The sequence below is a fragment of the Antennarius striatus genome, chromosome 16 (genome assembly GCF_040054535.1).
Source record: "Antennarius striatus isolate MH-2024 chromosome 16, ASM4005453v1, whole genome shotgun sequence".
NCBI lineage: Eukaryota > Metazoa > Chordata > Actinopteri > Lophiiformes > Antennariidae > Antennarius > Antennarius striatus.
Genome location: NC_090791.1, coordinates 6,992,264 through 7,206,895, shown reverse-complemented (window position 1 = coordinate 7,206,895; position 214,632 = coordinate 6,992,264). Strand labels below are relative to the sequence as shown.

Genomic DNA, 214,632 nt, shown 5'->3' with positions numbered 1-214,632 from the left:
ATTAACCAACAATGAAATGGTAAAAAATGAATTTGTACCACTATCGTTTTGCTCAATAATATGGTTAGACCATGTTTATGACCATGTTTATGTATAAACAAACACACACACACACGTACACACATAATAATAATAATAATAATAATAATAATAATAATAATTATTATTATTATTATTATTAGTAGTAGTAGTAGTAGTATTAGTAGTAGTAGTAGTAGTAGTAGTAGTAGTAGTAGTAGTAGTAGTAGTAGTAGTAGTAGTAGTTGTAGTAGTTGTAGTAGTTGTAGTAGTTGTAGTAGTGGTTTTGTCGCAAGCGGAACCCAAAACAATTATTCTGCAAGAGCGTCCGGAATATTTCCCAACGCACAAAGCTACCGGAAGTTAGAAATTCCTTTCATGTGCGTTGATGTTGATAACAAGGTGTGTGTAGAGAAATTAAAAAGAAGCTCTACGAGTTTTCAAAAACATGTCCGACAACGAAGATAAGTGAGTGCTGTGACTTTTTTAATATGTGTTCTTTGTGTAATTTTATATCCTTAACATAATGTGGGCTAGCGCTAGCGTACTAGCTGGCATTAAATAACATGTAGCCTGTTAGCCGGTCTAATTGCTAATTTAAAGATCATTACGATTTTGTTCTCGTTGTAATAACTGTTGTGTCAAATTTGTAGCTACGACGACGGTGATTTTGACGATGCGGAGGAGGACGAGGGATTAGATGACTTGGAAAATGTGGAAGATGTAAGGTTATATTTATGTGTTATATGACTGACTTGTTGAATTTACTCATTTAACAAAACTTTAAATAGATAATGTCAGTGCAATAATTCATTTTGGCTGCTTTTGATGGGTCTTAAGCTGTTTGCTTTCCTTGTGACAGGAGGACCAAGAGAACGTGCAGATCCTTCCTGCTGGAGAGGGACAACAGGCGAACCAGAAGAGGATAACAACGCCGTACATGACTAAATATGAGAGGGCCCGAGTGCTGGGGACTCGAGCGCTCCAGATAGCGTGCGTTTCCAACTTTTTGAGTGCATAACTATTATCTAGATTGCATCAAAAGGAAACAGTTGACTACACGTTTCAGAAGGGCAGATGAAAGTAAAAGTCTTCTATGTAAGAGTAGAATACAAAATAAAAACTGGTGTTGCAACACTTTTCTATTAACGATGGTTCTTACAAGATAGATACACTAGTCATTACTGTAATCCCAAGCCAGTGTGTATTAAAGGAGGTTTAGAATCTGCCACTTAACTTAGTAAATGTAGTTTGACTGTAATTGTCTGCTAACTTGTTCCTACAGTATGTGTGCCCCTGTCATGGTGGAGCTGGAAGGAGAAACAGACCCCTTACAGATAGCAATGAAAGAGCTTAAGTAAGTGATACAGTTTGAATGAACAGTAATTAATCTGTAAAAAGAAATCTTGACCACATCTCTTTTTTCATGTGTTATAGAGAACATCTTTTGTTTGTTCTTCCTGATGTCTCACAATGAATTTTGTTGTCCTCTTCAACAGGAGCAGAAAGATCCCCATCATCATCCGCCGGTACCTTCCTGATGGGAGTTACGAAGACTGGGGCTGTGACGAGCTCATCATAACTGACTAAACCACTCATTCTCACCATTAACATGACAGTACATGCTGGTTCACTCCCACCTCGTCAGTTAGCTGTGTGAAGCCTGAAACACATGAATTACAACAGTGTTGCTTGTTCCATTCACAGCTTCGGTGTCTTAAGTACAATACTAAGCAAGCTAACTTCATAATTAGAATTCCTTTTTATTTAACAGCTGCATTATAACTTTGATCCACAAGGGGGAAATATAGTTTAAGTCAAACTTGATCTCTGTTGATGTGAAAAAAAATCACAAATTGTGATTATTATATTTGTTGTTTTTGATAAGAGTTGATCAGTATCAGTGTGTAGAACTTTCATAAATAAAGTGTTTTATATAAATCTCCAGAGTCTGTAACACTCGGTGATTGTATCATGGGTTCATAAATATGACATACCTGAGCATGAAGAACATACATGAATGCCATGATTTATGATAATATTGATTATTTCATTTGTCATCCATTTGTGTGTTTGCTTTTCCATTTAGTCCACGCAGCTGTCTTTTGTGTGCGAAGATTGAAGATTATTAGATGACCACACAAAATAATTTCACACAACTTAAGTCTTCAGTTCACACACAGACAGCTATAATTCACTGATTCTGAGGCAGTTACACGAGTGACTTGTCATACTGAGTGGCAGTTTTCTGTACGGTCTACTTTACAGTCACCATTTTTAAAGATGAGATTTGTTGGAAAACTGGTATGGTACACTAGTTATAAATATTGGAATAGTATTTCAGCAGCAAGACGACAGATTCCAAAATCAATCCACATAACTTCAAATTGTTGTATCTGTTATTTACTCACTAAACTTTGGTAATCAGTGCAGAAACCTGAACTGTTCTTAATGTTCAGGAGATATCTTAAGAGGAATAAGCAAATTCACCCCATCAGCTGTTGATGTAACTGTCACGATGCTGCCTTTCCTCTGCCGTGCACCTTTCCCCCGTTTCCTCCACAAAAACATACAAACATGCAGGCAGCAGCCAAACAGTCTCTGTATTGTTTGGTTGGAATGGGCTGTTTTGCAGAAGCAGTAAAAGAGGGTCAGTATGCTGGAAGACAGAGTGACTGTTGGTAAGAAAGACAAGATGGATAACTGATGTGGAAGAAGATACATGATGAAAGTCTAGCCTATGTGTTCATCATGTATGACTACCATTTATCTAACATTTAACAATGATATCTGGAAGAAAAAATCTACCAGGGGTAATAAAATAGATTTATTTTGTACTTTATAAACTCAGACAAATGTATGATTCATGCTGTCATCTATCTCAGGCATTTAAGCATTAACAGGGAGAAAAATTGAATGTTACCACAGTCATGATATTTTCATCTGTTTTTAGTCTTTTGACTTGAGATGGGAGCGCCTAAGGATGATGCTGCGCTTACTTCATGAGTCAGACTGGGCATGTGACACTCAGCAGGAGCAACCTGGGGGGATCACCATCAGGTCGTCATCAATGCAGCTGAGGGGTGCCGTTCATATCTTTTCATTCCCTCTGTTGCTTCTTACTCTACACCTCCTAATGTGTCATTAGGTTTTACCTGACATGGTTTGAAAAGACTCCATTCAGTTTCAGAGTTTCGCCCCTCATCTGAGGTGAATCGGAATCCATTCCGCTTAATGGAATGAGATCAGCTGAGCGTCTTCAAATGCCCAAGTTAGTATTTACGAGGCTAGTGCAGCAGCCCTTCCATCTAACACAGCTCTGCATTGTGCAGTGGCGGCCAGTACTGATGGCTTCACTGACTGTCTGGAGAGGTCACGCATCAGCTGCACATGGCGCTGTTATCTGTTCCTGGGTCTTCAGCTCCTGCACGGCTGACATCTGCTTCAACAGATTGGTGGCGAGAATTCACGGTGACAGAAAAATGAATCGAACCAGGTTTTTGTTAGCTGTCTTCTTTATTGAAACACACTAACCCCACTACTGCTTAAACCTGAGAAGTCTTTTTATAACATCAGATCAGGATATTGTAGGGGGAGTTTTAGGGTCTATGTGCAGAGAGACAGCGCGGGAGAGGGAGAAAGAGAGAGTGTGTGTCCCTTTGTATCCTGGTGAAGCTACAGGCCAGGCAGTTATGGCTAAGGCTCCCTCATTCCCCCGTTTCCCTCCTCCCGGAGCTCCCCTTCAATGGACCTCTTTGTCTTTCCAAAGTATCACACAGCCGATTAAAGAGAGGGAATTAGGACTCAGACTTAGCCCTTAGCAAAGAGAGAAGCACACACCCATACATGTGCACTGCAACAGAAATAGAAATATGAATATAGCCATGTGTCACCCATCGCACCCTCATATGGGGCAAAAATTCAGTTGTAGTCATCGGCTGCAAAATACAGTGGATGGACGTGGATCTGGTGATGCCTGTTCTACTACTGTTACACATCACACCCACAGTTTCAAACACTGCCTGCATGCATCCCTCCTATTCAGTTTACTTAACTAGTTGCAGGTTGTTGCAGCCGGATAAAGTGAATTATCCATTCATTTAGCTGCACAGACTATCTGTAGAGTATGTACAGTCATGAAGTCATGAAGACACGCTTCTGCTTCTCGGTTTGTATCGACTCCCTAACAAGAGGGATATTTTTATGTCATTTTGACATAAAAAGAAGATGATACTTTGATGTTTTTTTCTTGAAAAAACAGTGTTAATTTATTTTTCCTTTTGTTAATCCAGTAAATACTAAGTGTTTGTTATTTATTTCATCATAAACATGTTTCAAGAGGAAGACTTGTCTGAAAAACAGCTTTATTTCATCTGAGAGTAAATGATCGTTAGTCATCATCACATGTTCAGGCTTTCACTTCTTCTGTTACTTAGGAATAGTTTCACTGGTTTCTTCTGGTAAGAGTTATACAAGAGGAGAAAATAGGAATTCTTAAAACGACAAAGGTTTGATGAATGATTAAAATAAACATTTAACAGCACATACAAACATAAAGCAAATATAAATACAAAAATTCATAGCAACAATACAAATATTTCACGCATGGCAACAAAGGTGTAAAATATTCTAATGGTTAAATAAAAATGGGCTTAAAGCTTCAATGCACTGGGAACCAAAACAGAAAACTTTGCATGCATATGATTTGGATCTGTGCTCAGTAGTAATAAGGAAAACAAAGTATGTATATACGTATATGAAAACAAAGACAATTAGATGATTTTTTTCCATGGTGAAGATTAAAATATTTGAAAAAACAGTCACATTTAGTAGATTACAGACAAATGCTGTGAGAAACACACATGAAAAAATGGATTAATAGTGAAAAATGTGAACATATGAGTATCAGTAATGGAGGAAAAGGCATATTTTATAGTTAATATACTGCTGAAGCTAAATATCTCCAGGAAGCGATTGCTCGGGTTGTGGCAACTGTTTATCGGCATTGGCATTGCTCACACTGAAACTGTCCTGGAGTTAGTTTGTTTTTTTTCAACAAGTTGCATAACTGGAATCAAAAAACTCTGTCATTTCATAATGAATACTGCTCTATATGCACATTTTGAATGACAGGCCAAGGAAATGAAAAAGCATTGGTGCAGACTATCAGTAGAACTAGTAATGGCAAAAAGCTTTAAATACAGATAATTGTTAGAACAATAAAAAGTCTTTAACGTGTATTTTGCAACATCGTGACCATGGTCTAATAAATCAGTTATTCTAGTATAAATATATATTTTATCATGAATGGTTTTCATGAATATGTCCAGTATTAATGATAAACTTCACACTCATCAGTGCCATTGTAGAGAAAAGCTGAGGTTGCTTTTAAAACCAACATTTTTTTTAATGTAATTGACAATAAATCACATTGGAAAACGCTATAAGAAAATGGATTCATGATAAAATAGAAGGTAGTTTTGAACATCACGTTGGGAGAAACATCAGTAAAATCTGTTTCTTCTTTATAAGATTTGGTCTCGCAACTTTGGTTATTTCAAAAATATCTCAAATCCGTAAGCATCAATATACATAAATTTGTAATTTCAAGTACATCATATGAACTATCCTGATAATAAGTTTCTCGTCATGAAAATTGCTTTTTTTTCACAAATATATATGTTCTACAAAACCTCATCTTGGTTTTGTGGCATTTTTCTTCTGCGCACAAAAGGCATATCACTGGATACAGCATAATAATTTGAATTAATAAGGCACCAATGTACCCTAAGAATCAACCAAACTTCATCAGTATTTGTGTTTGTTTCCTGAAGCAATACAGAAATAAAATCTGTTTGATTGAAGGTCAGGGTTGCCTGAGAAAAGAATGGGCCTCAACCAAACCATTTGGCACTCCATTCTTCCGGTACAGAGCTTTTAGTTGTCAAACAAATTTGGCTCCCTCTCAGTCCCATCCTTTACAGTTCAGATCGGGGTCTTTCTAATTCTCTGTTTGTACTGCGGTCCTGTTTCTCCTGACACCCTGTGTCTTTCTGACAGCGGGACGTGGACTACACTGTGCTTCCACTGATCAACATGCAGTCACCGACCTGACCCTTCACTAAGAATCATTGTCACTGGAGGATTTGCTTCTGTAAATCTAACTCAGAACTATGTGGTGATGGTGGTGATGGTTGGTGGTGGGTAGATGTTTTTCTACTGCCCCACCAAAAAATATTACATTCTCTCACTACTCCACTTTGTGCCCCCAATAATCACCCGGGCGCCTGAAGCAACACTCTCCAAGCTCATCCTTGAGCTGCGACAGCATATCTGCCTCTGGGTGAGAGCAGAATTGGGTTTCTCCCCCACTGCCTCCCCAGCCTCCTCCCCTGGTGCCTGTCCACTCCCCCCGACCCAAGCCGCCTTCCCCATTCCTGCCACCTACTCTGCTTCTCTTGCTGCTACATCGTGGGTCTGACATGGGGGCTGGGCCTGCACCACCACCCTCTGGTCTGGTTATCTGTCATGGCCGCGACAATGTTGTGTAGACGGGCTGTTCCCAGTGAGTGGGGCTGTGTGACTGTGGCATGTTGCCTGAGTCGGTGATGGCAGTGTACAGGGGCCTCTGGGTGGGCCCCATGTAAGAAAAGGCTGAATACAACCCCGAGGCCTGGCTGGAGTGAGCATAGTACGACCCTGAAGCCTGGTGGTCAGCGTATTCTGCAAACTGAGCCCTGGAGGCCAGCGAGGGAAAGGCGGAGCTGTAGTGGGGGAGGCTGAGCGGAGTGTAGGTGACGTGGGACCCAGCTGAGGCCGCCTCAGAGAAGTGGCTCCCAGCACCTCCGGCCTCGCTCTTGATCTGGGCTTTGGAAGGGTCAGAGGTCAGGGGGGAGCCGTGATGTTGCTGTGGCTGCTGTTGCTGCTTGGAGAGCCAGGCTGCTGAGTGTCCGCTGGCTGCTGCCAGAGCTGAGGAGATGCCGTAGGTGTACGGAGATGCAGGAGATGCAGCTGCTACTCCCCCAGCACCCTGCCCGACCCCTGGATGCCCATTGGGGGGGAGGTACTGATCAAACTCATTGACATCAAAGGGTTCCATGTTGACCATCACTTCGTGGCTCATCTCGCCGATGTCCACATTACCAAAATCAATGTGAGGTTTCCCAGAGCCGCCCTCAGTACCCATGGTGCCGCGGGAGACCCCGTTCCCAGCACCCTCCCGTTTTCCATCCCCTGCCTTACCAGACTGAGATTCGGTCTTTGGAGTTGTGGGAGGTGTGGGAGGACTGTGACTTTGACCTGGGGAGACACAAAACAACCTCTTGTTATAGACATCTTTGCACTGGTGTGACTGGGACTCAGTGGTTGAGTGGGAGGGGAACCAGCGGCCCACCTGCAGCATGTGGGTGGTGCCTGTCTGACAGAGGAGATCCGGCTGCCCCACTGTGGACCACTTCCAGGTGGAGGCCCTTGTAGTGAGTCTGGCTGACCTCGCCCTCCGAATGACAGTCTGCTTCACTTCCTGACCCAGAACCAGGCTTTCCATTCTTGCGACGCCGTGGTTGATATTTGTAGTCAGGATAATCCTTCTTGTGCTGCTTCCTCAGCCTTTCTGCCTCCTCAATAAAAGGTCGCTTGTCACTCTCATTAAGAAGCCTTGAATTAAAAAAGGTGTTAGTAGATCATTTGCAGATTTTATTTTTGGCATGCAGGGTGAAAAGAGTTGCAATAGTAGCATAAATATGCAAAAATCCACATTTAAGTACTAATTTATGGAGGAATTCAACTTCCAGTACTATGCTTTACCCATTTTGAAAGCGTTTTATTAAGTAATGTTTCATTCACTCTGATGCAGCTGCATCTCATGCCTCTGAGCAGCTTCTGACTCCTGGACTGTAATGAAATAATAAAGGCTAAAGATGTGTCCTGCCTGCCTGGAATGGCATGAGAACCCCCCGACCTTCCCCAGCCTGAGTGTTCACTGCGCTTCTGGGCCAATAAACCAATCAAGCCTCAGTTCAAGGTCAAGTCTTCATCTAATTTATCCTTAGTCCCTGAGGGGTTAATTAATTTAACCTTTCTGACCTCCTTGTCAGCAAGCAGTGAGTATTCTGGGTGAGTGGATGGAAACTGGATGAATGGTCTGAGAGAACTTTAAAAGTAAAGAACAGCTGGTTTTCTGTGGCTGGGTTACAGCAACGTAGTAGAAGTAGAGGATTTTTAGAGGGAGAGCTGGAAAAGGTCACTTTCCTCTGGCATTCCCAGGAATATTTCAGACCCCAGAGGCAATTCTAATTTATATTTGAATATGAAATTAAAATTAAATGCTAAAAGCATTACAAATCAATGAGGAGAATCTTGCGATACTTTTAGAAAAATCCGTGCTGAAACTATAATCTGAAGGGCTATGAAAATGCCCACTCTGTGCCCGAAGGGCTGCTGAGCCAGCAGTTAAATTAAATGTTTAATTACCAGATTGAAGCATGAGACACACTCTCAACATAAAAACACGTCTTCACTGTTGAGCTGTGTCCAAAAGCGGGCTGTGACTAAATGTGACAGGATACTTTGGGTTCTTGTCTCCTAGAAATCATATTCATTCACAGAACAACTCATTTACAGCAAATACTTTGTCCAGAAATCATAATATCACAGATCAGGGAGTGTTAAATTACAAACAAAGGTCTCAAGTATTTTCTGTTCACAATAGTCCACTGTTTGCTCTAACGCTTTAATCTGTGACATCCTTTTCCACCCAAGTTTCTCAATATGATCATCTGTGTGAGTGTTTTTGATCTTGTCCTTAAAAAAAGGCCAGTGAGTGATGATTTAAAAAAACAACAACAAACAAATATGGACTGCTGATTAGGATTTATTTGCATGTCGTATCCGAGAAAGCTATTTTATTATTATATTATTATTATTATTATTATTATTATCATTATTATTATCATTATCATTATCATTATCATTATCATTATTATAAAGAATCTTCTTCAGTTACATTTGCAATGACTTTTTTTAATCCTCTAAAACCCACAAATAAACTGTCTTTCATCAGCAAACACGTTTCGGCAAAAGATTTTCTCAAAAACTGACGAATTACGTAGACTGACATTATTTGCATCATGTTAAAACCAGATCTAAGTGAGCAGACTGTTCCCTCTTTTTGGGAATTTACTTCTGACGTTGCTATAGAAACGAGCGACACCTCTGCGGTCCTGCTGCTGCGCTCTGGCTGTGGATGATGAAAACATTTGTCACACAGGACAGGAAGTTGCCTCCTCACCTCCAGAGCTTCCCCAGGGTCTTGCTGAGCTCCGCGTTGTGCAGGTGTGGGTGTTGGTCGGCCAGTTTCCTGCGCGCCGCCTGCGCCCACACCATGAAGGCATTCATGGGCCTCTTGACGTGAGGCTTGTTCTTGTTTCCGGAGTTGACGCGCACCGGCATTGGCACCAGGGTCCAGTCGTAGCAGTTTAACACTTGGCTCACCGCCTCGCGGATTTCTGCGGGGAAACGGTCGTCCTCGTCGTCGGATTTGATGGACGAGCAGCCGGCAGATGTGTCGTCCAGACCCGCCAGCTGTGGCTGCTGGACGTGGAGAGGCGAGTCCACTCCGCCGGGCGCCCCGGAGGAATGGCCCGGTGACAGGGAACGACTGTCATCCGACATCCCCGAACTGAGCTCAACGTCCGATAAACTGTGCTCCTCTCTGGACATCTTCCTACACCCGCGCCTTCAGGTGCGCACAGTGCGTGAGGCCTGTTTCTATATGCGTATTTACCTGTTGAGTCCTTGTTCTTGTTTTAACCCTACAGCGACGCACAGAGAGTCGGCTACTTGTGTTCCTCTGGCCTCCTATAAGTTATAATATAAACTGCCAGTCTGTCTCTACTCTTAGCCTCCGTTGCAAAACTCTATGAGGGTTCCACATTAAAGTTCTTTCCATCCGCGTTGTTGGTATCATAGGCGGCTCAGTGCGCACCTTGGCCCCCAGCTTACCAAATGATGCACAGCTATCTGCACTAAACTCACCCAGTCTCACTCCCTCCTGCCTTTCCCTTCAATCTCTCCTCCGTTTAGCCCACGATTGAAATCCAACAGAGGACCTGAAATAGCAGAGTGATGAAGAGTGTCAATCAGCGAGACAGAAATAGTGCAAGTAAGAGGCCGAGTTTTATTAGCTAACAAAAAATAAATAGAATAAATCACTCACACCTGTAGGCCGGTATTTATATGTTAGTCTTATGTGTGTTTTATGATTCAGAAGAAATTGCCCCACCCATCGCCTAAAGTTAAACGTTTATTGGTCCTTTCAGCAATATTATCATGTTTCCATCTTTCTCCATTTTTACTTTCAACAAATGTGTCTGGGACTGATTTATAGATGGCAGGACGGATAATTTTGATGTTTAATGTTAATATTCCTATTGGAATTTAATCATCTTTGTCATGAACGTTTAGAACCTGAACTTTCAAACTGCAATTCCTACTTTTTCGTGCGTAAAGTTCATCCATAGCAGGGTCCAGGACCTCTGCCCTGCTCCTGCCTCTACGCAGGCACAACCTCGCCCTCCCAAACAAGCTACTGTTTAAGGTTTTGCAGTTTTTCAAAGCTCCCCAGAGGGAAAGTGTTGGAATGATATGAGGCCACAGCAGCACAAACCTTGGATTTATACACTACACTTCCTGGATAAACATGGCATGGCGCTGGAAATATAAACCCTGTTCGCGTGCGTGCCAGTACGCGTGTGTGAATTGGACATAGGCTATTTGTTGAATAAGACCAGACGTATCTGTGAGTAAAACGTGGCCTTGTTTTATCCATAAAATCGACACCATGTCTCGAACTTCACGTCTCAACTCGGCGAACTCCCCGTGAACCAGCGGGAGCACGCTGGATTGTTTTCTGCTCTCTACTGCTGGAACATTAATGATCTCGCTCCTGTCCTGTTTATGAACGGATTTGTCAGTTTAACAGTCATGGATTAAGTAGAAGAGAATCTATTTACCACTTTAGTTACCCCTGTTCATTTTGAAGAAATGATACATCACTTTGTTAAAGGACAGTTTCTGGTTACTAATTTTGCGCGTCTTCCTCTGTTGACTTAAAAGCGTGATTAAAATGCATACAAACTATTTGTTTTCCAGAAAAAAAAAATAGTTTCATTGACGAAATATCTCATTCGACAACACGTGAAATAGATAAAACCCAAAAATCATTGGCCTGAATGGTCAGAATTCAAGTAGCTGTATTAATTATGAAATATTGTGTTATCAAGCGACGTGCGTGGAGCCACAAATCAGAAACAGACGAATCAAGATCCAAACACAGAGCGGTGTATCCTCAGCATATACACCTCAACCTGCAGCAACAAACACATTTAATAAAAGCTAAAATATACACACTGTAGTTTTCATACTGCTGTCAAAAGGTGCTTCTTTGGTTAATAACTTGATGAGTGCATACTGCGCGTTGAGCTACATGAGCTCATTATCACCGCTTGACCGGTCAGTTACTGCCCTTAATTCCTCGTTTGGAAAAGTTTTTCAAATAGTTTTATGATAGTTTATATCTACCGTGTCTTTCAGTAACTAGACACTTTATTTCAAACTATATTTAAGACCAACCGACATAATGGAGGCCCAGGCAGCCCAAATTCAGTGTAATAGAATAAATAAAATGATTCAGAACCTCATCTTTTCTATCAACACAAAGAAACGTGCATTTATTTATTTCAGAGTCTTGGAGGTCAGAGTTTCTTTAAATAAAGTGAGCATTTTTTTTAGTGTGACTAGGTTATCAGAACGGTGAAAGCTGGAACAGTGTTTCAAGCAGGTGCTGTCATCAACAGATTCATCACCATAGTTTTAACTCTGTTTATGGCCATCCCCATTGCTTAAAAAAGTTAGTGGGCCTTGCATATCACATTGTTTTGTTGATTAAAGCTTCATAACATGATTTATTTACAGATAAATAAATTCGATTCTAATAAAAATACATATCATGCAACGTTAGTCGATTTCAATCTTAGCAATAAGATTACATCTGTAAATCTGATCTGTGTTTCTTTTCTGTGATTCCAACGAAAACATCAGCAGCTGACAGGAAATAGTTAGAAATTCTAAGCGCCTTACTTCAGCAGAGAGAAAAGGAGGTCGCCGGTTTAGTGCGAGAATCCGTGAGTTCCCGGGTTTCCAAAGTGACGCTCGCTCCCCAGCCCCCTCACTGGCGCTGCCTGAGAATGAATGCCTGCTCTGTGTGTCCGTACCGGGGCTTAAAGAGCTCCTTGTATGAGACCGAGACAGAAAAAACAAAAAGATACCGAGGGGACACGTCTTAAAGGAGCAGCAAATCTGCATACGTGTATGCTGGAGACTTCTGATTGGCTGTCTCTCTCTCACTCTCTCTTTCACTTTCTCTCTCTCTCTCTGAATATTTCTACTGAACCCATAACGCTCTGGTATTCAGGAAATGTCATGATGTTTAAAAAAATTAGGAGTAAAACGTTTTTTTCCTCCATTAACTGTAAGTTAAATACAGTCAACTTCCATAATTACATTACATTTAGTTTTCAACATACTTTGCATGCACTTTTTAAAAAAAATTTTTTTTAATACCAATGCCCTGCTTGGACGATGCAAAAATGTGGTTGAATGATGTTCCTATTCAATCATCTTGTGCAGCATGACGTCAGGTGTATTAAGAAATAGCAAATCTGTTAAAGTTAATATTTTGCGCAAAATTAACGGTCAACAAAACGAAGCCACAGTGCGCCACAGGAGTTTGGCGCAGTTCAAACAGGCTACAGAGGAATTTTGACGCGGTTCAATTTCATATTCAAGAATATTGTCTGTCAATGGCAGATCCGTTGATACAGAGGTCTGTTCCTTTTATCGAAAATTCTGCCTCAATTACAAACCAGATTCTGTTTTAATTAAATATTTAAGAAGGAAGTTGACTTAATTATGCAAGAATTACGCAGATTATTTTCTGCTCAAAATACAAATCATTTGAATAAATGACGCGTTTATACAGTGCTGATTGTATTGTCTAGTGTAGTGACATATATCCACCTATCCACCCACACTGAAGCTGTACATAACACCGCGCCTCTTCGTGTCCACGTGTGAGTTTTATAATTGCATCCTCGCCTTGAGCCACGAAGCGCGCGTTTAAATCCATACATTCTTGTTTTGTGTTTTTTTTTTTCTAACCATACACATACAGCATTGGTAGAAAGGGGAGAGACGAGAAGGGACGCGGGCCGCATGGACACAAACGCAAGCGCTGTTCTTGGCAACAAAGCCCCCTTGTATCCCCTCCGTGCGCCATGGCGCACCAATTCAAAAAATCACCACTTTTTTTTTCATTATTCATTAATGTTATGATAAGAGAATCCTGTTCATGAGAGCATCTCTCTGTCTGATTCTCTGCCTCTAATTCCTCCTCTCTCCTCTTTTCTTTGCGCCCTTTGTTTTATCTCAGGTGAATTGAAATCATGTGATTGAAACGGGCACCCCCTTCCCCCTTAAATGAAAAAAAAAAGGGGAGAACAAAAAGCACTTCTGTGCATATGAAAAAGGACAAGAAAAGAAGGAAAAGCCTGTGTCTTCCCTTCTTCTGCCACTCTTTGTCTGCGTCTCAACAAACTCTGACATGTAGAGAAAAATCCTCCAGGAGCGCCGTGACGCAGCCCGCGGAGCTGTGGCGGGACGGTCCGGCTCCTGGAGCTTTAAAACCGTGGACCCTCCGACAGACACTCCGGGGATTTCTGGAGGATGTGCGGTCCGGCCTCGGTTTGACGTGAGTGTTTGTTTTGGCGTGTGTGTGTTTATGCGCAAATAATGGAAGCAGATTGACAGACCGAGCAGTTCCATTAGTTGAGCTGAACTTTACGCAAGACCATGAAATGTCATTTAAAGAAACAAATGTTTCTGTATTAGAAATATGCTGGTTTATTAACGAATTCATAAGATGAATTTCATGTTGAGATACGGCGCAGTATTTTTTCCAAGTAAAAATATTATTTGTTAGAATGACCAGCGACAAGCCTTCAGAAGTTAGCTTTCTGGACGTGATTTTTTTAAAAATACATTTCTGAAATATCAGAACAAAACGATAAGACAATCAGAAATTATTCAGACGAGAGAAATTAATTAATTTAAATTAAGAGAAACAGACAAGAGTTCAAAACAATTAATTGTTCTAGTTGTAGTATTCACAGCAGCCTATACAAAAAAAAATTGCTACCATATAAATGTTAATAGTTTTTTTTTTCCCCGAAAGAAAAGATGTTGACGAAATTCTCTAGGTTTGTCTCATTTTTAGTTTTGCTTTTTTTTTTTTTTTGCTTCCACCCATTTTCTTTATTAAGCCCTAAAGTATGGACATAAAAAAGGCATTTAGCATGAAAATCCCATTGTAGCAGCTTTAAAGTTGTCTTAAAATAAGAAATAATTTAACAGTACTACTTTGGATATTTTAAAGCGAAATAAAATAATTTTAACAACTTCAAAAAATTAAATAAACCAATCTACACCAATATTAACAACCCTGGCCTTGGTGAAATGAAAACGAGTTACAGTTGTTAGATTTTTAAGAAATATTAAGAAAGAATAAAAATTTATTCGCAGTAAACAGAAGATGAAAATTCTTCATTCTTTGCATGAAAAAAAAAACCAACTTTCTGGTTACTTTTGCTGCGAGTCTTTCTTTCTGATGTAAATTGATTAAATGGAAATGATTACAGTAAATATTTTCTTACTGTCAATAAAGAATACAAAAATAGAATATTTATAACAACAGTGGACCTCCTGTTGAAGTTCAGCAAGCCAGGCTGTTTGGATCAGCGGTGTCAGAGCGCCCAGTGCAGTCTTTGCCCATTATAGGCCGTGGGGGGGAGGGGGGGTCCACCCCCAGTGGGGTCAGGCCGGAATCACTCCACAATATGGCCACAAAACTCCAACTAACTGTACGTAATCATACAGAATATATCAAATTCTCATGTTCAAGGATTGATTTCTTTTCCAACTAAACTCATTCAACAATACAAAATTTTCAGAACAAACAGACAAAATCAAATAAACGTGGAGTTTTAATTTATAAATAAACAAAAACACATTGAATTTTAAAAAACCCCTCAATCATTACCAGTGAAGTTCAGTTACTGATCTGTCCAGTATATGAAACAAACTTGTCTAATGCTGTGACAGTTGGCTGCTGGACATCCCAACACTCTCCTCCCTCCTCCAGGCGATTCATTCTAGTTTTCTTCCAGTCCCTCTTTGTTTCTCCCGTCTTTTGTGCACCTGTGCAGGACAGGGCAGGTGTGTTAGTCCTCCTCTGTTGAAGTGGATCAGCCAACCATGCAAAAAGATCCGGTGGCCTACTAATATTTGAAGTTATTAACCTATTATCAGCGTAATCAACTCTGTCTTATTTTGTAATAAAAGCAGCATTCAGGCCCAATATACCAACAATATTAAGATATTGATGGAGTCCCATTTATTTTTAGCACCCTACAGAGAGGTCAGAGGTCACATTCAGTCATTGAATGATGGAACTTGATCTCACAACCAGGTTCTTTTTTTCCCCGAAGCATCAAATTTACACCTCTGTCATGTAAATAGATTATTGTATAAGCCAGCTGCTGAGAATCTACAATTCATAGTTTTCAGTTATAAATGTTAGTCACGTCTATAATTAAAATGTCAGGGAATCTTCAAATACTTAATAAAAATAATTCAACGCTCCCTGTCATCATCCCGACCTTTTCCTGTCTATCTTTCTCCATAATTTCATGCAGTTGTGTTACATTAATTCAGTGCCCCACGTCAAGGACTGTGAATCCTGACTTGTTTTCCTACCACTATAGTTCCTATCCTTTTGTGTGTGTCTTGTCTTCCTCAGAGTTGCTGATTGTGGAGGAGGGGTAGGCATGATAGAAACAGTGTGTGATGGGTTAAGAACTTGGACAGACTTTCGTTGCAGCTGGGATGTGTGGTGGGATGTTGTGTGAGTATGAGGGAACTGTGTGTGTGTGTGTGTGTGTGTGTGTGTGTGTGTGTGTGTGTGTGTGTGTGTGTGTGTGTGTGTGTGTGTGGGAGTGGGACTCAGGCACCTTTGCATCTCAAGACCAGTTACTTGGAGGTGGCTGGTGCAACTGGTGTTAAGAGATGATTATTGGGTCAGTGGTCCAAATTAAGATATGGTCCCAGTCCAAGTTAGGTTTAGGTCAATGTTAGGATTAGGTTCAGGTCAGGAATGGATCTAGGTTAGGATTTGGTTCAAATTTTATATCTATTTAGGGTTTGGTGCAGGTTAAGTTTTGCCCCAGTTCAGGAATAGGGTCCATATTTGTGTGTGTGTGTGTGTGTGTGTGTGTGTGTGTGTGTGTGTGTGTGTGTGTTTGTGTGTGTGTGTGTGTGTGTGTGTGTTGCTACCTTAATGAATAGCCCATTGTATGTTCTGTTCCATATCTCCACTGGCCAGCCAAAGGAAAGAATCTAGTTACTTCAATTGTGTGAAAGGGAACATCTAAAGGAAATTGATATATGTGGGTTGAGGTGGGGGTGTGTGGAGAAGGGCATTGGTTTTGGAAGGGGTAGGGGGTATTAGAGTAAGGGTCCCAGGTGAATCGGAGGGAGAGTACAGTTACCTCTAGCTGATCTGTGAAGCCATTCTGTCATGCTTCATATTTTCTGTTGTGACTCAGCCTCATATGTTTGTTTGTGAGCAGGAAAAGTTTTCAGAGGATTTTAATGAAATTTTATGGATCGGAATGGAATAGCTTATTTGGATTATTTAGAAGATGTATTGATCCAAGATTTTTTTTTAATCCTACAAAGGGAACATGACCCACCTCTGATTGTCTCGGTATGATGATTACATTTCTCACATCATTGAAGAGCTTGCAGTTTCAGTCAGAAATTCATTTCATAAAGTCTCATCTGTATCATCAGTATTTTGCTATTTTTTTGTTCCTATGTTTACTTCCTAAATTTTGCACGTAATATATGATGCACATTACAGTATAAGAATTCATTTTGAATTTAACGCAAACTTTTCTATGATCTTTTTCATCATTCGAACCTGTCCTCGCACAAATTCCGATCTTTCTGAATTTTTTGCTCATTGAACATTCCATAGATCATTCAGAGTCTATACATCACCTCTTTTCAGAGTGGTTCATGCCTCTGTCATCAAGTTAAACTGATTTTACACCTGCTGCAGGACGGGACAGGATGCCATATCAGTCATCATCATGTCGGTCCAATGAGAGGCAGGACAGGGCATCGCCATAGTGCAGTGTGTCGGTTCTCTTGGTGGAGGTATGCAGTTTCTGTGTGCACCCAGCTTAACTATGTGCTCACTTTAGTTCAGTCCAAAGGTAAAAACTGACCGACAGAGCGTTTTTTTTTGCCATTGTTTGTTGTATGTGTGAAACAAATGAGTCGTTTGCATGAATGCAGACTCATGATAAATCCTGTGGTGTTATAATCTGTGCTTGAAACACTTGGATGCTGTTTGGTCATGCTTAACCAACTTCATTCAGATTTGTACCATATATTTATTAAAACAAAATTCTGCTGTTGTCTCATATTTCCCACTACCTAACATTAATTCAGTGCAACTGTCAGTCATTACTTTACTGTAACAGAACAGAGCCTTGTTATTATTAGATTAACATTAATGAGTGGATGAATCTTGCTCAGTTTTATAGAAACAAATTAGATTGTGTTTCTAAAATTAATCCCAAATTTTACCAAAAACAAAAAAAACAAAAAACGTTTACTATCATCTGTCATGCAATGAAAAATTGCTATAGTTGGCACGGAGTGACTAGGCCATTGAAATCCTTCAGCAACACCTCTGACCTCTGGAGCCATCAATTCAGGTTTTAGTTTATGACTTTTTTAAATGCTTTGGGCAGACAGGAACACACTGACTGGCATCACACTCCTTAGCATCAACCAAGACTGCCATTTGAATCTGTGGGTCTGCTGAGCTCCACTGCAGCTGTGGAGGCAATAAAGGCAAAAGAAAAAAGGGATGATTCAGGAAGAAAGGGAGAAAGAGAATCCTCAATGCTGCCTTGTGTCCCTTGAAACAGTCTCCTGCCTCCCCCAGAGCTAAATAAGTCACATTATTCTTTTATGGCCACCTCTCTTCAACTGCCATGCAGTTTGAATGCGTGCATGCACATATGTGTGTGACAGTAAAACCCCTCACACCTTCCTGAAACACATAAACCGATTAAGATTGAGGAGCTCCAAAAGAACTCATCTCTGCGGGATCAGGGGTCGTGCTTGAAAAACGATAGCCTAATTGGGCGGAATGAGGGGCGAGGGACGTGGAGATTGAGTCATTTGCACGAAAATGCATAAAATGATGGTCAAGAATTCAGCTGGGAACAAAGATGTTCTTTGTTAGAATGTTTCTACTGCGTGTCTGTGTCGTTGCTGTTTGGGACATCATCACACAGCAATGATGTGGATCTCCAAAAATGTTAGATTTTAATGATTCTCCCACAGTGTTCCCCCTGGACACAAAACAAAATTAATTTGGCTTGACTTCCTGGTAGCTGAGAACAACATACATTTCAGATACTTGAATAAAAATAGTGGAAAAACATATTTACTTCCCTTCCTTCCTCACTACTCTGTTGTCTGCTTCACATGAGATCTTCCATGTTGTGACACTTAAAAGGAAATCATAGTACCACTACCGATTTTAGGACTGTGTGCTCTTAGTGTGAAAGAATTTTTGTTGAAAACAAGAAAATTATCATATCAAAGGTGATTTGTTTTAATTAATTAATGCACTAGTAAGAGACAATCAGTGTATTTTGGACCACTTATCCAGGACTGGGTCACAGCAGCAACAAATTAAATCTTGTCCCACTTGGAATTGCCCAGTTCAAGAAAAAATGAACATACTAACATCTAAGTAATCTGTTTCCTTCCAATTATTATACTGCAGCAGCTTTAGCCAGCTGTAAAACTGCCAAATGACTCTAAACTGCCTATTTATAGCTGATGCTCATGGAGGAACTTTCTCAAAAAGGTGAACAAATTACCAGCTGTGGTTATTATTGGGTATTGTCAGCCAGATGCTCCATAATGGTTTTCTTGTGTTGTGTATCTTGTGTTGTGATAACTGGTGGTTGTGAAGAGGAGAAAAATATTTTTCATACTGTGCGCCTGTACTCCATGTTCCATGTTTTTATTTTTGTTTTCTCGGTAAAAGGACAATAAACAAAAGACAGTTAATTTTTTGATGTTTTGAAGATGGTTCTATGTGGTTCCTACCGGGTTAATTAAGATCTTCGTAAACAGAAGAGCTTCATTAACTTTTGCTCTGAAGGGATTAATGGAGGTCATGTTGATCTAAACAAAGTCCATCTGAGTGTCAGAACGCATCTCATCCTTGTTACTTATGGGCATCGACTGGTAATGATTTGAGTTTGTACAAGGGAATGTTGGCCTTTCAAAAAAATCAAAACAAAAGTTACAATCAAAATACTGAAATAGTCTAATTCTGTACTGTAATATAATGTGTAATTTAAAAGCCAATCATACTATATTGTCAGTATCTGAGAGTGTTTTCCTTCCTTTATACTTATAGGACATAAACTGCTTTCATACACGGGAGAACAGGAAGAGGGGTGATGCCTTTTAAGGGGAGATATGGAAAAGGATGAGGATAAAAAAAGTCACTTTCAAATCATGAGTTTTGCTCGGAACATTGAATTAAGCAGCATGAACGGGTGGGGGCCTCGAGGGTCTGGGGGCGGGTGGCCGCAAAGATGCCTGAATGAAAGAGTTTGTTGTTTGATGCTGAGAGCAGGAGATGAAAGGGGAGAGAGAGATGGCAAGTTTGTTGGACATGAGTCTCCTCTCCCAACGTCTCCTCGCCCTGAGGCCCTCCCTCACTCTGCCCATGTGAGCTAAAGTTCAAACACAGGGCCCACAGCTGCTCACACACACACACACACACACACACACACACACACACACACACACACACACACACACACACACACACACACACACACACACACACACACACACACACACACACACACACACACACACACACACAGCCAGTTGTGCAAACTGCATGTCGATATGTGAATCTGCATACCTATGCAGCCTCAGCTGTTTGTAGGTAAACACACACAAACAGGCACACACTGATGTTTTCGTGCATGACAGACAACATCAGGGGTTGGTCACATAAGGATCACACACACTGTGGACAACTAATCAACTTCAACTCATTTAAATAGCATCAATAATCAGAATTCATGTGTAAATTTAAGAACAACAAAGGTAAAAAACCCACAAATTTGTTCCAAATGTCAAGACTGAATAGAAACAGTCAAGCATGGCAGAAAATTGCACTTCATATTGAGAATAATCATGTGCAAAATGTTAAAGTCATTGACTTATAGTGGTTAAAAGTTTTTGTTAAACACAAGAGATTATCATGTGCAACATAGCTTAAAAAATCATACGTCTGAAACATTCTGAACATCTACTGATAACATACTTCTACATAAAACAGCCAGTATGATAGAAAAAACCCCCTTGTTAAATATTTCCAACGTAGGTAGGTGATAAAAGTAACCGCACTGAATATAACATCATTTTGTTAGGAACATACCTGACTGCTGAGTAAAAAGCATGCATGTTCAAATGAAGAGACTAACTATCCAGACACGCTGTAGAAAACAATCAGAGGGAAATTCTCCATTTTCAGCATTGCATATTTCAGCATCCCCACTAACGGCATTCAGAGTGTATAACCAACTTCAGATTTTCAAGCTCAACAGATTGTTGTGGTGATCGGTTAGTTTGTTACTGTTCTTTTTAAAAAAAAAATTCCATTTTCTCTTTATCGGCTGAGATAATCCTGTTTCCCTGAAATCAGGTTACATTGGAGCCTGTTGATTTGTGCGGTCCATGAAACCTACTTGGAAGCCAAAAGTGTGACCTAACATCTCTTTGAATGAGACGTTGCTTTGATGATGCCTGATGGTGCTGCTGCAGATGAGACGGAGAGCCAAGTTTCAGCTTTATTGGTTTAGCTGGTTGGTTTAGACAGACCCAAACTTCCAGTTTATCCTGGAGGAGAATAAATTTTGATGATGATCAAGATCAGGATTTTTTAATGGGTCTTTACAGAAGCACAAACTTCAAGCAGACTGAAGCACTGAAGTCTGATAAGAACGAGACATTGGGTCCCCGGAAATTGAAATTATTATCTATGCTTGGATCGATTTTGACTGTATTTTAGTTGGAGATAACGATTAAGTGATTCTTTTGTTTATCTTTTTTTTGTCACTAGTCGATAAGAATATGTACTGGAGGTATGAAGGTTGTGTGTCTTGTGTTTGAGTGAAGGTGTCATCCACTCAACCCAGTTCTGTTATTATTTCTGATCTTTAGAAAGTTTAAATAAAGGCTTTTTTACTCCTATTAATTTGTCTAATTTCGAGTTTAATACACACTTTCAATCCCCTGTCATTCTGTTTCCACGCTGGATCATGTCTATCTCATTTTCACATCCATGTTTATTGCAGCCCGTCACGTTCAAGTGCCTGAATTTCTTCAACAAGTGGTTTCTTAGTCATGTTGGGTAGGTTTGTATGAACATCTGTGAATTTAACCCTAACTACCTTCAGATCTGCACAAAATAATTTTATCTTGCTAGTGGAACATAAATAGGATATGTTTCTGATGGAACCTTTTTTAAGGTGATGATGGAGTTTAAAACGATGGTGATCTTTTAAATAAAGAGTCTTACATGTACACTGGTCACATAACAATTCTTATCTGCCCCATGAGAGAGCCTCAACTGTGTGCATGGGGATATAATTCACATGTAAAATCTATAAAAATATATAAATTATAATAAAAGTGTCCATTATACAATCAAATATATAATATACCCCTCATTCCACGTTCCAGTCCCCGAAATTAACCAAAATCTTTCCTGTCTATAATTTAATTAAGTTAAAATCCTCTCATGTCAGGCTAATAAGAGACTTCTTCTCTCTGCCCCTCTTGTGGTTGATCTTCCCTACATTACACATCCCCAATGTCTGTCTGTCAGTCTGTCATGTTCCCATGGGTTAGACCCTAGTAAAAACAACCCGACCATCAATCCTGTGAACCTCAGCAGAACCAGAGATGCATTTCTGTCAGATGAAATGTCAGGAAAAGATGAAAAGAAGGAAATGAGGTGGAAGGGCCAAGCTGCTGAGCCGCTGCAGGCCTGGAGGCCATTGGCTTTTCATTATCCAGTCAGTGAGTGAGTGAACGAGTGTGATCGGTGGAATGGTGAGATGGGAAACCACGCTGGGCCACTCATCTATTAGGGTGATTTGGGGGCTTCCACTGACTCCCATTGTGCATTATTGTCTTCGAAGTGAGCAACTGAGGCTCAACACTGAGCCTTTGTGTGGGACATTTAAATGCCTGTTAGCATGCTAATTATGGGATGTATGTCTGTGCCTATGTGTGCCAGTGTGTGTCCATCATCCTCTCCTCTCCATCCCTGGGTTTACACCCCTCCAATTCCTTGTCCTCTGTCACTTCTGTTCTATCTTTCCCTGTGGCGCTGATGTTCTGCTGATCTCTGGGCTACTGTTGTGACCCCGCTTCAAGCTGCTTCCTCTTTCTAATTTCTTCACTTCTGTCTTCATTCCTCAAATCTAAGTGCTCACAATGTCTCGCTTGGTCCTTTTTTACTCATCAGCTGCTTCTGATTCTGCTTGGATCGGTTTCGCTTTCACTCCAAATTTCAAACAATAGGCTCTCCCCAATCAGTGCAACGCATTAAACCCATAATAAGCTTCATTTTTAACATGCCCTATCTTTCATCAGCAACAGCTCTTCCTGCAAACTCAGCCATCTTCAGGCTGTGTTTCACTTTTACCCATCTCTCTGTTGTTGGATTAGGGGTCTACAATTACAAATTCACAAAATAGTTTGGCCAGAGAAAGAGCCATCTTAGGAGAGAGGAATGTATCTGGCAAACGGCAGAAGAAAGTGTAGCATCAGAAAGGCTAGTGCGATTTAATTCTGCCATTTCGTCCAGCACTGCAATGCTATACAGAATGTTTGTCCACTCTCTGTTACTTTGAACAAATAAAGAGGAATTTGTTTAAAAAAGAAAACTATTCTATAATTCACACACGCGCACGCACACACACACACACACAAACACACGCACACACACGCGCACACACACGCGCACACACACAGACACACACACACACACGCTGCACACACACACACGCAGTTTAATGCAGCAGTGAGGTGGACTAAAACCGACGCAGAGATGGAACCAAACAGAGCACAGATCCCCATCAATGCAGCCTCTTACAGGCATAAAGTCTGTCAATACAATTCATTTTCAAAAACACACTTTGAAGGTTTGAACAATAAACAGAAAAATTGCTTGGGGGCCGTTTAATTTCACAGGCCATGCCAATGGTAGGCAACACTGAATTCCCCTTTTCTATGTGGGTTGGTGGATTTGATGGTCTGATAAAATAAGCACAATCAATCAGCTATTTAATGGAATTTGACACGTTTTCCCTACTTGAAGAACAATGTGCACTTCTGCCAAATGACTTGAGAAAATACTCCCAAATAAGATTTAATGAGTCATAAATAGAAACAGAAGGTCAGTGCACTGCAACTAAAAAGCATATCTTTCATTTATATAAGACAAAACATTCTGAACACTTAGGAAAAATTGGGACGAAAACTAAATATTGTAAAAGAAAATAACATTTTTCAATTCACATGATGAAAACTGTGAAAAAGACTCAAGAGCAAATCACAGATGAAGTTTGTCTTGATATTGAAAATCAGGTACTGTATATTAGATCTCTTTCCATAAATGAAAATTGAGATGTCAATATTCTTCCTATAAATGCAGACTCTGTGTAGCACTGGCTGCATCCAGTCTTGTCCTGATATTTCTCCATCTGGTACTTCAGATCAGTTTCATCCCTGAATCTCAGCTCACTTCAGAAGAGTCTGGAAATTCATGCGTCATCATGATTTGTGACACTGAAGGCTTTGAAACATGTGATGTAGACAGTAGCTAATAGTCCTTAATCGTTCTGTGTGTCACCTTCTTGTGACTATTGCTTGAAAACATTATGGTTTGGTGAAAATTACTTCATTGGCCTGGAAAATTCAAATAAATATTGCTGTAAATGACAAATGAAAAGTCATTTTTCCACCATCATGTTAAGATATTGTAAATAAAACTAGAATTTTCTCCTATTCACCATCACTGACTGATTTCATATTAAAAAAAAGGGGGCACATTTCCATTTGAAGGATTTGTTATACGTATGCAGTATTTTCTTTATCTGCATAGATTACAAGTGATAAGCTTTCTGGTGCCATCATGGTGTTTCTTGGTTGCTGCCACACCCACCGAAATGTTCCCAGCTCAAAAAAACAAAACTGTGTCAACCTCTCCTGCAAATGGTGGCAAAATACACCTTAAATGAATGATATCATTATACAACAGTTTGCCATGGTATGCTAATTTTTATCTTTGGTTTTGTTATTATTCTTTTATTATTATTTTATTCTTGGATTTGTAGACCCCATGATCGAGTTTTGAATGAATCCGCCGTGTCCACAGTACACCACTGGAGGGAACACATGACTGTTTGCTGCTGAATCCATCCATGATACAAACAGCTGCAGAGTCACCTAGTGGCTGTGGGGCCTCAAGACACTCATGACGGATCAGAGACATTCTAATGTTCAGTCTGTAGAGTCCATTTTAGGACAAACCGGACAGCTAAATAAAATGATGATATAACAATGAATAAAGTTATTTTCATTTTTTTCCCCTATTTTGGTTGATTTTATTTAGCCCATTATTTTACCTAGTCTGAGTACTGTTTTGAACCGTTAGATATTATTTAAGTTCTACTAAGCAAGAAGAAAATAAAGTTTTTACAGGTTGGTTCTGCTTCTGTGTTCATGTTGAAATTCAATCTAGTCACTCAATTCAAACTGATATCAAAAGAATTACTGATAAACACTGTAGAATAAACAGCTGTAAACATTTTTAGGTTACTCTTCAGTATTTCAACGGTAAATAAATAATGTGAGGTTCATCGCTGGTGAGGCACTGATGTCATCATAATTAGATTTACAAACATACATCGTTAAAGTCAAGCAACACAGAATCCCTTAAAAAACGCCACACAACATAGTATTAATTAAAAATATATACTCTTCATTGCAAAAATAAGTAAACTAAAACTAAACTATATGAACTGCCCCTCCCTCCTCTGCTCAGCGCAATGAGCGCACTAAGCGCAGACAGCGAAGGCACAGAGGAGCCGATTCCCGCCGTTCACCTCAGAGAGCCGGCTCTCAGAGCCGCCACTTTCGCGACCGACATCACTACACGTTACCCCTAGATCAGCGGTCCCCAACCATTAATTCTCATTATTGTAATAATTATTATTTGATTGACTTGTTCATCCTGTTATTGCAAATGATCAGTATTTCTCAAAAGTTAAAGTCAAGCAACACAGAATCCCTTAAAAACACGCAACACACACACACACACACACACACACACACACACACACACACACACACACACACACACACACACACACACACACACACACACACACACACACACACACACACACACACAAACCTCTTCAGTGCAACAGCAAATGGACTAAAACTAAAATATAAGAACTGCCCCCCCCCTCCGCTGCAGGGGGCGATTGATTTACCGATTGATTCACCGATTGATTCATAGATTGATTCATAGATTGATCCAGCGATTGATTCACTGATCGATGGTCATGATTGTTGCAGCCTGACTGCCGCTCGGGTCACCATGAAGGTCTGCCAGACGGACAGCTCAGCCTCCTAGCAGTGACGTCCGTTTGGTTCCGGCGCTCCGACACACGCCCCGGACTCGGTGGGCGTCCCCACGTGAAGCGCTGCTCCGCGGCCTGCGCTGCTCCGCGGCCTGCTTCAAGCATTGGGGAAACGACGTGACTGATGACGTTTGGCACACAAGTGCGCCGAAACACGAAGCGGCCCATTCACCAGGTGACACAGTTTAGTGGTCAATGGGTGACCCGAAACACCGGCCGGTCCCAGATGTGTTAAAATGGATGAAACAGCGCGGTGCGCTGCCAATCGTGTCAATATCCCTTGAATTGATCAAATTAGCGTTCCGATTGCTGACAGTTTGCGTCGTAATTACTTGACAATGGATCCAATTTCTGAGAAACTTATTTTTAGGCTCTGTTGCTCACACAGTAGAAAATAATAAACCACACACATGTCATTTTTAATTTACAGGTGAGGTGTTTGCTTTGTGCCCCCCACCTGATGTACCTCATCAAAACAACACGCCATCAATGATGAGGCGTTACCGATCCAGACGTGAGACTGGAGCCGGTGCTGCTGCTGTGATGACGTCTTGTAAACCCGACTTTTATCTCACAACATAGACCTTGTTTCCCCCCCCCAGTGACACTAATCATCCTATATGTAATTCACGCAGACGAACATATGTGTACTCCTACAATAAGATGATAGAGAGATGTAAAGGTTAACTGAATCAGAATAACTTCTTACACACATGGAATTAATTCCTCTGGTCACAAACGTACGTTCCATTTTATTTCCTCATAATACTGTTAGTTGAATGAATGAATGAATGAATGAATGAATGAATGAATGAAATTTATTTTGGTTGTTCATATTTCACATTTAAAACAAAACAAAACATATTTCAATTGTATTAATAGTAACCAAAAAAGTTAATACGAAATGTAAAAACTTGTTTTTGTTGCCTCCATCTAATAAAGTCTCAATTATAAATCTAAGATCCATACAATAGGTCCTATTCACAGCAGGAACAGGACATTCATTTTTAATGACTAATAAAATTAGCAATGGCTCAGTTTCATTTATTTAGTGAAACCATGTTGAGTAACTTTAGGTTTAAATATTTATTTGTCTTATGATGTGCTTAATGTGCTTAATCCCAGATATCTTTGGAATTCATAAAATTTTGATATCTGAAGCTAATGCTTGTTGCTTGGATACATGTCATCTCTAACATCAGTGTCTTTCAGACACAACCTTTTATATGAAAATGCATGTGTAAGCAAAATGGCAACTACTATTTTGATTCATCCCCTACGGGACACAACTTCAAGCAAAATGAACAGACTCGAATTCCCACAAAAAAAGCACAAATGAAGTCTTTCAAATCTGAGAATATCATGAGGGGAAGTAAGGCTACTGTTCTTATTATACCAAGAAGAAACAAAGAATCACAGTAAATTTCACATCTTAATTGCTGATGGTTTATTTTTATTTTTTAATATTTGCTCCAGTTCACGTGAGGTGCAGGACATTTGCCATCGTTGATAATACAGTCAGTCCACACAGTTAGAACCACATCAGTGGTTGCTCAATATCTGTTGATCTGTTTGTTGTGACACTAACCTAAAATAAATATTTGTGAAAAGTGTCCATACTAAAGTATGACATGGACTTTTATTTTGTGACCTGAATGAATGCTCAATTCTGATTGAATGCAGTGTTATTCCTGTTGTGATCTTGCTGACAACCAGCACTTCATCGAAGTCACTTAGTAGATATTATCAATATTATTACTGGCCACTTTGTGACCAATCAGTGTAAAGCAGTCCTTTAAATCATAATAGAACAATTTTCTGCTGTGCTCTTGGAGACAAAACTTGATTTGGATCAGCTGGAGGATGTTTATTCATCCTGAATAACTGACATCCATTACATGGTAGTGAAATCATGCTTCTCATTCCAAAAGAATGTGCCACACACATGAACATTAGAAATAAACACAGATGGAAAAATATGAACAGGAAACCTATGTTGACATGTACATTATATTTCTATATAAATTTTTAATATTTTGAGCAGAAAGTGTGACCACAAAAATCGAGTTTGAGAAGTTCTTGTCTTTTTAATGAATGTCATGTCCTATGTCATAAATCTAGCATTCGCACACAAAGTGTTAAACTATAATGAGTTTATTGAATTTTTACATTAGAGTTCAAAATTCTCTGTAAACATGGCATTTGTTTTTTAAGCTATTTCGGGGAAACATTCATGAAGACAGAAGTACATGCTATATGTTGTAATAACACTGGGTTTTTCCAGCCACTGCTACCATGCCAAAGTAAATAAATAATAAAAATACTTGCCCCCAGATTATGCTGGGGGTCAACTGGGTAAAGTCATCTGAATTAGTGTCAGTTGTTGTTTTTTTCCTGCAAACAATAATTGTAATCTGTTACTTCTATCAGCTGATCCCAGAGAAAAGAAATGTTAATTATCTACCTAACATACAGGTACTCTTTATCCTCACTGTCCCAATCCAGTGACTTATTGCACATTTCGAGATGCATTTATTTCATACTCTCTTCAACCTTAATCCCTTTTTTCCAATTGGCTTCACATCCTCCTCCTATAAAACACAATCAGTACACTTCGGATGTATGCATTACAGTTTGCAGATCATAAATGAGAGGCGCTCTGTGTTTTAGACTCCATCTCCAGGCCTTTGGCGAACAACAGCAGCACAAACATGAATCAAAGTAACTTCTTGGTGCTGTTTCTGTTATCACCGGCGCCAGCCTCCACAAGAAACCAACCAAGACACACATTTTGAAGCATCGAAATTTTAAAGTAAACGGCTGCTTTACTTTATGATGCTAACATGCTAACATTAACAGAATTTCTCCAAAGCTGCTGTCTGAAAAAAATATCTAAAACTCAAGTTTGAATTTTTGACCATTAAAAATAAATGAAATGAAGATGCAGTGATATCTCCTTAAAAGACAAAAAAATTAAGGTGTCTGTCAAGTCTTTGTCTTGAGGAGTCCTCATCAAAATCACAAACATAACTCTTTTTCTACTACGCAAGGGTATTGCACTTGGAATGGTTTTGTTGGTATAATGAACAGCCAAATCAGCAATAGTAGAGCCTCATTAAACAAAGCTAAATATATGTAAGAAAGTAAGCAGCTGCATTTAAGTGCAAATAGCAAATGTTGCAGAGAGTTATTGCAGGCATAGTGAGTCAACAAAGTTGAAATTAGCATGCATCTATTTACCACACTAAAATATCCAAACACTTGACAATGTCAGAGAAAGAGATCTATGCCAAAAAAACTGCTATTGCTTTCATAAAATGCCTTTCTATACTGACAAGATTGTTCCTTTTAAAATATTCAAAATGTACAGTCTAAATCATTCTTTTCCTGGCGAAATATATGAAACTGTATCAAAAGGGAAACTAAAAACCTTGGGTGCTTTGCCAGACTCCACCTTCAAACACAGCCATGTGGTCAATCTTTATGGCTCTTCAAGGAATGCTGATAAATGTGCAAAAACATATTTATGAAATTAATTTCTAAAGGACAGAAAAATAATTATACAGTAAATGTAAAACAATGCAGGCAAGGCAAGGGGAGCTTACATATCTGTACATGCCACTCAAACCTCAAGCACATGACAGTCCACCTTACTTGGACTCAGAGTTTTTTTGGTCATAATTTATGTCACTGGATCAAGAGGGATGGCTGTCTGCAGGATGTCAAACTCCATCTGGTTATTATCCATGTCCAGAACACACATGACATTGTGACTGCCAGATGTCATCGTTGCAGTGTCCTGGAACATGTTTTGGAAGTCCACAGAAACTGAAGCTGTCCTCTCTGCTGTCCTCGGTTCTGCCTTCTCCTTCCCTACAGTCTGACAAGAGTCGAAGATGTCCTCCTCTTCCTCCCCACAGCTAAATGCTACCTCATTCTCATAACAAAAGGTGCTCAGCGACCTTGGAATTAACTCTTCTGTGCTTCTACAAGTAGAGACCGGCGAGACAGTGCACGAGTTCTGGCTTGCAGCCTCGTCAAGCTCTTTGGCGCTGAGGTGGGGTGTTGATGACACCTCATATGTGTTGTGGAAGCGAGCATAATCCACCTTGTATCGGTTCTGGTCCTCATAGATTACAGGTTCAAATCTATGACCCCAGAAGATCTCTCTGGCAAGGTAAGAACTACGGAACTGAGTGGTCATGGCTGTGGCCTCCACCATTCCCTCCAAGATCACAACAATCTCAAAGTCATCTGCTTCCAGGTCAGCTCGGCTTAACGTGTACAATGGGCTATCTTTATCGATCTCATGGACTATAACTAGCGGGGACACTAAAAACAGCCTATCAGTGCCCTCATCATAGCCCACATTGAGGTCCATCTGCTCCATGGGGATAAACTCACCCTCTGAGGTGACATATGAGCGTATGAGCTGGGCACGGACGTGAGCCTCCACAATGTGGCTCCTCCGCAAGTTGCCAACCCTCCACATGAGGCACAATTTGCCATCTCGCATAGCGATAACAGCGTTTTTGGAGAACATAAGTGTCTGGTTCCTTTTCTTTGGACGTGCCATCTTGGCCATGATGGTGCCAATCATGAAAGAATCAATGATGCATCCCACAATGGACTGGATCACCACTGTTAACACAGCAATAGGACACTCTTCTGTAACGCAACGCCAGCCATAACCGATGGTGGTCTGAGTCTCCATTGAGAACAGGAGTGCACCCACAAAGCCCCGCACATGAAGTATACAAGGCATTCTTTGTGTTTGTCCTCCAGCTGTGTGTCCAGAGCTGGGTCCATACAGTCCCCCCATGGCCATAACACCACCCTTCGCCACAGGGGACTCCTCAAAGTCCCCATGTGTGAAAGAGACAGTGTAAAAAATAATGCCAAAGAAAAGCCATGATAGAAGGAAGCTGACACAGAATATAAGCAGCAGGTATCTCCAACGGATGTCAACACAGGTGGTGAAGATGTCAGCAAGGTAGCGCTGCCTCTTCTCATCCATATTTGTAAATATAACATTACACTGTCCATTTTTCTTGACAAAACGACTCCGTATTTGGTCGGAGCCCCTTGTCAGAACTTTCCCATTGTAGTTACTCATCCCTTTTTTTGCCCTTGTTCCGTGCAAGGCAGCAGGGGTTCCTGACCTCCTCCTGTCTTCTGTCTCTGTGCTGCCAGTCGAGTTTTGTTGGAAGTCGGTGGAACTATGGCCGTTACGGAGTCTTAAGCTAGAGATCTTCTGTTGTAGGTCCTCTGGTAGAATGTCTGAAACAATGCTGTACCTGACATGTCAACATAGAGAGGGAGATTAGATGTCAGAACTTTGGTTAAACAATTTGTTGACTGTAGATTGACATGAATACATTTAAATGATAGTATAAGAATTAAATCTTCATTCAGTCCTTCATTCATTCATCTTCCTATCCACTTCTTCTGCTTATTTGGGACATGGGGGTTGCTGGAGCCTATCCCAGCTGACTTACAGGCGGGGTACACCTTGGATAAATCGCCAGCTCTTTGCAGGGCTACACAGAGAGACAGACTGGCCAGTTCACCTATGCTGGGTATTGCTTTGGTGGTGGGAAAAAAACAGAAAACCCAGAGAGACCCCACACAGACACTGGAAGAACATGCGAACTCTGTACAGAGAAGCCCCAGGTGGAGAATTACAGTAAATCTTTTCATACCAAATTTACAGGTTACAGTAGTTATGTACTGGCATTATTATTAAGGCTGATTTACTTGATAAACATCAACCATGTTATCTGCCTGCTTTTTTATCTACTGCCAGCATGGCAGAGGATCCATTCTAATCATAACTGCAGGAAACACACAAGCTGGTTAAATAAATTATGTTTGATTGGTTTATTTGAAAAATCAATATATTTCTTTTTATACAGTTTTCAGCGCCTGAATAAACAAATAACTAGGACAACAGAGAGATATAATCAGTAAGATAAGAAACGTATAGATATAAAAGGCAGCTCACTGTTGAATTCACTGGTATTATTAAAACTCCCATAGTATTTTTCAACCTGACAAGACTGTTGTACATGGAGGATTAACAGGTCATAAGGTGAGTTTATGTATGTGAGACAGATTGCTGTCATTACTGATTATGGGATTACATCTGACTCAGACAACCCATCCTGAGATGGGCCAACATGTATGTTACCAAATACATGAATATTAACACTCTCCTCTAATTATTCATTAGCTGACTGACAGAAATCATAGATTCAAGGGTCCTGCCCATTTTAATGACAAATGTATTATTCAATCTACACCAAGACAAATTACAACATTTTACCAAAGACATCAGTCTTCATTGTTAAAATTGATAAAAAATTTAAAATGTAAAAAAATAAAAAGTAAGACCAAATGAAACTTATTCAAACAGTTATTAGATATTCACACCAACAAATGCACAAAACAAAGGCCACATCCAATAGGAATTAATTAGTAAGTGAACTACTGATGGAGCTACATCCTATGGATATCTGCTGCAGCTTCCTGAAGGGGAGAGCTCCTTGTGCTGCTCAGGACAGGGCAGGATGGCCTTGGCCTTTTTCATGAGCTGCTTGCTGTAAATATCCCTGAGCTGGGCCTTAGTCACCACAACAAGTTCATGGAGTCCACAAGGGTGTTCTGCCAGCCTGTGATGCTGCATTAAGAGTTCTCAACAAGAAAACGTACAAAATGGATCTAACGGTTTCTGAAAAGCAGAGAAAGTACAGTTCTGATTTCATGCACAATGATGCTTCTTTTAAATGAAATTTATTTTTACACTAGATAAAAACAATATATTGAAGGACTCTAATGTCCAATCACTGTAATTTCATCTGTGCTGTATGTCGTGCATATGTGGTACATTTGACAATAAAGTTGAGTATGACTATGACTATGACCACTATTTTTAAAATACTTTGTTCTGAGGATAATTCTTCTAAATCAAATAGGCGCATTTAACAGCTGTTGCAATCGACATTGAGTCAGATCATACAAATGATCAAGTTTTGATTCAGACCTCTGAACAGAACCCCAAAAATCCCTAAAGTTTTGTTTCAGATCTCTGAACAGAACCCCAAAAATATGGAATTAAATGCAGCATTACAGTCTGTGTTGCTGTTGACAGGGGGCTGCTTCCAGATTAAACTTCTCACCTGTTGGATCTGCTTGTTCCCATGGCACCAGTGATTGCTGGGAAGGGAAACAGACTCTGTCCTGTTCCCAAAGTTCAGGTCTTCACCACAGACATGGTGCTTGACCTACTGAGACAGAGACAAAGAGTGACCAGTTCATCATATGACAGATAATGGAAGATCCCGGTGTTGTTACGTGTAAGTGTCGTTAACTGTTGGCTTGTTAAGAATCTCTCTTCAAAGCATAACCTTTTATTTAATTTAATTTAAATCTTTCTTTGCAAAAATACCCAGAAAATCCTGTCAGACAATCTTTCCATAGTATTACAGTTCCTGAAATACAAAGAAAATAATAAATCCCAACAGAAGCATTCAGTTTTAGCCATCTACATTCTTTCATATCTGGAAACAATAATAAAAATTAGTCAGGTATCAGGTATCCTTGTCCTGTAAATTACAAAATTCATCATATTTTTTCACAACTTCTCTGAATAATTTCATGTAATAAGTATCACAGTGACAAAATGGGCTCAAATAGATTCTTGTCAGTTTTTGCCATCATACAAATGTCCTTGACTTCCAACTAGCGATCCAGCTATGAAATAACTTCTTCCATCTCTGAGTCATGTCTCTAAAATGAAGAAGTGATCAGCCAACAATCCTCCATAACCTCTTCAGCGAAAACATGTTAAAACTTCTAATGAACTCGGGGGAGGTAGAAAGCATGTCCAGATGTGCTGACGTCAGACCAAAACATCACAAACCAATTTGTCAGCAGGTAAAACCAGGAAACCAGGGACTTTCACTGAAGCCTGTTTCCATAGGAACACATCTCTGGTGGCATTTGGGTGAGGGAGAGAAGTGGAGAGTCACCAGAGACATGCTGGTGTGGGGGGCTGGTGGTGTAGGGGTGGGGGGTGGGAGTGGTATATGGTATTAAGTGCTCTCATAACATGAGTCATGGAGGGTGATAGATGGGGGGAGAGAGAAAGGGCATAAGGGCAGCGATGCTACATTTTGTTTTAAGTAGATTTGAATAAGAGGTGGCACTTAGCAGAGACTCTTCTTTGTTCATAATTACTAAGTGAAGAGAAAGAAACCTGCAGTGCAAAACTTGGGTCATAAAATTTCAAAATGCTTTGATGTTTATTTTATCTCACCTATTGTCTTAATAATTTGACCTCAGAAAATTCCACTAGGAGAAAATGAACACTTTAAAACGCACAGAAATATATTTAGGAGCTCACAGAATTTTACGGATTTAAATTCTTCATTCTATTATTTTTGTTTTAGGGTGTGGGCATAGAGAGAAAGGACAATGTAATAAAATAATATCTGCTTGACATTTTTACTATTCAGAAATACATAATTGCATCCTGTTGATTGATAGCAAAATTGTTAGTCAATATATCCATAAATTGAATGACAAAATATAAATTTACCACAATTTAGCCAATAAAACTCATTACATTAATTTCATAAGACTTTCACTTTGATTTTCTAAATTAATATATTATGATTTTGGATCATTGTTCTTCTTTTTTTTTTTTTTAACTTTTTAAATGTGATATCAAAATAATTTCAGATTTTTTTTTGCTTTTGCCTTAACCACTTATTCTAAGATGCACACTCTTAGAAGACTTTTCAGATTTTTTCTTAATTGAAACACTACATCACAAACTCCTCCCTAATCCCGTAAGATTAATATAAATCATAATCTGTCCAACTAAAATTAGGAAGAAAATAGGGACGCTGTCTTGTAATGATTAAGTCCCTGGAGATTTCCTGACCGCTAATCCCAAAGCAGGCACAGAGAGCAAGACAATGGCAAGCAGGTGGGTTGAAGGAATAAGATGGAGAAGTGTCCACTTCCTCTCATCTTTAACAATCACCCATGGAACACACATAAAATATTCACACACCAATATGATATCTAGTAGGGAGACACTGTGATTATCATACTGGTCATAATTGATCACTGTACATGAAGAAAGAAAAAAGAGAAGGCATTTCGGGCTAAAACATACATATGTATGAAATCCTGATAGACACAACTATCATTTAAGCATTCCAAAAAAAAAGCGAGTAGGACTGTTTAAAGAATTAATTTAAAAGTACTTACATGAAAATCACTGACTAACCCTGTTACATAAATTGAGTATATAATGGGTGGAGCCTGTTTGCTAAACTGTGATGTAATTTAGTGAAGTAAGGGACATCTGTCTCACTGGTGTGATTCATGCTGCAGGAATCTGAGTTGGATACAAGGACTGCAGGTGATTAGTTTGAGTCAGTCAGATCCATTTTATTTTCTATCCCATGAAAAGTAATCAAAATTTTTATGCTAGGTTCACCTTTACTTGTTGCAAGATGATCCACATGAAAGCAGTCAATCAGTCCAATGAAATTCCCACTATCATCCCATCCTAGACACAATAGTCCTTGTAAGAGAGATGATGGACATGTGATAAATCTGTAAGTAATGCAATCGATCATTTTGTTTCCAGCTGTTAACATCTGTAGCGTTAGCATTACACATCTGCATTTCTGAATGATGTCAAAACTTGAGATGAGATTAAGGAAGAGTGATGTGATCTTTCTCTCTCTGTCTCTCTCTTTGTCTGTCTGCTTGTCTATCTGTTTGTATGTCTCTCTCTCTCTTGCCCTCTTTCTCTGTGTATGTATATATACACACACACTGTGTGTGTGTGTGTGTGTGTGTGTGTGTGTGTGTGTGTGTGTGTGTGTGTGTGTGTGTGTGTGTGTGTGTGTGTGTGTGTGTGTGTGTGTGTGTGTGTATATATATATATATAAAAGCCACTGTGTTTACAGATTTTATACTTAGAGCTTTTCCAGGTGCTTCTAAAACTCAAAAGTACCACAGAGTTTCACATCATGACGGAGAAGTATGACTGTTCATATGGTCATAAATAACACTTGATGCACAATGTCCTGACGCTGAAATACTAGTGATAAGTAGAAAATAAATTCTTCTTACCCTGTTGGATAGTATGCCACCAGTTCACTTATCAAAATTCCACTTTCTCTTTCCAAGTCAATGTTCTCCCATCCTTACATTAATCCTGTGGTTTTCCCTGTAGGTTACTTCCTTCCTTTACTTTCTACTTCACCTCTTCTTTATTCTTTCATTTGTGTTTCTTCTCTCTTAATCCGTTATTGTCCTCCATTTCCTCCTTCAGCGATTATAATCCTGTCTTTGTGCTCTCTCCTGAGTGCCCCTGGGTGAAAATGCTCTGTCAATCTCCCCTCGGTAGAACTCGGATTCAGAAAGGAGGGAGGGAGAGCAGGAAGAAAAGATGGATGGAGGAGAGAAGAGATGAGTAGGGGAAAAATATGACAAATTGGGGAAGGAAAGGAAAAGAGACTGAGATGAAACTACTGAGGGCTCTTTTCTGCACTCTTAGCTCATGTAGGTGTGTGATGATGCCTGATGTGCTTGCGTAAGTGAACTCTTTGAGTCATAATTTTTAGGGGAACATTGTCATAAAACAAAGCAGATGATGTGCCTGCAGAAACAGGTGGGAGATGTAGAAAGCATGGGGGCTTGGACATCCAGCCTGAATCGATTAAATCGATTAAATCGTCATCACAGCACAGAATTGTGTTCTAACCTACTGATTACAATGGCATTGAGCCGTTACTGTAGATTGGTGTATGAAAACGAGCCCTTTACCTTTACCCTTTCACAGGCTTACAACAGATACCTTCCAGGCTTGTATATTTTGGATACAAGCAGAGTCCCTGACAGGCAGACAACATTCAATGGTTTTGTGTTTTTTGTTTGATCAAGTCTGTGACAATTCTGTGTGTGTTGTAATAATGAGTGTTCGTTGAGTACACCTCTCTCAGCTGCAGTTTGGCAGTTCATTCAACTTAATGCTAGAAAATAACAGCCTGTGTGAGTGGTTGTTTTTAATGATAGTAGATACAGGCAGGAAATGAGGGAAGAGAGAAAAATCCGGAGTCTTTTTTCAACAAAGATGCCTGTGAATTTCCAAATGAAGGCATTAAGGTAAGGGGTAACTGTGAATGCCTGGAAGCAATACTTCAGTGATAATTTTACCCTCATAATGAGACCCATTGACTGTAAAACTTGTTCCCAAAATTCAAACTGGTATTATTATTATTTGTCAAGAAAAACAATACAGTGCTTAACTTCTGTTTTCTTTGGGAACTAGATCATGTGTTTTTGAAGGTTCACTTGGTTTCCAAACTAAATCATGATGGTTTCATCTAATGTAACCTCACCATGATCCCTATGACTTTAAATGTTCTGGATCTCCAGATCTCATGTTACATTTTCCTGTTATTATAATATTAATTTGCATGAGGAATCGCAGCTGTCAATGAATACTTATGATGGTGTAAAGAGTTCAGAAGTCATTTCCACCCTTCGACGCATTCCCATAAGGCCCATATCACTCACCTTCCCGTTCTTCCATCACATAAAATTAGCAACTCTGTCTTGACATATTAAACAATTTATTTACAGAGGAGACAAAAATAAAAAAAAGTTATCATGTGAGTTTATCACATGATAACTAGCTTGAACACTGGTTTTTCAAGAGACAATGTCAAGGTGAATTCTCTTTAGATTTGATTACTTTAAAACATAAAAATGATTTGGTCATTATTGTACTGATGTTTAAATAAGTTTATGATATGTATTCAAACATTTAAATATCATGTGTACTCAAGCCTTGAAAATGGGATGTGTTGAGAATTTATCAAGTCAGAAAGTTGTAATATTGCACAGAAGGAAAATCTGGTTGGTTGATTTTAATTCTATGTCAATCAAAATGATAATACTGTACCTCCTAATTACTCTGTGCAGTTCTACAGATAATAACAGCCTTTTGCAGCTTTCGTGTTAGTGTTTACAGCTGAGGGGAACCTTGGTCTTTGAGCATTGATGGTTTTGTACAAGAATGGGAGGAGATGGAGTGCTGCAACTAGACTGATGAGACAGACACCCAGACCAGCATCTAAGGAAAAGCTAACCAGGCAAACAGCCTGGAGGGTGTGCATGTATAAATAGCTACTAATCAGGTCTGGGTGTCAGATTAGTTCCCATAACCTTTTGCTCAGCACATGCTCATTAGAGTAGTCTACAGTACCTCTGTGTCAGCTCCATCCAGAAGATGTCCTCTACAGTACATTTGTCTGGAACAAATTCCTTATCAAAGACTAATAAAGCATAATCATACTACATTGAATAGTCTAGTAGTTCTTTTTGACTTTCACTTCATCTGATGTTTCAGGTGTTAGCTGAATATTCCTGCATTGGAGAGGATGAATTAGAAGACAGTGTATTATTTGTAAGTACTATGTGCCCCCACACTTCCTTGCAACATTACAAATGTACTGACAGTAGGCTGAAAGCATTTCATACATAATCTCAGGTGACCTGAACTGAGTTTATGGATGCAGGGGAGAAGGACGTGTGTGATGCTCAAATCAGCCATGGTTTGTGGATTAATGGAGGATGAATGAGGAAGATTAGACATTCATGAGAAATGCGAGTGGTTTTAGGTCAAGATGGTGATTGAGAGAACAGGATTAGGAAGACGAGGAGGCAGGTGAATCTGAACCTAGTTAGTAGACAGTGAAAATAGAGTGGATAGAGAATACTATATTTAAAAACCAAAACATACTTCAGGTAGTACTAATCATAGAGAGCCCTAAACAATGAAGCCCCTTGCCTTTATGATCAGTGATGAAAAGGTGAAATAGCCATTGACTTTTTCATGAGTTAGGCATTGCTTCTAACGAAATAATTTATTCTTAGGATAAGTAAAACCATATTGGCTTTAGATATTCTCCATCTGTGAGAACCTAGTGGAGAGCTAATGGCAGTGACCAAAAAAAATCCCAACTGAAATACTTTAGGCAAAAAAAACCTTTGTTCCTCGAATGTAGAGATTCTTTCACTTCAATGTCTGTTAAAAGATGTCCAAATAATGATATTTAGCTTTCATATGGCAGTCACACTCTTCATGGGATTATAGATTGACAGTTCACTGTTCACTGGCTCCATTAGGGTCTTTAAGAGTGCGTCAAAATCATTAACACTGCAGCAAGACGAGACCCTAAACAAAGAACTGACTACAGCACAAAATACAGTATTCAACAATGAACGCATGATCTTCCGCTCCGCCCCATTACTCCCTGAAGTATATCGCCATCTGCTGTGCATACAGGGTTATTGCGCTTTCTGGACGGGGAACACTTCCGCTTCCTTCTCAATCACGAGTAGGTCAACGCCAAAAATACAGGATATTGATTTTCAAAAAAAAATCTGTATCATTTAAAAGTAACTAATCTGTAAATAATTTTCAAAAAATTACACAGGATGAACGTAATTTTTGAGCAAAGTAAACTTTATATCTCGCTTTGGTTAAATGTTTATAAAAACTGAGCGTTGCCGAAAGCCACTTTTACTTTGAAAGGAAAGAAGCGGAAATACACACAGCTTGATTCTTGTTAGCTTGATGCTAGTGTCCGAGCTGTCAGCCACGTCACCGCCTCTGAAACAACTTTATCTTATGCTGCTGTAGGTACGGTAGAGTTTGCAACTTGACTGTTTATATCGTATCTATTTACTCACATCAGATTACGAGCTAACTGCGAAGTGGGATACTTTAGTTGCTAGCTTTTTAACTCGTCTTTCTTTTATTTGCAATCTTGCAACGTTCTTGCCTTTGTGGCTGAAGACCTGCCATTCCGCTGAGGACGCAGAAAGCCACCGAGGTGTTGTCATATCGCTTCGTTACTGAGTTGGAAAACAATCGACATGAATATCTTTCGTCTGGCGGGTGACGTGTCACATCTGGTGGCTATTATTATTCTGTTACTGAAGATATGGAGGTCCAAGACCTGTGCGGGTAGGTGGACACGAATAATACGGATCTCTGCTACTAGAGTCTGCTACAATCTGGATCTGGAGAGCAAACAAACTGCATTGCAATTGCCTTATTTTGCTGATAAATCATCAATCTGTCAGGTTATAACCTATCCACCACATGTATTTAAGCTGTTCAGGAACAGTAGGGCCAGTGGCATGCTGATTTCAGCTGCTACAGATGAATTATATTGAATTTTTCTTGAATTATTTTTCTCTGTAGGCATCTCTGGGAAGTCTCAGGTGATGTTTGCACTCGTCTTCACCACCAGATACCTTGATTTGTTCACAGTATTCATCTCTGCTTACAACACAGTGATGAAGGTAAGAGCGTACTCATATACTTGCATTTTCACTTCATCTAATCCCAGTGAAAAGACAAACAAAAGCTCATACCAGGGCATCAACTTTGTCTGCAGTTCAAGCAATTAACCCGGTGTCTCCACATATTTCAGTTTAACACATGGGTTTGCACTCATCAGCTCATTTGGTTAAATCCAAAGTCATGCATATGTACTACACAAAGCAGGCAGCAGTGAGATGTGGCATGTCTTACTGATTATTTTATGGTTTTTACATCGTCCTGCATGGATAGTAATCACCTTTAAACTCCTGTCTCAGGTGGTGTTCCTGGCTCTGTCCTATGCTACCGTATACCTGATCTACATGCGCTTCAGGAGGACTTATGATTCAGAGAATGACACGTTCCGTTTGGAGTTCATCTTGATACCGGTCATCGGGCTTTCCTTCCTGGAAAACTATGCTTTTACCCCAATGGAGGTAAATACCCAACACTACCCTCGATTCATTTTTTGTCTAGGTGTAGAAGTATTTAAAAGCTGTCTTCAGGCTGTCTAAAGGTGCTGTTCACTTAAGGTTCCATTTTTAGTAATATTGCTTAAGTAACACTCTCCAGTTTCATTTTAACTTGTGTCTTTCTTCTGCTGTCTGCACGCAGATCCTGTGGACATTCTCCATCTTCCTGGAGGCGGTGGCTATTATGCCTCAGCTCTTCATGATCACAAAGACAGGCGAGGCAGAATCCATCACCACCCACTACCTGTTCTTCCTGGGTCTCTACCGAGCCCTCTACATAGCCAACTGGGTGTGGCGTTATCGCACAGAAGGCTTCTTTGACCAGATCGCGGTGGTTTCTGGTGTGGTGCAGACCATCTTCTACTGCGATTTCTTTTACCTTTACTTCACAAAAGGTGAGTAAAGATTGCCTAAAGAAGCCTATTTGGTAAAAACCTCTTCATTGTAGGGACCGGCTGATTTCAGCTGTGATCTGTTTAAATGAGCACCTCATTGTTGTGTTAAGTTCATAATCTTTCTGTTTCAGTTGAGTTGTCCTTATTAAAAGCAGAACGGGTGCAGTGGTTACCTGGTAAACAGAGGAGTGAAAGAAAATGAGTCTAGGGGTTTCAAAAGCAAACTATCATTTCATGTCTGCCTTGTTCTCTGTTCTTATTCTGTCTTTAGTGCTTCGAGGAAAAGGAAAGATGACCCTGCCGATGCCCATTTAAAGATGTTCCATTCATCCCCCGATTAGTGCCTGCTGCTCCTCAGCAACTGAGCACACACCTCGCCTTCCTGCTGTCCATGTATAGGAAAGGGACTAATGTTTGGACACCGTTCTGTAGACCAAAATGAGGGCATGATACTTTGTGTGTGAATTTGTATGTGTGTGCATATTTCTGTGTGGTTGGACACCCCCCCCTCATTAATTTCATTTCAAACATGTCAGAAATATTAGAGGAATTGTAATTTTGTCTTCACTTTCCTTTCTAGATTCTGTGAAAGACTCCTTTGGAGACTGAATTTCAGAACCGTAAAGTGTAGTTGAAGCTTTTGATTGGCGAGCATGAGCGTACTTCAGTTTCCACACACATCCAGATCCTTGTGTTAAAGCTGCATGATTGCCTCGAGTTTTATCTCAGGTCATCACCAGCCTTGCTTAATGTTTTATAATAATGATAAATATCTTATTTGTAATCCTCCACACATTGTCTTCCTCATTGGTTCTATGATGGTAAACACTCCTAGATTGAGTAGTGTACTGTACCCAAACTTTTTTCTTTCCATATTGTCAAGTTTGTCACTTATGTTCCTTCCTAGACATTGTCTTTTGTATCTCAATGTATTTTTATGGGAGAAAAAAGGAATGAACAATTCTTCATGTCTTAAATGAAGCCAGATTTGGAAATGTTTTTAACAAATTTTCTCGTCTTACCTGGGCTGCTCTGTTGACTGACCTGTCATCTTGAGTTAAAGAATGGCAATGTAGCATAGGTGTTATTGGAATACCTGTAAAAAACATTTTGTATGTATGTTTTTTAGACAGTTTAATTACTTGCACAGCAATTTTTCTGACATGACATTTAATATAACGATAATGGTTCCAATTCTAAGGTGTGGCTACGTTCATCAGTGATTCACAAAAAACACCAGGATGTTTACTTTCCTGTGAGAAGTACACACCCACACTAAACACACACACACACACACACACACACACACACACACACACACACACATTCTTATTTAGCAATATTGCCCTAAAGTGCTGGTGTATTGAACTCATTAAACATATCGACAGCAGTACAGTGATAAAACAGCCATGATCTTCATGTCATCTCCACTGCTGCCCACGATGGAAATCAGTCAAAGTCAGTTCTCCTTCAATGCAGTAAAGTTTTTCTGTGCTTATGTAACACCTTACTTCCTTCTTTAACAGCTCCCTCCAGGACCCTGGCAGCTGAGCGGATGGAGAGCGGTGATGCTGCCAGAGCTGCTGCCCTCTTCACCACCTTCACGGTTTTCCCGTTTCCTTTGTCTTTCCCCATGATGCCAGCTCCCTCTGCTGCTCCTCTCCCAAGCGCAGTCACCAATTCTGACCAGAAGAGCCTCTCTGCCCTTTTCCTTGCTTCTTCTTCCTCCCTTGCCCTCTCCTTGTCCAACTCTGCTCCCAGCTCTTTGGGTTCAGCCTCCTTCTGAGGAGACGCCACACTGCGCCCACTTTCTCCCAGAATCATCTCTTGTGTGTTTCTGATAGCCCTTTCAGCCTCTACGAACATCTTATTAGTGTAGTAACTGCCTCCGTTATCCATCACCATCATGTCTATCTTCTTTAGGAGCTGCCCAGCCTGCTCAGTCTTGTTCCATCCATTGTTGTCAAAAATGTGATAGTTGCCATTGCAGCTGCTGACAAATTCTGACAGCGCGTTGCTTTCTTCTAGGAAGTCTTCCATGCATTTTCCCCCCAGCTGTTCTCCCCATGTGAACAACACCATGGTAAAAGTGGTGGCCCCTGCCCCAAATACAGCTTCAATCCACTTCAAGGCATCGCTCTCCTCCTGTGTGAACCTGCCTGGCTGCAGGGTTACCAAGAAGATGTGGGGTCCTGGAGAAGACAGAACAACGCACCGTCCCACCTCTGTCATGACCTCCTCGGGGGAAAGTTGAGTGTGGAAGAAACCAGGAGTGTCAATAACAGAGATATGCCTCCCTTCCACTGTTGATGACCTTCTCTGAGACCTTGTGGTGACAGAACGCGGGGACACGTCGACACAGAAGGCAGAACGGCCCAGAATGGTGTTGCCTGAGGAGCTCCTGCCTGATCCTGTCCTCCCCAATAAAACGATCCTCAGAGGCTCAGCCTCTGATGTTGAGGGGGATGCGTCACAAACTGTCAAAATCACATAGAAGACATTTAATGTCATTTCATTATTTCCAGGTCACAGTAATCCTTAACAAGATTTAGTAAAAATACTGCATAATAAGGTATTAACATTTCAACATCAAGGTCCATTTAGTTTGATATTTTAAAGTACTGGATGGTATTCTCTGGTATCCCATGCCCACTTAATGTAACTTCGTTGACCGAACCGCGATCACACCTTCATGTGATGCAGCATTTCCAGATGACGACATCCTGAAAGAAGCCAGAATTAATCCTCGGGCCTGCTGGTAATTCGATGGCGTAAACTATCGATAACGAAAGCTTTCGTTGAGATTAAGAAGTCCTCTTCGAGTAATTTATTTTATTACCACCAAAACATTGAGAGCACCGACGCGGCTGTAGTCCCTGAATGAACCAAAACGCGCTCCACACTGCCACCATGAGGTCATGGAAGGAACATCAAGGCAGTAAAACGGTTTTATTAGTTTTATGTACTACATTTTTTACTCCTTTTTTAACATTGTTTAAAAACAAGTGTAGCCGCCGAGAAAACTGAGAACTCAGAATACAGTTCAGGAACACCAAGTGACTAAATTGTGAGACTTGTCTAAGCACATGAACAGGCCACAGGAATCAAAAATTGAAACAAGCGACGGTCCAATAATGGGCAGAGACAAAGATCTTCCCCCAAGACTAAAAACTTTATTAAAGGAGAATAAAATCAACAGTACGAACATCATGCACCTGCATGAGTGCTGCAGGATGGCCGGGATGACTGCAAACAGGGAGCCAATAGAGGCCAGAGTTCTCACCAAGCTCCAACCAAGCAAACACCAAAAAGACAAGAGATAAAAGTATAAAACGTGAAGGCTTTGCGAAAATCACTACTAACAAACTAAGGGGAGTGTGGAGCTGAAGAGAGGGACCCAGATCACCAATGGCTCCATCGTCCGAACAGTTCCACTGTCACTGGCCCCGCAGCACTCATGCAAGGGAAAGAACAATTAAAAACATGTTAAAAATTAACACTGCTGCCACAGTCCAGTATATTGTCTTGGGGGAAAATACAAGCCTAAAATAAATACAAGGACTGTAAAAGGTCACAATAGCCCAACAATCAAACAAAATAAAAACTATGAAAACAAAACAGCAGTGACAGTCTGTCTACAATGAAAGAAGAAAGGTTTAATATCTCTGCCAGATTAAATAATTCGTACACAAAAGAAATGGACCTTTTACCTCCTCTGGAACAATCCTCTCCAGGAATCCACCTGTGTGAGCATGGCAACACCTTATACCAATTCCTGGCTGATTGGTAGGAGGAGGTGACTGCTACCAAACTCTGATGGCTGAGGAGGGACATTTTCTACCGGTCACACAAGTTAGTAACATTTTTTAAAAAGACAGTTTTAAAAATATCTTGTGACTCTGGTCACATGATTTATTTAACAGAGTGTCACGATAATCGACCTTCACTTCAGTTTCAAATAGAGCAGATTCTGCTGATGGTACCGACATCTTCCATGTCTTGTTCTGAATCTGAGTTCTTGAACTTATTTATTCCACAATTTAAATACTTCTGAGAAATTACGATGAGGTTGTACATCCACTTTAAAAAAAAACAACTCAATTTAAAAATGTCTCTGAATCGAGAAATAATTATTAAATGAAACCACATAAAATAGTAAAATTAAGTTAGGTCAGCAATATATACAGTATATACATACTGTATATTACCATTGTATGCCAATTACATCGACTATTTGAAATCATAACAATTAACTACATTAAAACACGGAGCATTTACATTGGTTGAAAACAGTATTTTTTAGTGTAATAGAATTATATTAATTTAGAGGAATGGTGTAAATGCAGCATTTATGTAGTTTTATTTGTTGTCTTGGTGCAGCGTCTTCTGGTGGATCAGTGCTGCTATTATCATCATACTTACACTGAGGTTGACAATCTGCAGGTTAACCAAATCCTTATAAACAGCATATCAACAGAAATAACAAAATTCAGAATATCCGTCTGGTGTCCAGGGCCCTAGCATAACAAACATCACTCAACAAAATTCATTCAGAGAATCAAACAAGTCTCAGCTGTCATTATACGAAATATTTTGGACGAATTCTTCACAATCAGCCCACAGAAATTACGACTCTTTTCATTTCATATATAATCCTGCTTTTATTTTGAAAATATGGAATTAGTTTTGTGGTTAAACATCGTAATAGTCATTCGTAGACACCATTTTTCATAAAATATTTCACTTTTTTTAAAAGTAGAAAACCTATTGCAAGTTTCATGCGGAATTTCTATTGATTGTCTCAATAATTTTTTTTACTTAATATTTGACTAATACCATCTGTGAATATGTAGTGGATTACTTTTACTCTGGTAATCTCTCTCTTTCATGTCAGCGTTTCCGTCGACGCACAGCGTCAGCACCTTCACACCGACGTCCCGCACAGGTCGACTGCTGTGCAGACAGCGCTCACCCTGTCACATCTGTAGAGTTTTAAAACTGAGAAGGTCACACAAAGTTCCTCATGGACAACGTGAGTGAAAAGTTCAGTACAAACATTTTTAACTCACTGAATGAATAAATGAATGAAGTTTTATACTCCAGTCCGGACTTTACTTTTGCGGAGTTTGCGTCTTCGTGGGCAAAACGCAAATAGATGATTTCTGAATTGATATAAAATTAAAATTACGATAAAATTAATCGTTTTTATGTCAATCGATTATAAATTAGACGTGGGGGTTTTTTTGTCTTGGATTGTTCTCCTAAGATGAACTGGAGATTTGTCCGTGTTGAACCTGTGCGGTCAACCGTTGAGCCCCAACGTCCCGAGAGAAAGGTGGACATTCACAGGAAATTAATCAGATCACGAAGGAAGGGAAGTGTGTTAGAGCGGTGCAGGACATGAATGAGGACTGTAAGACGGCGGTGAGGTGTGCTGTAGGTGTGACAGAGGAGTTCAAGGTGGAGGTAAGACAGAATACATGTGTGTGAATGAGAGGGACCCAAGTGGAAGAGTGAGGTTACAGGGAGAAGAGATCAAGAAGGTGGAGGATTTTAAGTACTTAGGGTCAACAGTCCAGAGCAATGGAGAGTGTGGAAAAGAGGTGTAGAAGGAGTACAGGCAGGATGGAACGGGTGGAGGAAAGTGTCAGGTGTGATGTGTGATAGAAGAGTTTCAGCTAAAATGAAAGGAAAGGTGTACAAAACTGTGGTGAGACCAGCGATGTTGTTTGGTCTAGAGACAGTGTCACTGAGGAAAAGACAGGAGACAGAGCTGGAGGTAGCAGAGATGAAGATGCTGAGGTTCTCTCTGGGAGTGACCAGGATGGATAGGATCAGGAATGAGTACATCAGAGGGACAGCACATGTTAGAGGTTTTAGAGATAAAGTCAGAGAGGCCAGACTGAGATGGTTTGGACATATCCAGAGGAGAGATAGTGAATATATTGGTAGAAGGATGCTGAGTTTTGAACTGCCAGGCAGGAGGTCTAGAGGAAGACCAAAGAGGAGGTTTATGGATGTAGAGAAAGAGGACATGAAGGTAGTTGGTGTGAGAGAAGAGGATGCAGAAGACAGGGTTAGATGGAGGCAACTGATTCGCTGTGGTGACCCCTGAAGGAAAAAGCCGAAAGAAAAGAAGACAATCTGATTAATCAAACAAATCTGATTAATTTAAGTGCATAGAGTCCCGACTTCGTAGGCTGATGGACGCTGTATGCAAGTCTGCACAAGATCAGCGAGGCTGTCGTTTTTGTTAGACTATGTGGTTACTTTGGTTGTATGCACATTAATTGCTGTCTTCAATCTGAGCAAAGTTTTTAAAAAAGTGACTCAAAAACCAAGTAAAAATAATGGATGTGATCCCGTGGAAACTATATGCAAACAGATTGACGTACCTTTCCTTTTTTACTTGACTGCTTTGATAGAAGGGGATAATAAAAACTGTTGTTGACATTAAGTTGCAGATAGTCGGATAGCTGAATCATAATATTAGGAATTAGAATATTGGTACTGATTAGAATGCCTTGAATAAGTTGCAAATGAGATGAATGACATGTTGTAATAACTTGTCCGAAAAACAAAATAAAACGTGGGAATATTGTATACATCTTCCCGTGTTCAATGAATAACACTTGCCAATGAATTTAAATTCATCTTATTCAACTCAACGTTTGCCTCAATGTCATTTATACCCCCTCATAACGTATGTCTGGATGTGCTGTTGCAGTTTCATATGTTTAACCACTTCAGATACCAAAACTACATGCAAATCCTTTTGAGCCATGCAGAGACAGTAAGGAATCATGGAGTACAAAGAAAAGCACAGGTGAGAAATGTTTCTCCAGACGTTACAGGAAACCACTCATCCACTGATCATGAATCTCAAACAAAAACAATTGAAGTTAACATTTACTGAATATTAAGAGTAATTTTCTCAATATCGCTATTTTGAGTTTACCATTTATTTATTCTGACTTCCTGAGATAAGTAACCCAGTTATAACATAAGAAAACATGCTTCAGTTTCTTTTATTTAACATGTTTTGTCAGAGATCAGGTGTGTAATGCCAGCATCTCTAGATGTCATCTGACTTGAACAGCTGATTTCATCTTTGACTGTCAGATGAAATGTCTGACTGCAAATGTCTGTCATCAATAGGTGATTTGTGAGAAACACTCTGATGTCATCTTGTGTGAGGCTGGCCTTCCCCTGGCGCTGGGTTTAACCATGAGACCCCAGAGCCCTGGGAGCACTGGGGAAACTTCTCGGAAGAGGAAGTGGGTCCCCACAACCTCTCCCCGTGGAGGACACCATCACCAGCAGCCCAGTGGGTCTGGGGAAACTTCTCAGCTGAGGACTCAAGTCTCTGTAACCCGCCCCATTAAACAGCCTGCCAGAAAACCAGAAGAGAAGGCTCAGAGTTCCACGATTGCACCAGAGGACTTGCCAGAGGTCATATCACAAGACTCCTTGCCTTCTGGTTCTGAAAACCAGCCGAGCTTTACGGCCAGCTGCAACGAGCCACTGATGATGTTCGGTCATACGGTGGAGGAGTATCAGGCCATCTACCAGGAGGTGGTAGATCCAATGTTGAGGTAGGGTTTCACTTAAAAATCAACAGCCTGTCAATCAGATAATGACTTGGATTACTATTATTCATTCATTTTATTTCTGTTCACCAAAGAACCAAGAGTGGCAGGCTCCGTTCTTACAGTGTGGAGCTAGGCTTGCAAATAAAGAAGAAACTATGGAAACGGCTAGGTCGCCCACAGGAAAATTCAGTCATTGGAGAAAATGGGCTGGTGCAGGTGGAGATGTCATACGGGGATGGACACTCTCCTCCCTGGTATAACATCGACACACCGTCAGAAATGACCCTTCGAAGGCGTTAGACCTAAAGTGTGAAGTCCAAATGCTGATGAACAGAATATTTTTATGTTTGCTAGAACCGAAAACAGTTCTGATTGAACGGTAAGACATCTCTTTATATCTAACCTCTGTTTACAAGCCTCACCAACAATAATTAGTCATAATGTAAATGTTATATTAAATCAGCTTGGTAAGGCTCTTTACAATGAAGGCTTCAAATTCAGAGAAATTTAATATCTTTTTCTCTGGAATTTACAAACCCACTCCACTGTGTAGTCGGTGACGTCTGTTACAGACTCCTTGAATATTATTCAGTCACTTCCATTATCACACATCCCACCTCTAAAAACATGCACTTTTGGTGAATTGGCCGGTCTCCAATTTCCCGTAGGAGTGTGTGCGTGTGTGTTTATGTCTTTCTTCATGTGGCTCTGTGGTGTGCTGGCATCGCGCCCAGAGTATCCCCTGACTCACACCTTTGTCAGCTGGGATAGGTCCCAGAACCCCGTGACCCGCGACAGCGGAAGAAGCGGGTATAGAAAATAAATGAATGAATCTTTATAACTGTGAATGTTCAACTAGGTTAAACTAGTTGATAATATTTATCATAGTGTACACATGTGATTTATGCGATTATGATGTCTTTAGAAATTTCTTTGCGTCACGATCTATGCCAGCTGGGATAGGCTTCAGCTCCCTGTGACCTGCGATGGCGGAATAAGCGGGTTTAGAAAATAAATGAATGAATCTTTGTAACACTGAATGTTCAACTAAACTAGTTGATAATATTTATCATAACGTACACGTGATTTATGCGACTACGATGTCTTGTGAAATTTTTTGCATCTATATTTTATAAACTAAGTCTTATTAAACATCTTTCGTGTTTCAATCATTGTCTTTGATTTGACTGCTTGAAATTAAATATGATGGATTTATATAATGTCAACAAAGTTGTGCGGAACAGATGCCCCTGACAAGTGAGAGGATGTCAAACAAACTGACGTTACAGTACATGCCAGCTTAAGTGATGAAACTGCACACACTGAGCTCTTCAGTCAGAAAGCTTTACTGCTCTAAAGCATCATGAACAAACACACCAGGTAGACCAACAATACAGTATACACAAACAACACACCACCGCCACCTATTGGTACGACAGGTCACAGCACCTTGTAGAAATGCACTGGTGAGTACTGTTTATATAAGCTCATGCCAATACACCCTCCATCCTGAGAAGTGATGTAGTTTGATAAAATACGTGAAAAAAATTGTCGAGTGTAGAAAATGTGTGCAGGCATTTGGAGGTATTCGATTAATGTATTTATGTCACTATTTTCACTAGAAGTAGAAGAAATCTAGAAAACAATCCACATCAGAAATGAAATACAGAATGCTAAAGAATGTGAACATGGCAATCAGTATTTAATGGTATTTTTAGCAACATTAATTCGGCCAATTTAGGGACATTTAACAGTTTAAAATATTTTTTTCAAACTTGGGTTATGGAAATATGCAAATATAACAAGTTAACCCATTTAATTATTAATGTAATGTCTCCATAACAATATAAGACAATAATATAAGTTAATGTTAACTTCAAAGGCCTGGTGAAAATGTCAACTCAAAATGCAGACCAACGACTGTGCAGTTAGATTTCAAATCATGCTTTTAAGTTTTGTGAGGGGTCTTTCATGAAAATAACATACAGAATTAAAGAAGATAAACTGAGGGTTAACACTGATTTTAGTTTTGTTGCAGCAGTCCCATGTTTTCTTTAGAGATTTGTCCTCTCAACGTATTGTCCTCTCTGTTTATCAGTACTCAAATACTCTAGCAGGATTGAAAACGTTGCAGCATTTGTGTTAGAGAATGAAAAGGGGCACAAAGGTCAACCAGACCTATTTAGTGTTTCACAACTTTTCATAGATGACCGATCACAATTACATTTTATGGAACTGCGTCTGATGAATGAGTTTGTATGCTGCCTCAACCGAGTACCAACTTTGCTTTGTGAAGTTTTGAGTGCAGGATTTCTGCTACCGTACCTTAGATTTTTCCACACAAGAAGATCTAATGCCCTTAAGTCTAGCAAAGATAAGTTATAGGCCAAGAAATGTGCAGGTGATATAAATCAGTGCCTTCTTTCAATACCACGTCCTTCATGGTATCAGTTATAATAACCTTGTATGAAGATTGAAATTTACTCCATAAAAGATATCATTGACTGAGAGAAAATGTTTTTTCAAGCTAATTAATAAGATCCTTTAAATTTTATATTTTAAAATTGAAGTTGGCAGTAGGCTGGTTCTGGTCGATATCAGCTGCTCAAGGGTCTGTCCCACTCCACGGGATTTCTACTGGGGAACCCACATTCACTACCAAGAATCTGCTGAGCCTCTGGAGGGAAATCCAAGCTGAAAAGACATCAGTTCCTGTGGTGTGAACCAGGACATGACAGACAGGTATGGAATATGTTATTCTTCAGTGTGGGTCTTTGGCGTCTCTGCAGTTACAGTTCAGATTAGGGTCTGACAGACACCCGCCTTCAGCAGTCAGGTTTGTATTTTCTAAGTCTGAGAAAGCTTTGCCCTCAGTGATCCCCAGTTCAAACCTCTCCATCATATCCATTACTGATGGTGTGGACGGACATCTAGGAGTCTCCTCCTTCTTAGCACTCAGACTGGGCAAGATGTCCGCCAGCTCTGCCATCTCCATCGGCTGGATTACCTCCGTTATGCACGGACAAAAGTCCTGTTCTTCGCTGTAAGACTCCTGCGGGTCCAAAACTTGGCAACACATTTCCAGCTGCGTGACAGCAGCAGGCTCCAGTCCAGATTGAATTAACGTGCTAACACACCCGAAGTCTGACTTTTCGATGTTAGTCAGGTCCAAAGTTGATTGCGCGGCGATGTCGACAGGGTATCCTCCCTTCACAACACCCTCCAGTGGTTCCTCTTCAGGAATGGCCATGACTCCCTGTGGAACGGAGACCTCTGCGGTGACAACATTTGTCTGCGTCCCGCTGACTGCTCAGTTTGGAAGGGAAATGGAAAGAAAGAGAGAAGCTCCTTTATTAACCCTCAAATTAATGCACTAATAATAATAAAAAAAATTAGGCTAAACTAAGTTAGTTAAGCTATGTACGAGTGTCAGCACTCAACGTGTCACATTATTGTGCCAAAGTGGCTTCTCATTGCTTCCATACTGTATCTGTTGAGCATTATTATTTCAATTACTCAAAAATGATTTTTTAGCTTTTCACAAATGTTTTTATGCACTTATTAGAGTGGTGCTTTCTCCTAATTAGAGATTCATGTGTTTCTTTGTTTTTACCATTAAATTTAAAATTCAGTCGAATTCTGGTGGTTGTTTTTTTTTAAATTGGTAGTATAATAAAATTTGCATGCCTGACTCCGATCAATGTACCTGCAACAGTCTGTCTCTTTACTTGAGTCCAACTGGGCCACTTCAGTCTGGAAATCAAACGCTCTTCCTCTTCTTCACCCTCAGGATGTGCCGGTGAGTCTCCACCCATCACCAGGCCAAGGGGCACTGCCCCCACCCACTGCTTTGACCGGACACAATTCAGACAGTCCATTACCCAGCGGGCACTCCTCCACATCGCATCAAGACGCTGAAAGAGCAGCAAAAGAAACATATATATTCTAATGAAAGTAACTTATATAAAGAGAAATCCGTTTCTATAATTACACTAATAAAATTATTATTAGGTGAGCTCAAGTAAAAGTTTACTTTCTTGTTTTCCTGTATTAAGTACATATTAACCACAGAAAATTAGCTATTTGATAATAAAAGCAGACTACGGAATATTTATGAAGGGATTTTGCAGCTGCAGCTGTGACTGAGGAGGATCATTGTCCTGTTCTTTTGCTTTTACTTCCAGGATCGTACATGGGAAAGGTCTGTAATGTAGTTGAGTCGCTCTCTGGCCTCCTGCACCTCCTTGGTATCAAGCGCCTCTCGCAGAGCCAGTTGGACCAGGTGACTGTCGAGTTCCAGCCTCACCCAGGCCTGGCAGTACTGGGAGAGGAAATCCTGTTCATATGTCCAGAAGTGAACTGGTGACGAGTTAAGAAAAAATAAACCATTACCTCAAAGACGAGAAGAACTTGTTAGTACACTTAATTCTAACTTTATTAACCATGAAAGTTTTTGTATTCTACGTGAAGGATGGATTTCAGTTCTATAAATAAATCAAAAAGTGTGGATGACAATCAGGAAAGAAAGAACAATAAAAATCAATAACATCCTCAACAGATCAAATAAAATAGTGCAATATTTTCAAACCAAACTGGTAAGTGTTGAATGAAGCTCTTTATTTTGGATGGTTTAACTTACATTCTGTGTATAGTTTTATTATTATGCTATATTATCATAATATCAGCTGCAAAATTATCTTTGAAAACACCATTATGGGAATTCAAAATTTTACCCTGAGCTACTAGCACAGGTCAAAGATCAAAGCTTGTACTCTGACCTACTTTCATAGATCACTAGCATTGATCTACGGTCTTACACTTGCCTTCTTTCTCGTCTTTCTATCTTATCCGGTGTACAAAAGTTGAGATTTTACCTTGAACTGGTTTTCTCAAGGTCAACATCATCATCTGTAGATTTATGCAGCTGTAGTTTTACACCTACCCAGCTCAAAGATTTGTAGAGGCATGGTGAGCACAGGCTCCTTCGCCCCGATGATGGGCCAGTAGTTGGAGCTGAAGTCCTCACTGGGAGGCAGCAGCAGTATTATGGACACCTTGTCTCCAAACTGCATCAGCTCACGAGTATAGACTCCATACTGATAAGCCTGCCGCAAACACAAAACACGCAAGAATTTCCCCATATCTCTTTCATGAACACTTTGGAAACACAAGGAAAAGAGATGAGTTCAGCATGGAGTCGCTTTTACCCTGTAGAGGGGGATGTTGAGCTTCGTCAGGAGAAGTGAGATGGCAGCTCTCAGAGACATGATGAATTCCACCAGTCCACTGTTCTCCATCACACTGTCATCATCGCCACTCAACAGGTTTGGAGCACTGTCATTGGTTGTGGTGTGAATATGACTCTGAAGCCACGCCCACTCCTCTCTGCAGAGTGTTGATACAATCAACAAAATATTGCTATAACAAACATAATTGGTGAAGACATTCATAGTTGTGGCCCAGTAACTACTAATGTCATGTACAACATTAGTAGTTACTAATGTCTACATGACATTAGTAACTACTAATTTTTATCCAGTTTATCTTCAAAACGAGCTAAAGATAAACTTCCCTTTATAAAACCATGAACCATATCTGTTTTAAAATTCTTTTCAAAGCGTTTGGGTTTCTCTATAACATAAAAACCAGCATAGCACAGAACATATGCTCTGGAAAATGGTAAGAAACCTTTAAAAAAACTGCTATATTCAAAACTGACAAGGTCAGTAAAGTAATTGACATGTTACCTAGACACGTGGGCATTGTGTCTGACTCGTGTGTGGCACAGCAGGTTGGGCAGCCTCGGTGGCACCAGTACTCTGATCTGATCAAGGGAGCTGCAGAGCTTCAGGATGCCCACATATAGACCCGGCTGGGCACACTGCATGCTTTGTCTGTGAAAAGAAAGTTTTTCCTGGAGAAGAGACAGGAAAAAATATGCAATGATGAGAATTTTATGTTTAGATGCCTTTTAATTGCCATTTCTTTCTTTTTTCAGAGTAAGATCATTTCTTAAGGCTTGTTATATTAATTTCACCACAGAATCGAGCTTTTTTCAGTTGCAAGCAAACAACCAAGTTAGGAAGGTCAGCACACTCACTCCAGACTTATGCTAAATCCTTTCTGCTGCAAGTTAAGGCAGCTCATACTGTTTTCTTTGTCTTTTTTTTTTTTAAAAAAAGGGAACATAGGTTCACCTTGAGCTGTTCGTAGAGCATGTCCATGGCAGTGGGTTCAGGAAGAAGAGGAGTTCTGCTACGGTTCTTTTCTAGACGGGCCAAGGGCATCCAGTGAAATGGAGGGTCAGGAGGCCTTGAGGGAGTGCACACAAGTAAATACAAAAAGTAAACCTCATGGACTTGTCACATGTTCAGTTTAGTGCATCACCGTTAGCGTAATGCCAGCAGCCAACAAACAGGCATGTGATAAGAGAGAAAAGCATGATACCTGATTAAAGTGTTATCACCTTTGTGCTAGTAAATGATTTGGTTTACTGATGAAAGTCTAGCTGATTAGAAACATATATCTGAGTAAGACAAAATCTTACAACCTGAAGAAGTCCAATATAACTTTTTAATATCAGACAAAATAAATCTTTTTATGATTTGATAATTTGAGTTTATCCCTACAAATATTGAATTAATATTTACTGTATGTCTGTCTGATGAAGTTTCACCATGCTTATCTTATCTCTCTGGTTATTTACAGCATTATTACTTTAATTGGATTTTTATTACATTTATCCTTATACATACGTAAACATAGTTTTTTTTACGTCTTACAACCCTTTTAAATATTGTAAAAAGAAAAATATAAACTTATTTTTCTGTATTTTTATGTGAAATATAAACAAGAGAAATAACCAAATATCGACTTCCTTTAAAAAAGATTTAGCAGATTGAAAAATTCAGTCTGATACAAACAGAAGATCGAAGTTAAAGCCCGCTTTAATATTGTGTGCTTCGTTTTGAGGGAAAGAGAAAATATCTGACAGCAATCAATGAAATGCATAAGTGAGTTTCACCTGGGAGGGTTGGAGAACCTCTTCAGAGTTACGAGTAAGACATTGCCCTGTCGGTCTTTTAGAGGTTCATAGTACACCTGACCCAGGTCCAGTGTTCCTAGAGAAGACTGAAGGCAGAGAAAGGTGATAAAAACAGAAACATGAGCATGAATAAATATGAGTATATTAGGGATTCATGCAGGGAAACATGGATTCTTCTGATGCAGGCTTGTACCCTAAAACGGTGATGCAAGGCACCAGGAAGAGCTTCCTGTTTCACCATCCACTAGGGGAGTGCTGGTTCTGCCTCATTTGGTTATACTGTGGTTTTTGGGTTTTGGCAGAGTATCTTACACTATAACTTTTTTGAGATCAATAACTTAGGCACTGTTTGGTTTGTCCTCAGAGTGGTGGATCCTCGGCAATCGGTGACCTCTGTGTGATTCATCGGCTGGTGGTGACTCACTCTGCTGGATGGATCAGCGTGCCTTTTTCATACATTTATTATTGTTATTGTTATTGTCATTGTTATTATTATTGTGTTGTTAATCTGTACATGTGATATCTATTGCTTCGTATGTCCACTCCTGTAAGAGGGGTCCCTCCTCTGCAGTCTTCCTGAGGTTTCTCCCATCCATTTTTTCCCCTGTTGAAAGGGTTTTGGGGGGAGTTGTTCCTTATCCTATGTGAGGGTCGTACTGCTCGCAGTGCACAAAGGTCAGAGGGATATCGTCCATGTGCAGATTGTAAAGCCCTTTGAGACATTGTTTGTGAATCTGGGCTATATAAGAATAAATAAACTTGAAACTTGAAACTTATCATGCAGAAAAAGATGCTTGGGCTCCTACCTGCAGTTGAGAAACAGCTCTTAAGATGTTGTGCCTATTCTGAAGGAGGGACGAGGGAGATGAGTGAGCAGAGAAAAGGACCTGCTGGAGCCAAGGGACTTGTTGCCATGCACAGGACAACTACAGGAAAAGTAACATTTTAAATTTTAAAATGCACTTTAAACAGCTTTCATTGTTAATAACTGTATTTGTAGAAAAACAAATAAAACAAGAACCAATGCAGTCTCAGACTGCAACATCCCGCGACACCCCTGAATTCAAAATTTTACCCTGAGCTACTTGCATAGGTCAAAGATCAAAGCTGGTACTCTGACCTACTTTCATAGATCACTAGCATTGATCTACGATCTTACACTGTCCTTCTTTCTCGTCTTTCTATCTTATCCGGTGTACAAAAGTTGAGATTTTACCTTGAACTGGTTTTCTCAAGGTCAACGTCATCATCTAATTTCCTCCCGAGTAATGTGCTTTTTGTGTCATTTTTCTATCTGCAACGATTGCGAAGATATTTGGTGGACTAATGAACGGACAGACGAACACACAAACACTGACAATCACAATACATCATCGCTTTAAAAAAGGGGATGTAACAATGAAGGAGCGTGTGATAAATTAACATATACATGTGTTAGACTGATGGTTCACCTTGGCAAACCAAAGGAAGTCCTGGGTGATGGAAGTGGAGCAGCACTGGATCTCCACCAGTGGGATCTGATCTTCAGCAGTCACCAGAATGTTTTCATTGTGGTAGAAAACCGTGGCAAGGTATACACCCCTAATCAGAAAACCAAATAAAGAGGAAATACAGAGAGAAATGTCAGGTTACACTAGCTCTGTGTTACAATTTACAGTCTACTGCAATGTAAGCCTAAATTTGACTTTATTCTAAAACTGTAAAATCTCTGTATCCCAACTTTAAACAGCTAGCTAATTATTTTTGGAATCAAACCAAGTCATTACACGCTGTGTAAATTATGTTTGGGTTTATATTCTATAAAGCATTTCCTTCAAACAAACATGATTAATCAATGCAGACTCCTGAAACACTATTTCTTACAGTCCTGAGGCGCTGCCCATTAATCTGCTGTTAGCCACTGTGGTGCATGCAGCCCACTGAACACAAAACTGGCAGCGAGGTGTCTTGATCATTTACAGCCAATTCCTCTTAAAAATACCTCCTCACCAGACTAGAGGTTTCAGCAGGTTTAATGTGACTGTTCTTTTTAAACAACCGTAATAGAAGTGTGAACGTGGCTTTGCAGCGTATGTTGCTGTAATGATATCACATTGAATTCCTTACTCCTCATTCCCTGAGGGCACAGTGTGACAGGTATAGCAGATGAAAAGCTACCTCTGTAGGAGACGAACAAACTTGGTGGCGGACTTGAACAGTTGTTTGATGCCTCGAGACACAGACAGACGCTTGCTGGGACTCTGGGGCTTAGAGCTCTCTGTGGAGTGGAGAAGAGGAGGATCAGACAACATGAAAATCATTTTACTGCCAAAGAATATTTATTGAGCTTGAACAGAACATTTTAAATGGGAGGTGAAATAGATTTCTGTGTCGTGAGAAGAAATAATATATGCAATAAACATTGCTGATATAAGATGGAGCAAAGCAGGAATAAAAGACTGTGAAATAACCATATTAGGTCATTACAAACTAAAACCTTACGTTTAAATGCCATCAATATTCAGGCTATTTTCCGACAGAATGGCAAAACCAAGGAAGACGAGGTCATAACAACTGCTTGCAAACTTGAGGCATAGAAGTTGTACTAAACACGGTACAGATGAGACAGTGATTTCAGTGTATGATCACAGATTGGATCTCAGCTCGTGGCCCTTGCCGAATGTCTGCCCCTTACTCTTGCTCTCATTTTACATATCTTCAGCTTTTCCATCCATTAAAAGCATAATTGCCAAAATAAAAGTGAAAAAGTGACAGCAACGTCTGTAAATTCAAAATAACTGGATTGAAATAGTAAAGTACTAAAAAAATGAGGGATTTGTATTATTGTATTTACAGTAAATACTTATTTATAATAATATTGAAAAGTAGACCAGTTAAACATTTTTTGTCTTTCTTTCAATGAAGAATCTGTCAGGAAATATGCTCATATAAGGACACTGCAGCGATTGCTGTTTATAGCTTTACTATCTCACATTTACTTGCCATACATCAACTGCATGTATGATTCCAAAGCTGTTATATAAAAGCTGTTACCTATGCAGAATTCTCTGTAATGTGGTTCTCTGGCATCTTCCAGCAACTGCCTCACAAGGCCCTTGTAATTTCTGGGCTGTGACTCCGGACTTACACACTCTCTCCAACCTGTACAGGAAGATTGAGAGAAACAATATGCTGGTGATGAGGAAGCGAGGGTAACTGCATGAAACACCATCTGCAAGCTTGAAAAGTTTTACTGCTGATTCATGCAGAGCTGCAGAATCTATGCCACCTGTTAAGTTAAACTCAAATGGATTGGGATAATTGTATTTAACTGGCATTGAAGCATGAGCTACAAATGTATTTTATTGTGAATTCACAGTGTGAAGTGCACAGTGAAGTAAGTAACGCAAACGGAGATGGTGGCATGAAAGAAAAGTTTTAAGCCAATGTCAAAGTGTTAGGGCCATGAGGCCCATTGTCTCACAATGACATCGTTAATTCTCCATGTTTAAATAATTCATTAATTCACCAGTTCTGAATAGATTGCACTTTTTTCACATTAAGCTTCTAGTCAGCCAAGTAATTTAATTTCTTTTGGACAGAAGGAAAAATTAAAGGAGCACTTGAAAAGAAACATGTCCACATCCATCAAAAGTTTTCAGTTCAGTATACTCACTAGAGGGGGCAGCGCTGGGCGGAGTAGAGCACTGAGGCGGACCCCATCCTTTCATATTGAAGGCACTTGCTCTTACAAAGTACCGCTCTCCCTGCATTTGGAGAAGCATCAGGCCACCAGATTATCACCGTATATTAACTTATGAATCATCCATTTGGAAGCCAAGAAACAACACATTACCCTCATCATTAATCCATCTAAGAACGTTTCAAGCGATAACTTACAGGAAAAGGTTCAGCTCTGCTGATAATCACTGGGGTGCAATAAATACAAGTTTAGTGTTGTTATGTGTTTTTGCTGTTAGAGTTAGTGACTGCACTGATGGGTGCTTGCCTGTGGGTATGTTTGTGTATGTACAGTATATGTGTGTGTGTGTGAGAAAGAGAGACAAAGAGAGAGAGAGAGGGACAAAGAGAGAGAGAGCATGAAGCTGCTGCTTGACTTACTGTTGTGAGTCCCCTAATGCTATGTGATGGGTTTTTGGTCTCTGTGACTTCGGCTGAGTCCAGGTTGTCTATGAAGTTGGCTGAGGTGCTCCATTCCACTGCAAACACAAAACAAGTGCAATGACAAATTATCCTCTGGTTTTTCTCAGAACCCTTATGAGGGAGATATTGAGATTTGAGTGTTTATAATTCGGGGAACTTGACTTCTCTGGGTATAGTCTATCTGTGGATGCAAAGAGTGACATTGATGAAGATGTAAAAGCGAGAAGCAAAAACAGAGAAGTCATCCCATCACTCTAAATAGAAGGCTTATATAAATGTCAGCCCAAATGATGAGTGATACCTTCTTTACACAATCACATTTTTATACATTACAACTTACAAAAAATACATTACAAAAAAAATCAAGAGTTATTACTGGATGTTTTAAGTCACGCTATTCACCATCTACCTCTATACTGGGTGATGAGTCCCATGTTGTTGCCCTCTGGTTCTTTGATCATCACAAATAGAGAGGATGCACTGGTCACCACTATGGACACATGACTGGGAGGCCCTGGGAGCTCTGGGGATGAGACAGGACTAAATGATCACTACTTACTTCTAAGAGTAAAATATAGAGCATAACATTATTATAAATAGATAGACGGATAGATAGACAGACTGATACAAAGACAGACGGATAGAGACAGACAAATTACCCACAAACATGTTAATTACAGTACAAGCATTAGGAAGCATTAAGAACTTTTAACCAATGCAAGTTTAGTTTCACTCCACGGAGACAAAAAACTTGTTGCCCAAAAAGATAACTCTGTGATAGTAAAATAGACAACTAACAGGAGTGAAGTTGATGGAGAAATGAAATAAGAGCTAAGAAGTGAAGTCTATGACAAAGTAATTACAGTAAGTACAGGCGGACATGGGAGAATTGAAGAAGGTTGATGAGGAGTTAGCCTTGAATCTAAAAGGAGACATTCTAGAAGAGGTCAGACAGGAAATCAGTATAATTTAATTAAGAAGTTGTGTTGAATAACTAATTGCTTTGGTCTTGCTGAACTGTCATTAGCTCAATCATTTTGAGGTAGATGTTGAAGAATTGAAAGGAAACAACTTAAATGAAGAGTGTAAAGAAGAAGTCTGTGATCTTGTTTGTGTCCTAAGCTGCTCTTGATATGCCACAAGCCGACCCTCGACCACTAACCCGTGTTGACGAAGTTCTCTCTCATCCGGCAGTACAGTTGTCGCCTGAGGGTCCAGAGGCGGATTTGTCTCTGGATGTTAGCCTGTGCCTGAGGGCTGGTCCCTGACTTCCTCAGCAACTCCATCTTCCTCTCCTCCACATGTTTTCCCGCCAGTAAGACCAGCGCATCCAGCTTGGGTGCCCACTCTGTTGGCAGGCACACTGGGAGTGGACACAGTGAAGAAGGATGAAGTGATAATTCAAAATTACAGCTGAGCATTTTAAAGCCACCCGCTCCATTGACATTTCTATCATTTGTGATATTTTAAAACCTGAGACTCACATTCAGGGTTGTGCCTGGCACCCGCCTTTCTTAAAACATGGAGCAAAGGGGAATTGCAGGTAAGGGCAGCCACATCCAGAGGAACCAGGCCCTGTTCGCTGATCCTGTTCACCCCTTTCTCTCTCTCTTTGTCCCAGTCCTTCCCTCTCTTCTCTCCTCGCTCCCAAATGCTACTTCCTCCTCCTCCTCCTCCTCCTCCAGCACAATTGGTGTGATCTCTGGACAGCAGGCTCTGTACAGCTAGCGTGTCCTCGTTTTCCACCGCCTCCCAAAGGGCTTTATACTAATAAAGCACAGAAGAGACGGTGCAGGTCCAATAGGGGGTGGGTGGGTGGGTGAGAAAAACAGAGGAAGAGAATTTGAACCATAGAGATTTATCTTGCGAGGTAAAGAGAAAGGAGTTAGTCTCCAATGACAAAGGCAGTGGACATTTCAAGACAACTAAGTCAAATCATAAATCAGAGCAGATATGACAGATCTTACTGTGTCTGTAGACTTGCTGGGATGTTTGGGTACATTCGTTTCCTCAACAACTGATGACTCCTCTCCCCTCAATCGGACGGACAGGTTTCTGTAGATGCGTTTGGGTGAGACGGGACCAAGAACGCGCCGGCGCTGGAGAGGGTTCTTGGTGGATACAGCCATGACAGTGGAGGAGAAGAGAAGGAGAATAGGAAGACAGAGGATAGCTGAAGCGAATAAAGTGGTATTAAAATGCGTGACAGACTGGTTGGCTAATTGAAAGAAAGATTGGAGCCAGCATCTGAAGAGCTGGAGGGAGAAGAGGGGATGAAGGAAAAAAATGAGCAGAAGAATGCAGAGAGTGTGAAAGAAGGTGACAGCCATTAGAAACCAGGAAGAGGTGAGACATAAAAAAAAACAGAATAAACAGCCAGGCTTACACACATTCTTCAACAGTAAAAGCAATTTTCTGCCAACTTGAGGAGGGAGTCTAGGCTGAGCTGAGTGGTGCTGTTGTGTGGGTGGATAAATGGATAAAAGTTACAATGCCTGTACACAGCTGATGAAAAATGCCTTTAAACATTTATTTGGGGGCCTTTCACGATTCCCCCTTTTGTTCGTCTTTTACCCATTATTATGTGACATGGGTTTTACTCGCTCTAATAGAGTCTTTCAGCACACAATGAGACGTACCCATCAATCTAATTAACTAAGGAAAAGCAATCTCATATGGAGGAGCCAAAATTATCTCCTTGTAATAAATGAATTTCCACATATCGTCAGCTTGGAGATAAGAATCCATCATCAACACTACAGTAATGATGGTTCATTATCTGTCTCGTCGCCTTTTCATCATCACAATCAGACATTTTTTTGTGCATGAAAATTTGTCTCTGTCTTTTCTTTCAGTCGTTATGGCCTCTCTCATTTTTCTACATTGCTTCTTTCTCTCACCCTGTCCCTCCTCAGTTTGGAGTGACTTTCATGTCTTTCAGATCTAATGCATATTTGGACAAGAATGATACTAAATCTGTAAAATGTCTCACTCTCATCAGCACTTCCCCATCTATAGGAGAGCTTCAGATTCCAGTGTTTCCTTTTTCATTTAATCTCCATCAAATCAAGCCATGGCGTGCTGAGTAGTTTCCTGTCCTTGTATGAAAGTATGTACTCCCATGGTTGGTGCCAGCTGGGGACAGAGGACAGAGGACAGATCTGGTCACACACTCTCAGGGACGCATTAACGTTGTATTCGCTACCTTACTAGCTCATGGACTTGCAAAGTACCTACATTGTTGAAATGTTATGATGCGGGCTAGAGAAAAGGCATAGGGGTAATATCTGGCGCTGTTATTCATTTTTTTTCTTTTTTAAACCTGACATCAAGTATGGAAAGTGCTGATGGAACAGTTGAAACAGAAGATTAGATTTAGTATTTGCCTTTTTAAAAGCAGGACAAGGACAAGGCAAAACACCTGGTGACAAAATGTGCAAACTGAGTATATATTGCAGATATAGAGAATAAGGTATGCCAGTTGGTTTATAAAGAACCTCTGCTTAACTATAAATCGACGTGCACTGCAGCATCATTGTGGTTTTGTACGTCAGTGTATCAGCTTGTGGCACTGTTGGTTTTGTATATCAACCCCCTTGCCCACATGCCAACTTGAGTGTGCTGCATACTTGCACATAGGCTATTTTTTGTTTTTTCTGCTAAATGTCATGAGTCACATGATCTGATGTGCATGGAAATATCTGGTGTTGACATAAACTTTGTAATTCCCACAGGAAGTTATACAGAACATTCTTTTGCGTAAACATGCGAGGAAAGCATCTCTTCTCATATCGCATGTGCCTTTTGCAACTTAGAGTTGAGTGTGTAAATATTTAGAAGCACAGATGGAAAGAGAAAAAATAACTAAATATATCATATCATTTTGATATTTCTACACATAGCAACAGAAGAGCAGGAAATGATACATAACAAACTACTAAGGTCGTTATCACACATACAAAAAAAGTTTTTAAAAGATGAAAAACAGGAAAAATCAAGAGTTATTGCTGGATGTTTTGAATTTTCAAGGTATAGTAATCCTAATAAAGGATTGTCATAGAGTAACTAATATACTTCAGGATCTATCTTTAATTTCTAAAGAATGTAAAACCATAAGGATAACATGCACTATTAATATGGCGCAGCCATATAGGTTTAAAAAAACAGAAAAAACACATCGCATAACTCACAATTTAACTGTTATTAAGAATTATTAAGTGCCGCACTTACCGTAAACCGACTCCTTCACATCATTCGGCCTTCCTACTAACGGAAATCCGGCGCTTCGACATGTTTTACAGTCCTTATAGATGGCTGTTTGTTGGCCAAACACGACCCACCGCAGCCTCCAGGCTTCACCTCTGAGGATGAGGAGCACCTGAAGCCCCGCTCCTGCTACACCCTGCTGCCGAACGTGCGCGCGCGAGTCACGCCTTCCTGGCTCGCGCCCCTCCCTACTGGGTGTCATTTATCAGAACCGGAACTGCTGTAAGTTGTTGTTGCTTGAATAGTGATACAGTAAGAAGAAAAAAAAAAGATGATTTACTATTAGGGTTTGAATATTTTATTACTTTCCGGTTACAGTATTTAATAACATGGCATACAAGAGTAATAAAAGTACTCGAAAATAATAAATAAATAAATAAATATTTATTTATTTTTTTGCCTCCATCGAGTGATAATAGGAATAGCCTGGTGACAAGCGGTTCAATACAAACTGAGTAAATTGGGAAAAAGTTTCTATTGGTTACTGGAAAAACTTACTGCTGCCCAATGAAGGGGTTGGGTGGTATTATATTGGAACAAAATTATTTTTAATACATTATTGCTTAACATATTTGCATGGTAAATTAACTTTGCAAGCATTCAGTTTGTGTATGAGGGTTATACATAGGAAGCAGTTCAATGTACTGCACATAAAATAACCTATAAAGAAAACCAAAATAAATAAAAGAAACCAGAAGTCCAGCAATGAACATGTTTGCACTGAGAAAAATTTGAGTCTCTCTGAGTATGTGCCTTACTGGCCCCTGAATAAGTTTCATTATGATCTGGTTGTTGAATAACACTGAATGATATGATCAGCTAGAGATACACTTTCTCTTCTCTGAGTGTAAAAATGCAAGGCTGATGGATTTAGGTCTTGTCCAAGCACAAATTTAGTCTTCAAAAACAAATATTTTCCATCTTCTCATCGGAGATCTTCTGCTCGTCTCAGTCAGCCAAAAAAAACTTTGACCAACTGACAAAAATTATTTGTCAAACATGTAATGCACACTGAGAAACTAGAATTAGTTTAGTTTGCCTGGTGTACGAGGCAGAGTGTGTGATGGAGTACTCTGATGTGCTGTGAACTAAGCTTAGAGAGAATCAGAGAGACTTTACACTGACACATTGGTAGTGTCTAATTGACTCCTCCACATCTCTTATTATCGTTGTCATGGCAATAACCAAATCGTGGCACCCACTGTCAGATGACATACTACGAAATACACTCATGCATTGCAGCATACACTCGTTGCATATGATTCAGTAATGACATTTCTTGGAAGATGAATTGACACTGATTCGTGATTTTGAAAGTAATCGTGCATGCCTTTCACTGAAAAATATGATAAGCTGAACCTTGAATTTCTACAGCTTTTGATACATTTAGATCTCTGATTACACTGCCTAACAAGCAAAGTAAAGAAACAACCCTTGAGCAGAAATATCCATCCATGGATGATGTTGAACTCTATCCTTTTTATGTGTATATACAGTAATGCTGTACTTAAAAAGATTTAGACACTTAAACGAGGAAATCAGTGCACAACATAATGGATTCCCTTGTGCATCTTATTTATTTTTATATAACTTCACTGTAATTTTTGTGGACACTCAAACGTTAAACTCTTATTATTTGTCATGACACCTACTGCTCTTTTTGTTTGTATTGTTTTCGAATGATTAATAAAGCTTTGATTTAAAAAATTTAAAAAAAATCAACTTCTCCATTAGTCTTTAGCTTTAACAGATTGGAAGAATGTTCTGCTCCTTCTTAGAGTGAAAGTTTTTATTTTCCAGATTGTTTTATGTCATAACGTTGTTAATGGTAGGTCGTTACAGACGCAAAAAGAAAACTCAGACTGAAAGCAAAGTTTCTTTTTGAGGAGTACGAGGAAAAAATGCTAATAAGCTAGCATTAGCTTTCAATTTAACTGCGTCTTTTTTCTACTTCAATTGCACGTCGTCATTGTTGACAAGTCAAGGTTTGTGTCTTGTAGCGTGATCACGGATAAAGTCCAAAATGGCCAGCAGGGATATCGTTTACGACAAGAACCACTTCAGGCATGACCCCAAGTGGAGCGGCCGCCTGGGGCCTGCGGAGGGGGGCGGCCTGCTCCTCTGTGTGGCCTGTGTCGTGGAAATGATCGACAGTGAAAGCATCGCGGTAGGGAATAAGACGTCATTCGTTCGTTCATTCATTCATTCATTCATTCATTCATTCATTCATTCATTCATTCATTCATTCATTCATTCATTCATTTATTGATTCAGTTTATTTATTTTGTTAGTTGGTTTGCTTGTTTATGCTTTATTAATGTGACGACCTCCTCCTGTCAAAACGAATCACGAAGCATTTATCCTGGTGTTGTTTTTCACTTTTGTAACTTGATCATCCCACATTTCCTGTGTTTGGTATTTTGTATAATTGGCATAAGTATTTATTTAAAAAGAAAAACACCATTATAACGTACTTAATTTCCATGGATGTATTTACTTTTCCCTCCAGTCAGTGAGGAAGTCTTTTGCCTTGTCTGGTTTGAGTGGGGTGCTGAAGTGTTCTCCAGGGACATTGAGAGAGCTCCTCCGGCAGGACCACAGAGTCTCACTGCATTTTATATCTTCTCTACTGGGTGAGGAATACCGACACACTGCATAAGATCAGTCTATTAATTAAAGGCTTGCAAGATTTATGAGGAGACACAATTCACATTGATGATAGTGCGTAAAATCTTCGCTCTAATTCTCAAAGACACCTCTGCTTGCTCCTCACCAGCACTGAAGCAGACATGTTTAAGGTTGTTATCATTCATTCTAATCACTTGAATTTTAATGACAGGTAAAACCTGGAGTAGTTTCAACACTCTGATCTCCGTGCAGAAAATAAAGTTCCCCAATTTGAAAAAAGCAGTGCTATTGTCAAATCACATTTTTCTTTATTCACTGCTTTTTGGGCTACCTTTATAATGGAGTGATTTAAAATCTCCACAATGCAAAAAGTTGACTTGACACTTTTCTCTCGTGCAGATGATGCACAGAAAATGTATGACAGAATCCTCGAATACCACTATCTAATGCAATGTTTGGACCCCCAAACACTCAAACAGTGACTGCAGCTCTTGTGCAAATTGAAACTAATTTTATCTTCTACTCATCCCATTAATCACAACCACAGAGGAGTTGCAGAATTAATTTTACTGTGCCATTTAATTCACCCTTTAACTAATTAATCAAACTTTCCATTATTAGGCAAAGACGCAGTACATGATCAAGGTACACAGAGGTTATTCTTACTCATGCTACACATTGTTAATTTGAGATGTTGTAGAAATGAAAGTTGTTTTTCTTTATATTTAGAGGCATAAGTGGGGTTGACACCTGCTGTTTGTTTTGAATTAATCCAATACATTTAATGCATGGTATTTTAGCTTTTTTTTTTGGTACTGGATATTATATTTTGTTTCCACTGATGTAACTGATAGTTGCTTATAGTATAAGATGCAAGATTAAATGTAATGTAGTATTAGAGTTCATTAATTGAAATATCTGACACTTTGCAACCCTGACTTGAAAATCTAGATATTCTTTCCGTGGCTTTTCCAGCCAAACAATTTCATTTATTTTGAAGAGATAAGACAAAGTCCCAGAACATTGAATTGCTGGAAACAATCTGAAATCATTCAGGCAATGCTACTGTCACTCTTCTTGTGTATTGTTTTGTGGTTTGATGCTCTGTTTATAGAATTTTCTGACAAATGTTGTTAAAACACAGACTGGTCAATAATGGATGATGAACATCACATTATCACCAGACAATGTTCGTTGTAAATCTTGGAATGGGTAATGTGACTCGTTTATTTGTTTAGATGTTCATGTAGTCAGCATTGTGATGATGACCACATTCTCTAAAGGATATGATAGGGTATTCTTCTTCTCCTCCTGCTCCTCCCTCCTCCTCCTCCCCCCCCCCCTTACTTCTCCTCATTATTAATAATAATACTATCAGTAATATCAGGATAGTACATTATAGTCACTACTATCAATTGCTTAAGTTTTCTGGAGAAGATGGTAGAAAGCACTGGAGAGTTAATATATTAAATTATCTACCATAGCACTGCTATAATAACACCACAGCATGTTTTTATGGCACCACATTATCAGAGGATATTACTGACATGTCCTCCACACTGTATCAATTTGAGGTTATTACAGCATGAAGTATTAGACCCACACCATTTGAGCTCTAATCAAATTATACACAATGAGAGGATATGTGGTAAAATGGTAAGCTGGTGAAAGCTCTGATGAAGAGGAAAAGTTATTAAAAGAGCTATTACAGTACTTGTGGAAAGGTCTGCTGAGCTGAGCCTTGCCATGTGCCAAAGAGAACGTAGTCAAATAGAGAAGATATCATCTCCAGCAATTAACATTGTCCTTACCTAGCTTTCAAGGTAGCGTTTATGTTCTGCAGCTATAGAAATAGTGGAATTCTTTACCCACTTATACGTCAGGACGTGTTATTTTCTGTCTGTTTGTTTGTTTTAGAAAACTAGTAAACTAGTGGACCAGGAACATTTGTCACTGTCTCAGTGGTTCTGTTTGGGAACAAACTGCACAAACTGACCTCGACTTCAACACAAAAAGCCACTAAATATCTTTGTACGTCGTATCTTCTGCTCTTTTGTCAATTTGCCATGCATCCTTTTTTTTCTCTCCTTTTTATAGCATGAGTGTTCATTTTCCAGCTTCCTTTCTCCGTTTTAACCTCTGCTGTGACCTCTGTTTGTTTAGGTGGGTTTGTGAAGTATGCTTTTTAAAAAGTAGCTTGTCAATACCAATCTATTCGCAGGAATGCTTCACAGCACGAAGGACCCAGACACTCTGGAAAAGGCTGACCAAGGTGAAAAGATGACTCATTTGTTGTTTGGATGATAAGGGTTTCTGCATGGACACAGACTCACTGCTTTTGTATACACTCATACAATGACCTCATGTAAGAGTCATGTTTGTATTCACTCACCGCTGTATTGTGCCCTACTGGTCTTGCTGCCGGCATGTCTCCCAGCAAATTAGTAGTTTTAATCTTATACTTAAAATTGTCTTACAGAAGTTTTTCTTTCAAAATGTAAAAATTGTTTTAGTTAGTTCAAATGACAGTTTGATTTTATAGCAGCTGTGGTAATATGCCTAAAGGGCCTTTGTGCTGTAATAGTGAGCAGAATTTGACACTGCTTTTGCTCTTTCCACAGAGAATGTGTGATGAACACATCTCTAAACTCCTTTGAGCTCAACAAAGTATGCAGTCATAATGGCTGTGAAATAGAAAGGAATCTAAATCATTCAGATTTTTAGACCAACTTAATGGCAGCTTGGGTTTCGGTTGAGAGGTATACCTGCATGATGGTGATATCTGATGTTATGTTAATAAACAATATGAGTTGTACATAGTGTGTATTGACATGAGAATGAGAATGTACTAAAAAGCATTAAAAAGCTTTCATTAAAATAACCCCGGAAGCAGATTTGAAAATGACAAATCATGATTAGTCAAGGGCATTGAATTAAGTAATGCCCTCAATTATTAGATTCTTATTTTCCTTTTGTTACAGCTGGCAGTAATTTGCCAGAATCGTGGTAAAATCTATTTGACTGTTGTGTTCCTTTAATGAATTCTTCTATGCTTTCTGTTTAACATGCTGTGAATGCTTATGTCTTTGTTTTTCTTTGTATGTCAGTGCTTATACAGTTACTTCTGGAGCTCCAGACTGAGCTGTCATTCAGCTTCATTTTGGATTTGATACACAAACAGGTGAGGGACACATTCATAGACATAGAGAAACACCTTTGTGAGTACAGACACAGGAACATGCTTAACATCTTAAATGATAGAGCAGATTGTTTTGTAAACAATCCACTCGTCTCCTCCGTCTCCTTCTGTTGTGTTGCCTCTAGGGTGTGTGTGTGTGTGTGTGTGTGTGCGTGTGCGTGTGCGTGTGAAGAAGAGCCAACCGATGGTGCAAATAGAAAATGGTAGAGCTGTATATACTGGTAGGGATGCAGACAGGTCTTATTTCAGGTATGAGAATAAAGTCTAGTCACATGTTCAAATTTTCAGCCTGTTTTCCAAGTAGGGAAGAAACTTATTACAGGCAAAGGTATCAAATTAAGATGTAAGAGGATCAGAAGTTTAAGCTGGAGTATTTCAACATAATATTGAGGTCACAGTTTTCCATGCCTACTGTGCTGCGTTAACTGATGCAGGAAGGTTATAATAATCATTCCAAGCAATAAAAAAGCACAGCGGAGAGGCTTTGGCTTATGAATATGTGCCTGCACCACATTATATTAAGTGATTTTTGTTTTATGCATTCCCTGCCCAGCTGAGTGACCAGGCCAGTGTGAAGGATCTGTGGCCCATCTTCAGTTTCTTGGGAAATCTTGTAGAAGCAGTCCCTGATGTGGCCCATACTCTGGTGACTCAGTATGGTAAGGATCTCTAAAAGGCAAACCAGTCAATCCTCATAGTTATTAGTTATAAGGAAACAACAATGCTTTTACATTTACGCACTATATCACTATAAAGATGCATCAATGCCAGCAATATCAGTCGGCAAAGCTAAGCTTCTTAACAGTGGGCACAAAGTCATAATTTAAGGCACAACTAATTTAAGTAGAGAGCTTATCCTTGAATTCAAGCTACCATTATCCTGCTGTATTCTCTGAGATCATGATAACAAGTTTTGTTTTTATTTTATGAGGACCAAAATAACATCATCGGCATGAGAGACTTCTACTGCACGCTTGTTATTGTGCAGCAGACCATGACCATTATCCTCTGAGGACAAATAAAGAAAAATTTGGCCACTTTTAAATGTGAATAAGGATGAGATCAGTTTTCAGATGGTCAGTTTCACCAAAAAACAACCCAGATGAAATTCACGTCAGTAGCTAAGATTCAGAATAAATCGAAGAGGATACAACACAATATTGAATCTTCAGCATACAGCTTTCCTTATTTCACAGTTTTCACAGAAGAAAAAAGAAGAAATATCTTTTATTCTTTCCTGTAGGGAAATTGGACACACACAGCGCTTCATCAAGTCCGTTTCTTAAGACCTTTTAAATAATACCCAAGCCCTGTAATAAGATGGCAACTTATCCAGGTTGTACCTGACCTTTGCCAGTAGTCAGCTTGGATAGACTCCAGCTTCAACCCGCAACCCGGATCTGGATAAGCAGCTGGAAGACAAGATGATGGCTGATTGTCTGGTCTTCATGTAAATAAGTGAATAAAGATTATATCCATAAATGACAGAAACATATTTACAATTGGGGGAAAAAAGCCCATAAAAGTATTTTTTGTATTCTTTCCCCTGAACATATTTAATTCTGTTCTGTCTTGTGTGATCTTTTCCATTATGCTCCAGCAGCATAGGGGTAAATTCTATACCATCTCTTGCAGAAAATCAAAAAGCTGAAGAAGTTACAGCCAACATTTCCCTTGAAATACCCCATTTCCAGTGAGGGCATTCCCATATCCCATTTAATCTCTGCTACAATCACCTGAATGATGCCCGTCCTGTCTGTTTAGGGGCCTATGCTAACTGCCAGTGTTTGTCTTCATATGCCAGAGTGAATTTGAGATTAGTGCCAAAGCAGCTGTTCTAGGAGTTTCTCTCTGGGATATGAGCCGACCTGGCATGTATAGCTAACCACCCCCCCCCCCCACACACACACACACTTCCCGCCATCTGCAGATTGCGGTGTGCTTTTTTCTATGCTGATGCAAGATACGGGCTGCCATTATTGACTGTGTGTTCATGTTTGTGGCTTGTCACTCAATATGTCTCCCTAGGGCTGTTTAGACTAATGACAACGACAACACGAGTTCAGAGCGGCCATCATGGTGTGCTCTCACTTTGACTTCTCACCAGTTGTCTCACACAAAAACTGTAATTTTCAGTGGCCTGAAAATGCAAACCTTTGAATACAGATTTACTGTGTACTCTTTTGAAAATACCACCGGCACTGACATTGTGTAAATTGGTACAATTCAGTTAATATGAGGGTCTCAAAAAGGTTTTGTACGACCACCAGTTTAGAATAATCAGAACTCTCAAGTACTTTGATGAAAGATGTTATATTTCCTTTCAATTAGATTTTTGCACAGACACAGAAGAAAAAATTTGAAGGAAGTTTTTTTTTCTTGGTTGGAGAATTTTATTTTAGTGAGTCAGACAGAAGCATCTTATAAAGTATATAGGAAAGACCAGAAGGTGTGTTAAAAGCCAGAAAGCAAGCCAGAGAAATGTTCAGTAAAGCAGATCACAAACCAGAGAGTACTTGACCAGAGTGCACAGCATCATAGTGGGCGAGAAAAACAGTAAACAAGGAAAACTGAAATGAACTGTTGATTTCCTTCTGAATTAACAAATAACAGAAAAATGTTTCATATTTTTCTACTCTCTTTTTACATGCATGTTAAACAGGCGTCAGTTTTACGCCATTATTTCACCACTCCATTTTCATCCTTTGTGAAGGGCTTTTTTTCTCTCTTTCTAATTTGTTCTGGTTCTCATCTTAGCTGCCTCACGTATTTGGATTTAATCAAGCCTGTCTGGAGGTCTCCTCTTGTGCTCAGGGGTTTTGATCTGCTCCAGAGAGCAGCTGTCTTCAGTTTGTCTCTCCTACTTAGGTCTATTTCTCTCTTCCACACACCCCTAGTTCCTCTGGCTCTTTAAACCGGAGCTCTGCCCTGCAGACTGTTTAATCCTTTATTGTCAAAGTCACTCTTCTATACCTTTTCTCTTCTCTTTCCGCTCTAGTCACTTCGAGTGTTTGTGTCTGCGTCTTATTTTCCATCATGTCTGCTCTAATTTGTCATTGCTTTTGCATCTAAGTAATTCCATATTATTGCTGCCAGCATATTCATCCATGTGTGAAATTATAGTGTCACTGTAGTGTCTCTAGTCTGACCTTCTCCTCTGCTGTGGCTATGGTCAGACATTGGACATATTCTCCATTATGTCGATGTCATGAGAAGATGGTTGTAATATGCTCACTTTCATTCAACACTGTTGATATCACTATTATTTTGTCTTTATTAGACAATCAAATGTTAAAACTTCTATTGATGTTTTCCCCTATAAACTTATCTGAAAAATTATAACATAAAATAACATAACATGACATAAAATTTGCTTTTCTTTGCATCACCAACATTTCTTTTCTCCATGTGACCCTGTTAAGAATTCTTATAAAAAAGTTTTTTTTGCTCACTCGTTTCTCTGCCTCTTGTCTTGATTTGTTTTCTCCTCAGTAGACATTCTGTAATTCTTTTATCTTAATGGTAAGCTTCCTCCAACTTTGTTCCTCTACCGTCATCTCTAATATAGTGACTTATTGTAGTTTTATCAGTATAAATGTACAGATGCATATCTATGTGTACCTACATCTCATTTTTGTATGTGATCTGTCTCCTCTTCTCTGCCCCCCAGCACCCCTACTGGAACACCTGTGCTCAGCCTTGCTTCACCCAGATGACACACTGAAGGCTTCGGTTCTGTACGTGTGGCTCAAGCTGTTTGGTGTTGCTGGGGGCTCAGCAGTCCAGTTTCTGCCCACTACCATGAGGGACAGAGTGTGTGTCCTCCTGCTGGAGACCTTATCCAAAGCTGGCAACCCCCAACTCATCAACAATTGCATTGGTGAGGGTGAAAACATGGCAGGTTTTTATTTATTTTATTTCTTGATTTTACTCAAGAATGTTTCAGCCTCCAATCATCATGACATGACTCTGTCACAATTTTTGCTTTCCAGAAGATTTCATTTATCATTTATAAACCATCTCCTCAAAAACTGCTCCATAGAATTGAGTAACATTTCACAATTGCTTAATGTGTGCATCAAGGTGTGCATCTCATAAGTGGTTAATTCAGTTTGCTGAGTTTTAAATTATTAATGATACTTGAACATTCATGCACATTCAGCTGTATGTTGTGTGATATATTGGAGGCATTTGTGTCCTGGAGGATCCACCAAGTGCTGTCTCATCATAGGTAATAAAATAAACAGTGCTTCCAGAATCATGCTTATGTGTGAAGATCGAGAATCTACTGAAGGGTTACATTAGTTGGAGATAGAGCCGTGATCCTGTCTTTATGATTTTTTTGTTTAGTTGTGATGCCCTTAATCTTTCTTGATAACTAGAATGCAGTTCATGTGTGGAGGAGCTGTTGAAAATCCTCTAGAAATTTGATTTATTTTTCTCCCACGGGCTTAGCATTAAGATGCAGGGTTGACTTGCTTCAGTTTTTAGATTAGCAGCAGTTGAGCATTTGCATTTTTTGTCTGTGTAATTGTAGTCTTAATGAAATGCATTATTTTTTTGTCCTGACACAGCAAATACATTACAGTTAGAAAAATTCCCAATCTCATTAGTCCGATTAGGAATTTTTCTAATATTAATGTATTTGTGAAACCTGCAAACTGTTTATTTATTGCTGTTTATTACCTTTAACAGTTGTGGTTGGTTCTGTTTGTATGTCTGTTTGTTTCTACATTTTGTACTGATTTGAATTAAATCATGTGGAAAGGTGAACTTGAGGGTCATCAGGAAGATTTTAAAAAATGTTCTTCCTTTTTTTTCTTTGGAGAAAGGTTTTTTTTCTATATCATTGTAACTTCATATCACCTGACCTTTGTAAATACAGTATTTACAAGTACTTTATATATAAGATCATTGAATTTTACTCTGCAATATTGTTTCAAGATACATCATGCATTTTTATGATCAAAGATTGCTACAGACTGTAAAGAAGCTCAACTCCTAAGGTTTTCTTGTACCTTAGTAGAAGTTGTCTGATGTTCCCTTTAATTCCTGAATATTTCCATACTTATGCCTCATCTAAAAACCTTGATATAAATGTGTTTAGATTTGAACATATGTTTGTTTGTACTGTATTTATGGAATGTTGCCCTTTGTCATCGGTATCAGTTATCGCACCTTGCCTTCTTTCTGTTTAGGCCTGCTGTGGCTGCTTGTGCAGCAAGGAGAGGCTGTGTCAGTTCTGATGAGCCATCAGATCCCATGCAGAGAGAGCCAGAGCAGCCACATCAACAGCAGCCAGATTCTCTGCCAAGACCAAGAGCAACAGTCCCCTGACCGTTGTCCTTTACCTCTCATACTGAAAAAGGTCTCTGTGCAAACATCCTGCCACAACACCCAAGACCCACATTCTGGTTCTGGCGATAATCATAACAAGAAGTTCTAATCCAGGATTAATGCTCCTTTGAATAGGGATTCAGGGAGGGTTTATGCATGACAAATATTTGTGCTACGCGTCTGGGAAGTGAATACGTAGATTCCGTCTGGTTTGATTTCCTCATGTATGACTCAGTGCTGTGCAGCTTATGAATTTGCGAGTTTTTTTGTGGATCACCATCATGTTTTGCGTTTTTATGGACGTCTTGAGTACAGTAAATACAGTGATTGGCTAAATTGAAGTGATGCCCCAAAACGAAATAACTGTTTAGGAGTTATCCAAGCATTTACTGTTTTTTAATCAGTTGTAAGAAAAACAACAACAAAATGTTGTTAGTTGAATCAGTTTTGCAAAACACCATGGCAGTATAACACTTACCAGTTGAAAAGAGAACTTTCAAGTCCTTAATTGCTTTGGTCAGTTTCCCTGGATATATTTGTCACATTCAAATGTAGCTTAGAACACAGACTGTATAATGAAGATGAGAGCATTTGCTTTACAAAATACTGCTTTTTCTCTTATGTAAGTAGCAACTTGGCAGCGTAGGTACAGCGCGTCAGTTTTCAGTTTTAACATGCATTGAGCATGTTAACGTTTTAACAGTCCCAACCCTGTGCTCCATTTAAATAATATGTGTGTTCACTGATCTGTGTTTCCTAATTAACCTACAAAATGTGTTTTTTTCCAGCTGCTGCTGAGCGGCGATGAGATGCTGCAGACAACCAGCGCAAAGTGTATCGCCGCCATCCTGGTTCACTCTCCCAGTCAGAGCAGCCTTCCCTTCATCAAGGCTGACTTGCCTGGTAAGCTGCACACACTGGCACACAAACACAGGGGCGTGTATATGCTGCATGCAGAAGCTGTTACCCTCTGGTTTTTCCTCTTGCTTTGTTCTATACTCACTTTTGACTTCATCTCTCCTCTTGTTTTCTCTTTTTGTCTAGTATTCCTTACTTATGCATTTCTAACTTTGGGACTGTGTTTATGTTTCTGGCATTTTCCTGAATTTCAGAATATGAATTCATAACACTTTACAAACAGAATACTACCATCCTATCTTGACTCAGCCTGTCCTGCTTTTATCTTTTAACGTTTTTTTTCTTGAGCCTACGATCAAGTTCTTGTCTTTTTATCTCCCTTTTGCCTCATAGAGTTTCTCTTTGACCGTCTAGCCAGCAGCAGAAGTGAGGTGCTGCTGTGGTCTGTTTATAGCTGTTTATTGTTACTGACTGAGGACCCCCTCTTCTTCTCCCAGTGTCACTCTGTCTATGGTGAGAATACTTAAATAAATCATCCCTCTTCGAGTTGTTACTGTGGGTAGATTTGGGATGGTGTTCCTGTGGGAGTTTGGGTTTCGTATTTAACATCTGCGTTGTTGATATTTTTAGTAGTTTGAGTTTTCATTTGCGTCAAGGCTCTTGTGAAACTAGACAAGCAGGGGTAACTACAGGATGTAGTATTATGTAAGTTTGTCATGCAGTGCTGAAGAAAGGGTCTCATACTTTAACAGCAAAAAGATCTGTAATTTGATTCTTTGAGTGATAAAGTTTTTATGCATTATTCCTCTAGAATGAAACTATAGAGGGTCAATACAGTATATGCATATATCTGTGTGTGTGTGTGTGTGTGTGTGTGTGTGTGTGTGTGTGTGTGTGTGTGTGTGTGTGTGTGTGTGTGTGTGTGTGTGTGTGTGTGTGTGTGTGTGTGTGTGTGTGTGTGTGTGTGTGTGTGTGATGTTTACATTGGATTACTCTAGACTCACTGAAGGATTGGAGAACGTATCCCATACTGATGCATTTATTAACCAGTGTTTTGGGGGATGTTTTCCTCTGATGACTGTGCGTCTGTTAGGTATTGAATCTTTGGTGCGTAGTTTGAAGGAGGCTCTACGACTGACCAACTTGGAGGTGCCGAAACAAGGTCTGCTACTCCTCACTGAGATCCTGGAGAGGTGACACTGATCTGTATTTCTTTTCTAACTGTGTTGAATTTGGATTTGAATGTCATAGACATTTAATTGAACTGGATACACAGAAGCCTCTTAACTCATAAACTGAAATCCAAGTCACATCAACTCAATCAGAGCACTATCAGGTCTCCGGAGGGTCATTGCAGCAGCAGCAAATAAAAATAATTAGGATTTAATGAAGGAGTCCCAGTGAGCTGTCCTCCTCACTCACATACAGTATATGTCAAAAGGTCAGCGTTACTTGCCCATTCCATTATTGTGACACTTGTGCATGTTAGAGGGTCATTTCAACAAGAGGCAGTAAACAAGCCCCCCCCCCCCCCCCATAAAATGAAAAAGGAATATACTGCTTCATCAGTATGTTGGTCATTTATCCATCATAATTATTTCTGGAGCATGTATTGTGAGTTATACAGTCTAGCTTCAACAACATTTTGCTGTCATTGTGTGTTGTGATTTTTGATAGTTCACATTTTTAGGGAGGCAATATGTGGCCGTCAGATGAGTCATGTTTACTGTGAGTTTGTTTTGATCTGAGTCTTCCTTCACGTTGAACCATGAAAGCCTTTTTAATTTATAAACATGTCATTTGAGAAAATAAGCCATTCAGGGTTGACCACAGAGCTTCATTGAAAAATATTTCCATTATCAACAGTTTATTTTATAGCCTGCGGATTTCTGAAGAACATTTTGTAAATTGACATTTAGAGTATGCTCCAATTATTTGAATGGTATTTTTGACCCAATATGACATTAGTCTTCTTGTTCTGCAACACAACCATCTTTGTGTGATTCACAATTGTGAGATTTCAGCATTTTTGTGTCACCATAACTACATACAACCAAATGTTTACATGACTATACTGTATAGTTATACAAAAAGCATGTGCAGCTGCAGCTATTTACTCAAAGACACAAAGACAAGGTCTCTTCTGAAGGATTATAAATACTGGGTAGCACGCGTGAAAAATTTAATTATATTGGAATTAACAGGCTGATGGCTTCCAAATGAAAAAAAGATCATAAGTCAGTAAAATGCTCTCACATATCTGCAAGGTTCACATAATTTTAATTGGATGTTCAACTTCTCACCTAACAGTGATACAGTGGATGAGAGATTTTAAATGACAAGGGAAAATTTGTCCTTTACGCTGAGCGAAACATTAAAAAATCTGCTGAATAGCTAAAGTGGGGTCATGAAAGTAAGCATATGCATTTTCTGGGTGTTTTTATATCAATATTTAAAACCACTATATGTGTGTGTGTGCCTTTGAATGTAATATATGTGTGTGTGTTTGTTTGTTGTGGCAACGGCAACAGGCAGTCAGTCAGTCTGTAACTGCAGTAATGCTGCGTAATGACCTGTGTTCTCTATGTTATTTAATACATTGGTACTATTTGTTTAATATGTCCCGTATTGTCCTTAATAGAAGGGAAGTACATTCCTGTATGGAGGTTCAATGAGGTGCTGCTGATAGTAGTATAGTGAGCCAAAGCTTTTTGATGGGCCTTTACTGAGATCCATATCAAAAATCCACATCAGAAATAATGACCACTCCGTCTCTGTGTCATGTTGGCGTAGATCTCATCGATACATCTCTGGTGAGGTCAGATTTTACCTGATTTCATTCCAGTAGAATTAATTTTGTCTTTCTTCATCTGATCAAGGATGAGTGAGCCATCTCCATACGATTTATCAGCTGCACATACCTGTATGTCTTTCATGTGTCATCTTTGGTGGTTGTGTGTGTTTGTTTACAGGCAGCCAGCAAGTGTGCGACTGTTCCCCACTGGTCCAGGATTTACGGCGGTTTCTGAGGCTGTGGCGGCTGGAGTCTCCTGTTCCTGTTTGCTCGTAGCCACGCAAGCTGCTAACGCTGCTGCCGCCCTGTTCAAGTATACATATACTGTATACAGTACACAAACATACTGTATATACTAAATATGTTCCATAATGTCTGAGAACACTGTTGCGGCCACATTCCGAGGAGTCCAAACTTATTAGGTACCTCCAGACGTGGTAATTGTGAAGGGATAATAAATGGACTTGTAAACTTTGACATATGCAGATAATTTCAAATTTACAACCTTTCATCAACTCCCGAGCCGAATGTCGGTCAACTGTATGGTATCAACAATACAGTTTAGCATCCAGTCTATAGCGACATGAATAGTAAGTGTACAATTATCAGACTATCCGTGTCTTTCGTCCACTATCCCCTCTCGCCCTTCACCTTCCTTATGGTTAAAACACTTATAACCAGTATTGTGAAATGTGATACCAGTGTTTCCTGTGACACTACACTGCCCAGGTTGAACCACCAGTCCAGACCAGTTCATTATGGAGAGATCGAGGGATTGATAGAAGCCATCACTAATAGATTCTCTGAGCTGTCTATACCCTCTCATGCTCATCGGCGAAATTCTGTGAGTTCATTTCTGCTTCGGGTTTAATTCTCACATATGAGATTAAATCACACATTTATTGATGGTGGAAGTAGCAAGTGTTTTGTACTGCAGATGACTAGCCTTTCATATATCCAATCTGGATTCATACTGGGTCTACACTCCACTCTGTTTTGAAAATCACAGCAAGTCAACCACTAGTTTCAAACAAGGAATACTCTGCCCCAAGTGGCACTCAAACATCTCAAACTTAAACATCGGCCACAATGAAAACATGAGAGTTGAGGAAGTGCTTGCACTCTGAAGGTTGTCAGTGAACCATTCACACCTGCAGGTTCCACGTCATGACAAGCCCAGAGAGCTTGTAATCCGGGTGTGGTGGTTAATCTCCATTTGTCAACGGGTTTCTCTGTATTGTGATTAGATTCGCATGTGGTTGAGGAGGAGTTTTGTTTCCATGAAGGTTTAACGATCACCTGGTCTTAGTTTGAGAAATAAACTTTTACCGAAAGCAAAAAGGATCATTGTTAAACCTAAAACATTTATTTTAATGTGAATTATCTTTATCTTGGTCCTCTAGTACCTCCACCTCCTGACTTCCTCTCTGTTTTTTTCTCCAGGGGGGCATGAAAAGGTCAGACCCCCACAGTCATGCCTCCAGGTCTGAAGGGTTTTTGTTCCAGGCCCTCGTCTGTTTTCATGCTGCCTGCAGGTCAGGTCATCATTTCCTCTCATTGGTTAAATGAACAAAAGTTGAAAAATTGACCCACCAAATACAAGCTTTTTTCAAAATGCTCAGCCTTCAGTTGTTTTCTATTGTTTAATGATTAATTCTACACAATTATCCATCTTAATGGCTTCAACCTCCGATGTTGTAAGAAATCAGTGGATAGTGTTGCAAATGATAATAATGTTTATTCATTGAAATTACAATTTTCATTTCACTATCCGATGTTCTCAATTGTGTTCCAGGTAATGTTTGGTGAAAATCCTTGTATGGCGTATTTCGCTGGACTTTGTTTTTTATGTGTTTCTTTGTGTATGCTCAAGGTTGGCTGAGGAGTGTGCGTCAGACCCTTGTGTAAAGGAAAACACGTTCACAGCGCCTTCTAAACACAGCCAGAGGCAGGACTCTCTAGACTCTCTGTGTCGATGTCTGCTGCGTTGTTGTGACTCCACATGGATACCCACTGTCACTGTAAGTGCCAAAGACCTTCATATTCAAACAAACACAAACGTACACACGCACATGTGTGCGCGCACACACAACATAATCACACGCAATGCTGCACGTATTTGATTCTTTATTTCTCGCATTTTATACATCTATGCCCAGACACTTTGTGAGATTTCTGCAAAGAGGATTAGGTCATAATGACTATGTGACTGTACAACTATAGCAAAGAGGAAATGCAGATATTCACTGGGTGCCATTACAATTTGCATGTTCGTATAAACAATTCAATTTTTTGCCTTGAGCTTTCTCCTTATGAAAAAAAATCCTCCTGCTCATTCAAAAGGTCTTTCAAACCCCAAACCCTTTCAAACCCAACCCTACCTGTCACCCACCAGCCAGAGCATTTATTATGTTGGTGTGACCCATTGCATTCTGGTTATTGTAGGCTTTCACATTTATAGCAAAAATTATCACCATAACCCTTCTCTGTGTTTATTCTCATCATGTAATACCAGATTCATAAATATTTACTTTTTTATTGCAACATTGGCAACTGATTTTATGACAAGACCACCTTTACAGCTGGGAAATACTTCATAAGCACAGCCGCACAGTTTCTGTTTGCGTTAGTTTTGTACAAAGAAAATTGAACCTGTTGATCAATGCTAGTGTCATAAATGTTAAAAAAAACAGACAAGAAATGTCAGTTGTCTAATTTTCACTCACTTTCTGTGTGTGTGTGTTTGTGTGTGTGTGTATGTGTGTGTGTGTGTGTGTGTGTGTGTGTGTGTGTGTGTGTGTGTGTGTGTGTGTGTGTGTGTGTGTGTGTGTGTGTGTAGAGGATAAGCGAGCATGTGTCAAATGCTCAGATACTGCAGTACTTCTACTCCATCCTGTCGTCCCAGTTCACCCTTCTTCCATCTCTCATGCCTGTCTTTGCAAATAAGCTAGGTGAGTTGGATGACACTGCAGGATCTTAAATCCACAGCAAGTGGACTGTGGTTTAATATGACTCTATATTTATGTACATTCTGTCTTCTAGCTTCGTGGGTGCTGAGATGTGATGTGGTCTCTCCTGTTTGCCACTGGCAGAATGCCAGCTGTGAATGTTGGTATTTTAATAATATTAGGCCTGAACTTGTCAGCTTTCAGCAACAGTGGATACATCTCTTGTGGTATCTGGAGGGCTTTAAATTAAGATAATCAGGTGTAGGAGAAAAATATTATGGACTCATTGTTAATAATTGATGACAGGCCTGTAAAGGTAAATCATGAAATGCATAGAAGTTACTTCAGGAGGATTTTTGAACTAGTACACCAGTTTAATATGTTGAACCCCACCAGATTTGGTTGGGCGTACACATTCTTTTTTGGTTTGCACTGAGGGTGACAGAGTTCCTTTTAACATTGTGATATTTTAGTTCTGGTCGAGTTGCTGCTGAAATGAACCATAAACTGTAAACATGAAGTTGACAATCTGACAGGTAGCTTGTTGACAGCTTTGTCATCCTGCATCCTCAGCATATTATCAGCAGCTACATGGGGAAATTAAACACTGGTGACTGACGTGATGTGTATGGTGTAGCCGTTGATGTGTCAAAGAGCTGAAGTTAAGCATTAATTAAGCATTATTTGTATTATTGGACTGCAGACAGTGCAAATATCAGGCGTCTAATGTACAGAAGGGGATTCAGACTCATTACTATGGGATCACTGTCACACAAGTTTTACTAGATTATTGCACAGATATAGTTCTTGGGACAGGATATGAGTTGAAGTGTTTGAACAGCTTTTGACCTACTAATCAGAAACAATACATGCGTGCGAACATGCATCATACACCTGCTCTAGGATTTGAATTTGAGTGTTCCCAAACCACCCGTTATTGATGATATCGGCCCACTTGTGTCGTCAGTTTTGCAAATGGGTTTGAAACCACTGCTTAAAACACAAAAACATTGCTCAGACATAATATTGAATGACTGATACATGGATTGAAATTATAGAAAAGGTTTTCTTTCTGTCTGTTGTTATACAATAAATATAATGTATTTTATTTGATCATTGCAGCTCTTGTTAACAGACTATAGTATTATAATTTGGTGAATGAACCTCTTAATGTGACAGAATGCTCACTGAATTATTGACTGACTTTAAGACAATGGATTTAATATTTTTCTCCAGCTGAATTTAACTGAAATTAAGGATAAGCTCTTTCAAAATGTGATCAGTAAGGGAGACACAGGAGCAGATGAATCAGCTCATGTTTTTAAATTAGCCTTATTTTTTAGTCTCACTGCTGCCAGTTTTAAATGTATCATCAGCTGCTAGCAACATACAATGCTAGCCAATCTTGCTGTAACATGGGAATTGTGAGAATTGTGTGTTTAGTGTAAATGGGAATTTGGATCATAACCACACTAACGAAACATATTTCTAGTGTAGCCTGCTGTTGTAACACTGATTTGCCACTGAAGTACTTTGAAAGCCTTAATTGTCTTAACTAAATTAACATAATTTAAACATAAACAGACTCTCTAAAGCTCAGTTCCCAGCATAAACTATATAGAATTTCATTATAATTCTTTTTTTTCATTATGAAACAGGAATCTAGAGAGTTCCTTCTGCTGTCACCATAGATAGGGCTAAATGCCTGGATGTGCTGAATCAACTCCATTTCATATCTGTGTAGGAGGTAAACGTATCACACTGTCCAAAGTTGGCAGTCCACATGATGGGCGTCAATTAAAAAATCTTGTTCCCTTTAGAAACAGCTTGGTGGCATTAAAAATAGACTTCAGCTTTACAGCTAAGCTGTAGGTGGTTAACAAAGCACAGCCGTTTTTTGTGGATGGGGCTGAGCGAAAAGTTTGCATAGTGAGCAGTAGCTTTATGAAACGAATGCTTAACCTCTAACACATGAAAGCTGCTCTCCCTGCACTGAAAGCCAACAGAGTAAATGCAGCTCTAGAGCGAGACTTTTCTCTCTCCTGGGCAGCTTAATGATGAGGTTTTCCCTCTGAACCATCAGGGGGATTCATAGCTTATCATTTGAAGGTTTAGAGATGATGAACTGAGGCTATATCATGTGTCTGGTGTCCTTTCTTCTCAGTGTTCCTCCTCCTCATGGTACTTTTAAACTATTGGTTTTTGTTATTACTAACATTTGTTGTTGTCTGCCTCTGATGCATTTTGTAACATTCATTTTAGGATGTGTTTTGTACAACATTTTTTTTATTACGATAATTTCCTTCCTCATTTGTTAGTGTCTCATCAGTCCTTTATTTTGCTCTTCACCTCTTCTTCCCTCCAGCATCCTCTGGTTTCTACAGGATGGTGCTGGAACACAAAGGACTCCTCTGTGCAGGAAACAGGTAACACATGAAGACCTGAGGACACACACATATGAAGGAATGCATTGCAGGGCTTTGGTAACTGCCCTGTGTGTGTGTGTGTGTGTGTGTGTGTGTGTGTGTGTGTGTGTGTGTGTGTGTGTGTGTGTGTGTGTGTGTGTGTGTGTGTGTGTGTGTGTGTGTGTGTTCATATAGATTTTGCTGTCTATACAGTATATTTTCATGTTGTCATAAATGTGGTTGGTTTTACTTTCTCTTTCTCTGAGCTGTAATGAAACTAAGACGGATTAAGAGATCAATAGTTGTCTTAATTTGTATGCATATTTATATCCACAGACTTTCACGTGAACTTGTCTTTCTTACCTGATTTTTTTAGAAACCCGAATCTGAATGCATCTGGTTGTGGCTTTCTGCTGAGACTCAGCATGTGTCTGATTACCCACTCAGACCCTGTTTTTGGTGCTAGCCAGCATGGTATGCAAATGTGCACGCTTTCACCTCACATATTTACTTGCAATACCAGCAAAATCCTTTTTTGATAGAACTGTTGATGCTGTTCAACACTTGACTTGTTTGTTTTGTGCAGTGATCATGTTGGGTTAATAGTTCCAACAAAAATATTACTCAGTTTTATCAAAAAGTGTGTAATTTAATTCATGTAAAATCCTGCACTTAACAAGCAGACAGATTTGAAATTAATTTGAATATTTCTCATTTATATTTAATACTCTTTTTATTGTATATATTGAAATTGGTTCCCAGCTGAATGTAATATTATTGTACATCAAATTTGTTACTTGATGGATATCGATGGCTCAAGAGCAGTTAAGTTTTCTTCAAGTTACATTATTATCACGTAACCCTAACCCTAACCCTAACCCTATCCCTAACCCTAACCCTAACAAATGAAGAGGTGCAAAAAAATTTTTTTTGGACCATTTTCAAAACCGGAAGAATTAAAAAAAGCAAAACTTTACATGGAAAAAGCAAGCAAGGTGAGGTGTTGTAGGGTTCTTAGTTTGTGTCTAGCTTTTCGTGAATAGAGATTCCTGAACTCTTGAATGCACATTATGCAGAATTGTCAAAAAGAAAAATGATCAGATGTGATCTCCCTGCCAGTATCACTCAATATTCTTATTAATTTTTTTTTTTGTCCGTGATGTGTCTGGGTGTGTATGGGCAGTGGTGTGTAGCATCCAGTCTGTCACAAAGCAAGGTAGGGACTATATGAAGGTGCACTGACCTTATTACATACTGCCTCCTTCTTTCTCCTCACGAACAGCTGCAGGGCTGTGAGTGTGTTTATTGTCACACAAACACACACACAAACTGAGCCGAGTAGTGAACCAGCCACACGATGATGCATACAGTGTGTATCAGAGGGTTGTGTGAAGGTGTGGGCCTCTTCATTTGCGCTTCAGAACGTAACCACTGTGATTTAAATCACAGGAACATGTCTCATTTCTTCAAGTCATTGTTTTTCTGTGTCATTTTTTGTTAACATTCCTCTCTCTCGTCATTCATTTGTTTTCTCACATGCCATAACCAGCACATGTTTTGCTCTTAAGGCCAGTCAACCCTATTCAGCAGACATGTTGATGTTAGGTGTTAGGAACATGTTTGCAAAGATGTTAACTATCTAACTTATGGTGCAGAATATGTCCAGATGCTTGTACTGTAAACATGTTAAAAATGTCCTTATATCAAGACTAAATAGATTTTGTCAGTTGAATCTTGAATGAGCGATGAGCTTTTTATTTCACTTTACATAATGCGAATCAAAACAGGTACAGCAATTATAGTTGAAGAAATTAGAACTTTAAAAAGAATGTAAGTATGAGTTTGAGTGAGAGATTGAATTGAATTAAATGAAACTGTTTGTTATTCCCAGGAGACATGTTGGGACTAGGACATTTCTTTGTGGTGATGAAATATACGAGTTGTACGAGCGTGAGCATGTGTGTGTTTGTTTCTCTGTGTTTGTGGCGGTGAATAATGAGTTCTTTGGAAGCTTCTCTACTATTTATTCCTGTCAACATGTTCCTGCATTCTCAAAACCCTTATCTGTTTTGGTTTCAGCCTCTTAGTGCTTCTATTTTTTACTCTTTGAATTTTTCCACTCGGTTTTATGTTTGATGTTTCTTTATTCGAGGATTTTCTGATTTATTGCTGCTGCCAGGGCTGTTTTTTAAAAAAAAATGTTTTTGGACTTTTAGCATGCAAAATTAATGATCTGGACTCCAAAACATTCTGTGTTGGGTCAGGGTTTTGGCCAAACAAGAACCCGTTAAATGTTTACTGGATCCAGATAGAGGGATGGATTTATGAGTTTTATTTACATTTTGTCTTAAGTCTAATGTTTTTTTTATCGCTTGAAAAAATGTACCTTGTGCAGTTGTAATTTAAGGTACATGTAATGTAGAGCAAAAACAATATGTTATATTACCTCTAATGTCTATATAGTTTATGATATATAAACAAACCATAAACTTAGGAACGCATGAGTGATAACATCCCACGTCCTTTTTTGTTTTGTAGAATTAGAGCTCTACAGATATGTGGGATTTAAGGTGATTGGAATAAGTCAATCAGTATTTTTTCAATCAATCAATCTATCAATCATTCATTCGTTCGTTCATCTTCCAACCTGCTTAATCCGCTAACGCAATCAATCAATCAACTTTTATTTATATAGTGCTTAATCATATCTGAAGACATTTCAAAGCGCTTTACAGATAGAAAGCCAACAATGCCCTCCAGAGCAAGCATAAGCGATGGTGGCGGGGAAAAACTCCCTCATTGAGGAAGAAAGTCCGGGCAGGACCCAGGCTCTGGAGATGGGCCAGTTTGAGTTTAATGTCCATAGTGCACTGTCGCTGAATTGGGGGTGGGATTTCCAGGCCTTTGGGTATTCTGTCTTCCATCCGCATTCTCCACCTGTGGAACAGAGGCACAAAGACAGCGGCAGTATCGTGCAGACAGAGAGTGTGATTTGACGGTAGTAGTAATAAATTCTAAGAGCATAGAAAGATAAAGAAAGTGAAGGAGAAGTGACAGAAGCTTCAGAGTATCTCCCTTTAACTGGAGAGACGGAGAAAAAAAATACCCTCAGCACCCTAAGCCTATAGCAGCATATCTAGTGGGGTGAGTGATATTTCTAATTTTAGGCTCTATCAAAAAAGAGGATTTTTAGTCTACTCTTAAATAAGCTGAGAGTGTCTGCCCCTCGGACCGAGGTTAAGAGATTGTTCCAGAGGAAAGGGGCCAGATGGCTAAAGCTTCTGCCTCCTGTTCTACTCTTAAAAACCCTACTTGTCACCAGAAATCCTGCATCCTCGGATCGAAGGGCCCTGGGTGGGTGATATACTTCAATAAGATCTTCAATGTAAGATGGAGCCTTACAGTGGAGAGCTTTATATGTAATTATAAGGAGTTTGAATTGTATTCTATAATTAATTGGGAGCCAATGAAGTGACGCTAGGACAGGAGAGATGTGTTCTCTCCTTCCAGTTCAAGTCAGTAAGTGGGTTGCTGCATTCTGAACTAACTGTAGAGTCCTAATAGAGGAGTTAGAACAGCCCGATTATAAGGAATTGCAGTAATCCAATCTAGAAGTAACAAAGGTCTTGAAAGGATAAGAAATTTTTAATTTTAGCAATATTTCGCAAGTGAAAGAAGGCTGTCCGGGATGTAGACTTGATATGAGAATCAAAGGATAGATCTTGATCAAAAATTACTCCTAAGTTCCTGACTTCATTGGTGGAGGATAGAGCAATGCTATCTAAGTGAATTGCCATGTTAGAGAGATCATCTCTAAGATGCTTCGGACAAATAATAATGACTTCAGTTTTGTTACTATTAAACATTAAGAAATTGTGAAGCATCCAGGATTTAATATCCCTGAGGCAGGATTCCAATTTAATTAGCTGATCAGATTCATTTGTTTTAATTGGTAAATATAATTGAGTATCGTCAGCAAAGCAATGAAAATTAATGTTATGTTTCCTTATAATATTTCCCAACATATGTAGATTAAACAGAATTGGTCCCAGAACGGATCCTTGAGGTACTCCACAGGTGAAACATCTTCCAACAGCTTTTTCTGTGTTTAACAAACCATGAACCCAGCAAGAGCAACATTTTATGACAGCCTACTTTGTAGGTGTGGTTACTGTTTGTCTTCCATCTGTTGTTTCCCCTCTCATCTTTTTGATCTGCCAGTCCTTCGCTGTGTTGCTCTCTGTGTGCCCTTTTTCACCTTCTTCCTGGCTCTCTTGTCAAACCAATCCTCTGCAGTCCTCTGCGATGGCATCTGATTTCTCAACAATACCATTTATCTGTTTCTCATTCACCATGGCGACCCCACTGGATGTTAGTCACTTCCCCATTTGGTTCTTCTTTATATTTATCTCTCCTCTTTTTCTTTATTTATTTGACTAATTCTTTTCTTCATTTTGGTTTCTTCTGTAGCTAATTGGTCGTTTCTGTCTTTTGAGCCTGGTGGAGTTTTAAAGCATCTGTGCCCTCATGCATCAGTGACCCATATGCTTGTCTGCCATCTGTGTGTGGCTCTTATGCCTTTCTTTTCTTGGCTCTGGCCAAGTTTCTTCATCACTCTCTCATATGCTTAATATGGAGATCATTCCCTCCTTGATTCTAAATACATCAGACAAAAGTAATCTTTTTTCTTCTAAGCATATCATCACTATCTTCTCTTTTCGGTACCATGGTCCAACATCCCTCATCTGTTTCTCCCTCACTATCATTCTTTGTAGTTTGCGTCTGATATCCATCTTCCTCTGTCAGTCTTCCCTTGTCTCACCCCCATTCTCTCCCTCTCCCCAGTTCCATCAAGAGCATTCTGATGGGGACAGAGCAGACAGTACCACTCTTTCAGCTGTTTCTGAAAAATGTCACTTCTTCCGTTCTTCTTCTCATGTCCACTCCTCTGTCTCTTGATGTCTTTTTTTATATACCATATCAATTCCTCCTCCCTTCCCTTTCCCCAGTCTTTGAAGACGTGGAAGTCATCCTCAATATTATATCACTTTACCCTCCCTGTAGGTTGTCCTCTTCCACCTTTTCATCCCCCCTGTTCCCTTTCATACCTCATCATTAAGCATTTTTTAATCCAGTCTGCAAGTCCTCTGGGATCTCATTTACAAAATAAACCCTTTTTAACTTTTCTGTAATACATAATATGACTTTTCATGGAAACTTATAAAAATTTTATTCAATCCCTAGCACATCCAAGGCTAGCTTTATAATGGATATCGGCTTTGTGTTTGGGCGAAAAGTAGTTTGTAAAGTAGAAATCGTTTCACAGTTACAATTTTTTTTTCCCAGAAACCTCAACTCCATCTTGGCTTTAGTCATGAAAACAAACATGTTCAGTATTGCTCCTTTGTTAATGAGGCCTCAGGGCCACTTCTGCTACATTAAAGTTTATTCCATCCTATCTTTTTTTTTAAGTCACTGACATCTTTTATCCATCTCTCTGCTCCCTATAACATTCTTTTTTTCAACTGTTCTTGTTTCCCAGCACTTATTATTAAAACATTTCCCTTCCTGTTTGTTTTGTATTTCCTTTCACTTCCTTGCAGATGTTGAGGAGGTGGAGAATCTTCTGCTCCACAACCTTCCCTCTGTGTGTTTTCGTCTCTCCAACTGGCCCTCTTGGCTGTGTGAGGTTCCAGGGTTCCAGCTGTGTGAATATAAAGGACAGAGGGCCACGCAGTATTGCCTGCTGATAATACTACACCTTGCTATGGAGCAAGGAGACAGGTGACTTATATCACATGGAGCTCACAATTCACAATGGGAATTGAAATGGGAATTTGAGTAATTCATTTTAATAAGTGAAAAGCTTTGAGTTTACAATCTTGCACAAGCAAATGAGCCATTAATTTAGTTGAATGAATTCAACCAATACATATTTAATTATTAGTAGTTGGTGTTTTTCTGATACACAATCTAATCACTTAAGCTGCTACTACTATTCTGTTTTAACATCTTCATCTCATCCTTCATCATCACCACTCTGTTATATCTGTTAAATAGTAAGATTTCTACAAACCTATTTTTATTATCTGCTGGTTCTTCATACTGAGCATAACTCAACAACATTGTTGGGGGCAGAATTACCAGTCCTTAGTGCTCCTTAATGACGCTGTTTGTAGTGTACTCCAATAACAAATATGAATATGTGTCCATACTTTGTTATATCTTGCATCTCTGTGTGTGTATTTTCATTTAACAAAGAGAGAATGCATTTTTCTGAGATAAACATGCCCCCTGGTGCAATTTCTCTGAACACAATGTGTACTGTACTGTGTGTGACATTCAGCTTTATGTGTCTTTGTGTTTATACATAATAATCTAAATGTTTGGCCTCAGTAAATACATTTGTCAATGAAGTCATCATTGTGGTGTATGCATGTTGATCCAGGCTCCTTCCAGACCACGTGGTGTTTTCCAGCGTGGTGCGATTGCTGCATTCAGTGCAGGAGCAGGGCAACTGCTTCCTCCCTCGCTCTGTACTCCGCTCTGCCCTCTACCTGCTGGCGATGACACAGGACAAGAGCCCTGACCTGGAGGGGGTAACTCCCACTACTTCACTGAAATGAAATCAAAACACACTGCTCTAATTACAAAGTTATTGCAATAGATATAATCAAGGTATACATAGTTGTTTTATGCTTTTCAGTAAACACTCTCATCTTAGATTGGTGAGAAAAGTATGATGTTTAAAACTGAGGCTAGTAGACTTCTTCAATTTTTGATATTTGTGTTTTATTGAATCATTTGTGCTAACTGTATGACAAGGGATGCTCAGATTACATGCAACATTTATTTAACCCGATGAAGAGTTCAGATATTCCTTTCTGTGCAGAGTTTATATATTTCCCCGGTCTTTGTGTGAGTTCTCTCTCTGGGTTCTCCAGCTTTCTACCACCTCCAAAAATATCCAATTTAGGTGACTCCAAATTTCCCGTAGGTATTATTCTTTGTCTATGTGCGTCCTTGCGACGAGCTGGTGATACGTCTGGCGTGTACCCCACGTCTCGCCTGTAGCATGCTGGGATAGGGTTCAGCAACACCTGTGACCCGAAAGGTGGAAAGTGTATGGCGGATGGAAGGGTTCAGATGATGTTATTGCAGACAGAGAAACAGAGTATTGACATATGGATTGTGGAAACCAACAACCAGTAACACTCATGTTACTCTTATCCATGTTATTGTAATAAATCCATTTGCTGCTGCTGCTGATTCTGCCATATTCCATCCATTTTTAAAAAGTGGCACAATAGTAATGTATTTGTTAATATTTTGTACTGTTTTATTCAAAACAGCTTGAATTGTAACATTTTGTCCTGTAGCTTCTTTGGAAATAATTCGTAGTTTCTACTTTATGTTGGCTGTAAATAAAAGAAATCAACAATAGATGTCCTGTTGTGACTAAACGCTCTGCCTCAGGAGGATTAAAGAGCAGCCTCAATTATGTTGTGAAGAAAAGTTGTTATTTAACAAAAAAATCCATACCATTTTTTAAAGTTGTGTGCATGTGCATATGTTCATCTTTTTCTGTTGCTTTTCTTCAACCTACTCAAGGGTCCTTTCAATTGCGTCAGCAAGGTTCTCTCTTCCTGCCAAAGCTTCTCTTCGCTCTACATTCACCATCCTGCCATCCTCCACTTCATTTTTCGCTATCCAGCGTTAGCAGAGAAATATGGATCTCTAGTCTTGGAACTTTGGTTGACCAAACCAGCACAATACACTGATACAGGGCAGATCAAGGTACTACGGCAATTATTTCACTTTATCTCAGACTCATGTTCTACTGATTAACAGCCTGGATTGCATGTATTTATTTTTCTTGCATGTCAACCAATTAAAAACTAAGATGAATTAAAAGGTGCAGGTATCCATACAGGAGAGGGGAGAGAGGAGAGAAACCGGGACAGACAAATTGGACAGAGAGACGAAGGAGCTACTGACTCTGATAGAGAAGCATCCATCCGTCACAATGACCCTCCTGGTGAGAACCAGAGCCACTAGTCAGCTTAGAGTGTAGAAGTCAGTCACATTACAGTAAAGATAAATATGAAATGGATCTTGAGGTACATTATTCCACTGTCAGTTAGGACTACTTGTTCGGCCTAAGACATTAAGCTTGGATCTTTGAAAATATGTTGTTTTTACTTGTTTGGCTGTTCTCAGTAAAGATGAATGTATTTATCTCCATGTCTGCCTATGTGTGTTTCACACTGTCTGTATGATCACAGGATATTGTTTGCACCAGGGAGGCACCCCTAGCAAGCCAAGCACTGCATGTGCTGGAGGTTCTTTTGCGTGGCAAGAGAAACTTTGATGTTGATTTATGCACCAATCTTCAGCCAGCCCTGCTCCAAGCATTACAGAGGCTTAGCATGGAGGACATGGACAATGGGTTTGGACCAGGACATGCTGCACAGGGTAAAACACCTGAACTCACTCACTGAATTTAGGGAAGTATAGAACTTTCTTTTAGCATCTCCAAAGCAACCAGCCTGTGGCTTGAGTTTGTTTAAAAGCATTCGAAGCTAATATATTGTTAAAATCCAAGATTCTGTTGACTTTCAGAATCAGTCAAGTAATGTTTTCATCAGGTAAGCGTCATGGAGTGACGATTACATTTTGAATTGACAGTATTACAAGCAATGTATATGAAATGCAGAGATGAATCACACAGCATTAATAGTTAATGACAGCTTTATGCACCTGGAGCACAGTGATGAAGCGCTAATGGATTCTTTCATTTTGAATTAATGCGCCTCAGTCAGGGAGTTTTGAATATATTATGTTTGATCATAACTTTCAACAGGGCATTCTTTAAATAGACTGAACCCTGCCTTCTCTTTTGTTGGAGCCGATCACATCAGTGTAGAATCAAACACCATTTTACAAACGCCTGCATAGACCAACGCAGAGATTTGTTGTGAATTTAAATTTAAATTACTATGTTAATAACTTCCTAAAGATGACAGAAACCATCACATCTACACATTCACACCAGAGGAGGAAAGTCACCAATCATGCTCACACATCAAGATTGATAACTGATTAAGATTGATTGCCAGCTATATCTCATTAAAATCCAAGTACAGTCTTTCAAGATAGATAGATGTAAAGGCTGTTGCTTACTTCACTGACCTTAAGCGTTGTGCTGCAGGAACTTCCATGTTTCCTTCCTGGGTGTGTTTGTTCTTCAGACTTACAGCTTAAAACTTTATGGCTAATGTTAACTTTTAATGAAATAATGCTCACTACAAGCTAACTCAGATAACGTATATGCACGTACACACACACACACACACAAACATAGACACACACATACACACACACACACACACACACACACACACACACACACACACACACACACACTGATAATACAACAAATTCACCCTGACAGTTTATTATCATCTTACAGCAAATACTGAAAGAGCGACTTAATTAAATGTCAGCTCCATAAACAAACAGCATCAGCAGCCGTCACACCGTCACTGTTAAGGCTCAGACAGCTGTCTCTGCTGATTGACGCAAAAGTTATTTTGCTGAAGGAATGCTGGGTTTAGGTCACTTTAGAAACAGCACAAGGTTTATTGTTCCGATTTTTTAATACCTCAGACACCAGTTCACCTTAATAATGCACACCGTATCAGTTGAATTGGTGTTTCATTTTGTCTTGCCTAATCTGTGAGTATTTTTTATATGCATATCATTTAATGAAAAGAGCATTTTAACGGTCTCTTACGTTTTCAGGGGGCTTCATTTTAGTTTTTGGTTTTCATTCTCTCTCCCAAGCACATCCCTGGTGGGTAAAAGGAAAACGCTGATGGTGGGTTTTTACAGCGTGCATTCATCCCAGCAACGGGAAATCTGACAAGGAATTAAATAACACTGAAACTTTTTATAGTCTGTGATGTTGAAATCTGTTTCTGTCAACTTTCATGTATTAATATATAGAGATGTGCCACTTTCACAAATAATAAACTGAGAATCCATCATTCATTTTTTAAAATTCAGATGTAGGTATAATTTGTTTAAAATTGTCAGGTATTTTAAAATTAATCTATCCTCGACTGCAATGCTTTGATGTATTTAGATATAACATGATTATGAAGGGGATTTTTAAAAATGGAGAAAAAAAGATAATTGTATAGACATAGCTATAAAACAACAATAAAATTATGATTATAGATTGGAACATGATGCAAGGCACGTAGTATAATTATTCTCTCTTGTTGGGCAAATTTGAAAGAATACCAGCATCGCTTTGTCTATAAATACCCTCAGCTCTGGCAGAACCTTCTGTCTGTTGGTTCTTAAGGCCGTTCAAGTTCAACCCTCATTATAAAAGAAAAAATTTAAAGTGTCTTGGCTATTTTCGCATTAAGACAAGTTGAGCTTTACTCAATACCACAAAAATAATTTAAATTTATTTAAAATAATAGTTAATCAAATGGAGTAATAAATTAATTGAACAGCTAGTAGTTAACACGCATTGGAAATAGTTAAATCACTGCGAGAGTTTGAGCTTTTCTGCTGTTGTCCCAACTTGTAGAAGATGATTAAAAACACAACTATCCAACGTGCAATTGACAGATGATTAATATATTGTAAACAAACGGAGCATCACATTCGAATTAGCTTATTTTTTAGCTACAGCCCATCAGACACTCAGTGAGAAAGCTTGAATTATCTTTCTACAATAGCATGTTGTGGTGCTATGTCTTTTAACTGCTCTGACAGGCAAACTGAAGTGTAATTACAAAGTCTCTCTTAAAACTTTGTTGCAGTGAGATTAAACTGGCAAAACAGTTTCCAGAGCGCTGTCACTTCTGATTAATGTTTGAGAGAAAGATCCATTAATCCTTAGGTAAAACTAACATCTGGTGTCGGACCAGACAGTGGTAAGCAAGAGACTTTGTCTGGATGACTCTCCCACATGGAGTATTTGTTGATTTAGTGTCAACTGACAAGTATATAATGTTATACATTATTTACTTTATAATGTATAACATTTATTAGATCATTAATACTTATGATTTAAATCATATAGATATGTATCTCTACTGCTTCTTTTTTAATAAATTTCCTTCATGTCAGTCCCTATGACAGCTTTCATTTATACATGTTTAGTTATGGGTGGTTGGTACTACATTGACCAAAAGGGAGACAGAAAAATAGGATTCATGTGATGAAAGCATCCATTTTCAAAATCCAAACATTCAGTCTGTGCTCTCCACTCCAGTAATAATGGCAGAAAGGGCAAGATGCTCATGTTGAGGGAATAACTGAATCCCAAGATGGTTGTTGCATGTAAACATTCATTCATTCATTTTCTTCCGCTTCATCCGCCGTAGCAGGTCATGGGAAGCTGGAGCCTATTCCAGCTGGCATAGGGCGTGAGGCGGGGGACACTCCGGGCACGACGGCAGTGTGCCGCGGCGCCACATACAAAGACAAACAACCACGCACACACACACTCACTCCTACGGGCAATTTGGGACCGGCCAATTAACCTGAAGCGCATGTTTTTGGAGGTGGGAGGAAGCCGGAGAACCCGGAGAGAACTCACGCAGAAACGGGGTGAGCATGTAAAATCCGCACATTGCGGGACTCAAACCCAGACCCACCGTGTTGTGCGGCAACAGCACTACCCACTGCGCCACCGTGCCACCCTGCATATAAACAGATTAACATTATTAACTTATAGCATTTAATGATCCTGAAAATACACAGCATCTCTGACTACTGTAGCAAAGCACATTCTAGTACATCCTCGTTGCAGCCTCCGGCATGACTGGAAATATAAACTTGTCTTCACTTCTGTAAACTCCAGTCATGATAGCACTCACATGCACTATACGTATATAGAAATATACTTGTGTGAGAATTGTTGAGAGAATTGTGAGAATATAGCAGTCAAGGAATTCCTCTAATGATGAGCTCTACAGCTCCAAGGCTGTCCAAACTTGATTTTTGTCTGGCTCTGGGTTGTTTGTACTCTCAAGTTATGTGAGCTGCCCTGTCAACCAGGTAATTAATTTTGTATTGCCAATGTTGATATTTTATACTGTAGGGAAATCATCAGTCCATAGGACTAGTTACCAACCAATCGCTATTCACGTCTTTTTGTTTTGTCTTTATTTCTCCTTTTTTTCTTTATTTCTCTGACAATATAATTTCCCAAACTGGGTAGTTATGATGTTGCAGTAACACATGAAAGTACAACACACAATACCCTCCATAAGTAAAAAAATATAAAAATAATAACAAGAAGATTAAAGAATAATAACAAAAAGTAAACAGTGTCACAGAAGATGAATATGTTTACATGGGAAGCGTAAGTAATGAACACTGTACAGCCATGTATGTTATAGAAAGTATGGACATCTGGTGTAAACGGTCCATGAAGATGCAATGTGTGGTTTTTCATGTTAAACTGTTTCTGATGGAGGTGATTTGATGGACGGTGGAGCTGCATGAGTCCTTTGGAGAAAGAGCTTCTCTGTTTGTCTTTTCTGATCAGTTTATTGATTCTGTTGCTGTAAGTGCTTCCGTGCTGCTCCCCCAGCAGGCCACAGCAAACAGACCCTTGTAGAGTACACACTGAAGGACATGAGCATGACTGTGTTCCCTTCTTTTCGAAGCTTTGGACTTTCAGTTCAATTTCAACTTTCTTCACTTCCTCCCACAGAAAGAGGCTGGGTAGCCGTCCTCTACTTCTTGAAGATGATCACCATCTCTCCGATCTTATCCACATTGAGAAACAATTTATCTCATCCCACCCAATCCACAAACCCATCCACCAGCACTGTATTATCCTTCTTGTTGATTCCCCACAATGGCAAGTTGTTGGCGGACAGTGTGAACACGACCAGCCTCTCTAGCACCTTGATCATATCACCTTCATCAGACATGATGTCAGAAGCATCAAAAATAGCATAGATAAATATCAGTATAGATAAAGTATAGATGGATCACTAGGTAAATTATATATAAATAACAGTATTAATAAAAACCTAGCCATGCCATTCTCTACGTGTTATTATGAGTCACTACATGCATAAATGATGCCAAAACATCATTGTGCAAAACATGAGAGTTTGTTGACTGTCATGGGGAGAAATTTCAGGCCAAGTATAAAAATTGAGACAGGAAATTATTAAAGTCCTGACAGAAGAAATTTTCTGCTTATGCAGAGTAAATTGCAAAAAATCAGTGGAGTGCAAAACTCACATAGTTGGCCGATATTATCAACCACCTCCATGAACCTCAATCTAAAAAACAAAAATGGGGCTTCAAAATTTAACCCATAGTCCGGTTCTGCTTTGGGGTGCAGGGTAGGCTTGTCATGTTTCTCTTGTGCTGTGAACATTCAAACACCGGGGCACCACCTGACCTTATGTCTCAGCCACTACAAATTCTCAACTAGAGAATTTAATGGCTATTTTTTATTTGAGTGTTTGAGCACTTTGAATAAGCAGGTGACCTTTTATGGTTCAGTTCGTTTTGCAAGACTGGCAGACATCAAAGAAGATTTCACATAAAAAATAAATTTCGTGACATGGCTTTGAACCAGTTTGATATCATGGAGACAGTCACAAAGTGCAGAGGGCAGGTTTTTGAGTACTTTTTAAATATGGCGTATGTTTTGATGCTTCAACGATTGAAAAACGCTTCAGAAATGCTGCTCTGAATCCTGATTTGAAGTAAATGTACTTTATTTGCATTGTTCATTGAAATATATTGGGTGTTCTCTCTGGTCAAATTTAATATCATTTCCAAATACTGAAGAAGCACTTGAACAAGTCCAGATTTAATAGGTTCACCTCCCAGACATACAGTCCATTATGTGCATGCATATCTGGGGCTTTAATGAGAAAAAGAGTACCAGATGGTGTTTTTATGTATGTATATTTGACCGGAGTAATGAGCACAGTTTAAGAGCAAAACACCGGTGTGCAAGCTGGGGAGTCAGAAACTGTTACTGCCGTTATCCTCTGCTTGCTTCCGGCTCATCCCATGACCCGTGGGGATTACAGGCTGTTATCTGTGCATATGTTACAGTTCAGCCCACTGTAATTTGCATTAATTAATATGCTTTATATTTCCTTTGAATGCTATGGCATTTTGGAAAGGGAGACATTTTATTATAATGCACTATAGGATAGGATGATATTTGTAGATACATGTCCAGGTTGGAGATCTATCACCCTTTCTCCTTCTACATCATCCTTTTTGTCATTCTGTCTCTTCTCTTTTTCTCTGGCTTCAGAGCTTGACAATGTTTTCAGTTTGTGGTTTGTGGGTAAAAATCATCATATTTATACTGTGCTGTTTGCAGCAGCTCTGAATCGCTGGACGGATACATAATGGGTTTTTTTTAAACTTTCATTAACATGGTGAGACAGGGCATTTGGTCTTTAGTGGAATTGTGCTGTTCATCTTCAAATTCAGTGTTGATAGTGATTAAACATGTAAAGTTTTCTTCTCACACTCGCTGACCCATTTGGTTTCTTTGCTGCAGACAGCTATTCAAGGGAAAAGGCATCCCCCTTTTTTTCCTTGTGTATGTGCAGATTTTCATGTAAACTGATCTGAGCATCCAGATTCATGATGAGGTTTCAGTAACAGTAACATTCTGAGCTAAATTACCAAACATTTAGTGATTAAATTTGAAGAATTCCAATCATAGAAGAGTGGACTATATCCTTCTCATTGATCACTTAATTTTGAAGAGTGCCAGTTTCGCCTTTGCCCTCTAACTTCTGTCAACATCTAGGCTCAGACTGACTCAGTAGTGAATCTTTTAGCTACACCACTTCCTTATTACTCACACCCACTCTGTACCCCTTGCATTGTTTTCACGTTTCTTTTTGTCCATGTGTCCATCTTTTTTCAGAAGTGGACTCACTCCCTCTGGTGCTGAAGCTGCTTTGTGTGACACAGGCCAATGAGCCGCCTTCAGCTTCCTCCTACATTAAGATGGACGGAGTGCACTTCAAACTATTTTACCATGGTGAGATAGAAAGCTACTGCTAGACCATTTGATTATAGTATGTCTCTTTCACATTACCCATATAGGCATATAGTTCCTATAGAGTGTTGATATGTATCTACATAGTCCAACAAATGTCCCATATTAGAATCAGAGTCATTTAAATGTAGACACACAAACGTTGTCAGGGGGAGGATTTGCATGCTACATTACGCACACATATACATGTCATAGTGGCACTAAGACATCTCTTTTCTCGTCGTCGTTCACCTGTATTCTCTCCTGTTTTGCACTCCATTTCTGGGAAATTATAACTTGTTTCTTTTTTATTTAGTCTTTGGTCTATCTTTTTTCTTTTTTCTTTAATAACAATGCCACTGTTTCCTTGTTATCACTTATGGAACCTCATTCTCTGTTAGTAGTTCTATGACAATTTTTTCATCGGTAGATCAGATTAATTCAGCCTCAGCTGTCCTGTGGGAGACCTGACGTGACAGGCAGCAAAGTGGCAAAGCCCAACGTGTTTCATTTTATCTGTCTCTCATATTGCACCTCTATTTGTCTGGAATGAAATGTTTAATGCATGCATTTGAGATCAGTGCAGTTGAAATGTGAGAGAGGACAGCCATCAGATCTGAATGTGTGTGTTTGTGTCAGTGAGTAATATAGCAGGGAGGTTGAAGCCGACCAGCACAGAGAGCTTGCTGTCTGCCCTCAGCTACCTGTACTGCTGCCTGACTCTGTCCCCTGTTCATTGCACTGACAGAGGTGAGACACACTTTTCTCTTCTTTCATTTACTCTCCATCTTTCTGGTACAGATTTTACTCTGCTTCACCTTCTGCTGACCTGGAGAATAATGTATTATCAAGAGGCAAAGGAAATAATAAGCACACAACCTGTGCCCTGCTTACATTTTGATGCACAGGCTGCTGACATGTCCTGCATGTTGTAATAGATTCTTGTGCTCACTGTAAAGACATTAATTTTTTTTGGCATGGCAGCGTTTAGTCATGATTTCATTATAAAACAAGTGATTATTGTAAACATTGAAATGGTCAACAATCAACTGATTTGCTGAGAATTAGATGAACCTGCTGGTCAGGACTGGTAAGAAACTGTACAATAATATCGTCATCAGTATCTTCATTGTGTGTGTGTGTGTGTGTGTGTGTGTGTGTGTGTGTGTGTGTGTGTGTGTGTGTGTGTGTGTGTGTGTGTGTGTGTGTGTGTGTGTGTGTGTGTGTGTGTGTGTGTGTGTGTGTGTGTGTGTGTGTGTGTGTGTGTCAAACTGTCAGGTTTTGTGGTATTTTAGCTGAGAATTAACTGTCATTCCGACATTTGCATTTAACTGTTCTTCATTTTGTCCCACCATTAAGTCTAATTGCAGTTTAATAACACAAATGGACCCCATGAAGAGACAGAAGAGGCAGTTATTGGCTCTGTCATGTTTATATTTTTAGACTTCTGCCTGAGAGCTTTAATAACAGCCCATTACCTGGATGGACCAGCAAATGCAGCCATCTGTCCAGGTTTGATGATTTGCGTGGGGCAGTTACCAGCTTCTCCTTCTTCTGTTTGCTTTAATCCAGTCTGTGCCCAAGCAGTGCTGAGGTGTTTGGCTCTGCTACTAAATGATCCATGGAATGCAGGACAATAAATGCAATACAATTATACGGTTGGTGGTGCTAAAGGCTAATGTAAATCTCAGTTCATAGCAGACTAAGCACAAGCAGATGCTGTCATCATAGTACAAGTAATGATGTTGTTAAAACTAAGTGGAGGGATCTGAAAGTATTGTAATGAAGGGAGGAAAGTAGTTCAACTAGGAATGGTTGTGGATTCTGTGAGGAGAGGAAGATTGATGAGTAAAGTACGGTGAAGTAAAGTTGAGTGGAGGATTATTTCCCTGCCTAGAGAGACAGTACTGTAGTTCTTCCTAAAACCAGACTGATGTTTCTTTAAATAAGTCCCAGTCAGGACCACTCCCATTCTGACCACCCTGTCAAATATGGTCCATATCTTTCTCAGGACCATGAAAGGTCCATCATGTGACACATGGTATTCAGATTGTTCTTCCTAAAGCTGTGTCCTCCTCCTCAAATGAGCACTTGATGTCCTATAATGACAGGATACACACACAATACAAGATTAATTAAAATTATCGGGTATGCTCCTATCGCTTCCACTGCTGCAGACCAGACCATCTCATTTAACCACACTCAAAGCGGCGTGGCCTTCAATGGTGACAGTCAGAATGGGGCATTTCTGTTCCATCCAGCTGCATTCATGCAGATGAATGAAGAATTTCGATTATGCAGAGTAATTACTGCTAGCTCAAAAAGAGAAGTGATGAAGTAATAATTGTGACAAACCTACAGTATGTGGAATGCATGTCACCTTGCATTCCACACACACACACACACACACACACACACACACACACACACACACACACACACACACACACACACACACACACACACACACACACACACACACACACACACACACACACTGATGTCAGTGTGCAGAACCCATCAAACTGTGATGACATAATACCTTTTCCTTCCTAGCTGTCTCCATGCTGCTGTCCAACAGTAGACTGATGGACCAGCTGCAGAGAGTTCTGTCATCCTCCACTGCTCCATCCTTTTCTTCATCAACTTGCCCTCCTTCTTCTCTGCTGTGCTGTGGCCATCTCCTCCTGTCCTCCCTCATTACCTTGCAGCGTTTTCACTCTGCTCAGGTACACACTTCAGCTCGACTCAGCTCTTATCACCACGTCACTATAGAACCTTACACAGCGAATGGTAAGACAAAACATGCAGCACCTTGGAACTTGAATTGGGATGTGGGCACAGAATACAAAGCATCATCTGGTTCTGGTTATCATTGGCTACATATCATAGTATGTATGTAGTATGAAACAAAGTTCTCCTCTCACACTGCAAAGGTAATACTTTCTTCTTTGGAATGATATATTTGCTCTAATCTTGCTATTTTTCCTTCTCTGTTTTTAAGGTCTTTAAGAGCATCAGTTGGAGTCTGGACTCTGCTGTGCAGCGTCTCCTGGTTCAGAAAAGAAACACAGACAGTCTCTTGCTGGGTAACCAACTCACTTGTATTTGATCATTATTTTTCAAAGACTCGTCTCCTTGTTGATGGCAGTTTCCAACACAATTCATCAGCAATGCAAATGCTATGCTCAGAACAGTGTGTACACTAAAGGGAATTTTCAGAGCCTTGCATGGATGTCTTAATGTATTTGTTTCTTGTTTTTCTTTCATGTTTTTCTTCAAGCTTTAGTGTATTCTCTTAATCTTTCCTCAGTCTTTAATTTAGTGTTACAGCATTTTACACTTCCCACCACAAGCACAGACTCACTAAAAGCTATTTGAATTGAACAAACCTCAAACCAGCATTTGGAAACTGTCTGCCATCTCTCATTATTGCATCAGTTTCGGGACAGCTCAATCCCGCTTTGGTTTACATGTACTCTGACACAGCTTAAATGACTGCTTGTCAAAAAGAAGAGGTGACCAAAACGTGGCAATCGATTTAACACACTTTCATTACATTGAGTGGCCACATCCCACTGCAGTACTCAGGGAAAGATCATCCCCACCGCTGCTGTATCCCTGTCTGTCAGCTGGATAAGTGGCCTGTCAGGGATGTTGTGATGTATTGACTCCTTTTACCAATCCCTTTATCTCTCATTCTCTCTTCAATCCCTTCTTTTTTCCCTTTTCCTTTATCTCCTTTCAGTTTTTCTTTTTTCATCCCTCCCTCTCTCTTTGTCTATCTCTGCTAGGTCTTTTCCTGTCTCCTCGCCTTTAACTAAGTCCTCCCTCCCTCAGACAGCACTAATGTCAGTGCGAATGGTTTAAGTACAGTTTAGAAGTCTGGCTGTTCTCCGTTTTGATCCCGGTGTGTTTTTCATTGCTTTTTCTATAATTTGTGTCTTCATAATTTGTCTTCATCAATATTTTGATCTGTTAGACTCGCTGACCTTCCTTCAGCACACGACTCACTGCCTCTCACGCTCTGTGCACTTGGCACTGACATGTTTATCTCTTTGCCTTTCTTTCGTTCACATCTCAGTAAAAATATGCTTTAAATTCTCTTCACTCTTCCTATCTACCCTTTCTTTTATGATTCTAGGCTTTCAGATCCCACACTATACGCCCACTCATTCATTTCACTTCACACATGCACCTGTTTCTCCTGTGGCCTTGTCCCCCTCATGAATTTGTTATGTTCCACTGTCCCACTTGTGTGATTAAGCATTCCTTTTCCTCCTAATTTATTTTGGTATCTCCCTCCTTTTCAGCCAGCTACCTGAGGCTGCTGCAGGCTGTACTGAATGGTGACCTGGTGTCACCCGTGGTGTGTATCAGCACCAGTCCTGGCTTAATTGGACACAGACCCCTGGGAATTGAAGACGGTGCCTTGTACCCACTCGGTTCCAGGGGGGCCCAGTGTCTCTCAGTTGCTCTCAGTGGACTTCTTTTGCAGGTTTTTGTACTTTAGGGATTCTGTGTGTGTTTGTGTGTGTGTACATGTGTGTGTGTGTGTGAGTTTTATTCTGACAATTGTAACAGCATTTCGTATTTTATACCTGTTCAAATTCATCCCAACAACACATTTACATTTTACCTCATGGCCTCCTGGAGGAGTTATCAAAATTTATCTCCTCCTGTGAAATGACCCTTAGGGTCAGTGACTTGCCCCTTACTGTATGAACCACCTTCCTGCTCATTGTAGATACCATGTCAACCTCCACAAAGAACAATTTATCCCATAATTGCAAGCATTTTCAATCCACATTAAACCTCCAGATATCTGAGGCTGTGTTCACAAAGAAGCTTGATTTTTCAAACTGTTTGGAAGAGCTTTCTTCGGCTGCTGCTGCTCATTTGAACTCTGACGATGATAAACGACCTGAGAAGTGTAGCTGTAACTTTAGTCACATTAGTGTAAAATTGAAGTTTGATTCCATAGGTCATCCAGATGCATTCATTTTGCTGAGGCATTGCAGTGCGGCAGGCCATTACAACTCCAAAGTCAGGAGAGATACAAATACACTACAAGGGAAAACACAATATTATAAATTTAACAAACAGCATGCTCTTGATATACTGGCATTGAGTGGCAATCAAAATGATGTTTAAAGGAAAGTGAAGGTGTGAACCAGGAAGCCTGTGATGTGAATGGAGGTTAATCAAATAGCTTTGAAAAATCATTTGCTAATGAAGTGTGATGCCACTGGGATCATTGTAATGCTCATTTGTATGCAAGATGCAGCTCTTCCAGCGCGCTGTCCATTACTGCATCATTTGATTGTGATAATATGATTAATTGGAAGCCTTACAGATGCCCTCTTTAAAGCTAAGCAATGCTTCGTAGTGACAGGAAATTAAAAACGCTGATATATTTACAAAGGAGATATTTGTATTCTTGATTTTGACAATTTGGGGTGTAATATGCAAACTGTGGGATGGTTGGGTGTTACTTTATTTCTTTTTTATCTGGTTCTAAAGCTGCAGCCTCTGGTTCCACACCAGTGGCAGTGCTTCAGCTATGAGGTTCAGTGCTCTGTCGTCTGCTGCTCAGCTGCTGATATGAGTAACTGCTCCCCCACTCGCCTCCTCTCCCCTCTGTTCTCCATACTGCAGCTCCACAGCTCCTCTTCTCTCTTTGCCTCCTCACACATATCTCTCCTCCACTTTTTTGACCCCGCTCAAATCTTTCTTTCCTTTTTCTCCTCTTCGCTCTCACTTTAACCTCCCTTTTCATGTCTGTCTCCTCATCTTCATGCTTTTCATCCATCCTCACTCTCAGCTTCCTCTCCTTTCTCTCTCTCTTTCTCTCCTGCTCATCCTCCTCACCCATCCTTTCTTCTCTCATCACCTCTCTGCCCCAGGATTAGGGTGTACCTCTCCATTGTTGTATATATAGTTGACTGGCCTACTTCAGTATTTTTGGATACTGCAATGTTCACTGCCAGCACCACCTCTAAGGGAGAGACATGCATTATTAAAACCTTTCTCCATCATTCTCTCCTCTTTTCCTTTCTTCTCCTGTTTGTTTATGGCTACATCTCCAATCGTTGGTGAGTTGTGTTGTGGCTGATCGGTGTGTGTGAGTGTCTTTCTTTGTGTTGTGTTCACGTATATTTCTGCCAAATCATAGCAAACAGGGAGATGTCACATTTCCCATTTTTCATGACTCTGACATGTTAGAGCAACAAGATGTTGTTTTGATCTTCCGTTTTTATTGCATACTCGACATCACTCTCACGTCTCATCCCACTGTGTTTCTTTCTCCACAGAAACACGAACTGTTGCTGAGAGCTTCAGTCAACTGTCTGAGCTCCCTGCTGGGTTTCCTTCAGAGGAGGAGTCCCTCTACAGGTACCACACAGAGGAGCAGCTTGGGAATGAGTGCAAGTTACCAAAGCATTAGATAATCTGGGTGTGAATGTGTATCTCATTGTTTTTTTTATGTGATCTTTAAAGCTGAAGCGTGAGTTCTCCGTTTCTAGTTTTACATCCCTATACATCTTGATAATGTGGCTTTTAGGTGATACTTGAGACTTTAACTGTTTTATGGCATTTCACTGGAAGAAATAGAGCTAAATTAATTAATTGTGTCTTCTGTCCTCTTCTGGGCATTTGCCTGGTGTATCCATGGAATAGCAAAGTATGTGGTGTGTCAGCCATGGACTGGATTCCTTCTCCGCTGCCTCCTCAGTTCAGAAGAGAGTTGCCTCGTGCATCCTGCTGTCCTCAGAGTTATCACACTAGTAAGAGCTTTTCCACAGATACTCATATCAATTATAATAGTTCCTAGGCTGGGTTCTGAGTAGTAATGAATGTTTTATAAAGGAAGAATCAGAAGTTACTTCAAGTAATAAAAACATTGCTCAAAGTTTTTGCATCACTTGAGTAATGACATTTTTATACGTTGGCTCTGTGCACTTTTGCTCATTACACACTGAATTCGAAGTAGGAGCCCCTGGTCAGTGTATAATGAGCTACCGCTAAAATTCGGAGATTTAAGGTGGTTCGCTTCAGTCTTTTCATACATCCTAAATGGGAATCAATTCCAGGTCCAATGGAATATCATTTTACTTTAAACGTATATTTGTCACTTCTTAATGCTTTCCTCTGCGTCTCTCTTTTCTCTTTTATTATATTCTTCTATGCCTGTAACTCCCATGTTTGTGGCCCCTGCAGCTGCTGCTACATGGCCGTCCGGCCGTGCAGAGGGAGGTTGACCTGATGCGGATAATGGAGGCAGCGCAGAAGAAGGGCCTGAAGGAACTCAGGGAGGAGGCATCACAAGCCCTCAGGCAGCTCCTCACTCAGGTACAGCTGCTCCAGATGCATATATAAAATAATTAAATAAAGGGACTTTGACAATAGAATGTAGCCAGAGTGGACATTTAAAGTGCTCCATTTTTGTATGTCAGGTTCACAGAACGTTAAGTACCTCCACTGAGGAGTTGAAGTTTCTACTGCAGCTGGTTTGTTAGTCTGTTTAGAGGATGAGTCAAAATGTTATTGACAAATTTAAATGAGGTAGGGAATTGTAGAGGTATATGTCCGTGGTGAATTAGTCATACTATGAGGGTGAAACCATCATGGGACTGTTGCCTTTAGGTTATGTGGCATAATGGAGAAACAGAACTGCTGTGGTGGAGGTTTGTGTTCTCTGACTGCTGTCCTCCATTCCTTTGAAGTTGCTGTGAAAAAAACAGTGGAGGATAAAAAATTGACAGTCAGGAGAGGGAACATGGAGATGGAAGACCATATCTGGAAATGCAAATGAAGTACCTACATTTTGCATTGCAGCCTTGTAGCAGAATAACAAGATTCTCATTTGCAGCAACGTCTTTGCATGAGTTCATCTTACTTTACATGACGGCTCCAGAGGAGCATTGTGCTTGCAGTTTGCAAAGGAATGACTAGAGGTCACTAATTCATTTTGAAAGCACTGGCTTGACTTGGCATTTTTCTATCTCCATTAGCAAAAAGCTACTGGTAGTTGTTGTTGAGTGCTGTCTCCCCTTCTATTCCAAGCTGGTCTGTCTTAAACAGCTGATGAGGGAATCACAAGAGGCGTGTGTGTCTCATTTAACATCATTACCATCAGGTATCATACCTACAATGGAAAGCTGCCTGCAGAAAACTAAGCCGAGTCAAGTCTATTAAGTGGAGCCGGTACTACAGAAGGAAATGTGTGTTTTGCACCCCACACTCCACTTCCACTCTTGTAATTGTGTCATTAATGGTCAGGAACCCTGACCCAAAACAAAGAAAGGAGTTACTGCTATCTAGTAAGGCGTGTCACCGCCATCGACTCATTAACCCCAGCAGTCGTAAATAAGCTTGAATCATCGATCATGTCACCCCTAATGGCCTGAATGTCATCACACAAACTAAAGACTCTATTTAGGACCCTCATTACCACTGCTATTGACACAGGCACACATTTCAACTCTGCCTGGACCAATTACTGCACCATGTTAGGGTCCATAAACGTCTGCTGCATCTATTGGACAGAAGGAGGACTGGAGGAGAAACGCTTTAGCGTGGAAAAACACCCAACTAAATCCACTTCTTCACAACTTCAACCAATTATAGCAGGTCAAAATTAAAAGTCAGCACAGAAATGGAAATAAAAACTTTTGATATACAGAATGTGACTGTAGTCATTGATTAGCAGTTTGCTGTGGAAATACAAAACTGAATAAATCACAGCTCCATGCTTGGCAGTTTGAAGTGAGGAATACAACCTGGGTAATAACCAAGACACACAAGGGATCCAATTGGCTGGTTAGCATTCAGGCATTTAAGGAATAACTGCAGTCACAGACACCAAGTCAGTGTGGTCTTAGAATCCAGTGTCTCAAATCGAGAAGCCAGTCACATTTTACAGGAATAAAGTTATCACTGGGGATATCAGGATGGATCATTTACACTATTAACCACTATTGTGAAGGTCACGGTGTTATGACTGTGAAAATTCTATAAACTACAGCATCTCATGAGACACATTTATGTATGAGGCACAAGGGAATCTCGTGTCTCATCTGAAGTCATTTTCTGCTGATGAATATCCAATATTCAAAGACGGCCCCCTTCAATTTGCTGCTAAACATTTCAACATGTCTAATATGTCACAACGTGTGTGCGATAATCATCAATCCCTGCATGCCCTATTCAAGGTCAAACTGAATTTGCTGTTTAGGGTTACTGTAATTTTTTATTTATTTAAAGGGACAAAATATGTGTGAATAAGATATTTTATTTAAAAAAACAGTTTTTTTCTTCCATAGTATCGATCGTCTGATATCATGACATCCTGAGTCGCCACCTCTGGCCATGTTGGAAACGAAGCTCATGAATGTAAAGCTTGAAGTCAAACAGTAACTGCTCTGCTCTCAGCAGGCATTCGCTGCTGCCAGCCATTTGTTTGAAGACGATCGCACTATCTCTTCCTGCAAGTACAGATGCTGTGCATCCAACCTGTCAGTGCTGAAGCTGGATGTAAACCCGACCAGCCATTGATGGTAAAGTGTCGTGTTCAGCCTCTGGTTTCGTTGATGGAACAGCTGGTTAGAGTTGTTCTGCACTTGCATATCTGTCACAAATTAACATTCATTTTACTGATGGATGCAATTGACACCAAATTTAGCTTCACGGCTCCTCTGCCTCTCCTCGCCAATTCTGGCCACGAGCATCGCTAAAGGTCAGATGAATTGCATTTTGAGATCAGAGAAATGCCAACATGTGGTCGTGACACTTTCTACTGCCAAGAAAATAGAGCCCTCGAGGTCTTCACATTCTCAGCAGAACTGAGTATCATACGGGTGAATTAATTTACAAACCACAAAAACATACAAAATACCTGAGGCGTGCTCACACAGTTTTTAAAGCACATAAGAAATTATTTTCCACCTGCCGCAGCGCAGCACTGTTTCATCATTAATGCAGAAATATTTTGTACCATCAGCAGCGAAAATTTTAGGAGGTGAAAGAAGTGTGACTTGATAAAATATTTTTGCAAAGTTACAAGAATGCAGCTGTAATTTCTCTTCATTTGATCACAGCATTCATGTGGCACGAGATCACAATACAGTTTATGTAACTCATCATATAAAACACAGGAAACACGGTGTTACGTGACCTGGCTTCAAATGTAATGTGTCTCTTTGGACATGTCATTTATCCGTGTATGTCAAACATGCTGTCACTTTCCAGCAAACGCTTAAAGCCTGTGTGGGTTCACTCTCCGGCACAAAAACAGAAGGAGCCACGAGTTTCTCAGCCTGGATTTGTCTTGATCTAAAAGGACCTGAGTCACACTCAGTATTCCGAAGGTAGCTCCGAATCTGAGCAGTGACAGAAAGATGGCACGCACTGCAGCTCCCAGTGCGGAAATCTCCAACGGCACATATGTGCACGTGTCTGTCTGCCGGTATGTGTGTGTGTGTGTGTGTGTGTGTGTGTATCTGTGCCAGTTGAGGGGAGGAATGGTTCAACGTGACAAACACACTTCTCTAAACAGTCTCAAGGGAGCCTGGCTATTCTTCCCCATCAACTCCTCTGCTGCGTCATTTGTCACACACTCGTTCTCACACACAGTGAACTTCACAGCCTTTATGTGTTTCGTAGATCTGCCTGTGGAATTAATTCAAATCTGACTTTTGTGAGGGAAATAATACTTGTGAGTGATCTGATCTCATGTCACCATCGTGCTGCTCTTAAAGTGTGTGTGCGCGCGTGTGCGTGTGTGTGTGAGTAGGTATGAATGTAAATTCTGTCTGAAGCTCTTGCAGCTTCAGCCCGGGGGTTCTTTCTGGTACATTAGTCTATTCTCGTTTGTCTTCTCGCACGCATCTGCGCTCCTGGACTAAGAACAAGGTAATAACAACTGATAAAAATTTTATGATTACTCTTTTATTTTAGTAAATACAAGTCAAATAAGCAAAAATGTTGATTTTTCCTTGTTTTTCTTCAGCAAGCATCTGTTTAAACCAATCGTCTGAAAGCCTGTTACACTTTACTGCGTTGGTGCGGTTCCTTTCATGTCTGGCTGCTTCCCACAGCTCATCAGTGGCCCCAGATTTCCTGCCAACCATTGATATGAGTCCAGGTTGAGATTTGGTGACTGACCAGGCCCAGTTTTAGAAATTTTAAAAACAAAGGAGCGGCAGTGGCTCAGTGGTAGAGCGCGCAGTAGAGCGGGTCGTCCTATGATGGATCGGCAGTTCGATTCCTGCTCCCACCCAAAAATACCCTGAGGTGAGCTGACAGTGGGAGGTGTCAGCTCACCTCCAGAGCACTGCCGAGGCACCCTTGAGCAAGTTGCTGCCCCCTTTACAAATTGCTCATGAGGGGCGCACCATGAAGGAGCTGCCCGCCACTCTACCTCCCCTTGCATGCCTACAAGCCCCCTTGTGTGTGTGTGTGTGTGTGTGTGTGTGTGTGTGTGTGTGTGTGTGTGTGTGTGTGTGTGTGTGTGTGTGTGTGTGTGTGTGTGTGTGTGTGTGTGTGTGTGTGTGTGTGTGTGTGTGTGTGTGTGTGTGTGTGTGTGTGCTACAGGGGTCTGTACTCACTAACATGTATGCATGCGTTTGAACTAGAGTGTGCTTTCTTAATTTCCCTTTGGGGATCAAAATAGTATATAAAATTTTAAAAAATTAAATTAAGCAACAACTGTGGCACAGATCAGAGGTGAATATTGTTTAGTGACCTCGGTTTGAAAGTTTAACTTGTTGGTTAACTTACAAGCCTGCACACAAACACACCTTTTGTGTCTTTTGTGTGTGCTGGCAATAATAGACAAGGAGAGAGCAAATTAAAATCTGATTAGCTTTAGAAGCAGTTAGACATGACTGATGAAGAGCATGAACAATCAGGATGGGATAGTTGTATTTCTAAAAAAGAAAATGTCAAACAAGCTTGCAGTCACGTCACATATTTTTGTTTTTTACTGTCAGAAATTAAAGTTTATTCAATGAAACAAAGAGGAGCTGCACAAAATACGAACTGAAGAGGTTATTGTTTATTCAATCACAAACTAACACCGATATTGAACTGGTTGACCCTGCAAAACACTCTCTATTGGAAAATCAGGACTGCATCTCACCCTGTTGATGGTTTTTAGCTGGTGTATGAAAAAAGGGGTAGGTGTTGGAAAAAACGGAGAGATTTGAGATGAGCGTGAGCTTGAGCTGTTTTCCTGCAGCCTCACGTTGTGTGATGGAGGCGCAGCCCAGAGACTGGCTGCTGTCGCTGTTAACTATTGTCTCAACAAACAGCGTTTTGAACAGTCAACTCAACATGCATGCTGAGTGTGTTTGCTTAATAGTCTTTTCTGCCCCCTCCCTCCCCCATTCCCTTGCTTCCTCTCTACTTTTCTTTCACTCTCCAAATTGTTCTCACCCCACTAACTTTACTTCATTCACCCTTGTTTCCCCCTGAGCCCTTTTCAATTACTGGATTTTTTTTTTCCGGTCTGCCCTTTCCTTCACCTACCTGTTCCTCAAAATACATCTGAGTCCTCTGGAGTCACTTGATAAGAACTCTTACCAAACAACAATGACTTCAACTTCGGGTGCAGCACTCACTTTCTATGTTTCCAGACTTGTTTTGTTTTTCTTTTTCTATTTTCTACCCACCACATCTGTTGCAGCCTTGTTTTTGTCAAATCAAAAATTGCTCATGTCAGACTAGTATGCTGAACTGAGTACTCTGATCCTGACAGCCCTGAGGTATTGAAGTAGGTGCTATCTATTCTGTATGAACCAGCTGTCTTCACCATTTATGTAGTCATACTAGCTCAGAAAAATGTACTATAACACATATAGGATAAATCTTTCATCCTTTGGATCTCTGAGGCATCTCGGTGCTTTAATCGTACTTCTCCTGCTGCAGCTATCGATATTGTGTGAACGTGTATGTCCTTTAAGGGCTACACAATATTTATGGAAGCCTGTATGTATTATCAGACATGCTTTTTCGTTGCTGCATGAAGACGTTTAGGTTTACTGGTGTATTTCAGACTGTCTGCCAGCTTGAGCATGTGGCCAACTCTTTGGAGAGGAGATTTGAGTGATGTGATAAAGTAGCTGTGGATGTTATACCATTGTGAACTCTGAATCCTTCGGAGGAGCTGATGAGGAGCAGCTTCTGTGCTGGTCGATTCTAGACGGCTCCTCCTAAACACGCTTGAACAATCGTCTTTGTTTTCAAAGGATGGATACCCGTAGGGACGACTGACCCGCTGGAAACAAACAGTGACTTTTCTCATTTAAGTCTTCTCATGAATTTCAGTATTTTTGGCTACATTTTCACTTTCCTGTTTCTTTTTACGGTGAGTTTTTATTGTTCTTTATTGCCTATATGTGGTAGCTGTTTTGTCTGCTTCACAGCCTTTTTGAATTTCATCACCTGCATGTTTAACAGCAATAAATAATTTTGATTGGGTTGTAGAGGAGGTTCATGTTCTGCTGAAGTGACGTGGTTTCAGGATAGAAGAGAAGGCCTTGAAATGTGCACAAGTCTTATTCTCCTGACTGTTAAGTTTATATTTCCCATAATTAATCATATGAATTCAGTGTAGATTCCTTTTGCTATTTTTAATATGTATGAATATCAAACATTATGGCTCACAGAACCAGACTGCAGTCACTGAATTCTGCTTCAAAGCGAGAGAAAGAGAGAGAGACGTTATCCTGCATGATGTTAACTTACCTTTTTCTCATTTTGTCTGTGAAAACACGTTTCATATCCGAGACTCAGATGTCAATTCTTTTTTACCAGCCTCAGGATTTTTCTTCTCATCTCTGTCCTCGCCTGCTTTTTCACTGTACTCGCTGTATTGTCCCGCTCTGCTCCTTTCATTCTCCCTTTTTATTGTCATCACTGCTTTCCTCTCTCCACATTCTTTTGAATCAAATTGGATGAAATTAAAATTCTCATTCCTCTTTTTATTTAGATCCAGAGCAATGTGCTGGAGCCTCCAGTCGGAGAGGAGCAGAGACAGAGAGCGAGGAGCATGATGGAGGCCCTCAGCTCCCAGACCTCAGAAGCAGAGAGCTGCAGCCCCTGTCGACGCAGCGGCATCTTGTATCCTCTGAATTCTGAACTGAACTGTCACAATAACAGGCCGACTGGCTTGAATATATCGATCGATCACCACCGCTGTACGTGACATTTAGATGCACTGCTCTGCTTAAACCTAAAACGTGCCTCAGCGAGTTTGTGAAAGCGGCGACACATGAACACACTCGCTGATGATCATTGAATATCCGCTGGGCTTTACACTTAATCTCTTTGACAGCATGTTGAACAACACAGTCGTTGCTGCGTTTCAGTCACAGTCGGCACTGAAGGGCTCGGTACATCTGTCATGTTGATTGATTCTTGCACACAAGTACACACTCAGTCGTCTTGTTTCACCCGCCAACACACACACACACACACACACACACACACACTCACACACTCAGAAGTTTCATATTAGCTTCATTAGTCAGTTGTTTTTTTTAACAATAGCCTATTGTTCTTGTTTTGTATTAACAGTAACAAATACTCCTTTCAACTGTGATGAAAAAAATTAATTAAAACGTATTTCTATGATCAGGAAACACAATCCATGTGAACCTGATTAGAGTTCTAGTTAAGGCAGTTTGATCTCTGGAATATTCGGCTACTTCCTGACTTTGCTTCATTGCTTCTTAACTACGGTCCTCAGGCTTGTTGGAGACGTGTCCATCTGTCTGTCTGACTTTACAGTGAAAACAGACTAATGTTCCAGCGGACGCTGATGTCACAACGACAGTTTGACAGTTTGCTTTATTCCTCATCTATTGTTAGATTTCTTTTAATTCCCATTTTCGATTGTGGCTCTTTAAGCAGCACTGGGTGTCTCTGTTCGCCCAAAGGACATGTCAGTTATATATCTTGTAGTTTTACTTTTCTTGAGGTAATTATAGGGTTCATAGTTTGAAGTGATAGAAGTGGTGAAGGTGAATCCTTCCATTAGTGTCGTTCAGTCACGTCTTCGCCTTTGATTCTGTAACAACACTCATGTCTGGCGAATTAAAACCGCTGTTGAATTAAAACACTATTTGACTTTCTGGACATCCAAGGGGTTGTGAGCAAAGGTGTAAAGGAAGAACAAATCACTGTGACTCATGTGACACGTGGAAATGAAAGTAATTGACCTAGGCATAGCAGCAGTTATCTTGATCTGACATCTCGCTATCCTGGCAAAGCTGTCAGTCTGAGTGAGGTGGCCGACAGGACGCTGGAGTGTCTGACAGTGACAGAGGAGATCAAGGCCTCGCTGCTGAGGAGGTGCTGTTATAAATGTGCTGCAAAGACGTCATCGTCCGTGGCACATGTGTGCATAAAATTCAACTTATTTCTTAACCTTCATAGACTGACTTCACCAGCTGAGTCCCAAAGTTTTAGATTTTTACTTTATGAGTGTCAAGGAAACTGCAAAATTGTGAAAGAACATTTTATTAAAGGCTGAAGCAAATTAAACTACACAAAAAGATAGAAAATGCACTGAAAGTTATCAAGGTAAGAACTTCCTGCCACCAGATTCCTGAGGAGGTAAGTGGACAAAACTGTAAGGATGGTGTTCTGTGAAGCAGTGAAACAAAACTACATCTTTCAGTGTCTCTGGATCAGCAGGAGGAGGCAGAATGAGGCTGGAGCTATCAGAGGATCAGATGATAATCTGAGAAGAAAACATCACACCATCTGTGAGGAAGATGAAGCTTTGGTGTCATTGGATGCTTAAGACCAGTGATCTCAAGCAGACCTCAGACCTATTCTGTAGGCCGTCACAGTTTCCTGACCTGAACCACTCAGAAACTCTCTGGTTGGCTGATATTAGCTGATGTGAGATGTTAATGGCAGGGTGTCAACCAGGAAAATTGCAGAACTGGAGATCTTAATCCATGAGGAATGGGGCTAAGATTCCACCAGGAAAGCTGGTGATTGGATGTGCATCACATTTCACAGCAGCAAAGATATTAGTCACTAAAGATTTACTCACTAAGTGACTGCAATAGTTAAAGAAGATTTTAGTATTTACAGAAAAAGTTATAAACTGTAAACATAAACGGTTCAGTTTGATTTAATCGTGACAAATAACTGATAAGTGTTATAAATAAACATACAGAAAGTGGATTGAATAGATTGCTTTGCAACTGTTAGCAGCAGCAATACGGAGGGAAACGCACGAAGCGGAACGCACCCCATGCTCGCTGGCGGTGTGTCCCCCTTTAAACCGTCCGTGCGGAAACAACATTCCTCTCCGTGTTCGGCGCTGGCTGGCTGTCATTCGTCCACGGCGGGGCTGTCGGTGTGATCGTGGCGCTGGAGGAGTGGAGCAGCTGGAGCCGTATGTAAATGAACACCTCCACCGAGTCACCTGAGGAACGAGCGGGGCTCAGCGACGGTCCCGTCCTCTCCTCGGCGGCGAGCTGACCTTAAACGCGTGGCGTGGGGATAAAAGAGGTTCAACTGCACTTCTGTGGAGCAAACGCTGTGCGCTAATCGCTGCCGTGTGGCGCCGCCGTTTCTCGCTACAACACGGTGAGTGATCCGCGAGTTTTGCGCGTCCAGTGCCCGGCATTCGATCACCGCCGACGGGGCATTAGGAGCGGAATGGATTCAGGACTCCAAACACTTGCTTCGTTCCCAAAAAGCGCACCATTTGTGGAAGCCGCCGCTACACATAAATTTGCGTTAAATGTATTTTTGTGACACATGTTTCGTTGAATGTTAAATTGTGTTTTTTGCGTGTCGCCGGTCAACGTGATGTCAGTTTGGTATTAAACGCGTAATTGTCTTCTTGTGATTTAGCACATTCGCTGATCACTTCCGCCGGACGGTCACACGTCTGAAAGGAGCGTGGGTCAGGTAGGGGACATGCAGTCGTTTAATCGTATGCAATGACAGCCTTTGTCCAGATTGTACCATCATCATCATCATCATTACGCGTGTCTGTATTCGATTTTGTAGCTGCATGAGTGATAAATCAGAAGTCACAAAGAGAGAGAGAGAGAGAGAGAGAGGTGTACCAGTCCTTGAACCTCACTCCCCACAGCAGGGCAGCATCCTCCGTGGAATCCTGGATCCACTTCTGCTGATGAACATCATGATTGCTCCATCTTGTCAGGAGTTGCTCTCATCTCAAGGGTCACTTTTCGCCTCTTGAATGCCAAAGAGTCTGTTAACAGAGTGGGATTATTTTCTGTTCCCAGTAGAAGGATGTTTTTCAAGACATTGTTCTCGATTTAGTCCCACAAGTTTGGAGAGAAAAGCAAATTGCATTGCATCGTAGAGTATCAGAAGTATACTTCACTCTGCAGAGTAGAGCTATCTCCACAGAGCTGTTGTAAAATTACACTCTGATGCCTACTTGCTGACAAAAATGGAACCAGGGTCTCCCACGCAGGAAATCCGACTTCAGCCTCTTGTTTTTGATGAAGAGGAAAATTTCTGGTTGAGAGATTTATTCGGGTTTACACGGCTTCAGTATGAACCTCTGCCTTCAGACCTCCTGGAGGAGAACACATCCCTGCCAGCATGAGTGACACCTCGAGTGAAAGATCCGAACTGAGCGTTCCCACCAATGAGGTCAGCGAGAGGGAAATCCATCCGATCCAGGATCCATCAGGGAGAGAATGTGCAGTCAGACTTGATGCAGACTGTGTTCCATTAATGCTGCTGTAATGAGTGTTAGGCTGTGGATGCATATGCTTTTAACGCCTGGTATGTAAACAGTGAGAGAAGGAAGGGTGATATCTCCGCTGCTGCTACAGCAGGAATCAAGTGGATGATAGTGTCTTATCTGTCAAAGGCCTCCGTCGTCCCTCAGCTGCACAGCAGAAGGTTAACGTCGTGAATAACAGTCGCTCTCATCCGGTCAGCCCATTGCCAGGTCTAATCTGATTCCACAGTGAGTGCAGGGCCCGTGTATTTCCTTGCTCCACTCTAAAGTGATCCTCCTGTGCGTTCAGGGTTGCCTGCTTACAGTTAATGGATGCATTCAGACTCATTTGGTCGCCGCCGAAGCCACATTAGAGCTGATTGATCCACTCTTAATGTCCTTTTGACGTTACTTAAAATCTCAGAAAAGCCCATTGATGGAAACATCAACAGCTGCTCCGTATAGGTGTTGGATGTGTTAAGATGCGTCGGTGGCAGTAGTGTTTTTATCTGTCAGACCTACTGTACGTGGAGACGAGGCCCCCCCACCTGTCACTGAGGTTGTTATCTAGAAATAAATGTGTAGCGTGGAGCTTTTTTCCCAGGAAGCTGGGAAGGTCCCCAAAACATGTCCTCAGACTGTACAAATTGGTTTTAATCGAACGCCGTCTTCACTCGACCGTCTTCAGTGACACTTGTTTCTGCTGACTGTAACAAAAAATACAAAAGAAATAAATTTGTAGTCAAATATGAGACTTGTGAACACAGCGGCCATCATTTCAGGCCACGGCAGGTAAGAGTCAGCATTTCAGATCGGTCTCTCACGTCAGTCAGACTCATCCAGGATGTCATCTTGAGATCTGATGTTCAGATTTGTTGAATCGTAAAGCTCCTGGAAGAATTTTTTGATTTTCGAACAATCGCTGTCGGTCAGTCAGTAATCCGTAGAGGGAATAATGGATCTTCAAGAAGGTCTGCTTTTGCTCTCTGATATGAGAGATTCATGTCGTCTGATTTAACATTCACACCCTGAAACCTTTTGTGCGCTTCCCAGGCCTGCCTGTGTTCAAGATATCAGCAGCCTCTGCTTGTAAAGATTAATTCTGTCAGAACAAATTCAAGTCCCCAGTGCTCATTATCCAAACGCTCAGCCGTCTACTCGTCCTCTATCTGCCTCTCCCTCCCCTCTCGGTGCATCTTTCACTTTTACTGCCGTGTCTCAGAAAAGTTAGATGAAATATTCACCAGGAAAGCTGTTGTTTCCCGCCGGGTCTTTTTCTTCCACCCTCTTCCAAGAGGCTTTCCACCACCCTCCTCCCCCTCCAGCTCGTCTCTCACCTTCGAATCTCCCTCCCACCTCTCACAGTTTGACTCCCTGTACACCTCCACCCCCGAGCGCCCCGAATCCATCTGCATCCCTCTGGTGGAGGAGCCTTTGCTCAATAATGCATGAATTAGGTGAGGTATGTTTCCTGGCGATCATCAGCGTTACACATGCCCCCCCCCCCCCCCACACTCGTGATTTGTGCTAATGTTTCCTTAAAAATTTGTCTGTCATTAAGTTTTCATTTGATCAGGATCTATTTTTAGCTGTTTATCTTCACACACTCGTCGACCCCCCCTCCCCCCCGTCTTTGAAATGTATAAAAAGCCGCAGAGGGAAAAGAAGTGATGAGTGGATGAAACGGCTGAAGAAGACCACTGCTTAGGAGCTTAGGATGAAGAGGGGGTGTTAAGAGAGAAAAAGTTTCTCTGGGGGGGGGGGGGGGGGGGGGGCGACATGAGACGCGTCTGTGCTGTTACTTATGGGCCATTTCCTCCCAGCATGTCTCCACAGCCGTCTTTGGAGACAGAAATGAATCCTTAAGTGAATCTAAATCCCGCAGCTTCTTTCCAGTCTTTTTAACATCTAACAAATGCTAAATGCCCCGTGGCTTCTCCTCCTGCAGACCTCCGCTGGCCATGCAGACTGCGTGCGCCGTGATCCTGGCGCTCATCGCCGCCGCCGCCTTCACCTCGGCCGACTTGGACGCGCACAGGCCGAGACACGACACCAACCTGGAGATCTGTATCCTTCTGCCGCCGCCGCCGGTCGCTGCCAAAATGCCCCGATGGCAAGTCGCGAGGGGTTGTGCGTGCTCATGAATACATCTTTCTTTTCATGTGACAGATGGATGCGTGAGTGTGTGTGTTGCCGAGTGAGTGATGGCCATGTGGAGAATTGGTGTCCTCCTGACCTATTAAATCAGACAAGCGGCTGTTTGAAACCAAGAGGAAAGATCAGCTGAACGCGCTGAAGAACCTGGTGGAGCTGAACGACATTAATCAGCAGTACAAGATCATAGATATCATGTTGAAAGGGCTGTTCAAGGTAGGGTGTGTGTGTGTGTATGCGTGTGTGAAGTTATGACCTCACACAAGTATTGGGCAACAGTGAAATTGATCAGGATTATTAGAATAAAAACGGCCTTGCTCGTCTCCCTTCTTTTCATCAGGACAGATTCTCAGACATTATTTGTGGTGCATCTTTGTCTACAGTAAATTGCATTTTAAATTGCACTTTTTGTGGGTTTTATTTTATATAATTTATACATGCGTGCAATTTTCTTTGAATGTTGTGGGAGATGAGGACGGATGGGGGTTTAGAAAGGAAGTTCTGTTTTATTTCCCGTCAGAAAAGCACAAAAATTTGATTTTTATGCAACTCCAGTAAAAACAAAAGCAGCTCATCCTCATTGGATTCTCAGCAGATTGAAGGATAAGAAATGTTTTCGGCCCAGCAGAGAATCAGAAAGCTCCAGATCCCATGATTACATTCAGCGGCGTGTTCCCCTCCACGTTGGTTTGAGCGTTAATTCGGGCCCGGCGGCTCAGATCGACATTCCCTCACATGGAGCTCAGAGCTTTGCCTCATTTTTTCCCCCCCAGGATGGTTCCCCACGCGTCCGCCTGCCTCTCAAGGACATCTCGCATAGGCAACCTTCAGAGTCTGAAACGCTTCGTCAGCTTTTCTGCGTGCGCTTCCATCTCTTCCATATGCAATCCCCACTGATGCTGCGCCAACTCTAATCTTAAACCACATTATCACACAAAGTGAAATTTGAAAGGGAGACAACAGTCAGACGGGGTTGAAAAGCCTAACTTTATTTAAACCTCATGTTTTCATCAAGTCGTTTTTTTTTAACCCATCCATCCATCCATTCATCCATCCATTCATCCATCCATCTGTAAGTTCTCATTTCTCCCTCCTAAGGTGCTGGAGGACTCCAGACAGATCCTGGTCGCGGCTAACATGCAGCCTCATGACCCTTTCCCGATGGATGATAAGATCAAAGAAGGTATGACTCACTTTTACACCTCTTTTTTTCTCTCACTCTTCCGAGGTAATCCTTTCTCTTTAGCATCATCTCTAATTTAGCTTTCACACTCCGACTCTTGTTTCCAACACCTCAGACTAGTTTGTCTTCCACTCTGCTGCCTCTTGTCAGGTTTATTCCTCCCATCCGCTTCCTTTTGGTACCAGAGACATTTGTTTTACCTTAAACGCCTCTGTCTGCCTTCATCCCTTTTGTAGTAATTATCAGCATCATCTTTGTATTTGTCATTGTCGGCGCAAAGATATCATCACAACACCCTCCTCTGTTTTCTGTCTTGTAAGTAACTGTTTCTCTCTTTCCTCTCTGCAGCTTATTCTCACGTGGTGGAGAACACAGCGTTTTTCGGCGACGTCGCGTTGCGGTTCCCTCGGATTGTCCACCACTATTACGACCGGAACTCGGACTGGGGGGGCCTGCTTCGCTGGGGGCTGAATTTCTGTAACCAGACTGGTGTTTTCACAGGAGGAGCCCACCAACATGTCCTCACTCTTGTAAGGCCGAATAATCCCCAAACCCCGATAACCACCCTGCTGACGTCACCTGTTAAAGCATATCATCACATTGTTCTGTTGCATTCATCGTACCTTTAAGGCAGAGTATTTTTCCGTGTGAATTGTAACATGTTTGAGTTCTGAAGGTAGGGAGGGTGACACAGACAGACAGACGGACAGACAGATTGGTTGCTTGGAAAAAGCAGTTTGAAAAGCTTGAAGAAGTGACGTGGTTTCAGACTAGAGGTAAAGACCTTGAGATGTGAATGTCTTATTCTTCTCACTGCTCAGTTTATATTTCCTATTATTAATAATAATAATAATAATTCGGTGTTATTCCCTTTTGCAATTTTCAATATGTACGAATATCGAACATTACTGCCCAGACTGCAGTCGATAAATTGTGTTTCAGGGCTGTGTGAAGACAAAAATCCAATCTTCCCAAATCAGATTTGAGTCTCTTTAATCAGTCGCTGCTTCCCAGCACACATCCAAGGAAGTGTGACTGTGTTTCTCGGTAATTTATTTATTCAGTAAGGGGACGGGAGCTGTCAAGATGAATTGCCCACTTGGGATTAATGAAGTCGTCTGAATCTGAATCTAAATATAATGAGATCAGGTAGTTTGGAATTCAGGAGACATAACATCAACAATACGTATTGTCAGCCCTTCCTGATCGGCTGTTTGCTGTCAGCGGGAACCAACAGTCCTGCGTTGCGTTCACTGATGATGCTTCTGTTGGTTGGTGACGTAGACAACTCTCCATCTTTCAGAGGACAGGTGCGTTCACATCAGGGATGGATGTCGTTCAATCCTGATTATGCATAAGAAGCACCAAGATTACCAAATCTGATCCAAGCAACAAGAAGTGAATGAGGCTTGTAATGTAGAAGTAACATCAGCGCTATCGGCTGTCAGCGTGCGTAGTTAATGTCAGCTAACACCCCTCTGCTATCGCTGCAGCAGGTGTCATTAGGCATCAAATTGACCGTGGTGTATTGTGACCTTTGAAACTGAAAAGACGAGTGCAGATGAAGTGGTATTCCTTGTTTAATGTGTGGGTTAATGAACTAAAGTCTTGTGGGATTAATCTGTGGCTTCAGCAATGTGCCAAGAGGATTATATGGTGAATTAATTCTGAGACTCCAACAGCAGTAGTTTGGTTGTTCCTCAGTAAGACAACTCTTAATGTTTAGTTTCTTCTCCAGTTCATGTAGCTCAGAGCTGAAATGAGAGGGAAAAATATATGAAAGAAGAAATATTGATTCGTTTTTTTCTGTTTAGTGTTTGTTATTTCTCTCCAAATATCAGTAAATAGACTTAAAGCCGCAGGATAAGTGAAGGTGCATCATATTAATTCCTTCTCTCTTTGAAGAAGTGATGGTGTGCCTCCTCACCCACTTTTCTTGTCTTTGTCATCTAATTATTCTGTTTATTTCTCAGATGTCACAGGAGCTGGGAATAACCGAGAAAGCCCCCGACTTCATAAACCCGTATCGTACGGAGCGAGACGATGTGAGTAAAGACGCATCCGTGTCGATTGGCACGCAGCCTCAATCTGAATCCGACCCCCGTCGCCCTCTCTCCTCTACTTCAGGTGCTCCACACGGCCGAAGCCTTCCAGAAGATCCTGAGGGAGGAGGAGAAGAGGAGGAGGAAAGAAGAGAAGAGGAAAGAAATCAGGAAAGGCCCTCGCATCTCCCGCTCTCGCTCCGAGCTATAGCGCTGCTCGCGGCGCCTGTGGAGAGCAGCGACGAGGAGGACGGAGCACCAGAACAGTCACCACGGGGGAGCCCGACTAGTAGACTCCGGTGACAGTGAAGTACAGGAACCCTGGTGCCCGGCTGCAACCAGAACAAACCACAAATGACACAAAAAAAAAAGTGAAAGGGTAGGTCAGACAGTCTCTGACATGAATGGGTTACTGTGCATCAACAGTAATCAATAATGGGAAAATTTAACGTTCAACACTTAAAAGGCATCACTGCGGTAGGAATGAATAAGAGAAAGACATTTTTGATAACTTGAGGACTAGATTACTCTACTTTGGAGTATATTCAATTGAGGTTTAATAACTTTGCTTCAAACTTTTGCAAAAACCTCACTGTATTGTGTCTGGTCCATGTTTCACGTGTTTGAAACTCATATATTTCAAATATGTGTGCTTGCCAAATATAAATTTGACCTCGCCTCATTTAAATTTGGCCTAATTCTCATGATTTTTTTTTTAAACTTATGACTGTCTGCAGTTTTATTTTTGTCTGTTTTTCCCAGAAGGATGTTTTCGAACAGACAATTTAATCGCTGCTCACAAAAGGAAATTTTTTTAAATAATATTTTGGGATTTGTTTTTTTTGTTTTTTTAGAGTACACTTTTTTTTTTCAGCATTTATTTTTATGAAATCTCTCTGAAACGATTAGTGTTCTCTTTAGACCAGATGTCTGTAGCTGTTTTACTTCTATGACTCTTCAAAAACAGGAATTTGTTTCTTCTGCTGAAAAAAATAAATGTGTGGAGCAGATGAGCAGCATAAGCCTCCTCCATCCTGCAGCACTGCTCCTGTTTCTGTGTCAAAACATTTTTTTGTTTTTTTTTCGAGTCTTTTTATCTTTACTGGAAATTATTTTAAAAATTAATATGAAATTGAGATTGATGTGATTTTGAAATGTATTACGACTGTTATAAAAAAAAAAAAAAAAGTATATTCAGAGAAAGATTATCACTGCTGCAGAATGAACAAGCCATTTTGTTATCAACTTTAATGAAATAAACTGACTCGGATGTGTGTGAATGATGACTGATCTCCGGTTCTCCGTGTCGGCTCGGGTGGAGCAACCGACAGGGGGCGACCAGCCGGCGGACGGAAGCCCCCGGTCAGGTGTCGGTGTGGGGGCTGGACCGAATCAAAGATCGAGACAACATGTAGTTCCGTGTTGATGAAATTAAAGTTGGCTGTGGAGCAGGAAAAAAAAAAGCCTCTTTAATCGGATTGAATGATGTCACGACACGCGGATTTGGGTAAACGAACCTCTGACGTCATAAACGCTGTTTTTGTGACCATTTCTGTCCGTTAGCGACCCGCTAAAGCTGGCTAGCAAAGTTAGCTGTAGTTTCACTTTGTCCAAATTAAGCTACAAACAACTGCTGCTACGTCGTTACCCTGAGGTTTAAAAGTCATATTTTTGCGTAACGTTTGTTCTTTCAGGTCTGTTTTGTGTAATGCGTCACATTATTGTTGCCTTTTGTCGATTTGTGTTTTAATTGTAGTTGTGTTGTGGTTTCGTTTCTGACGGATCTGTCCTGACCGCTGTTAATAAATGAGACGCCGTGGTTTTTCTTAGTTTGTGTAACGAGCAAAGCTGCAGGAAGCGAACACATTTAACCCCGATTTTATTTGAGATGTACATAAATAGGGTTTTGGTTTTGTTTTGTTTTTCAATAAAAAAAATGAGACATAGCTCAATACAGGTGTGTTTTTACCAAATAGAACACAAAAGGTAAACACAAACTTCTGTGTGTTATCCCTCAGCTGCAGGTAAAAGGGACGATAGGATAATTATTTGTTCATGCTGAATAATTTAGGCAGAATTAATCAGTAAAAAAATTATTTATTTTTTTTGGTGAATGTGGCAAAAGAAACCTTGTAATATTTATTGCACATGTTTCAAACTCAAGGCCAGCAAGAGCATAAAACGTCAGAATTTCTAATAATAAAGAGGTCAGAAGTGTGCTTTGACCAAAAACTACATTTCCCACAATGCAGTAATTAAGCCCATGTTAACTTTGACAAAACATTGTGAAAAAAGTTGATCTCCCAACTTGTCTTTGATGTTTTTTTTCTTTGTTCTCTTGGATAGTTTGATCCTTGATTGATGGGAGTTCTGTGGTTTTAATAACCTAATGAATTAAAAAGCTTTATGTTATAACAAAGCAACAAGTAAGTTATTTAACATTAAGGAGTAGTTACATTTATTTTACATTGCATTGACTTACATTTAGTTACATTTATTAGTTACGTCTGGCCCTTTGAGGACAGCCATTATGCTGATGTGGCCCCTCGGTGAAAATGAGTTTGACACCCCTGATTTATTGTATTGAGGTATTGTACTGTCATGTGATTATGGTAATTACAAAGAATTGTATTCTACATACGTAATTAATACACAAATATAGTCAATATAACTGCTTCCAACTGTATAAATATAAATTCTAAATTGTCTCAGAAAGTTTCACTTTCTATTTTGACTTTTTCTCCACCAGGGGATGAAGAACTGGAAAATGAACCAGATGACATGAAGATTAAAAAAGAAGTAGACGACTTTGATACCGTTTGGAATGAGGAACTCAGGCTGATTCTCGTCGGAAGGACTGGATCTGGCAAGAGTGCATCTGGGAACACCATCCTGGGCCAAAAGAAGTTCCTGTCTCAGATCAGTGCCAGCTCTGTTACCCGGATCTGCCAGGTTGGGAGCGCTAAGCTCAAAGAGGTGGAGGATGCTGGGAACGATGATCAGACTGTTCCACAGATGAGGATGAGGAAAGTTGTGGTTTTTGACATGCCGGGTTTTGGTGACACTCACATGAGTGTGGAGCAGACCCATGAAGAAATAGCCAAATGTGTGTCCCTCTCTTCTCCTGGGCCACATGCCTTCCTCCTTGTGGTGCCCGTTGGGCGATACACAGATCATGAGAACCAGGCTGCCTGTGAGTTGGCAAAGATATTCGGGGAGGATGCACTCCATCATCACACAGTGGTTCTTTTTACCGGGGGTGATGCCCTAGAAGATATAACCATTGAAGAGTATCTGAGGGATACTGCACCGGCTGGGCTTAAGGCTCTGATGGACAGGTGTGGGAGCAGGTACCAGCTATTCAACAACAAAAACCCCTGTAACTCAGCACAGGTTAAAGAACTCTTAGTTAAGGTGGATAAGATGGTGAAGGAGACAAACAAAGGCTTTTATACCAGTACAATGTTTCGAGAAGCAGAGGCTGCCATCAGGGAGGAGCAGGAAATTATTTTAATGAAGCAACAGCCAGCAGAGGTGGAATATAACGACAGCATTGAAGAACAGCCTCCGTGTGGTAAAAGAAAGAAGTGTGATTTGAAGTGTCATGGAGCCGGGAGTGCAGATAGGGGATCGTGTGGGGCGCGGAGGAAGGAGTTCAAGACAGGAAACAATAAGAATTTTATGATGACGAAATGGACAGAGGGAAGCAGAAGCAGAGCCTTTAGGCCCCTGAGGAGGGATGTGGCGCTCTCTCCGAAGGTGCTGGCTAAAATCAAGATCTTTGTGGCTGCTGCATCCACAGGCATAGCTGTGGGGGCAGCGTTTGGAGCTGTCGCTCCTTTAGCGGCTGCAGTAGGGGCATCTCTTATGGGCAACTCCGTTGGCTTGGTTGCAGGTCAGTTTGCGGGAGTATCTGCAGCGGGAGGCACCAGTGTTGGGAAAGCTGTGGGGGCTGTAGTGGCTATAGCCTCTGGAAGAACTGCAGTGGCTCTGGGAGCAGCAGCAGGTGGAGTTTTGGGTGGTTCTGTTGGAGCCGTTGCTGGTGCTGAGGCTGCCAGTCCCCAAGAGGCAGCTCTGGAGGCCTTGGGACCTGTTAGTGTGATAGGAGTCTCTGCAGTTGGGGTGGCAGCAGGAATGGGAGGCGTCATGGGAGTCAGGGCTGCTTTAGGCACAGCTCTGAATGGAGCAGCAACCCTTAGTGGAGCTGAGGTTGCCGCAGTAGGTGCAGCAGATGTAGTAAAGGCCTCTGTAGCTCAGGGTAGTTTAGCTTCAGCAGCAGAGATAACTGCAGTGGCCACTTCAGGAAGTGTATCAACAGGTGCTGTGACTCCCCATTGTGCTACAGCAGCAGCAAACTTAGCTCAGGAGGTTGCAAATGTCCAAGCTGCTGCTGCTGGGTTGCCTGGGGCCGCCTGTGGGTCAACGGTAGCTACCACCATTATGACTGCAGTGGCAGAAGTCGGCAAAGCTGCAGCATCAGCGCTAGCTGGTTCCCTGGTAGTGAAGGTAGTGAAGGAGAAATTCAGATCTCGTACACAGTCAACAGAAAACAATTACTCAGAAAAGACATCTTTTGAAATACAATGGAAGAAATAAATTCAGGGTTAGATCATATTCAATGAGATTGAGTGTTTTTTTCCTGGCATCCTGGTAAAGCACTAGATTCCATGCTAGCCTCCCTCGGTGAGAGATGTTGCAAAAAGCCTTGAAGTGCAAACCATATTTAAGAGACTCATCCTGCAACCGGGCTGTATAAGGAAACAAAAGATAGACAATTATTTATGGGTACCAGACAGCTTATTACAATTGTTTACAATTGGGGTTTTTTTTGTGCTCAATTTCAAAGAAGTATCAGAACTGTAGACAAGACTTGCACTTAAACACAAATAAATTTAGTTTTTTGGCTATGATTGATGTGTTATTACAGTTGTGAGTGCTGAAAATGAATGAAAGGATATTCAAGTCATTTTTCAGATATTGCATTTTATTATTTTATGTCTTTTTTCATGATCTGTCATGAACCAAAGAAAAGTTGATAATTTGACTAACAAAATAAACTGTTTTCAACTGAGATTGTTAATGTGGTGCCACTGGCATTTAAATTGAGGTAGAATAAACATAAATACAATATTGTTAATTACTGAGTGGTTAAATTTATGAAAAGTTTCACTTTTGTTTTTTTGTTGAATAAAACTTCAAAATGCATGTTTTGATTCACACAATAAATGTATTTGATTGAATGTTTTTATGATGTGTGCTTTTTCTGAAGATTTTTTGCTGTGCAGTCAGTTTTTCATGTAATGATACAGTATTTTTAATTTTTCCAGATAAATAGGAATTGTATTTCATGGTTTTAAATTTCGACTGAACACAAAATTTGCAAACAGGAACATATATTTCAAGGATGTAGCGGGGAAATGCAAATAATTTAACTCAAGTCTCATAATTAATTACCGACTTTACTTATCGATGATGTGATTACCTCTAAGTGGCTCACTGGCTCAACATTGTCCCTTTTATTCATTAGGGCAGGGGGCGTGGTCTCTTTAGCGCAGAAGCTTCTGATGGTTGACGTACAATCAGACCACGGTAAATTCGGCCTTGTCATTGGACGATGATGACTGGTCTCACGACAACAACAGGTAGGTCTGAGCCAATCAGAATCCGATCTGTGCCCTAGCGTCTGTTTGTGAATGACGTAATGAGCGTAAAAGAAGATGGCGTCGTATTGAGCAGAAACCGGAGTGAATGTTTTTATCGACGGTGAAGTGTGCCTCCTTCGAGGCCGTGGTGTCGTTTTACGGTCCCTGCTCGAAACGTGTAACCTTCAGGATTAGATAAGCGTCGCTGAGCGAATCGCCTGGGGTCCTGCTGCCTTTCTTTCATGCGGTGACAGCCGGGAGGGCGAAGCGCTGACAGACGGGATGGACAGCGGAGAGTATATCCCCACCTTGGAGAGCATGGACTCTACTTTAGCGGAATTAGGGGACGAATTCCCCTTCGGAGACATCGACGGTGAGTCGTGTGTGTGAACGGTGGACGTGTCGGGGTTTAGTGAGGAGGTTCGGACGCTCCGAGAGATGCGCGTCATCTGTCAGGAGGTTTGTTTACGTGAAATGTGGATTCCACATCTGATGTTCACGGCATTAAAATCCATCTGTATTCTAATTAAAGATAATGAATGGTTTCCAAATGATTGATTAAGAATATATTTTTCATTTAATTTATTTAAATGTATTCAACAATAAAAAAAAATTACATCGCAAATAGGCACATCACTTTTAGTACATTTTTAATTCTTTAACTTTTATCATATTTTTTTATTTTATATCGTTTTTTTACTTTTATCATTACCTGCGTCATATCCTGAGTATTCTAGCTGTGAACTTTAGTATTCGGTGCATAACTTCTAATATTTAAATCTCATTTAGGGCTTAACAAAGTCAACTTGGCTAGTGTTTGGTTTGAAGTTTGTCTGGAAGTAGCTTTAAAATGCTGTATCTCTTAAATACATCAACAATATATTATGATAGAGCCTTTTGCTATTAAGGAAGTTTTACATTTTTTACTTTTGTATTTTCATAGCAAAAGCTTATGCTTATTGTGAAGTTAAGTTTTTGGAGCACATTGTTTTTACTATTGTGATTGGGATTCCAGTGGTGCATGGAAATTTGAGTGAAACTCTGTGACTTTCCAGGAAACAGGTGGTTGATGGTAAGGTAAGGCTTACAGGAAGCTGTTTTTGGGCAGAGACTAGCATTGGTGTAATTTACTCATCAAGCTTTGGCGTTTAGACTTTACATGTCTGTGTGGAATTTAATGAAGAAATCTCCTCTTCTCAATTTTTTCCTAATATATTTGACAGGATTATTGAATACATTTTGTGGAATTAACATCTTGGTGAAGACCTAACGCTGCAGTCTGCAGTCGGGCTCTCGGTGAACAAACAGCATCTCTGATCCACGTCCCTCTTATCAAAATGAGTTTTAACTGTTGGCACCCAGTGAAAGGAAAGGGATTTTGGTGCCGTGCTGATCAGTGCAGAGTCACCAGATTTCTATTAGGGTGGATATTCACAAATGTTAAGTCATCAGACTGGTCTGATGGAGTGGTGTTTGTGTAGTCTACTGGCTCTGGTTAGCTTTGCGTTCATGTTAAGCCCACATGGGAAACATGTAGCTCAACAAGATGTTCGAGGGTCAGGCTTGACTGCACACATCCGTCCATCCATCCATTATCTTCTTGTTGATGAGAAAATAGTAATGTCTCATCTACAGCCGCTTATGCACCTTGTGTGTTATGGGTCTACTGCAGCCTATCACAGCTGATGACAGGTGAAAAGCAGGATACACCCCGGATGAGATGCCAGGTCATTGAGGAGCCACATCACACTCTCACTCCCACCTACGGACAGTTTGGTATGACCAAATCTATGACCAAATCACCTAGGCTGTATTTTTTGGAGGGGAGAGGAACCTGAAGAGAACCCACGTGGACGCAGTGAGAACATATAGAAACTCTGCACAGAAAAAGGAATCAAACCTGGAACCTTCTTGTTGTGAAGCAACAGCGCTGCCCAAGGTCCCCCTCCCCAGGCTTCTGAAATATTAATGAACCCTTACCTGCCTTTAGTTTCTGGTGTTAATCATCTTTTCGAAAGGGGCCTTCAGACAAATTGAGCAGATGGTGCCTCCCCTGTCCACTGTTATGTAATTCCACTTACTCATTGTGTCAGGATGGAATTTACAGATGAAACGTGTGAGAGAGATACAACAAGTGATGAATTCTCAGTCAGGCTGTGACAAAGAGCCCACATGTGAGCTTTGCCCCTCTGCTTCTCTGTTTGTACCACAAATAATAGAGTAATACAAGCATTTGATCAGGAGGAGCAAAAGCTGCACACAAATGATTAATTTTTATACAAATGTTCTCCACCAACTCTCCAACAAAGAGCTAATGATACTCAGTTTATTATTTGAAAAATCACCACAGTCGTCTGTAGATGTTAAACTGGGACATTCTCATTGCTGTCACTGCAGCATAAGGTTTATTGTACATATTCAAACGTGTTTAACCTTTGTTCTTTAGATGACGATCCAAAAGTTTAAGATCTTTAAGGCCTATGTAATGCTCCATGCACTTGACCCTATAGTTATTTCGAACATTCTGTACCCCTACCCCTCATTGTTCTCTTAGAAACTGTGATTCTGGTTATATAACCTGTTTTCTTTGCACTGAGCAGCCCAGGGAACCGTTCGATGGATTTATTCTTTGTGTGAGCTTGTCTGAAGCTCTGGGGGCCCAGACCGGCTTTGTCCTGTCTGTCATTAACAATCTGGCCCCCGTGGAGCTGCGTGGTCTAATGTTTTATATATATGACATGTGAAGGACAACCTGATAAAGTTAAAGAGACCAAGTCACGTTAATTGTCGTGTCATGTAACCTAAACTCAATCATGGTTGTTTTATAAGTGATTTTTCTGCAGAACTTTTATTATTCTCCTTTTTGCTTTTATGAATTTAAATAATAAAAATTTAGAACTTCAGGCGCTTTTTATGGCCCTCAAGTGCATCTAGTGTTTCTGTGTCAACAGAAGGCACATACACAGTGGTGCTAAACAGTGCTTTGTATTTTCTCCCTCTGAAAATGTCACAAGGACTGCCTTAAAACGTGAATAAATAAAAATAATCTTGCATCTAAGCTTCATACATTCACTCATGCAAACATGTGACCAATCAGTTGGAGCCCTAGATACGTTTGTTGTACATTCACACCATTTGACCATTCAGGTGAATCCCCGGCTAGCTCTCATATATCCTCAGATTATTTAAATTATATTACTGATGCGATTAGCAGGAAGAAGGAAGAGATAACATTGTACTTTATTACTTGTCTAAAGTCATATTGTTGATTATGATCGTTATTACGGAATATCGCAGATGGTCCCATACAGTCAGAATCACCACCCCTGCTGTTACTGGCCTTGGTTTTTCGGGTGTTCATTTGTGGCACTTGAGCGCTTTTTTTTTATGGTCATGAAATTGCAGATAACTTAGCATTTTTATTGCTTTATAGACTGAAATGCGACAGGTCATGATAGAAGTGACAGAGGTGGTTGATGTTCCTGCAAAAAATGAGAACCCTTGTCGTTCTCATGTTTTCTCCATAACCTAATCTTGCATGAACATTTTCTCATGTCTTTACCCTTGTTCACTATATGCTGCAGCCCTAAATTACGACAGAAATGTAACAGGACTGTTAGCACCAACCAACTAAACCTGGAAGTGTGAATACATGTGTTACTGCACAGATATTGTGCAGACAAGTCATTGTATTGTTGTATAGCAGAGTGGACCTCCTTGAGTCTAAGTAGTTTAATAGTCATGCAGGCAGTCTTTATGATGCCACAAGTGACTACATTTAACTTTTCCAAGTAGATCTAACTCATTGTTAATTTGCACTGCAATGTTATTAGAACAGAACAGTGTTTCTTAACTCTAATGTCTTTCTGTAATCAATTTTCCCATGCAGAACATCATAAACACTCTAGTCAGTGTTGCATGTGCTCGCTGATGTCATGTTGCTGAATTGGCGGATGGATGCTGTCTGTTGGGTTGTTGTACAGTAGGACGAAGTTCAAGGCTGCAACCTCTGATTCTTTACTCCCTGTTGACCTTCGCGGCTGAACCCACACGTGTTATCAGTGATGTAGTTCAGCCTGGGCAGCTTCCCCCACATGCACCCTGTCAGGCAGCTGTTAGAAGACTTGATGCTTAAAGGACGTCCTGTATGATGAAGGAAAAAATGTTCATACACAGAAATGAGACTATGAACACAGGACATTTTCAAACCAAGTTAGGGATGGTTGAGTTAAAGTAAAATTCAGATGCATCGTTTAATCGTGGGTTAGTAGATTGTAATCTTTGTGGGAAATCAATCTAGAAACCTCCCACTCATTTTTATTAAAGTTGATGCAAATATCCCCCCTGGTTTCCTCAGTGAGAGGCAACACATTAAAGGAGTCCAGTGAAGGTTTCTTGTAGACAAACAGGTTTCCAAATCTTTCTCATCCTGCATTGTTTGAATTTGCCATTTATCTGATACTCATCTTGTTCTTGCCTTTGCTGCCTCATAGTTCAGTGATGTTCTGTCATCATCTGTTAGCACGGCTTATTACGGTTTTGGTTGGATTGCATCTTGTTTGTGAGACAAGCAAAAGAGGTATCCACATACAAAGAAAGTATTCCACAATGTACCTAAATTAACGCCTTAACAGCAGAGATCAGGTGATTTTTTTATTAACTCATGGCTGATACCAATCATTTTATTAGTAATAAAGCAGGCCAATGATATGAAAACATTAATTAAGCAAAAAAAAAAATGTTCTGACCTTTTATGAAGGAAGCATCTTTTCAGTGTTTGTCTACACCAGCTGTAAAAAATATGAGTTGATTCATTACTGTTTTAGTTTTCTTCATTCACTAATTTACTCAGTGTTGATCTAACAGCTTTCTTATTCTGGTCTCTTCGTCTCTCTGCACACCTATCCAAGTTTCTCTGTTTGAAGGGCTTTTTGCTTCCTCTAACATCTGTGCACTGTTTTATGAGAGCCGTGCTGTCTGTCCATTCAAGGCCAGTATCAATGAAAGTCTCCTGGATTTTGCTGGCAGATGGGGCATTCACACTTGTGATTCAGATCTATTGTGAGGCAAAGTTATGACAGTGTTTATCTTCAATTGTTGAGTTCTCTGTCAAGTATGCTTATAAAGTAAACATACTGTTGCCTAGATTGATGGCTGCTGCCAAGGTCTGAGCTTACAGGTGGTTAACATAGAGGGATTCAGGTTGTGTGACATGTTGTTGTGTGTGCCCGTTTTGGCAGAATAATCCTAAAAGCTAATCTGGTAATATAAACTGGATTTGTTTTAATGTGATTTTGCTTCTCTGCCTCCTCAGAGATGTTGCAGTTTGTCAGCAACCAGGGGGGGGACTTCCCTGACCTGTTTGAGGACCAGATGACCTCAGCAGGTTCTATACAGGGTGGGGGCACCATCAGCACCTCACGACCCGCCGTGCAAACGCCTCAAACATCCCGAACTCTCCAGAGTCCCATCTATCAGAGCACCAGTGTTAGCCTCGCCCCCTCCCAGACGTTATCCCCTCAGTCACTCCCCCTCCCTTCCCCTCCACCCCTCACCCCTACCCAGACCCCATCCCCCGTCACCATCTCAGCAGGGCTGCAGCAGGTGACCCGCACCCCCCCACTCCTTCAGCCCCGGCCGGTGGTTCAGCCCCTCCAGCCTCAGCTCCAACAGACTGTGCAGCCGACCATCCAGGTATCAACATTTGAACGCACTAATCCTGTGTTTGAGATGGACATAACTCAGTTTTATTCGTTGTCCTTCTACAAGGATACTTTAATTTTATTCATTGTTAGAGGCTGAATGTTAAAAGCTGGATTTTAGATCAAGTTGTCAAGAGTTTTGTTTTAAGTGTCTGGAGCACTGATGGATTAGTTTGGTGTGTGAGGTAATTTTCATCGCGCCTGCCTCTCCAGCTGTTACTTTATTATCTGCTTTGGATTCTTTTCCTTTTATTGTGCCATCCATACTGGGAAAAAGAAGCCTCTGCTGACAGGAGGAAAATGTCAAAGTACTGACAGATTCTAACATGCAGCTCAGCATCCTCACAAACAGCAGTGCAAGTCTCAGCAAAACTCTAGTCTTAAAGATATCGTTGATTTTCTTGAGTGAGATATTTTCTTCCTAAAACAGAACATCAGAAAAGACAGATGAGGTGTCTGGTGCTGCATCAAACTTAAATCATCAATGAAGGGAAGGAAATATGTTGCAATGGAACTGCATTTTGTTTATGTTCTACTTCAATGCAGATGCACACTCAGGGGATTCCTATGCAGACCCAGACCTTCCCAGTCCAAACCCTGGTTCAGACCCACAGTCAGACACCTTTGCCCATCCAGACCCAGGCACCGCAAACTGTCATGATTGCCTCCAATGGCAGCCGTCTGATCCAGAACCCTGTCATCTGCCACCACAGTCCGGCGTCTGGTTTCCAAGGTGACTAGAGGTGGATGACTCAGTGCCTTGTCTTGTAACGGGAGCGTGTTGTTGTGGCAATAATATGGCGTCTTCTCAACAGTATATTTTGAATTTAACTCACCGTTCATCCATTGCCTTGTCTCGCCTTCCAGTGCTCCAGCCGCAGATGCAGAGCATTGTGACGTCACCACAGCTCCAACCCGTCACCATTCAGCACCAGCGTGTTCTGACCCAATCAGGTCAAACCATCCAGACTCTCTCCACGGCGCCCACCACAGTCCACACTGTGCAACAGCAGGTGCAGCAAGTCCCTGTAAGTAACCTTGGGGATGGTAGCACCAGTAGGGTTGGATGAGTTCCAAAAATCAGTCAAAATGAAAACTAACGATTTTTATTTATTAAACAGCATCCTCAAAGGCTGAGATACAGTCTTTTGTGTTATTATATTTAGTGTAGGTTCACATGTCACAGAGGCCCAGCAAATCTTTTAAACTGTTTACAAGGAAATGTAAAAGCTTCATTTTGACATTTTGGTGTCTTCACAGGTTTTAGTCCAACAACCTCAGATCTTGAAGACGGATTCCCTGGTTCTGACAACACTGAAGCCAGACGGCACACAGGTGCTGTCGACCATGCAGAGCCCCGCAGGAATCACCACCTTCCAATCACCCATCCAAAACACAGCTCTGCAAGTGCCGGTACGCAGCTAGCATAAAAGATTTTCTGTTACTACTTACTTCAAACTTTCCTACTTTAAAAATGGAAGCTCAAGTAATAAAATGTTAGCAACTGATTTCTGTCCCCAGACACTGATGAGCAGCAACATCCTGACCACGGTTCCTGTCATGATGGGTGGAGCAGATAAGCTGCCAATCAAGCAGCTGCAGCCGGGCTCCACCCACAGCCCAAACGGACCCAGATCAGTCGCCGAGCAGAGCCAGATGATGGTGGGGGGAGTCGGGCCTGGAGGAGTGGTGAAGGAGGGGGAGAGGAGAACCACACACAACATCATTGAGAAGAGATACCGCTCCTCCATCAACGACAAGATCGTGGAGCTCAGAGACCTGGTCATGGGGGGTGATGCCAAGGTTGGTGTTTTTTAATTTTGGGGCAGCGAAGTTTTAGAACTTTGTTAATGTTGTTTGTTTTTAGATGTGGACATTAATTCTATGTAGTAATTAAATTCTGACACACCCTGTTTACAACCTTTCTACCCAGATACACAAGTCAGGAGTGCTGAAGAAGGCCATTGATTACATCAAGTATCTGCAACAGGTCAATCAGAAACTACGGCAGGAGAATCTGACCCTTAAGATGGCCAACCGGAAAAACAGTGAGTGTTTATCGTAGGTTATTTGGACAGATGGTTCCTGTTGGGAAAAAAAAATATGAGGATGTTTAATATTAATTTTCTGACCAATGAAAACCTTGTGCCTCTGCCTCAGAGCCTGTGACACTGTCCGAAGATGTGGAGCTTAAACAGGAATTAGTGATGATGTCCCCTCCAGCTTCAGATCCTGGTTCTGGCTCCCCTCCCCAGTTCTCTCCTTATTGCCTCGATTCAGAGCCAGGAAGCCCGTTACTGGACCACGAGCAGGTGAAGCTGCTGTTTAATAAAATACAGATCATCTAGAAGAAGTGTGTTTATTTGACTCCTGTACTTTCTCTCAGTTAAAGAGTGAACCAGACTCGCCCATTTCAGTCGGAGTGATGGATCGGTCCCGACTGCTCCTTTGCGCTCTAACCTTCTTCTGCCTGTCCCTGAACCCGCTGCCCTCTTTGCTGGGCTCTGAGACCTCAGGGGTCCCCAGCTTTTCTCCGGGCCACGGACCATCCAGAACGCTGGTGTGGTTCCCAAATTACACACAGGACTTTGGTGAGCGCGACCGACCATTATGTTAAAGAGGACCAATGACGCCGTCTGAGTGGGTCGTCAGGTTTATGATCTGATCTTCTCATTCTGCAGCATCTTGGCTGCGATGCCTTTTGCCGTGGGTGATGGTGTGGGTGTTGAGTGGCGTGGGAGCAGTGTGGGGCTGCGTCAGAGTGCTCTACCTGTGGGAGCCCGTCACGCCCCTTCACTCGCCGAAGTCTGTGTCGTTCTGGAGGCACCGCAAGCAAGCTGATCTTCATCTCAACAGGGTGAGGATGACTCCACCCAAAGATTATCGGCTCCATTTGGAAGCGTGTTTCTTTTCTGTCTGCAGAATGTCTTAAAGTCCTGGATTTTGTATAGATATATTCTGGAAACTATATATTCTATATATATTCTGGATATTCTCAATTTGTTCAGCAGGAAGTAAAAGCTCAAGTGTTTTCTAGTTTGTGTGTGTTTTCAGGTATGCATGATGTTTGCTCAGGAAACTTCTCAGAGAGAGAGAGAGAGGTTGCATTTCCTTACATAAGAGTAGAGTGAACGTTGGATCTCATTATTTTAGTCTTTAATTCTTTGTGTGTTTGGAGGATTAGATTTGATGTTCTCTCGCTTACTGAGGAAGACTTGACCTACTTTGCTTTGCACTATTTTCATGTTTTACTTCAGGCTGTTGCTTGCCTTCCTGGTTTATTTTTAGTATTTGTAGAAACAGTGTTCAAATGTGAGCCTTGACCTTCATTGCACCACCCCCCAAAGCATTCCTATCTTTCTCTGCTAGATACCGATTAGCTTAATGTTTGTTCCGTCTCCTCTCTCCTGCAGGGCGATTACACAGCAGCAATGTCCAGTTTAGAGACCTGCCTGTCCATCTTGACCAGGGCTCTCCCCTCGACCAATCTGGACCTGGTCTGTACGCTGTCCTGGAATTTGATTCGCTACTTCTTACATCGTCCTACTCCCCTGGGCTGGCTGGTTCACCAAGTGAGGGGGAAGCATGAAGGGGATGAGGCTCGGACCAGTGCAAGGGATGCAGCTCTGGTTTACCAAAGGCTGAGCCAGCTGCAACTCACTGGTGAGTGTAGTGAGCAGGAGAATACACGATTAAACCCGATTCCCTGTGATTTAAACCATGATTATCTTTGCAGGAAAGCTGCCTCAGCGCAGCAGCCTCTGGGCCTTGTCTTTGTCTCTTAGTGCCGTCAACCTCAGCGAGAGCGCCCAAGGCAAGATGGCCCCTGCCCAGCTCACCCAGATGTACGTCACCGCAGCGATAGCCCTGCGCACCATGCTGGGCCACCATCTCTCTTTTCTGCCTGTAGGTCTCTCATATAATCCATCCTCTGTCTGTTACCCCCCCGAATTTGAATAATTATCCAATTCATCTGATAAAACAAAAAAACGACAGTGATTCATTTCCATAGATGAATTTGCCATCCGTGATCAGCATCATTTCTTCTGTTTGTGACCCAGGGTTATCTGCTGAGTTGTGCAGAGAGTGTTGCCAACCAATCAGAGAACAAGCCAATCCCCGACTGCCTGCGTTGGCTTTTCACGCCACTGGGTAGGCAGTTCTTCCGGAGCTGTGATTGGTCGGTGAAGTCTGATACAACGGATGGGATGTACACTTCCCAGAGAGACCCAGGTGTGTCAGAAATGGAGTATTCTTGTGCTCTTGTATTTCTGTTTTAAGTGTTTGGCTTTTTTTGTTTGGTTCTGTTTTCTTTCTAACTTAAATTGTAAAAGAGTTTTTCTTTCCTTGTTTGTTTGTTTTTGTTTTGGCTATACTTTATTTCTAACATAACATAAGCTCATTATTTTTGTTGCACAGTACAAATCAAAAAATTCATTTATAATGCTGTGTATTAATGTGTCCTCTATCAATAAGTTTGTTTTTCGCTTATCCGTGAACTCTTTCCCTCTTGGCCCTCCTCCAGCTGACCCCATCGCCCAGCTGCACCGATGTTTCTGTCAGAAGCTGTTAGAGAGAGCCGTTCACACCCTCATCCAGCCGCAGAGCGACAATGAACCAGGCAAACACAAGAACGAGTCTGGGTAAAGCAGCGGTGCCAGCATCGTCTCTGACTGCCTGATGTGCTTTAATGATTTTGGATCTGATGACCTCTTTCTTCTTCTGCTGGTATTGCTTTCTTTCAGAGAGTTTGCTAATGCCCTGGACTTCCTCCAGTTATTGAACAGCTGCACTGAGGACTCTCCCTCTGCCTGCCCTCCCTTCTCAACTCCTCCCAATCACACCATGACTTCAGGTATAACACCATGTCTAACTGAGCCCTGCCCACAAAAAAGCTCCACAAATTCCTTTGACTTTGTGTGAGGAGAGCTGTAAAATTAACTAGATCTTTGAGTCACTTCTCTCAACATGAATTGATTTTCTTTGCTTCGTTTGTCACAGACAAGCAGCTCATGTAGCTTTTGGGATCAACCTTTAATTTGTTTATCGTAGAGAAGAGTAGTTGTTAATTTGTGGTAATAATGACTTGTAATGGATACAAACACAGTGAATTGTTCAGGCAATGTAAATTAGCTGTATTTAATTCTTGTTACACTTGTTTTCACAAAAACACTTGTTATATCATTACACACACACACAGCTTTTAATACAGCAGGAGACTCAGATTGGAGACAAGGACTAATGTCCTTGTCATGGTGTTAACCATTACATCATCTCTTCTGACAATAAAATGCTTTCAGAGCCAAGCCCACAGCTTTTAGAGTGGAGACAGTTTGTCATGTTCATTGTTCCTGTGCCTCCTCCTGTTGCTGGCAGTGGGAGACCCCGTGAGTCGTTGGTGGGCTTTGGTCCTGAAGGCTGCTGTACATTGGCTCCAGGGCGACGATGCAGCAGTCAGGTCGCTGTTGGCAGAAGCAGAGCGGATGCCGAGGGCTTTACACACTCTGGAGTAAGTGAAGCAAAACGCGTTTCAGGTGGTGTAAGCGTGACAAAACTCAACCTCCCAAACGCCAATTTTAAATGCTGGATTTCACGTCATTAAGTTACAAAACCTAGAGAAATCTTCTGACTCACAGGTGGCATCAAATACACACGTTCATCTCAGATACTGTTTTAAGCTCTCTGCCTGTCTTTGCAGCCACCCTTTGCCCAAGGCTGTGTTGCTGCTTTGCAAAGCTGTTCATTTGAGCGTCAGCCCACTGAAGGGAGAAGGAGCGATGGTCTGCCTGTCTCACTGCAACAGAGCCAGCAGTCACCTCCGCTACAGTATCTCTGTGCCTCTGGCCCAGTCAGGGAACTGGCTGAACAAGGTAGTTTACAGAAAGTCTCCTGAAACATTCCAAACGCTGGCATCACCGCCTCTTAAGATCTGCTCTGGGTTTGTTTGTCTTCTGGAATCTAATGCTGCTCACACACACACACACACATACACATACACACACACACACACACACACACACACACACACACACATGCACACGCACATGCACACGCCCAGGCATACTGCATGCTCAATTGGGGTTGGGGCAGCCGTGTGTGTGTATGAGAGTGTGTGTGCGTGTATGCGCAGTGTGGGTGGCAAGGAGGTGGCTGTGGTGCATTGTAGTTGCATTGCATGATCCTGATGCTGAGTGCAATGTGTCTGCAGTGCAGTACAGAGGCCTCCCCGATCTGCACACACCCGCCACACTCCCCACCTCTTCACATTAGACTGAGTCCCATTACTTCATTCATATTTGGCCTTCATGTCAGCTGACTTGCACTGGGTTAGTTGACGCTGATGGGTTATTAGTGTTTATTTGAGTCACACATGAAAGTCTCGCTAAAAAAGTGGTTTTCAATACCGCATCTCTTTTAATTTACTTACAATCAGAATTATTTTAATGTGTCAAACAGCACTTGAACCTTTTGTGGTCTTTCTCTTTCCAGGGGGTCGAGCTCCTGGCCTGTGACCTCCTGCTGACTTTAAGGACCAGTTTATGGCAGCGCGGTGGTGGAAGTAATGGAGAACCAGGCCCAGCCCCCGGGTCCCAGTTGGCTGGTTTCCAGAGGGATCTCAGTGCACTGAGGAAGCTGACACAGTGCTACCGGCAGGCCCAACACAAGGTACATCCACTGTAAATACTGTCAGCTGACGTCACAACAACAAGGAAAGCAAAAGGACACACTGCAACACACAACATCACACTGAACGTCCAATGAACAAAAGAGAAAATGGCACAATAAAGTAGAAAACACGACAGCATTGAGTTCTACCAGGAAAGGTGTTAACAAAGACTGTCACTGATTTGATGAAGAACTGGATGTGTTTAAAACAGGAAGGAGTGTACACCAGCAAAGAAAGCAGAATGAATGAACTTGTATTTACCCTCACTGTGACTGAAAACTTACTAAACATAGTAACGTATTTATTAAAGTTATTAGCATGTCCAGTCTGCAATAAACAGTAGAATTTAACAATTTGATTTGTCAATTTTTTGTGAGCTCCTCCTCTATCTGTTTTTATGCATTGCTCTTTTCGATTGCGAATTGTGTCTTTCAGAGCATTTCTGTAAATTGCTGTAAGATGCACATATAGGTTGAGACAGAGAACTGACTTCGAAGCATTTGTGTTTGGAATATTTTAAACAGCAGATTTAGCCATAAATTAGTCCAAGAACTTTAAAAAGTGTTTTCTGTTGTTAGCACATTTGTACGCGATAAAAGCCGCGTTATTCTTGATAAGTGCCAAGGAATTATTACCCTGACCCTGACCGTACTCTAATGATTCTTTTCTCATTTATCTCTTCAGATGTTATAAATATGAAGGAATGCCATTAGCAACAAGCTATTAGCACCCAAAGACCGAAATTTATTTTAATTGTCATCCAGAAACAACAAATCACTTAAAATAATTAGATTTTTAATGAAACACTGAAAACAAAAAGAAAAAAACCCCTGAGGATTTGTGAAGCTGGAAGAATCCCTTCAGTTTGTGGCTTGCAGGTTGTAACTCTAAATATTTTATTTCTGTTAATAATAACTGTGTCCTCTATAAAAAAAAAAAGCCTGTAAATCACCGCAGACCTACAAGTCTCCTTTATGATAATATTACATTCACAGTATTAACCTTGAAAATTGAAGTCTTGCCCAACGTTACCAGCTGCAGAGATGAGATCTGCAATTCAGCATATTCAGGATTTATTGAAGTAGTCATAAATGTTCCTGGGATCTATAAAAACTATGTCTCTTACAGCAGTCGATGATCATCAGTTGTATTTTGATAAGCACAAAACACTAATAACCACATAAACTTTATTATTTTGAGTTTCTGTTGTGAGACAGAAAAAACAGACATATTCACTCAGGGTGCTGTTGGGCATAGAACCCTCCACTGAAGGCAGCACACATACAGAAATACACAGTAATATACAGGATGTTAGGATCAGTGTTTCTCTGCTGCATCATCACTCCTGAAAATACTCCATGATGATGATGATAATCGTGGCTCTGATGCTTGTTTTGTCTCTCCTGTAGGTGTTTCTTCACGAGACGACAGTGAGGCTGATGGCTGGAGCCAGTCCCACCAGGACACACCAGCTACTGGAGCACAACCTCCGACGCAGGACACACAGCTCCTACACAGCCGGTAACACAAAGCTGGTCGTTACCCATTTAGCCTGATCCTACACAGGATTCAGTTACTGACTCTGACTGGCTCAGACCAGTTCCAGTGTGGGCTTTACCCATTTTAACTATTAAAAAAAGTCAAAAACACCTCAACAGTCAGGACAGTTTGACCTCCATATGCATGAAACACATTAAAACACCCAACACATATCAAAGGTTAATGCAATCTTATCTCCATTCTTCTTTTCCTCCTTCTGTCTGCTGCTATCAGATGGGGAGTGCGTCCTGGGCGAGAGGGAGAGAGCTCACGCCATCCTGCTGGCCTGCCGCCACCTGCCCATGCCTCTGCTAACTCCACCCGGACACCGCGCACGCCTGCTGGCTGAAGCCAAGCGTACCCTGGAGAGAGTGGGAGACCGTCGCTCCTTGCAAGACTGTCAACAGATCTTGCTGCGTCTCAGTGGAGGCACAGCCATCGCTGCTTCTTGAATGTGCACACATCGACACACACTGCTTGAATAAACATAAACAGATTAGGGCTACTTAAATGCAAGGAAACAATGAACTCAGTAATTCGCTGTCATGCATAAAAAAATGCTACTCATCCGCCATCAACACATTATTCAGTACTTTGTTTCTTCATTAGGCTGAGTTCTTTGAATTTGAAGGTTGTTGTCTTACAGACGGCACACTATATTTGTCATAGACTTGTCTAACAGGCATTTCTACAATTTCGCCACAGCTGAAACTCGAAGGATCACACAAGGACTCCTTTTAATACCTGTAGATTCGTGTCGCAGCACCGTCCTGCCACCTTCTGGACGTTAATGGTAACTGCATCATCTAAAAACAATATGACATACAGTAACATCAAGAAAAAACATGTTTGACCGGCCTTAAAGGAAAAAGGGACCATTGTCTAATAGCTGTACAAATTAATAGAACATAACAGTGCATTGATTGGTTGTAGGATACCAAGAGGCACAATCATTATTGGCACGCTGCAATATGAATGCTACAGTAACTATATTATCTTGCAATTACAAGCCTCTATTAAGGAGCCCTCAAGAGAGAAGCGCAGTCTGTTCAACCCGGCTGTAGGACACAGAGTAGCTTGCTTTTAACCTTTACAGTGCTGAGTAGTGTCTCGTCTGATCTACCTCATACTCTGTACAATGCCTGCATTGTACTGTTGAGCATAAGAGGACACTCAGCACCACGTCAGTTATCCTGAATCTGAAAAAAAATGACATTTTGATGTGACGCTTTAGTCCAGCTGCTGTTTGGCGGTTTTGTTTAGACTTAAGAATGCACTCAGTTAAGGCTTGAACAGCGTGACTTATTGAAACTTACTGAAGCGGAAGATAACCCTGACATCATGACAAGAAATAGAGAAATTGTTGGATTTGTCCAACTAGTGGAGGAAAGCAGCCAATTTTGTTCTAATAAGTCGAAAAAGTAATTGCATAAAAACTCCCACTGTTGCTGTATATAAGATGTGTATATATAGGCAGATAAGCAAAAGTAGATTTAAAAAGATCTTATTTGCCATGTGAGGGGACACACATGTCAAAGAAAGCACCGTGACATGTCAGTGTTGGCTGACTCGCCTTTAAACTGATAACAATCTCTTTTTTTTACCTGAAACCCTCAACTGCTGTGGTCTTACTCAGTGGCTATAAAGAAGTCACAGATCCATTGTGATCTTTTTGAGTTGATGATGGTTTTCATCATAGCATCTACAAAGGTTCCTGCCTTCAATCCTCATGAGCCACTTTTTAAGCCTACAAGCAGCAGGTGTCCTGATACTAAATAGGATTTCGGTTGTGTATCTTTTTAAGATACTGTAAATCTGAGCAACAAAGGATGTTTGTTTGATATGTCGACCTATAATGTAAAACAAAATGGCCTTGATGTGATGAAAGAAATAATTTGTTCCATCGTTTGCGGAACGATGGTGGAGTCGTAACTTTAAATAATTGTCCAATTCGCTTTTTATTCGTAATTGTTGACTTTTTCCTGATATGACGCATCTGTCACCCCCGTTTCTCTGCCCTGATTATCTTATTTAATGGAAATGTAATGTTATAAATATGTTTATGTTAAGGGAAAGAAGCTATTTTATTTCAATAAAAAGCAGTCTAGATTCAGAAATTATTGGTAGGAGAACCTTGGGGGTTCTAATTGAAGTAAACCCCACATTTAAATGATTACCTCAATATTTTAGAATCAGATTTGCTGTTGGCGCACGCTAGAAATACCCTGTTTTTAAAATACAAGACACAGGTGTGCTGTTAGTGAATCCAAAGCTTCAGGTCAACCAGTATCTGCATCCTGAAAGTACTCCAGGGAGTTTAGAATATCTTTCATAAACGCTAAAGGTGTACAAAGAAGAAAAACATGCTCAATCTGCCATTGTAAGGCTTGGGGTTTTGTCATCATTAGAATTATGTTACAGCTGTCATTCCCTTTGTTATGTTTTATTGTCAGAATTTATTTTAATGTTTGTTTTTGTAATAAAACAATACATGCCAGCCAATCTCTGTTGTCTCCCACTGTTTGTGTATGTCTCCATAAAAGAAGCACAGAGTCAAGCACTGAAACGGAAGAAAAGAGAACATCACATATTATTTGTCAGGAGGTGTCAGTGTCAATCTGGCTGTGAAGTTTGCACTGAATCTGTTACATGTGATGGTCACTGACACCTCAGTCTGAATGATATTCATCAGTTTGCAGTGAGAGGAGATTTGGTACATTTTCTTCTAGAGGCAGTGCAGTACAGATGGTCATCACAATAGTATGAAATGAACCATTGAAGAATGCAATGTAAACATTAGACACCAAGGAGCACCAGTTTAAAAAAGTGGACAACTTATTCACATTCATTTTCAGAAATAATATGTAGATTCTGCCGTTAAAAAAACTTCATTTTTCTGAGAAGTAAGGAACTTTGGGTACACGGAACTTTCGGTTTCCGTGTATCCCGTCGGACGAAAGTGAATGAGGGACTAACCATAGAAACAGGAAGTTGTGTGTCGAGACTCACGTGCACAACATGAAAAATCATAAAAAGTCGAATAATGGGTCAAAAAAGACTCAATTCAAGACACGATCGAAAAAAAGAGAAGACAAGTGCATCGTGATGTTCGATGACAAGGATAGACAGTAAGTTAACGTCTGTGGGCCGTTAGCTAGCATATTAGCGTTGTGCTGTTTATTTTTTCATATGAATTGTTATAACGTTTGTCTTACATGGTGACGTATATAAGTAAGTTATATTTGTCATTTTATCTACACAAAGTAAAACCGTTTCAGGTTCACTCTTTGTAAATTTAAGACAACTTTAGTAATGTTGATATCAAAGGAAAATTAAATCATGCGTGTTCTTACGTGTCAAATATTCACTTTGGGAGCATTCTGGTGGGGTCATAAATGATAACAGACATCTGCACTGCAGTACTTGGCTTTTGGCTGTAATCATCTGAGCATCAACATTGTTTACTAATATGATCATATTTTAATTGCATCTGCATGTGTCTGTGATCCTGCACAATCATGCAATCATTTTTCTCCAGTATATTCCTTTTTTATTCTTTTAGGGACTATTTAACTGGTTTCCATAAGCGAAAAGTTGAAAGGAGGAAAGCAGCATTGGCAGAAATTCAGAAGAGAATCAAGGATGAACAGATCAAAGTCAGAGAACAAGTAAGTGTGAAGAAGAAAAGCACATAACTGAGTTACAATTGAGGTTTTTTTTGGGGGGAAGGGTGACAGAAATGTTAGTGTGTGAGCATCCTTATGTGTTTTTTTGTTTGCTTTCAGAGGCACAAAGAATACGTAAAGATGCTAAAGGAAAGGCAAGATGCTCTTGGTGAGTTAAATGCAAGAATCTGTCACAGGTATTTTACTGACTTGTAGCCCTTGAGAAACTTTTTTAAAAATGTATATTTACTCAATCTCTCAGAGGATGCTGAAGACGATCTGGAAAACGCCATTACCAGCACAACAGAGTCTGTGCAGTATGATCACCCCAACCATACTGTCACCGTGACAACGATTAGTGATCTGGACCTCACCGGGGCTCACCTGCTTCGACCCGCAGTTAATCAGGTGAATGTTTAAGCTTCATTTTATCGTCTTCTTCACCATAATCTGGGTATATATTAGTTTTTGAAGCGCTCTATTGTCACTCTGAAAGAAATTGATTATTAGATGGCTTTCATTTTTGGAGGAGAATACAAATGACTCAGCAATAAAAATGCATTTATTGAGAATCTTTCCTTTTAAGGTTAATGGGGAGGCTGAGGAAGAACAAAAGGGAGAGGAAGTGGAAGAGAAAACCACTGCAATGCCAAGAAAACCCAGGAATCAAGTGACCAACAAGAAGTAAGCTGTTTTATCCCCCTAGTGACGACTAGCATCAACAGTGGCTTGTTTTTCAAGTCGTGAATTAAGTACTTTTTGTTTGACTCTTGGGGTTGTTCAGTTTGTCTGCCTGTCATTCTCCTGCCGCCCTCAGTCCAACCACATTTCTTTTTTTGTCTCCCTTGCTGCTACAGGATCCGCTCTCTAACTGCGTCACTCAGTACTTACACCACAAAGCGGAAGAGGAAAGGGAAGCAGGAAGGTCGAGAGGAACGAGGTCGTCAGACAGACAAGAGACGTGCCACAGAGAAAAGAAATAAAGGCGGGAAGACCTGCAGGTGGCAACGACGCAGAAATACTGGGAGAAGAGGGAGATATCAGGAATGAGAGTAACTGTGAAGACATTTGACTTCTTGTGACAGACTCCTGAAATAAATCAAATTGGACTTTGGAGTATTTACGCTCATGTTTTTCAGCAAGATGTGTACAAACCGAGTATGTTGTCAAATAAACACAAGCCCATGAGGATGCTCAGTTTTGGACCATGTTTTACCATCAGCCACCATCATCGTACTTGGATTTGTACATCGTCCAAAACAAAACTGCTTTTTGTAGTTTGTTGTTTGTTTCATCATATATAAGATGTGCTGTCCTCCCGTAATTTTACATTTAATAAAAGGTTCATCTTGTTTGTAAGTTGCCTGGTGATGTCGTCACATCTCACACACTATCTGTGTTCAGTGAGTGGATTTTCTTCTATTGTTTCATAGGAAACTGACGCTGTTGTCAACATCCTCTCCACACCATCAGGAAACCAACGCTTTGCTCTGTGTTTACTTATAGCTCAGTGTGACCTAAAGGAGAACCAGCTGCAGGAACCTTGATCCTTACTTGAGAACCTAATACCACACTGCCAATGGTTTTAATGTATGTTCACCTCCCTCCCCAGCAGTGTTTATTTATTTACGTTAACCTGAGCCAGCGTGTGCCAGCTGTCACTAGCATGAGCTTTCATTTCGCTTTCTAAAGCCCATGATATTTAATACAAGCGCCCATCCGATGAGCAGGCAGGCCACCGGCTCCATGCTGGCTCCTGCACTGCATGTGCTTCAGGCTCTAGCTGTGATAATGGAGAGCCAGCATGGCGGCCATGGGTACTTCAGTGTCAGTCATTGTCAGAACAGCCAATCGGATTGATTTTAGAGTTTGGCAGCTGGGGAGGCTGGAGAGCATGGGGAAGAGGAGGCATGTGCCTGATGGGGGTCTGGTGGGCAATTTATCCTCAGACCCATAATGATGCATTCACAATGGAGCACAGCCGAAGCCTCTCTGGTCAGGTAACGTCCATTAATTTACTTATTATTTCCACAACAAAGCCTGAGTATATTACAGTATTTTCTACTGTTTTCAGTTTCCTTCTTTATATCTGTCCCAGTGACATCATAGATTCGTAGCTCCTGTGGTGTGAAAGCTGAGGATTACAGGACATGTGCCTTGCGGTTGATGCTCATTCTCTGTGGAGTGGGGTGCCCAGGCTAGAATTATTTTCACTGTCACGTACCATAACAGTTCAGCTTTAGATCAAGCATGAAATAGGAGATCTTCTTACTTATTCATTCTGTCACTGCTCTGTGTCTAAGCCTGTGACAAATAGTCCACTGTCACAGTATGAAGAGGCAAAAAGGGGGGAGGGGGGCAAGACAACCATAATAGTCTTGCTTTTACCTTTTTTTCTCAAACTTGGAAGGCATTGCAATTGGAGAACCTGTTTCTTAGCATTTTTGTACTTGATTTATGATACTACACATTTCTAACGGATAAGTCACCATGGATATTTTCATTGACACTCAGATGAAGAGTCGTTGGTGTTTTGTGATGATAATGGTGTTGGCCTTGCTATTTCCTAGTCTGGGATGTGACAATCAGGCAGGTTCCTCTTCCAAACTCAACATGGCGCTATCTGGTGATGGGCCCATGTGCCCCAAGTTCCAGCCCAACATCTTTGACCCCTCCCGTTGCCACGACTGCCTTCGACAGAAACACCTGCACACTGGCGTGGGGCAGAGCAATGAAGCGGCGCCACAGCAGAAACCCTCACCAGAGAAAGGAATTGGGTCTAAAATCGGAACTGAAAGTGACATTGGGTCAGGAAAAGGAGTGTTTTTGACACCTATTCCATCTCAGGGAGAAGAAAGAGACACCAGCAGCAAGGTAAGAAAGGAGAGAGGGGCAGAATGTAAAGGGGAGGGGAACTGACGGAGGTGGGAGCAGGAGCGGAATATGCACTGAGCGATGAGATTCGCTGGACCTGAATGTAGGAGGAGCACATCATAGGTCACAGGTGAGGTCAGCGAGATGCAGGCTAGATGTTCACCAAAGTGAAACACTATGAGCTCCTGCTGTGTTGAATGACTCCACTTCAACTGACCGGTGATCAGAAATGATGTAAAACGCTTCATGAAATATAATAGAGCACAAAAAAGAATCTAAGAAAAGTGTTTCTGTGTTTGATCACAAGGCAGCTTCTATTTTAACCCAGTCACTGTCTGACCAGAGCATGAGGTCAGTGTTTATTAGTTGTGTGTAAACTACTTATTATTGTCTATCAGGTAAGTACAGGAGGAGCAGAGTGGAAGAAGCCGCTACCATTATAAATTAACGAAGCTGGATCACTTACTGCCCTCTTGGGAATGTCTTGAAATAGTAGACGGAGAGATAATGTACAGAAGGGATGGGAATGAGTCCCTGTTGAATTAAAATTGTGGCATGTCTGGTTTTATCTTTTACCATATATTCTACTTCTACGATATAATAACAGTCATTCCATGATAGTACATAATATATTGTCAATTACAGAATTATATTCTACAATACCTTACATTTAGTATCAGAGATTGTTGAGCTTGGTGCTCTTTTCTCACCTTTTTTTTTTTTTTTTTAACAAGAGAAGGTTTTAAGCCAAGAAAGTAGAGTTCAAATATTAATGAGGAAAAGCCACAAGCTGGGTCGAGTTTCAGAGATGTAACCCTAATCGAACAGCAGACTGAACTTCAGGGTGGACTGTCAGTGTCTAACTCTCACATTGAAGAGCTGGAGACAGACATATGTGGAATTTTTATACATGTGCTTTCCTACTCTGGTATAAAGTCACTGAGTTAAAGAATGAGCTAAAAATCCTTTTTCAACAGTGTTAACTAACTGAGCTGCAATCATCAGTACTGATGTGACATAAAACCAGAGGTAGTTTTCTGCAACATCTGATTGGCCAGTGACTTAAGTCGTCACCCTATCAGGAGGATTCTGATTGTCTGTCGGTGGTGAGCAGCTACTGTGATGTCAATGGAGGCCGTCTGGGTTATCAGGAGAGCTCTTTGTGCATCCTGAGTCCCGGCTGTGAGCTTTATATCTGTGACGGCGACGACGACGACAGCTCTGACAGGTGGGTAACATAGGAGAGCTCCTGCTCATTTATTTATAGTTTGTGTTGTGAATTAAATTATTATGATAACTTTGAATTAATTTTATGTAGACCTTTTAGTAAAACTAGTCTTGGAAAAAGTCTGAATCATTGTGCTACCTCACCCGAAACCTTAATTTTCTAGAAGCACCTCCATATTTATTTTATGATACTCATATTATACTCTTTCCATCTTTTGCCTCCCGATCTTTCTCCCATCTCTTCTTCCATGTAGCTGTCGTGAACAGAGCGACTACCAAGAATTCAGTAGCTCCGTCAGTGCAGAGGACGAATACCCACCGGTCCGTCACTGTCCAGCCAAACTTGACATGACCCGGCTTGACCCCCCAGCCCATCGGCCCAACCCTCGAACATGGATGGATGAAGCTCGGAGCAGAGACAATTTCAGGAGTCGATCTGGTAAATGAAAGCTGACCTTGTACATTATTATGGTCGTCAGTTGTTTTGCTCATTTATGGATAGACAGGATTCACCAGAAGAAGATGAGCTGGCGATTTACTTGAAGCATATAGATAAAGGAGCGCTATCATCTAATCTCTGATTTGAATGCGTGTAGCTGCATACCAGTTCTGTGTTCTGCTACAAAGAGACTTCAGTGAACCTATGACTTACAACACTTGACCAATCCATATCTAGTTACAGCCAAAGGTGTTCTTTACTTGGTAATGCAGTTTGATGTTCCAGCCGAGGTGTCTCACAGCAATTATCAGTAATACAATATCGATCCTCTTGCAGTTTCTCAGTACTTGAACTTCAACTTGTCTCATTTCTGTTTCTTCTTTTTCTCCACATCTAATTCTCTGTCTGCTCTTTCCTTCCAGATTTAAAAGAAGACAAAGAACGGCCTGAAAGCGGCTACTTTTCTCTCGGGAGAGCAGCAGGAGCCCATTTGATCCATGACAGCAACATTGCTGCTCCTTTCCGACATCATGAAAGAGGACATCCCATTTTTAGCAACAGAAACGTGGAGCCTAAAGACATTGTCCCCTTCAGAAACCCTAATCTTGGTGTGGCCTCTGAAAGGCAGATACTACATACTATAAATGATGACTTGCAAGTGGAAATTCCTCCTCCTGACCCCTATGATATTGCCGTTGAGGTTGAGGCACAAGTTGGCCCCCGCTCTCCAAGCCCTACTCCTTTTAAGATAGCGGAGTCGCTGGCCTCCACTGGGAGAAAAGGTTTCAGCAGTTCATACAGCAGAGGAAGCCCATCTTCTCATGTGACCTCCTATCAACAGTCAGGACGTTTTGATTCTTCCAGGCAAGGCTCAGCTCTGCAATCTCGTTCTTCTTCTCCCTCACGTGGGAACCTGGCGTTCAGACGCAGTGAGTCCACTGTTTCTCTCAGCAGGCACAACTTTAACGGGGGAGGACGGACTCAAGGGATGGAGGCACGATCCAAAAACTCCTTGCAAGGCACACATGGACAACGTTATGAGTCCGGAACTCTGCCAAGGAACTTTAAATCATTTGCTAGTTCTGTCAAATCCCAGTCCAACACTGTGTCTGATTTCAGGAGCACCTTGAGAAAAACAGATGTAAGTAAGTCTTTCAGTCGTTTGGGTCACAACAGTAGAAGCTTGTCTCCTTCGAGGAGGGACTATAATTCTCCAGACAGAAAGACAGAAATGACCAATAGTTTATCAAATGGGCGTGGGCAGGACAGTCGGACTTTGTCTCCATCAAGAAGAATTTCTAGCAGTCAACATGAAGGTCGCAGCTCTTCACCGCCAATGAGAAATAATAGCTCATCCAGCCAATCACTTCTTCGTAAATCCGAATCACTTGTGTCTCTAAGTGGACATAGTCATCATGGACGCTGTGGCTCCCCCATAAGAGAAGGCTATGACATTGAAAGCCAGGCTTTGCTACGTAACCCAATAGTTAGGAATGGAATGCATGAGCAAGAGCATGTAGGTCCGAACGTGTCTCCATCTCTAGGAGGTCACAACACAACCCAATCTATGCTGCGGAAAACTGAATCAAGTAACGTTGGTGGCAACCGAGGTCGTGACAGCCGTAGTTCCTCTCCTGGAAGGAGAGGCCATGAGACCACCACTCAATACCAGCTTCGGAAAATGGACACTAGCAGTTCATTACGTGGTCGTAGTCGTGAAAGCAGCAACTCGTCCCCCCCAAGAAGGGGCTACGAAACTCCCTCTCAGTCTCTGCTGCGTAAGTCAGAAGTCAACAGTCATATCAGAAGTCACGACAGTCACAATTCATTGCCTTCAAGGAAAAGCCATTATGTTCCTGATCAGCGCTCACTGCAGAAGTCAGAAATGACAAATTCCCTTAACAGCAAAAATCACCGAAGCCACAACTCCTCTCCCTCTAGAAGAGACAGTTTTGAGCCTCCAGGTTACTCACTTCTCAGAAAAGCCACTAACATAGATTCTAATTATTCGACTCAGCAAAAAAATGCTTACTATGACTCAAGATCTGACTCCAATCGCTCACCCTTCTCCCTGAGGGAATCGGCTCTTTCCCAACAGGCCTCATTACCCCGTGCTGCTTCTCCCTCTAGACAGACCAGCAGAACACCTTTTGTCACTTCAGAAAGACCCGCCAGCCCTGACAGCAACAGATCTGGAATTGGTAGATGTGAGGTTCGCTGTCAAACCCCCAATGAAAGGAGGCCCTCCCATCGCACACGGAGTCCTTCTGCTTCACGTCAGATTCAAATACGGAGTCACACCTCCTCACAGAGCTCCATGGAGTCTTCAGAGTCGGGTCAGCAGTCGGTGGGCTCCACAGGACGGAACAGGGAGGAATATGCCAGACTAGCTGATGTGCCAAAGGTCAAAATGATCCATCAGAGAAACGGATCCGGATGCTCGGTCCGGACTCAGAGCCAGCCACCCTCTCGGAGACAGGAACTCTTTAAACCAGCTAGGTCAGACTCACATTACACCACAGAGAAATAGACATGAACAGTCACATGTACCTTCAGGGTATTTACCTGCAGTAGACAGGCCACAAATTCGTTATCGTTCATTTTGTTGACTTAACTTCTTCCACCCCATCACAATACATATAACCTGACCTATTGTTGCAGCCACTCCTTGAGCAAGCATCCTTCCAGAGAGTGGGATGATGGAGGCGAAACTGACAAAGACTGGCACTACAATGGAAGTGGATATCTTTCTCGAGCTCAATCCACCACCACTTTACAGGTAGGCTGATTATGGAGAAGATGGGAGTGACTCAAGAAGTAGACAAGACATATTTTCTTGAAGTATTCTTAATAAAGCTAAACATGGTAGGAGGATATTACATCATACAATTACACAGGTTTCAAAGTAAGAGAGGTAGCGGGCTGGGAGTAGAGAGAGCAGCTTGTACTTTGGGGTTTACACCTGCATAATGATATTAATGTTTAACTATTTTATCCTCCTACTGCACGATTTGAATCCACTTTGTAGTCTCTAAATGTGACTCCCAAGGCTCCTATGTTTGCTCAGACATTTAATATTTTTATGACCACAAGTTGCTCCTTTCCAGAGGCTGGGCAGTCCCACAGCGGATGAGGATGGTTATTGGAAAGAAAGTCACCACAGATCCATACAAATACAGGTCTGTGATACAGTCAGTCCATTTCTAGCAGATCTGTGATCTCTTATGTGTGCATGAGAGAGAAAAAAACTTTGTCACCGTCATCATTAGTATTTGTAGTGAGCACAATAAAGCTGTGCACCCACAGTTCAGTGCAAGTTTATTGCTTTCCAGTTTATTTAACTATACGGTACCTTTCTGTTACATATTTACCAGCCGTCCATGTAGTTTGTCCAGTACTTAAATGTAATCTGTCTGCAGTTGTTAAGTTTTTATAGTCTTGGCACCTTAACTTGGGTCCACATCTGCAGTGTCTCCGTGGAAATGGTCGTTTGAAGGGTGTCTCCTGTGTATGTTCACCTACACCCTACAGGCATTTCATAAGACTGACAGAGCAATTGTGTTCTGCTGGGACATGTGTTGAAATTCCTGAAGGGAAACCAACGGCTACAAAGACAAGATTTTTGGAGCGGGGGTGGGGGTGGGTTTATACGCTCAAAATATTTTGGGTCAGTGAAACAGAGAATTGTTTGTTCTGTGTGTTTGCTGAGTTACGGATGAGCAAACGTGTTCACATCACAAACCGCCACGTTTATTTTATAACGAGTGAGACCTCGTGTTGAACAAATAAATACACTTGCGCTGTGGTGAGTTCACGTAAGCACGTTTTTTTTTTAACCTTCGCGTGATACCCGTGACCTGCTGGAAGTCGCCGCTCCGAACCTCGTCGTGTGTCGGACACCAGGCGTCTGTTTGTTAAACGATCTTCTCCGTTCCGCCCAGGAAGTGGTTAAGAAAGAGAACACCGCGACTCCGTCGTTTGCTCCTCACGACTTTTCGGAAACATTGTGAATTTTTTAAAAAACTTTTTAAGCAGCTGTAGGATAAACGTTCTTCCTCCGTTAAGGCTGAATGTGTTCGTTCTTCTGCGGACGTCGGCCGTTCAGGACGCGGGTTTGAATGGCGGCGTTCATCTCCTGTAGCGAAGGAGCGCCGTAGAGTTTTAGCTAAAGTGAAGTTTTAAATTCAAAAACCAACCAACAAACAAAAGGTTTTCATTTGCTTAATACTGTTTGACATAATCTTTATTTTTCTTTAACTTTATCCTACCTGGATCCTGTTAACATGACGGTAAGTTACATCTAGTTTTTACTCTTTTTTTTGGATACATCATTTATGATGAACTGTTAGCTAACTGCTAGCTTTAAAACACAAACTTTTTTCATTGTGTCGTTATTTTTGTTGTCTTTCTAAACTCTAGTGTTGGTTTCTAGTTGTGTGTTTCCAGCTGTTCACACCGTGATGTTTACAGTGTGTCGGTTGTAAGAGATAGCAGTGATGCGTTCACTGTCAGCACACTGATATTCGCAAAAAAATCTCGATTGTTCTTAATTAATCTGGAGATGTTTTTAATCATAGTAATCCAAAACTCTGACATGAGATTTAATTGTAGAATATACTGGATGTAAATGTGTGCAACAGTAAAATCACAAAAGAACAGTTTTGTAGCTCAGGACAGATTGTTTTATCAGCAAAATCCAACATTTGATGAGGATTGCAGGCTCAGCTTTATTCAAGTCCTAGAATATCACAATGCGTAAGTGACTTTTATGAATCACTGCAAGTTTGAATGAGTAAATCCTTTAATAACCGCCGTAGGGACATTACTTTTTTTCTATTGCAAATATTTGCACATGTGTATATATATATATATATCATACGGGCCTGTACACACACACACACACACACACACACACACACACACAGGGCCTGTAGGCATGCTGATGATGGGAGGTTGAGTGGCAGGCAGCTCTCACATGGGGCGAACCATGAGCAGCTTGTAATGGGGTGGTGCCTTGTTCAAGGGCATCTCGGCAGTGATCAGGAGATGAATTGTCACCTCCCACTCCCACAGTTCACAATCCAAATATTTTTGGCTGAAGCTTGTGTACAGAACATTCTACAGACTGTGAAGCAGTTCAGTGATGCTCTGGAGCTGCTTTGCTTCCTCTGTCATCCCAAACCTGCAGTTTGTAGAAGATCAGGTTCATTCCATCAAGCATCCGGAAATCTTGGACAGCTCTGTCCTCCCTTTGGGAATAATGGCAGACCCAGGCAGACCTCAAACAGCAGGAGGACCAGTCATGCGATAAGGGGTCAAATAGCAGAGCTCACCAGACAGAACTCTAATGATGGGAGAAAAGATAAGTAAGAGTAGACATTGTCTCACACTGTCACCAGTGTTTGACCTTCTTCCATCTGTCTCTGACCTTTCAAACATCACTGATCTGAAGAAACAGCACTGGAGCCCAGGGGTCCTTCATAAAAATTATTTTTTCATACTCTACTTTAGCTTCTTTATGACCTTGCTTTTCATTATTGAGTTACTACATAATGATCCTTCCTATCCAGTAGTAAATATTATATACGTAACATCATCCATTAAACAGAGTCCAGGTAAAAGAAGGGAATGATTGTGACGGCTTTGAAGTAATGTTCGCCCAGCCCTACTCACTACACGGTCCATTTGTTGTCACCAGACCTTCAAATTTATTATCTTAAAAATGATCGGCAGCAGAAATGAACTGACATCCAAAAAAAAATCTGGATCTCTTACAAAGAATACAGCTGAAGGAAGGAAAAGACTGTAAATACAGAGAAGGGGTGGCAGAGCAGACAGAAGAGTGTTGGAGAGTGAATGCAATGAATGGTAGCTGCAGAGATGAGACGGTAGATGCTGTAAGATTTAAAAGAGAGGAATGTACTCTCTTGCAACAGAGAGATAAGACAAGTGACGAATGGGTTCTGGAAAAACTTGCCTAATCTTAATCTGAGATCACCACATCTGGTGGTATCGAAAGCACGTTTTCCTCTTCCCGTCTTGGTGTCAAAGCGAAAACAGGCCTGTTGCAGACATTTTGACGCACGCTTGAATCCATCCTCTTCACATGCAAGCCTGCAAAATATTTTGCAGTGTGCAACAGTGTTGTCTTCAAATATTCCGTCTTCATCTTCTGCAGGTTTCTGATTCGTCATGTGATTCCTTATGTAATATTTGCTGTGGCACTCTATTGCTTCAGGCCATTCAAGCGCCACGCTGTTACAAAATCAATATGGTGAAATAATATATTAACAACATGCTTCATCTTTTATTCCTGGTTGAAAAGCATTTAATTCTGTCGTCTTAAAAGCTGAACACAGATCATTCGGTGACTTAAAGCCATTAAGTTGTAGGAAAAATATTTAAAATTTTTAAACGATACAAGGAACTCAAATAAGACTGTGCTGGCATCAGCACTGGCCTTACTGGTTTTAATGTGCATTTAAGAGAATGGTGAAACAGGTTTATGTCTTTTGTGACTCCATGTGCCTCATTGTATCTGTCATCCTTGTATATAATGAATGCATCAACTTGTGCTGGCATGTTGGCTGCTTTTCTCTCATATAGAGATGTGATCCTGCCCAGTAGCCCAGCTCTAGTGTTGTTTAAAGTTTATAGAGTCTAATCACTTTTTCTCTGTTTCTTCACATTCTCTTTCTTTCCTTAGTAATCTTTCAGATTTGCTTTAAATAAAGAGTCTGGTGTCATTTTAACTGTAACCTTTGCATCCCATTGGGGTGACGCGCCGTCATCCTGACCCGGTTTGCTCTTTGTCTTGCAGCCTGACCTCCTAAACTTCAAGAAGGGATGGATGTCCAAACTGGACGAGAGTGGAGAGGTAAAAGCTGAATGTCGCCGTCTGATCTTCTCTTCCCTCTTCCCTTTGTTTCCCGTGAGCGGTTGCGTGTAATAATCCTGTCAGATTGTCACCGTTGGAGGAACAACAGACTTCTTTTTTTGAGATGCGTTGGAGTGAATGAGCTTCTTGTTTCATAAATTGTACATCTACCTTTTGACACCGTTCTTTGTTACTGTAGTTTCATCCTTGCTGCTGTATCAGATATTGTTGTTATTGTGTGATTCTGATATTTAAACCTTTTTGCTGATCTCAGGTCAGTCTTGGATTAATTGTTATCTGCTGTGTGTTCCTTAGTGGAAGAAGCATTGGTTTGTTTTGACAGATGCTGGATTAAAGTACTACAGAGACTCAACTGCAGAGGAGGTAAACAATTTATTTTTCTATATTTTTGAATAATCCCACCAGTGATATTCATTAAAAGTAGGTAAGCAAGCATATTGTGATAATTGTGAAAATAAAGAGAAGGCACTGTGTTCCCTTGTTTCTTGTGTAGAAAGATGACATGGATGGAGAGATTGACCTGAAATCCTGCATGAATGTTTCTGAGTTTGATGTGGAGAAGAACTACGGCTTTCAGATCCAGGTGAGTCTCTTACAGGCCGTCCCCTGTCATCAAATACGTCTGACTTTGCTCTTTATATTTGCTTCCTATCAGCGCCAACCACACCCACTCTCCATTTCTAGCGCCTTTTTATTTCTGCTTCTTATTTCAGCTATCATGACTCACATCTCTGTCGGTCTATTCCACTCTTCCCTCTCTTTCACTTATCCTTTATCTCATCCCAGTTCCGTTACACCTCCGTTTCTCCTGAACTCGTTTTCTGGTTTTTTTGTCCTGCAGACCCAAGAGGCTGCGTTCATCCTGTCGGCTATGACGGCTGGGATCAGGCGGAACTGGATCGAAGTTTTAAAGAAGAGCATCCGACCAAGCAGCTCTCCAGACCTCACACAGTAATTCACTGTTTAAATGTTAAACCATTAAAATAGTATAAAAATGTGAAACTGAAACATGGTCGGTAGTTAGGGCTCAGATGCATTTTCAGATATGCTTTAAGGGTTTTAACAGATTAAAACAGTTGAGCTACGCAGAGAGGAGATTCTGTTTCTCACCAGCTGAGTCTCTGAATAGTTATTTTGTTGTTTTTAATGAATGACTCACTATCAGTCATGTAGGAAGAGTTCAGGCTTTGTTTGCTGTTTATTACTCACTGCTTCAGCTTCTTTCTCTGATTAGTGTCGTATTTATGAAGTAAACAGATAATAGAGGCTATCATAAGGTGTTTTGATCAATTCACTTAATAGCCTTGATATTTGATTTTTTTTGTTATTCTTCACCAGATTGCCCGACAGCAACAGTGACAAGGAGAACTCCAACTCTCGCTTCCTGCCGTCTTCACGCCGCCCTTCGTCACGTCAAGCCGACGTTCACACGGAACTCCAGAGCTCAGCTCCTCCTGCTCAGCGCAGGTTCGACTACGTTGAGCTGTCACCTGTTCCCCCCTCTACCAGCCCTGCCCCAGCCAGCCAGAGGGAAGCAGGGGAGGGGCAAGGAAGGGAGCACAACCAATGGCAGGAGGAGAGGAACACGAGCAGCCAGTGGGAGGCTGTGCTCTCCAGGAAGGGCACCGGCGTTGGGTCGAACCAAAAGCTGCGCTTGGAGGATGAATTAGAGAAAAAGTGGGCTGAGTTCGAACGTATGCCGTTGAAAGAGATGAGATCTTTGCCGCCAATGGGATCGCGGTCTTCCAGCCAGTCAGCCAATGAGGCGCTGCAGAGGGAGGTAGTGCGTGGAGATGATTTTCCAATTTGCAAATCAATTAACTTGCAAATTAACTCTTCATCTGTCAGGATGAAGTAAACTTCCTGTTTCTGCCTGTTAACACTGAAGTTAGTACTTTTTCACTCGTTTCTACGCTTCAGCAGTGTCTTCCATCTAAATCATACGGTGTGTAAATATAAATGCAAAAAAAAAAACAGGCTGATGTTAAAATGGGAAGTTCTGCTGAAGTTCTTCTGTTCTGCCTCTGTGTGTTGTGATTTGTGTTCTTTGGTTTGATTCTGCTTTTCTCACATGTGCTAACTTGCTAAACATCCGCTTTTCGTCATCCAGTTCACCCAAAGGTTCAGCAGGAAGAAATTAAGGCCTGAAAGACAATAGAATATTCATAATTGAATCAGTCAACATTTTTTTTAAATTAAAAAAATCACTGGAAAATATGCTTGATTCTGTTATTACAATGCAGTGAAAGTTATTTTTCTCTAAATTGGCATTTCTTCAGCTTTTTGAATCGGATTTGATTTGAAAGGTCATTAGAGACCGGTTTGTTTTGGCGGTGAAGCCATGCAGCAGATAAGTGAACACGTTCAACATGTTTTGTGCAGGAGTCAGAGGGTGTGAACAAATTCCTGAAGATAGCTAATCAGAGTTTTACCTCACGTCAACATCCTGCTGATCGTATTCAACCTCAGACGCGTTGCCCGGTGGGCTTTACCTTTGTCATTGTCTTTTTTCCAGGTGGCGTCACTGAGGCAGCAGCTGGAAGAACTACAAGGGGGGAGAGGAAGGCGTGGGGGAGGAGGGGGGAGTGGCGGCTGTGGCCCCGAGGCCCCCTGCGGCCGCAGCCTGGCGGCCATGGAGCGAGCTCATCGGCAGGCACTGGAGGAGCTGCAGCGGCAGCACAATCGCCAGATGAAGGAGCTGGAGAGCGAGAAGGAGCGGCTGCTGCTGGAGGAGACCCGGGACACGGCGCGAGGTCAGCTGATCAGCAGGAACAATCCAGATGTATAGATGTAGAAAACTTAAACTGAGTCAATAAGGGGAGATAATGGTTAAATGAAAGTCACTATCAAAGTAGATGAGGAGTCGGTCTGTGTAAATGTATGTTATATAGGAATGATGTGTGAAAAGTATGAAAATGTCTCCTCAGGCTCCACCTGTCTTCCATGTTCAGCTGCATTTTCTATTCTTCAGTTAGATGTAATGTAGTGTAATATCATTTTATTAATTCACAAGCATTCAAAAGGCACAAAGCATGTGATAGTGTTCCGAGAAGTGGAATGAGGAAGTCAGGGTTGGCTGGGAAATATGTTTAGAGTGGTACAAGACACGTATCAGGACATGTATTTGTCCCAGGTAGTTTGAGGAAAATGATCTGATGTGTCGGATCAATGTGATATAGTCTTAAATATTGATGCTGGGCTGAACTCCACTGTGACATCTTGTCTTTTATAAAAAATACTTAGGCTCTAATCCATTTGTGCAATCATGGAGAAAAACTTTCCTTCAAATGAGATTTTGTCAGTTGAACTGAAGTTCTCTTACCATCCATCGTGTAGAATTCACATCTCCCTGCTGTGCTTGGGTTTCAGTAATGGAGGCTTTGAAGAAGAAACACAAAGAGGAGCTGGAGAGAGAGATGGAGAAAGTCAGACACCTCAGCAGCGGGGCGCTCGATTCACAAACTTTACGAGCTCAACAACAGTAAGTAGATTGGATCGGTTTATTCCGGGGGGGTTGAGGTGAAAGCTCGTCACCTGATCTCAGGAGCACGGGAATCATAATAGCGACACAGTCAAGCAGTTCTAAAGCCTGTTAGCCCCATGCAGAAGCCCTAACGCTCCTGGAACCAGTAGAAAGCATCTGTGCAGATCAATTCCAGCGTGTTTATGTTAATGTGTCAATGTGTTAATGTGTCTTTAGTCTATTGTTCCTAAAAACAAACTGCTGGTGATGGCTCTGGTACTCACACTCAGTGAGTTCAGACCCACACTGGTTATTTATATGACTCGTTCTCTCGTGCTTTTAAGTGGCAGTTTGTCGACCACATGAGGGTTTTCTTGGAAATCAAAGGCAGAATTTAAAAATTCCAAAAACAATCCAGAGGCCATAAAAAGCTCTTAATGTCGCCTGAGCCATCCGAGCAAGGAGTCCCGACTGGGAAGTGATTCGAGAAACGACTCTGAACAAGAAGGAGAGAAGCTTTTAATCTTCTGGAGGTTGTGTGGTTAACAGATCTGACTATAGCTGGTCTCCTTGTGTATTATTTTATGTCATTTATGACATATGCATGATTCTAACTCGTAGTTACTGCTGATGTTTATGTATTTGCTTTTACATCATGCTGGTTGCTTTGAAAGTTCATCTATATTAAAGTGATACGTCTAAAACTATTTTAAGACAGTATAAACCACAGCTGTGTGTCTAAAGCAAGAGGTTAGCCAAACTTGACAGAATATTTATTCTTTTGTCATTTTCTCCTGAGCTCCTCCTCGCTTCTCACAGTCAGCTCTTGATAATAAATAATAACAGTAAATAATTCTCTTTCCTTTGGTATCTAATGCTAATATCAAGTGGAACTTAAGAGAAGACGTCATTGTTCTAATTTCTGAATGTTTCATCATTGGGAGCTGCTCTTTTTGCCAGGAAACTTTATAAATATGTCCCGTTCCTGACCGCAGCAGCCACTCCAGGAATGTAGAAGAATTTGGCCATGGATTAGTTTTCCTTTGTGAGCTTCACAAGTCCTCTGACGCGACGCTGTCCAAGTGGCTGCCACTTAAACCTGCACTTTAGGGCTTATCTGTGTTGCCGACTCAGCATTTCTTCGGTCTCTGAACACTAGTTGCAATATTTGTGGTTATCAGTCGTGAGCAGTAAAGATGTTACAAAACCTCAGCAGGAAATACTCTCCTCATGAAACACCCTCATAGTTTTTTTTTTTCTGACAGTCCTTTGCTGAATGTAATTGATACTGTATGATAATATCCTGAAATGTTATGCAGTCATAATCAAATAGTTTTGAGTGTGTGATTAATGCTTAAGGACAGGTTGTCCTGCTGGAACAGTGCACTGATGTTCCTAAATGTGAATCACAGTTTAAATGCATGTTGATTGGAACAGTTTATTGTTTCTGTGTCAGTAAAAGCAGGTAACATCCTGTTCCTTTTTTCTGTAGTTCTTCAGCATGTTTTGTGTGTCGACTGTGCATTACTGCAGGGTGGAGAGTCAGGCCTTTGAGAGAGAGCTGGCTGGACTGTCTGAGCGCTACTCCCAGAAGTGTCTGGAACTAAACCGGGCCGAGCAGAGCAACGCTGAGAGGGAGCGGGAGATCAGCCGCAAGGAGAGAGACATGGAGCAGCTAAAGAAAGAGAACCTGGTGAGCTATCATCCAAGGGGTATGCTCTGGATACATCTCTGATGCATCACAGGCTGAGCTATCAGCTACAGGGACTCAGATTTAGTTAAGATTAGAATGATTTTATACAGTAAGGAACATGAGAGAGGCTGCATTTAGAATAGTTTGTTTAAAAAAAGATTTTGGATTCTGTAGTCCATCTTTCGATTTACGACTAGCGAGTCATGGTCTGTATGCCAATCTGTGGGCTGCATTCAAATCACATCTTTCTTTGCAGGACCTGAAGACTCGTTTAAAAGAGGAGATCAGCCGCGTGCAGTCTGCAGATCAGCGCTCAGATGACAACAGAACCAGAACACTTTGTGAGCTGCAGGTAACAGCTCTGAGGGTGGATGATGCTGGTTGGTGTTGGCCAGTTCTGAGCTGACGGTTATGATGGGAGCAAAATCTGATCTATTCCCTCCAAAAATCAGTTCATTTTAAAGGGAATCTAATGATTAATGGTAATTTGTCCAAAGTCATGTACTACATTAAGGTTGTGTTTATCATTACTCAGCCAGAATACACAATTACTTGGTATTTCTGTTTGTTGAAAGGATGAATTTCTGTGGATTTACATTTTTTATATATTTTTGGTCTTTTTTTTCGTCTTTCTTTTTTCACAGCGAATAACAACCACACCATCTGTTATTGTTGTTACCCCAGGTTCTCCTCAAGATGAAAGAAAATGAAATCGAGTACTTACACAAGGAGATCAGCTGTCTCAGGAATGAGCTGCAGTTTCTTAGCACGGTACTGAGTGTATTAATGTGTGTGTTTTTGTGTGATTTCTTTGAACCCTACACGGATAAACGCTTATCCTTATATCCTTGAACAAGGTCTTTGTTGGTTTTCTTATTGTCTGGAAGCTTTCAGAGAATGCATTGAAAATTTTTCTCTATGCATGTCTAGCAAACACTAATACCAAAAAACACAACTGTGATGTCACACTAAACCCGCCATGGTCTGCTCTGCAGGAGAAGCGTCTGGCCTGTGAGCGATACACGGAGATGCACGAGGAGCTGAGTGGGATGAAGGGCCGGAGCGAGAGAGAGATCCAGAGTCTGAAGGAGCATCTGAGGCTAGCCATGGCTGCCCTGCAGGAGGGGCAGAAGCTGGGCAACAGCCTGGACCACTGAGAGTCTGCAGCCGGACTGAGGCTCTGGCTGTCATGGTTTCAGGTGTGGACTGATGATGCAACGTCTCATGCAGCACCCAACAAAGCCCCGTCTCCCCGGAGGTTTTAAGATACAGATGTTTGTTGAACTGTGCAGTTTGTTCTTCCCTCTGCCTGTATGTACTTCGCTTTGCAGGTGTTTCCACACCAATGTGACTGAATCAATGACATATACAGAAAAGCAGGGGAGATGATTGCTGGACTAGTATAGTTCTGACTGTGGGGGCTGTGATAGTGCCTTAGAGTTCAATCATTCTGCCAATGAGCAGCTTAGTTAGCTGTTAGCTGGTTTCATTACACTGGGCCACACATGATGTATAAAACTGCACTTTTCATTTTTTAAATTGTTTGCTTGCTTTTAATGCAAGCATGTATGAGTGCGCATTTGGTCTGAAAACTGGAGTATTTTTTGAGTGACATGTTTTTTTATCAGAGTGTGAAGAATTCATCCTGGATCAGCTTTCATGTTGGATCGTCTTCGTGTTGCCTCTGTCTTCATAGGCAGCCGCCACGTTTCCATTAGAGCTGCTGCCATCTCAGTTTTCTATGTTGTACAGATTTTCAGTCGTGTTTACTCTTGAAAATGGCTCACGCTTCTTTAGAAAGGTGAGCTTATCATTTGCTGTAATTAGTAATGACTTTTTTTTAACCTAAAAACAAGTGAGTCTATGTAGTTCTGTGTTAGTTTATGTGAAATTCTGAAAAGAAAAAAAATGGGGATGGTTACAGGACAAGAAAGCAAACATTTCTTGTTCCTGACAGGCTGAATTAGTTGATTCATGATTGTGTTGTAGCAAATTCAGGCTCAGCTTTGAATGTTCATAAAAACTGAATGAATGTTGTCCCACATCACAGAGGTCTTTATTTTTAAACTCCGAGAAGCAGGAACTCTGAACCCTCCAGACTCTCCTGAACATTATTGGCATTTATGTGCCACAAAATGACAGGTGTTGCATTAATGAGCCAATTTTTTTATTGACATTATCTAATAATTTTACCTTTTGAAAATATTTTCATATTTAATGAACTATAGAGCCTGTATCTTTGTAAATTATACACAATTTTTGCAATCAATAAAATCAGTTAATCGGAGAACCTTCCTCTAAGCATATTTCATTTCCTAACATTACGTATCGGAAGAATAGGAACAAAATGAAACTTCTGTCTTTTATTTTATCTATTTTCTACCACTAAATCATGGGCGCACATACAATTAAAAACAGTAAGATATTTACATTACAAACTACTGAGGGAATCTTTTTATTTTGACAGTACATATTCCTGTCAAGACCCAACAGCCCCTCTTCATTAAATCTGATCCAAACAGCAGTTGCCAAAATCATAACTTGCCTACACATAGCCACGTATGTCACAGTAATGAAGTTTGATTTTTTTTTGTAAGTGAAATCTTCCTCATCTCAAAAGTACCACCATTAGATTCATTGATCCTGGAAACCTAAATTTATGTCATTTTTGATTCACATTTAGTCTTTTTCAGTACTTTTAAGAGTTAAATGATGAATCTGAGTCTCAATATCTGTAACTTGATATATCATCCCCTCTCATACTGAGTGATTATACAGTATTTTAGGTTTTAATCTCCCACATTTAGATATGGAACCAATTGTATACTGGTGGAATGTTATTGATTTTCAATGTCTGGATCTTTTTATTTCGATCTTCCTAGTAATATTCAGGATGTTGTTAAAAATCTTTCATCTCATTTCACAATGTTGAAGAAAGTGAAAAATGATCCAGTATCCCCATCCATTCCCAGATCTGCCTCAAAATTTTAGACTGACTGACTGATTGATTGTTTGATTGAACACGCCAACTTTGACAGCTACAGTGTATTGACACGCTTGAGCGCCTCCAGCTTGAACTGTACCACCAGGGGGCGCTATATTTGTTTGGACACGACACCACCGATGAAGTGGGACCGGAAGTGCTCCACCGACAGCTAGCAGTCATGGCGTCTTCTGGGACTGCTCGAGCTGCAGTTGGTGCAGCTAAAGTTGTCAAGCCGATACTAAGCAGAGACGTTGACGAAGCCAAACGCAGGGTCCGGGAGCTGTACCGAGCCTGGTACCGGGAGATCCCACACACAGGTACGTGTCGGCCCGCGATGCCGAACTGAAGGGTTTATGAAGAGAGGATCGGCGTCAAGGTCGAGTCTCACAATGATTAGCCGCTAGCAAACATCACCGATCCTCTACAAAATGTGTCATTTATTCCTCAGTAGTTAATAGAAGCGTTAACATTTAAAGTCATAAATATAATGATGACCTTCAGGTGTTTTTAAAAAAAATTAGTATATGCTAATCAAGGTGGTTGTATTCCTAATCGATTCCATAAGAAGTCAGGAGAAACTGTTTTCATAATGTCGACAAGCTACCATTACCTTATTAATGTTGTCCCAAACACACCAGGAACAAATAAATTCACCTCACTCAACCCTTGTTTGGTTCTGGTCTTGTCATGGGTTCGCCTGACTGATAGAATTTTTTTTAATCAATGGCCACCCTGACTTTCAAAACAAACACTGATGTTTAAATTTGTTCTTAAATCCAGCTGATGTGGTGAACATGTTGGTTTCTGTTTGCATCTCTGCAGTAACGCAGTTTCAGCTGGACATCACAGTAGCTCAGGGAAGAGCCAAAGTGAGGGAGATGTTCAACAAAAACAAGCATGTCACCGACCCCCGTGTGATTGACATGTTAGTCATTAAGGTAAGAACAGCCTGCAACCAATCTGTATTTTGTGAATTGTGATTGCTGTTTATTAAATCATCTTTAACTTGATCATTGGTTTCATAGTTTTTAGCCTGTTTCATAGGACTCCCAGTACCTCATGTCTGTAACTGTGGATCCAAACTAATATGAAATAATAAGCTGTTTCGTATAATGTGCCATCCAGGCTGTGCTGAAAATTGTTCCAATTTCTACATTATTTTGATCTCTAGGGAAAAATGGATCTCCAAGAAACAATCCATGTCTGGAAACAAAGGACCCATATAATGCGATATTTCCATGACGCTGATGACCAACGTCCTACTGACTTCCTGTCCAAATTTTACCACGGTCACGATCCCTGAACTGTACAGCCACCTGCTGAATTCTGACCCTTATTTGCTTGTGTCCAGAATGACAGATGTTCCCCTCTACTTTAAATACACGCTAAACACTCATTCCCTAAATTGTGTTTTATTCTGGATTATTGCGGTTATATTAAAGGAACAGCTCAACCAAAAACACCACAGACCACAATACAGATAGGGTTTAGGATGAATTGTTTCCTCTTATTGTGCGAGACAAGAAGAGAGAGAAGCTGGTGAGCGTAATTGAAGACTGAGCCTTTGCCTGTTCACATCCTTAGACCACGATTCTGAGAAAGTGTAGACACACACACACACACACACACACAGGAAAAGCTGATGTAGTTTGTTTTGTTTGAACTGTCTATTTAATGTTGTACGAAGCATTTACTGCTGTTATTTCATGAAGCTTGACAACACAAACAGTGCTTCAGCGTCTTTCTGCAGAGAAATTTAATCAGTGTTGACTCATTTACTGTTTCAATTTATATGTTCTCTATTAAGATTATTCAGTGGTGATTCACTCAAGGGGTCTTGCATCATAAAGTCAAAGTATTGCATGACTGATCGTACAACAAATGTCACGAACTGGCATTGATCACGTGTTGCACTTCACAGGTGATATTCTCTTTATTGACTTGTAAACAGTGCATGCAAGTACAGCACGATGTGACCGGCTGTCCCAGTCGACAGCAGCAAAGACCCTGAATCAAGTGTAGACGTGTAAACATGGCAGACCAGGAACACCAGGAAGTATTAATAGACTCAGATGTTCATTGATTCCTTCCAGCATGAGAAAAAACACAAGATGACCTGTGGAGGAGAGAGAAAGTGATTTATATGAGAAAATTTATATCTTGTATACCTCAGAAACTGACAGTTCATTAACCAAATTGCACATGCGACTAGTCACAGATGTATGTGTGTGTGTGTGTAGCCAACAATCCCAATGATACCTGTTAACCAGGAGGCCTACACACCCCTCAGTCGTCATCGTCGTCATCCTCGGGGACGAAGATGTCGTGTTCCTCCAGCAGTGCGGCGAAGTTTTTGCTGATCTGAGTCCCCACGTACAAGAAGGGCACCACCACGAGAGCAATGCGTGTGAGGCCGAAGGGGGTCTGCGTCCCCGGTGTCCCGCATCCCACCACAGAAACAACCGTTAGTTCAAATCAAGTAGCTACATTAGATCCATCTACTGTTTTTAATCCGCTCCTGCTCGGAGACCCAGGAGAACCCGTCCGCCTGCCTCCCGAGGAGTCTTTCAAAACAGTGCTGTAATTTACCGACAGCACAGCGGCCCCTGAAAGCAGCACTCACCTTCTTGGGTTTGGGCAGAAAAGCGCCTGATGGAGTGTTCACGGCCGTCCGACCCGGCGTCACGGTCCCCCCCGGGCCAAAGGAGGGGGTCCGCAGGAGGGTGCGGGCGTTTCTGAGCGCTGACAACCGGGCGAGGAGTCCGAGGGCTGACGCCATGTTTACAACGTTTGTCGGATCGGCAATGCGGAAAATGACCGAGAACTTGGGCTGTGGAAGTTTAACAGCGCCTCCCCGCGCCTCTGAGACGACATAGTGTCCGTTATGAATCATTATAACAGGTGGACGAGGTCTAACGTTATTGAATAAGACGTCTTGTACTTAGGGTTTGCATACTGCTTTATGGCTTCTACATCTAAGTCCTTATGAAACTGGTTACACATGTTAAAAAATTTCCACAAATTTCCCCACTGTGGGACAATAAAGGTTTATTATTATTATTATTATTAAAAATAACACGCATATAAGAAAATAGGAAAAATATTTTTATGCTTAAGTGATCTGTTATTTGAGAGTCGTTTGACATACAACATTTAAGATATTTGCAGTTACTTTCTATATAATTTTTTTTTAAACACTCCTTCATAAATGAGCTGTGCATTGATATTTAAGAGAGGAGGACTTGGGCTGGTTCTGCAGAGATAAGTCTGACCGTTGAGTTCAGTGATGCCCCTGAACCATCAAAGTAACATTGGGGAATAAAATGTATGTATATATAATAAATCAAGATAATTATTATAATCAAAACACTAAAAACAGAGCTGAGCCAAATAATACATTTAAAACATGAAAAGTATTTAGCTCAAATCTATAGAGCTAACAACAAGGAAGAAGTGATGGACAGCATCTTCTGAACAAGGACTGTTCCATGTCAACAAACCAAAATTGGGAAGCTGTATTTAAACAAAATCTTTGCATAACACTATGGTTATCTTTCACGATGCTTATTGTTCTATTTTCCTAGATTTAAAACAATCATATTGTGAACTTTGAGTCCCTGCGACATTGGAGTAAACGACATAAGACAGAAGCACTCAGGAGCGACGCTCAATGTTTCTCTTTCCACATGAGATGTAGCAGCTTACATTTAATTCCTTAAAATTGGCAGCTACACATTGTGAGAAAGCCATTTGTTTCCTTAACAGTCTAACCTCGAAACTAAAACATAGGAAAATGTTCAAACGATGAATAAATACTTTACAGAATAAATATTTAAAGAACCTGGTGATGAGCAGACTGTTCGTGGCTTCAGGATAGGAATGCGTGCAGAATCACGGATGACACCACATGATGGATGCATATGAAGAATAATTATTTACATGCTTTTTCATCAGAGCTGTATGCTTCACTGTCAGTAAAGACAGTATGAAGTTAGTCTGCTGCCATCAAGTTCAAACAGTAAACACATGATTAAAAACTCCAAAAGGCATAAAATAATTTAAATAACATTACAAACAATATCTTAAAATTATTTACAGAAATCTCTTTCTCAAGTACCAGAAATTAAATGAACTATTTTAACAAACATGTCTCCTCAGTGTCTCCTTGGTGCGGATTTGCCCATGAATTTCATCCTCTTAATCCAATCCTTTTCTGGAAAAAATTAGGAGACCGCTGCAAAACTATCAATTTTGTCCTTCCTTCTTTTTGTAGGTCATTTAATGTCATTCTGCAGTTTCTGAGTGACATTGGAATGAGTTGGTGGTCATCCTGGTCAGTTTTTGCCCTCTGCCAGCCTGTAGATTTTTTGTCTGCTGCTTGAACAAGTTCAAGCAGCAGTCTGAGACATTTTAAGAATGGCAGCAATTTGAATGTTCACTGTATCCTTCTGCCAGTAGAGCCAGAATTGAACCCTTCTTTACCATCCTCAAAACTGTTCCCTGTAACTGTAACTTTCGGCTTGGCCAATACTTATGTTTTGTTACAATTCTTTTGAGGTACTACTAGCACTGTTTCCACTGTTTCCACTGGAAACCGACAGAGACCACAGCAATGGTTTTTATACTTTTGCTTGTCAAACCTAATCAGTCCCTCATTAAGTAGAATGAGGTGTGCTTGTGTTGAAATTCAACAAAAACTAGAATGGAATGGCTGTTAAACATGCTGACATGCTGATTTCAGATGAAATTGAAATGGGCTCTCAATTTGTTTCCAGAGTTGTATTTCTTCCTGCGAGGCAGCACTGGTGGCTCATCACTACACAAAGCAGAGACGTTAAACAGTGCGATCAATCAAAGTCAGCAGCAGTAGACACCATGGAGTGTGAGCCTGAGTAAAAACAGCTGACTGCATCTCACACTTCTTACCTGATGCTTGAAGGACAGACGCCTGAAGAAGGAGTTGAGCTCAAACGCACCAGGCTTGAGCGGCTCCTTGGTCTCATTTCCTAGTCGGACTATTTGTGCTTTTGTGATGGCGGCTTTGAGGCTCATGGTCTTCACTATCCGAGCACCGGGCTCAGACTCAGGCGTAGGTCTGGAGGACACGGTGATGTAAGTGGCATCTTTATCACCCTCCTGGTAGCTCACTTTTTGAGGAAACAGGATGTCAGACATTTGCGTTACTTGTACATGTGACTCACAATCTAAGTAAAATTTTGGTATATTTGCCTTCTCTTTTGCTGAAAGCTGGGTAATCAGACTACTGGACAGTGAACAATGAGGTCACAATGTTTAGAGAAAGAACTGTTCTGCAGAATGGAGCTTCTACCTGCAGAGGTGACTGTGGTGTCTGTGGTACTTGTCAGCTCCAGGAGGATTGTGGGATACGCAGGATGTAAGAGGTAAAGTTTTCTGATGAGTGGCTCAGCTGCAGCAACACCTGGTGTCACCTAGACAACAAGAAAGGATGTTTTTATATGCATCATTTTATTTTTGCATCCAATTTGAAAACAATTATTTATATTTAGACGTGTGATTCTATTTCTATATATTTGCCTTAACAGACCCGAATCAATCATTTATAATCTTCTCCTTGTCAGTAGACTCACAGTTGTCTTCATAACATTCTTCTGTGCTTTAATTGGTTCGCTGGCCCAGAAGAGAAAAACTGATCGGCCGGTTGAGGTGGAGATCGCAGAAGATTCCAAAACAAGATGAGGACACGTAAACTCTGCAGTCCAGAGTAGACGGCCATATGCACCATCGACAACCTGCGCCTGTGACACAGAGAAAAGGAAAAAAATGACATTTCCACTATTCTTTAAAAGTTACACTTTGATGACCTAGTTGACGGACCACAATGATATCACCACTTAGTATTACCAGACAGAAAAGAGAATTTCACTCTGAATTTGCAAAGCATGTAAACCCCTGAATCTGTGCTATTGACTACCTGCATGATGCCATTTGCTGAATGCTGAATGAACAGATCAAGGACTCCATCTTCATTGAAGTGTCCTGGGGCTGGTTGGCTGCAACAGACAGAAATAAAAAATCTTTATACATGACTAAGGTTGCTTTTGGCGAGACAAAGAAACCAGAAATGAGTTTTTATGTTGGAATTTAATTTAGATAAAGGACTCACATTTGTTTAAAGTGAAACATTGATATTTTTATATTATAAATGAATCATGTATGCAGGGCTTTACCTATGAATGGGACCTGAGCTGAAGGTCCATTCTTTCCGTACATCCTTCTGCCTGAGCATTGACAGCTTGCAGCAGCCGTGCACCAGCACCCAGTCGCTTTTGGTGGAGTTTAGGTTGGAAACTGTGTCCAGTCTGTTGTGGTTGTTGCCGAATCCAGCCACAACAGGGAGCAGGAACTCCACACGTTCAGCTCCTCTATAAAGAAAACTCAACTGTGATTTTTGTTTGCGACAGTATGTTTTTCATACCAACAAAGTAAACATTTGTTCTTATAAATACCATAAATTATATAAAAGATGTCTGTACAACTGAATAATGTACCAGCCACTATGTCACCTGTAAATGTGTATGAAAGAGGTGGAATTGGTTTTCTTGAGACCCTCCCACACTGTATCTTTCCTTCGCGCTGATTGAGACTTGGGCATTTCACCAGTGGCGTGAAAGTAGATATCACACAGAGAGACAGCCTCTACATCACCTGATAGACATGTTCACATGACAAACAATCTTTGTTTTGAATCTTTGATGTGAGTCTGAAGTCCTGATATCACTGTTTGATTTCCCCACCTAATCCAAAGAGGATGTACAATGCGCCTTGTTGCGTCTCATGCAGCAAAGGACCAATCAGCTTTCCATGTGCGGTGAGGTTGAAGGGCACAGGATGTCCGAGCTTCTCCCCATTCAGTCCAGAGATCAGGGTCAGGGAAAGATCCAAAGTCTGGAAGTGAAAAGGACAGAACTTGGTATGGAGTTGTGGCAGAAAGTGGAACTACAGTAGTTGGATATCGCGGTGCGCGGTTGTTCGTATCCATGAATGTTCATAAGTCAGATGTTTGTATCTTGAGGACCATATCTTGTAAAAGGGGAGGCAAGTGTTATACTCATACCTCATCTGCAGGAAGGGTGGCAATCAATAGATCTGGGACTGAGTCACCCTGGAGGTCTGGAAGTAACACCGCCTGGGATTCAATGTTCTGAAGCAGGACGGACCACAGGTTCTTCCCTGGGGAGTGAAATATAAACTCTTTCACCCACTTTCAATGCTACAGAGGCTAAGAGGGGATTGTCTTTCTTGACCTGTTTTTCAAAACGTAGCCATTAGAATTTTAAACTCCACCATGTAGAGATAATGGGTTTGATTTTTTCAGAAACTCACCACCGCTTCCCTTTACAGCAGCTAAGCAAATACTTTATCATTTGAGACACTTTATCTTTGATACAATCATTGTTCCAGACACAAAAGGGTTGTAGGTGTGGTTGGTGGTTGTTACTGTAACTGGTTTCTAATGAAATGGATACAGACTGATGAACAAACACACTGGCTTCTCACCTGTGCTGCCGTTGACTGCTATAACACTTGACTTGCTGATCAGGAGCACTACAGGTGATGTCTGGGTGCTAATCTGGAGACTACACTGGATGTACATCACAGACTCCTGCATGACTTTCCTCCACAGCAACTGACCACTGGCTGCAGACAGGGCCACTGCACTATAAACTGGTTTCCAAAATGGACACAAAAATACCAACCAATATTTAGAAAAAGAAACTGGAGAGACACTGGTAGATATTAAATGAATTGATTGGTCAACCACACCATTTCAAAGAATGACATGGATTACCTTGGGTAGGATGCGTATCGTTGGTCCATTCGGTGACGCCCAGAAACACATCCTCCAATGAATCCCCATCGATATCCCACAAGGCCAGAGCAGGCGGAGTGACGCCTCGACAAAGAAAACAAGTAAAATGAAATTCATACACATTCAATTCATACACAGCGAGTTATCAGCAATCAAAAAATTAATGATTAAGTTTTCAGTATTCCAAAATACTGAAAACATGTATTTGGCAATTAGGGCTATGATTCTGCAGTGACAGTGTTCATTACAACACTCCACTGCTTTCATCTTGCATGTCCAAACACAAACAGCAGTAGGTGGAGTGAGGCCCACAATCCTGCATGATTACTAATTAATGGGTGAGCCGGTGATGTCTCGCCACACAGACGCCACAGTTTGTCATTATCGCTGTTGTGCATCATATTTTTGGGACTGTCTGCAAATATTAAAATCTCAACAAACAAAAAAGATGCTTTTACTTCAGTGTTGATGTTATTCTTTTTACCTCCTGCGTGTCCCAGTGCTTTCTCCCATTCCCCCTTCCGACATGGAATCAGAAATGCACACAGCAGCACAAGCAAAGTGGTACAGAGCAGAGGTACAAGGAAAAATGCACTTCGGACAGCGTTCTTCATCCTCATCCTCTTTTCTTCAGCATCTATGCTGTGAATCCCCAGTCCAGAACCTCCATGTGGACCAAGCCCCCCTCTTTCCTCCCCTACCCTGTCTCTGCCCGAATCCCTGTGGCTCCAATACTGCATGCTATTCATGTCATCCCTGCCCAGCCTGGATTTATTGGGGAGACGTTCCCTCCATTCGTCTTCCTCTTCCTCCTCATCCTCCTGTGCTTCATCTTCGGCCCCCACCAGCCTTCCATGTCTGCCGCCCCGCAGCTTGGAGGAGCCGGTGCTGTGGCAGCTGTCCCTGCCGAGACCGTTCCGGGGGTAGTTGAGGACGAGGTCATCCTCTTCACTCTCGTCCTCACTGTCTGCTTGCGTCAGAGGGTCGTATTCCCCGAGGTCAGGGCCTTTCTTCCCTACAGAGACACGGAGACTGTTGGTGAGGATCGTGTGTAGTCACTAAGATGAGCTAATTATCACTACAATCTGATGCTGTGGTGGTATAACATTTAAACACAGAAATGCTATTATGTCTTGCAGTTCTGGTGCATTATATTAGCATTAGTTAGCCCAGGGTCTTTACACCAAATGCATTACGTAATGCAGTTGGTACTCTAACAAACAAATTGTATTCCATATATGTTATTTTGAGACAGAAAGCTGTGTACAAGATAATATGACACTGATGGACCATATAAGGGAGGGCAGTAATAATACAGGCAATGTTTATCATCAATTTTATCCATCTACAACTGGTAAAGAAAGTATTCAGACTTTAATGTACATTAATGAGGAAAAAGTGAACTTAAAGGAATGTTATAGATAGATAGATAGATAGATAGATAGATAGATAGATAGATAGATAGATAGATAGATAGATAGATAGATAGATAGATAGATATATATTTTATTAATCCCGGAGGAAACTGTATAAATCCCGGAGGAAATTGTATAACAAATGTTGTATAACAAATTGTTGAACAAATGGATACAATATTACAAGTAATGAAAAATGTAAGTATGACTACAGCTACAAATTATGACCATAAGGTCTTATAATAAATATATCCGAAAATATTTTGCTGTTGAAAAATATTGCAATCTGCTCAGAACATACGAAAATAAATATTAGGAAATGAAATACAACCACCAAAATAAAAGTGAATGCTCACGGGCTGTTTCATCACTGGCGCTATGACATCCAACGAGGTGATTTGATGACGTCACACGTAACGATTATCATTTTGTTTTGCATTGTTTTCTCTCCAACAGCATTGCACGGGCTTAACATTAGCTAGCACCTAGCTGTACAAAACAGTAAAGCGGGTCAGAAGGATGCAAGAAGAAACACGTTAATCTGTCATTACATCCTCCGGACAACCTCAACACATCTGGGTTCGTCAGGAACACCAACAACACATCAGACGTGATCGCAGCAAATGAATCGAGCATAACCGCGTTAATAATGCAGCGTAGAGTAGCAGCGTACTCCCCCCCCCCCCCACTCACACACTACCGTTATGACTGATAGTGGGTTCATTATGTTATCTGATTAACTGCTTCGTCTATTTCTGCATTTTCCCAAAATACTCGAGGTGCGTCTTACCGGGTAGTTTCAGGGCACGGGACAGAGCTGCGGCCATTTCTCCTCGGTCGGAACCGCGACAGAGACGTGGGGTAACGGTGATGAAAAGCTCGCGGCCACGGAGACAGCAGGTTGGAGTTGCGCCTGCACAAATGCATTCTGGGACTTTGAGGTTTTCTGTTAGGTCGACGAATTTCTGTAGTCTGATTCCAATGAATAAAACCGTATCATTGCATTGTGGTCATGAGAACGAATAATAAAGCAAACAGAATAATATAAATTACGTCATGGAGTTTTATCGTTTATTAAGAAATAATTTTCCTTCTGTGCACTAATATAATCCAAAAGGCAGTAGTGTATGTGACTTCCATAGTGTTCTGCGAAACTTTTCATGGTATTCAATTTGTATTTTCAAGCTTGTGATATAATCGGCTATACTTTATTTGAGATATGTGTAGATCCCATTATTACTATGTATGTATTCGCCTGGTAACCAATGCTTATTCATATTTAGCAATTGTGCAAATTATTTAAACCATTTTATCCACGATTTTCTGATCATTTTTCTTCCTTCAAATCCTTAAATTTCCTTTTGACATGGTAGTGGGTATCGGGGAAGGTCCTGGTCTCGCTAGGCATCTCGCGAAGTAGGCAAGTCACCTAAACAAGCAGACCTTTACCCGTTCAAAAATTTATCTCGCAAATTGTACGAGGACACGGGCGTCACCCCGCGTCGTTATTTTCCTTACTCATCAGTTTAAGGCATACCGGTCACTCGCCGACGATGGAATTAATCACCTAGTCGTTACACTCTATATTAGGGTTTTAAAAATAAGAAATTGATAGATCATTATTTCATAGAAAATTACCTGTACATACAGTTTCAAATTAGAAAAACTACACAAAGCCGTGTCTTTATGACTATTATCTACATTTACCCTGCAAAACCACAGCGCTTCCTACGACAATCTGGCGCAAGGAATCATGGGTAACGAGGCATGTAGTAGTTTATAATGGGATTAATCGATCACCGATTTATCATGAATACATGGTTTACTTTTGATACATGTGGTATCTCTGTTTGTGCATCACATTAAAATTGCTATTCGATTTTGTTTTTACACGTGTTAAAAAAAAGACTCAGGTTGTTAATTTCAGGATAATGTATCTGTCCCTTTTCAGCTTCCGTAGTCCGCGGAACTTCTCAAGCACGCATGCGCTGTACGGTACGGAAAGAAAATGGCAGACGTATCTTTGGATGAAGTTATACGACAGCGCGGTATAAACATCAAAGGACCAGTTAAAAGGTACTTTAACAATCAAATCTAGAACCTAGCAGTTTATTGTAGTAACAGATAAAGGTAAAAGTTGAGTTACCTCAAAAAATGGTAATTGTACTCACCATTGTATAACGTTAGCTTAATGCTACCGCTTAACGCTAGGCTACCTAGCGTGCAGTATCAACATACATCTACTTTTATCCTAAATGTTCAATTCATTGGATTTTTACCAAACAAATATCAATGTTGTGATTGAGTAAATATTGTGGAGTAAATAATGTGGGGTGAGTATGGTTAGTCTACGTATGTTTGTAGCTCTACTCATCAGACTCATCTCGTTAGCACGCTCAATTATTTTCTACGAATGAACTGATCTTTGTGAATTGAAACATAACAATTTAAATATCACAAACAACTTAATTGATTCACGTTCCGTAACCTTAAATACATAATCTTTTTCATTGTTGTGTTATGTGATAAATACAGTTTTCTCTGTCTTAGACCAATGTTTGGACGGGGTGCAGGAGGAGTTGGCAAGAGTTTTGATGCCCGGCAGAAGATTGGGGTGAATGACGCCCGACAGCGGCTTGGAGGAGGAACAGGTAAAGGCTGCACGACTTGGTCATATTCATTCTCATAGTCGAGAAACTACGTATCATAAAGTATGTCTGACGAAATTATGCAAAATTTCATTCTCCTTGTCTCTCGTTAGGATTTCAAGTGAAAGATGCCAGAGACAAGCTGGGTCAGAAAGATGCTCGCTTCAAAATCCGTGGCAGGGGTGGAGCGGGGATGCAGGATGCTCGCCAAATGATCAACTCACGCAAACAGGGGCAAAATCAGTTCGGTGTTCCTGCACAGGGCATGCAAATAACAGCAATAACAAACCATCTGCAGAGCCAGGCACTCGTGCCACAGATACAGATTCACACTAACAACAATCTTACCAATTTCAACACAAGGCAGTTTCCCTCTAATGTACAAAGACTGACTGTGAGAGGTGGTGCAACAGTACCACTAAACAATAACAAAAGAATGATGGATGCTCGTGATAGGCTAAGCCTCAAGAGGAGCATTGGAGGGACACAAATACAGAGTGCTCCTACACCACCCCTAAAAATCATCAAGACCATCCAGGTAAGGTTAAAATAAGTATTTTGGTTAATAGAAAATAGGTGACACAGCATCTGATGTGCAGTTGTGTGTAAAAATAAAAAAGGCCTTGATGTGCTTAGAATAAATGTTTGATGTCTCTTCATAGCAACGTCCAATTGGGTTATCAAGTGGGCTACGTTCAGCTTCACAGGTAGAGATGTTCTTATCTTTTTTTTAATGTCTAAATGGTGTGATAACTTGTGTTCGTAGATTGTGAACATGATATTATAATAGGATTTTGTTTCCTGCAGCCTATCTCGAAGGAACGTGACGGTATTACCAGTAAACAAATCAAGATTACTGCAGCTAATAATATGGTACAATCACGGGTAAGAACCGCTAAATTGATGATAAATGTTGTCTAAATCCGTATGTCAGGAATCTCACATTTATAGCTTACGTGAAAAAAAGATTACAATTGCAACAATTTCTTTTCTATGTGACCATTATCTTCCTATTTGCCTGCTTATTTCAAAACAGACCATTTGTAAAACTCAGCGGTTAAAATAAGTAGATTAATTAATTTTCACTATCTTCCATTCAGACAACAGCACAGGAACAAGTGTGTCCTTGTCAAATCTTGTAATAAACAAGCAGACATCTGCAAATCAGTAACTAAAACCAAAACAGTATGATCTTAGCTTCTGCTAAATTCTGCAACCGCTCTTTCACATTTGCACTTGTGTAACGCTCACTCGTTGCTCTTGTTTGTGGCACGAGATACCAGCTATCAGTCATCTGTGATTAATCAATCAATCAACTTTGATTTATATAGCGCTTAACCATATCACATGGGTGATCACACAGGTGCAATGATCTGGGATTTTGAGATTATTGATTATCATGTCTCATGTTACAGTTATTCTAACTTTTTTCTTCAATGATATCAAGACTTAACCTCTCATGTCAGTGTTGAGTGTGGAAGTTGCTGGGTCTATAGAAACTTGTTGAGACAAGATGTTGTTTCATAGCTCAAACATGTTCAACATTGAGTAAAAGCAATAGTTGTTTTTCTGAGTTGATTGTGGAGTTTGTGTCAGTAATTGTCCATGTATTACTCCTTTAACTATAGTGTATGTTTAAATGAGATCTGGGTTTTGCCATCAGAAACAAATTACAGTAAGTATCTGTGGTTCTCAAGGAAGAGGTATAGAAAAGACAGGCAGAACTAACTTCATCCAGTCCTAGCAGGCTAAAGAAACAATTTTACCTTCTTTTTTTTTAACATTAAATATGTACCTATGGCAATATTGACAATGAAGCACCTGCTTATTGCTCTTTCAACCTGTTTCCCATAACTGAAACTAATCTCTTCTTTCTTTTGCACAGCCTGGATCACTGGGCTCTACATTCTCCATGTCAACCCCGATAACTAAGGTTGTTAAAAACGACACATACACAGCCCCACGTCCTCCCGTCCCCGTAGCTCCCACCCGTCCCAGCACTAGCATGGCTGCTCCCAGGCCCGCAGCTTTACAGCCAGTCTCCAGGACTCTCCAACAAAGCACAGCAGAAACTGCCACAACAGCTCCTACTCCCCCTCAGGTACTTCTTGTTCTGCTCCATTCAGTTCTTGAAGCTCATCTCCATCTACTGTTAAAATTATTATTCTGTGTAATTTTTGCAAAAGTATACCTGCTGAAAAATACACACGATTCATTGCTTTTCCAGTTGTACCATCACCAGAGATGAGGAGCTGCTTTGAAAGTTTATTTTTACACTCTAACACCACATTTTTAGTTAAACCTTTTAGGAAGAAATTTAGTTCACTAAACTTTAGATACCCTCAAAAATTATTTTGTAAAACAAAAAACAATAGAATTAATAAAAGAGTCAATCTGCATGTGACAGGAAATTACACAAAAATTCAATGTCATAAAAGGATTTGTAGTTGTCATTGTTGACATTACAAAAGATGACACCAGAAAGTTCCTGTGGGACTGCCTAATGATGCAGATTTTAGCATTCACTGCGGATCTCAAAATAAATTCCTTTTAATGCCAAGCTTACAGATTATTTCTGGCATTCCAGTGGTTTTCACACTTACATGTATTCAAAGTTCCTTGAAAGGGATCCTAAGGGGGGAAGTAGAATAATATCTGATGTATTCAAAGGAAAAAAGTGTGTTAGTACCAAAGCAGGTTGGTTTTGTGAACTTGTCGCCCGATGATGATGATGATGATGATGACATCATCATTGTGTTTGCACACATTTAATTTCAATTTAAAAAAAAAACCATTTTCTTAATTAGACCTCTTACATTATATATGTCACATTTCTCTGTAGCCCAGCTTCAGTCCATTGGAGGGGACAAAAATAACGGTGAACAACCTCCATCCCCGGGTCACAGAGGAAGACATTGTTGTGAGTAAATCACCGTGATTGTGAACAACCTTTTGCTTTATAAGGTGTTCGGTTATGAGCCGAATGCTGTACTGCTGTGCTGACTCATCGGGTGTGTTTGTATTCTCCATCTGTACGCCATCAGGAACTGTTCTGTGTGTGCGGAGCCTTGAAACGGGCACGCCTGGTGAAAGTGGGTGTTGCTGAAGTGGTGTTCGTACGTAAAGAGGACGCAGTGAGTGCATACAGGAAGTACAACAACCGCTGCCTGGATGGTGAGTGCCAGTTAAGATCAACTACATTAAATATGATTCAACATCACAAAGGCTTCCATTTTAACACCTAATTCTTTTCATGTTTCTCTGTGTCATATGTGTATTTTGTATTTATGTTATCACTATTTTTCTGCCCACCTCCAGGCCAGCCCATGAAGTGTAACCTTCATATTCAGGGAAATGTCATCACTTCTGATCAGCCCATTCTATTGTACGTAAGCTCAAACGGTTTAATTCATTTCAAAATAATGTGTTTAGATGAACATCTGACATTTTGCATTTTGCCAAGTGAGCTTTAATTTTTCTTTAATTGCCTGATTTTTTTTCTTGTATGTATAAACCTATTGACATTCCTTCTATACAGTTACAAGTAATAACTTGAAAATCGTGAGGCGTTGAGCGTCCGGACAGGACTTGATTTAGAGTACTAATGTCTGGCACACCAGTTAGACCACTTATGGTTGCTTCTGTGGTGTGGTTGATAATCTGATGATACATTTTGTGATTGGATCATCCACTTAGACCTAAGGAATGCCTTCTCTATACATTTATTTTATGTCCCTTTCCTTGACTCCTACAGGAGGCTGAGTGACACTCCTGGCACAGGCGGAGGCACAAAGAGAGATGGTTTGCCCTCCTCCTTGACTCGCCCTGCCAGTCAGAGAGCCTCTTCTCAGCCCACTCCAGAAGTGGACCCCCAGACCATTCTCAAGGCTCTGTTCAAGTCCACCACACAGTCCACCACCACCACTGAGCCTCCCAGCTCACAGGCCACTGCTTTTCGCATCAAGATATAATTCCTGTCTTCTAGAAAACGTTTATCATAGCTACATAATCAGTGTTCACATATAAACTGGGTTTTCCACCTTGACAGCAGGCAGCCCATGTTCTCTCATATGAAGCTGATTTTTACATATTTGATATACATAACTTCTCTTATCTGGTTGTGCAACATGTCGTTTTCTGTTTTTACCATCTAAATATCACCAGTTTATTCTGAGGAAGGATCACTGGGAAGAGGCCTGGTGCAAGCTGTTTTAATTCACCGTAGTGACGATGCAAAGTTATATTCATGTGTTGTTCTTTTTGTTTTGTTTTTATTTTATTTTTTTGCTATTCATTTGGCTGTTTAAAAAGAATAGTCGAGTTAAACTTTACCTAGTCCCAGTTTCAAAAAATGAAAGGTGACAGGGAGACATAAGAAGTGACAGATCCTAAGCACCTTTGCCACTTTTGATGCGTTTTGTCGAAGGTTTATTTTTTGGGAGTCCTACTGGTGCATTTAATTCTTTTATCTGTAAACCCTTTTTTTTTTCCTCATCTTTTTTTTTTTGAATGTAGAGCGTACAATAAAGTTCCCCTGTCTTCAACTCCCCCCTCCCCTAAATCTGAAATGACTGAAAATGTTCAAACACTCATTTAAGTAAATCAGTTTCAAAGCAGTCACCATATATTAACATAATTTTTACATCCAGATTTTTGTGGGCTGTTTGTGGCTGATTTAACTTAGTTGTCCAGTTTTGAAGAAGTGTATGTTGAATGCTTTCTAGTACTTTTCTCTTTTATTTTCATTCATTCAATGCCTACATTCTTCTTTGCCAGTCATGAGACTAGAGGGTTAGATCTGTCGTGAAAATGTCACCATTAAATATTTTGATTTGTAAGTTTGTCTGAGACTCGTCCCTCCTGTATGATGATGATGATAATGCATTTTTTTTTCATGTCATACATAAACCATTCAAGCTTTCTTGAAATCAAGCTACTAATGAATTGATGTTTTTACTCTAGTGGTTTTTAAGTTTTTTAATGGTTATATTTTGATTGTGTAAGCCAAACAAATAAAAGCTAAATGTAATGAAGTATTTTGAGATGGGAAAGCTAACAGACTTCTTTTCCTTTCAGCTGTTCCCTTCAGGGGTCGCCACAGCAAATCAATTGCCTCCATCTAACCCTGTCTTCTGCATCCTCTTCATACTAAACAGATGAATGCCTTTATGCCACTTTTCACATCTACAATCACCAAATTAAATATGACATGAGATATGTAGTGTTGTATAGTTTATTTATGGATCAAGCTTCTACAAATACCACAACTAACTTGCACAGCAGCTGACTCCTGCTGAGCTTATGGTTGTGTTCACTAGGTGACAGTGTTGGCCCAGAAAGGATGGGGCACAGGGCAGAGTAGAAAAAAAACCAAGGAGAAATAGAAGTATCTTACGCCCCATGACTGAGTCTCTGTCTTTAAATGAGTCGTCAGTTACTTTTTCGCATCAAGATACTTAGAGAAGATTACTTACAGAAATCTGAATGTTATATCTTCTTTTCCTTTCGGCTTTTCCCTGCAGGGGTCGCCACAGCGAATCAGTTGCCTCCATCTAACCCTGTCCTCTGCATCCTCTTCTCTCACACCAACTACAGTACCTTCATGTCCTCTTTCACAACATCCATAAACCTCCTCTTTGGTCTTCCTCTAGGCCTCCTTCCTGGCAGTTCAAAACTCAGCATCCTTCTACCAATATATTCACTATCCTCTGGACATGTCCAAACCATCTCAGTCTGGCCTCTCTGACTTTATCTCCAAAACCTCTAACATGTGCTGTCCCTCTGATGTACTCATTCCTGATCCTATCCATCCTGGTCACTCCCAGAGAGAACCTCAGCATCTTCATCTCTGCTACCTCCAGCTCTGTCTCCTGTCTTTTCCTCAGTGACACTGTCTCTAGACCAAACAACATCACTGATCTCACCACAGTTTTGTACACCTATATAATATCTATAGTATATAAAATTAAATGACAAGATACCATCGAGGAAACAATTTTCACAATATACTTTATTTTATTAAATACAGTACTGTAATTCATAATCAATTATAAATAAAGTAATCAGTATACAAGTTTAAAAGTTGTTAGTCGAGTTTTCTCTCTCTGGCGCACAGGTGACACATGACAGGCTGTTAAAACCAGGCTGACAACAGTTTGGAAGACTAAACTCTCATGAAACTTGATCTCAAGTTGCATCATGGGAAATGTTGGAACTGTCAAATTGGCGTAAGACGTAGTTTCATCACGGTGGCCAGTCTCCTCTGTTGTAAAAGAAAAAATAAAATGCCCGTGGTTCTTGTGTCTTGTGGTAAATACAACGCGGTAATAATAATGTGTGTTTAAATGTAAAATATGGAACACAATTCTTTTTAAAAAAACTGTTGCAATGAACCGGACAGGCTTGTCACTTTCTAGAATGTTGTATAAAATGTGAAATTCCAGGTCGCAGTGTTTTATAATGGTCGTGTGTGAGAGGTGTAAATTTAATTTTAATTTTTAATTTTAATTTTTAATTTTGATTCAATGTAAATCAATCGAGGCCCGTTTCCGTAGACGCGTTTGCTTGTTTCTCTCGCGAGATCTGGTAACACTCAGGGTGAAAGGTCATACCAAAATGGCGCCGTCCAGGAAGAAACATGCGAAAGCGCAGTCTTGTGTTATTCCTGAAGGATTTACAGGTATTACAAAAGAAAAGAACAATATTTTCAGATTTTATTTGTAATTAAATTCAGTATCGGATATGAATTCTCCTTTTATTTGACTCTGTGTGGGAGATTAGTGCTATTTTGTAGCTGCCTGCTGCGATCGCTTTAAAGATTACTGATGCTGCTAAGTTACAAGTGTGTTTGGTTTCTTCCCCTGTCTATTTCAGTCCTTTCCTTAAAGTTTAGTTCGGACAGCGCCGCACAGCACCAACTGTTTGTGAAAGAGCATAGAGTACGAGCTGAGAGGAGCTCACACAGACCTCTGGATCGAACCTTGTTTGTTCTCAACGTCCCTCCGTACTGCTCAGAGGTAGTTTATGCATCAAGTATTGTACTAATGGTTAACTGTATATGGATTAGTAGTTCATGTTTCATTTGGTGTCATACAAATATAAACTACAACTACAGCAGAATGTCATTCCTGATTCATGTGTTAAGGCTGTTGTCAAGGAAATCTTTTCAAAGTTTGGCTGTGTTGAATCCGTGGAGCTGAGAGAACACCCGGGCTCCACTCAGGAATCTGGACCCAAGTTGTCCAAGTTTTTCCAACCACTTTCAAAACAAGTGAGTTCTTCGCTGTAATGCTTTATCCAAATATCGTCCGTTCTTGTTCTAAAAAGTGTATATTTGGTGGGTATTTATACTTCTTGTCTCTCCTAGTGTTTCAAAGTGGGCTACATTGTGTTCAAAAACACCTCCAGTTTGTCAGCAGCTAAATCACACCCACTCAATGAGCCTCTGGTGGTCTGTACAACACAGCATACAGTGAAGACAGGAGTAGAGAGTGAGTGATGTTAACATGATCTTTTTTTTTTATGCAGGTTTTTTTTCATTTAATGACTAAATTGTTGCATTTTTTGAATTCACATCTACAATGTGTCTTATTTTGTATAAGCCCTGTTGTAAATGGTCAGATGTTTTCAACTCTTTATTTATTGATGTACCATCTCATTCCAGAATGGATGCAGGAGTACACAAAGTCTTTTATTGAGCCGTATAAACTGCAAGAAATTGTCGACTCCTTTATTGAAGATTATGATAAGCGGAAAGAGGAGGTGAGAATTCTGCAGGTTTGCTCTAGTCATCGGCCACCAAACTAATAAACAAAGCTTCAACTTGGGGCTTGTTTTTGTCACAGGATGCAGAGAGGAAGAAGGAACAGGCTGAGAAGCAAAAAGAGGATGAAGATGGCTGGGTGAAAGTCACAAGAGGACCAAAGGGTGCCAAGGCTCGACCCCGCAGTGAAGCAGCCAATCATAAGACTCTACAGAAAGAGATGAGAAAGAAGAAGAGGAAGGAACTCATGAACTTCTACACCTGGCAGCATAGAAACACACAGAAAGAACGTAAGTTGGGATGGAAGTTTTTAGTATTCGGTGGAGGAGTTTGAGAAAAACGTTCTCCAGGAAGTTATGCATTATATATTTTTCTTTTTTTCCCCCCAGATATTGCTGAACTAAGGAAAAAATTTGAGGAGGATAAGCAAAGAATAGCTCTGTTGAGGGCGCAGAGGAAGTTCAAACCATACTGAGGAAATCACCATCACTTTGCTTTATTCACTTAGTTTTTTGTGTGTGTGTGGGGGGGGGTCCGTTATAACCCAGAACATTTTTAATAAACTCATTACCTATTGTAATGTGTACAGAAATTTTTGACTCACGGGCATTTCAAGAGTTTGCCATTTTCAAAATCATCAAGATAATTATTTTGTTAAGCTGAGGTACAACAGCTAGCACTAAACCTTTCATAAAATGAAGTAAATCTTAAGAAAACCTTGGACTTTTGTGATTAATACCAACTTAAAAAAAGGACTTGATGACAAATACCAAACTAGGATGCAGTTAATGAGCACATACTGTACCTCCACACAAAGCAGTCCTTTGTTTTGTTTGCATTTGCCATGCTCCATCCTGTGGTTGGTGAAAAAAAAATCTCTCATCAGGATTTGCAACAGCACTGATTCTTTGCTGGATGTAGTTCTGTGTAAATTCCATCAGATAGAATTTACGTAACTGCTGCTGAATCAAGCCAATCAAACTCATACACAAACCTGGTAGAAGTTTAAAAAAAAAACAACTTTGAAGGCATCAATTGTGAAATGTTTTATTGAGCTTGTGCACTGTCAACTTGTGCATCAGAACCTTCTGGTTTCTGACACGTTTTGATGCTTGACCACGCAGCGATTATCAGGATCAACAGCAGGGCGGCACCGACACCACTGAGCATATACACAGTCACCTGAAACACTGAGGAACAGAAGAAATATTTTTCCATCCGTCCATCACATGGGACTTTCAGTTTAGTCAGCATGACCTACTTGTTTTTTGTGTCACACACGGATTGTCCTTCTGTTCAGTGTTGTTCTGACCTACAAGCAGTGGACCTATAAAGACCAGCTGATCCTGGTCAGACTCAGATGCTGCATTTCTTCTCTGTCTGTCAACCTCAGATGCTGTGTGGGAATCAGCACAATTTAAGACCATGTACCCCACATTTATACAAGGTGATTTATAAAAAAACTCACATATAATAGTGCAACGCTGTGAACAGTCAACGTCATGTGTGCATATTTCCACCCAACAGTAGAAGTACATCTAAGTGAGAGAATACAGGTATGTCACCACAGATGTTGCAGCACGTGTTACACTACTGTCATATATTGATGTGATAACCTCACTTTCTCGACACTTGGTCGGCCTGTTTGAGGATCCACAAAGGCAAAGGTCTTGACATCAAACCGTCTGACTTGGGAGTGGGAGATGGTCTCCCCCCGTTCATCCACAGGGACAGAGCTTCTCATGTTATCCAGAGGGTTGGGACATCTGATCATAAGGGGAGAAAAATACCAACTACAGTAACCTATGCGAGGAGTTTCAATGCCTCTACCAGGCTCCCGCTTTGATTGGCTTGAGCTCACCCATTATAGAGAAGCGTCCACACAGAGTGCCGAGATGCAGGATAGGCAAAACAGTCCCGTACACGCAGGGAGAGAGTAGGGTCAGGGGACGGCTGAGCGAGTGAGATTTCCACATATGCAGCATCGCGCAGGGGCAAGATCAGCGGAAGCTGGTCCTCTGAAAGGAAGGATGTGAACGACTTATCTGCAGGAAAAAATTATAGAGTTAAGAATTTATTAAAAAAACTCGATGCAATATAAAACCTAAACTTGAGTAATTCCCTTCTGTGGCCTCTAGTATTACCTTTGGCTAGTCTCATTTGCACCTTTATGTTTCCCAGTGCGACCACAGGTGGTGGGTTGGTCACCGCGTTGAGGGAGAGCAAGTCTGCTACTCGCTTGAGATCTGACTCATCATATTCACACTGGACCTGGAGACTGAGAGAGTCATCTTTATCAGTGCATTCATGGTCATCAGTTTATTAATATACTGTACAGAATTTTTAAAAACTCACATAAATGCTGAACTTTCAGAATGCAGTTCTTCCACTTCCACCTCATAGATCAGCATATCTCCCTGCACCTAAGCACCAGGCAGAGTAGACAGGATTCTGTAGTTATGTAAGCAGAGTAAAACTTTAAATTCAATCTGTAACAACATCAGATCTGTAAAAAGTCTGCATAACCATTACAATGACCTCTCATGATCCCATATGAGGATTTTGTTCATTGAAAAACGGGATTTTATTTTTACCACCATCTTTGCACCACAATCCATGACTCCAATCTTGAAGATGGCCATATCTGAGGTGTTGACCACAGGGAGACACCAAGGATGATCTTTCACGACGAGGTTACTGGGATCGAGGGGCACGTCTGTGTCCGTGGTCTTCACCGAGAACACAAAGTGTCCATCCAGTGAACAGGCTGCAAGAAGTGCCAACACAGGAGAGTGTAGGCCTGTTAAGTTCCTCAAAGCAAAACCATTGTCATGTTAATCATACCTTCATGAGACAAATTCCAGTCCTACCATTGAGCCTGTAGTAGCAGGTGAAATCATAAGCATCGTAACAGCATCCCAATTCGTAGCATGCAACCCTTGAAAGGCCTTGGGGGCCACAGTCCAATCGGAGCGCTCGTTCCATGAGACAATTTCCTGGCAATGCTGGAGAGGAGCCATGTTGTCAATGTCGAAACCTCAGGCAATAAATCTTATCATGTCAAAACCTTCTCTTGCAATATCAACCAATAGCATCAGTTTTTTGTCAAGGAATTACTCAGATCTCTCAACTGGCTTTCAATGTGTCAGTTTAAGTCTTAACAGTATTACACTGATGGAAAGTTGCTAAACAAGACAGAGTGACTGAGCTTGTTTATAGCTTGTTTATGCTCTTCAGACGTCTCCACTCACGTGCTGGTGTGACTTGAGTCTTCTCCCCATATCTCTTTATCAGAGGACAGCTGATGTTTACCCTGAACCATCTAGCTTCTCCTGTCAGCTGCAGCCGCAGAGGAATGACCATTCTGCCACCCTGAGAGTAAAAAAATCACCACAAAGTAGATCCTAAGAAATGATACACTAATTTACATTCACATGGACACACAAGAAGACATTTTGCATTTCAGGCAAGGTAGTTTTACAGAACTGGGATCGTCAGGGAGAGACTTGTGGGTTTGAAAGCAGTGTCTTCATGACACTTGTCACAATCTCACAACCCTAACTGTGCCTTTTAAGAGAAGCAGTACAATACTGCTAAAGTGTGATATAAACTGACGGCTGGAAGCATTACTTAACATATAGGGAATATTCTGTTGTATTACGTTTACAACAATGACTGAATAGATAATTCAACTGCAACTCCATGATTTGATGTCTAGGAAAAATTGTCTAAGACTGTAATTTACTGCATTCTTATATTCATACCTGAACTTGTGCATAACAGCTGTCATATCTGCTGAAGAACGACAGATTGTGGTTTTTCTCTCTGCCCAGTCTGACCCCACAGGACAACTGGGACTGACGCACTGGGATTATGGCTCCTGACAAGTCTAGAGAAACCATGTCCAAACAACATTAATGGATAATAAGGCATTGAGTGAGACGACTGCTGTGCATTTTTAATTCACCTGAACTCTAGGACAAACAGGATGCGGTCTTACCTTTGACGTGTATATTACTTTTAACCAGCGGACCAAAAACGGCTCTGATCCCTCTGGATGAGCAGGAGACTCTAGGTAGGGCCAGCTGCTCGGGAGTTTTCTTCGTTTTGAGGATTGAAGAAATATTCTGAGCCGCGACGGCAAAAATTAAAGAAATCGAATAAAGTTGAGTAGAATAAGAATTCATTTTATACTTTATATGCTTTGGTTAATACGATTTTGGTCTCAAAAAAAAAAAAAAAACCACGTCAGGACGCATCTTTGAGGCGGAGGAACGGTCACGTGATCGCTATTAATTAGCGTTGATTGGCTTGAAGCCAGCTGGGACCTCCAGCGGAATGGAAGGCCTTCCACATGTTTATTCTTGTAATAAAATTGAGAAAATGATGTCCCTTTTTTTCCATCATTGACTACCTGTGCTCCCACACAGCTGCCAGGTTTGAACTCATTTAAAAAGCAGGACAGGAAAGCTTCTAATTATTAAAAAGGTCAGCTTTTAAATAATATATATCCTGTATCGCACGGAACAAAGCATCCCCAGGGAGTCATTAAAAGAAATATTGCGTAACTTAGAGGCCTGGCCAACCTCGCCCTCTTTCCTTCTCCCTTTGGCAATGCTTGTACCATCTAACTATTACATAAGTAATCTTAAACCTTTTCACTGCTGCATCCTGTCAGTTTCAAACGAGTGTCCATTAATGCTGTCCCCACACAGCTGTGATCTCTACTAAAACAATAATTTTTTAGGTACCGGGTTTTAAAAGTACTGACTGGTTTATTAGGTCATCAAAAGAAAGGGTTTCATTACAAAGCCTCTCAATGATTGTACAAATTTTGTAGTCGACACTCAGGGTCCATTTATTAGCTCTGCAAATTGTCATGATCATAATCAAAATAAAGAAAGTAGAGTATTATTCTTTCGAGAGGACGTAAACCAAAATCTAATCCATTAATTCAATCAAACCTTATCAAACCTTGGAAACAAATTCTAACTCGGTGGCCTTATCGTCATTTACAAGACATACATTTCCCTATAAACATATTTAAATGAGCTGGATATGGATTTTTATTTGGACCCACATCAAAAAACAATTCCCAGACTATGATGGTCGAGAACCTTACTTTATAGTATAAAGTTTATAGCTACGTATTGTCAAATTGGAGGAGTACGAGTCATATGTTCATTAAACGTAAATTAAAATTATATACACTGGATAGACTTCTAACACATCATTAAATGGCTGTATTTTAGGACACAGAATGTCCACGTTTTATCTCATCTAATCTACATTCGTTTGTATGAACGGGCCCTGGGTAAAGTCACGAGTTGTCCGTGACGTCACGCTGGTGACGTATCTGGGGCATCCCGGTACGACTGACGGACTTTAGCGCAGACATCACACACCAGAAGACATCTCCCAAACATGGCTTTGAATCGGAACCATTCGCAAAACGGTGGCGTTTTGATAAACAACGGAGAAAGGTATGATTAAAACACTACGTATGGGCGGTTAAAGATATAATCCAGCTCGCTACCGCCTCTCCTCTGCGCTTGTTTACCTTCTACTTTCCAGTGCGTAGTCAACATAATGCTACCGCCGCTAGCCTGCTGCTAGCTGGCCTGTCAGACGTTAGCATAGCCGACACATCTGTTCGGTTGTTGACGTCTGCGGTGGCTGTAAAGATTATTTCTAGGAATTCAAATGTTTATTGGGTGTTTAAGATGTTTTTAATATTATAGTGGCTGCTTTAATGTTCTCCCGTGTTCATGACAGTTGATTTAATCACGATGGCTAAACTTGTGACGTTACTCAACAGGAAGTCGTGGCTGATATTTGAGATTTCACAAAACAGTTGTTCCTTTTAAAATTTGTGAGAAACTAAATCGAGTCATTATATCCTGATTGTTGCGGGTTACTTTATTTTATTTTCTGCTTCTTTCGTCAGTGTTGTGAGGGAATGTAAGAATGTGGAGCTGTCGTTCAGCGATGTCTCCTGTAAGACAGACCTGCTGAAGGGCACAAAGAAGGGAACTGTGTACCTCACACCATACAGGGTACTTCCAGAATTGCATGATATATATTGTTGATGAGGATTTTAAATAAAGTTTGTATTGTTCATTTTTCATATATGACTCCCTTGATTTTTCTTCTTCTCTTTCATGTTCCACTTTAGTTGGTGTTCGTGTCCAGTAACACCAAGGACTGCCTGGGCTCAGCCATGTTCCCTTATTATCTGATGAAGGGTTGCAGTATTGAGCAGCCAGTCTTTGCAGCCAACTATATTAAAGGGACTGTATCAGCTGAGCCTGGTGGTAGGTCACACTTTGTTTTTACTATCAACCATCCAACATTTGATTAAGTGTTATGTCTATTAAAATTTATAAAACATGTAGACAATCAGTAAAATTATTAGTATTGACTTTCTTTATCTTTCTCATCAGGTGGGTGGGAGGGCCAAGCCGGTTTCAAAATGTCATTCCCCAGTGGAGGAGCCATAGACCTGGGACAGCATCTCTTCAAATTGGCCACAAATGGTTTGTGTGTTAGTATTAATTATTTAGATTAGCCTTAAAAAAAACCATTTAAGAGCTAGCCCTGTTCAAAGGGTATGAATAAGTTTGAGTGAATACATTAATCAATCCTCTTTGTTTGTTGCCAAAGACTTTTTTTTCCTTCATGTATTTCAGCTTCTCGTGCTCCTCCTGCCCAAAATGGCAGTGCCGCTTTTGGCTATCCTTCTCCTAGAATGATGAATGGCTACGGCCCACCTCCTCCAGCTCCTCCTAGCTATGCTTACCCACCGCCTCCCCAGCAGAATGGATTCTACCAGGGTCCTCCTCCTGCTGCTGCCAACATGGGCTACCCCTACCCTGCAGCCGCTGCAGGTACGAAAATGAGCTGTTTGGGTACCTTCAGAATCTCCTGTAATGCTTTTAGGTTGGCCAAACAGAAAATTGAATATTCTAAAATGATCCTCAAAGTTCCCTTTCTTTATTAATTTTTTTTGCGTTCATGGTCCGTACTATAACACCAGATTTGAATTGTTTTCAGCCTTTTTTTCCTGCATGTCCAACACAGATATGGGTTTTTCTTCAAAATATCTTGTGATGAAGGTGCAAATAATACTGCTGGTTTTTCTATTCCTTTGCTTTATTCTTTCATTTGTTTTTCTGTTTAACGTTTCTTTGCTGAATAAATAAACTCTTTGACTTTAAACCTTTTTTTTAATCTGTCACTTGTGTTGTAGGAATGTATCCATCTGGCTACGACTTCATGGCACCACCTCCTCCCTATCCTGGTCCACCACAAAATTGGGCTGCACCTCCTCAGAACTGGACAGCAGCAGCAGCACCAGCACCTCCAGGTCTGTTTCTCTTTATTTTCCTCTATGTATGTTTGTGTCACTGCACCCGTCAGATGCGATCTGTCTGCCTCATAGTGAATCATTTCGAATCGCACCACCAAAAAAAAAAAGGGGGGTGATGATGTCTTCTCTGCTGCACATTAAAATTACAACGTCCAAATAAGATCCTGTTTTCCTCTCCATCCCCGTTCTCGCTTCTAGCACCTTGTGGATTTCATTGAGGACGGTCTCTCCCTGCCCACAGAGCGAGCTTAGTCCTCTGTGCTAAAATATCAGTTTGTCATATCTCTATTTTAAGTAGAGCTTGAGAAGGATGCTTACATCTGTGCATCCTCAGGGCGTGCCAGAGTTGTCATTTAGTGTGTTTCAGATGACTAATCCTGAGCTCCTTGCATCAGCTATCCTTCCAGAGTTCAGAGCTGCAGCATGTGTTCCTAAATATCCAGCTGTCATAACTGTCTGTCATGCCTCATTTTATGCACAGGTGACTCCAAAGCAGCTGAAGCAGCAAGCAGTGCGTATTACAATCCTAGCAATCCACACAGTGTCTACATGCCCATGGTAAGTGGCTTTTCTCATGTTGTCTTCAGCATAAGTTGCATGGAAATGGCATGGTAGTGTGCCTTTAATGGCCCTTGTACAATATTCTAATTTTTTTTCCCTTCTCAGGAGCGACCTCCTCCGTATGCACCTTACCCAGAGTCTCCCAACAAGAAAACCAACTGAGACTGAGGCACCATTACTTCAATGACACTCCTCTGTTTGTTCCTCTGTGTCCCAAATAATATTCTACAGCAAGGATTAATGTTGACGGATGCTCTGTTGTAGAATACAGAAAATAAATTGTATTTACTAGTGGGGAAGATGTCAGTGATAATCTTCTGAATTGAATTCTGAATTGAAACTTAATTTGATTACCGGAAAAGATCCCAAAGCATTTGCATCTTTTGAAATACTGTTTTCCCTTTTGCTTAAGTTCGTTTCAAAGGATTGACTTCATGTCACTCTAACTTTTCTGAGACACATTAACATTCTTAATAATAGGATTCTGTATGATTCTCCAGTCTGTAGATGTAGGGACTGGAATAGTCCTTGTTAAAACCTGGATGCAGGAGGCATTATTGGGAATGTATTTTTTAAGATAGATTTTGTTACCAAAACATTTTGTAGCAATTTGTTGATTGCAGTTCCTAAAGTTAAAAACTCCTATTATGAAAGATGAAATATTTTTGCAGTGTCCTATAAGGTGCTGTGTGTGTTTCATATACAGTAGTATTATGTTGATTGATTTTCCACATAGAAACCTAGAACTGCAGTGATCAATCATTAATTTGAATTTTTCTCATACTGTGACTACTGGTGAAAGTTACCTTTTGACCAACATGATCTTGTGCTGCATCCATTTATATTACATTACAATTCATTTAATTCATTGTGTACAGCCTGTCCCACCCAGATCTTACCATTTCATTCATAATTTAATACATATAATAAAGGGTTTTGGGATTAAAAGGAGCTGCGTGTTGTTGAAATAGAAGCTTGCCTTACACATTTATGTATGTGCAATATTTCAATCTCATAAAGTCAAAAGTCAGAGGCTGGGGTTACCTGAATCAACCCTGTGCTCTACATGCAGCTTCTATCGTATTCATGTATGCAAAGCCGAGCTGAAACCAGAACTCTCCTCTTTGTGTAATTACACCAGTGTGGGGTTACAGGGCCATGACGTTATATTAAGGGCCCATCAGTGTTTCTGCCACCTGTTGAAACTTCTAAATGAAAACATTTATTGTGGATTAAAGTGGGGCGGAGCGCCAAGAGGTGGTGTAACTACACCCCCTCATCGTGTATCAGTTAACACCTGTTTGAAGGACTATTTGCACACAGTTGTATTGGAAAAAGATTTTTTTTTTAGTTGTTTTAGTCTGCTTGAATTAATCAAATGTCTGTATATTAATCTCGTTTGCAGTTCTTATTGCTCTTACTACATTTTACCTGTCAAAAAATCTAATAAATGAGTCAGTTATTGAATTTGTCTCAGGATTTGTACCTGACTATTTTTTCCCGCAATCTGATCCAGTCACACAAAATCTCAGTTCCTTTAACGTGCTGCATATTGCTTGGTTTATTTTTAAATATTTACATGATAGTTAACTAAATTCTTAATAAAATTATTATAGTATCAGATCTATTGGAATTATTTTTCACAGCAAGAAATGCACGCAAGAAATAATCTAATTGTAGTAATGTCTGGAATTGTCTGATAGAAATAAGACAATTTGCGTTATCCACATGGTTACAGAATGTTATATTTATTATGTATTGAAACGCTATCAAACCTGAACATTTTATCACAGGAAGTCACACTGTACGGTGTCTCATGACATGGTTACAAGAGTGAATAAATGAAGCTAATTACACACTAACACACAAAAAATTCACTACACACAAATGGACCAACGCTTCTCCACAAAGTTCACAACGACACCAAATACTCACAGCTTCCCTTCCATTGACTCAGAAAGACGACTGCATCTCCACTGTATGGCTCAACTCCTAATTACTCTCCAGTTCTTTAGTCGTGCTTTTTGTAACATATCTAATGATTTTCCCAAAGATTCTGTGCAGACGCACAAAAATTGTAAACTGAATTAAATATGAGCAAAGCCTGACTACGTTCTTCATGGAGACTGGAGCTCCACGGGGCCTTTAGAGACTCCATGGGACAAACATGTTCCAAAAAAAATTAAAACACATATTCAGTTATCTTTAAATGCAGATTATTCACGGTTTCTTAACTAAAGTTGTTTCTCTGAGATCTTTTCTCAGACTCAATTCAGACTGTTTACACTGGTGTAAATTTTGCAAATGAAACTGTGTGAAACATCAAGTAATGCTCATTGAATCCACATGAAAGCCTGTAATCACTGGAGGCTACACGGGCAAATTAAAAGTGAATAAATAAAAGGAAACAATGAATTGTAAAGCTGAATTCTAACTTGTCTCATGATTTGTACCTGACTTCAGTCAAGCTGCTGTATATGTGAGACACATAAGTTTGAATGTGTAGAGGCAACACGTGTAATCCACATCTGTCCACGTTAATCTAAATCCACCATGTCGCTCTCAATCCATCAAATACTGTTAGAGCTACAGAACCGTCAGAAGTGAAAGGGTCATCAAGATTAAGTATAGGATTTTGTTGAGGTTTGACTCAGATCTGGTTGAATGGCTCCTACGGCTCCTCCTGTAAAAACCACACCTCGTTGCGGCGTCCATAAGGCTTGAGTGGCATGTCATAGCTGCAGCAGAAGTACTGCTTGCGTTGGAAGGGGGCCGTCTCGCCCAGGGTGCGCGTGAGACGTAGGGCCTCCGCTCGGTACTCGCTCTCCCCCGCAAAGCCTCCAAACTGCCTGTGAATGAGGAAAAAAAGACGTGAGTGAAGTTTGAATTAGGAAGATTTAATTATGTGGACCTTTTAGCTGATGTGCTGTCACACTGGACTGGAGCAAGGACCCAAAGGATACCCATGCAGGCTGATATTTCAAACACATGCACCAGTGATTCAGAGCAAACCTGCCTTAGGACCTGTCTACCATAATTAAGACTTCCACAAACAACACAGCTTCTCGTGCTCCTGGGTCAGGTGGGGTAACGAGTGCTGCAGGTCAGATGAACAAATGTGTGACTCTGACAACAATGTGTTTAAATGAAAAGCTTTAAATGACACCTACAGAGCGTAGACAGTCATGCCCGGCCGTTCGTCAATTCTGATGGCACTGTCGGTGGGAGTTGGGGGGCTTTGATGGTAGATGGTGGGGATGCGGATGGCGACCATCAAACGGCGAGACAGAACGCCGTCATTCCGTGGGTAGACAGTGATGATGATGGGAGCTGCCGTGGGCATGGCCTCACCTTGGTGGAGGAGAGACAATGTGCTTCAAAATGGGCTGAAACACAGAGCGCAAACTGCTCTATCCTCCCAACAGCATACTACACATCTTATATTATTATGCAGATGATGATAAAGGGTTTTCATCCAGGGACAGTGAAACAAGTCGTGTACATCATACTTCTGTAAATAGCAAATAAATTAAATGACGATTGTGCACAGAGGCCTGGTTTTCCAAGCGCACCGTTAGCTGGCCGAGGTGACCTTAAGCGTGTAAACGTGACCTGAAACGACATCCTGAAGCGTCTGAGGCCATTTCAGGATAGCCAGAACAGAGAGAAGAATACATACTGGACACTGGACACCCACTTAATCGCTATTAATTTATCTTAACATCATTACTGTTTGCAATTTAAAAGAACTAAAAGTTAAGTGAGGAACAATTTAGGAATGTACTTTTTATAATGAGCCTGAATGAGGCCAAAAGTCAATGGAAAAATTTGTAAGTAATGAAAATTATATAAAATATAAATTATTTAACATACTTCAAAAGCTTAGAGGAGCTTGTAGGCCTCTTCATTTATCTTATGCTTTAATAAACCTCAAGATTTGACAGGCGGTGATTGCTAATGTTAAATAAAAGATTCCAACATATTGAGCCTTTAATCAGTAAGTATGGCTTCTCTCCTCTCAGGGGCCTTTGTCGCATTCTGACCATTTTTTTTGGATTGCATTACATAAATCTGATATTTTATTAGTTTGGTTTAAATGAAATTTAAAGTTTCTGAGAGGAACGATAAAGACAAAACAGGCCCCAGCTGTATGTGAACATCTGTGGGCATCATCCGTCAGAGTGACGGATAGGCTTACCTTGTTCGTTGCTCCCTCCGATGTACATCAGCAGCTTCCTCACCAGCTCACCTGTCACTTGGTCAAAGGTTCGTCCCTCAGAGTAGATAACAGCGTATTTGGCACCATCATACCGCCGCACCTCAAAGCTAACCCCATCCTGTAGCAAATTAAGGGAAATCAGCGGCCGATCACTGCAGCTCAAGGTGGCATGCACACACACATCAGTTGTTTTTCTGCTCATGTACCCCCCCCCCCCACACACACACACAAAGACACACACACATCACATCTTGAGCAGTTGTGTTCTGTTGCTGGGGATTGGTGGGGGGTGTGATGCTGAGCTCACTGATCTGTTTTTAAGAAGCTACTGGGGTTTACACTTCAGCATGTGCAAACATGTATGCGTGCATGTATGATGCATACGCTACGTATTTACAGCGATTTGATTTGATGTCTTCTTGGGCGCTTGTGTTCACTCAGCCTACAGAGAATAATGGGCAAGAGATGCAAGTCTTACATAACAGTGCATAGACAAACACACACACACACACACACACACACACACACACACACACACACACACACACACACACACACACACACACACACACAACTGCCCCCTTCCCCTGCAAATGCAGCATTATGTGAAGCAACAGTTTTGCATTAAATGTGATTAATGTGGTTGACAGTCACTCGAATCCACCTCTGAGCAATGACTTTAATAAGTTTTGAAGGAATCCGGTCACAGAAGAGACCAAGATGCAGGTTTCAAATACTGTACAGCTATTCGTTCCTTTAATGTGATTATACTGCGCAGTGTTTCATAATGCACGGCTTTGTGTGTTTCTGTGATGCTGTCAGGGATTTAATTTCATGAAGTCATTGTCATTCCTTGATCTGTGAGAAGATGCTATAAATTACTGAAGGTAGATTATTGTTTTTCATTATTTCATTTGTTTTACTCCACGTGATATACCAGAGGCAAAACTGACAACGACAGCGTGGGAACGTTCTCCTCTGCATGTTCTCATTCTTTCATGGGATTTTTTTTGCTCCTTTTCCTGGAGGAAGATTAAAATCTAAAAATGTTGTGCAAAGGATTTTGTCTTTATTTTGCGTGCAAATTCATGAAATGTCTCCAAGTTGCTATATTTGTGTTCTTGACAAATTCCATCCTCCTAATCTCATTCACAGGAGCACAAAAACCTGTCAAGTGGTCCTGCAATCAGCTGATGCAGCTGCAATCATTCCTCGCCAGATATGAGATAACAATATGTTATCATGAAGCTCAGACTTGTGGCAGGTATCCAGGCTCCTGCCTAGTAATTACAAGGGTTTTGTTCTGTATGACTTGTCAGCAGGACCACCATTAACATTGTGAAAGCAGAGCCTGACTTCAGTTAAGTGGTGCAATTAATAGGTCCGTCATGTGTCTGTGGTTGTGTGCTTAGCTGCTTTCTCATCCCAGTATTGTATATACAGTGATAATTACACAAAAAGTGTTATCAGCACTGCAGCTATTAAACTGCCTTGTCATTTTGCATTCAGTTGGCAACTTGGAAATGCGCTCCACTTGTGTGTTGCTGCTGATCTGTTGAATGTGTGTTTTGGGTCCGTGTCCATACCCTGCCTCCATACCCTGCCAGGCTGCTCCTCTGTATTCTGTGTCAGTTTTAATTAAGAATGTAAGGTGTCAGCGCGTTCCGCAGATCAGGTGACGAGCTCTGATTTCAATACCTGCTGTTAGAAGAAGTCAGTCAAGTCCAGAGATTTTAGATGAGGCTTTGGCTCTGCTGGCCTTTTTTTTCCTGACTGTTTAATGAAAATGATGAGAGAGGAATTCAACATCTGGATCAATAAGCTGCATTTTTTCCACAAAAAGGGCTCAAATTAAGAGCAAAAAAGCGTGCATAAGAGTACACACTGCAGGTTTGAATGAAACATATGCTTGTGGGTTTGTTTGTGTCAGTTTGGGTCACGGTGCCTGTCAGGACAGTCCTCTTTGTGGCCCATACTCAACAAAGCCAATCACAAAACTACATGCGCATTTCTAATGGTGCAACGTAGATCAGAGGGGCTCGGGAGGGGGGCCTCGCAATGGTTGTTAGGCATTGCTCTACTTAACAACGCTCACTGGAATCTCGTGAGAGCATGCAGTAAATATGTGCAAACATATAGGCTTTTATAAGCCTAACGGGGGTGGGGGTGGGGTAGGGGTTGGCACAGAAAGCGCGCTCTGTCGCTGTCATCAGATGAAGAGTCCAAGTGCCCACATCCACGTCCGTATCTGAGCTCAAGGCTTAACCACAGACGCATCTGATCTGCGTCCTTCTCCCGGACAGGGTCAGTTCTGTCCAGTGTGGTTTCGGACAAGCATCTAAAATGTCATGATGGAAAAAACAAACAAAACAGCGATCCACAGCTTTACGCGCAACTCTGGAGCAGGTTTAAGCATGTTTTGACTTTAGTCTTGTGCGTAATTGTGTAAAGGTGACACAAAGCTCAGCATCGACGTCTTTAGTCGTGTCTGTCTCGTTGATTGGCAGGAGACCTCCGGCTGGTTCGCCCCTCGCTGCGGCTCAGCGGGCGTCCGAACAGGTTCCAAGCAATTAACACCCAGGCTGTCAGTCAAGGTTACAGGGGTTATGATAACAGCAGGAGAAACACTGATCCATGACGGCGTTAAACTAAACGGCCATAACACAGCCTAGTTAGTGTAAAGTGCTGGATAAAATATTAATGCAAAGGAAACCGAGCACCTTGCACAGGACAGCGCGATAACTTTGCGTAATCGTTTCGAAGCTGTGAAAAGCCAAGGAGAGAGACGCACAGGGCAGAATTGGTCTTAAAGGTTTCACAGTGTTGGACGTGTGTGTGTGTGTGTGTGTGTGTGTGTGTGTGTGTGTGTGTGTGTGTGTGTGTGTGTGTGTGTGTGTGTGTGTGTGACAGGTGTCCACGATGCGCCTTACCTTTGTCTCGCTGCTGAGCAATTTATATTCCGTCTCCTCGGTGTTTCCGAAGAGCGAATTCTTGATCATGCCAAACATGTCGCTTCAGGCTGATCGGCTCTCCTCTCTCCGCTCCTGTGGTTTGATGCTCGTCCCTGTGCTTCCTGTCTTAAAAATCGACAGCTTCCGACTGAAGTTGTCCTCAACTCCTTAAAAAAAAAAACCCTGATGGACTTGCAGGTGAGTTTTAGCAGTTATCCAGGTGCGTGAAGAAGTAGTCCTCCAGTGCGCGCCTTACTCCAGACTGGTGCACGAAGCTTTTTTCAACAGATGCTTTCTGACCTTTTGGAGACACAAGTTGCAGATGCTGACTCCTTACCCCGCTGCCCCAGGAATGATCACATCAGCCTTCACTATGACGGCTGGAGTGTCTCCGCCCTCCTCCTCCTCGGTTTTTTTTTTTTTTTGGTCCTCAATTATCATCAACTCTCACTCCTACGCGTTCAAGTTCACTTCTACTGTGGCTTCAGCCTCACTGCACGGGGTTAGTGTTCCACGGCTCGTTACCCTTAGACACTCATGACGTCCAGGCATTAAATATTTGTTTAAGGGCGTCTCTGGTCAGTAGCATCTCAGTCCTAAATTAACCCCTCGCCCCCCCTCCATGGAGTATGGCTAGGATGCTCTTTTTGGATTCCTTTCATTCTGTTTGTCACCACTGTCTGTTCCAGGACACATTAAATAGCAGCGTGTGGAGAAAAACATTTACATCCTGCATTTGGCACACTATGAATTTTGTCACAAGTCGCTGGTTTGTCAGGATGAATCGGGCTTTCTTTCCGGGGCTGAGCATTTGTGCCAGTTTGGGGCAGTGCATTGGTTCACGTCTTACTCCTTGTGTCACTGTGAGTTGCTTGCTTTGGGGTTAGTCTATTTAAATTCACACTGAAGGCAACGTTAGTCACTGCCGTAGAGACAGGAGGAAGGAAACAGGAAGGGTAGATTTAATGAAAAACAGTGGGATAGTTAATGGGGTTAGAAAAGCGGAGGTCCTGCAGGAGGGATAAGTAGACAAGGAAAGAGAAACAAAGAAGATCCCATTCTTGCTGGTGTCCTACATTCATCCTAGGTTGAACTACCGGTATATTTAAAAATGTACATAACTGTTGAGTTTATTACTCAAATTTGGTAGTCAACCCCTGTTAGCTTACAGTGAGATGTGTACGGTAGGAACTTTTCCTCTTTTGCCATATTACATAACGTTGCAGTCTGACATTGATGCACAAGGCTACAAAGCCTCTTGGTATCTCTGTGTGGCGTTTCAAGTTTCTTTGAAACCTCCATGATGCTCTAGTGAGAGCTCATTCAGGACTTTTGCCTCATTCACACAAATCTCTTATTTGTCTTAGCATTCCATTTTGCTCATTCTGTCATTCTTTTTACAAGAAGCATAATTCTCTGTACCGTTGGTTAATTCATATTGCTGTTGTGTGCACACTCACTCATCACGCAGTCTTTGAAGATTCACCAACTTCATTGTTGTATCAGTCTCAACAGAGTAATCAGCCACCAACAAATAGTGTCTTCACTCCAATGGGGGCTTAATTTAGCCCCCATGTGGCTTGCTGGTTAATGTGTTATGTCACTAAGTTCTTAAATAACTCAAAAAAAGTGTCAATAGTTATACATTTTAATGGCACAACTGAACCAATAGATGTGTACTTATTCCTTTTAAAAGGTTGCTTTATGCCTTTTAAAAGTTATTATTGTCACAAGACACAGATATCATATACAGTACAGCTAAGCAACAGATTATTTTTTTGTAAATTTTTCCAGTTGCTCAAAATGACAGATAAGTATAACTGTTACATTTATAAACTTACAGAGCAACACACACACACACACACACACACACACACACACACACACACACACACACACACACACACACACACACACACACACACACACACACACACACACACACACACACAAAAAACCATGTTGTTTTAATGCAGTCCATGATGGTATGATGTCCAGTCAGCAAGCCTCCAGGCAAACATTTGCCTTCATGAAGATTTACGAGGCAAGTTTTCTAAAACCAGATAAATTGATGAAGCGCAAGTCATTTCTCCAAAGACTCGGTCTTCTTCAAGTGACCACCTTTCTGTATCCTCATTTCTCCCAACCTTTACCTCCTGGCTGTAAAGGCAACCTGAGCCCAACTAGGCCAGCCACTTCCTCTGGGCAGCGCTCTCCCTTTGTATGGTAAAGGTTGTGCAGGATCAGGTGGTTCCGTGTAGATGACAGCAAACACAGGTATGTGTGTGAGTCATGGTGTGCCTCCTGCTGGGCACGGCAGTACCTTTCTCCAGTTACCTGTAGGAAAGAAAAAGTAAGGTTAGAGATGGTGAAATTAGAACACAGATTATAACATGGACGCAGAAAAAAAAAATTAACTATTGATATATCAAGATAAAACAAAAAATCTGAACAGAATATCCCAGGGTCAAAGCAAGTCTTTTTCAAAGCTTCAGAATTTAATGTTAACATCTTTCCTTTTAAAATGTTGGATTTGTTCACTTAATAAGTCACCTTACTAAATAGACAGATACTATGATCACAGGCTTTCCAATGTTTCTTCCTTCCATCACCCATTATAGTTACATGATCTGTAAATATATCCTATAGTAATTGTACACATATGCAAACGGCAATATCAGTCTAATTCATATTGTATGTCACATATACATTAAAATGCCTTAAGCTCTCTTTACAGAGCTGGGTTGAATACACACTGACAAGCAATAGTTGCCCCTGGCTACTTTGCTTCAGTGACTACACATGCATCAAACCACCCTGTTGAGCCGTGTTCTCCCAAGCATAAACAACACAGGCTTCAAGCCTGTACGCTTTACAAGCCCTCGTTTGATCATGTAGCTGCACTGCGTACTGGAAACAAACAGAATCATCTATACTTCAAATGGACATGATGGTTCCAATGTATGTGTTTGTTGCTTTGATTGATGAGTATTTACACATACTAATTAAAAGGAACATATCATGAATTGTACTGATGAATTTAAGACTGTCCTTCAACGACAAAAAAACAACAAACACGGAAAAACTATGAGCTCCAATAATCCCGGCAAGGCGTCAAATACTGCAAAAACATGTTTGCAGTAACTGAGAAGATTGTGATATGGTACTAGAAACATGACCCATTTTTATTTATATCGACTTAACACGATTCCATACTTTGAGCAACGTAGTTCCTTATAGTTTTAACAGTACTAAACTATTTAACTGGTGTCGTTAATTGTCAATGGAGTCATTTTAGCACCATGAAATCAATCTCGACCCTGTGCAGTGTATAAATTACTACCTACTTCTCAACATTGGGCTAGGCGAAAGCAAATTGGCTGCTAGCTGATGTTAGCATGCCCTTCTGCCTAACACTAACCTTGAGTTTGATCGTAAATATTTCAAATTTCGGCGCGACAATACTCCAGTGTTATCATAAGCGCTGACTATATTCCCAGGATGATGAATATTTAAATTACGCTACCAAACTACCAAAAATGTAAAACCTTTACTTCACGAGTTATTAGGATGCTAGCTAAACTAGCCATGCACTCAATGCAACTTCTGATGGAAGTTAGCTAGCTAACTATGCTGACATTAAATAAACACAGTTTCTGGGGAAACTCACCTTATTCTTTCGGAACTGGTCCATAACGTAGCTGTAGGCTAATGAGTTTTTATAACTCGGTCCTTGGAGGGCACGTAATTCTTTAAGTATTCCTCGGCACACTCGCAGGGGCGATGACAGCGTCGCCATGTCTGACCAGTGTTGTGAACTTGCAGCCAGACAGCTTTCATCGAGCCCCGCACAGTCGATGGAACGTTTCCACAGTCTCCACAAGGCGTCGCTATATCAGACTAACAACAAGTAAACCCGTTTGCTACCTCTTGTCAACTTATGTTTTACTACGACATGTCTAAGGCAATATGTATTTTCTGAAAACAAAACTCACACGCAGCATGAAAAGGAATCTATAAATGTTTATTGTAACGAGCAAATAGTCTTGCAGTAAGTTTGGTCTCTTTTTATGCACATTTTCAATCCAGAAGTTTATCAAATTGATTTAGCTAATTAAGCTAATTAGCTAAATGGCGAAATAGACGCACTGGCTTAGCCTGACAAGCATATTAGTGACGAGAATACGGTTTCTTGTTTGCCTTTTACAGTCATTTAAAGTATCTGAACTTTAATGAAGCAGAATCTTTGTAATGAAAACTCACTGGCACAAATGGTATAATTAAGTTTACAACATAATGTACCCTTCTGTACGTAATTATTGCTAGGACTGTCCAATCATTGGCCGCAATGCACCTGGCATTGATGTACAGTTTACAAATGCAATGTAACATCCAGGTTGTATGAAACTGGCAGGTATGCATGGATCAGGGAACCATGCACACCTGAATGGCGAGTTAATCCAAGACGAGCCAAAAAGAAGCTGTAATATGTGTTTGTTATGGATTCGACCTTCAACTTCATTGTAAGATAATACCCAGACACCTCTACGTGCTGTAGAAGTTAAAGTGAACATTTCTAATATGTTGTCCTCATCACTCAGCAGTACACACACATACTCTCTACCTGTCATTGTGAATACAATCCTGAATTTAATTGTATTAAGTAATTACTGTCTGATAAACAGGTCATGGGCAGAGACTGAGGAGACTTTTAATCGTATTTTCTTTCAAAAACTGTCAGCATGTCTTTTTCTATATTTACTATGAATAACTTTAAACATAAGTAGAAGAAATGTGTAAATACACAGGAGTATTGGTTGTGAACATATAGTGAAAACAATTTGTTCCTTGAAGAGAATGTGACAAGAGATACAGGTTTCCCTCAAACTCTTTTGATAATGATGTCTGTTGTACACAGTATATTGTCTTTGATAGCAGTGTGCTATTCCTGATAACAGAGAAAACAGACTAAACCTTTGATCACTGGAATATTCAGACATTATGAGGGAGTTTGCTACGTCTTTCTTTGAAGGGTGATTTAATCCACATATCTGTGCGCAACTGCCTCTTTGATTCGGACATTTGAGAGCGATCACCTGTCACCATAGCAACAGTGAGTTTGTCTAAGGGCAAACCGTAGAAAAAAAATGATAGGTCTGTTTTCACAACGCTGCAGATGCAAACCCAAATTTCTTAAATGCTTTGTCCTTTTCGGCATGGAGGAGATCGTATGCAAAGAAACCAGCTTCACTCTCTGCTGATGACTAGCTGCGCTCTGAGAGGAAGAGGAGGCTTGGTGCAACATTGGGTTACTTTGGAAGGGACTAAGTGACATTTATATCATGACACTCTGCAAAGCAGACTATTTATTCCAATAGGGGAAGTCGTCAGGTCACTGGTTTGACTGGCCCAGACTGTGACCAGTGTTTCCAGTATGGATGAATGACTCTAGGGGGAGCCAGTCTCTTATCAGTTTCATACGCTGGTTTGGTTCCTCGACGTTTGTTGGATGGCACCTCTACTCCCCCTCCTCCCATCTCTCTCACTCACACTCTTTCAATGAATACTAATGCAGTGAGTAGGCCCACCTCCCTCCCTCCCATCTTTTCACAGGGATGGGCGGGAGAGGGGAGACAGAGCAATTCCAGCTCAGTATCCTTCCTCATGAGGCAGGCAGTGTTTGACTAGCAGCAGCCCCAATGCCTTTTTTTCCCCTCCCATCAGGCTGTACTGGTGATACTGTGCATTGCTGCTGCAACAATGTCTAACCTGTGTGAGTGGCCCCTGATAGACCAGAGTTGAGAGGGGGAGGAAAAGGACGTCTGTGCCTGCTTTTTGTCATCTGGATGGGAAGTCTTTTTTTGGAGGAGAGACAGAAGAAAGCAGAAGGCAGCCGGGGAAGGGGAACAACTGGCAGCAGCCAATCCCCCCTTCCACACATAGACTGGAGACAACGGAAGCCACTGGAGTATTTGCTTTTATCTTTCGTTTTTTGTTCTTTTTTTTCCTCATCGCGCTGCTGGGAGGTGCTTTACCTTTTCATTTGCTTGCTCTCTCGGTCCTCTGTCTTCTCATCTATTTCGCCATTTACCTGGTCAACAATTTTTTCCATTTATGAGCCAGACAAGGAGGGAGAGAGAGGCAGAGAGACAGAGAAAAAGAGAAAGAGAAACAGGCGGGGGATTTTTTTGTCCCCTTTACCCCCCCTCTCCATTCATTCTCCCTTTCCTCTCCATTGCTATCACTTCCAGCCCTTTCTATCCCTGTGCAGCCCACGCTTCTTCCTCCCCTCGCTGCCTCCCTCTTCCTCTTCCTCCCTCTCCACCACACCACTCCACTTACAGTCCACCCTTAACTTTGGCTACTTTTTGACTCCAATCGTGTTTTCATTTCTTTAGAGACAATTTAATTGGCTTGCTTGTATTTCCTCTTTATACCTTTTTCACTTTTGTACCTTTTCCTATTTCCTATTTCCCCCTTCTCTTTTTTCCTCCTACCATCCTATGCATCTTTTTTGGGCGATTCTTAATTCTAACCATAGGTAGGTCTATTTAGTGTTTAGTGTCTGTCTCAAAGTCTTTGTTCCTCTATTTGTGTATGCAAGGTGTTTTGTGTGGGGTGCATATATGTTAAGCACACCTATACATACACACAAACACACACACACACACACACACACACACACACACACACACACACACACACACACACACTGGCCTACAATCTAGCTCTGGTCTAACCATGGCTCCCCTCTCATCTGAGTCTCAGCTGATTCCCACCTCATGCCATGTCATCCTCGCATCACTCTCCCATTACATACTATAATCGGTGTTTTCTCACTCTTTTTGTTCTCCTCAACCAAGACCTCAGTGACTCATCAAGCAAGCTCCCTATACGGTCGCCCCCATGGAACCCACATTCTGACCACCTTGTCATTTCTATATTGTTGCACAAAAATCTGTTCCTTCATTAAAATGTCTGAAAATGCCCCCCTCATCACACACATGTCCTCACATATCCTTTTGCTTGTTGCTACGCACACCAAGAGACATGCCAACTCCACCTTCGTCCTGTAGGACAGAATCTGCATTATTATCACGCCATGGTGCGTTCAAATTCCCTCACTTCATGTTTGTCAGGTGAAGGTCATACTGATCGAAGGCCTGCTTCATTAGCAACAGCGAACCGTTGTTTCAAATCATATCAGTAAGCCCGTAGTCGTCCATTCTGTCGAGGTGTCATCTGTGTTGCCTCCTTCTTTTTCTCTGCCCTTCTTTCCTTGCTCTCTTTCTCTCTCTCTTTGCATCTCCCATCTTTCTTAACTGACTCTCATTCTCGTAGACAGACACACACATGCACCCAAAGAGAATGGACTAGAAAAAAAACAGCTTTATCATCCACAGGATTTTTTTCTGTTTTTTCCCTCCACCATAATTTTTTTTGCTCCCACTTTTTCTTCAGGGTTTATTCTAATTATTCATCTCTTTGTGCATATTATTTTCTCCACCTCACTTTCACTCTACTGGCTCCTCTGAATTGATCCACTTATGGAGTTATTTTTTCCTTCCATTTTGCGTTTTCATTCGCCGTCCACAAAAATTTCCCGTCCTGCCACTCACGCCATTGACTTGCTTGCATCAGAGCGGAGCTGCTGTTAATTTTACATTTTAGTGACGTAATATTTGCAAATCCATCACCTGGACTGCTTCCACATTCAGGAAGGGAGGAATATTCAGCAGTGCTCTTGTGTATTTAAAGAAAAAAGATGCGGTGGCTTGATTGAAGCTTACTGCAAAGTAACAGAATAATCTGGTGTATGAGTGTGTGGTGGTGTGTGGGAAATGCAGCAATAGACAGATGCATAGCAAACTGAATTAAACCACGTAACTCATTTCTTCATTCATCTTTTTTTTATTCCTCCACCTTTTTCCTGAAGGAGATTTAATGGCTCTCCTCTTCTGTACTCGAAGATAAAGGGACTATTGAGCAAGCGTCACCCTGATAAAGGCACTCTGGATTCAGCTGTTCTCCTGTGGAATTACCCTTTAAATCCTGGATTTGATTCAAAATGAAAAAATAATTAACAATTATTAAAAACTATCCTAAATTCAGGACTCTTTTTTGACTCTTTTTGTAATGGACTGAAGCTGATTTCAATATTTCTTTTTCAACTATTGAATCTTAATGGGATTTCATTAGCACGGATTAAAGACTCAAGCAACATCTTTGTCCATTAGTCGATGCATTAACCACCATTCTTACAATTTGTCCAGCCTGCAAAATTGATAACATTCAGTCTTTTTTTTTTGTTAAGGGTTAAATAGGTGAGTATGGTGCGTTACGTCCATACATACAGTTGCTTGTTTTGTTTTTGGTAATTGATGTTCAAATAGATATTTTTTTAAATTATCAGCTTATCATCAAAGGTTATTAACTTCCCTCACACGTCACCACCATTTACCATTTGGAGCTAGTTTAAATCGTGCACACTCTGATGTAATGTTGTTTTTACCTGTTTAAATGAATCTCCATACTTCATTCTCAGACTTATACCTGCTAGCCATTCTCCCCCTGATGGTAAAGCCATGTCTGAACCTCAAATCACTCCAGTCCAGCACTGCTTCACTTCTTTATTTAAAACAGAAGAGAGAGAGTGGTAGCATGCGAGGAAAATATATTGTTAGATCAATAAAGTAATCTCCACGAAGAGACAGACTACATTGCCCTTTTCTAAATGCAATTATTTTTATCTGCCATTATGAAACACAAAGTGCTTGACAGGAGCAGAGCAGCATGTCTCATATCTCCTGGTGTAGTGTGTTGGAATGTAATTGTACGTCTACATTTGCAGCAAAATCCACGCTCACACCCTTTCTCTCTCTCTCTCTCTCTCCCTCTGCCCCTCTGCTTCTCTCTTTCTGTCTCTCACACACATACTCATCTATCCATCACACACACAGCTGCGATTGACCCTTCTTTTCTGATTAACTTTCCCATCATTTGGATGACCGTAGTTTGGATTTACAGCTTGTGTGTGTACGGGTGTGCGCTCATGGTGCACGATCTAGGTTACGGCTGTGTGTCTTTGAAACCCACCTGGGACCTGCTCTCATAACCCGGGACCATTACCCACTGTGCTCGCTGCTCTTGGCACACACATGACCCCTGCCCTCTGTACAGATGGGCACTTAAGCCCAGGTAGTGTGTCAAAGCTGTCACAGCAACCACTCTGCAAAGTGGACTAGTAGTTTGCCTCCAACACGAGGCCCTTCCACCTTTTCCTGCAATCACCACCAAAATAGTTCACGTCCGTTTGCAGGAGCAGGTGAAACACACTGCTTGTTGTAATGCAGTTGTCTTGACAGTGCGGTGGAGGGAAGTGGGTGGAAAACGGACAGTGATGTGACTGTTATGTCCCAGTTAGCTGGAGCATTGCAGTTGATACAGCTGATCTGAGGAGCCTGATAACATTTTCACTCATCCTTTAGAGTGTATTTTGGCGGCGGAGTGACCAAACAAACTATTTGGAGGATAGATGCTTCTGAGCATCACTCAGCTTCTGGTTTTTCTTTTTTTTTTGTCCAGTTCTTGATGATGTTCTTGATGATGTTCAGGATCATAAAATATTAGAATATATTTCTCATTTCTCATCTCTTCCCAAATAGATCATCAGTTTCATTATAAAGTCACCCTGGAATCTGGACTTGACAAGCGCGATATCGCATTTAATGTTTTGCGGAGCCTGTTTTTCATTGTAATTCTGAAAACTAAACTGCTCTGCAGCTTTAAATGAGTAATCTTTGCAATTATTGATGCCGCGTTTTATTGAATGATAAATCTTGGATATCAGGGGACCACCACATATATCAAGCCTCAGTATTTAGTGTCAGAAAACCATTTGATGCCAGAAGCTTATGTGAAAAACAAGTCAGCCAGAAGTCTCCAAATGAAGCTTAAGAGATTTTGTGTTCCTCATGTTTGCAGGCGTCATTGATAAACAGGCCAGGAGAAGAGACAGTGGGAGCTAAGGAGATTCGTAATCCAGGCCCTTCTCTCTAGTGATTGGCTTTCTCCCCATGAGCTATCTAATGAGACTACAATACAGCTCTTGTGTCTGCCTCTGAGCTTTGCATCTGCCTTAATGAAACCAGCAGCAACCTTAGATTATTTTATCATCAATGACTTTGGTCACGCTGGAAGTCAGACATGTAAGATTTGAGATCATTGGAATGAAAATGTGGCACCAGTTACAGCTCAAAATGTCTGATTCATGCTTGTCTCCGTCTTCTTGAATAAACCAGTTGGAAGCTCATCAACTTCCTGTAGAATCTTGAACGCTGTCCGGCCATTAGAGAGGGAGCAGGAGGCCTGTGTGGAACGAAGTACATCTTGGTTTTATTGGCAGCGTATTCACTTCAAGCGAGTAGAATATGGGTCATGATCTGATATAAAAAGGCTGCTCAATAATTCATCCAAGCTGATTAGGAGGACTAGTATCGACGCAGACACTGTCCGTGAGAAGGGATGGGAATACAACGAGCGAGCAGGAGAGCAACATTTAGGCTCCTTGGTGGGATTAGTAGGAGCGGAGAATCCAGATGAAGCAGACTGGGCGTTTCTAGCAAGCGGCGTCAGCCCTCTTTGATGATTTAATCTGCTCTACGTTCACCCCTAGTGTTTCATGTGTCGACTGCCAAAGGGCTCCATGTACATGTGACGGGGTGTGTTTGTCTGTGATTACATGTCGCTGTAACAGAGAGAGAGAGTGTGTGTATGTGTGAGTGTGTGTGTTGTGTGACTTTATGTCCGTCCCATCAATCTATTAAATATGGAAAATGCAATCTGTTCCCCTGCATAGACTGGTTTATTATTCATTGACACATTCCAATTAATCATTCATTCACCTAAAGTGTGACACACACTCTCCCTCTTTAGTTTGGACACTAATATGTGTGTGTTTAGTGTCCCTGATCTATGAGTTGTGTGTAATCTGGATTAATAGAAGCTATTTATTATTTCTCAGATCCAGTGAGTTGTTGGGGGGTGAAAGCAGAGACAATTTAGTACTACAGCACATTTGGAGAAAATGCATAATTTATGGTACTGGGTTGGATCCTCTTCAAATCAGACTGTTTTATCCCTGCAGAACTCACACATACACAAAGAGGAGTTGTGAGATGCAAATAGAGAAATTAAGGCAATAGATTCATTGTTTTTATGGGGCAGAAATGGCCTTCAGATTGGAAATCAGAATTCAGAGGCAGTGAATCAAAACCCCCACATTCATCCACAACTTGTTAATTGTCAATGGGGTCATAGAGCAGTATTTATTAGAGTCTATGATCTGCTTCTAACCTCATGTCCTCCCTGTTCCCTCTGCAAAAACAGACCAGCAGACGTCAGAAACCCAAGTGACGCCACACACCTTTTCGGAGTGAAGAGGAGGGCAGAAGCCGAGCTGCTCCTGTGGAGTATAATTACCTCAAAATTGCCGCTTTGCCCTCTTGACTTTTCGTGGATTTTACCCAAAACTGCTGTGAGTTCCTGCATCCAAACCTCTCCAAGGGATTACATTATGCAGAGGAGATAAAGGTCTACTTCTTAATCTCACCTCCTCAGTCACAAATGTCTTTATTTGCATCCTCTGGTGGAGAGGTGTAGTCTGACGAAACACAGATTATTAAAACAGTTGTTTTTTTTAAAGTGCAGCTCATCGGAGCAGAAATTCCTGCTGATGGAGTGACACTCATTAATTAAACTCATCTGTCCAGCTTCATTGTGCTCAGACGCTGCTTGAAATTCTCTTATCTTCACAGTTTCAAGTTGAAGTGATGCTCCTTTCACTCCTTTTAATAAGCTCGTAGTTATTCAAACACTCTCTGCATTATCGTGGCACGACTGCAGAGACGTGACATGAAGTAGCTCAGACAGAATTACAACATTTGCTGCCACCAATCAATAATCATAATGTCTTTTTTATTCCCCCTTGTGTTACCTGTAGTTCAGCCTCCCTCAGTCTGAGGCTATGAGAGGGAGAGAGGAGACCGAGGTTGTACCATCATGCTACTTCTGAGACGTTGGGATGAGACTTTGGCTGGAAAAACACAAGGTAAGACGATATTGATGCATGGGCTCCCTACGCAACTCAAGCTGTTCTTAGTTTTCTTGTGCTCTCCCTTCAGAGAAGCGCTGAAACAATACCCGCCTTATCTCACCTGTGTGTTTGTGCGTCTGCAGCTTGCCTAAGTGCCCCTTTGCTGAAGCTCAATGATGGATGGTCTGAAACTTCCAGAGGCCTTTTTTTTTTTTTAAGCTTTGTATCTCGCTCCGGCTTTGCTGGAGGGTCAGGATAATAGTTCAAGGTGGAGCTCACAGATGAATGGTTTAATCCTGGCTTTTTAGCACAGTGTGCACTTTGCACGGTGGAGTGCACACGAGTGTTCAACCTGACCCAACGCACGCCATATCGACTATCGGCTTCATTTGCATGGCTCTGCAGGCATTGATCAGACAATTAAAGGATTTGTTGAATGAGATTTTTGTGTTAGAAGTTTGTGGCCATTTTGATGTATATGTGTGTGTGTGTGTGTAGGTTCATCAGCTGCTCATCTGTGTGTGTGTGTGTGTGTGTGTGTGTGTGTGAGCAGGACTTTGACACTGTGTTTGGCGTGATAAGATAAAGAAGCTGTAATTCTCTCTGCGACTCAGGACCCAATTACACAGACAAACGTATTTTGCCACGAGGGCCTGGGAGAGGCCATTATCATATCGGCCTCCATCCATCGTTTTCTCACACATTCGTCTCCTTGCTCCTTTTACTTTTTATCTGACCACCTTCTCCTGACCCTCCTCTCGCTCCCTCTCTTCCCATCTCACCCCATCCACTATTAATCAGGAGTGAGGTTTAAAGGACGGTGCAGGGGAGCAGGAATGATAGACTACGGTGCTTTTTTTGTTTTAATAGGAGGTTACAGTTATCGTGTGTGTGTGTGTGTGGGGGGGGGGTATGCTGGGGTGATGGACCCCTATGAGCCCACTCTGAATGTTGTCATTACACAGTTGCTCCTTTGACTTAAAGCCTCTTCCTCAGCCGGCAGCAGTGAAGCGCTTCAACCTTCCGTCACAACCCCGTCGAGCGGCGCTGACGCTGCAGATCGCTTCACTACCAACTTACGTCACAAGACACCAACATACAGATGAATTCTAAGTGATGAATTTCAACCTCACCTCAGGAAGAATCCAGCATTGACACCCACATTCAGCCACTGTCAGTCTTACATAACCTGTTCAGAGAACATGCCAACTAGAATAATGATTTAAAACGAGGACATTTTTAAAGTGATAAGGTCTCGTGAGTTTTTTTCTTATGTATACCCAACCTAAATGTCACCGCCGCCCACCGCCGTTTAATAAATGCAGCGTGTCTTTTCACTCGTGTCGCATTCAAATCCAATTGACAGATTCTTCTTCAGATTTCTATAGCCCACATCAACAGACAAACTTTTGTGGTGTGAAATGTTGTATGAAATATTTAAGGATCGCCTTTCTCCTGCCTGCTGATAGCTAGCGTAATTAATGGCACATTGAGGTATCGAAGCGTAAAAACGAGCAGCTCTTGAGAGTATCTGTCCTCTTTCAGCATCTGACGCTGCATCCTCCTGCTGAATAAGCTGGCATGCTTATGTGCTTATTTTAGGAGAAAATTCATTATTGACATCCTTCCTTTATGTTTTTTTTCCTGATGGAAATAGTGTGGATTTTTTTTCATCGCCTGTGTCTTTCTAAATTAGAGCAAATAGAATAAGAAGAGCCAGGGAGCTTTGATGACGACAGGACAGGAGAAAAAATAAGCAGCGGAAGAGAGGAGAGGAAATGTTTTAGTCTTTTCTGGGGGGAGAGAAAGAGTGCAGCTGTGTGTTTTCTCAAGAAGGCAATAACCTCTGATGTGTCTGTGCTGCTGTCTATTCCATTCTGTCACCATATGCAAAATAGGGCAGCAGCATGTGGACTTATCTCATTAATTCAATAACTCAGTCTTATTAAAAGAAACCTTTCAGGCACGACGAAATCATTGCTGCACATTTCTCTTTGTAACGAATTCCAATCACATTGTTCAACTGATGTTCAATTATCTGTTAATTGAGCACTTGTAGGGTAGGAGCAGAGTGAATGTAAGACTGTGGAGGTTATTTATCTCACAGTAATGCTAAAGTCTAATATGAACTGGATTTGGACCCGTTAGATCACAGGATTCAGCTTGACCTGAAAACACTGCTAAGATCTGTGTGGCACCATCGATTGGGTTTGCAAAACAGCCAATCAATACGACTTCACTCATCCTTGTCTCCACCACCAGTAACATAAGTCACCTGGTAAACAGCCTGCGGATCCAGTCAGCACAGTGT

The 214,632-nt window shown here is 40.9% G+C and overlaps 21 protein-coding genes and 1 non-coding gene across 29 annotated transcripts; 12 read left to right on the top strand and 10 right to left on the bottom strand.

The window, feature by feature from the left end:
* Positions 1-364: 364 nt before the first annotated feature.
* Positions 365-1,963, top strand: polr2f (RNA polymerase II, I and III subunit F). Its single transcript, XM_068336224.1, has 5 exons — positions 365-486; positions 672-741; positions 881-1,011; positions 1,304-1,375; positions 1,518-1,963. The coding sequence occupies exons 1-5, from the start codon at positions 467-469 to the stop codon at positions 1,606-1,608; spliced, it is 384 nt and encodes a 127-aa protein (XP_068192325.1). The 5' UTR covers positions 365-466; the 3' UTR covers positions 1,609-1,963.
* A 2,402-nt stretch (positions 1,964-4,365) lies between these two features.
* On the bottom strand, positions 4,366-12,313 carry sox10 (SRY-box transcription factor 10). The gene is made up of 4 exons (XM_068336223.1): positions 12,157-12,313; positions 9,308-10,127; positions 7,412-7,674; positions 4,366-7,317 (listed from the first exon to the last, which is right to left on the bottom strand). Exons 2-4 carry the CDS (start codon positions 9,736-9,738, stop codon positions 6,545-6,547), a joined length of 1,467 nt encoding a protein of 488 aa, XP_068192324.1. The 5' UTR covers positions 9,739-10,127; positions 12,157-12,313; the 3' UTR covers positions 4,366-6,544.
* A 14,094-nt stretch (positions 12,314-26,407) lies between these two features.
* On the bottom strand, positions 26,408-36,940 carry kcnj4 (potassium inwardly rectifying channel subfamily J member 4). 2 transcript variants are annotated; one of them, XM_068336498.1, is made up of 3 exons: positions 36,129-36,940; positions 33,152-33,259; positions 26,408-31,270 (listed from the first exon to the last, which is right to left on the bottom strand). In XM_068336498.1, exons 2-3 carry the CDS (start codon positions 33,172-33,174, stop codon positions 29,656-29,658), a joined length of 1,638 nt encoding a protein of 545 aa, XP_068192599.1. In that variant the 5' UTR covers positions 33,175-33,259; positions 36,129-36,940; the 3' UTR covers positions 26,408-29,655. The 2 variants fall into 2 exon arrangements, with proteins under 2 accessions (XP_068192599.1, XP_068192598.1); XM_068336497.1 differs by having other exon boundaries at positions 33,152-33,256.
* Positions 36,941-39,633: 2,693 nt separating this feature from the next.
* On the top strand, positions 39,634-42,463 carry kdelr3 (KDEL endoplasmic reticulum protein retention receptor 3). Its single transcript, XM_068336499.1, has 6 exons — positions 39,634-39,708; positions 39,865-40,035; positions 40,276-40,376; positions 40,674-40,832; positions 41,011-41,263; positions 41,535-42,463. The coding sequence occupies exons 2-6, from the start codon at positions 39,945-39,947 to the stop codon at positions 41,576-41,578; spliced, it is 648 nt and encodes a 215-aa protein (XP_068192600.1). The 5' UTR covers positions 39,634-39,708; positions 39,865-39,944; the 3' UTR covers positions 41,579-42,463.
* A 270-nt stretch (positions 42,464-42,733) lies between these two features.
* On the bottom strand, positions 42,734-43,985 carry LOC137610276 (GTPase IMAP family member 7-like). The gene is made up of 2 exons (XM_068337814.1): positions 43,952-43,985; positions 42,734-43,740 (listed from the first exon to the last, which is right to left on the bottom strand). The coding sequence occupies exons 1-2, from the start codon at positions 43,983-43,985 to the stop codon at positions 42,734-42,736; spliced, it is 1,041 nt and encodes a 346-aa protein (XP_068193915.1).
* A 6,550-nt stretch (positions 43,986-50,535) lies between these two features.
* On the bottom strand, positions 50,536-64,432 carry LOC137610194 (ankyrin repeat and fibronectin type-III domain-containing protein 1). 2 transcript variants are annotated; one of them, XM_068337672.1, is made up of 20 exons: positions 64,274-64,432; positions 63,036-63,178; positions 62,011-62,298; positions 61,528-61,810; positions 61,206-61,406; positions 60,453-60,566; positions 60,002-60,099; positions 59,556-59,646; positions 58,934-59,041; positions 58,058-58,157; positions 57,352-57,481; positions 56,707-56,826; positions 55,880-55,986; positions 55,053-55,167; positions 54,603-54,769; positions 54,063-54,240; positions 53,798-53,960; positions 53,048-53,214; positions 52,562-52,769; positions 50,536-52,161 (listed from the first exon to the last, which is right to left on the bottom strand). In XM_068337672.1, the coding sequence occupies exons 2-20, from the start codon at positions 63,039-63,041 to the stop codon at positions 51,617-51,619; spliced, it is 3,189 nt and encodes a 1,062-aa protein (XP_068193773.1). In that variant the 5' UTR covers positions 63,042-63,178; positions 64,274-64,432; the 3' UTR covers positions 50,536-51,616. The 2 variants fall into 2 exon arrangements, with proteins under 2 accessions (XP_068193773.1, XP_068193774.1); XM_068337673.1 differs by lacking the exon at positions 63,036-63,178 and having other exon boundaries at positions 64,274-64,431.
* Positions 64,433-66,332: 1,900 nt separating this feature from the next.
* Positions 66,333-114,661, top strand: LOC137610028 (meiosis inhibitor protein 1). The gene is made up of 32 exons (XM_068337434.1): positions 66,333-66,497; positions 66,819-66,942; positions 69,159-69,209; positions 70,045-70,118; positions 70,690-70,795; positions 73,807-74,016; positions 75,335-75,504; positions 76,262-76,376; positions 76,725-76,844; positions 77,425-77,524; positions 79,304-79,438; positions 79,855-79,990; positions 80,569-80,660; positions 80,999-81,146; positions 81,965-82,076; positions 84,439-84,499; positions 84,855-84,952; positions 90,082-90,262; positions 90,927-91,077; positions 92,090-92,275; positions 92,412-92,516; positions 92,764-92,953; positions 99,432-99,548; positions 100,185-100,295; positions 102,102-102,274; positions 102,550-102,634; positions 103,859-104,043; positions 105,860-105,941; positions 106,227-106,333; positions 106,767-106,898; positions 113,539-113,669; positions 114,298-114,661. The coding sequence occupies exons 1-32, from the start codon at positions 66,333-66,335 to the stop codon at positions 114,350-114,352; spliced, it is 4,008 nt and encodes a 1,335-aa protein (XP_068193535.1). The 3' UTR covers positions 114,353-114,661.
* Positions 114,662-115,890: 1,229 nt separating this feature from the next.
* ccdc134 (coiled-coil domain containing 134) lies at positions 115,891-123,833 on the top strand. The gene is made up of 7 exons (XM_068337524.1): positions 115,891-116,156; positions 119,225-119,343; positions 119,525-119,646; positions 120,529-120,613; positions 120,962-121,143; positions 122,587-122,658; positions 122,741-123,833. The coding sequence occupies exons 2-7, from the start codon at positions 119,238-119,240 to the stop codon at positions 122,864-122,866; spliced, it is 693 nt and encodes a 230-aa protein (XP_068193625.1). The 5' UTR covers positions 115,891-116,156; positions 119,225-119,237; the 3' UTR covers positions 122,867-123,833.
* Positions 123,834-124,010: 177 nt separating this feature from the next.
* LOC137610085 (uncharacterized) lies at positions 124,011-127,895 on the top strand. Its single transcript, XM_068337523.1, has 2 exons — positions 124,011-124,162; positions 125,405-127,895. Exons 1-2 carry the CDS (start codon positions 124,138-124,140, stop codon positions 127,249-127,251), a joined length of 1,872 nt encoding a protein of 623 aa, XP_068193624.1. The 5' UTR covers positions 124,011-124,137; the 3' UTR covers positions 127,252-127,895.
* Positions 127,896-128,368: 473 nt separating this feature from the next.
* On the top strand, positions 128,369-144,707 carry srebf2 (sterol regulatory element binding transcription factor 2). Its single transcript, XM_068336666.1, has 20 exons — positions 128,369-128,670; positions 133,612-133,991; positions 134,546-134,732; positions 134,867-135,027; positions 135,260-135,412; positions 135,521-135,802; positions 135,933-136,047; positions 136,160-136,311; positions 136,386-136,590; positions 136,681-136,856; positions 137,413-137,662; positions 137,736-137,905; positions 138,061-138,232; positions 138,525-138,642; positions 138,745-138,854; positions 139,376-139,508; positions 139,698-139,869; positions 140,489-140,665; positions 142,076-142,187; positions 142,440-144,707. Exons 1-20 carry the CDS (start codon positions 128,580-128,582, stop codon positions 142,655-142,657), a joined length of 3,534 nt encoding a protein of 1,177 aa, XP_068192767.1. The 5' UTR covers positions 128,369-128,579; the 3' UTR covers positions 142,658-144,707.
* A 471-nt stretch (positions 144,708-145,178) lies between these two features.
* nol12 (nucleolar protein 12) lies at positions 145,179-147,229 on the top strand. The gene is made up of 6 exons (XM_068337397.1): positions 145,179-145,333; positions 145,768-145,873; positions 145,991-146,039; positions 146,133-146,278; positions 146,457-146,554; positions 146,728-147,229. Exons 1-6 carry the CDS (start codon positions 145,224-145,226, stop codon positions 146,918-146,920), a joined length of 702 nt encoding a protein of 233 aa, XP_068193498.1. The 5' UTR covers positions 145,179-145,223; the 3' UTR covers positions 146,921-147,229.
* A 5,331-nt stretch (positions 147,230-152,560) lies between these two features.
* triobpb (TRIO and F-actin binding protein b) lies at positions 152,561-164,506 on the top strand. Of its 2 annotated transcripts, XM_068337497.1 has the most exons (14): positions 152,561-152,909; positions 153,072-153,189; positions 153,518-153,589; positions 157,231-157,287; positions 157,603-157,671; positions 157,802-157,891; positions 158,150-158,259; positions 158,647-159,088; positions 159,824-160,061; positions 160,678-160,789; positions 162,305-162,464; positions 162,721-162,816; positions 163,149-163,235; positions 163,460-164,506. In XM_068337497.1, exons 1-14 carry the CDS (start codon positions 152,728-152,730, stop codon positions 163,619-163,621), a joined length of 1,995 nt encoding a protein of 664 aa, XP_068193598.1. In that variant the 5' UTR covers positions 152,561-152,727; the 3' UTR covers positions 163,622-164,506. The 2 variants fall into 2 exon arrangements, with proteins under 2 accessions (XP_068193598.1, XP_068193599.1); XM_068337498.1 differs by lacking the exons at positions 152,561-152,909; positions 153,072-153,189; positions 153,518-153,589 and adding an exon at positions 154,299-154,699.
* A 1,082-nt stretch (positions 164,507-165,588) lies between these two features.
* On the top strand, positions 165,589-167,071 carry ndufa6 (NADH:ubiquinone oxidoreductase subunit A6). The gene is made up of 3 exons (XM_068337335.1): positions 165,589-165,767; positions 166,273-166,388; positions 166,622-167,071. Exons 1-3 carry the CDS (start codon positions 165,629-165,631, stop codon positions 166,751-166,753), a joined length of 387 nt encoding a protein of 128 aa, XP_068193436.1. The 5' UTR covers positions 165,589-165,628; the 3' UTR covers positions 166,754-167,071.
* Positions 167,072-167,218: 147 nt separating this feature from the next.
* On the bottom strand, positions 167,219-168,473 carry LOC137609956 (essential MCU regulator, mitochondrial). Of its 4 annotated transcripts, none has more exons than XM_068337331.1 (3): positions 168,074-168,473; positions 167,710-167,874; positions 167,219-167,566 (listed from the first exon to the last, which is right to left on the bottom strand). In XM_068337331.1, the coding sequence occupies exons 1-2, from the start codon at positions 168,341-168,343 to the stop codon at positions 167,737-167,739; spliced, it is 408 nt and encodes a 135-aa protein (XP_068193432.1). In that variant the 5' UTR covers positions 168,344-168,473; the 3' UTR covers positions 167,219-167,566; positions 167,710-167,736. The 4 variants fall into 4 exon arrangements, with proteins under 4 accessions (XP_068193432.1, XP_068193433.1, XP_068193434.1 ...); XM_068337332.1 differs by having other exon boundaries at positions 167,259-167,566; positions 167,734-167,874; XM_068337333.1 differs by having other exon boundaries at positions 167,259-167,566; positions 167,710-167,811.
* Positions 168,474-168,544: 71 nt separating this feature from the next.
* Positions 168,545-175,657, bottom strand: fam234b (family with sequence similarity 234 member B). Of its 2 annotated transcripts, XM_068337330.1 has the most exons (13): positions 175,508-175,657; positions 173,787-174,317; positions 173,282-173,386; positions 172,990-173,157; positions 172,547-172,662; positions 172,227-172,377; positions 171,996-172,137; positions 171,660-171,854; positions 171,404-171,482; positions 171,060-171,227; positions 170,780-170,900; positions 170,377-170,597; positions 168,545-170,266 (listed from the first exon to the last, which is right to left on the bottom strand). In XM_068337330.1, the coding sequence occupies exons 1-13, from the start codon at positions 175,542-175,544 to the stop codon at positions 170,264-170,266; spliced, it is 2,037 nt and encodes a 678-aa protein (XP_068193431.1). In that variant the 5' UTR covers positions 175,545-175,657; the 3' UTR covers positions 168,545-170,263. The 2 variants fall into 2 exon arrangements, with proteins under 2 accessions (XP_068193431.1, XP_068193430.1); XM_068337329.1 differs by having other exon boundaries at positions 168,545-170,597.
* Positions 175,658-176,098: 441 nt separating this feature from the next.
* Positions 176,099-176,252, bottom strand: LOC137610395 (U12 minor spliceosomal RNA). Its single transcript, XR_011038486.1, has one exon. It is a non-coding gene; the product is annotated as a U12 minor spliceosomal RNA (small nuclear RNA).
* Positions 176,253-176,677: 425 nt separating this feature from the next.
* poldip3 (polymerase (DNA-directed), delta interacting protein 3) lies at positions 176,678-182,203 on the top strand. Its single transcript, XM_068336596.1, has 10 exons — positions 176,678-176,793; positions 177,268-177,368; positions 177,479-177,903; positions 178,028-178,072; positions 178,173-178,250; positions 179,251-179,466; positions 180,208-180,285; positions 180,410-180,539; positions 180,684-180,750; positions 181,120-182,203. The coding sequence occupies exons 1-10, from the start codon at positions 176,726-176,728 to the stop codon at positions 181,334-181,336; spliced, it is 1,425 nt and encodes a 474-aa protein (XP_068192697.1). The 5' UTR covers positions 176,678-176,725; the 3' UTR covers positions 181,337-182,203.
* A 1,777-nt stretch (positions 182,204-183,980) lies between these two features.
* rrp7a (ribosomal RNA processing 7 homolog A) lies at positions 183,981-185,707 on the top strand. The gene is made up of 7 exons (XM_068337493.1): positions 183,981-184,044; positions 184,239-184,381; positions 184,510-184,635; positions 184,732-184,855; positions 185,029-185,126; positions 185,210-185,417; positions 185,517-185,707. Exons 1-7 carry the CDS (start codon positions 183,981-183,983, stop codon positions 185,600-185,602), a joined length of 849 nt encoding a protein of 282 aa, XP_068193594.1. The 3' UTR covers positions 185,603-185,707.
* A 467-nt stretch (positions 185,708-186,174) lies between these two features.
* LOC137609343 (zona pellucida sperm-binding protein 4-like) lies at positions 186,175-189,314 on the bottom strand. Its single transcript, XM_068336322.1, has 12 exons — positions 189,128-189,314; positions 188,892-189,016; positions 188,379-188,499; positions 187,998-188,132; positions 187,722-187,894; positions 187,483-187,550; positions 187,272-187,405; positions 186,989-187,172; positions 186,749-186,893; positions 186,596-186,665; positions 186,389-186,523; positions 186,175-186,317 (listed from the first exon to the last, which is right to left on the bottom strand). Exons 1-12 carry the CDS (start codon positions 189,312-189,314, stop codon positions 186,175-186,177), a joined length of 1,620 nt encoding a protein of 539 aa, XP_068192423.1.
* Positions 189,315-190,478: 1,164 nt separating this feature from the next.
* On the top strand, positions 190,479-194,524 carry wbp2nl (WBP2 N-terminal like). Its single transcript, XM_068337482.1, has 8 exons — positions 190,479-190,610; positions 191,075-191,183; positions 191,303-191,441; positions 191,571-191,663; positions 191,817-192,014; positions 192,377-192,493; positions 192,978-193,054; positions 193,163-194,524. The coding sequence occupies exons 1-8, from the start codon at positions 190,552-190,554 to the stop codon at positions 193,217-193,219; spliced, it is 849 nt and encodes a 282-aa protein (XP_068193583.1). The 5' UTR covers positions 190,479-190,551; the 3' UTR covers positions 193,220-194,524.
* LOC137610058 (heme-binding protein 1-like) lies at positions 193,763-200,565 on the bottom strand. Its single transcript, XM_068337483.1, has 4 exons — positions 200,207-200,565; positions 197,256-197,394; positions 196,228-196,408; positions 193,763-195,906 (listed from the first exon to the last, which is right to left on the bottom strand). Exons 1-4 carry the CDS (start codon positions 200,282-200,284, stop codon positions 195,729-195,731), a joined length of 576 nt encoding a protein of 191 aa, XP_068193584.1. The 5' UTR covers positions 200,285-200,565; the 3' UTR covers positions 193,763-195,728.
* Positions 200,566-201,851: 1,286 nt separating this feature from the next.
* fmc1 (formation of mitochondrial complex V assembly factor 1 homolog) lies at positions 201,852-204,067 on the bottom strand. Its single transcript, XM_068337478.1, has 2 exons — positions 203,898-204,067; positions 201,852-202,564 (listed from the first exon to the last, which is right to left on the bottom strand). The coding sequence occupies exons 1-2, from the start codon at positions 204,024-204,026 to the stop codon at positions 202,361-202,363; spliced, it is 333 nt and encodes a 110-aa protein (XP_068193579.1). The 5' UTR covers positions 204,027-204,067; the 3' UTR covers positions 201,852-202,360.
* Between the last annotated feature and the right edge of the window lie 10,565 nt (positions 204,068-214,632).

Bases quoted from the DNA above. Each gene is read 5' to 3' on its own strand.
- LOC137609956 (XM_068337331.1), bottom strand. From the start codon at position 168,343: ATGATTCATAACGGACACTATGTCGTCTCAGAGGCGCGGGGAGGCGCT. The intron at 167,875-168,073 runs GTGAGTGCTGCT...CCGGGGACGCAG, and splicing joins TTCTGCCCAAACCCAAGAAG to ACCCCCTTCGGCCTCACACG.
- LOC137609343 (XM_068336322.1), bottom strand. From the start codon at position 189,314: ATGAATTCTTATTCTACTCAACTTTATTCGATTTCTTTAATTTTTGCC. The intron at 187,406-187,482 runs GTGAGTTTTTAA...TGACTCTCTCAG, and splicing joins TCTGAAAGTTCAGCATTTAT to TCTCCAGGTCCAGTGTGAAT. The intron at 186,524-186,595 runs GTGAGTTTTTTT...ATTCCCACACAG, and splicing joins ACAGCGTTGCACTATTATAT to CATCTGAGGTTGACAGACAG.
- srebf2 (XM_068336666.1), top strand. From the start codon at position 128,580: ATGGACAGCGGAGAGTATATCCCCACCTTGGAGAGCATGGACTCTACT. The intron at 136,857-137,412 runs GTGAGGATGACT...TCTCTCCTGCAG, and splicing joins CTGATCTTCATCTCAACAGG to GGCGATTACACAGCAGCAAT. The intron at 138,233-138,524 runs GTGTGTCAGAAA...GCCCTCCTCCAG, and splicing joins CACTTCCCAGAGAGACCCAG to CTGACCCCATCGCCCAGCTG.
- ndufa6 (XM_068337335.1), top strand. From the start codon at position 165,629: ATGGCGTCTTCTGGGACTGCTCGAGCTGCAGTTGGTGCAGCTAAAGTT. The intron at 165,768-166,272 runs GTACGTGTCGGC...GCATCTCTGCAG, and splicing joins CCGGGAGATCCCACACACAG to TAACGCAGTTTCAGCTGGAC. The intron at 166,389-166,621 runs GTAAGAACAGCC...TTTGATCTCTAG, and splicing joins TTGACATGTTAGTCATTAAG to GGAAAAATGGATCTCCAAGA.
- nol12 (XM_068337397.1), top strand. From the start codon at position 145,224: ATGAAAAATCATAAAAAGTCGAATAATGGGTCAAAAAAGACTCAATTC. The intron at 145,874-145,990 runs GTAAGTGTGAAG...GTTTGCTTTCAG, and splicing joins AGATCAAAGTCAGAGAACAA to AGGCACAAAGAATACGTAAA. The intron at 146,279-146,456 runs GTGAATGTTTAA...TTTCCTTTTAAG, and splicing joins TTCGACCCGCAGTTAATCAG to GTTAATGGGGAGGCTGAGGA.
- poldip3 (XM_068336596.1), top strand. From the start codon at position 176,726: ATGGCAGACGTATCTTTGGATGAAGTTATACGACAGCGCGGTATAAAC. The intron at 176,794-177,267 runs GTACTTTAACAA...TCTCTGTCTTAG, and splicing joins ATCAAAGGACCAGTTAAAAG to ACCAATGTTTGGACGGGGTG. The intron at 178,251-179,250 runs GTAAGAACCGCT...TCTTTTGCACAG, and splicing joins ATAATATGGTACAATCACGG to CCTGGATCACTGGGCTCTAC.
- LOC137610085 (XM_068337523.1), top strand. From the start codon at position 124,138: ATGATGTCACGACACGCGGATTTGG. The intron at 124,163-125,404 runs GTAAACGAACCT...TTTCTCCACCAG, and splicing joins GTCACGACACGCGGATTTGG to GGGATGAAGAACTGGAAAAT.
- LOC137610194 (XM_068337672.1), bottom strand. The intron at 58,158-58,933 runs GTAACAGCTTTT...TCCACTCCACAG, and splicing joins TTACAGAGAATTCTGCATAG to AGAGCTCTAAGCCCCAGAGT. The intron at 56,827-57,351 runs GTGAACCATCAG...CTTTTCCTGTAG, and splicing joins ACTTCCTTTGGTTTGCCAAG to TTGTCCTGTGCATGGCAACA.
- fam234b (XM_068337329.1), bottom strand. From the start codon at position 175,544: ATGGCCGCAGCTCTGTCCCGTGCCCTGAAACTACCCG. The intron at 171,228-171,403 runs GTAGTCAATAGC...TCTGTGTCACAG, and splicing joins CAGCAAATGGCATCATGCAG to GCGCAGGTTGTCGATGGTGC. The intron at 170,901-171,059 runs GTGAGTCTACTG...CTTGTTGTCTAG, and splicing joins AGAATGTTATGAAGACAACT to GTGACACCAGGTGTTGCTGC.
- rrp7a (XM_068337493.1), top strand. From the start codon at position 183,981: ATGGCGCCGTCCAGGAAGAAACATGCGAAAGCGCAGTCTTGTGTTATT. The intron at 184,636-184,731 runs GTGAGTTCTTCG...TGTCTCTCCTAG, and splicing joins TCCAACCACTTTCAAAACAA to TGTTTCAAAGTGGGCTACAT. The intron at 185,418-185,516 runs GTAAGTTGGGAT...TTTTCCCCCCAG, and splicing joins TAGAAACACACAGAAAGAAC to ATATTGCTGAACTAAGGAAA.
- LOC137610058 (XM_068337483.1), bottom strand. From the start codon at position 200,284: ATGTTTGGCATGATCAAGAATTCGCTCTTCGGAAACACCGAGGAGACG. The intron at 196,409-197,255 runs GTAAGCCTATCC...TCCTCCACCAAG, and splicing joins CGGAGGGAGCAACGAACAAG to GTGAGGCCATGCCCACGGCA. The intron at 195,907-196,227 runs GTAGGTGTCATT...CCTCATTCACAG, and splicing joins GGCATGACTGTCTACGCTCT to GCAGTTTGGAGGCTTTGCGG.
- LOC137610028 (XM_068337434.1), top strand. From the start codon at position 66,333: ATGGCCAGCAGGGATATCGTTTACGACAAGAACCACTTCAGGCATGAC. The intron at 70,119-70,689 runs GTGAGGGACACA...TTCCCTGCCCAG, and splicing joins TGGATTTGATACACAAACAG to CTGAGTGACCAGGCCAGTGT. The intron at 92,954-99,431 runs GTAAAACACCTG...ATCTTTTTTCAG, and splicing joins ACCAGGACATGCTGCACAGG to AAGTGGACTCACTCCCTCTG.
- kcnj4 (XM_068336498.1), bottom strand. From the start codon at position 33,174: ATGGGAACAAGCAGATCCAACAG. The intron at 31,271-33,151 runs GTGAGAAGTTTA...TTGACATGTCAG, and splicing joins GGAACAAGCAGATCCAACAG to GTACAGCATTGTTTCAGACA.
- ccdc134 (XM_068337524.1), top strand. From the start codon at position 119,238: ATGCAGACTGCGTGCGCCGTGATCCTGGCGCTCATCGCCGCCGCCGCC. The intron at 119,647-120,528 runs GTAGGGTGTGTG...CTCCCTCCTAAG, and splicing joins TGTTGAAAGGGCTGTTCAAG to GTGCTGGAGGACTCCAGACA. The intron at 120,614-120,961 runs GTATGACTCACT...TCCTCTCTGCAG, and splicing joins GGATGATAAGATCAAAGAAG to CTTATTCTCACGTGGTGGAG.
- LOC137610276 (XM_068337814.1), bottom strand. From the start codon at position 43,985: ATGTCGTCATCTGGAAATGCTGCATCACATGAAG. The intron at 43,741-43,951 runs GTGTGATCGCGG...TGATTTTGACAG, and splicing joins AAATGCTGCATCACATGAAG to TTTGTGACGCATCCCCCTCA.
- wbp2nl (XM_068337482.1), top strand. From the start codon at position 190,552: ATGGCTTTGAATCGGAACCATTCGCAAAACGGTGGCGTTTTGATAAAC. The intron at 190,611-191,074 runs GTATGATTAAAA...TTCTTTCGTCAG, and splicing joins TTGATAAACAACGGAGAAAG to TGTTGTGAGGGAATGTAAGA. The intron at 193,055-193,162 runs GTAAGTGGCTTT...TTCCCTTCTCAG, and splicing joins ACAGTGTCTACATGCCCATG to GAGCGACCTCCTCCGTATGC.
- sox10 (XM_068336223.1), bottom strand. From the start codon at position 9,738: ATGTCCAGAGAGGAGCACAGTTTATCGGACGTTGAGCTCAGTTCGGGG. The intron at 7,675-9,307 runs GTGAGGAGGCAA...TTTTAATTCAAG, and splicing joins ACCCTGGGGAAGCTCTGGAG to GCTTCTTAATGAGAGTGACA. The intron at 7,318-7,411 runs GTGGGCCGCTGG...GTGTCTCCCCAG, and splicing joins GCACCACCCACATGCTGCAG to GTCAAAGTCACAGTCCTCCC.
- fmc1 (XM_068337478.1), bottom strand. From the start codon at position 204,026: ATGGCGACGCTGTCATCGCCCCTGCGAGTGTGCCGAGGAATACTTAAA. The intron at 202,565-203,897 runs GTGAGTTTCCCC...TCTTTCCTACAG, and splicing joins ACCAGTTCCGAAAGAATAAG to GTAACTGGAGAAAGGTACTG.
- triobpb (XM_068337497.1), top strand. From the start codon at position 152,728: ATGGAGTCTTCAGAGTCGGGTCAGCAGTCGGTGGGCTCCACAGGACGG. The intron at 157,892-158,149 runs GTGAGTCTCTTA...TTTGTCCTGCAG, and splicing joins ACTACGGCTTTCAGATCCAG to ACCCAAGAGGCTGCGTTCAT. The intron at 162,465-162,720 runs GTGAGCTATCAT...CTTTCTTTGCAG, and splicing joins AGCTAAAGAAAGAGAACCTG to GACCTGAAGACTCGTTTAAA.
- polr2f (XM_068336224.1), top strand. From the start codon at position 467: ATGTCCGACAACGAAGATAA. The intron at 487-671 runs GTGAGTGCTGTG...TCAAATTTGTAG, and splicing joins ATGTCCGACAACGAAGATAA to CTACGACGACGGTGATTTTG. The intron at 1,012-1,303 runs GTGCGTTTCCAA...TTGTTCCTACAG, and splicing joins ACTCGAGCGCTCCAGATAGC to TATGTGTGCCCCTGTCATGG.
- kdelr3 (XM_068336499.1), top strand. From the start codon at position 39,945: ATGAATATCTTTCGTCTGGCGGGTGACGTGTCACATCTGGTGGCTATT. The intron at 40,833-41,010 runs GTAAATACCCAA...GTCTGCACGCAG, and splicing joins ATGCTTTTACCCCAATGGAG to ATCCTGTGGACATTCTCCAT. The intron at 41,264-41,534 runs GTGAGTAAAGAT...TTCTGTCTTTAG, and splicing joins TTACCTTTACTTCACAAAAG to TGCTTCGAGGAAAAGGAAAG.